Source organism: Rhynchophorus ferrugineus, unplaced genomic scaffold, assembly GCF_030347505.1.
Source record: "Rhynchophorus ferrugineus isolate W39M unplaced genomic scaffold, kcgeb_rfMv2 rfM1, whole genome shotgun sequence".
Taxonomy (NCBI): Eukaryota; Metazoa; Arthropoda; class Insecta; order Coleoptera; family Curculionidae; genus Rhynchophorus; species Rhynchophorus ferrugineus.
Genome location: NW_027472580.1, coordinates 32,192,350 through 32,465,683, shown reverse-complemented (window position 1 = coordinate 32,465,683; position 273,334 = coordinate 32,192,350). Strand labels below are relative to the sequence as shown.

The 273,334-nt window shown below is 30.5% G+C and overlaps 2 protein-coding genes and 1 long non-coding RNA gene across 8 annotated transcripts; 2 read left to right on the top strand and 1 right to left on the bottom strand.

Moving 5' to 3' along the window:
• Window positions 1–5,219: 5,219 nt before the first annotated feature.
• LOC143196347 (uncharacterized) lies at window positions 5,220–7,586 on the bottom strand. The gene is made up of 3 exons (XM_076404015.1): window positions 6,907–7,586; window positions 6,127–6,622; window positions 5,220–6,024 (listed from the first exon to the last, which is right to left on the bottom strand). Exons 1-3 carry the CDS (start codon window positions 7,405–7,407, stop codon window positions 5,477–5,479), a joined length of 1,545 nt encoding a protein of 514 aa, XP_076260130.1. The 5' UTR covers window positions 7,408–7,586; the 3' UTR covers window positions 5,220–5,476.
• A 38,940-nt stretch (window positions 7,587–46,526) lies between these two features.
• pot (zona pellucida domain protein papillote) lies at window positions 46,527–211,376 on the top strand. 6 transcript variants are annotated; one of them, XM_076403998.1, is made up of 17 exons: window positions 46,528–46,787; window positions 90,370–90,441; window positions 164,713–164,774; window positions 190,365–190,585; window positions 192,899–193,036; window positions 194,291–194,427; window positions 201,375–201,589; window positions 202,918–203,084; window positions 205,516–205,666; window positions 205,716–205,959; window positions 206,015–206,326; window positions 206,386–206,688; window positions 206,760–207,108; window positions 207,167–207,327; window positions 207,382–207,606; window positions 207,684–207,887; window positions 210,399–211,376. In XM_076403998.1, exons 4-17 carry the CDS (start codon window positions 190,367–190,369, stop codon window positions 210,478–210,480), a joined length of 2,907 nt encoding a protein of 968 aa, XP_076260113.1. In that variant the 5' UTR covers window positions 46,528–46,787; window positions 90,370–90,441; window positions 164,713–164,774; window positions 190,365–190,366; the 3' UTR covers window positions 210,481–211,376. The 6 variants fall into 6 exon arrangements, with proteins under 6 accessions (XP_076260107.1, XP_076260113.1, XP_076260084.1 ...); XM_076403992.1 differs by lacking the exon at window positions 90,370–90,441 and having other exon boundaries at window positions 46,527–46,787; XM_076403975.1 differs by having other exon boundaries at window positions 46,651–46,787; window positions 207,167–207,606.
• A 39,907-nt stretch (window positions 211,377–251,283) lies between these two features.
• On the top strand, window positions 251,284–255,097 carry LOC143196296 (uncharacterized). The gene is made up of 2 exons (XR_013005730.1): window positions 251,284–251,425; window positions 254,866–255,097. It is a non-coding gene; the product is annotated as an uncharacterized LOC143196296 (long non-coding RNA).
• Window positions 255,098–273,334: the final 18,237 nt, after the last annotated feature.

Genomic DNA, 273,334 nt, shown 5'->3' with positions numbered 1-273,334 from the left:
TTAATTTCTTTGAATCAAACAATAAAGGTCAAAAATGTAATTTTCAGAATTCCAAGATATACACTGATTAAAACTGCATATACAAATGTTAAAAACATCGAATTTAACTGCTTAGATGTTTAACAGTTGATTACATTTATATAAAGCATTTTAATATACTATATAGCTGATCGAAACATATGCAAGCACCTAATATAAATTCCATGAAAATAATAAACTATTCTGTATTCACTAAAATAAACAATAACAGTATTTGTATATATTTCTAAATCAAATTATATTTTTTTTATTGTGTTACAGATTTAATTTAAGCTAGAATTATTAGAAAAAATAAAGAATCTATAAAGGCATTACCCATTTGGTTTTATTTATATTCATTACTAAATGAAATTGAAGTGAATTTGATTGTGATTTCGCATTTAAAAGATAAATGTACAAAAACTTAGGATAACAAGTATTCTAGTAGAGTTACATGTGGTGCCCTCTATCGTTTGACCGCCGAATTTTTAAGTATTTGCATTTAATCTGAATAAGTAACTCATATTGTCTTCATTTTAATCAATGGTGCAAATACTTTATTTTATTGTATTTATTTCGAAAGGTTTACGTAAATGTTGTTAATAATCTAAAAATCTCTTCATTACATTATAGGTATCGTGTGAAAGATAACGTGGAGTTGTCGAGGAGTCCTGAGAGATGGTAGCACAAGCCTTTTTAAATTTTTTTATACACATTATATATGAAAAGACAAAATGATATACATTTTACATCAGCTTAGAAAAATTAAAGTATTAAGAAACCTAATAAAATAACAATAAAATGTTTAAAGCATTAGATATTGCTGATTGGATCTACTATTTAACCTTTACTCATCACTGAAATGATTATATACAGGTTTATAAACAAACAGAAATATTGATATTTTCCAGTGGAATTCTGATTATCATATGATATTGTCTGTTATTATTAAAACCAATATTTAAAGCATTTAGTTAAACGTAAAACCATATAAAGATATATTTAATTATTTTTTGAGACCGTCATTATATTATTTACAGTTCTTTTGGATTGAATTTTAGTTTATTTATTATAGAATTTCAAAACATGCCATATCATTGAAAAACTGATTCATTCTGATATTACGCTTTAAAAAAGTAAGTAGTAAGTATTTACGAAAATTTATATATGCGCTTGAAATAGAATTATATTAAAAAAACCAAGTATTTAACCAAATTTAATTTTAAATTAAAAAGGAAACAAAAATAAAGTATTTGCACTCTAAAAAGCTAATATAAAATATTTATATCATAATAATAATTTGTAATTCAAGAAAAAAAATAGCAATATTAAAATTTAAAAGTACACTAGTGTTACTAATGACAATATTTGTAAAAAATTTATACTAATTATTTGATTAAATTCTTATTTATTTGAAATTATCCTAGATTGCCGATTAGGCTATTTTATATTTTTTTATTATTTGTATTTTCTTTGGTATAGCTTAGTATAATATATATGCAACGGTTGCTCTAGATTTTATATATAACCAGGAATTTATTCAGCTATATCGAACTTAAGGCGTATTTGCCAACAATAACGAAAATACTTGACACCATTTTCTTCGCGGTACCAAACCGATACTAACTAGCGAAGCAGAAGTAGATAAAGCTATTTATTAATGGTCTGCCTATTTCTTACCAAATATGGTGAGTAATGGCGTAATATGATCTCAAAAATGATCACAAGTTATATAAACTTTTTCAAGAAATAAAAATATAACGTTTTTAATACGTCAGCCGTATTTCTGTTTTCAATTTTTTGTGTATACGTATTTCCAAATTATATTATGAAAATAATTGTCTAGTCATGAAGTATTCCTAAATTTGGTTGATTCTATTTAGTATATTTTCTGTTATGTTGCTAAGCCTCTCAGTTTCTCATATATATTTATATGTTACTAAAACATGCGTTAATTAAAAAAAACAAATCGTTAGAAGACGATAGTTGTTAGTATTAGTCTGTTTTGGTTGGAAACTTGGCCCAGGATACATCAAGACCTAAATGTATCATGTTATTTTATTAAAACAAGCCGGCTTGGTTGGCACAGTGTTAAAGGCAACAGAACGGTCCACCTACTGTTGCGATAGTCGCAACATATATTTGTATAATATGTAAGGATATATAATAATAAAAGTAAATCCTACCGAGTGGCGAGTGACCAACTAAGAGACCATCCCAGAAGAGATCCGGTTTTAATCGACCTGGTTACTGGCGTGACTGGGATGGTTATTCCTTGTCGGATTATCCACTGTTGTACATCCATGCTCCAGCAGGATTCGAATCCGCGACTATTGCAGGAGTAGAAAGACCGTCCTGTGGCCTTGACCACTGCGCCAACCAAGCCGGCTTCAAAAATAGTTATATTATAAACACCGTTTTGATTAAAACAATCAAGTTCTTGTTATTTTATAAATAGCTATAAAATTAATATAATAAGGCAATAAGGATTTCGTTACCTTCAAGTGACTTAATAACATTAATCAATTTCGTTTATCGCCATACAAATCTCAATGAAACTTTGTCTAACACTGGTCACTCAATATGCAATAACTGCATTGTCGCGTGTATAGTTAGGAATCTATTCTCAGTACAAGTAACTTTATTTATCGAACTTTAATATACCGACTGTCGACCAATAAAATTCTAAACAGCTTTCGATATATACGAAGAAAAAATGTTTAATGCTATCCATGTACATGCAGTTGGTAGGTGTACAGTTCGTTTGTGTTGTAATATATAATAATTGAATAGGACAGATTTATAGTATAGAGCACTTAAGACACTTAAATGTTATTTTTAAACAAACAAATAAAGATAACAAATCCTTGATATTTACACAAATTAGAGGACGAAATTATCCAGTATTAGTAGTTAAAGTGTGTGTTAATTAATCATTGTTTCTTATTTTGAGACGTATTGTAATAATTATTCCAAACTAGCTGACCCGACAGACTTCGTCCTGTCAAAAAGATTTGTAATGTGGCAGTTTTTGTGCCTACGTATTTTAAAAAATTCTCCTGAACAGAACCATCACCCTGGTGATAGGGCGTTGTGAATAAAAAATAATTAAATAAAACATATATAAGGATTGAAAAGTAAGTAATCGCTTTATTGTTAATCATGTGAATCATAATTATTATTATTATTATCATTATATTGCTTTGTGGTATACGATGTTTTTTGTTTGATTACCTGGCGCATAGATAAACAAATCTGATGGTTTTCCAACACGGGAACAGGCAACATACAATTGACCATGTGAGAAACATGGGTTTTCTAGATTAATACCACAAACACTTAATGATTGCCCCTGGGACTTGTTTATAGTCATAGCAAAAGCAAGCCGTCAACATGTCTATAGGAAATTTGCCATTACCAATGTCAATGAGTTGTTTAGAGAATATGTTTCCAGATTGGTCATTTTGCAACTCGACACGCATATTCTTGCTTAAATGAAGTACTTTAACATGTTTCCACAAATTGGAGGACTTTAGACATGCATTGAGTTCATCAGCTGGCGTTGATCGTGGAATCACTGGCAATGTTTGACGAAAATCTCCTGCTAATAAAATCATTGCACCACCAAATCGGTTATTATTGCTACGTAGATCTTTTAAGGTTCTGTCTAAAGCCTCCAAAGATTTTTTATGTGCCATCGTGCATTCATCCCAAACAATCAATTTACATTGCTGCAAAACCTTTGCCATTGCAGAGTTCTTCGAAACGTTGCAGGTTGGAGTTTCATTGCTTTGCATATTTAATGGCAATTTTAGTGCTGAATGGGCTATTCGACCACCTTCAAGCAAAGTTGCTGCGATTCCCGACGAAGCGAGTGCAAGTGCAATTTTATTTTGTGAGCGAATTGTTGCTAATATTAATGAAATAAAAAAAGTTTTTCCTGTACCACCAGGTGCATCTAAGAAATAAATCCCTCCAGTTTCATCATTTGTTACTTTCATAAGAGTTTCAAATACATACTTCTGTTGTTCATTTAACAGTGGAAGATTTGTTTGAATTTATTCTTTCAAAGCGTTGAGATCATACGGTCTTTCTCGATGCAACTCTTGGTTAAAAGCGTCATGCATCGGACGATTGGGCGCGGTCAGGCCTAATTGAATTAATAGTTTGTTTGACATTATCAAGCACATATCCTCAATTAAAATCAATGCTTCATTGTAAATTTCTTCACTGATTTGTATATTTGGATTTCCCATTCTATTCCGTATTTGATACAAAATATCATCACACATATAATCTTTGTACTTCATCCACAAATCAATTGGGTTTGATGGGAAGCATGTAGATATGATTATAGAAAACAATGTTCGTATTTGATGAGTGTGTGATGATATTACAGCATCATTGAGAGTTTGATCCCAATGAGCGTCATTTTCAAGCAATTGCAAACGTTGACAGGCTTCTCTGTAGGATCCACACAATTCACCATCAACAGTTCGTAACTGTTGGAATGATGTTGGGCCACGTACATTGACTAATAGCAGTCGTAAATAAAAACATTCATCATTGCTTGGATGTACTGAATAAATCCGGCCAATCGCATCGGTGGAATATACATCTGTATATCCTGGAACTGGTTTTCCTTGTTTCCGTCGTATAAATCTCCTTGAGGATTAATTCCAGGTATAATATTTTGGCATTTCAGAATATAGCAATGTTTGTGCGAAATCATCGTTTTGGCATGTCTCAAAAAAAACTGGTTAATGTAGTAGATGGTGGCTGAGCAGCTCTTTGTACTGCGTTCTGTGCTGTAAAATACACTCTTTGTCCATTTTCTAAATGCACAGCTAAGTGAACAACAGAAGGGTGTCTCTCATGAATAGGAAAAGAAAATATTCGCCAAACTGCTTCATTACTACTGACATAGCGGCCCATTTGGTATTGGGTAACTTCATCATTAGAATTCTCTGCACCAATTCCAATCACAGCCATATCACTCCCTTTGGTTACATATTTGCAAATGTATTTAATCGATTTCACTGAATGGCAAGATTCAACGTTGATGTGTGCTTTGAATGTCTTTGATAAAATGGGTGAATATGGAACAATCCAACGATTATCTATTTCAATATCTTGTTAATTTAATTTGACAATTGTTGATTTTCCATTGTCTGCTGTCGATCTGCGACGGACGATACAATGGATAACCGTCATTACCAGTAATTGTTTCCGATATTAATGTCCGTGGATATCGTTTTGAACATTTACCGTCCATCATACACGGTGAATTTTGATTAAGAGTTCCACAGGGACCATGTATCATGTTTTTGATAACTACCTCATGCAATCCAGGATCTACTTGTACATTAGGGATTTCAGCTGATATCACTGCATCAACTTCATTTGGCCTTATCTTTTCAACCAACCAAATCAAAATGTGTGCATGTGGCAATCCTCGTTACTGCCACTCCACAGAATACATCCAGCAGCGTGTCTCACCAAATACATTATGTTTTACGATGAAATTCATTAAAGATTTCAACTTTTGTCTAAAGACTCTGGCTGTAATATCATGACGATCAATGGATGATTTCCCAGGTAATAACTCCTGCTTAATTTCTATCCATTGCGGATTGCATGTAAATGTGATGAACAAATCTGCTGTACCATAATGACGAACATACGACATGGCATCTTGAGCATATTCGTGCATATGCCGAGGGCTTCCGATGTATGTTGCTGGAAGAATAGTCATCCGACCGACATTCTGTGCATTTCCATCAGTATTAATCGCATCTCGAAGGTGAATATACTCTTCAGATCGGAGTTTGGTGTGATTCAACCTGATGAATGTTAATCTCTCCGTTTCAATTTTAACATACATGTCATCAACATATTTGTGATATAATCGCCGACATTTCAATATGTGATTATCTGCATTTTCCCGAATCATTAGGCGGTATGAATAATAGTTCATTGAACTGACTTTTTTGTTGGTTTCAGAACCTGTAAACAGATTTTGTTTTAATAACATTCAAATATAAAATTAAAATACATAATATAGTGACTGAGATATTATCGCCATAGCTAAACTAATATTTTAGTTACCTGTAATGGGATTTATCATTTTTATTGATAAATCGTAGCCATCTTCACCTTGCCAAAATATAATGGGATATTGCAGTGCATCATATGAGCGGTGTGTTTCCTTTATAGGTTGTAATTGAAAATTCCGACGATGTAAAACAATATCACGGGATTCCAAGTTTTCTCCAACTACAACGATAGCAACTTCATCAATAGTTGGTGCATTAAAACGTCTTGTATGTTGACCTGCAGGTGTTTTATCAGCTCTGATTACAATTTTGTGATTATCGGATGGCATCAGATCCAGGGCAGTTTTAAACAATATAATCAATTGATTGTGTTGATGAAATAAAGTTTGTAATTGTTCTACAATAGACCTCTTTACTAAATTGTTATGTGCACAACGCAGATCAATTTCTTGTGGTGAATTGCCCATAAAATAAATTTGCAGGAATTTGTTGTCGCTATCTGACACTGGTAACAGTGAACCTGCTCTGTGATATATTTGCCCTTGTATCTGTAAATAAAAAAAATATTATGGTGTGGTATAAATTAATGGATTGTCAATGATCAAACTTAAATAATATTTGATCTTAAAAAGTATATATTTAGTTTTAACTAATATCTATCAAATATAAAATATAATAAAAGTGTCACTGAAACTGAATCACCATATAATATGATGACTAAGTGATATATTTCGTAATGATTAAGAAATTGAAGATTAGTAACACATCTTAACTTTGGTGACAGAAAATTTTGTTCGCTAAAATAATTATGAGTAACTGCTATAATACATACCTTGAAAGTTGGCATAAAATTTTCCCGAACTGCATTTGTTGCCCCAAATGAAGTCATTTGAAAGCAATTGTTATATTGTTGAATATGTGTCAAAAAGTGTATAGAATCTGTTCCTATTCCTGAAACCAATGAGTACAATGGTTCTGGTGGTGGATCCAATTGTATCAATTTCACTTTACCATTTGCGCAACACAATCCATTGGCATCGTTTTTGTATTTTAATGCCTTACAGTGTGAGCAAACCAAGTTCATAGAACCAATAACAACACATTGGTAGTTACTGTAGTCAATTGACACATCGTAACTGAAAGCAGCTGGATTCAAACTTGCGCGATTATTAGTTGAATGTCGCGCTCGCGCTTCACGCGTTTGTGATATCCGAATTCTTTCACGTTCATTTCCGTCGTCACGTTCTTGTGCAGTACGATTAGATCGGTAATTAGCTTGGTTTATAGCATTTCTGGTTCTTCTACCTAAATTGCTTCGTCTTATAGGAGGCATATCAAATATAAATTATTTTTTCACTAATCACGAACTAAACAAACACTAACTAACTAAACACTCTGCACAAAACACGATATACGAATTTGTTTCGTGTATCACTTGACAATTCATCTGTCATCTGTCAAAAGTCATCTGTAACAGACAACTTTTTTTTTTAAATTTGATATGACTTGAACTCAAATCCTTTTAAGCCGTACGAATTGTTTTATTTATTTAAAATTTGAATTAAATTTTAAACAAATAAAAAATTTTAAATAAATAAAACAATTCGTACGGATTAAAAGGATTTGAGTTCAAGTCATATCAAATTTAAAAAAAAAGTTGTCTGTTACAGATGACTTTTGACAGATGACAGATGAATTGTCAACTGATACACGAAACAAATTCAAACAAAAAGGGCTATTTTTAGGGTTTTTCCAGCAATAATTCTAATTTTTAATTTTTCGCCGTAAAAACCATCCCTGAACTTCAACGAACATTTTAAAAAAAGATTTGGCCAAATTGGTCCAGGCGTTGTTGAGTTATGCGCTTAGGAACATATTTTGCGATTCATTTTTATATATAAGATAAATTAGCTCTCATAGTCTCACTCAATAAGGTTAGTTAAATGCTGCCACATGATGTCTAATTGCGGTGATTTTTGCAGAAATCGTTTAAAAATATAAAAATACATCAATCAAAGTATAGTATCAATGAACACATACTGGTAAAAGTAATGCTAATACTAGTGTTACTAATGACAATATCTGTAAAAAAGTTATACTAGTTATCTGATTAAATTCTTATTTATTTGAAACTATCATAGATTGCCAATTAGGCTATTTTATATTTTTTGTACTTTTTTGGTATAGCTTAATATAATATATATACAACGGTTGCTCTAGATTTTGTATATAACCAGGAATTTATTTAGCTATGTCGAACTTAAGGCGTATTTGCGAACAATAACGAAAATACTTGACACCATTTTCTTCGCGGTACCAAACCGATACTAAATAGCGAAGCAGAAGTAGATAAAGCTATTTATTAATGGTCTGACTATTTCTTACCAAATATGGTGAGGTAATGGCGTACCGTGATCTCAAAAATAATCACAAGTTATATAAATTTTTTCAAGAAATAAAAATATAACGTTTTTAATACGTCAGCCGTCTTTCTGTTTTCAATTTTCTATGTACACGTATTTCCAAATTATAGTATGAAAATTGTCTAGTCATGAACTAATCCTAAATCTGGTTGATTCTATTTAGTATATTTTATGTTATGTTGCTAAGCCTCTAAGATTCTCATATATATTTATATGTTACTAAAACCTGCGTTAATTAAAAAAAAAACAAATCGTTAGAAGACTAAAGTATTAGGCTGTTTTGGTTTGAAACTTGGCCCAGGATACATCAGGCTCACAGTGTTAAAGGCGACAGGACGGTCCGCTTACTATTGCGATAGTCCCGGGTGGGAATCCTACTGGGGCATGGTCGTAAATTTATGTTTGTGATTCTTTAATATTTGTGGTTGTCCTAGGCAAGACTGCAAAATCAGGCAAGGAAATGATTCCAGTTACGCCAGTAACCAGGCTGGATAAAACCAGATGTCTTCTGGGATGATTTCTAAGATGGTCACTCACCATTCAGTGTAGGCTCACAGTAGAGGAACGTGGTTAGGATCTCACGTTAAACTTAAGGTTCAATACAGATAAGCCCTCGTGGGTAAAAGGGTATTTTAAAATATAAAAAAGTTCTATTACCCAAAATTCTGAATGTTAAATTTTTATTTGCTATTTCCTTTGTATTTATTTTTATTAATTTTATTTGTTATTTTTTAGCCATATTATTAAGCTTTCTGTCTATATTTATGATTATTTTATTAATATGTACTTATGTTATATCTAGATTTATTTTATAGTGATTGTTACATCCAAGAACATTTATTTAAAATATATCTAGTTTTGTTAAATATGTTAATTTATTTATTCTATTTCTGTTTTCGCGCTTTGAATTTCGTATATAAATAATTTTTTTCTTGTATATCTTTATAATTTAATATGTATTTCCATACTGTATGTATATTTATGTGTCTATTATTCAATTGTTAAGTATGGTCTTACCAGTTTACATTTTTAAATATATCATACATTAATATCTAAATAATTCAATGATGCTGCACCGAAATCAACTTAATAGATCAAGAGTAACAAATAAAAGTTGTACTATTTTATCTCTGTTGTATATTGCATTAATAAATTTAAGGCCATATATCTCTAGTAATTATTTTATTAATATTGAAAATAACCATCGATCATGATATAACTTTGAATAATTTACATTAGACTGAAATGATAAAAGAATAAGTGTGAGAAGAAGTTCGATACAATTCACAAGTTTGAAAGAACAGCAAATAATTTACTGAGCACAATTTCCATAGAATCACAACTAAATCTAAACGAAGTTGAGTGGTTTTTGAATGGAGTGATTGTAGTTCATCACGTATGACGATATTATTACAAAAATTATTGGTCGAAACCCGGAGAAGCTTTACAAATTGTTGCAAAACTGCCAATAATACCAAGATAGGTAATAATAAGTATAAGGTTGATATTTAAAGGAATTGCATAACGAGAGCTGCTCAAAACTCGCCAAATTGTTAACTCGATTTTCAACTAATACAATTTTGGCTGACCACAGTTTAAATGAAATAGTCAAGTCCATTTTGTTCTACAATTATATATAGCCATACAATTAGCATAATAAAGCAATACAGATATTTTCAACAAATATGTTTAGTGACTTGGCAAAAATTGAGAGATTGGTTTGAAATTATTAATGATTCTTCTAAAACTCTTCGCACTAGCCTAGACTTTGCAATATTGCAAAACTGTCTAAATTATGTTAAGCTGATTGAAGGTGTCTATGAAAATCGCTCAGGAAAAGGGAATTTAATTTTTTCACAACATATTTTTAATAATGAACTGGATTAATTTTGAGAGACTTATTTTCAAAACTGTATATATTGTTGTGTTTCGATGTATTTTCATTCTTGTTCATCTCAAAAATATCTGTTACACTCTATATTGGTCGACCATGCTGGCTTCAAAGTTTCTTCAGCCGCTAATTTTTGAATAATTACTGGTTGAAGTGGTTCAAGCGAATCAGTAATACTCTAATAAATCAATAGATGGGATATTTTAATCGAATTATACGATGAGCAAACGAGTGACGATAAAAATAAAGCGCCACAGGAATCTTTTAAGTCCACTAATGTTGGAACTTGAAAAGATATCTTATTTATTCTTCAGCACTATAATACATGTTAATCAATAAGGCTATATAATAATAAAAGTAAATTCTACCGAGTGGCGTGACTGGGATGGTTATTCCTTGTCGGATTTTCCACTGTTGTACATCCATGCTTCAGCAGGATTCGAATCCGCGACTATCGCAGGAGTAGAAAGACAGTCCTGTTGTCTTGATCACTGCGCTAACCAAGCCGGCTTCAAAAATAGTTATATTATAAACGCCTTTTTGATTAAAAAAATCAAGTTCTTGTTATTTTATAAATAGCTATAAAATTAATGTAATAAGGCAATAAGGATTTCGTTACCTTCAAGTGACTTAATAACATTAATCAATTTTGTTAATCCCCATACAAATCTCAATAAAACTTTGTCTAACAATATAACATATTTAAAAGTTACTGGCCACTCAATATGCAATAACTGCATTGTCGCGTGTATACTTAGGAATCTATTCTCCATACAAGTAACTTTATTTATCGAACTTAATATACCGCCTATCGAGCAATAAAATTCTAAACAGCTTTCGAGATATACGAAGAAAAAATGTTTAATGCTATTTATGTACATGCAGTTGGTAGGTGTACAGTTCGTTTGTGTTGTAATGTATAATAATTGAATAGGATAGATTTATAGTGTAAAGCACTTATCACACTTACATCTTATTTCTTTAAACAAACACAATTTACACAACTTGGAGGACGGAATTATCAAGTGTTGGTAGTTAAATTGTGTGTTAATTAATCATTTTTTCTTATTTTGAGACATATTGTAATAATTATTCCAAATAAATTAGCTCTCATAGTCTCACAGGATTAGTTTAAATGCTGTCACATTATAACTAATTGCGGTGATTTCTGCAGAAATCGTTTAAAAATGTAAAAATACATCAATCAAGGTATAGTATCAATCAATACAAATACACGAACAAGTTAATAATTGATCAACAAACTGATTGTAGAATTGTTTTTATTGCAATTTGTATTTTTACGGCGGAAGCTATTGAACAGTTAAAAAACGATACGAACCCAGCTTTTCCCATTATCCGCTGAAGAATTAACTGGGACTAAAAACAGGGAGGACACTATGACAGACAGGGATAATTTTATAATCCATGATTTTATTGAAATAACTTTGGTGTATTGAAATATTAAAATCACCACAATATTTTCTTTCAAAATAGTCTTTTGAATTAGCTCAAACATCGACTTATACGTCTGTCTGTCTCAATTGCTGCCACCTATATAGATCGATATTGTTATGTGTTCATAATGTTTGTTCACTGCTTAAAGAAATTATAAATATTATTAATAACAATATATCAGACCAGTATTAGAAAATTCCAATCTTCATGCCAGTTAATAATAATTCTGTGTCTGTATTTACCAAAAAAGCAAATTTTTGCTGTTATCTAGGTCATAATATATACAAATGCTTATTTTATTTGCCTTGTTTTAATGTAACTCTTCTTGAGCTCTTTGATATCAAAGCCAATAAAACAACCGCTGCAACATCGACGCAGTTTGTATTGCCAAAATCAGTTTTTTAATAATATAAAATTCCTTTTAAACTCGGAGCATTTTTTCTCAATTTACTGATTAGCAAAAACAAAAAATTTGATCCAACTCACTGAAATATAAAAAGTAATCTTTATAATAATTTATAAGATTTATAATAATACAAAAAATAGTTTTAAAATACAATATATACATAATAATTGTAGTAATAACTAAAAGTAAAAATAAAAAAAGCTTTATTTAACCTATCTACTACAAGTAATTTATGGGCCCAATTTAGCTTAATGCCTGCCTAAACCTATTTATCTATATATAATATTATTTTCAGTACTAAATATACTTATTGAGTGAAAAATAAATGATGATAAAAAACATTATTATATACATATAAATATAACCACAGAAAAATGTAATAACATAATTTGAATTTACTAATTAACTTGTAGTTATAATTATAAAGTCCATTGGTATTAACTACATCCAGCAAGAGCACTGAAATGTTTATTTATGATATATTTATTATTTTCATGTTTATTCAAATTTGTGTAAATGTGTCATAAGTACCTTGCCACTGATTGATGATATATCGTCAATATCGAACATCTAACGTGTATTTAAAGGTTATATCAAATTTATTTTGTAATAATTCTCATTTTATATTCTTCTGTAATTTATGCTGAAAAGATTTCAGTTATGTTTGTTAATAATATTTTGCACGGTGGTATTCGGACTACATTGAAGTTAAAATTTTAATTAATGTAATATTTTTTTATAGCTATAAGTAGAGTGAATCTGGTCAGTGATTAAATTACAATATTAATATTTAATATAAAATTTTATTTAATTTAAATTATCATTAAAAACTCATTTTATGAGGCGTTGGTATACATACATAGCAGTTTTTTATAAAAAAAAATATTTTGGACAAGATTCGTCATGTTCATACTAAAATATTTTCTAAAATGAACCAAGAAAAACAAACCTTCTAAAACAAAGTCAACATAAAATATTAATAGTAGAGAGGTTATTATGAAACGCATAATTCGATAAAGAATTAGAAATAAACGACTGTATTATAATTAATTGGGAGTCATAATACAATTCATATAAACCTCATAAGAAGTCAGGTCGGACGGAATAAAATCTGGACGATACGGCGGATTTACCCTATGCTATGAAGCATTTTTAAGTACTTGCGCGATTTTGTGACACGTTGGCGCTTTGCTTTACATTTTTATACCAGGTCAGACTGCCATCAAGACGACATGATTTATTCCTTTCTTTTTCTTGTAATTTTTTATATGTTTGATCTGAGTTAGCTTCGTGCAATTACTTGAATTCTACATTCTACTTTGAACCCATTATCTAAAAATTAACTTTTACGCAAGCATAAAGATTTCTGGTGAATGGTGGCACTTTTTCTATATTAATATTCGCTAAGAAACTTATTAGACAGATCATTCCACACGTTTGAAAAAGTATAATTTTTTATTCTTTAGTCATAATTAACAGAGCAAATATACTATATATCTAAATATTCTTAATAACAGCTGTTTTGTGAAAAATGATGGAATACTATGATAATTACAATTAGGTTTACAGTTAAGAACACATATTAAGTAAAATAGCCTATTATTATAATAAATTGATAGTTAAATGAAATTTCACCTTTTTAAAAGTAGGTCCCGTTAATACCGTGTGTTTGTTTGTTACGTTTTTCAACACTTTGTTTTGGTGTTTAACAGGTGTGACAATAACATTTCACTTTCAATCTATAAAATTTGCTAAATATGTAGTAGTATCTATTTTACTGTTATTTACTATATAACAAAAAAATACATAAAAACAAAGTTGTAATATAGCTTTTAAAACAAATTTTAAAAAGTTGAGTGAAAATAGTGAAGGGTCATTTGATCAGGATTTAATGTAAAAGTATCAAATTAGGGCAATGCGTTAAGCTCGTGTTTCAACATTCATAGAATTAATAGTTCAAAGGTATAAAAGTTGGATATAACATGAAATAACTTCTGAAAGTTATAGACATAAACATAAACAGTAAATAATCAGTTGAAAGAATATATATATTATAGTGGTGGTTAAAGCTTCGGGTGTAACCTACTGATCAGATATAACATTTTTATTTTTTTGTTACGCCCGGGACTTTTCCGCCAGTGTGTTATAATTTAATTTAAGTTTTCGTAAAGACAAATTGTAGGTTAGTCAGCAACGACTAGTAACAATGTAAAAAAAAGATATAAAAATTTTAATATTTTTGACTCGGCTTGGTTGGCGCACTTGTAAAGGCACCAGGACGGTCTACCTACTCTTACGATAGTCGAGGGTAGATTTTTGTATGTGATTGTTTAATATTTGTGATTGTCCTAGACAAGAGTGTATAATCTGGCATGGAAAGTGGCCCCAGTCAAGCCAATAATCAGGCTAGGTAAGACCGGATGTTTTATGGAATGATTTATAAGTTGATCATTTGCCAATCGGTAGGCTTTATCACGAGGACAGTGGTTCATATACATTCATACACTATATTGAAGATCCAAGAAGGGGGTCAACGATAATTACGGTTCTGTCATACAAAAATAAAAAATACATACAAGAACCAAAACAGTTTACAGCGTAGGATTTAAAATTACTGTTAAAATTATGCCGATCGTCATCAGACGAAATACATTCCTGACCAGCCGAAGACATGTTATTTAAAATAATGCCTCATTCGATATGCAATAAACTGCATCGACTGTTGTATTGTTCCGAGTCTATTCCATATGCAAGTCATTTTATTTATTTAACTTTAATAAACTGAATGTCGCCGAATGAAATTCTAGACAGCTATCGAGATACAAGCCGTGAAAAATGTTTAATGTTGTCTATGCACATGTAGTTGGTGTGTGTACTGTTCATTTGTATTGCAATGCATAATAATCGGATAGGATAGATTTATGGCACCGTGAGGTAAACGTTCTTGAACACATACCTACGCCGTTCTTGAAAACAGAAACCAATAAATATGGTTAATGAAAAGGGAGTGTCGCCATTTTAACTCCCGACATACTTACTGCGTGTTTGTAATTAAATATATCTATTAATTGAAACATACTGTGTCGGTCGGTGGTTGGAGTTAACGTGTGTTTTTTTACATCAGCATACAAACGTATTAATATATGTAGTGATCGCCCTGTGGTTTAAATTGGACGGCAATGTATTAACTAATTTAACTAAAAGAACTAATTTAAAAATGATATGTTACCAAAATTTGTTTTTACAGTATTTTCAGTACAAGATCAGAAATGTGTTTGGTTCATAACATTAAATAAAATAATAAGTGTCTCTATATTAAAATATATTAAAATATATGTAATTTCAAGAACTAAAACTTAATGATCAATTTCTAAATTGTATTTAATTAAATCTAATTTCCGTTATCTTTCAATAATCAACAAAATATCGATAAGTGTAAATTGCTACTCCACTAAATATTTTAGAAAAGTTTTATAAGTAAGATATCATTATTTTGAGAATTGTAACAATTTCAGAGCATCAAATATAAGTATACATGATCTTTTTTTACTTTTATATTATAAACATAAGTAAGGAATAATAAATGAAGTTTTGGTGTCTCTACGACCACGTTTGAAGCCACCAAAGCAACGTTTTATTGTCGTTTCTGTTTCAAATATAGCTACTTAATATCGTTTCAGCAGTGATTTAAAACAGGTACTAGATCCACTAAATTGTTCTGTATTAATTCATGCAATCAATAGTTTATAATTATTTTAGATAACTTAGGATAATATAACAAAATAACAATAGCAGAATAGTCTTTTTGAAAATGATTTTGTGGGCTGAGAAATTGCTTATTAATAATTTAACTTGTAGCCATTTTCCTTTTTAATAGTATCTATAAATATACACATATTATGTTTTTAAATTAAGTTATCGATCTAGATTTTATTGAGAAACAATATTATATTTACGATTAGGAGTCGCATCTTGGTTAGGTAATATATATTATCTAATACCACCCTGCCTATCCGGCCATTTGTGAAAAGCATCTGAATGATGAACGGGTGAGACGTGTTGGTCTGGTTTCTAATAGACTTTCAGGGTCGCTTTGTATGTCGCTTCTTCTTTCTGCTAAATAAAATAGTTTTATTTTAAATTATAATTTTTGTTTTCTAAACCTTTTCACACCTTTTAATAGGCGCAGTCGGTAGGATTCCGGGGAGATTATAAGGCTTTTCTCTTCTGAATTCATTCAATTAACCGAAATTTAATTATTTGGCAAGAAAAGAAGAAAGTCAACCGTGATTTTGGAGTGGCAGTCGTTACGCGGTTACTCACTAGTTAGGGGTAGTTAAGAGTAGTTCGGGCAACAGTATCGTAGCTGAAGCTGTAACGTCAGAAAAACTGGATTGAAAGTACTCAATGACTTCTAGCTATAAATTATTCTACAAAAGAAACATTCAAGCTTTGAAAATCATACCGTGGCCGTGGATTCTTCAAGCATGACAGTTCAAGGTGTACAGCAATCAAGGGTGGAGTGAAGTTGCTATGAATTAACATAGTTTACTGGAATTTGGAGAGGAACTTGCAATTAAGAGTGAACGGCCACTAAAGGCGGATTGCAGTAGCTTAGTTTCTTAACCGTAGGCATCTGGAATCACCAAAATTTGTGAAACCATCCACAGAGGGACACCATGGAAATTTGAATAGAAACAATGCTGTTTCGAAGATCTTCAAAGGCAAACTGACCGACGAAGGTACAATCGATGCTCAAAAGCAACTTGTTTAGCAACTATAAGCTGTCGAGGCAGAATAACACGTACATCACCGTGGCCGTTCCTTTAGGAGGGAAGTGTTGTGTTACAGGGCCCTGACTATCCTGCCATGTGTTTGAAAACTACCTGAATGATGAACGAGTGGGACGGGTTAGTCTGTTTTCTAATAGAATGCTGCCTCAGTGTGACTTTGTATCGCCGTTCAACAAGCCTCTTCTTTCCGTTAAAATAAAATAGCGTTTTAATATAAATTAATAGTTTTTTGTTTTCCAAACCCTTTCATATTTTATAATTTATATATATAACAATAACCGTTTGTTAGTTGACGTGTAAAAGGCTGGGATAAAGAGAGTTAAAATAGGCTTTCAGTTTTATGATTTTATCGCATTAGCATTTCATCCCTATTAGTCTATTTTTTGAGTGCCACGCCTTGTATTATAATTTTTACCATTAATCCTACAGCGTGATTATAAAAATGAATTAAATTATTCAGTACTAATTGGATTAAAACTAATATATAATATATAAATAACTTTAATAATCATTCCATGCGAGTAAAGTTTATATTAACATATCTAAGAAGAATCAGCGCCGGAATCATTATTTGCGACCAAATTAAAACAGAAATATTTTGTTTTAGAATGCTGTGTGGGTCTATGCAAATAACTCGGATGCATCTATCCCCATTAATTTTTCGTTTAAGGCGCGCGAGTGGGTATCAAAACGTACAGATTCCTGAATAGCGTGTTGCTGACCTTAACTGTAAATTAAAACGCGAAAACTATTTCCTACGAATTATTATGCAAGAGCTGGACAATTGTTATTTAACGTTGCGGGGGCCTAGCGATCCGGTCGATATTAAATCGCATTTTTTATTTGGTCCGGTCTGGTATCGCGTCGGCCCGATCAATTTGGACGCCTTTTACTTTTAATGCTCACTTTCCAAACTTGGCCGCTCCTTGTACGGCACGCCGTTGACATTAACGTTTAACTCTTGCTTTTAGTAACTGCGGGGTTTATTTTAAAATGTTTTGGTTTACGCTATTTATGGATCTATAAAATTTATATATCAAACTAATTTAATATGAAATCTGTAGGTCCGAATATTTAGTTAATTTCTACTCTGGATCATTATATGGGCTTTCTACTGGTGTTCATGGCGTATATTTCTTTCGGATAAATCAGATTGTCCAACTAGTACCATTGGTCTTCTGTTGATGTTGCTTCGGATTAAAAACGTGTTTTTTTTTCAATGAACGAAAGGGACCATGACTTACGATTGGGATTGTCGTATTTATAGTCGAAGAACTAGCAACGTTTCTGAGAGAGAATTTCAGTTAAGCTGATCTTTTGACATATCATCTCATTCACTCCCTCGGTCAGCACCCGGTCCATCAGACTGGCGGCAGTAGTTACGTTTACAAGTGCGCATCGTAGTTGTACAGATAAAATACTCAATATTTAAATTAATTAAGAATGTTTTCTCAATAACTTTTGATAGACTTAACATAGGTATATTTCGATATATCTTTAAATAAGTTAAATATTTTTCTTTAACATTATAAGAAATCATATAAATATATTTAAAATGTTTTAATTGGTACTTAATATTAAGGGTTTAGTGTATTTTATTACTTAATTGTAAGAGTTGCGTTAAATATTCTCGACGGCTGACAGCTCTACTCACAGCACCCTTCCTACTGACAACACACCTATTTTTCCGGCTTGGTGGCGCAGTGGTAAAGGCGATGGGACGGTCCTCCTACTGTTGCGATAGCCGTGGGTTCGAATCCATGCTGGGGTATGGTCGTAAATTTATGTTTGTGATTGTTTAAAATTTGTGAATGTTCTTGGTAAGAGTGTAAAATCCGACAAGGAAAATGATCCCAGTCACGCCAGTAACCAGGCTGGGTAAGACCGGATGTCTTCTGGGATGATTTCTAATGTTGGTCACTCGCCAGTCGGTAGGCTTAATGCTGAGGAACGTGGTTCGGAGCCCACGTTAAACTTTAGGCCCGGTCCGATAAACCCATAGTTGGTAAAAGGAGACTTTAAAATACATTTTTAAAAAAACATACCTATTTTATTTTCCGGACTTAATCAGTGTTCCTTACCATTTAACAATGGAATTATTATCTGGCAAATTAATTTTACGTATTTTGATACTTAAATAGTATCATAAAAATTTACAGCCATACTGAAATAATTTGTTTTTTTTTATATATAAAAGTAGAGCCTGACACATTATAAATAATCATAAAAAATCTGGCAATGAATTATATGTTTTTGTTAGGCCTACCAAAAGTCATTAAAAAACTGTCCATTCTTAATTAATTTAAAAATTGAATATTTTTACCTGTACCGATACCATGTGCACTGGTAAACGCAACCCCCGCAGCCAGCCAGAGGGGCAGGGTGCAGACTGAGTGAATGAGTTCAAATGTCAAGAGATTAGCTTATTTGAAATTATTGTTTTCTCTACATTGCTAGCTCCCGTACTATTAGTCACCTACCGCAAATTATGAGATGACAGCAGGTTATTATCTTATAAGGTGCCAAGCGAGAATCTTATACTAAGCATGTTCGTGAAGCCCGTCATGAATGGGATGCCTGATTCGAGGTTGGTATTCACATTCCTCATAAACAATAGGGTATTGAGTAATTGGCATGTATTTTTGGATTGAGGAGTGAATATGGAATAGTGAAACCCTCGATCAAAATGGAGACGGAGGTGTGTGGCTTTTTGGAGACAAGGATTAACGACTGCCTTGATTTCAAAGCCGTACGTGCGGATCTCGCGCCGGCGATAGAACAGTATAGCTCGAGTTCATCTCGGTTTCTGTTTCTGGTTTAGTCGTTAGAATTTATACTGATGTTGAGATCGGCTTGAACACGATTATGAATAGTATTGGGACAGTATCCTGCGGTGAAGATCGCAGTGTCGTCTGCAAAAAATGTTGTGTTGAATAGCTTCAGAAGGGGAAAATCAGTAATGTATAGACTGAACAATGGGCGGCCGATAGCTTTGATTTTATATATGAGACCAGTGCGATAGAACATGGTTGAAGGCTTCGAGGGCATCGAAAAAGACGGCACCAGCCTTGCCTGAAGGTTTGAGTGTTTGATGCGGAACCCGAATTGTTTGTCGGGCATTATGTGATTTGCGCATATGAAGTTGTTTAGAGCGTACAATATCACTTTTTGTGCAAGCTTGGAGAGTGTTCTTGTCAAACTGATAAGGAAAAAGGAAGGATTTGAGTTAGTCTTTTTCTTTGAGATAATTGCCATATATGCATGTTTCAATTTTTTTGGGAAATGCTTGATCATCCACCTGGAATTTTTATTATGTTATACATCTGGAAGAAAATATCTGTATATAAATACAATCTAGGCCCGCAGCTTTTTGAATCAATATAATTGATCAGGAGCTACAGATTTCGCGGAGAGACTAAGGTTTTTATATGATATTCTGAGTTCAAATGTTCTCTATACACGAATGGAATTAAGATCTGTTCTGGATCGGAAAATTTCAAAATTTTTTTGGGTCGATATTTTTCGATATATTTTTCAAAGTATCGACAGTTAATGTTATCGATATCTTTTTGTTGCAAAATAAAATATCGATTCTAAGAATCTAGGGTTTTCGAAAGAGAGTATAGAAATTTTATGTACAAGTATAGTACAATATCACTTTTTGTGCAAGCTTGGAGAGTGTTTTTGTCAAACTGATAAGGAAAAAGGAAGGATTTGAGTTAGTCTTTTTCTTTGAGATAATTGCCATATATGCATGTTTCAATTTTTTTGGGAAATGCTTGACCATCCACCTGGAATTTATTATGTTATACATCTGGGAGAAAATATCTGTATATAAATACAATCTAGGCCTGCGGCTTTTTGAATCAATATAATTGATCAGGAGCTACAGATTTCGCGGAGAGACTAAAGTTTTTATATGATATTCTGAGTTGAAATGTTCTCTATACACGAATGGAATTAAGATCTGTTCTGGATCGGAAAATATCAAAATTTTTTTGGGTCGATATTTTTCGATATATTTTTCAAAGTATCGACAGTTAATGTTATCGATATCTTTTTGTTGCAAAATAAAATATCGATTCTAAGAACCTAGAGTTTTCGAAAGACAGTATAGCTATCAGTAAAGACTATCCCAAGTACTTTCTCTATTGGGATCTTGTTGATATGTACAACAATAGGCTGTACGTCATATGTTAATACTTTGGTCTTTTCTTCGTTAAATCTCAAACTGCTTAGGTTTGCAATGCAAACTATAGCATAAAAATGCTAAAAGCCTCTACGTCTATATTAATGAACATAGCGTTATTATTAGAGAACATTATATAGGCTCGAAGAGAGAGTAGTAGTACTTCATTAGGCGCCATGTCTATTTCTAAAATTTTTTACATAATTGCATGCACGCAACTATAGTAAAAATCGAACGGGTTGGATCTCAAATAAATATCCACTTCTTATCCCACTTATCCCAAACTTTTCCCACTAGCGTGCTACTCATGGAATGATAATTTTTATTTTAATACATGTAGGTTTTAATATTCAGCTTCGGAAATTATCCAAAGTGATTACCGGTGTATACAGAAGAATGCAGAACGAATATCTGTAAAGCCAACAACCGCGCGATATCCAGTTCTAATACATGGGTCTATAAAGTGGAGGAGCGCGAAAACCTTACCTACACAATTGAATTTCGGTCCAAATTACGCATACTATTGTCAGGTAATTTCGTTGCGACTTCTTTAAAGCCATTTGTATAATTTTTTTGATAGTTGAGAGGTTCCTCGATAATTTTATTTCTTTTTATTTTTTGGTCGACTTTAATTCAGACGACTGGAGTCAGTTACTGGAAGAACTGCTCAACACATGAGAGTGTTGTTGTTGTAATTGTAAATCTGCATCAAGTCCTCCCTTCATCTTTTGAAATGGTGATTTTGCGAAGGTTTCATCCGGTTTTTAAAAGTTTTTAAATGTTAAATTCTAATTTCCAAATGGACGACTACATCATTCCAGCAGGTTTAAGCTCTTTAGCTTTCTCTTTAGCTTTAAGCTTCTGTAGCCTTAGCTTGTACTTTTTGTGAACATTCACCGGATATCTAGGGTTGTGGTTTATGTCTAGCTAGTGGTCATAATTCGACACATTCAATGATAGTTTCAGATATTTGCTTTTCTGTTGTCTTAATGTCTGTATCGTCTAGGTGTTCTACTGACTGAAGCTCATCATCCCTCGCCCTTGAAATCCTTGATGAATTTCCATCAAATCCACAACGTTCACTTCAAAGAATTTCTAGGTAATGTTACATAGTGTACTCTCCACCTTCCGAAATAAAGACAATAATTAATTTGCAGTATATAAGCCCTCTTTTCGAAGATGCAATCTCTGGTAATTGATAAACATCCAGAAACTGACACTTTAACCTAAAATTTAGACTTTTACCCTATTCCAGCAACATCCAGATAATTTTGTTTGTTTACTAGCGATGCCCATCTTTATGATTATATACTTCTACAACTTGTTTTACTTGAGGCATGAATGGATAGCCAACGTTCTCCATCCATAAGTTAACACAAATTACCTACGGAAGACCGAGAAAGTCACACGCACCGAAATCGTCATATGCACTTGAGATACATTAAATTATTGGGTTGAAATTACTTGTAGGTAATAACAGCATACTAAATAACACTCGGTATAATAGAAATACTACTCTACATATGTGAGTAATAATTGTAAAGCTGCCTCAAGACCTCTCTTCGTCTTTTGAAACGGTGATTTTGAGAAAGTTGCATCCGATTTTTAAGTGATTATTTCTAATTTTCAAATGGATGGTTACATCATTCTAGTAGGTTTCTTTCTCTCTCTCCAGGTTTAATTTTTTTAGCCTTAGCGTGATTTATTTGTAAACAGTCGCCGCGTATGCAGGGCTGTGTTGTATATTCAGCCAGTGGTTATAATTCGACAAACTCAATAATAGTTTCATATATCTCTGTCTCTTCTGTTGCCTTAATATCTGTATCGCTTGTGTGTTCGGTTGACTGAAACTCATCATCTCTCGCTCTTGAGATCCTTGAAATTAACATCTCTAACTTCGATAAAGCTCTTAGACCCAATCCTGTTAGGATGTATATGTGACTAACTCTTTAAAAGTTCCAGCTAAGTCGAAATGTTCACTACAAAGAATTTCTGAGTAACAATACTTAATGTACTTTCAACCTTTCGAACTAAAGACAATAATGAATCTTCAGTATAAAAACTACCTTTTCGAAGATGCAATCTGTGGCAATTGATAAACATCCAGAAACTGATACTTTAACCTAAAATTTAGACTTTTACTGTATACCGGCAACAAACAAAATGATCTGGATTTTGTTTGTTTGTTAACAATGTCCATCTTTGTGATTCTATACTTCTACAACTTGTTTTACCTGAGGCATGAATGGATAGCCAACGTTCTCCATCCATAAGTTAACACAAATTACCTACGCAGGACCAAGAAAGTCACACGCACCGAGACCGTCACATGCACCTGCCATAAATTAAATTATTGGGTTTAAATTACTTGTAGGTAATAACAGCATACTAAATAACACTCGGTATAATAGAAATACTACTCTACATATGTGAGTAATAATTGTAAAGCTGCCTCAAGACCTCTCTTCGTCTTTTCAAACGGTGATTTTGAGAAAGTTGCATCCGATTTTTAAGTGATTATTTCTAATTTTCAAATGGATGGTTACATCATTCTAGTAGGTTTCTTTCTCTCTCTCCAGGTTTAATTTTTTTAGCCTTAGCGTGATTTATTTGTAAACAGTCGCCGCGTATGCAGGGCTGTGTTGTATATTCAGCCAGTGGTTATAATTCGACAAACTCAATAATAGTTTCATATATCTCTGTCTCTTCTGTTGCCTTAATATCTGTATCGCTTGTGTGTTCGGTTGACTGAAACTCATCATCTCTCGCTCTTGAGATCCTTGAAATTAACATCTCTAACTTCGATAAAGCTCTTAGACCCAATCAAAAGTTCCAGCTAAGTCGAAATGTTCACTACAAAGAATTTCTGAGTAACAATACTTAATGTACTTTCAACCTTTCGAACTAAAGACAATAATGAATCTTCAGTATAAAAACTACCTTTTCGAAGATGCAATCTCTGGTAATTGATAAACATCCAGAAACTGACACTTTAACCTAAAATTTAGACTTTTACCCTATTCCAGCAACAAACAAAATGATCTGGATTTTGCTTGTTTGTTAACAATGTCCATCTTTGTGATTCCATACTTCTACAACTTGTTTTACCTGAGGCATGAATGGATAGCCAACGTTCTCCATCCATAAGTTAACAGAAATTACCTACGCAGGACCAAGAAAGTCACACGCACCGAGACCGTCACGTGCACCTGCCATAAATTAAATTATTGGGTTTAAATTACCTGTCTGTAATAACAGCATACTAAATAACACCCGGTATAATAGAAATGCACGGCCTATTCCAGTGCGCCACCAACCACCACGAATGCGTCCTACTTAAACGGGGCAATAAATAAACGACGTCGACTTTTAAAATAACACGTTTTAGGTACTGACAAAGGCTGTTGGCGGGGCCTCATTAAAAATCGCAACAGAAGGTCTTAAATAATAAGCGGCCGCCCCTCAATAGCCGCCAACAATTGCCGAGGTCGCGGTCTGTTTTTTTCATTTCGGTCGCCGCCGCCGCTTCATGGTAAATACTTGGAAATTCTATAGACAGGAAAATGGGCCTTTTATGACGTACGACTGCTGTTAGGGAGATGATTTACGTTTGATACGGACGGTCAGGCTTCATGACAAAACCGAGACGTGGTCTTGAGGCGTAATCGCATTTTTTTGTGTAATAGGTAACATAAAATGGAATCGTCGTTTATTACATCATATATATAATAATTTATCTATAATTCCGATTACCGATTCTGGTTAAGTATCTTTCTTCCGCCTTTGGTGGCCTTACACTTGGAAATTAGCCATATTTTTCAAAGCTTGAATACTTCTTAGTTGGAATAGATTATCGGTACTAATCGAAGGTAAACTTCTGACGCACTGAAAAAAATGTTTGTTCACACCTGGACTAAATGACACATACTAAAATGTGAAGTCTGAATACTAAAAAATCAGTATTAGTATTCACAAAAATTAGTAAGGCTTCACGTGAAGTTAGTTACAAATGTACCCGATGTAACTTAATATACCGTAAGACCATTTGTTATAAATCCTTTACGAGAATTATATGCATAAAATATAACCTGATAATCCAGGAGAGCTATCCCCATCGATATCGACGCCGACAATTCATTGCCATAAAGTCTTGCTGTGCATGTTGTAGGATCAGCAAAATGTAATAAAAACCCAATTGATAAAACTTATTGATATGCTTGGTGTTTGAAATGGAATGGTTATGGCTAACTTGTAAAAAAGATCAACTATAGCGAGTAATAGACGCATTGTCATCAACTTAAATATTATATTACAAATGAAAATAACGGCACATAAGCTGCATTTTAGTGCATGGGTTTTTATGAAATATTCTCAGATACACCACTAATAATGAATAATTCTTGATAGCAATACTCGCCCATATCACACGCCTAGTGTAATAAAAGATACATTTTGAACCTTGAATGGGAATTTATGCCACACCAGAAATGCCCTTTGATTGGCACTGAAGTGCTGAAGAGCTGTAAAAATAGACTGATTATTTGATTGCTATAAAGCCAACACTGTTCTATATTAAACGGCATCGTCATGCTGTTAGAAAAATGGAAAATGTTTTTCTTGATAAATCCATTATAAGAAATTTTAGGTGATTCCATCGAAATTATCATATTTCTTGAAACGGTTCATGAGTCCTTTTACTTTTTATAAAATTCCAAATACTAGTCATCATCAGTAGCATTGATATTGTTTAGTGGTTAAGGATTTTTAAAGCTATTTTTGATGGTTTTCATAGTTTGATATTTTCTTATATATTCTTTAACAGCGTAGATGAAATATGTTCTTCCTACTGTGCACTAATATGAAATGATGACCTGCTAAGAAATAAGGAAAATATCCGCACAGAATGTACAGAACAACGAAAAATAAAAATTTTTATATCGCATATATTTATTATATCTCCAACTAAGATTTCTCTGGACTGTATTTTATGGACTATATTATATTTTTACTGGGTAGATTTACCAATAATATTTAGAACTTCCTAAAATCAGTAATGCTATCAAAATTATGAATATTGGTAAAAATGAACAATCGTGTTTTTAGAGTGTGTTGGAAATGGATATTCTCAATAATTCTTTTTAATTCAAAATAAAATAAAAAAGAGTCTACTGGTATCTTTAATCAGGCAAAAACTTGCATTGTACAGGATGTATTTTGGACAATTTGATATTGTAATGTTGGTTTGCGTTTTAATTTTGGTTAGGCATCGGTAACTTGATTTTAATTTTCTATAAAGTGAATAAGGGAGTGAATAAAGATGAAATTAAAAAGTGCTGCATAAATCAGATTTTATTCTACATAAACTTATTCCGATGTCTACGTTTAATGTATCTTAGGATAGTAATATTATTGCTTCAAGCACATCATTTAATTGACATTGCGTTTTCAATGTAAGCATTTTAGGCTGAATTCTTAAGTTGAATCTACTTAAATAATTATGTCTCACATAAAACTTCGGTTGAATTAACACTGGAAGTTTTATATATAGTGCGTAGACTAAACAAAATGATATCCATAGATTAAGTCCACTTTCATTTAGAAAGTTAAGTAGCAAACAAATCTATAGATATTGGGCCACATTTAACTAAAAAGAAGCATTAAAGAATGTTGTACAATCCAAAAATACTTGCTTGTTTCGCTTTACATTTCTATCTTTCGGTTAGAAGAATCTTTAAGAGTCGATGGAGAACCTTTGGAGATACATTGTTTGAAATAACTTTAATGATTAAGTAATTTTAAAATATGTTTAGTTATCAATAAAAAATATATTTTAAAGAAATTATCTAATATATTTATAGTAAACAAAATGCTTTGCAAGTAATTGGCCAACTATAATGCTAATGCTATAATGCTTCAAGAATTATACTCTAAACTGTTTATGAATAACTTTCTCATGTTTTACGCATAAAAAAACACGCAAAAGCCTGCCCCGAAAATATCTAAAAAGCAAATGCTGATATACAGCTTCTTGTCACGTAAAAGGCTTTGTGGGGAATAAAACAAAGATAGAGTGGAATGGACGAATTATAGAGGGTGCTATAACAAGGTATTCAAAGTTTAAACATTCATCCTAAAATTAAACTATAAGGCTGTCATGTCAAAACTAATTATTATAAAAAAAAAGTTACGAAAATTATTTTTGCGGCATTTCTTACAGCGTGTCTGTTGCTTTTATAGGATGTTTTAACAGACACAGCCTGTGATAACCAGATTGTTGTGTGGACTGTGCCACTGTGAGAAGCATTGTAGAATATTTGAACAATATTATATTCCATATTCCGTTCCATTTTATATAAATTATAATTTTCAATTTTGTGTCAGTTCATCTTCACAATTTTCAACAATGGAAGAATTGCTCATACTACTTTAAGCATGATGTTGTAACTTACGATCAATATGTTGCGATTAATCAACTTGTAGTGGTTTCGTTCAAATTAAGTAGCATATAATGGTGGGTATAGACTTCAGCATTCGGGACTAATTTAGGGAGAAAATTGGAAATGCGATTGAGTAGAACTTAGTTCGGCAAACATTCGTGCCGAACAGGTTTCAAAATTAGCTCAAAGTCGTAATGCGCAGGCACTTTGCTTAGTTCCGGTGTCCGCTGAACGACTTTCAGCGCTTGGCGATGAACAGAATGCAGTTCTAGAAGCCGCGGATCTGTCGAACAAATCTGAGCGAGCGTGGGAAAAATTGGCCGGATTATGAATGACATACATTTTGGTTTCGAGAAAATAACCCTGTTTTTCTTTGTAATTTAATTATCACTATTAAGATGTAGTGATAAAGTGAATGATAAACATGTGTTTAATATCTATTAATAAATAATAATAATACATATACACTAAAATTTAACATATTTATTTTTCGTAAAGATTTATTTAAAAAAAAACGTGTCAAAGTTATGAGTTGCTTTTCTTGTTTTTGATTAAATGAAAAGAACATAGAAATATTAAGTTTGCCAAGTGAAACTAATTAAACACAGAATAATTTTGAGAAAAATTTACTTACTTATTTCACTTACTTATGTTATTCTTTAGGCAACAGATATATCACTGTGTTTTTCAGGTGTTACTCCTTCATATTTTCCAGGATATATCTCAAATGTCTTGTCTTGTTAGCATGTTTATTTTTTTACTTTATAAATTGAAAAGGTACTAGCCTTATATCCTCTTTTAAAGACTGTGGCTCGTCAATTCGAATCATCTTGAACTTGTCAGCTTTTATTTATTCATACTACTTAGTCGTTGTGTTTGAAGTAATTTAAACACAGTTAACAAATATTTTACCTTCAAAATAGCAATAAAATTTCTACAATATTCGAACGAATATACACGAAATACACCATGCAGTAAACACAAATTCAAAGGTTTTTATACAATTTTTGATACTACCAGTGACAGACGAATTGCCTGATGACTCCATTTATATATTTTGTGCCACCAAATAAAGGCAATATTCTTAATCTAAATGAAATAATGAAATTGAAATTTCCACTATACATTCTTTTCTCTTGGAACTGAATATATCTACTGGTGATTTTGGATTATTTTGCAATCCATAATCTGTCAAATGATTTTTGGAGACCAAAATTTTCCAATAAGAACCGAATGCGTCACGAATTGATTTCGATCACGGGGAACGGAGAGATTTTCGCCGAATTCATGCCGAATCTTTGCGCATGGTTTGTCGCAGACCACGAACGTTTGTTTCAGAGGCCTCTGATTCCTTCAAATACTTACCAATATTATATCATTGTGAATAAATTAATATTGGAAAATCGCTCTTTGGTTTAGTATTATATGGCAGCCAATACTTTTTTATTCATCTGATTCAGTTACATAAAGTAGCATCCAACAGCATGATGATATTACACGCTGATGATTATTTTAACTTCTAAACATGAGTTTTCGGGAATATATTCGAACGGTTAAACGTAGTTCTTGGTTGTATGTTACCAGACATACATTATTTGTGTTGTGTCTTAAACAACTTGTCAACATATGTTGAAAAATAGCAATAACTTACTTAAATTAAACCTTAAAATATAAGAATATTACTGCGGTCAACATTTTACTTTAAATAGATTGCATGTACATGATTTTTAGTCACCTTTACTTCTTGGAGGTTTTAATAACAAGATCTACAATTTAACGTGGCTGCAAACTGACAGCTGGCTTGAGACTAACTTTGAGACCCTCCTAGAAAACACCAAACTCTTGCCTATGGACAATTGCAATGACAAAAAGCAAACAAAATATATTTACATCTTTAGATTTTCGGTGAATAGCGGTAAAACGAACTGAAACAGAGGTGTTTACATTATGTGACCGTTATTTATTGAAGTAATATAAAAATGTTAAAAATTACAAAAATAGATAAAACGGATGGCAGCGGTCTTACTTGGTAATGAGGCTTGGGCAGTCGATGGTGGCACGTCTAAATTAAACGATGGTCGTGTCCTGTATCATAGAACCCTTCAATAACATCTCAGATAAACGTCTCGGGGTTGCCAGCTATTCGTTATCGTCGCTGCTGGCACCCTGCCCGTGTTCAACATCTGGGATTATATTTCTGGGTACTTTGTTGATCGTTATTTCACGATGTAAAATTCGACATACCTCAAGGTCGCTACAATACTCCCGTGATAGAATTTTACATACAAATATTTTAAACAACCAAATAATATGATGCATGAAAAGAGTTTTAAACATTTGGATATGCTAAATTAAAACGGTTGTGGTTGGTACGGTTGCTATCTGGTTAGGCTGTTAATATCTTTCGGTCCTACCGTTGCTTCATCGTCGCTTTGGCACTTGAATGTAGTCTATCGACGATGTTGAAAACAAGCTATTATTCGGACAGGGTTCCCGTAATCGACGCTGAGGGAGGTGCCCTTGTTCGACGACGTGGTAGCTTATTTTCTTCGATGACGAGACGTAGGCAATTCTGGTACATCGGTGAAGATATGACGTGTCTACGGTGACTGCAATCGGTACCTAGCTTCTGGAGCTGCTCTCTGACTAATCCGTAGTTATATACGTTATGGTAATTGAGTAAAAATAATTAACGACTTCATCAGACTTAACAACATCCCAGATAAACGTCTCGGGGTTGCCAGCTATTCGTTATCGTGTTCTAGTGGTCGATGCTGGCACCCCGCCTGTGTTCAACATCTGGGATTAGATTTCTTGTTATATCGATACTAGAAAGATCTTTGAAATTGATACTAGAAGATCAAATTTGTTGACCGTTATTCCACGATGTAAAATTCGAAATGCCTCAAGGTCGCTACACATCCATTTTCTAGTTGTATTGGAATCCGCGACTATCACAGCAAAAACATGGCCGCCCAGTCTTCTTAACTGCTACTACTACAAATCTGGTTATAGTAAACAGAGAATAATGAACACAAGTATTATAAAATATACACGTTTACGTAATAGATCAATTATATACTTATTTATGACCTACAGTTACTTTATAATTAACTTCTATTTATGCCATTATGCAATTCAACATATAGTTTAAATCTGAATATAACAATACAAATGCTAATTACTTGCAATATAACGGTATTCCAATATATACTTCCTTGGTTAGATATAATTCTATTTCGCTCAGATAATATGAAACTTTTAATTGTCTAGAAACCAAATTCACACTAGTTTCTGTATATTTAGTCAAATTCTTGAAGATTTATCGAACTAAGTTTATTAAATCAAAAAGTTATATTGTTTTCAGTAAGATATAATGAAATTTTAATTTTAAGCCACATAGTTTTGATTGTATTACTGTTAATATCTTTGATTATCTTATTAATCAATGTAACAAGACTATTAATTAGTGGTATTATAACATAAATCCTAATTGAATAAATATTTATAAATAGAATTATATGGGGTGTAATTATTAATTGAATCTACAACAACTGCTTGTTTTAATCTATAATATATATACTTATAATTTCAAGAATGTGCTCATAAATTTGCTATAATTCATGTAATATTTATGGGGGTAAATTAAGAAATAATGTAACTCAAGGTCACAAAGGAAAAGCGTGCAAAATCTATATTAACATTGGTTTCAAAATTATACAGTTTATTGATGTTATTATTAATACCAACTCTTTTCTCCCACTGTATTATATTATTTCGACTTTCATTACGTCTCTCTGAGTAACTCTTTCCGAGAATGAAGCCAACATGTTCCTTAATTTTTGACTTACAGTATGTATGCTGGTAGTTCGTGGGTTATTTCAAGTTAAAAAGTCGTCCATTTTGCGATGTTAATAATCCGTGGCAGTAAACAAACGTCTGCTGTTTGTCTCATTTTCAGACCAACAACCATTAATGCCCTTGAAGAAAAATTGTTACTTACGAGAAACTTTAAACTACTTTACTTTACCTAGTTGTCATTGATGTATCTCCATATTATTTCTATGTATCGTCTGCGATAGTTCTGTAGGTCTATTATTTTATTTATTGTTCTGTAAGCATGTATGCATAACTTTTCAGTCTACCCTTATATTTAACAATTACTTAATATATAATCGAGTGGCATTCGTTAATTTAAACAATTATAATTCTGACTTAATAAAATGTGATTTTATGTAGCAATAACAATTATTAATAAATACATATTTTTATTAGAGGTCCATGAACTAAAAAAGCAAAACTTGATTAGCAACTTTTATACTTAGTTTTTATCCACATCTTGCATAATAACAATCTACATTTGAACATGCTAAAATACATATAATACTCGGACCTAGTTAAGAGATTTATCAGAATTAAAACGGATTAGTTGTAGCAACGAAGCCATAATATCAATATTTTTTTCCTGTTATGCACGTTAAGAATTATTATAATCTTAATTGTTCAATAGCTAGTTCTAATTGCCGCTTCATTTTCTTAGTATTACTTGTAATTATAAATATGTTATTGTTATTGGTATATTGCCAAATAACGCATTTCTGTTATAAGTATATTCTTGAAATACTGAAAAGGCGATCGTTAGTGGGCTTAATTGTCGTACTCCGTCGATTTTTTAATTTCAATATTGAACCAACTCAGTTATATGAGAAATCAGTTTTCTAACCATTAGTTTTAGTTAAATATATCTCTTATTTTAGTCACATGTGTATTTGACGCTGCGTGCTTTTGTTTTCAATCAGTGAAATGTTATATTTGTCTCAAACAATCCAACTCTCTTATAGTTCATATATTATTCCAGTAAAACAAGTTGGGATATGTAATTAGCGCCATTATGGAATTGAATGAAGTAATATGCAAGTAATATTGATCACAATTACATGCCCTGAATGATTTCTTTGGCTTTATAGATTACTGGAAACACTTATTTTTTCAAGTGGATTTTATGTTTTTGGCTTTTATCAATTTTTACTTTGCTTATAATATCAGACTGAATATTTCCAAACTATCCTTACAGAAAATAAAGGTAACTCCCAAATATAGAATGCAGCCGTCTCAAAATAAACAAATCCTGAATATGTTTTATCGTAAAAGAAACAGTTTTTCGTAGAACCAGGTCCATCGCCATCAAATACTGCATCAAACTGAACAGTTAATGATGGTAACCGAACTCTACTTAGGGCAGAGTTGCGTAACAGTATCATAATGGGAAATTTGAATCGGCAGCGTGTTCTATAATGCTACAGCTCTATAAATGCTGTCGTCGTAAAAAAACAAAAATAAAGTCATAAAAAAGGAAATAGGGATGCATAACTAATGTCGATATATCGATATTGTTTAATAGAGCTGTTTGTTTTACAATAGAGCATCGAAGTTTAAATTTCAGGGAACTTCTTCTTCTTCGCCATTGCCAATTATTATTAATACCCATATTAAAAATTAGAGTTTAAATTAGAATAGACTTAACTGTCGGATTTTCTTGAGAAGTCCCCCTCCTACCCTGGTTGTCCAAACAATTTTGCGTGAAAAGCTAGAGTTGGAGTGAAAGAATATATCCATATTATCGATGTATTTGGGTTATACAATATTTTTTATTCTCCGATATATCGAATTACTAAATTATCGATATATTTATATCAATATTTTCTTCACGGCATGCCTAAAGTGAAGTGAAAACCAAATGATAGATTTATTATCTCTAATTCGAAATTTTGTAAGGGGGTTGCGCTTTTTTATATTTTTGTGTATAGTTTTAACGAATTTTGTTTTATATAGTATTTCCGGAATAAATTATTTCTTTAACTGTATAACCGAAACAGAACTGTTGCAATTGAAGGTTTTAAAAATAAACTAAATTATAATTAAGGGAATAATCACTACATGAAGTTTTTTTCACAAATGAGACATGATTATTAAGATCCAATGTTGAACGTGAATTGCTTAACCCATATGCTATTCGTAATTGGAATTTATATAACTAATTTGAAATACATAGCATGTGTTTATTGACAGACCATTTACCTTACCGAAAGTTCAATCTAGAATCAGCAGAAGCTGTTAACCGCCGACTAAATTATACAAAAATAATTAGAAGTTAATTGATTTTTTTAAACGAGGTGAATTGAGGAGTTTGAAGTGTTGTGTTATTCTGCAGATTCATTCACTCAGAAACACACGAATCTGTGATCTCAAATTCCAGCAGATAGGAACAGGACAGAACAATACCAAAAATACTGACTGATATAGGTGATTATTATAATTAAGTGTAGTTTGTAATGCCGGATATATATATATATATATATATATATATATATATATATATATATATATATATATATATATATATATATATATATATATTTATTTATTTATTTATATATACTTTTTTCTTTTTTATCCTATGTTGAGCAGTATATTGCGTATTTCACATTGTTTACGACTAAAATATATGACCGGTATTTTTCATTTCAACTTAAGAGTGTGTTTTAATGCAATGCTCTTAGAAAGCAATAAAAAGCTGATAAATATTTTTTTACTAGATACATTTTAGTAGACCAAATATTGTGAGTTAGAACACATACTAATACGATAACAGTATCATTGAAACTTGAATTATATTTATACTATATTATGTTTTTTAAGGCACTTTATCAAGCCTCTTAAAATATTTGGATAATCAACACAATAAAACGTACTTTCGTCGTAAAGAAAACATTACAAATTTATACAATATATTCATAATATAAATTAAGTATCATATTCTATTTCAATATAAATTAGTTTCTTATAATATTTGCTTTTTTATCTATTTCCATTAATGGCGATAATATAACTCCCTATAAATGTCAATTATTTTTGATAAATAGTTGTTTTGGAGCTAAAACATAAAAACACGTTTATCGATTTAGTTTTAATACTAATGTTTGAAACACAAACCGGTTAAATAATTATTTTTTCTATTAAATGACCCGAAAAGCTAACGAATAGTATTCAGAACAAATTACTATTCTATTTAGATGATAATTTCTCATCTAAATACCCTGTACGTATTTCATCATTGAAATCATATTATCCATGATAATTCGGTATTGATAAATGAATAATGCATGACATACTTTCGTTGATTTTCTACAAAGATAATAGTTATTTTGTCCTAATTTCTTTGTATAATTTATTATATCAAAGATAAAAGAACAACGAAACAAATATTAAACTTTCAACTGTTATTCGAGGTCTAACCACTACAAGTGTTACTCTCACAAAAAAGATATAGTCATAGATTTTTTTCGTAGTTAATTTCTTACAATTTCGATTCAAATTATATTTTCAATTATATTTTTATCGAATAAAGCTAAACCAGCTTACTTATTGATAGTGAAATAAAATTTCTAAACGAAAACTAATTTCTAAAGTAAATAATTACAAAAGTCTGTTACGCTATTATTTAAATAATAAAATTAACTATAAACCTAACCATATCTAACCATAAACTGGAGTGCAAATACTAAGATAGTTATTTTATGAATACTTGAAAACTACTATATTAGGGATTTATAATTAGAAATCATCAGTTATATTAATTAAAAATAGAACTCATCATTAAGTCTCCGATCTAACTAAATATAATTAGATAACGAGAATTTGCCGATTTGGTGATTGCATGATGCAGCGATAAGGTTGATAAGAAGATCCTTCTACTGCTACCCTTTACGGGTTCGAATCTCGTTGTTTGTATTTTGGGTTGGATGTATTGTATGTTTGTTAATACCAGAAACCAGGTTGAGTAAGTTCGAATCTCTTCTGGTATGCGCTCTAATGAGTCACTGGTTAGTCGGCAGGCTTAATGTAAAGGACTGCAGTTCGGAGCCTACGTACAGCAGTAGGTCCAGTCCAAGTAAATTCTGATTGGTAAAATGGGGACTTTAAAATATATTAGGACTTTGGTAATTGCTTTCCGCTTTTTTCGTTAGAAAAAACATGTTATAACGGATGCTTAAGATTTGAAAAATTTCTTTCGTCCATAAACTTAGTTTAAGCTAAAGCATTCACGAAGCTATTTGTCCAGGCACTGCATAGTACAGTGGGTATATAAAAACTTCACAGCCAGTTGATTTCAACACTCGCTGTATACATTTTCAACTTTTTGTGTGCCGTATTTGATCAATGTAACAATGATCATTTCTAATTTTAAATCTCTAGTAGAGTAGTTTTTAAGTATTCATAAAATAATTATCTTAATACTTGCACCTAGTCTATTAACTGTCTCTTTAGATTCAACAGTTCAATTTTCTTTAATGTTCTTCTGTCCAAAGCGATTTGGCCGAGTAGTCGATTGATAATTCAATGGCCGAATCATGATTTTTTCACTTAGGAGTTTCGAAATAAATCTACTGTTAGCCATTCATATTATTCGGTGCAGAAATGTCTTCCTGTCAGACCTTTGAAGGAGAATTTCGTTGGCAATTTTTCAACGTTCTAATTGCCTCTGATTTAATTCATGTGGCATCCATCTTCCCATCTTTTGTATCTTTACCAACGCTTGTAATCATTCACAAATTGCGACTCGGCGCACATTAAATTCTTCTGCTAATTTTTTTGAGGTTTTTTTCAATTTTCATCTATTAACTCGTACAATTTTCTGCATTTTCTAATACTTTCGGCCTAACAGAACGTCCTTTGCCTCGAACGTGAAAATAATATTATTTGAATTGTTAAAACAACCTTCCACATGTTCTTATGGTTGAGGAATGCTCATAATAATAGGTGCTATTTAAAAAAAAATCCTATAACGTTGTTATTTTGGCTGAACGTTTCTTATAACTGCTACAAACAGTCATTGCTACCCTATTAACAAACTTCAAAAAAGGACTATGTTATTATGTTCGACTGTATATATACTTTTTCCATGTATGATCGTCGATTTCTCCATCAATTATGGACCAATTTTCAAAATTCTTGTTTTATTCAAAACAGTGCCCTTCCGAGGTGGTCCCTTAGGAATAAAGTTATGATCAGATTGGGAGAAGGGGGATAAAATCGAGGTTTCACACAAATTTTAAAGTCACGTACAATATTTTCACATCTTTCTTCTCTAAAATAATCAGATATTTGAGTATAATATTATTGCTGAAATGATGTGACGAAAAATCGGAAATGGTTCACAATAAAAGCCATTCAGTTTGCTTTTTAAACACTAACCCTGTCTTATGAGCAGTCATAGAAACATGCTAGGCAACTATTTCTATGGTGTAATAGTTAGAACGTTAAGCTTGCACGCGGAGGTCGCGGGTTCGATACCCAACAGAATAGTAACCTTCATTCTTCTGGTATGGTTGGATCATTTGTCAAATCACCTGGATTAGGTAGCGGGCCCCAGTGCCTGAAACATTCCTTATTTTCAGTCATTAATTGTTTAATCCTATTTTTCCTCATACGGGCTATACTTTTACTTGGCTATCCATTGTAATATCTAACATAAAAAAATGAAAAATGAAATAGTTCAAACCAGTGCCGAGTCGTCAAATAATACAAATATAATAATATAATTTTATGTCATAAACACAAAATTAAAAAGAAACAAAGGAAATCTAATTTAATATCACTGTATGGGCACAGTACAGACTTCAAATTGATTTTTATTTAGTTATTACAACGATTATTACGTAGATATTTCATTTTAAAACGTTTTTTTTTTTGGTGTTATTTTTTACCTTTTTGTCAGTCCCTTATTTATTATTTGAAGTTGGTTCAATTTTCTTTTGTTAAAATATTTTTTAGTTTTTAAATTATCTCACGAAAATTCCACTTAATGGCTTCAAACAAATGGTACTACTCGCTATCAAAAGGCTATATATTTAATAAATAAATGAAGATTTGGTTGTTCATTGTTTAATAAAACCATTTTTGAACTAATGCTTTCTTAACTTGAAGTCAATTACCAACCGAAAGACACATGGATTTTTTCAACAATGGTGAGCATTATGTGTCAGACAAGATATATATTGGGGTATCTGTGAAAGAATGCATATATCACAATTCATTGTTAATTACAATCAATTATTCTCAGTAGATAATCTTTATGATATTTAATATTAATATAAGCTCTATGCAAAATTGTTTAGTGATGGTATTAGCTAGTAGGTTATATACTTTTAATATTAGTAAAAGCAGTATGGAATCATGGAAGTTGTTTCAATTAAACATACACTATTTTTAGGGTTATTCCATTTTAATATGAATATTTTATGTCACGCTAATAGCCACGTTAGGTAAGGCGTTATGCCTTCTGAGACTACCTTTAAGATTATAAAAGAATCTGTAAGATTTTTAACTGGAGATTTTTGATTACCAAAATCGTTGGTTTGGAGATTAGTTTGAACAATGCTTTAATAGCTTATTTTAAATAAAATAAAATATTATGATATATTTAAACTAGAATTAGTTATACATTTATAATAGTTTTCAAAGAATTTTTTCACACCATCTCTGAGGTAGAGTACTGTGCGCATTTTTATATAGTGGTATGCTTGTAGTTCTAATTAACCTTATTAACAATCGCTTATCCAAGCAAAGCATTTTATATTCATTATTTTTTATTTCATTAGAAAGCTTAAATTACCTTGGTTGTTGTTTCCTTCGGTGCGGTGTTTACTTGTCAAGCCATTTTGATTTTTTAGTTTATTCTGTTACTACCTATGTACATCTTTCTTTTCAAAATCAGACTTATTCACTGCATTCTCCCTAATCATTTTGTCATATCAGTAAAAGAGTTAGTATAGTTAGTATAGTATTCTCTCTTATTATATGTTTTAACCAAATGTTCATGTATATTTTGAACAATTAACACATATCTATACACGCATTTATCATACAATTATCCAATATGAATTATCTTATTTTTAGTTCTTTCCATTCTCATCATCCTGTCTTCATCTGCAGGTCAATTATAGGAGTTCTTTGCCGCACCCTCTATAAATTTGATTCGATTTAATATGCAGTGATGGGAAGACATCATACTCTGTGAGCATATTTTCCGTCTATCTGATCTACTGTGTGTCTTTTTTTCTTTCAGGCCTATTTCTAAATAACTAAAAAACATAAAATGTTTCATTTATAATTACCAAGAAACAATTCCAAATTGTTCATTCTTTAACATGATATCTTCGATACTTAATTTGTATTTTGCAAGTCATTCCTGTATTATAGCCTTTGTTGATCCACTTGTAGGGATCTTTTTCATTAGCATAGTATGGTGCATTATGCATAGCTGCTGGTTTTTCGAAGTTCTGTAAGAGCTAGTTTTCAAACCACGCCAAAAACATGTTATGATTCATTTCTCCATAGAAGTTGCCCTTGGACTTGGAAAAACACTAATTCTACACCATGAATAAAGCCATCCCTGTAGCCAGAATGAAGAACAATACATATACCATGAATTATTAATAAATGTTATGATTAACAAAACCTAATTAAATGTTATTCCAATATTTACCATTTTCAAACAACATTTGCTATATTTACACTATTTTTACTATCATCTTGCCGTTACGATTCGGTTACAGGTTCAAACATATCACATAACATTCTATCACTTTTTAAATAGGAAAATATTGTCTAATCTTAAAATGAATTTACAAATTGCAATAGGTAATACATTAAATATCTTGATGATGTGAGTTCACTGTTATTATTAATAAACTATAGATTAAAAACGGCCTGATCCATTTCCGAAGAATTTATTGCAAAGGACCGTTCAAGAAAAATCGGCCCTTATATCCGCAGTGGTTAAAGTAAGGGGACAGTCTTTCAAGTGCTATTCCGGCGCATGATTGTAAATTTTATGTTTGTGTTTTTAATTATGGATTTCCACAAGTACGACTATAAAATCGGACATAAAATTGATATCGTGAGGACAGTAACCAGGCCGGGTAAAACCGGATGTCTTTTGGGGTTATCTTATACTTGGTCCCTGTCATTTGTTAGGATTATGGCTCGGAGCCCACGTTAGTTAATAAAACCAGTCCCTCAAAAATTTAAGAGGTTGAAGTGACTAAAAGCCCATTATTCCTTTCTCCTTATTTAACATCTTTATACATTTTGTGTCATTTAAGTCATTATAAAATACAATAGACAAATACTAATAATAATTATTTATTTAATTAATATTATATAATACGGTAAAATACCACCAAAAACACCTCCCGCTTATAGTGTATCACCTTGTAGTTAGTATCGGTTTTAGTTTATTTTCGGTCTCAAGTTCTCAAACAGGAATATCCGAACTCCATCGTCTAGACCACCAGCTATTCAGGAGTTAATTTTCAAATCAAAGTGCTTTTGCTTGTGTCTGCACCCGAAAATTATGGCCGCTGTGGGCTACAGAACAATTCTGCATACTTCGTATACCTGAATAAATCGGTTTTTCTTTAGATTTTTAACACGGCCCTGAAATGGAGAAAACGTATTATAACGTCGAAATGGGTTTGATTTATGTGTTACTGCTATAACATAATCTACGTTAGTTGAAGCTATTTATTTTACTATATTTTTTAAGATTATATACAGAATACAAAAATTGGACAATATTACTTTATATTTAATAGTTATGAATATATATTAGAATAGTTTAAGCAATATTCCGTTCTTTTCCTAAATATTCGTAAGAAAAGATCTACAGAGGAAAAAGCCTAGACATACAGCATCCATTTTAAAATCTCTTAAAAACTAAAATATTGGTAGTAGATTGTTTGATTCCATTCGGAAATTTATTTATTTCGGATTTATAATTTAACAAATACTGAACAAGGGATATCAAATTGTATTAAATAAAAAATGTAACAAATATTAATATATATCAGTGTATTAAAAATAATCATGTGCCAATTATTAAATAGATGACAATATTATTAAGGAGCTTTTGTTAGATTTTTCAAATACAACAAGCGTTCGAAATGGAGCCATTATGCCTTAATTGTATTTTCAGTTTTGGTTTTGATTTATTCAAATAAACTAAACTAATGACTCTCGAAAATGCATATCCCGGCCTTTTATGACAAGCGTCTATAGAATATCCAAAGATAGTGTGAACATACATAATTTCAAATCATGACGTTAAGACGGTGCAATGTTGCTGCATCAACTTTGAGCTTTAGTTAATTTGTCTTGGACCTATCACAAAATTCTAATCTAAATAGAATAATGGAACAAGAAAGTTATCAAATATAATTTATTATAACATTATAGTACATCTAAAAACTACAGTTAATTATACAGCCAGAATAGTTTATAGGTTAGAGTTTTAACCTCTTATCCCTCATGTTTTAAAAAAATTTGCATACGTTTGACAACCGGACGACTTGACAGGCTAGTTCGGTTATATACTCGAACTTATTAGAGAGCATTGTGTCAATTTTTAAATAGAATAAAATGCGAAGAAAAATATTGTCTTATTCTAAAACGAATTTATAAATTGCGGTAGGTGGTACATTAAACATTTTGATGACGCATGTTTACAGCAACTTTGGATAAACTATATGTATAATTCCACCAATAACCAATGCATGTCATAAATAACGTCGAATATACTGTCAAATGCGGCTTATAAAAATATAAAATCATTTTAATCTTGAATCTGACTTTTCTAAGTAATTTAATCCTAGTTAGGAAGTAACAGAATACTGTGTGATTCGTCAGAACATATAAACCGAATCGGTCTATAAAATTCTCTTTTATGTTGGTACTGATCGAGTATGTTGCCAAATGTATATAAAATTCTTTAAAACCTTCGAGATAACAATTGTAGCAAATGTTGCAGATCAAAATTCTAAGTTAATGCGCCCACATGATGGCGTGCTTGCCTCATAAATTCACATTGGCTGTTTCATTGAATATACTATATTATTCGAATTTTATATAGTGAAATGTCAAATCCATTTAATTTAAAAGATATCTTATGTTGTTATGTTGATACTGTCCATTTTCACTAATAGGTATGGCTATTATTATGGCTATTATGCTGATTAAAATACTTCTAAGTACTTTAATATATAAATAATCAAAATATCTTTTATTTATAATTTAGGTCATGTATGTTTTATCAGTTTTGTAACCAGATATGTGTGTAATTTATTTGGACAGAGCTATTACTTAGGCCTGAAATAGTAATTCACATTCCCAATGTGCCCTGGCATTAAATTATTTCAAAATCCTCAACCTCATCATAAATGTCTTGTTCAGACAGAATAATCTAGAATAATTATGCTGAAATGCTATAAAATACCATATATTCAAGTTAAGTAGTTTTAAAGTATTTTATTATTTACAAAAAAGCAAAGAATATGACGAAACTTAGTGGATCATCACAGCCCAATATTAAAAGTAAATTATTTTACTCTATTTAATTTTTAATGGCTATACATCTATTAAACTAATAAGAAGGATATTGCAAATAGAGATTTAACATTACTCTCAAATCAGTTGCTAGAATTAAACTTTCTGGAAACAAGATTTTCGTATTATTTTGGGTTATGACGTTTCAGTTTATTTCTAAAATACCAATGCTAGAACAGGTTTTAAGACTTCTCTCTAATAAATAATTTATTGTCAATTTTCTAACAATTCCTCTGAACATATAATCCAATATTTTAGAGTATTATTGATGTTTCTGCTTCTCTCATACAGTGAAACCTAATTTGCAATAAACACCTCTTTATTTAGGTTATTTTGATCATCAGTTCTCTGCATAACTGTTATTTTTCTATAATACTATTATGCATTTCTTGATTAAATATTTCGTTGAAAACTATGGTAAGAATATCGCATACGATATTCACGTTTATACAACTATAGTATTAAATTTGTAGATTACCGAAAAAATTTCAAACCTTTACAATTTTGTAGTCACTAAAAAATAATCCATAATCTGTAGAAGATATAAGCTTTACGGAAAAAGGCTATATGTATAGAGACATTTAACTACGAGGTAGATGCAATAAATCTATACAATAAAAATATTACTTCTATTTGGGGGTATATAATTCATATTCATTTATGTCATCAAATAATACATCTGGTACGGATAAAAGAAAGGATTGTAGTGGACTTTAGAATACAAAATATGTCTTCTAGATTAATAATATACAAATTAATTACTTATACAAATGCTGTCCATTTGTCACAGTTAATGAAAATCAAGAACTAACATCGATGAGATTCGAGATCAAGTAACCTTCAAGATCATTCCGTTATACTGCCCACGATTCATTATCAAATGTAATATTCACTGAGCAATAAATAATATAAAGACATACCTTTGTTTAGTAGGAAGTAAATATGTATGTGCATAAATTAGAATAATCGATCAGTGCTACTGATTTACTACAGGGCTGAATATAATAGTGTTGAAAAAACTACTTTGAATTTATAATATTGAAATTATAAATATAACAATACAACTTGCCTTACAGCAACAATGGTCAATTAATAGAATTTCTTTTTTTCTCAATTTAATCATCAAAAAGGTATATTCGATATATTGTGAATATCGATATTACGAAAACTTCTTTATTTGTTTAACATCAGGTAAGTTATGTCTTCTAAAGACGGTTATTTATATACATATATGGAGGTATATTGATTCATATGGTTTGTCACTTTTTAATTCCTATATGAAATAGCGTTGTCAAAGTGGAAAATACATAATTATACAGCAATGAAAATATACATTGAAATCATAATCATATTTTATATTTTCACCAGATTAGTCAATCAATGGCCTCATCTATGTTCTTTCTGATTGGTCCAGTACACCAATTACCGTGCTTTAGAAATCTTATTACTGCTATTAACTTGTTCATTATTAGTTCAGTACCAAAGAATTAAACAAATAGTATGTGTTGATTGTGTGGCTGATGCGTTCCCACTATAGAGCTTAATGAAGAACTATTAATAGAAATGGCTATAGTGCTGCTGTAGCTCGATGTTTAATGATCGCTTATTATTACCGCTACAGTTGGAGTAGTGTTCATTAAATAGTAGCAGAGCAACCTACATTGTATATTTCAAATCTACGGCAGCCGGCTTGGTTGACGCAGTGGTAAAGGTCGCGGGTTCGTATCTTGCTGGGGCATGGTCGTGAATTTACCTTTGTGATTGTTTAATATCTGTGGTTGTTCTAGACACGAGTGCAAAATCCGACAAGGAAAATGATCCCAGTCACGCCAGTAGCCAGGCTTGGTAAGACCGGATGTCTGCTAGGATGATTTCTAAGTTGGTCACTCACCAGTCAGTAGGATTAATGCCAAAGAAATAAACAGTAGGTCCAGTCCAGATAAACCTTCGTTGATGAAAAGGAGACTTTAAAATATATATAAAGTGTGTGTTAGAAATAACAGGTATGTCGGTAATTAATTTACGGGTTTGTAACAGATTCCACTGTCTGTAAGTATAGAATGTTATGATTTATGATGATATATATCATTATTCTACTGATATACTTCACAACCACACAAATAATTTTCCGTCAAATTAATAGTGTTATAGATTTAAATATTTTAAAAATTTAATAGAGTTTTAAGCTTGTCTTTTTCGTTCTTGATGAAACAATGTGATTTATGAACTATCTAGACCTGTGGAAAGATCTAATACTGACAGTTACCGACAATACATGAACAATTTGAATTGTGCATTGATCGAAAAACGTCCCGAATCCGGTCAAACACATGATTCAGCGATTTTGCAGCATGACAGCGCGCCGAATATTTAAATTATTTGGATAGATAATTTAGTCTGAACATTTAATATGTGTGTCTTTGAAATAGTAGTAAATTAAATTTTCCTATATATCAATTTAATTTTTTTTGCCGTTTAAAAAATGGAAAATTTTAATACTATTAGGTAAACTATAAATCTTCTTCCCTTCAAGCAGTTAGATTTCTTCCGTATCGTAACGTGATTCTTATTAAAAAGAAATTGTTTTATAATTAATTCGACATTTAATGAATTGATTTAAGTCTAGATCTATATATTTAAATAGTATTCATATATACTATATAATAATTTTGTTCTTTTTTATTATTTTATACCCACATTGGTTTACCTGGACTCGGTCTATTAACGTGGGCTTCCAACCACGGTCCTCATCATTAAGTCTACTGACTTGGGAGTGACCGATTTGGAGATCATCCCAGAAGATATCCGGTCTTACCCAGCCTGGTTACTGGTACAACTGGAATGATTCTCCTTGTCAGGTTTCACATTCGCAACTACAAACTATCACATTCACACATTTATAATCACATCCTAGCAGGATTTGAATTTTGGATCGTCGCAACAGTAGGACTATTTACCTTGCCCACTGCGCCAACCAACCTGGCAATAATATTATTATTTTGGATAATATAGACAACAAAACCAGCTAAATAAGTGTTAAAATTACTTGGATGGGAAGTCTCTAATCTCCAGACCTAGCCGCATTCGACTACCAACTTTTCGAATTGATAGCTTGCAGAACAGTACTTTACCAATTTTGAAGAAGCTAAAAAATATCTCGATGCATGAGTTAGACCTTTTTTGGAATGACATCCATAAAATGTCTAAGAGAATCAAGTGGTAAATACTGAGAATACTTTTTTAACTATTCATTGTAAATTACGTGTTTCCTTTGGCATAAAATACGAAAAGAAATTACGGATACGGCTGATAAAAACATGAGATCAAGATGCGATAATTAGTTCACATTGGTAGAATAAATTCAAAGACGCAGATTACAATAGTTTGGATATATTTGTCGAATGAAAGCTGAAGAAAGAGCGATCTGAAAAATAGGGGAGTAACATTGTCCGAGACAGGAACGGTTATGGCCGGTCATCAAGAGTGACAAGATACAAACGCCATACAAACGAGTCGAATTGGTTTATGGACAATCATAAACATAATTTCACAGCCATGTCTCGGTAGGATTCGAACCTACGGCTACTGTAACATTAGGAGGACTGTCTCGTTGTCTTGACCACTGGGCCAAACAGATCGGTAAATTTTATTATTTCGTATAATATCGATAGCAAAACTAGATAAAGCAGTGCTAGAACCACTTGGATGAGAAGTTTTATCACACCTTCTGTACTCTCCAAATCTATCCTAATCCGACAACCATCTTTTCGAATTGATGATGATTGATTGATGGAGCACGCACTTGTAGAGCAGCACATTTTCGAATAGCCCGTTTGGAAGAAGTTTGCTTGAAGTTTGTTTGGAAAGATGGCTCGATGTATGTTTTAGATCAAAGGACAAACTGCTTTTTGGGAAGGGCATCCATGAAATTTCTGAGCTAATCAAATGGTGAATACTAACAATCATAAATAAATTACTTTCTTTTTCGACACACTTGGTAAAGTCATGATATCAAGATGGGACAGGCAATGCATAAATGTGGATTAAACCTAAGGATGCTGATTGCAATAGTTTTTACATATCTGTCGAAGGAAATAGGTCCCTTTCGCGAGTGGATTGGTGAATTATGGATGATGATGGATTGATGACGAAGTGTTACGAACTCTCATATCTTCTAGATCTTCTAATATTGCTAATTGACCTTAATATAGTTTCAGTCAAAATATAATTAACAAGCGACAGTAAGAAGAGGGAGCACGTCCACACCATCAACTTTACCTTCAATTAACGAAAAACAAACGAGCCGAAGAGATCGGACTCGATTTCGCGTCGTGCCGAAACGAAAATCGTCCAAGCGATCGTCGTTTATCCACCCACGCCGCACTGACCGAGGCACCATCACCCGGCCATTGTCATTCCACATTAGCTACGACCAGTGGTACCTATCTAATGGTTCCCCACCTGGTGGAGCCCTGACTATGACGTAGATTCGCAGCTCGGTGTTCTGTTCGGAGTCCTCAGAAGCCGACGCGTAGCTCGCCTGTACCGTCGCTATCGAGGTGTCCGTTCTGCGGGTGTTTGATAGTGCCGCTCTCGTACCGCATGTGTTGGTGCTCGTGATTCCCATCGTCGTAATACGAGTTGGATACGCGGACACGCTCAACTTATAACTAGGTGAGTTTCGTGATAATGAAGCGCTCCAAAAATAAAGCGAAATTGTCGAAACAGTTATGGCGCTTTTTCAATATAATATTTGGATGAACCGCATAATAATATATAATGACATATTCTTAAATGTATATATATATATATATATATATATATATATATATATATATATATATATATATGTATACAGATTTTATAACAAAATATTGATTAAAATAATCATTAAGAAATATTACTGGTACTATTTTTATTACAAGGTAAAATCTGAATGTTTAAATTCCTATCAACACTATTTAAAATAGTACAATATATAAGGTATATCAATTAATTTTAAAAGATTTACAACCGATGATATTACTGTGTGTTGAATCACATCGTACATTTGGAAACAACTTCATGTTGAGGCCTCAATGACAGGCTTCACTTTTGGGATGTGTCATTTTCTCGAAGAAAAATGTTTCTTCAACATTATTTTAGTGCGTTGAAAATGTCTGAATATGTAGCCAGGATTTTTCGGTATTACTTTTTTAGTTTTAATTTTACAATTTTAAGTAGATAGCAGCTGAAGTTCATCGAATACTGTGTGAATTGTATGTCAATCATACTGCATTGATTTCTACACGTTAATACTGGATTTAAAAGTAGTGGTTTTGATATAGAAGACATATAGCATTCTAGATGGATAAGAAACTTGAAGACGAGGATTTGAAGGCATGACTTGATGAAACCATCAATAAGGAGCACTGTGCCAAAAACGGATCGACTACGAGCAGTGTTATTCAACAGAATGATAATGCTCGACCAAATATCACAAAATCGGTGAAATCATACTTAGAAATATTAAAATGGGAAGTGCTACACCACTCACCGTATTCTCCAGATTTTGCTCCCCCCGATTACAACTTGTTCCAACATATGAGTCGTGACCTGCCTGAGTAGCGCTTCACTTCTTATTAAGTTGCCAAACAATAGGTCGATTTTGGATAGAAAGACGGAAAAAGTAGTAACTATCGATGGACAAAACTCTGAATAAAATTCATTAGACCAATTATTCACAATAAAGATCCGAATTTAAAAAATTCTTTAAAACTAGCATATAGGCCTAATATGATTTTGTTATAATTAATACATCATCATTCTCCGACTATATTATTGTACCATTATACGCTTAAAGAGAGTCGAGCTGCTAAGCTGTTAGAATTTCCGCCTGTTAACCTCGTTACGTTAAACTTGAAGAACAAAAACATTCTAAGATTAATTGTTGCGGATTTATTACGTGAAAACCGATTTTTTTGCGCGCCGTGTTCGACGGTTTATACACGGCGGCGCGTTCTCTTACCTTGCAAACAAAAATAGAAAGAGAACATCCGCAAATAAGGCCAAGCCTAAAATCAGAACGATATATAGGTAATTAAAGGTTATAGGTTATATATGCTTTAAAATAACAGATTGTATTTCGTAAAACTTCTACATGCTAAAATTATTTTAATTAATTAATTTCAAATTAATTGCCAATATAATTAATTGATTTGAAGCAAAGTGGCCTTAATGTCTATGATTAAAATCACATAAAATGAAATTTGTCAATCATCTGTTTTCATTTTTCTTCTTTCTGTCATTTGTTTGTTCAATATCTGCTAGATTATTCAGTAAATTCGCGAACTATCTCTTCATCACCAGTAAAACTAACAAAGTAATTGATTTTTAATATTTGTTCTTTCGTACAGCGAGCAATAAGTACAATAGATTAAAATAGTTTTATGCATTGTTCCTTCCCTGTGGATAGGATTTGGATTTGGACTTTCATAATCGTGGGTCAAAACAAAAGACAGAAAAGAAAGTGTCATTATCATTCTTTTTAAGCCAAAAAATCTCTCTCAAATATGTTATCAACTTTAGAATTTATTTGAGAGAATATAGCGTTTCCAATATTATAAGCACATAAATGAATTAAAGCAAGAGTTGTGTTGAACAAAAATTATGCAATCAAATGTGTGTTTTTAGAAATATTCATAAATTACTTTTCAAAAATATTTTCTCCGTTCCATTTCTACGCCTGCGTTATTTACATTTGACAACATTTAACTATAAATAACCATGTACTCACATATTTAAGGTAAAAAACCTGATACAAATCAATAAAATAAACATTGCTTAGAGTAAAATAAATTAATAAAATATATATGTTAAAAAATGCAGAGTAGATACAAAATATAGATCTAAATGCTTATAATTGGAATACACTAATCCAGAAGGAACTTCTATAAGGGCATATATTAGATTAACCAACGACTTTGATTGCCGTTACATTTCATATGCAACACAGAGAACAAAATTACTTTAGGTTCAATAATAACTAAAAGAGAATTTATTTTATTATATTAATATTTTCTCAATTATTTATTTACCAAAAACAATATTTGAATTTGATATATATAACTATAATATAATGTTTTATAAAATACCCGTATTCTAATACCTGCAATATACCTGTAAAGATGATCACTTTACATTTTTCGTTATGCTAAAATCTATTTTGCTCCTATCTACTAGTGATTCCTTTAGTTTCGCTTTAAAGATGCCAGTTGACATTCATTTAATTTGTTTGGTGCTAAGTTCCTCTAAGGAAAACCGCAACATCCTGTATAACAGCCTTCAGAAAAAATGAACATTCACAGTAATCATATAGCACAGAGAGCAAGTCTCACAGAGTCAATAAATTGCATTTTTTAAACTTTTTGGCCTGAGATGATGTGAAATGAAGGCTATGAATTAACAACCTTGTTTACTAGTATTCGAAAGATTGTAAAAGCTAATAATTTACAATCAAGAAGCTAATTAAATATCGTCGGAAATGTTAAGTACAAAAAGTTCAAAATCATCTTATAAAGTAAAAGAGTGTATTGGTACCTACGAGGCTTCACTGTTGGATCTCTTGCTTTACCCAATCGAATATTCCAGAACCAAATAAGAGTTGGAGGACTCACCTTATGGAGAATGATGTGACTAAAACCAGCTAAAACCAAATGTACAATCACATTCATCTATATACCTAAATTATATCTAAATATAATTATATGATTAGTAGCTATTAAAAAGAGGTTTAACAACAAATAGTCTTAATTAAAATTCAATAACAGTTATGTCTGATAAATTGTTACAATTAAAACTCAGGAAATAACTAAGATATTAATTCTATCGCCGCTTCGTAAATCAGCAATAAATAAAGTTTATACATTATATATTTTTTAATTGCCCAAGAAAAAAATTGTTTCTCTTGAAGTTCAGTTAATCGTTATGTTACCTAACTGAAACACACACAAATACTAATCTCGCGAACAGGAAATGGCAAACGGTGAAAGCACCTGGTTATTTAAGATAATTTGCGCTCTTAAATTTCAGCCTATTAGCGTGCTCAGATGTATGAATTCAAACCGGGTAGTTCCAATCTGACTGGCAGTAGTTCTAATAAACTATAAAAATGGATATGGTATTTCGTAGTAACTTAAAATAGATTTTTTTAGTTAAATAGATACTTTTATTTCTATATTGCTAAGAGATTGTGCAATATTAGAATTTGCATTCGCATCATTTTGAATTTAATTTAAGATTAACTATAACTACCTGTTAACTATAATAGTGATTGCAAGAGTTTTTCGTTGCATGGACCACTTTTTTACCAGTATGTATTATTACAATATCTTTAGAAATTGATTCTCTTACTATATTTTCATTTATTTATATTTGCAATATTGTCGATGTTATACTTACTCGGAAGGGACAGTTAGTATGATACTCCCTATAATAGCACTAGGGCAACTGTTCCAGATAATTGCTTTTATGATATCAATAGTTCTCATTTTATTTTATGCTTGTCACATATGATATACGAATACCAATTGCTATCAAAAATGTAATATATTTAGAAAAAATCACTATTAGGTAAACGTAAATTGAAGTTTTCAGAGCTCATATTCTATAGAAAAATTATTCTTTGGGTAAGATTGCTTTTTTCATTATAAAATGACACGTAGAAAATCGCTTCATTAAGTGATGTACACAGACTTGTAATCTGGAACTTATTATGGATATTCTTATTTTAGAAACGATTTTGTTTTAATCTAGATATAATATGTTATTCTAAGGTATAATTTATATGTCCGTTAATCAGGCCATATTGTAGTTAGTGTAGGCTTTAGTTTAGGTTCTAACATTGAAGTTCACTGACATTATTTCATAGTACTTACATTTGCTTACAGAGTAGCACTTGGCACTTCATCTTGGCAAGTATATATTTTTTTAAAATGAATAATATTTAGAGTTATTTTTAAGGAAACAGAGAGGAGATAATTTTTTTAATGTGTATATTTTAAAATTAACTAGACTGAATAAACTTCAATCAACATGATTTACTTGTTATTATTATATTAATACAGTATATTATACAGCATTGATTATGCAACAGACTGAGTTCCAATTCAGTAAAGAAACAAACAATACGAAGTTAGTAATAGAACAGTAATTTTCGGTCAAGGCTAAAAAGCAGCTTGAAATTTACCATTCACTAAATAGATAGTTACTTTAACGTACTAGTAACAGATGATTAAATTTATTCAAAGAAGATGGAGCCGAAAAAAATGTAAACAAATTGATAATTATTAAAAAATTAGCTTGGGGTATTTCATTAAATCGTACCATAACCACTACTGAAAAGATCATTATCCCTAATTGTAAAGGTAAAAAATTAATAGTTATTTAATAGTTCTTTCAAACTCAAAGCGATAAAAAGGCTGCACCTATCTTAGAGATTTGAATAAAAAGATATTAGGAATAACATATTTTACACATTAAATGATTTAGATATTAAAACTCGGACTTTTTTTTCATGCCAAATACTCATTGAAGCAATCTTACTTTCTGACCAACAATGATTTTAAAAATTATGTGCATATTAACGATAATATAATTTATGAATCTATTATATACTAATATTAATGCAACTGATTCAATTCCAGGATTTTATTATGGAATTTCAAGGTTTTACTTCATTAGGTTTTATTATTTCTAATATATACTTTAAGAAAATTAAAGCACAGACTGAGCATACAGATTTTTAATTTTTGACACAATTTTATACATTGATAGTATCGGATATCGTATTAATAATAGTTACAATTTTGTTTACAAATCATTTGTTTTATTAGCATGTAGAATTTGGATATTGTTCATGCTAAGTATCTAGGTTATGGGAAGTGTAAAATGGAAAGTAAAACTACTAATTTGCTATAAAACTGTTTTAGATCAGGGCTTATTAACTGTACTGGCAACTTGTCATAACGACTATACAGACGTTATTACCATTTCATTCCTATATTAACCAAACCTGTTTTAATATAAAGGACTCCCTTATTTCTAAACACTTTTCTCATCACAGCTCAAACATATTAATTGTATCCAAGCAACAAGAGCTGTATTAATTGAGCAAAATAGAATATATTTTTTCCTTTACTTACTAAAATTGATCTAAATTTAGTTCAGTTTAATAGGCATTCCTGTCATATAAATAAAGGAAAGACATCAGTAAGCATCTTTTGTATAAGTACAAATTTTTATATAGTATAAAATAGTAGCACATACTAAAATGTCTCAAAATAATCAAAATATTGTTTTTTATATAGCATATAATAAATAATAAATAATTATTTTGCTGCCTTAATATCCTAGATTAAATATAAGTATATATGCCACATTTGTCATGTCACATCTTGTTCTCAGGTAATATATATTTATAGACGTTTTATTATTTTATTTAATTTTTTATATATTATAGACCCGTCAGCCTCCTGGTCTGTTCGCTAATATACAATACATACAATACATGAAGTATACAATATTATATAAGTATAGAATGCAAAAAACAATAGAAATACATGGTCGGAATATAAAGACTAGAGTTAAATGTGTAGGATAAAGAGTAAATATTGCAAGATTACAAATACGATGTTAGTGGTGTTAAGGCATTGACAGTACTCTTTTTTCACCTTCCAAGGCTTGTTTTTTTTCTGTCCCATCTGAGTTGGTCTAGAGAACTAAAGATTCTAGTACAGTGGTGCTTCATATCTCTACTTCAAAAGAGGAAAATTTCCGTAAGTGATCCCTTTCTCTTCCTTGCAAAGTAATCCGGTCTTTCATTTTCAATCATCTCAGTGAGAAGGGGGCCACATAAAGGTGATAATTAAAAAAAAAGGTGATAAAGTCTCCTTTCCAATTTAGAGGTTAGTTCATGGATCAGAATTCCTAGCGGATGTAGAGGTAGATATGGCTGGAGGCACCTTAAGGAGCAAAATGAATCGAAGGCGATAAGTAATCGTTTGTCTTTCATATGCTGTACTGATTTCAGGGCCCTATATATGGCAAACAGTTCAGTGGTTAATACACTCGACAAAACGGGAAGCCTGAAATGTCCTTCCAACATCACCGATGTAAATCCTGCGCCCACATAGTCATTGCTCTTGGAACCGTCCGAGAATATGAAAAGGTGTTCAGAATATTTCTCAGTCTTATGTTGCTTGAATTGGGTGTTGATATTGCTACAGTCAGAATTATCCCGAGATCAACAGTCACCTGCAACAGTCTTCTCCCTAGATGGGTTGAGTTTGGTTCTTGTTGGAATAAAATATCTGTAATGAGACAACCTTAGTTTAAACCTCAAGAAGCTGGCATATTTAATCAAAAGCAAATCACGTTATAGACGTTTTAATAAACGGGCTATTAGAATTATTATTGAGTAATGCTGAAAGTCATCACGTGAATTGTTACAAAATGTGCTGAATTGTAAATAAAAGCATAGCGACATTCAGTAGCAAGAATATTTCACAGATAACAAGCTTTCTTTACAATTTCAATGTCTCCAAATCGGATGCATTGAATATTTATATATGAGGTTTCAGAAAAAAAATATCGTTTTAAAAAAATCACATCCCAAATAGTAGGTTGTACGTTTTTTTTTTCAGGAAAACCACATATCTCAACTGCTCCTATAGATGCGCTTAGAATGTATAAAGAATAATTTATTTACGCAAACAACTGATTCATAGATCATCCTCTTATGTCACAAATAGACACTCAATGTCTCGTTTATATCACTGTGCGGAAAGAATAAAATAGAGTTGCTACTCCAGCTGTTGTACTCAATTTGTACTGAATATGTTACAGATATATAATCCGAAGTGAAAGTATTATTTTAAATATTGGTTCAATCACCATTATGGTGTAGTTAGGTTCGTGATACTTTTCTAATTTTTCTTTCTCATATCTGTGAAACTCTTTTTTACCACATAAGGCTAATTTTGATGTATTTCACAACATAATCTCCAGGCAGTGTTGAAGTTACATAAACATGGCTCGTGCTACTTCACCTATCAACACGTAAATGACCAACTAAGTGGCCATATAAAAAGACATATGATTTAAGCAAGCCTGGGCATTTTGGGTAGATAATTAGTTACAAATAATCTTAAATTTAAATTAGTAATTCTCATGACCTAAGTGGGATTTAGACCCGAGTCTCTTGGTCACTACGGTACCAAACCATTTGAAAAACAAAAAAATCTCTTCTGATAAATATTTGATTTTCATATAATGGCTTTTAGTTTTTATCAGGATTAAAAATAGGTGTAAAAATATATATGAAGCTAACGAAGTATAATATGTACTATTATTGACAATGAATACACGAATATCACGCAACTATTTATAATATATAGATACAATGGATAGTCAACATCATATATTTTATTATTTAATGACACTTCACAGCATGCGGAATTTTTCCGTTATTCAATTGAAAATAGAATATATTTAACTTGTATGAGTAATGCAATTAATGAAATACACATCATGTATAGGTAAAAAAACTATGTGTCATTAGAATTTTATGTAAATTGAGTCGTGAAGTTCGACGAGTTAGTCATGGACAAATTTAGAAGCGCTTTAAAAGACACTATTTATTATTCGAATTAACAAACCGTAGAAAATATGAGCCCGTGATTAATTTTAACCATATTTATTCGGCGGAAAAAAGGTGAGATAGTGATGGTAATTTTGATCTCAGGGATTCTATTGTACGCTTAATGTTTGTTGGGTTTTAACATGAAATAACTATTTAGTTATAAACATATATGAAGATAATTATATGGATATTATTTATTGCTGAAATTAACTAAACATGGGAAGTATAAATATTTTGATGTATTTGTTATTCATCCATTATTATTGAGGGAATAGTTTAGCAACATTTTCTATTAAAAATACATTGTTATTTGTCATTTTTCTTAACAACTGAGATATTGTTTTTGACGCTAATTTATGAGTTTGAAACGGAAACTGTAATTGAATTGGTCATTATACGAGCATGGCTGTGAAAATGTAATTTTTATATGATAGACTTGGGCTATGTGTTGTTAAGACTGAAAATCTACATAAAAATCCTAAAAATATTAAATGCTCTATGGAAAATATTAAAATAATAGTTAGATATAGAGAACGTTTATAAAAATATTGTCATTGTAATGTCGTCTCCTATCCTATCTCCGTCACTGAAAATATGTGACTTCAATATTTTAAAATTAATGTTAAAATGTTGAAATCTTCATCTATATAAAACAATAGATATTGATTAGTAATGTATTAGGCGCTTAAATGCGTTTTAATCAGTTTTTTTTTTACTTTTTTACTTATAAAAATAGGTACAATACGTATATATTAATTAAAATAGTCTACATTCATATTCCAATTTCTTCGATTTCAATCAAACTATTTGAAATGGAATTTCCAGTCAATTCGTGTGGTAGATGTTTTATCTCCTTTTAATTTTTTTGATCATACGGAAGGGTCTGGAAAGAGTTGATTCATTAACTACTAAGCTACCTGGCTCGAGCTTGGAGGAAGATTTTTGTTCAATAAGTCTTGCAATAAATTGCCGTTTTTTGATTTTTTTTGGTTCTCCTAGCCGGTGAATTATCATTGATATTAGAATCGTAACTTTTAAATCGGTGAAACTATAATCAACAGTTAATATAACGGAGCAACATCATCATAGGTTTGTAATAGTGCTTCATTTGAATCGACAGCAAATTTCTTTAAATCAAACAATAAAGACAATGAATGTCCTAACTCAATTCTACTAAATGAAAACCGTTATTTTCTATATATAAACGTTAAAACCATCAAAATACATGCAGATATCTAGTAATTATTACCCATATATATATATATATATATATATATATATATATATATATATATATATATATTTATATATATCTAACAAAAATTAGTTTTATGATTTATTAGAAATAGAAATTATTCTAGACAATTCACTTATTTCTTTGTATTTTATGCTCTTTATGTTTTTAAGTACATAGCTTACAGCAAATTAGAAAGGATTTCTCAGATACCAACAAAGAGAGAGTGTGTATATTTCCCATGAAAATTGAATGACAATCATTTTTATATTAATATCGTAAAAAATGTTAATTCCTAGTAACAGTATAAAATTCGTTTGTCAATTAGAAAATTGTAAGAACATAAAATGATGATATTCATAGTAAAATAATAAGACGTTTTAATGATCAGCTTCTAGTATTGTTATTTTGGCTTGCAATGTACAATTTACTGATTGGAATCGGGATTGTGATAGGACGGGTAAAGGAAGGGTTGCAATTTCAGGTAAAATAACTAGGGAATGGTATATATTAAGAAAACCTTTCTTAATTGCAAATCAGTGTAGCAATCCAGCCAATATATTATTGATACCGGTGACTGAGATCGTGAATATTACAGTGGTTAAGGCAACAGGATAGTTATTCTACTGCTACAATAGTCGCAGGTTCGAATCCCGCCGGGGCATGATTGTAAATTTATATTTGTTTTTATATTAGGGATTTGGAATGGATTCTTGATACATTTCTTACAGTTGGTAGTTTATATTTCGAGGAACTAAATTTATAATGAAGACAATTTTAATGAAGACGGTTTCATATTTAGAATACTTTTACTTATTATATGTATATATATTAAAATTAAGACGCCGTTCATTAAGTTCTGTGTTTGATAAGAGACGGTGTTGTTAGGTCCCTGATTTTGTTTTCAAATTCAATGCAATTAATGCCTTAATTTAACCATGAATTAACCAAAAACCATCTCACAAAGGCCGAATAACATTACCATTGTAAATAATATATTCCAGAATCATTTTGAATCTAAACAATAGTCTAGGGAATAATGCGAATCCAGTAGTTTTTAACCAGAGACAAATTAGTGTCCAGAGATTGATACACAAAATATTATTCTTTTGAAGGTATACATTAAAATTTTTCATGAATTATCTCCAGTAACGAAAATAAATATATCAAGAAAAATTTGTAAAAAAAGACTTCAATGATTGCCTTTTTCGAACGAAGAGGCAGTAACATTGTTAAATTTTACTTTTATTGAATAGTGAAAAGTATTTGTAATCTATTTCAGATAAATAATTAACTCCTTTCATTTTTGTTACCAATAAATATTAATGTATTTTAAACCCCAGCACCAGGTTGGCAACAGCCAACGTCTATTATTAAGTACATTTCTTTGTACGTAATAAAATGAGCTTGTAAATTTTACAAGAATCCGACAAGCCCACACACCATAGCCGGCAATAAATTCCTTCCAACAATTTGTTTCGTAACAACTTTAGAAAGTGTTAATGATCACTTGAAAAAAATTCTTTACATCTCGATATAAATCAGAGAAGAAGTTTGATGCTACAGTGAAAGCTGCGAGTAAACAGGTTTGCTACCATAAGAAGAATAATCGCGGCCCGATGTTATGTAAATTATTGTTTTGAGTCTGAAGTCGCTGCGTCAAAATTCCACGTCAAACAATCGTTCATTATTATTGACGTTGAGTAATCAATGCCGCCTATGAAACATATCATGCAAAAGAGCGTCACTTAAAGATAATCATATCGAATATATCGATATGTTGGATGACTAACAGAAATTTAACACAGAATTGTATGCATACATTTTTTTATAATTTCTGCATTACTGGGTCAAGGCAATTCATTGCGCATTTCTATCCATAAATGGTAACTTAAATAATGATCAAAAATTATCTTTAAATAATTGACATTCCACCAACAGGCAACAAAAACGTTTTTAAGTATTTCCAACTGATTTATATGTATTTTGATATGCTGGAAACTGAACGAACATAGAAAAGTTCCCAAAGATGCTGTTGAGTTGTTTGGCTCAAGGTTGAATAGAAGAAACTGCTGACCAGGAGAAAGACAAGGAATGTCTTTCTCCTGGTTTAGATATCGTGAGAGAGAGTTCACTCCTTACTTTTCCTGCTTTATTTAAACAACTTTGAAGGCTCGGTGAAGCCTAACTAAAGCCGTTATGTTCCATAACGGTGACTTTTATGCTTAATGCCTGTAGGCTATTCCGTAAACCTACAAGAATTGATTCTTCAAAAATTCATCATAAACTAAAACATGAAGTCCACGCTTGGACGTAAAGGGGATGTTAAAGTGTTGTGCATGTTGCTCGGACAGCAATCTGATTTTAACAAATTAGGATAGCAGAGACCGGGCACTGACATCAAAATTAGTTAGCCGCTGATTGAGTTTGAAGGTGTTGAACAGAGCGTCTCTAAGAAATATTGATACCTCTACATAAAGTCCTTTTGCCACCGCTGCACATCAAGATAAATTTGATAAGCAATTTATAATATCACGTCCCAAAGATGGAGGTTATTTCAAATACATAGTTTCAGATCTTTCGGCAGCAAAGGTGAAGGAAGATGTTTTATGAATATCGTTGTACAGTTGTAGATGTGAAGCTATATCAGATTATATATTAGCTAAATATTACAAATATAATATTACTTATGAGGGCTTATTATAATTACTCATTGTAAACTGTCAATATCCACATGGAAACGTCCAAGAAATATTACAATAAACAAAAACAAAATGACTAAAAATATTATACAATTCGATATTTCAAATACTTCAACTACTATATGTTATTGATGTATTCTCATTAAAAAGGCGATGCCATATCGAAAGTAAGATGTTGGCTTGGATTTCAGAACATCTTCGGAATTTCTAAGCCGTGTGAAAAATATGATATTTACATGTTATAGTTGTTGGTTTAAATATTTCTTAGTCTAATATAAGTAGTCTTAGTCTTAATAAGTCTAACTATGTAAAAACAAAAAAATTTTATTTATTAATTAAAGTAGATCTTTTCCAGTCAGTTAAACAGTATAATATATTAATATAGAGATGAAATTAAAATAAGAATGTTTTAATGTATTTAAATCCATTTGGATCATTGGTACTATTTTTCCATTGCTTCAAAATAGGCCTCAGTTTCGGAGATCACCTCTTCATTCGACAAAAATTTCTTACCAGCGACCATTCTTTTGAGATCTGGGAACAGGAAATAGTCGCTGGTGGCCACATCTGGGGAATGCGGTGGATGAGGAAACAATTCAAAGCCCAATTCATGGATTTTTGCGACTTGCAACATGGTGCATAGTTTTGGTGAAGCAACACTGTCTTTTTCTTCAAATGCGGCCGTTTTTCGGCGATTTCGTCCTTCAAACGGACCAATAACGCTATGTAACAGTCGCTGTTGATGCTCCTTCTTTTTTCAAGGTGGTCAAAAAAAATTATTCCATGCGCATCTCAAAATACAGACGCCAGAACCTTGCCAGCCGACTGTTGCGTTTTCCCACGCCTTGGAGCGGGTTCATCGTGTGCAGTCCACTAGGATGACTGTCGATAGGACTTCGGAATGAAAGGATGGAGCCATTTTTCATCCATTGTTACTTATAGATGCAAAAACTCAGGTTTATTACTCTTGATCGTCTTCAAACACTGCTCCGAATCATCAACTCGTCGTTGTTTTTGGTCAAAAGTGAGCTCGCGTGGCACCCACTTTCCAGCTTTCTCACACCCAAATATTGGTGAATGGTATGATGTACACGTTGAGTTCATACCTTTAGAGTGTCTGCTAATTCATTCACTTTCATTTTACGGTAATTCAAAATCATTTTGTGGATTTTTTAAATGTTTTCTTCGGTAAGAACCTCTTTTGGTCGTCCAACGTCTTAGGTGCTCATTTCACCACGTCTACACTTAGGACATCAATCCTTGATAGTTGATTTTCCTGGGGCAGTGTCCGGAAACTCGACATCATGGAAAGTTTTTGCTTCAACTATATTTATTCCCTCTAAAAAGCAATATTTTATCAACACGCGAAATTCCTTTTTATCAATTTTTTTTCACAATAGCAAAAGTTGCGCTCAAAATGCTATATTTCACAAGCTAATGATCCGATAGCTGTCAAATTTATACACGCATCTTTTAAGAATTAGGGCTAATTAAAAAATATATGGATTTAATTCTAGTGGCGCCATCTATGTGTCAGACAGGGGACTTTTCAATTAACCTGTTGTAATAAAAATTTTATTATAGGATAAACCATATATTACTAATATGTATTAATTAATAGTTAAGTACCAGAACCAAAATGTTGGCGTACTAGAATGAAATTAATGCGTACTAAATATAATACATTTTGAGATGGTTGTTTAAAATCTTTGAAATATTTAAAATAAAGCATTGTTCGTAAGAAGTTACGGGCTTCAAAAATATATGAATGTGAAATGCAGGGAATTTGTTAAAACAATATGAGCACCGGACATACACAATATTTATTTAAAACGTAATGACGTACTGAGCTACCATTGACTTTTTAAAATAATGTGTGTCTGAATAGCTTCCAAGAGAATGTTGTACCAACTCATCCACTATTTGTTTTAATAGCATTGTTCTTACCCTCTGCTCTAAAACTTCCTGTAACAGTTCAATTAAGTCGGGTGATTGTGCTGGTCAGAGAATATATTTTATTCTGTTATGTCCCTTAAATCGAGTATGAACCTGTGGGGCTCTGTGTATGAGCGTGTCGAGATTTTCATTTACAGTAATCCGCCCAGTGATGTGAATTAAAGGGCTACCTGAATACCACGACATTGTTACCCAAATCATAACGGAAATACCATGCTTTGCTGTATGAAGCATCAGTCGGTCGTCTCTTTGGGGTTCTCTATACATAAGCTCGACCTTTGAAAACTTATATAAACTTATATAATTTATTTTCGAAAAAGTAATATTCAAGTGACTGTTGAGCTCTTTTGTCAACTGTGCGGTAGCTCTATTTTATCTGGCCACAGTCATTTTTAAAGTTTGCCAGTCTCTGTCCGTTAACTTTGGGTTTCGTCCACTACTCAACTTGGCCGATGATGTTTTACCATATTTTGTGTATGCTGTCATTACCGTGGATAACCTGACTTTTCAAACAATTCAGTTTTCTGCACACATGCTCTCGCTGATTTAGCACCAAACATTGTCTAACTCTTTAGAAGTTTAAGAGATCACACATCTCACCGATCGCTTATTTTAAAGTCGCAGAACAACGCATATAATGAGTGTACTTTAACAAAAACTTGGCTTATAAACTGAGCAATAGATACGCCGCACATTATTTACATTCTATCTATTATCTGTCATATTAAGATCATTAATTTAGTTTTGAAAATATAACTTTATTCTATTAAATATTAATGACCAAATTGTCAAAATTTTGTTGAAAATTTGACGTAAAAATCGAATGTTAATTAAACAAAATACATGTTTTTTAATAATGAAATTGACGTAAAAATCTTATAAACCAAAATAAGAACAGTCAGTGCTACGAAAGACAGTTTGCAACACAGAACAAAGGCCGTTCGCCATCGAGGTTGTTGCTCTAAATCAATAGTAAAAGAAGTGAGTTTTCTATAATTTACTTGTACCCCGGAGACTTCCTGGTGCGGCCGCATGGCGTAGTTACTATTAATCAAGAACCGCGAGATCAAAAGGTTACGGTGCGCTGCCGTATCAAGTTGCCTGCACGCGCTGCAATAAAATCAAGTGCATCCGGCAGGTATGCCAACTTAATAAACCACAGAAAAATCGCACGCATCATCTTTAATTGGCAAGAATTTCCAACGTCGTCGTCGGACTCAGATGGCTCGCTCGCAATTGCGAACATTCTATTACGGGTTGATGATTTTCTTCTGCAATAATTTAATATCCTTTATTGGATATTACTTTTTAATGCTCATCAGTATTTGTAGAACTACGTGAAAATACAAATATATTTATTTGTTTTATAGAACTTTTATTTTTTGCCATGTGCCAGGATAACATTTATTTAACCTTTTGTTAGATAGTAGTTCTTAAGATTCACCAATATGTGTAGAAGTAAGTGAAAATACAAATTATTTATTTCTTATATAGAAGTGGTGCTTAACGCAAGTCATTTTTAAAACATAACATGCATTTTTATATAAGGCGAACCATTATAGTATTCATTTTATTTTTAGAGTTGATTAAAATGTATTTACATCTATAAGTGATTTATATTGGAAATACTTCCTGGAAAAGTGTTTTCGAAAAAGATAAAATTGTGTTAGTGACGGGGATAGCTCAAAACTAGAGTTTGCTACAGTAACTCTAATATTCTAGCAGTAATAATGTAAAACATTAGTTAAAGATAGACTGACAGGCGTGTATTGTGTTACCGGCAGGCTGAATGACATTTTAGTGATATTTAGTTTTAAAACATAATGCATAAATGCTAGAGGAATTACCACTGTCCACTACTTTTTTTATGCTTTACATATAAAATCATATTACATTTTGTGAAAAGTGCTGAACTGAAAAATCTGTAATATAAAATATATATATTTAGAACTGTGATATATATGGTTATAAATTTATTTTACTGAACAATTATAAATTTAAGGCCCTAACACGAAAATTTGGGTACTATATTTTTAAAAGGATTTGTTATCGTTAGCCGCTTTTTTTCCTCAAGTTAAAAGCTCGGTAGTTTCCTTATTTCAGGAGATTGTTAGCGGCATTCTCCAGGTCTTCCCTCGCTTAACTATTAAATTTCTACAGCGATGGGACATACGCTTGTAGAGCAGTTATTTGGCAATTTCGAAAAAGTTAGAAAATGGCTCAATGAATGCTTTTGACCAATGGACAACAGTTTTTCTGCGATGACATCCATAAACTGTCTGAAAGGTGGCCAAGATGTATAGAATCAAATGGCCAATACTTTAAAATTATCTAGCTTTTTTCCTAAAAAACCGGTAATGAATTTCCGGTACACCTGATAAAGCCGAAATTTGATAAAAAATGTTTTAAAAAATGTCAAACATATTTCTTCTCAAATTAATTTTAATACACAGAGCTGATATGAGGCAACGAGACAATTGCAAGTACAACCTTGAAATAAATATTACTGTTCATACAAATTTAGTCCAACTGAATTGTTTCATCGACCGCATGCGTGTCTCATACACGTGAATACATACGCCATGAAAAAATATCTATTGGTTACCGACGAGCCATCCGATCTCTCGGGTATAAAAATCCACTCGCTTATTTACGGTGTAATAATTGAGTTTAATAACAACTTTCACTGTCAGATAATCGGATTACTATATGAAGCAAAAGTTTTACGCTGGGCGGAACTGAAACTTTCACTTCTGCTTGTTTCGTTGACTGTACTGTCTTTCATGGTCAAACAATATTATACAAGTCGAGTCGAAATATTCTTTTAAACTTAAAGAGTTGCGTCGATTTCGAAGGTTAATAAGTAATTTAATCCAGCAGATACATTTTCTAATCGTTGTAAATAATGATATTTTTATATCTAAAATCAATTAAATATATTCTGGTAGTTGGGCAATTGTTGAGAATTCTATATTTTGGGAAATTTAAATTACACGGCCTGCTAAAGAGCAAGATCAAAATTACCTTCTTATCTTATATCTTAATCAAATCATATAATATATTTCCAATTCAAATTTGTGTGAGATTCTTAATAAATCTCAATATTTATAGTGAAAATTCCGTCCAATGTATTTTATTCAATGTTTTGTTCGTCAATAACCGCAGTTTTTCTATCTCTCAGACAGAAATTAAGGATTCTATCTCGAAAGGATATTTGTTGGTATCTTCATTAGAAGAACGAAGAGCGATTAAAAGGCTCAAGCGAATCAACTGTAGTAAATAGTCATCCCATTTTTTATTTATCTAGCAATATCTTCAAATCATAGTCTTCAATTCTTTTAACTTTTCGGCGTTCAAATCATCACTTTTAAAACGTCAAAACTAGTATATACATATTGAAATGGATGTAGAATGGCTGCCGTAAACACGCATCTTAGGGCTTAAACATGAAGCTAGTTAAAAATGTCTCCGATGCGATTTAATATACAGTTAACATTTAATACAAATCCTACAGAACTAAGCCAGAAGAACAGGGCTATTGCGGAATATATATCTTGATGAAAAAGTTTAATGGCAAAAAACTATTTAAGAATGTGCATTTACGAGGTAGAAGAAGCATTATAAGTCTAATGAGATAATATTCTTTTTTAATTTAAATCTACCAAAATAATTTATACTGTACAATATGATGCTTTTTACCTGTCACTAGTTTTATTACATAACTTTTAAAATAAATTTGTTATTTGTTGGAGCCTTTAAGTTTTGATCCGTTATATATTAATTATTCAACTTTTATTTGAAAATATGCGAATTTTTTATAACTCAAATTTAAATAATAGATTAATTATGCCGTTATGAACCTCTAACGGATTCTGCTAATCCAGTGCAAAGACCTATGCTAATCTATAAAATATTAGGAATGCCAATAATTTGATATATATAATTTTCAAAAGTTCTCATATCCTCGAATATATTTTATATGGTTATATTTTGGCTATTTTGTAGTTTGAATATATCATTTAATATCCAATTCCTCTAGGCTATAGTTAAGAAATTAACGAACAGCATGTCAAATTATTAAAAATTAAATATAATTTCACTAGGCACATAGTTTGTTTGTATTAAATGAAAATTAAACTAAACCAAGTAATATATATATATATATATATATATATATTGGCCCAGTGAAAATAATTTATGGTTCTTCATAAAATAAATTTTTAAGTTGCATTTTTTAATACATATATTTTAAAGTCTCCTTTTACCAACTATGGGTTTATCTGGATTGGACCTAAAGTTTAACGTGGGCTCCGAACCACGGTCCTCAGCATTAAAGTCTACCTTTTGACTGGCGAGTGACCAACTTTAGAAATCATCCCAGAAGACATCCGGTCTTAACCAGCCTGGTTACTGGCGTTACCGTCCCGTCGCCTTTACCACTGCGCCACCAAGCCGGCTAAGTTGCAATTTAATATTTGATATTTGGCCAAGAATATTTGATAAATAACTTAAAATAATATAAAAATAATAGTATTGCATTAGAATCTCATAAAAGAGTTCAGAGTGAAGTAACCCAGTCATCGTCTGGCAACTTGAAATAAATTATAAGAGACCAAAGTAGTAGTAGATATTTACGGGCAAGAAAATCAATGCAAGTTATAGTACGTAGTAATGCTTTCTACTGTGTAGAAGTATAAAGAGAATATATCATAATACATCATGATGAGTTGAACAACAACTATAAGTATTCAGTATTTAAAAATTAATATAAAAATTATCGTTACCTGGTTTGATAAGATATGATAAGGTTTGATAAGGACGAGTGCTGGTTATAATCCTGGCTAAAAAAGTTTGCAGAATGAACAGAATGAAATGAAACAGTTAATATGAAGAAGGGATTGGTATCATTCTTAAATGTTGTTCTATGTAATATGCTTAAATTATTGAAAAAAAAATCAGTATTTATATTAACCTACTACTTTTTGTTTCCAATAATATTTATTTGTTAGTTGTAATAACAAATATATGTGTGTACAAAATTAAATTATATTTCTGACTAAGAACAGACAATTTAGTAGTTACCGGAAGTTTTTTACGATTTTTTGTAACATTCTTCAAATTAAAAGTTTCACATATAATAAAAAAAAGAAATGTTATAGATACTAATGGGTTTAAAAATATGACTTTTTAAATTATTTGCATCATTATATGTTAACGTTATTATAGCTGTGTATTTGCTTATTTTTTATAGAAAATATTTTCCAAATGTATAGTCTGCAACTCTCATAAAATGCCCTAATTGCCAATTGGTAAATTAGATAGAGTCGCTAGACCACGATTTCATACAATATATTCTTTCATTAATTAAGATTTACGGAAGTATATTAGTTTTAACAATAAAGTATATACTGTATTTTGTGGAAATTCACAAATATCTTCCTCTATATTAATTATACGAAGTATTTGTACGAAGTAACTGTATGTTTATATAATAAATGTACTAATTTTTAAGATAAATTTTTGAAGAAATATTTTTATTTCCTCAGAAATAATTTAGTAAATATCTTTCTTGCTTATATATTTCTTTATCTTGTTTGCTTCAGAATATTTAAAGGCTAGTTTTTTGTTTTCGAAAATTGATAGCTAACAAAAGGGTGCCAACTGACACAATATGCAATAGGGATATTATTTTGTAATATGATTTTAAGGTATTAGGTATATATAAAATAGGAGTAATTTCTGATTTTAAATGATCAGACACAATGAACCAGGACAGCAAACGACTAGTCTGAAATACTATCCTACCGAAATAGCAGATCTATAGTAGCAACTGATAAACACTATACTCCGCACTGTCTTATAAATAAATATAGAACAAAAAAAAGAATATATAGAAAAAAAAAAGAAAAAGATTACAAATTAGTACACAATGTTCTTGATGTTATATCCTATGATATATGCAATTAATGGCAAAACTCTTTTAGATGTGATGATTTTGATCTAAGTCCAATTGATTTAACTAAATCGCAATAAAAGCTTCCAACCAATGTTACACGGTTTAGTTGAGAAATAGTTTTAAACATTGTGCCGCACCTCAACAACTCATTGATAGATAATATTTGCTTCCTAAACGACATGTATATTATATGGCGCAAGCTCATAGAAAGCAAAAGGCCAATATTAATTATCAACGGCGATAAATAATGTAGAAAATAATTCGTATTTCTAATAAGATTACGATTATTAAAATATAAACAAAACTTCCTCCAACGTAATTGTTATACAATTAAGCCAGAATCTATCTTCCTTGTTCGTATCCATACCGATTTTTTCAAAGACTACTTGGTTTTACCAATCGCATGATTGCAAATAGAAACAGAAGACCATTCGGACAAAAAGCATGGCATAAAACACGCGAGACATCCGGATAATTTAATTAGATGAAATGGGATATCATAAATTTTCGAACGTTTCGCATCGTTAGAATTCTAGAAATCCTAGAACGTTGAGCGCTTAAAGTATATCTACCGTTAGATAGCGACGACAAACTTAACGAACCAAAGCCGACTGTGGTAGAACTGGTTCTGAAAACGCGTCAATATTTCGGAAAATATAAGTTCAGATGGTGATTTGCATTGAATACGTATATTGGCGATTAAAATATATACTTTGTTAAGAAACTTTATTAGAAGGAGATACGAATATAGGTATAGTATAATTTTATAATAATATATAGGCTTAAGTATAAGAGATATCGGTTATATTCCCTGATATGAAAATCTATTAGAAGTGTTCTGTTAATATCATTAAACCATTCAGGGCATTGAAAGCATTTCGCCGGCGCTATTTTTTTTCAGATGGCTTTCTATGATTTTGGTCCATATTTTTTTCGGAGCTGTTTACTGTGTTCTCCATCCAAAATGTAGATTTCTCCACAGAAGTCTGTGAGCCTATGTATTTGTTCCTCAATTGTGAGTTGTTTGTCGCACGTTAAACAAATGACTTCAGTTTTAATAGTAGGTATTATAGACAAATATGGAATTTGCCTTAGGCATCATATTTTAAACATCAGAAGCTTACAGATGTCACGATGTAACAGTGTCGATACTTGGACCCATACCGAAAGAATGACTAAGATAAGCGTTCAAATGAGGCGGATTTTAAGTCTTGAGTGTAATATTTACTCTCTTCCACGTGCATAAAGAAGAATAACAAGAGAAGCAAAAGCTATTGTATTTGTCCTATTCGGCTTATTACTTTAGCTGTAGGCGCCACTATCTTCTGATATTATTTACTTAAATACTTTAACACCAGTAGTTGCTCTAACTAGATCACGTTGAGCTTTGTACTTCTTGCCTAACATGTCCATTTAATTTAGGTAAAAACTCAATTATTAAACCTTTTCATATTTAACTTACTAAATATTATTAGATTGACGCTGTTTCTATTTTCATCCAAATTTTGTAAAACATTTGTTCAGTGTCTGAAGATTCTATTGGTAGAACCTATGTTGATTAAAATGTTAATAATTATTTAGTTTAGTTTATTAATAATCAATAATATTTTACACTATATAATAAATATTTAAACTTAACCTAAAATCATTCATTGAAAAGGAAATTATGACTCTATAGTATATAACTATTACACAGCAATGTTGTGCTTTATTTAATAGTCTTCGGATATTTTATTACAACTTAGGCAAGTATAAACGACGGGTTGTATTAAAATTCAATAATCTCCTTATTAGATATAAATGCGAGCCAGTCCGACTTACAAGAACAGGAAACGGCGCAAGAAAACTTACTAATTTTATTCAGCACCGATATTTATTTAGAACAGGGAAATATGCAGTTCTAACTGTAGCTCAAGATGCGGGTCTCATTACTTACATGAACCGATGTGATAAATCCGTAAATATCATTGATGAAAAACCGGGTATGTGGAGAAAGATCGGTTATTAAGACCAGTATTTACGTTCTTCACTGTAAAAGGTGTTGTAATTGAGCAATAGTTATAATTTAGATGTTCAGTTAATGTTGGTTCTGTAGAGTTTGATAGCTTTATGATATTTTATTGCATCATATAATTTACATTATTTCTCTTTCATTTCCTTTTACACTTTTTGCTGTGATTATAATTTTCTATTTACTTATTTATTTTTTTGATAGCTTTCAGTATTCATGGAACAATATGAAACAATATGGATATATCGATATATTTTTATTTTTTCAGTACCGATATTTGGTGACACTGGATATATTATTAAAAACTATTTCTTAGCAAGTAAAGAGAAAATAAAGAAATGAAAGAACACTGAAAAAAAATGTATCATCCCTCTAGTTATTAATATTTTACAGAGAAGGAATTATTACTCTGAATTGTTAAGACAAATCCAATCGATCATCATTTAAACAACAAGCATACTGTAAGGCCAGTACATAGCTATAACAATGAAACAGATTTAATTTAAGGAAGGCCAACGATTTTATGCAAATTATATATATTAAATTGGGTTGCACCAACAGCCAACGTATCGTACCAAGAAATATTTATAATGTAAATATACAGACAATCTAATTAATGAGCTTTAAAACAAATAAAAACAAGGCGAAATTTTGTGCTTATTATATATTTTAGATGTGGTTGTTTTTAGTGGTTAGTACCGGTTATTTTCTATGTCTATGTCAATATTTATTTATTTTGCCAATGAGGGCTGGGGCGTATTCTGTTCAAATGTCTCAATTAACATAGCCTATAATAGTGTTAATATAGAGGATTCTTTACATAAAATAACAGTTTTCTATTTAGTATTATTAAGTTACTAATCATGGAACGTTTAAAATTGCATTTTGGATATACATTGTTATTTGAAAGTCAGTTATAGTCCTTCAAATATTTTTAGAAACTTGTGGTGATGGCTTTTATCATATCCATATTATCAGTTATGATTTTGAACGATTTAAATGAGAATATTTTGATGTCAGTTACAAAGGACTCCCTGGATGACCAAGTAGAGTTGAAGACGGATGAATAGAAGACTTAGTGGACGAAAACCCTCTTTCAGGAAACTTTAATAGCTTTAATTTCATGGTTTCATGGCTTGCCTGATAAGTAAACAAAAAAATTCAGTGAGGTATTGTGACTGGCGTAGAAAAGTGGATCTAATTAGTTCAGGACAACCATCTATATCTACGTAGAAGCGGAATGCCTAGCCACATCCATTGAATAAATTGAATAATTATATATATATAATAATAATAATGGTATAATGGTATAATGGATAATGGAATAGCAACAGTCGTAGCCATTATCTTGAATGATAATGCCCATGCCATATAAAATAAGAAAGGCTTTTAAACACAAACACTATTAATTTGATGTATTAATTATTATTAGAAAATAAACCAAACCCATATTACTCGTTTACCTTTCAGCTAGTCTTAAAACACATGTCTCTTGCACCTGGACGCGATAGCCAGAGCCATAACGATTCTATTATATAACATACACTGCTACAGCAGCTCGAATGAGTTTTTTAATTTTTAAGAAAGTTTTTTCGCAATCAGCGTACTCGCCACTATAGCGCGTTCTGAATACCATTTGTTCATATCTATGAGTATATTCAGCTTGGATGACTGGATGGTTGTTAAATCTGCATCATTCTTTTGAAACGGTATCGTCATTTTACCAATAAAAATTGAAAATGTTTTAAAAATTAATCAATTAAGATTTTTCCAATTTTGTGATGAATGATCAGATTGTATGTAACCTGACAGCCCGGCGATTTCAAATAATATGGAATATTTTTATTTTTTTGCAATGTCTTCTGAGTCGCCAACGTTTATCGTATATATCTCAAACGCATAAACTAATATATTTAAGGGATATGGTCGAGGTAACAATTGCTAACTTTTTGTGACAAATAGATGGTTATAGAAATATAGCAATTATTGAAAGAAAATGATTCAAATTAAATATACAAAAAAGGAGAATTTTCCGCAAATTGAGACGGGAATCATGATATTGTAGTAGAGTCAATAGACATATTTACTATATACCTTATAATTCTTATACTCTACCCTGCAATTATTTTAGCTTTTTTTCACAATTTGTTTTTGTTCACCTTTGCTTTTGGGTATCCCGGAATCATTGAAACCATGTATTTGAAGCAAACATTTAAAGATATTTTAAAAATTGCTTCATAAATACTAACTTTATGTGCACTAGTTGTAAAAGAGCTTTATGTGAAAATACCAAAGTTGCTTGGAAGATATTCTCCTTAAGAGCTTAGAGCTTTTTCAGTGGCCAACTAATTTTAGTACAGTAATTTGCTCTCTACTATTCCATATCCAGTCACAGCTATTCCATAAGTACAAAAAGCAAGGGAATTTGGTAAACTTGGCTTATTATCATGCAACATGCACAACCTGTAAAATCATGGCGCATCTGCTAGCCATAGTTTCCATATTTTAATTTGATAAGAACCAATTCCATGTTCTTATACGTTTCCTTGATATATACGACCTATATGACCTATATGAATAGAAGCATAAAAATCGCCCTTGTAAAACAGATTTTCTTTAAGGCTTCTTTTTGGTGATTATATTAAAACAACCCGTAGGGCTGCATCGTATTATATCTTAAAAGCATCCTTAAAGGTTGGCAATAAATCAATTTGTCTGTCTGCGCTAAAAACCCTTGAACCCTTTTGAACCTTGGCCCAAATAATTCAGCAATATTTTTGAGATATCTCAAGTCTCAAAATCCTGAAGTCCCCGATTTTTTTTCATATTATTTACCAAAATACATAGAATTCAGTTGAATATACTTTTTTCTTACAGCACCGTGTAATTATTTTGCATAATGAACGCAAATTCTCGAACATATCACTCCAATTATTTATAATATAATTTATCACTTTCTCGGAACTTCATTACATCATAAAATAATTTCACGCTAAAGTACGAGTCCCGACGTCCTCCGAAGCAGTCCAGTTTTAGAGGCGGCTTTTAAATATAGCTCGGACTCGCATCGTTCCTCTGGAGACGATCTTTTTAAACGCATGTAGTCGGCAGGTATATGAATAGAAATACCACCTGTTCCATGAGTCGACTTTACAAACGTCCTAGCCGCCTATTTACGGTGACAGTACTTAAAATTGCGCAGTTTCCCCTTGTTAATGTTGAAATTTATATCGCTTATAAAAGTACGTCGGCCGCATCGACAAGCTTTTATGAAGACATCGGTGGTAGGTCGTAAACGGTATTCCGAAATCCCATCGACTGCTGGAGCGCAAAATATCGCCTTTGAGCCGGTCGGTCTTTTAAGGTCGCTAATTTAATCCGGCCGGAGTTTTATTTACTGTTTGATTATCTCGAACGTCATGTTCGTTTGAATCCTTCGCCATAATAAATGTTTATTACGCTATATTTTTATAAATTATTTGATTAACTAAAATTAAAAGACTCAACATTTACACGCTAAATGGAATTAGAGATTGCTAAGTTCTCGATATTCAACCAAAATTTATAAAGTTAATCACATTTCACTCATACTAGACTAAAGAGAATAAAATGACTTAAAAATAACTTCAAAATGATACGTTAATATTACTAAAACTCATTTTTGCAATATTTTCTATATAAGATCAGAAATATATTTGATATTTAACATTAATTACAGTAAGAAATCTTTGTATATTATATTATAGGCAAACTCTTTAAAGAGCTGACATTGACTAACATTTTTTAAATTGACTTTAATTAAATCTAATTTGCATTAACTTTCAGTAATCAACAAAGTATTAATAAGTGTAAATTACTAAGATATAATTCATCGATTTAAGAGAACTTCAGTTGTTAGAAGTATATAACACATTCCTTGGCATATTATTAATAGATTAACTTTCTCTAAACCTTTCATTTTTCCTTCAGTGTATTATTATGAGCTATTCACTATTATATTATAATTCAGCATTTAATTAACATAATATTGTGTGGATTATATCTATATCTAATATATCTACTATCAGTTTTATGGTTCGATTTTACGCTCAGTATAGCATCTCATAAAACAGCATGTTACAGGACGTAGTTAAAAGCCATATACATATACTATAAGTAGAATGTACTATCTGACAAACTGCCCCACAACTTTCAAATCACGCTAATAATTACTTAAAAATCAACCAGAAATACACACATTAAAATCAAATCTTAAAAACCACCATTTTAAAAATGTTAGTTTTTTAACACAGTCAAGGTAATTGTTTTTTAATATATTTATCCGTCTATTAAAACAAAGCAAATAATAAGTTTTCAAACGCTATTCTGTTATTTTAAAAATAGCCGCTGTCTCTTTTAGTTATTTTTAGCGAGACTTAAGCTTAAAAGCAGTAGTGTAACAGTGTGTTACTGAAGATTACAATTATTTACAGAAGGGTGGTTTACAAACCTTGGTGATATACTAAAATTAAATACTAATATTAAATAGTACTGAATAATTGACAGCAACTAACTGACTAAATATTTATATCAAATACAATCACAATTAAATACTGAGTTAAATGTTGATGGCATTTCAATATATTTCAAACCGAAGTCAACAATGGTAAAAAAACGTACTATTTTGTGTTCCTCATCATTTTAAATTAATTGTTTTTTTATGTTGTATTCTAGAATCTCTTTTTTAGCAATTAGGGTTTATCTGGACTGGACCGACCACTTAATATGAGGCCTGAAAGGTTCTTGGTCTTAAGCCTAACGACTTGAGGGTGATCAATGTAGAAATAATCTTAATCATGACTACTGTGTCAACCAAGTTGGCTGCACTTATTATTATCCAGGTTGTTCTATATATTTGAAAGGATTGTAAAAGTGCAATCTAATATAAATTTTTGAAGAAAGATACTAAAATTAATTATCATGTAACACACCTTTTTAAAATACATCGATGAGCATCAAGACGAAAATGGTTGAATAAATGTATATATCATAGCATAAATAAATATATATTATTTACCTAACAAATAACAGGTCAATTGAAAAGTCATATGGTTTTTAGTTAGCTCTAACCCTCAAAAGATGCGTGTATAAATTTGACAGCTCTCGGATCATTAGTTTGTGAATCAGAGCATTTTGAGTAAAGCAACTTTTGTTATTGTGAAAAAAATGGATAAGAAGGATTTTCGCGTGTTGATAAATTATTGCCTTTTGAAGGGAAAAATACTGTTGAAGCAAAAACTTGACTTGATGCCGAGTTTTCGGACACTTCCCCAGGAAAATCAATCATCAAGGATTGGTATGCTGTACGTGGTGAAATGAGCACCGAAGACGGTGAACGCGGTGGACGCCCAAAAGAGGTTATTACAGAGGAAAACATTTAAAAAATGCACATAATGATTTTGAATGACCGTAAATTGAAATTGCAGACACTCTAAAGATATCAACTGAACGTGTGTGAGATGAGCTATCGGTATGTGGGTATGAGAAAGCTCTGTGCAAAATGGATGCTGCACGAGCTCTCATTTAACCAAAAACAACGACGAGTTAATGATTCGGAGCAGTGTTTGAAGATGATCAAGCGTAATAAATCCGAGTTTTTGCGTCGATATGTGACAATGGATGAAACATGGCTCCATCATTTCAATCCGAATTCCAACCGACAGTCATCCAAGTAGACTGCATACGATGAACCCGCACCAAAGAGTGGGAAAACGCAACAGTCGGCTGGCAAGGTTATGGCGTTTGTATTTTAGGATTCGCATGGAATAATTTTCATTGGCTACCTTGAAACAGAAGGGCCATCAATAGCGACTATTACATAAAGTTATTGGACCGTTTGAAGGATAAAATCGCAGAAAAACGGCCGTATTTCAAGAAAAAGAAAGTGCTGCTTCACCAAGACAATGCACCGTGTCACAAGTCAGTGAAAACTATAGCAAAAATCCTTGAATTGGGCTTAGAATTGCTTCCTTACCCACCGTATTCTGTAGATCTGGCCCCCAGCGACTATTTCCTGTTCTCAGTTCAAAAGGAATGCTCGTTGCGAAGAAATGTTCGTCGAATGAAGAGGTGATCGCCGAAACTGAGACCTATTTTGAAGCAAAGGACAAGTCGTACTATAAAAATGGCATTGAAAAGTTGGAGCGTCACTATAATCAGTGTATCACCCTTGAAAGGAATTATGTTGAATAAGAAAAACTAATTTTGCCAAAAGTATGTGTTTTACAATGGTAGGCCGGGCCATTTTAATTGACCTGTTAGGTGGAATCGTACTAGTACTACTAAAATATATACACAAAGACAGAATATATTAACAATACATAATTATGAATCTATTTTATTAATCGAATAGTGATAAATAAATATACTCAATTATTAAAATAAGTAAGATATTTTGAAGCATATTTTTCTCAAAACGTCATTCTCACCAATCCTCTATTATTTCACTCCATATTAATCAGTTAAAGAAAATGATAATAATCATCATGACTAATCATATTTATCGAATGGTTATCTAAGAGTTCATGGTTGACAAGCATCAAGGTATGTTCGCATCAAAAGAAATGGGATTTATCACGATAGAGATGATTTATGATGATAGGAGGAATGACAGACATTCGCGATATGAACAGGCAATAGTAAAAAAGATATCGCTCAAGAATCCGTCCGCAGAACAGTCATTGTTTATCGTAGTAGTAAAAGAATGTAATGTAAAACTATTTGTGAATATTTATATAGGTATTCTACATATAACGGTAGTATATGTATGCAGTTCCATAAAAAATATGTTTTATATATTCAACACAGAAATCACGTTGCTTCGAGATATGATACAGAAGCTTTAACAATGCTGTTCAGGATACTTTGACCGGTTTATTAATATATATTTTAAGTATTCAAATTAGAAACTCATATTCTTCAGTGACTCATTTGATAAAGAAAAGATGGCCCATAAGATGTTAATCGGGGTAATCTGTCGTTTGGTAGAATAAAAATATCGCTCTGTATATATATCTTTATCTGACAAATAAAGATGAAATAGTATAGGCTTATAACATTTCCATATACGATAGCCTCTATCTATTTGTCTATATGAAGCCATAATTATCAATGGCTAGATAATTCACTACTTATTTAGTTTTACATTAATCACTTTTAACTACTTTCTGTTTGGGTTCAACTACGTTTCCTTCTAAATTTATATAAATTTTAGTTATTCATTGGATCTCTACTCTTCTTTATAATTTAACTTCTTGTTAAGAAAAACTAATTGATTCTGAAAGGACCAAGATACCAACGGATTAAAAAACGGCTTAAATAAATATATTTTTGTTCTGATCAAAAATATAAACATTTGGAAGGGGATAATTTACAAAATAATAATTTATTGATAAAAACTGAATAATATAACCATCTACAGAAAACTCCAACTAAACGTAGTAAATTAATATGGAATGACAAAACGAAATTCGTTGTGTTGCGACATCCGGAAGAAATAAATATACAAATTGAATTTAAAAATTTTTAAAAATCATTTAATTATCTGAGAATACAAATCAAATATATTTACTACCATTAAAAATAAATTAATGCCGGAATTGGACAAGCTGTTAATTTATACTTCGTTATAAATATCCTGACAGAAAAGCAAACACAACAAAATTGGAAATATATATAAGAGGATGTAGACCTTTAGGAGTTCGGCTGGATAATAACGTCGACATGGATATTATTAAAATGAGGGAAAGCAAAATCAGAACATTTAAAATGAAATATCTCAGGAGGGTGAGAGGAAACTACAGACGCATCAGAGTACAGAAAAATTTTAATAATGAACCTCAGAATAGCACATTGAAAGTGGTACAGGTTATTTGGTGAAGCCACTTACAGTTCATGAAAGAGACAAGACCAGTGGGCCTGAGCGAACTACATACTTATGAAGGCATCAGAGAAATACTGGAGAAAAGAGCAGATATGCCGAACTAAGAGAAATCATTGAATCAAAGTAAATAAGGAATGAACCAAATTTCTATGCAAAATATAGTATAATAAATACCAAATATAATACAACTACATCACTTAGCGGTACAAAAGTTACAATTATTATTCAATTGACTTCAATATAAAAATTTCAGCACAAAGGTTAAAAAGTCCGTTAAAAGTATTACTTCGTGAAGACCCCAATTACAATTATTGTGTTTCAAAACATTCACCAAAAATTTTTCTAATGAGCACCAATGAGTAAAAACTGAATGGAATCAAAGAATTATTATTAAATGTTCAAGAAATAATTGCTAAAAGGCTGTTTGGAGAGGAAAAAGAAAGTATACTTAACTACGAAAAAATCTCACTCTAATTATCCGCTCAATTGATGCTCGTGCGTATTAATTTAATATTTACCTTGTGCTATAACGAAGTCCTTTGTAATAAATTCCCGCAAATAGCACATTGAGCAAAATCTCATATAGATGACCAATTAACTTTTATAACCGTCATCAAATTTTATAGCGAAATGTTGCAAATATTTATTTAAGCGCTAAGTTATTGATGTTTCAGTTTAATAATAAAGATGACAGAAAATTGTAGTTTTACGCACAAATGTTAGGCTATTTATCGAAATGACGGAAATTATTTTATAGGCAGCGGAGTTTTTTATATTTCCTTGAGGATATTCATGCTTATATTTTATTGATTTTACCTTGTTGTGTTTCATAATTACGGAAGGAACCTGGAAACCTCTTAACATCTTAAGTGAATAAAATATCACAGTTTTAATGGAAAAAATGGCAGAATTTTTTGTCTCAGCCCTCTAGATGTGACGATGGTATCACTTTCTAAGTGTAGCTAGTTTCTAACAGTAGCTGAAACAGGTATACACTTGACATGGTTTATTTTCCAACGTTTTATTGATTCATTAAATCAAGAATTAATATTGTTGTTAACTAAGTTAAGACTAACACATATGACCTGAAATGAACATTGGTATGGATATATCCTCTGAATAAATTTTTTTTAATAATCATAGTTTATTCATAGTTTAAGTTTTGCTTGAAGTTTTCGATTTTTTTGTCTTGACGTTTCAGTGAGAGCATTGAACAGTTTCTGCTGGAATAATTGGATAATTACAATAAACTCTCTCATTATGTCAATTGTAATATCTTCTTAATGCGATTCTAGACATGAGCCCGAGTGAATATACTTATACTATTCGTACAATTTTATACAGTTCTCGTTAAAACCTCTGAATTCCATTTCAATATAATCATAGCCCAGATACTTTATGTTATCCTGTTATATACAATTTTATCTCTTTTATGAATCTTTATAATAATGTTTATTTAAAAAAATGGACAAAATAATATGAACACAATGCCTTGAAGTGCATCTTGTAGCGTATTGGTAGACAATGTGGAGAGTATTGCTCAGTTTATATGCGAAGTATTTTAGGTTCTATTTCAGTGTATGGTTTTGTATGTGACAGATAAAACAAGCGATTGGTGAAATGTGTAATCTATCAAATTTCGAAAGAGGGCATATCGGTAATGCTTGTTTGGCGGAAGCGTCTGTGACGAAAACATATGAATTGCTAAACGTTCTTGAGCAACAATAACGACGATAATGGTCTCTTACCCAAAACATCATCGGCGAAGAGGAATATTGGGCGAAATGAAAACTTAACTGACAGAGACCGAAAGGGACTGTGGCCAAACAACATAAAATTCTGTTATGATTTGGACGACAATATCGTGATATTCAGCTGTTTTAGACGAGTATATTGCGGCCAATCACTGCCATATTTCAAGATAATAATAGGCCCATTCCAACAGCTTAAATGGTTTAGATTTAATATAATTTGAGGATTATCATGAAACATTTCCTTTGGCCAGCACAGTCGTGAAACCTCAACATAAGTGAGCGAAGTTTCAGAGTAGAATGTAAGTAGATTTTCATCTTCGACATCATTGAAGCAACTGACAATTGTGTTGGTGCAAGTTTGGGATAACAATCTATTCAGACTTTATATGAGCATATTCCGCGAATAATTGCAGCTGCTTTAAATGCAAATAAGAGACGCCGAATTATTCTTCATCATGACAATGCGAGCTCTTAAACAAGAGACTGTATGAGCACTCAAAACATCGAATTGATGGGTCACCGGCCGTACAGCTTTGATTTGGAACCTAATGACTTCTTTTTGTTCCCATGCGTGAAGAATAAACTTAAAAATAAAGCGTGGTCAACGATTTTCATCGCTCGAAGACGTTATAAGTTATATATGTGTTGTTAGTATTATAAAACTCGATATTCAAATGATTTATATTAAAACATATTTACTTATATAGATTAGTCATATTTTTATAAATAATATAATTTTAACTCTTCATGTATTCATATTATCCGACCGACAGCTAATTTCATCAATATTTTATTGCACTGATAATAAATGAGGTTAGGTCACGTCAGGCACGATGCGTACCAAATCAAAAAGTCATTACCCTTAACAGTTTTTACAGTACGTTGTGTTCTCCCGTTGTTTACCTCTCCACACCTAGATTTCTTTAATAATAACTCCTGACACGGAAGTGAACTTAGATTTTCAGTTACGCAACGTCTACATAATGCCACTCTCGGACCGTCCATTTGGCCTCATTAGAGCCGAACCGCAATAAGATACCGATCATTAGGACTATAGCTGTATCAGTATCGATACTCTGCTTAATTAACACACACACGTTTACGAATAGAACCATCTTGGTATAGCAGTTATTAGTAGCAAATTTTATAGAGCAAATTACATTAAGTGGTTAGATAATATCCAAAAATTGGATGTTCGCAATTAAAAGAATATAGTCAATGTTCAGAAAAACTCGTTAACTGAATGGGATAAAATAATGTTTAAATAATCAGAAAAACTTATGGGCTGCGTCTAAGAGTAAATAATGGTTATAGCTAATACATACATAATTATATTATCTTCTGGATCTTAATGGGCTACTTTATTTCAAAAAATATATCTTCGAAGTACCCAAAACATTTTGTCAAGGTTTTCGGGGACTATCTTCCGAAATAAGAGGTGGAAATTAGTTTATATATTGGTGATTACTAGGTCTAAGAATAAATTTGTTGGGTAACCAGTTTACCATATATTATTACGAAGTGGGTGCTTCAATCTGATCAAACCGAATAAAACCATCGTAGGTCATCTTCATCGATGGAAATTTATGTGTTTTAAGTTGATTTTGAAAGGAAACAAGGATTTATATCAAGGAAATAATAAAAAACTGGCATATAAATCGCTAAACAGAATGTATTCTATTATCGAATTATTATATTTACATATATAGAATTTACTGTTGTTACATTTTTTGGTCGCACTGTTACAAGTTTACAAATATACATAAATATATATGGCTATGTTAACTTATACAAAATGTATTAAAATATTATTGTAAATGATAATATAGCCATATTTTAAGTATTATAGATATGTATATTGCTTACTAGTATGAATATTGTTAATAAGGTCTGAATTCTCCCATCTTATGTGAATTTCCTGCGATAATTTGATTTCGAAATTTTGGTCTTTGTTCCAAACAAAATAAAAGTAAAGCTACTGAATAACAAGCTAACCATCAAAATCTTCTTATAAGTTCATGTAATTATAAGTTTATTAACTTCTATATATATATATATATATATATATATATATATATATTTATATTGGGCAAAATGAATAAGTTATTCAAAAGTAAGATAAGTATCGAATTTCGCATGAAATGGCATTTTTAACATTTTTGGCTGCAGCCCTTGGGGGGCATCACAACAACAACAAAAAATAAATAGTACTTGAAACATTATACTAAGACACAGTTATAATGGAAAAATATTGTTATATTTGATATAGCTGACATATAAGTGAGAGTCAACAAAATCCACAAGTAGACTAGATCGGAAAAAAAAACAGCGTAATAGCCTGAAATCAGCCCATATCAATTTTTCGCTCTGAAAATGACTGAAGTCTAATTATATCCCTTGAGAGATGCCCAGTTCTTCAAGAAGAAGTAACTAAATATCTTGGCATCCGTTTCTATGTTAGGTTAAAATAGAAACTGGAATTGAATTAACATATTCAAAATTAAACAATTATTCTGAATTAGTTGAAGCGAATCAGTTGATTAATCCGAATATAATCCTAACGTTATCTAGTATCAAGAAGATTGATTAATACTACTAATAAAAATCGTATATGAACCTATAATGTGTGAATAAGGTGTTACACTAAGACAACAAGCAGACCAGTATAACAACACCGCGAAAATAATGTTCTTTAATTAATTAATAATGCTTATCAATACGTAAACAAGGAAGTGGGGCACGAAGCCTTAAAGCATGAAAGAAGGATACCAAATCACAGCAAAGTTGAAGCAATACAGCTTCAAACGCACAAGAAAACAGAAGATTCAGAAAACCACACCACATGAACTTCTATAATGTACTAGTGTTACTCAAAAGTTCATCGATTTCTTCACAGAACAGTAGTTATAATAAAATTTATGCTATTTTTAGTATATCAGGATTGTACTAATCGTAAGAATTTTTAAAATTAATTTTTTAATACATTTTCACATATTATTGCCGACTAACTTATAATTTGTCACTAGAGTGTACATTTATTGCACTTCGCCACACAACTACACAAGACCACATGATTTGGTTCTCAGGAATCTGAGTCCCAATTCACTGTGATGCAAGAATTGCAGAACGTCGGTGTTAACATGGGAGTGGAGTCTTTCCTCATGTCTTGCGAATTTCTTAATTTCCTCTGTGACATTTGAAATCTAAAGGTATCGGTTTAAATAATTATTCCTGTTATATCAGGGTGCATCCAAGCCACAATATCTCGCAGGACTGTATTTTGAAATACTTTTGAACTGATTTATAACAACTACTCTTAAAATAAATCCTTAAAATGAGCTGTCACTAATAATTTTAATTACTTTAGTTATCTTAATAAAATTAAATTTGTAGTATCTGCATTCCATCGGCATATACAAGGTGGTAAGTGCAATTATATTGGTTCTTCTGTGTTTCTTACTCGATCTGTAAATGTTGACCTCCAGATGTTTCCCTAGGTTTAATCCTCAGTGATTTTTTATCCTAAAATTCAGTAAAGAAACTGAATCGGTAATCACATGAAAAACATAAATATTTGAAAACAGCATCGGATTAGGACATTACTACTAGTGGTTTAAATATAACAAAAATGATTCAGGGCGCTGACAGGTATACTTAAGTCATTATATAGTTTCAAGAAAATAAACAGTAATATGGTATTTTTTTCAAGAAGAAACATATTAACATTATTTTTGTCTTAATTAAATGTCTGACATAAGACAATAAAGAGCTTTTTCAGGAAAAATCTCCTGACAGTACCTTGGACCATTTAATTCAAACATCCGACAGTTCACACGGCCGCTGTCATAAAACTTTATATTTTGACCTCGTAACATCGACGCGAAGCCACGGAACGTCTTCAGCTGTGTAATTGGCACTGAGGATCAACGTTTCGTTTTGAGAACGATAAAAAAATGATTAATTACAGTAATATCCAGCGCGATAAATTAATAAAACCATTTAGTTTTGCCGTATCCTTTTAGTAGATATCTCGAAATGATTTGGTGGTTTTTTGAAGCCGGGCTTTTTTAATTATGGCTCAGGTTTTTTTTTCGGTTATTTGTAACTTGTTTTTTTTTGTTAGAGAAATGCCTTTCCTGTATAATTAAATCTTTAGACAGGCCATAGCCATTAAGAAATAGTCTAATTTTCTATATGCTGCTCTTGATTCTATTGAAAACTATTTATTTTGAAATATACAATTAAGAAAATAATTGAGTTGTTTTAAATGCTGTATGAAATTGTATTTGCTAATAGAATATTTAACTCTATATGATTTTTGATAGAAAAACAAAGAAAATAATTATGGAAAACACAACTTGATCATATAGTCCACAAGGTCATATTAACAGGATCTGTTAGACTCATTGGGTGGGTATTCAAATCTGGATCTGTTGGAGGTATCGTCGGCGAAGTATGTCATAAGTTCCTCAAGGAGCCAAAAAAGAAAAAATTATAAATTACAATGCTCAATAACCTCAAAATTGGATATAATATTAAAAAAATACAAAAGAAAAGATCAACAATGAATAAACATGACTCAAAAATGTAAAAAGAACGTCTAATATTCGCTGCAGAACAGAAAAGGCCTCCTATCCAGTCATTTACAGATTATAAGAGGCGACTATATAAAGAGAAACACTGTTTACCAAGAACTTAATGGTTAAGCAAATGGCATTAATGCATTATCTGAAATTTGTTACTTTACCTGAATTATACATTACATTACATTACATTAGTTACATTATCTGAATAAGTTACCCAACACATCCGGTATCATATTAGAGAAAAAACTAGAAAGGTAATTCACATTGTATGTAGATAGATTATTAAAAAAACTAACAAAGCATAGCGATCTCAATTAAAAGTTATATTAAAACTGTAAATTGTGGACGAAAAAATGAAAATCCATTTTACAATCATACATTTTACAACAATAATCAATGACATATAAAAAGACCAGGAACAAAGATTTAAATTGTCCTCAGAATCGGAAAGTATACTATTACTATAAATATTGATCCAAATTTAGAGTTTTATTAAATATCAATAACCTAAAACAGGAATATTATTGATCAGGTTCCCATAAAATCTAATTTCGAGCTAGGTAATTTGGAATTGCATAAGTCCTAGTTGACAAAAAGGAAAATCTGGAAAGGATTAGACAATGATGTAGATCTTAGATTGCTCGTAGTGATTAGTAGGTCGTAGTGCTCCTTTAAATTTAAATGTCAAGCCAAACCACCAAACCTTTAAAATTAAGTCCCGATTTTAAATTTATTTTGAAAAAATATCGAAAAATATCGGCTAAATAAATATCGATATATCGACCCAAAATATCTATATTTTTTTCTGCATTCCTATTTCAAGGTTTGCCCCTTTATAACATAATTTATAAATATTATCACTAATGTTTTGAAGAGTTTTACAGAGATTTGGTGACATGGACCACCAATACTAACCCAAATAGTGGCATCAAACAGCATTACATAATTTTTAATTAGAATAGAGAAGAAAAATCTGCTCCGGTTTTAAAACAAGTTTTACACCTTTACAAACTTCAATTGGTAATATAATCGACGTCATGTATGACCTGTGTTGGCTATTTTGTAAGGAGGACTATAGAAATTTTATGTGTTAATTCTAAGATCTAAATAAATTTATTTAATATAAGCAGATAAATAAGCAGCTTAATTTTCAATTGATTGAATTGATTTCTTAAAGTGATAAAAGCATCACCGTCTCTAAAATGATACAGCAAAACCGAAATATAAAATTTAGTTATATGTGATGTAGCAGAACCGACTATGTTCAGAAATAAAATCAAGCCCAGTTTAAATACAAATTGGATAACACACTTAACGTCGATTAAAACAAGTCAATGTGAACATACAGATTTGTTCGACGTTACTCAAAATCACGAGAAATTCAATAACACACCCCGATAAAGCGTCGACCGATCAAATTCGAACACGAATATCCTGATCCGGAAGCCGGGAGAAAACCGAAACGATAAAATCAGCGAGACGATGTCGTGTACGTGGACCTCGACGGCCGTGGCGCTGCTCTATGACAATGACAACGATAAATTATATTTCGCGGGAATCGAGAGCGGCCGACCATATCGCGGAGTCAACCCGAAGCTGTTGAAATCAGCGGAGGATAACCTAATGAGGACCGTTAGATTTGCGCCGTGGACTGGAAAAAACAGGTCCTGAGGTGAGACCAGAAGCGGAAAATGACTAATTAAGTCGATGCTATCGGTGATGCTCTAGCTAGGAATGGGAAAAATTCCATCAAAAACGTCGATGGTTGCGGTACATTTTCCTTGTGTGACTGCAAAAGTTCAAGAAAAAGCTATTGAGGTATATATAATTGCATGTATTACTGATTTCGTAGTGGCTTTCTTAAATCCAATTTAATGGTCGTCGAATATATTTAAAAAAAAATATTTAGCAAGAGCCCTTATTCATACTATTTGTATATCCGAATATATAGATTTTAAAACAAAGGTATCACGGAAATGGTAATAAAATTGTCCAGTGCAACGTAGGCCTATAAATTAATTTTAAAGGATTTACAACAGATGGTGTATAGTGTATTATATCGCATCGGGTACATGTGTAAGCAACTTCATATTGAAGCATCACTAAAAGGGCTCATTTTTCAGTACGTGTCATTTCTTGGAAGTGTGATTAAATACTTTTTTCAGTGCGTTAAAAATGTCTGACTTTCCACTGAGTAAATCGCAATTGTGGGAAGTTTAATTTTTTGCTTCAATTTAAAAAAAGGCAGCTGAAGATTATCGAGTGCCGTGTAAAGATTATAGTAACCAACCATTCATCGATTTCAACATGTGAGTACTGGTTTTGATGTTTTAAAAATGGTGATTTTGACACCGATGATAAGGGGATTCTGCACAGCCAAAAAATGTAAAGGCATTACTCAATAAAGCCACCAACGGGAATCGCTATCGAGAAAAATTAATGCATTTGAACCGAAAAATGTTATTTTTTAGCATTACTAAGATAGACCATAAATATAGATATGTCTAAAACCGACGGAAACATTAAAATGAGAAACATTTATACAGCTTCTGGTTGAATTAATTGCGTTATTAATTAGTATTACCAAATTAACTGTACTAAAATAGTTGATATTCTAAATATACACCATAAAATATAAGCCACCGATCCTGAAAGGCGCAAAAATCTAAACGGGTGTTAACTTAAATCCACATAAATACATAATTATATACATGTACGTACCCAAATTATGAAATTTGAAGGGGTTTATGTCATAATTTTTTGTTTCCTTAACATGCTATTTTATTTAAATAAAAAACGGGTGACTTGTTAAATAACGATACAAATTAAAACGGGAAATTTTATCTGTCATAAAATAAGTAAAAACTCCTACCTTGACTACGTCTATTTTTAGACATCTCACTCGTTGCACCATTCAATCTTAAAGCAAACACTTGAATGTGCAGTGTCTCCACATTCAAACCACATTCAACTGGAGTGAAGCACGTACCCAAGAATCATGCAATTTAACATATCCCTCCTAAAGAAACGACCAAAGGGATCATGCATCATCTTTGGTGGCTGTAGACATCAACTGTGATGCTTGTGCCGGGAATCCACAGATTAAAGATTTTTTTCAAAGTTTGAATATTTTCTAATTGGAACGGGTCAATCAACCCGTTGTGGTATTGCCGCTTCAACTGCGATAGTTTTGCTTGAACTCTACTTAAGTATATCAAGGAATGGTTCGAGTAACTGAGTAACGACCATAATTCAGTTTCCCTAGTTTTTTAAAAAAAGTCAAAGAGGATCTCAGGACAAACGATAGGTATTTTAACTTTATAATACTTCATAAGACGTCAATGAGTTCTCCACGCTGTTTTCATTGTTGTCTTATAGTTTATGACTTTTTGGTATTAAGGTTCACATACAGTTAGACTCACTGTATAAATGTTCTGCATCTCAGATATTCATAACAATCTTGATATTTTAGTTCGTACATCATACTTTGGAATTTTATCAATATTGGTTTTCGGTCTTCTTCGTGCCATTTAGTGTGAACTAATAAAATAAACTAATTGTATCAACAACTGTACCCAGAGAAAGCATCAGAACCCTAGCTGACTTCCAATTTTATAAAAGAGAAACAAATGCCACGATAAAATAACATTCTAATATATTGTGTGTTTGCATATGTTTTAATCAGCGACATATATTAGCGAAAATGCCAATTATCATTGTACACTACTGCTAAACAACCTGAACAGATTATTACATTTGATGGTTATGACATTTTCCCAAAATAAAATAGTAGTTTCTCATTTCATATTATCGTTATTCAATTAATACAAACGCTAATCACGGATCATTCAAAATTACACGTTCGACGTTAATTACTCTTGTGGTTTTGATTTTAAATTCTTTTGTATTGATTCTCATCAAAAATTTTTAGAAATGTATAAAATTGCTAGTTTTTAGTATCCTAATTATCCTTCCTATCCTATCCTATCTTATCCTTTTTAGTATCCTGTTGGTTTTGGTTTAAACTAATGAAAGTTTTGAAATTGATATCAAAAGAAATAATATTGGACATATTTAAAGAAAACCTAACTCAAACTCTCAAAGAACTGTTATACAGCTCAGCAGTTGACGAATTAACTGACTACACATGCTTATATGATGTACAAATGATCCAAAAAGAAGGAAAATACTTTTCTTTTCTACATTTTTGTGGCGTATTGTGACTGCCGACGTATACAGTTCACTGTTACAACCTAAACTCAAAAGGTTACAGGTTGAGGCAGGATAACCGTCAACATCAACACCGAAGCGGAATTATCATGACCATAAACGCTGGCTATGCATACGGTGGAATCAGCAAGGTGTAGTATAACTAAAAGATGCTGTCACCAAATGAAAGTGTTACTGCAAATGGATACCGACGACAATCGAACAATTAAACGATTTTTGACTGCAAAAAGTCCAGTAATAGCTCTTGCAGCTCGAATAATAAATTCTGATGAACCCAGCGTTCTATCCCAGACAGAGTATTTCTGTTACCATATTCACGTTCAAATTGATGCATCTTGGTTTTCAAATGGTTTTAAAATAATAAAGTGCGAAAATTGCTGCCAAGCAAAGTTCGGAAGAAGTAGAAAATAATGTAAAATATTTTGATTAATATATATTGTATGATCATAGTCCCTATCACGTGAGATCAGAATTACTTATACTTATATTACTTAACTTATAATTTATAACATAATAATTGACTTATTAATCCATCTGTATCGAGGGAACACTAATAATCAGTTGAAATCAAATAAAATTAACTTTATCAAAATCATGCAAATTCTACCCTGGAACCGAAGCGCTACGATAAGGAATTTGAATATTACAATTTAAAAACAATTGCTTCATTTATAAATTGATATATTTATAAATCAAGCAATAATTGATATATTTTAATATGATAAAGCTTGATTTATATGTTACTTAAAAATGTTATTATCTATGTTTCTTCTATGTTATAAATATAGCAACACAATAACATTAAATATCATAGAAATATCTACATATATACATCGTTAAATGTATCACGTAGGAAAAATATATGGATGATTAGTCGTATCACACCTTGATAGAATACCTTGCTCAGGAATGACGAGACTTCCTGCTACATGGGTGATTCCATTTCTCAGAGATTCTATAAAAACCCATTTCGAATACTAATATATTATCAGAAATTCAATGGAAATGTAAATGATTTCACTTCCTATTTTGAACTTAGTGAATGTTAAATTCTAATTTCAACTGAATATTTACCTTTTCGATCAATACTAGGCCTGAATGTTAATTAAAATGGTTCTTTTTTCCATCAAATTGTACTATATTTAGCTGTACAAATTTTGTGGTTAGACAAAAAAGCCACAAAATGATTCTCGGTAAACCCTCATCCGATTGTCATCAGCAGAAATTTGATTCAAATCATTGGTTTCTCACAATTTATTTTTAAAATACAGGAAAGAAATGCAAAAAAGTCTTGATAGTAAAAACAATCAATAATGTGTAGTTATATAAATATATATTTATTGATTTATTAAATGTTCGGTGTTATTAATTATTTATTAGTTGTATTTTACTGTAACAATTAGTGTAAAAAGTTTTTTACAAATTACAAATTTATATTTATTGTTTATATTTTTAGCACATTGTAGAGTAACTTTGAAATGAAGTGTAAACTTAAAGAAAGTAAACTTTTGTGTTAATATACTAAAAACTTAAACAAATTTCTTAAATTGACTGATTGAGTGACTAATTATTTCTAATGGAATATGTAAAATTTAGATCTATAATTCTGTGCAATTTTGTTACTGCTTGCTATTCCTTGTTAAACTAAAGAAAATATCGAAGATTTCACAAGAAGGTGTTATCAGTCTCACATGTACTATTACAGCATCATCTCCTCTCGTCGTCGTCACTTTCGTTCATCAATAGTAGGTCAAAAAACTTTATTTTCCCACTATGTTTAAGAACCGTTACCATTCGTACGGTTAGTAATTTTCTTAGGCAGAGGTTTTAAAATCAGTTCATCTGATAATCAAGTAAGACGTTTATGAATGATTTGAATGGTTTTATTTCTAATTAGATGTTCGCGTGTTAACAGTAATATCTCTTTCAATTCACGTAATACAATGCGTAAATTCAATGATTTCTATCAATACAAAATTTTCTATACATACTTCAGTTTATTATTGGGTGTTTTATGCGCACATATTAGTTTAAATGAATTAGTCATAAAATGTGACGATTAACGATAACGACTCTTGTATGAAATTTTAGATATTAGCGAAAAATCAAGATATGGAAGCATTCACTAATGAATTAATCTGATCTGAGAAGAATAACACATATTATAATTTTCAGATATCAAACCTCTCAATTTACTTCTTTTGAAGAAACTCAGCCACTTCTGCTTCCATTATTCAATGCAATTATTCATGCAGTCTTTAATTAATGAAAGACCTACTATTTAATTCACAATTACATCTTGGTTAAGCAATGCTCATCTACATTTGGGTCCAAGATCATCTGGTCTGAAATATAAAGAACAAACTTTGTTCTACGGAAGCTTGATATAGAAGCTCGTAAGATATTCTTTTAAGCTTATCATTGTTTATCTTAAAAATCATATCTGAGCTAGAGTAGAATACTTTGGAATATAATTAATAATATTTGAACCTCAACATCCTGGAAAAAGACGCTTCCATTTTAGCATTTAAGTAAATAACGTTTACCTTAAATGTTATAAAAATAAGGTCACAATAACATATTTCCTTACTATAGTAACCAAAAAGAAAAAAAACAAACACAACCTAAGATGTAATACAAAATGTGTTGTTTCTACAGTTGTTCTTGCTTTTATACAAGCCCTCTTGCGATTCAGATACACAGTGAGAACATGGTTACGAGTGAGCTTATATTTATCTTTCAATTATAGGTTTCTATATTGGGCTTAAAAGTTATGGTGGCTTTACTAAAACAATTATTGTTATTTTAAAAAGTCGCAGGTAAATGGTTTAGTCTAGATTTGGTTTCCTGGAAAGAGATTTGGCGCAAACGAAGGTGTCCACCGAAAATTAAACCTACTCTAAAAGCAAAAACAAATCGTTCTGTGATAAAGAACTAAAGCAGCTGGAGGAACACTAAGCTGAATGTTACGAGTATTTTGAGATCACCGTCATTTATACACAGACCTGTTTATTCTTCTTAGTGGAATTTAGAAAGAATTTAGAAATTACACAAAATTCCAATACATCTCCCTGAAATATATTTTACCATCAAGGCATATTTTGTTTAATTATTTAGATATAACCTATATGAAAATATTACCTTTATTGAGCATTGTTTTGTACTGATAACTTATATTTTGAGGATAGCTTTGGAATGTTTCTATATTATCTTCTCTTTTGTTGCAGGTGAGCGCTATTGAAGAGGAAGAACATTATTTTGCAGACCATTTTGAAGACGTCTTATTTAGAGAGCCTCAGGTAGGCTTAGGTTGCACGTTTTACCCAACTAACAACGAAGTAAACACCTATTATAACAAAGATATAAATGTGAAATTTGTCTCGTTAGTGTAATGAAATGTAATTATGGGCGAAACACACATTTACTTTATACGTCGTGCCTATTTACACTATGAACAACCCGCGTTAATTCTCAGCCCACTTCGTTTTAACTGGAAAATAAGTATACTTTCATAGTCAAGGCGTTGGAACTGCCTTTTTCTAATAGTAATAACAAACTTTGCATAATATGCGCACGTAAATGTGCTTTTTGTTGGCTTTTTTCCCCATAGCTGGCCGGTTCACGTTCAATGAGCACAAAATAGTTCCTTTGTTGTTAACGTTTGTATATTATGCAAATTAAATGACAGAGATTAATATCAGAATAAAAATATAAATAGTTTAACAAAAAATTCCAATTTGATATTTAATTTTTATTTTGTGTTTAAATGAATTGTATTACAGGTATAATTTCACATTAAAATTAATTAAATTTTAGTTAACTACACACGAGTGCAATTACAAAAGTTTACAGACGGAAGTGTACTTTTCTTTATTATCTCATGTGCTTAAATAGATTTAGTCGCAATATTTACACATGGCTACATAAATTAGTTATTGAGATATCCGAAATGTCGACGACCTTAGTAAAGGACATGACTATGTATACTGATGAACCGAGTTACTAACAAAGGAGATCGTTAAATAGGAAAATTCGTTATTTTTAGCGCTAAAATAACAAAAGTTTATACAAAAAAAAAAACAACAATTAAACTACAATAACTGTAATTAAAATTCCATTTTGTTATTCAATCATTCTATTGGGATTCTTTTAGAATTGTAATATTATAAATAGCGTTTTATATTCAAATGTACATCAGTTTATTCCAATATATTTTGCAACTAAATTAATAACAATTTATAATTCATCTTTCGACAATGTTACAAATACAGAGGCTAATGAATTTCGACATCTCCTTCTAAGCACCAATTTTATAATATTTTCTAAAAGTTGATTGTTTATAAAGTAAACATAAATTAAGTGATTCATATAAAAAGGATTCTATCTAAAAAGTTGATTATCACATGACTTGATAAAATTTCCAGGCATTAAAAATAAGGTTTTTTATGGGTCGAAGAGTCTTGGTAGTGAAAAGTTTGTGAAAACAGAAAAAAAACATATTAAAAAACTAATAAAAACCATTATTGATGATCAAATCCTAAAATATAGGCACCACTGAATGTCGACTTTTCCTTCTAACGGCCATTTTATAATCCTTCCTTAAAGTTGTCTTGTTGTTAAAGTAAACATAAATTATGTGATTCATATAAAAAGGGTTGAATCTATCTGAAAGGATTATCATATGACTTATCATCTCAAAAAAAATTATTTCCAGACAATAAAAACAGGGTTTTTTTTATGGGCCAAATAGTCTTGATAGATAGATAGATGATAGACAAAATCTAACGATTATTAAAAAAAACATTTATTGATGATGCAATCCTGAAATATAAAAGACACCACTGTACTTCGATTTTTCCATGTGAGGTCCATTTTTTTAATCCTTCTTTAAAGTTGATTGTTGTTAAAGTAACCATAAATTATGTGATTCATATAAAAAGGATTCTATTTAAAAAGATCATTATCATATGACTTATCGTCTCAAACAAATAAAATTTCCAGACCCTTAAAACAGGATTTTTTATGGGTCAAGTAGTCTGGATAGTTCAAAGTTTGTGAAATCAGAAAAAAAAATAACGATTATTAAATAAACTAATAAAACTTTTCTGATGACCAAATCCTAAAATATAAAAGGCACCTATTACTATACGAATAAAACATTGGAGGGTTTAATCCATTTATTTTAAACAAAAATCTAATAGACAACATATTTCTATGCACTACACGATTCTCAATGTCACTTTATTTCAGTAATTTACTTTTATTGAATTAAAAATCGCGTCTAAAATACAATAGTGAGAAATTCGTTCCATTCAAACATTGCTAATGAATGAGCTCGAATTAGTACGACGTCACTTCAACGTAAGCCCTGATATGCAATTTGTTAACATGACAACTTGATTGTTGCCTATACGGATTACGTTGGGAATAACGACAGATTTAACACAATGTTATCGTTATTATTATTATTACTATGTAACAGTGCGAATAATATAGTGTAGCTTTTGCAGCCATTATGACACAATAATGATGCGTTGGAAACGAGCGGGTGTATATGTTTTATAAAGTGCACAAGAAGTTCCGGAATGTGGTAATGATGAAGCTTTAAAGCTCAGACAAATGGTGATTAACTTCAGATATTCTATTATATAATATAAAAGTGCGTTCTATGGCTACGTGATTTTATTACGTCGTTTTTTTTGGAGCGAGAATAAATTTTAACATAAAATTATATATAAGGACCGTTACATATCTTGCAGAAAAATATATGGTAAATTCAATGTTTTGCAGAGAAAAAAAATAGTGAAAAGTCGGAATATTATTTCATTATTTCAAACAATTTTTGCCCGCATATACCTATCAATCTTGCCCGACTAATCTGTCACTAAAACGATTTGTTATGTTTAAACATGACCGAATACTACCCATGATCAACAACCATTAGCAAGTAGATCCTCTACAGCTGCAGGTACTATTAATATTTATGCTCTCCTCTCGTCTACAACTTTTGATATAGTACTAGTAATTTGAAGCTTAGATATTGTTTTCAATCCTGGTATCTGTACCATGACATGTTTATGAATTTTCACAGTAATTTTTGAAGTCAGATATATGAAACATATTCTACCGTTGAGGGTACTTTTGAGATATGAACTAGAAAAGTCACATTCATTTTTATGATACCCCCCAGCCTATTCAACAAAATGTAAAACAAATTGAGATTCTCTCTTTCATTCCCTAAAAATCTTCTTACGTAATGAATGTTCGTAAAAACAGCTCTTTATTACCTAAATTTGAGTTTAGATAAAACTTCTGAAAATTGATTTTCTTCATATCTTGTTACAGCATCAGGTTCATGTAAATAGCAAATAAGAGAATCCTAAGGCACTGCCCCTAAACCCGTTTACGATTTGTTTTAGTTTCCATTTCATGAACCGTTATCATAAACAAGTTTAAAGTATTTTCGATAGCTATAAATAAATCAACGCTCTGTTGGTAATATTTTGACATCCTTCTCATATTTCCGAGAACATCTGAAATAGTTGTTAATTTACCCGTTTAATTTATGAGATGAGATGACATTTTCACTCTGTCTCTATAAAAAGTAAACGGACTATTGGAAATATATATTGCGAACGAAGATCATACGATAAAATAGGTATTAGCTTTTAATGGCATACCACTCAATTTGTAACAATAAAAAAATAATTAAAATACTTCAAAACGCCTTAATCACTACTGGATTTGGTGGTATTAAATTGCCGAAGTTCAATAACATCAAGACCCATTCGGAAGGTATATTTTACCTTTCGAAGGTGGACGCGTGAAATCGGGAATACAAAAACTATTCTAAAAACATCAGTGTAATCATTTTCGATGATGTAATTAAACCATATTTTTTAAGTATTATACATGAAAAAAGCACGTAGATTAACAGAAACGTTAGCAAAAATTCACTTTCATTGTTGCTCCATATTCGATGCTAAAAAAGTAGGTTATGTAAATTCGCGTTTTAAACGGGCAGCCCTGACTTCTTTACCGTGACTAGATAATTGAGTTGTTTGTATTAGTAATACCTGATTATGTAAAATGCAATTGCTTTATAGTATCATATTCAATTCCATTAAAAAGCATTACATCTGTGATTTTATAAAAAATATAATATCTTTACAAAGTACTGTGACTTTATAAAATGTAAAAGTTCAGGTTATTCATTCCTTCCACATATATTTCTAGAATTTTTCAACATATGTTTGAGTCCACTTTTTTTCAACATAGGTTTGTTTCAATCGGAACTAATGGAACTATATGGAATCAGAGCCACTAGAAGACAATCACAGAAAAACCTTCGATCTTACCCAGACTGGTTACTGGATATTTCTTATATAACCTGTGACTATTAATTTAATAAAATGGCTATTACCTTGTCTTCACGACTAATAATCAAAACAACAAGATTTTATTTCCATAACGTGGCATTGAGTTTGTTTCCATTGAAATTACCACACACGACAACATAAAATAAAACTCTTTGGTCTGACCTCTGAGATATTATTTCAAATTAACAAAGATTCAACGATACTACTTTTGATACATTTAAAACTGTTAAGAAAATTCAGTAAATCATTGATTAAACAATAACTTTTGATGACAAATAAACAGAGTGCGGACATTAATATGATAACCAACGAAACAAGAAAATATTTAAAAACTATTTAGAAAATATGAGAAATACTAAAGGCAGTATTTAATATGAGAAAAAGAAATAGTGAAAAGAATCTAGACAATCCACATATTTCTATTCATAAATTGTATACCTTTATATAAACTAAATAAAAAACAATTAGTCAGAAACTTATTGATAAAATTTGATTTAAAATTGATAAAAACTTAAAGATAATTTATTGTTATAATAAATAAATAACATTATATTAAAATCCATTCATGTCTATTAACTTGTATGTATTTATTTCATTCCTAGAAATATTATGGAAGAAACTATTAATATAAAAAACTGGGGAATGCTGCAGTTGTGTCAAGGTTATATTACAATTACTATATTGTTCAAGATAGTCACGATAAGATACTGTAAAATGACTCTTCATTTCGTTATTTGCTATGTAAAAGTAGATTACAATAGTAGTTTTTTTTCGCAGATGGCCTTGGCAATTAAAGAAAGGAATTTAAAAAATATTCAAATAATTGAGAAGGTACTATCGTATTTATTTTATATACTAATTAATACAAATATATCAGAAACCGCTACTTATTAAATTAATGTTTTTAAAAGGTTATCACAGAATAAGAAAAGTAAGATGTCTGTGAAAGTGTAAAAACACTGCTTTTTTCTGTTAAATACGCAAGAGCAGATGGTTTGATATTCAGTGATTTCAGTATTAACATATGACTGCAGTCTATCCTAATGTTTCTTGATTGAGTGGATGATGATACTGAACCCTTAAGGCTTTGTTCTAACATAATAACATTATTTGACACTAGTTTTCATAGAGCATCTCCATAACTAGTCTCATAGTTATTCGATTTTGTTTATAAAACAGCAATTTATATGCAGATAACGGATATTTTCTTTCAATTAACCAATAAATTGCCTTATTATTCAGTTTCGGTCTATTATATATTATCCTATTTTTTTATTCTATGAATAAGCTGCTAAAAATTATATTAGGAAATTATGCTAAAAATATAAATCAAGTAAGAAAACAAAAAAAATTAATGTAATGTGGCAATATACCACTGTTCTCATTCTTCTGTTGCGCCTTTTTCTATAAGTCCAAGAAGTTCTTCATTGTACATCTCTTTTGGTCAGCATGTCAATTGTTTGACAACCTTCATATCAATTCGATAGTATTAAACATGCAATTTCAAAACTCTGTGACCATATTCTTCTACTATCTCATCTACTATGTATATTTTTTCAGTGTTGTATCTAAAATAAAAATAAGTAAAAAATAATTATTAATTTATATTTACCAAGTGATAATTTGCAATAATGTTCCCTCAACGAGTTGCATACTCCTGAGTTTTCTGAAAATACTTGCCAAATTATCAGTTTCCTCTGAAATAATTGTTGTTAATATTACCTATATCGAGAATACAATATAAAAAAATTACTCGCGTTTTTATGCATTTCATATGCTCGATTCCAGGTAGAGCCAATATCAACGTGTTCTTGATTCGTCATCCGCTTCCCACTTGGACGATTTCTTTCTGGTGAATATAAATTGAAGGTGAAATTTGTGATAGTGAATCTAAGTTATATTATTCCTGTATTGTTGTTCAAAAAAAATTCAATAAAACCGCAGGAGCTGATTTTATACGAATTTACAACCTGGGCAAAACACTCGATATCGTGATGATATGAGTTCATTGTTTCGAAAAACTATAGATTCATTTGAAAAAGAATATACAAATTAAAAAATGTTCCTGAGGAGATCTTTTGGAGGTAGTACATGTTATTATCTAGTATCGCTATAACATAAAGAGCGGCAAATCATTTTACAGATTTTACGCCAATTCTCGTAAATAATAACAAAATAATTATTGTCGGAGCGAAACTCGAAACGTTCGCATCTACACTACTCTACTTCCATCTCCAATATATTTTATCTTTATCAAATTTTAATTCAATGATGATTTGGGCATTCATGATTGTTTCTTTAAACATTCCTTTCGTTAATTGGTTTTACAAAATATATTAAAACTAAAATTGTATCAGATTTTTTACAGCCAACGTTTCGTGCGATGATGAAACTCTTCAAAGAAATATTTAAAACAGATGAATTAGTTACGCCCGCCCATGGTATGATCTCGATTATTATATAAATTCATGAACAAAAGCTCTTTAATACCGCATTTATTCGGCGAATAAAAACGATAATTTAATTCAGTGCTTTAATTATTCATTTAAGACTTTTTGTTTATTTTTTTATTTAACTTAAATTAGTTAATTTTTTTAATGTAGTAATTATTAATATATGTTTTCCAGACTAGGTTAATGAAAAACACTTCATTGTTGTTCTAAACATAAATAAAATAGATAATACGGATTTTCCCAAATTAGTTCAAGCCTTATTATTGTTAAAATAATTTATTGCTAAATAATAGAAATCGATAAGTAGCAAGAATTTTAATAATGAAATCGTTCAACTGAAACTAGCAATTTGTTTATTTTTTTATAAGACTTTTTGTTTATTTTTGTATTTAACTAATTTTAAAGTAGTAATTATTAATATATGTTTTCCAGACCAGGTTAATGAAAAACACTTCATTGTTGTTCTGAACATAAATAAAATAGATAATACAGATTTTCCCAAATTAGTTCAAGCCTTATTATTGTTACAATAATTTATTGCTAAATAATAGAAATCGATAAGTAGCAAGAATTTCAATAATGAAATCGTTCAACTAAAACTAGCAATTCGTAGCGGTCGACTTTCAACAAATCCCGCTTGATGAAACCAGAATATTTTATCTGGCATCGTTAAACGACTAAGTAAAACATCTGGCATATTCGCATTATTAATATTATGGAGCTTTTGATGTATATTATAATTAACCGTGAACTTTAAGCCGGCAAAGAATGAGACGTCTCCCGTTTTAATACCTGAACATCAAGGTCATCTGAAAATCCACGCGTGTTTGTATATTTAGTCCTCAATTTTTTTCTCCCTAAGAAAATACTGCAGTCATTTCGGATTTCATAAAAATCTGGAATTCGGCGGACGACCATCAAAACACATAGATTGCCACTGTATTTTCGTTATGTATTTTAGTAATTCATCATTATATATATAATTCTTCTGTCCTGGTGCATGTAATTGAAATTCTCCTAAACCGTTGTACTGATTTTGACAGAATTTATTCTGTGAGTTTTTGTGAATTCGAGAATACGCCTAAAACAAAACCAGGAAGGTGACGATGCGATCAGGTTCTAGATTGGAATTTAATCTTTTAAATATATTTTGAATATAAGAAAATATCACAACAAAACCACTAATTGGGTGTTATTGTGAATGTCTTATATTTGCTTTATTGTCGAAATAAATTATTCCGTATAAATATAAAGCCAATATTAGAGCAATAGTAGCAACATCTGTTGGTCTGTTGTGTTGGGATAAAAATTTAACATGTTATATCATAACAGCTGCAATATTCTCAATATCATCGAAAAAATTATTACTAAGTTGGCGATTACAAATATGCATTATATTAATATCTTTGTATATGACTTTAAGAGTTTTATATATTATAATAAGGAATCATAATAAATATATATATTATATAATTTTTAGATAGATTATCAATTGTCTTTTTATAAAATGTTTTAACTGATAAAAATTTTATAGCGCACTATATCAATATTAATATCAAAATATAAAATATAATGGTACATATAAATTTTTCAGAAATTGCTTATTACAAGTATCTATTTATCTTTACAAGCAACGTTAATGAAGAAAGTATGTTAAAAACCTTTACTTTTATGGTTTATCCATTTTATCACTTTAAAATGCTTTTTAATTATTTAGAAAAATTGGTCCATTATCTAGTATATTTTATTCTAGTGCATATTAATCCTAGTAATTTTCATTATTTCCTTCAACTTTTCCATATATGTGATAAAACGCCGATACCGATTCGAAAGAGCACTAAGTGCTGCTTCACCAAGACAATGCACCGTGTCATAAGTCAGTGAAAATGATGGCAAAAATCCGTGAATTGGGCTTCGGATTGCTTTCTTATCCACCATATTCTCCAGATATGGCCCCCAGCGACTATTTCCTGTTCTCAGATCACAACTGAATGCTCGCTGGGGAGACATTTTCGTGAAATGAAAGGGTGATCGACAAAACTGAGGCCTATTTTGAAGCAAGGGGCAAATTGTACTACAAAAAGGGTATCGAAAAGTTGGAGGGAATTATATTGAATAAAGAAAAATAATTTAAAAAAAAATGTGTTTTACTATGGTAGGCTGGGGACTTTTCAATTGACATGTATTTATAATAAATATTTGTTGGACATATTGATACACATAATATATAGTTTATGTAACCAAATTTTTAAATAAAATTGCATTGTTCTATGCTTATTTAATCCAAACTTGGATATTTAAAACAGTAGCTGTATTTTTCTCCTGTCACTAAATCCACTAATTTCAAGCTATTATTTTATGTATTTTGTGTAAATCTGGATTCTGGTTCTAGGGAAATAGATAATATTTAAGTTGCCTTCAATGGCTTTTTTGTGACACCGATCTGACGGCTCTTCCTGGTTGCTTGATTTAGTGTTTGTCTTTAATGAATATTAATATCCAAAGTGTTAGTAAAAAATATCAGTAGATCTGGTCATAAAGAATAAAAAAATAAGTATGAATGATATTTATTGTAATTTTGCTTAAAAGATATTTTGTCCATTTGCGATAATTTAGTTTAACAAATATATGTTATCACTAAAACCGTTGATAATTAATATCATTAGGCAAATACTTGTTGATAACACTAAACTAACGTGTTATCTTTTTATCAATAAATATTTTATAATATTTTATTTGATGTTCAACTTGTATGAAAATGTGCTGCAAATACATTCGTTATAACATATCCTATTAGTTATTGACTGGATCAAATTATAAATTACACAATTATTGCTATCTATCGAGCCTAAACGAAAGTAAATTACCGGTGGCTTTGTGATCCATCCACTCCGATGGTCTAGTCGTCATTTCTATGCTTCAGTAGCCTTGAAAACCAGATGAGTGCAGCCATTAATGGTATTAATTTTAAAAGTTGTTCGATATTGGGTACTTATAGTTGCTTACAATACTTGTCTACTGGTAAATTGCTCGTCATTAAGGCTTTTTCCATTTTTTTTGCGCGATCTGATCGGTCGGCAAACCACCTTTGATTAGCACGTTATTTTAGGATTTCTCATTGTGCAGCCGCATCGGATCTACTCGCCATTGGAATGTGTCTTGTATTGCGACCTTGTAGGATGCATCGATTTTTTATATAAAAATCTGGAACAATCTAAATCAATTGAAAGTGATTAAGTAATAAAATATTTTTCATATTTTTAATGTTGCTTTCAAATCAAAACAAATGTAATAGATATTATTATTAGAAAAGAACAAGGATTCGTATTGGTGCCACATAGACTGTCGCCAAATATGAATAATGGGCAATTTAAAATATAATAAAATAAAAACAAATATAAAAAAACACTATAAATTAATATAATGTATTTTATTTAAATATGTTTACGTTTTTAATCGAATATTTAATCACTTTTATGTATTACTCATATGACAAATTTTAAATGTTTATTGAAGTTCGTATATTTAGTAACATTATATGTAATAGACAAAACTCCCTTTATTTCAATATGAATGAAAAATTTTACACTTCTACAAATTTTACATTTCTTCAAGAATAAAATTTCATACGGCAGTAAATGTAACAATTCTAACTAGACTACAATAAATTAATTAATAAAGGCGGGATTAAATATAACACAATACATTTTAAGTGCTACTATTAACTTTATTAAGTGCAAAGGAGACATAAAACAACAAACAATCAATATACTAAATCAATTCTGTAAAATCATACTTTCAACAAATGTTAAGAATGAGAATAAACCTGTGGAACTCCAAATTGAAAGAATCTCATACTAGAAAGAGAGCGGTCAATTCCTAGTCAAAGAATAAACAGTGTTCCAAGCATGAATGTATCAAGTTTGCAGAATAACTTGGAACACCAACCGTTAATATCTTGAATATTTGACCATTGTGCCACACAAAAGCTGTCAAAAGCCCTACTGAAGTCGAATAATATTGCTATCCTAAGATTTGAGCGTGCATTTGAGTGAAGATCGTGGTTTACTCCGCTTGTTTACCTCAAAGATTTATGAATTGACAAATATTTGGCTCCGAGATTCGGCTGGTCTTGTATTATGTTTTCGTTTCACAACTACTTAACTGAGAACGTAGAGAATTTCACTTCTTCACTTTCAATTTCACTTTCAAGTCTTCATTGCTATAAGTAGAAATATTTTAGTTTTTGTATTTTGTTTTTAAAAACTGTAATTATGCGCCGGCTAACTATACATTTGTTTAGTTAAGAATTGTTTAAACCATCTTCACTTGTTTTCACCGACTTCAAAAAGGGAGGAGATTCTATGTTCGGCTGTACATAGTTTTTAATGTATGTTCATGGATGTTTTCGTCAATTATAGACCAATTTTTGTTTGAAGACTTTACTACATGGTTTTATTGGAACCAGGTCAGCATTTGATGGCGGAATTCGAGCAAATCAAAGGAAACCGTCAAATTTCAAGTTGTCAATGTATAATGTTATTGCTGAACTGATGTGACGGAAAATCGGTTTATATCATATGACAAGTCGTAGAAATAATGCCTACATTACTACTGCTTTTATGGTGCATTGGTTAGAGTGCTCCGCTAAAGCGGAAGTCGCGGGCTCGATTCCCTACGGAGGCATCAACTTTGAGTTATTATAGTTTGGTTAAAACAATTTTCAATCATTGTTTCTTTATACCTATTTTAACCGACTCCAAAAAAGGAAGAGGTTCGATGATCGACTATATGTTTTTTTAAATATATGTTCACTGACATCTCCGTCAATTGTGGACCGATCCTCAATATATTTTTACTCGAAAGTGTATAGTTCATAGATCGTCCCATTTGAACCAATTCAAGACCTGATGGTGGAATCTGGGAAAATCGGGGAAAAACCTTTAATTTCAAAGGAACGTAAAATGTTTCCACATATTTTTGTTTCTAAAGAAATCCGATATATGTGCATAATGTTACTGCTGAGCTGATGTTATGTAAGACACAACTCCTCAACGGCTAGGAGTTAGACGATATTTGTTTAAATATTATGGGGACGTACAGACAACTAACTGCATACTTTGAGGTTATTTAGATGGGATGACAATGAAAGGAGGGACCGAACCGCTATACATTTCAGGGTTTTTAGCACTATTTAGTAAGGGTTGACTTACCAAAGTTGTTCAGTTTGTTTTTTAAGCACTGACCATATCATTAGAGTGTTCAGCTCGAACAATACGAAAATAATAATATGACTTTGTATCATAAACACAAAATTAAATTAGGAATAAAACAAATCTAATTTAATATAACTGTTTGTGCACGGTAACGACTTCAAAATGATTTTTATATAGTTATTACAACGATTATTATGTACACATTTTATTTTAAAATGTTTTTTTTTTGTGTTAAAAATGTAAGTTTGATTATTTTTTTATCTTTTAGTGAGCTCCTTAATTATTATTTTAGGGCGGTTTACTTTTTTTGTAAAAATATTTTATTTATTTATATATATCAGGTTGTAAGTATGTGTTGAAGTGCGATCATTGATATTTGATTTTGTCATCGCTGAAAAAAAATTAAACCGCAGGATGGCATAAAACCGAACGCGCTTAGATTTGCCGGTAACATTCCGTCACGTAGGCAAATAAACGAAATCCACCGCTTGACGCGAATGCAACGTCCCTTTCAAACGTCTCCTATGGCCGGGGCAAGTTGAAAAATAGAGGCGGAAAAAAAACGAAACGAAACGAAGCCGAAGCCTTCGGAGAAATTTAAAACTACCGCTTCCTTAGAATACTAAGCAGCAGTCGTCGAAATTGTCAACGGTGTTTTTTTATTATTATTTCGTCGGTCGAGCTAAATTTAGATGTGATCTCAGATCGGTGGAGACTGGGCAGACTAGTCGAGACTAAAGAAAAATATGATATCCAACTAAACGGGTAAAAATCGCGAGACATCGACGCTCGCGCAAGCGGTTAACCTTAACATTTCGTTATTTTGCCCATATTGACATTTAACTTCTTCTTAATCCACTAAATTGCAAATCCCTTGTAACGCAATAAGATTAGTTTGATTTATTTATTTTGCCATCGATACAATCTAATACTTGGAATATAAACTTTTGTAATATTTCTTTTTTAATTAATTTATATTACTTTATTTCTTATATAATATTTTGTAATATTATTTCTCGTCGATTTTGATTATTTATTACTTTATATAATTATATAATCTCTTTGGATAACAAGTGTTATAAGGTTTTTGGTATTTTTACCCAAGTTCTACGATTGTGAAAATTATATGTATATTGTAACCCAATATTATTTAAATATAACCTTAAAAAAAGCTAGGCCAAAAATATTGTTTTGATACATTTTTTAATATATAAATATTATTAATAAATACTCTTATTTTAAACCCCGAAATTAAAATAATTTTTATGTTTAAAATATTATTAACTTAGATTTCTAACAAAAATGCCCATTGGTACCGTACCCAAACAGTTATGTTAAATTAGATTTGTTTTGTAAAGTGAAGTTGTGTAAGCACTACAATGGGATAGCCCAAGTAAAAGTACCCATATGAGGAAAAATAGGAATAAAGAAACATTGATTGAAAATAAGGAATGTTTCAGGCCCTGGGGTCCGCTAGTATGTCACCTAATTTGACAAATGTTTCACCCAAACTTGAAAAAAGAAAGTTGCTGCACTGATGGGCATCGAACTCGCGATCTTCGCGTGTGAGCGTAATATACTAACCATTACAGCATCGAAACAGTTGTCTACAAAGTCTTTACGACTTCTCATATGATATGGATAGTACTTCCGAGTTTTAGTCATATCAGTTCAGCAATAACATTATACCCAAATATCTGAATTAGTTTCAATAGGACCATCTCGGAAGTGCACTCTTTCTTCTTTTTTGAAGTCGGTTAATAAAAATATCTGCCATTTTTATCACATATTCGATTTAACATTGATATGTTTAAGAACTTAATATATTAATATCTAATAATATATTGCTCGGACAATTTTTCTTCTCTTTTTTCTCTTTTATTGTCGTTCTCTGTTTCCTCCGCCGGCAACTAATCCGAGTATTATAAATTGCCGAAGCTGTAAACGAACTGACCTTTCGCAAAAGGAAAACAACATTCGCAGAAAATCAAGCGTAGCCGTCAATATAATACTGAATACCTATAACCATCGAAAAAAATGACGTCACTGATCCATTGCCGTTGTGGATTGTTCTAAATCGTTTGGTAATTTAAGACCACAGATTTGCAAATTGCTTTATTTTATATAACTGTACAAATAACGTTGAATCTCTTTCGGTTATTCTACTTGATGCTACGTATTTCAGATCGTGTGCCCGCAAGGAACGGGGATTACGTTACTATCCTCCTCTCTTTTTTTGTATGGTCATATATTATACAGACATAACAAAAATGATATTCGGACCGGCCTGAAATTATGCTAAAATACGAGTTCGTTAATCAAGAAGGCTATTGATTCTTGAAGTTCAAAGTTTGATTTCAGAATATATTAGAACCGACGAATGTCATTTATTATAAATGTGACGTCATTTCTAGTTATGATACATCAAATGCAATAAATATATACTATGAATTAGCTGATTATTATTTTCATGTACATTCTGATAAATACGAATCACACACACGAAGATAACTGGTTTCGAACTCGGGGTGTTTCCATCATCTTGGCATATTTTTAAGACAGAATCAAAATTCTCAAAAATAAAAAAATACTCGTCTCGATCTCGATCCAAAATTTATTTTTCACTTCCTATAAGTATCAGTCAATCCTAAATCCTATTTGGACCTATGTGTTGCAAATATGGGCTTGCACTAAAACATCAAACCAACTAGTAATCCAACGCATCCAAAATAAAGTAAGCAACGAAGAGCTGCATCATGATCTCGGAATCAAAAGGATATACTAAGTGATCCAAGATTTCGCTCTAAAACATGAATGAGGTTGCAAAATCACAGCAACGTAGATGCAATACAGCTACTAAACAACACGTAAGATATCAAAAGATTGAAGCGAACCAAATCACACGAACTACTTTAGTGTATAAGTGTATTTTTAAGATTAGCTTAAGTAGATTAGTTTTATTCTAATTTGGGAAATACATACAGATGTGTTAGTCCCGTACGCGTCTTGCTTGTTCATTAATGTAAGTACAACAGAAAATTAGTAATAAATTAATTTGTGAATTCAGATTTTATTAAGCATATCGAATGTAATTATGTGAAATATATACAATTAAAATTTAAATATAATCAGTCTATGAAAAATAGGTGTAAATATTAATGTGTAACAGGCATCTATATCTCAACATCACAGCTATGGAGTAGCAAATAAGTAGCAAAGCACAACATATCAGAGTAGACTTCGACAATATACAAGCGAGCTGGTACTAGCGCAGAATCGAGAGGAAGAACAACAGTCTAAGCCGCAGTTTCAGCGTTGCCAGTCTCACATAGAGAGTAACAGATTCACACAGAGGAATGAGAGCTGCGCCCATACATTGAAGCTCCTTGATAAATGAATATAACAAACAACATTTTGGACAAAAAACTGTGGCTTATTGTTTTGAGATAGGTCGCCGTGGTACAACATAGAGAAGGTAAATAATTGTAAGAGAATCGTCGTGTTGGTCATTGATCTAGTAGGCTAGTAATATTTTCTTGAAATATGCTGTAGGGCCCTATTTTTTCAAATATCGTTTCAAATAACTTTGCCGGTTAATTTTGCTCTAGACTCAATTGATGGACATTCTGAATAATTTTGAAAAATCCAGGTTTCCTATATTATCACTAAGCAACGCACATTGCACAAAGCAATAACTTTTGATATACATAGAATCAGAGAGAATAGAAAACCTACGAAAAGCAATAATCTTATGTAAAAGTTTATTGCAATTGGAATGATGATGGTAATAAAGAATCACACAATTACTAGATTCATCTAATTTTGAAATTTTCATATTTAGGTCGATATTCATAACCATTTTGATAGAATAAACCGAAAAGTACGGTAATTCAGTTATAGGGATAATGAAAACGACTGTATAAGTATGCGGAAGTATCTGCGTTTGTATAGAACTACACCCTACACTTTAGAGTTTATGATAAATAAGGAAAAAATAAAAACATTGGTATTTTCGGTCCCAACTTCATAGTATTTTTTAACTGTGCGCCGACGTCGTCTAATATCAGCTAGCATTTTGGCGGTAATTTAAGTCGTAGAAATTAAAACATAATTAAGGAGAAAAAAAAAGAATTTAAAAAGAGAAAAGGTGTTTTTTCACAAAATGCGATGTTATATATATATTTTTAATAAAATTTAAATATAATATTTTTTAATGGTTTTTCAAAGTTAGTCATCATCCCAATTAATACTATATATACTGGGTGTTCCGACGGTATTCCGCTCTCCACATAAAATTTAATTTTAATTAAAATTTGCTATGGGTGCTCCGTATTATATAAATGCAAAAACTATGCTATTTATAGTCATGTGGTCATTTACAACAGAACAAGGCATTTTATTTATGCAAACATATTACGAGAACGATTTGTATAATTATCCTATAGAGTTCGGAATTCGAAATTTATTTTACTCTCTCAAACAAACGGCAACTTTTTATAATCAGCTGGTACGCTCATCAATTGGGCATCGTTTAGAGCAATTGAATTTCTTGTACAACAGCACATATAGGATGTTCAACATCTAACTTAGTATACACGCGTATAAAGTACAAATAGCGTAACTGAAGCCATTTGCCGCTTTATGGATCCGCTAATTGACTACTAGAAGAAATAAGATTATGCAATGGTCGCCTTATTTGATTATTTACGGGAAGTCAATTATTTCTTTAGAGGCAGTTATATTATTAATGTTGAATTATTAACACGGAATAATCTCAATTATTAAATACGATTTAATAAGCTAGAAGGTTAGCCACCATGATGCATATATTCTTTATTATTTCTTTTCTTTATTTCTCATTTTATCCAGTAAGTGTGGATAATTTCTTTTTTTTTGCATATATTTTAAACTCTCGTTTTTATCAACGAGGGTTTATCTGCTCTCCATCTATTGTTTTATGTGGTCTTCCAATTACGATACTTGGCATTAAGCCTACCGACTGGACTGCGACCAACTGAGAGAACATCCCATAAAACATCCGGTCTTACCCAGCCTGGTTACTGGCGTAACTGCGACGGTTATTCCTTGTCTGTGACAACTGTCGCAACACTAGGAGGACCTTCCTATCGTCTTAATAGAAATTGTCCTATCTCGATAACGATATGAAATATAATAAAATATTTTTAAAAAAATTAACCGACTTTAAAAAATAAATAAGGAACTCACGAAAAAGTAAAAAATAATCAAATTTAGAACTTTAACATAAATAAAAAAAGTTTTGAATTAAAATATCTACATTGTTACTAGTTGCCTCCGTCTAACCTACAATTTGTCTTTATGATAAGTTAAATCTAGGTATATAACTAGAAGGACCCATCAGCCCTATCTCAGTCTCTGGTGAAATAATGTTTATACACTGCTGAATTTTTTAATATATGTACCTCACTACACAACACTACACAAGATTAGATGTTTTGATACTTTTTAGTATGTGTCCTGTTCTGGTGGTTTCCAAAAGTTGCAATATTTCAATATTCGCTCTTGATTTATTGATTGACTGTGGAAATAAAAATAAAAAAGTTTATTTAATATATCTACTACGCGTATTTTATATTCTACTATATAGACACAATTTAGCTTAATCTTTAGATCAATTTAAAGTCAGTACGAGAAATAAATAAGATTTATTTTGTCTGTTTATTCTATTGTTTGGGCTCGGAACCAATATTTTATTTTGAAAATATTTTTTGCGTTAAAAGTCTAAGTTTGCTTATTTTTTACATTTTAGTGAGTTCATTATCTATTTTTTCAAGTCGGTTAAATTTTTGAAATATTTTATTTTTCTCTTTTTATGCATGAGAAAAAATCAGAATGAAAAAACAATGATTGATAATAAAGAAAGATTAGAGGTGATTTTACAAATGTTCTAACCAAAGTAGAACAACAGCAAATATCACAGCCATTGCTTTGAATTGAACCCGCGACATCCGCGTGTGAGCTGAACGCGCTAACCACTACACCATTGAAGCAGTTGTCTGCAATATTTCTACGGCTTCTAATATAATATTCTTAGTGCTTAAAAAGCAAACTGAATGGCCTTTGCACTGAACGACTTTACTAAGCGAGCCCTTACTAAAACTGTTAAAACCTCTGAAATGCTATAGCGCTCCAGCCCCTCCAGCTCTCATCATCAACTAACTTCACTTCACAGAAAACTTGAAAGTATACAAATATTTGTCTGCATGTCCCCGTATTATTTAAAGAAATATCCGCTAAATCCTACCCATTGAGGAGTTGTGTATTCCGTCACATCAGCTCAGTAATAACATTATACACAAATATCTGATTATTTTAGATAAGAAATATGTGTTTCCATCATTCGTTTTTGACTTTGTCGGTAGTGCACTCTTTCGAATAAAAAAAGAATTTTGAAAATCGATCCACAATTGACGGAGAAATCGGTGAACATACAAGAACTAGGGTCAACTGGCTAACAAGTAGCTAAATCTAATATGTAAATAAAATAAAATTAATAGGAAGCGAATTGTCTTTGTAATAGAATCTATACTTCTTTAGATAAAAGAGATACATTTAAAGACAAAGCTCATCATCTCATATGTTCATCTCCCGCAATTCAATTAAATGCAGTTCCTCAAAAAAAGACAGAAAAAAGTTAATCTTAATTATTATATTAATTATATTATTTTTATATATACCAGTTTTATCCATTTATTTAATTATTAATTATCTTAGAAAGATTACATCAAAAATAAAAAACTTGAATGAAGATTAAAAAATACATATCGGTTAATTAGAACGATATCTAAATTATCCGTACATTATACGTTGCTGTTATACAAGCAGATATTAAAACCTATATGTACCTATGGAGATATGGTGGATTCACCCAGAATCTACAGAAATAGATACCTACACTGAGATTTTCGGATTGCAACTGTTACAGAACAGATTAAGAGATTCACAAGTAAACATCGAAGTGCTGCAACTCTTGGACAATACTGAAGTGGGGCGCAGACTCAAGAGACCCAAACTATGTGATCTTGTGTAGTTGTGTAATAAAATGCATGAAATGGTACATATACTGAAAAGTGCTACTAACCTTTATTTCGTCTTTATCTAGTTTTAAGTTACTTCAGATAAAAATTTTAAGATAGGGTGCAACGAGTAGTTGTAATATATTAATAAATTTGAAAAAATTCCTAAATACATTTATTGGTTTTTTTATTTTTTAAAACTATTTATCCAATCAGTTTCATCATTGCTTTTAGTATTTTCTAATTCCATTTTACAGCGATTCAAGAATGTTACATTTTTAAAATAAAATTAATAAAATACAGAAAAACTTTTAATAAACTCATTTAAGTGAAATCGAGAACAACTTCAAGTTTAATAATCGAAACACCGTGAAATTTTGACAGATGTGTTTAGAAGGTTGATATTAAATAAGGTATATAAATAAGCTTGTATCACAGCCATTCATTAAACTATATATTATATTGTGTTATCAAAAAAAAAACAACTGAAGTTCACCAAATATGACCGATCATTTTTTACGTCCGAATGTAGCAACAAACTCATTTATAAAAAAAACAACATCTTTTTCTCTATATTTTAATTAAGCGGTATCAAAAATGATTTATATTCTCTGACAAATGTATCATAGCCAAAAATGAATGATGTGGATATTGTTTATACCGCAAAAACACTTAATGGAGACAGTTGTGTGTATGTGTGGGCTTTGGCGTAACTAAACAAAACGTTTTTTTTATTTTTATTTGCGAGTTGAACAACCTTAAACAACAATGATGCGGTGCTTTTAATCCAAGCAAATGATCATCAGCGGTAGTGGATAAAAAGTAATTTTACACTTGAATAAACTAACACTAGGTGTTCTGATCTATTTTCAATCCAATCTAGAGGCTGCCATTCTTGCCGACGTCCAATTTCTGATTACCGACTTTAAGTATCGCTGGCTTTCGTGGTACCGATTGCCAATGGGCTCTAGTAATTGTACCGAAAAAAACATAAACTGTATTATATTAAGTGTACATTTAACCTTTGAGTTTACCCATCTCGTTTTTTTCTAGTATACGTACGTGTAATTGGGTTTTAAGATTCACGTTTTTCGTCGACAGCGTGGTTATTTTCGACATCTATTAGGTATTATTAGAGAGCTGTTGTGTACATGGTAGCATTTTTTACGCTTAAAATAATTTCGAGACAATTTTTTATTAATTTTTTTGTACGATAAATTTAATGACGGCGTCTGTTTCAATATTACTTTGTTCTAGCTTCTGGTTTAATTAAAAATATTAATTGTATAAATTCCATACCTTCCGTTTAGACGTGAAATCAAATTATTTCCATCATTTCCTACAACTTTTTAATACCACTAATATTATCATAATATTAGTATATTGTTGAAGGATAATGTTACATAGAAAAAATCTAAATATAGTTTTTGTTCAGTAAAATATGGGATCTAAACATCATATTTTTTAAATCGCGACATGGTTACCTAAAACTGCTTAAAATGCTTTATAAATTTGGTTATATCACACAAGAAAGCAAAAATGTACTTTCTGAGCTATTTTTGATACAAAAGAATTAAACGGTTGGTGAAATCTTTGACAATTCGTTCTCTTCTATTGTTTTACCAGTTAAAATCGTTTAAATATTTGTACAGCGGCTTCTAAGAAAAAATGCCTTCATATTAATCCGAAGCTAATTGGCAATTGTTATGGTATTTGTTTAATCTATTCTTAATGTTTTAGCAGCTAAGATAAATAAGCATAAATTTATAGATCACTATATATAAAGCTTTAATATATAACATATTACAACATATACTGCAAACCAGCTATATATGATTATATACTAAGGTCACATATATGTAAGGATTATTTTAAATCCTGCACGTTTTATAACTTCCACAGTAAGAAAGGAGGAAAAAATATTAACATTCAATTTGTAATAGTGCCGTAGTTAGTCAAAGTCAACTAGACCTTCATATAATCTAGGCGGATTCTGATAAAATATCGTAATTTATTCTCCGAAATCTCGGAAAATTGAGTTATCAGAAATTAGACCACCAAAGTTGATTAATGTAAATCCCTTAGTCATAAACTGTTGGAATTAGGAAACATCCATGCTTTGAAAAACAACCCCAGTTAGTGGAAAAAGCATGGTAATTCGGGATGTATGACCTACAACGACCAATTGTTTTGGCTGAGCTGCTCAGATATGGACCATTGGAAGTTGGGCACAGTAAAAGGATGAGTAACACGTATAAAAACAGTGCAATTCGGAAGACCGTCATGTTAACACTAACTGGCGACAAAAAGATATCCCTATTTGAAAAGCCGGTCTGATGTCCTTAATTTAATTAGATAGAAGGTTTGAGATGTTAGAAGAAGTTAGGCTAAGTAAATAGTAAAAATAAAATTTGTTTGGGGTAAGTTGATATGTCTCGGTGAATGGAGGTAAAACGAAATGAAACAGTTTTGTTTACATTATGTGGTCTTTATTTATTGAAGTAATATAAGAAATGTGGAAAATACAAAATAGACAAAACGGATGGCAGCGGTGTTACCCGTTTGCGAGTCTTGGGTAGTGGATGGTGTCACGTCTGAATCAAACGATGGTCGGTTACTGAATGATCGAAATACCCTTCAATAACATCCCAGATAAATTTCTCGGGGTTGCCAGCTATATATATATACATTAAATTAATTAATAAAGTTAATAAGTTATCAAGAAAAGTATTTAATATATTTAGGAACTTTAATAGCGAATTAGAAGTCCCAATAGTTCTAGATGAAGAATTAATATATAACTAGAACTGATTCTAAGCGTAGTAGATCAATGAAAAGTATTCAGAAACAAGTTAATATATTATATATATTTTTATACGTCAAAACAAAATCTTTCCATCATTTCCTACAAATTTTTCCTCGAGAGAAAGGTATTGGTTCAGATATTTCTTTAGTACTTAGAAACCTTGGTGTAGCAGAAATTTCCGTACGTACTGCAACAGTGTATATTTCAGTCAGCAACGTGATGCGGAACGTTGTCATGCAAGAGGATTACGGTGTATATTACTAGCTATTTCTTCATTTAATTGAAGCTGATAAATATTTGCAGTGACAAAAATTTGCAAGAGTCCATTAGAAACAAAACTGTATATACTAATTTTTTATTTTACCCTTTGTGATTCTACAATCTGCCCTATAGACAATAAGTATTTCTTATGTCTATATCATATTTACATGGCGTGCAGAAAATCACTTCATTAAGCGATCTTCTGTATAAAATATTATCTTAATTAATTAGTTTTATTCTAAAGTTTATTCTAAAGTCTACATATGTCCAGTAATCGGACGTTTTAGTCTACGCACTTCACTATCACGTCGCATATTTAGCTGATTAGCGAGTACATTGGGATGCACTGACACTCTTTCTAAGTACTTCACACAATCACATTATAGGTTCTAGAGGAATATCGCGTTGTATAATATTATTTCAAATATAGTATGGAGCATCAACAATAGCATGCAATACTTCATTTTGGAACCATTGAAAGAAGAATATATTAGATTTACTAGCGGTACCCAATAGTTGGATTCCAAATGACCTTAGGCTTGAGTATACACTTATACAGCAACACCTTGTTATATAATGATAACTTAGATTTGCGTCCGATAAGCCAATACATTTTATATAATTTTAGTCGAAGTTGTTTTTGTTTAGAGAGTATGTGCTTCTTCCAGGTTAGGAATCGATCTAAGTACATACCAAGATATTTAACTTGCTCTGCTTGGGGGAGTTGACGATGATTGATATTCACTGGTGAACATGTTCCTCCACGCAGGGTAAACGATACATGGATGGATATTATTTCATTGACATTAATGCGCCATGTCTTCAACCATAATTTTATTTGATCCAGGTGGGTTTGTAAGTTTATTGTTGCTGTTCATGTGATGCCAAGGTTGCTGTGTCGTCTGCTTATATTGCCAGAGCAGTTATTTTTGTGGTGGGCAGTATATAGTAATGAATAACAATCTTTAGCAACTCCTCATACAGTACAAATTGCTGATTCCACCATATATCGTTTCAGTTTCATCGTCAGTTATATAAAATATCAGTTACATCAGTACGATAAAAACTTATTTATCTCGCAAACAATGAGAGGGGGATGTTGAAAAGCTACGAAAAGGTCTTTTCAGCCAATCTGTGTAATATTGATGGTTTTGATATCGATGTGTAGTCAGTGCGCCATTTTCTTTCGTTTTGCACTTTTCTCTTCGCATGTAAACATCTAGAAATAATTGGTTCATGAACTGCCAAGCTGCTTGAAAGTTTGAGCTGCGTTCCGAAAAGTAGTAAATGTTGTAATTCCAATTATAAACAATATATACTTCGGTCTTATTTTATGTAGAGTTATGATAAGACTGTCAAATTTAACAGTTAGATTGAGCTAGCAGTTGTTTACCAATATATATTACTGATCAGAATACATGCACCCAATATAAACCATAATCTATTTCATATTTCAAGCTTTATATAATCTCAGATAATATATTGTATATTTTGTAAAGTTTGCTTGTTTCCATGATTTATTTAATTAAATTATGATTTTTCCAAGAGAGAAAAGAATATAATTATGAATATATTAATAGGAATAAAGTGATTATAAAAATTTGCAATATGGAGGATCGATTATCACGTCCCAGTCCTGCCTGTGTGTGTCCGAAGTTAACTTGTTATTATTATTTTGGATGTTTTCCTTCCATAGCCTGCTTCAAACGTTTTTATCAACTAGGTTCATGTGATTTTCTGTAATTCTCTTAAAGCAGCATTTTGAATTAATAAAAAGCTAATTTTCTGTTTATGTGAATTTTCTTTCTCTTGACGTCATCATTATTAACCGATTTTTTTTATGATACTTTTCCTCCAATATCCGGAAATCATCACATCCCGGAAATAATACCTGTTGGAATAAAGTTTAGGACTTTAATAACTTTAAAATAGACTTTAATTTTATTATCTCCAAATGAAATATTATTGTCGTTAACTTAAAAAGGCCGAAATCATATTTGTAACTGTAAATGCGTCCATTTTCTACAATTACCGTAACAATTAAGTTCCCAGAGATGTGTGTGGTCTGACGTCATCAGGATGAAGAATAACGCCCATTCGACTGATCAAATTTAATCGGTTTTTTATTTACATTTAGGTATAATCTATATTTTCGATCATTTTAGTTGATAACAAAGATCGAAATCAATTATTTGGCAGAGTGGCAGCTCTTAATAATGAATAACACACAACAGTACCAGTTAGCATTATTTGGTTTCCGGTTCTTGAAGTTGTTGATGGTCGTTCACTTTACTTCAGTAACATGACTTTAAACTACTTTCAAAATGTTAATAAATAATTAAATTAATAATCAATATTAATAATTAAAATTATCAATCGAATATGATAGGAAATATTAAAATATATAAATATATCAAAAAGTATATAAAAAATTTTAGGCACATTTAATCTACTTAAAACGTTCAGTATCCTAGAGCAATTTCTGACATTTTTTATGAGAAAATTTATTCAATGTAAAATGAAATTTTAATTGTATAGATTAATTAATTTTATAAACTCAGGTTGATGCAAGTTTTTTTGCCAAAATATAAAAATAAATCTACAATATTATTGCCAATTATTCTCTTATTCTTTATAATGTAGTTTTTGGATGCCACATTATAAAGTATGGATGTTTTTATTTACTAATTGTGTAAAATGTAAGTCTTGTAGTTTGGTTATGATAGTGATTGCATTTGACAAGGGTAACGATGACATATTCAGAGAGATGTGGCTTGGCTTCGAAAAGCTGAATAAAATGGACCAATAATTATATCAGAAATGTATTTTACTTCAATAGTCTTCAGCAAAAAAAATTCTAAAATACAATTAAAAAACAAAACATGGCCAGAAATCATAATTTTACTTATATTATAAGTGTAATGTAAATATATTAAGCAAATATTTAGTGTTAGATTGAAAAATAAATTTTAGTTTACAGTCGCTGTAAAAAAGTTGGCCAAAATGATCTAAATATAAACTAGTTTGAGGTCATTCTTTCCAATAATATTTGTTCTTTCGCAAAACCATAAGATAAGTAGGACCAGTGCTCTTTGAGACTGTGAAAAACAAGACCATTAATCAGAAACCTGTTCGGTTCTATATAATAGAATTTTAAGAGTTCACAAAAAAAAAACAATGGTTCAGTTGTTACATAATCTCAAAACAGAAACTATTTTAGTTTCGACTTCCATAAAGGCATCTGTATTAACATGATGTAGTGATTAGCATAATATTGGTATAATGTTGAAGGATAATGTTACATAAACATTGTCTAGATATAGTTTTTTGTTCAGTAAAATATAGGATCTAAGCATTTATTTTTTATATAGAGATATGGTTGCCTAAAACTGATTAAGATGCTTTATAATTGTGGTTATATCACACAAACATCTGGATTCTTTTTTGTGTTATAAATACATTTATATAGTTAATAGTTACAAAAATGTAAGACTAATAATATTTTTTACTTCAGAAATCATCGTATTAGAAGAGTTTAATAGTTGCCTTCAAATTTGACTCTAATAAAGCAGTACTATAGAAATCAAATTATTCAATTTTATAAACTTTACTAAACCTGTTACTTGAATGAAGACACCGAAAAGTATACCGGAAATAACTTTCGACTAGCCGTATCAAAATATAAACACAAATTCACTTTCTGAGTTATTTTTGGCACAAAAGAATTAAACGGTTGGTGAAATCTTTAACAATTTGATCTCTTCTATTGTTTTACCAGTTAAAATCGTTTAATTATTTGTACAGCGGTTTCTGAGGAAAAATGCTTTCATATTAATCCGAAGCTAATTGGGAATTGTTGTGCTATTTGTTAAGTAAATTCTTAATGTTTTGATTAATATTTTATGGAAAATATTTTTTTAAATGTTTGCAATATATATAGTTCTTAATACTTATCATTAAAAAAATAGAAGTAAAGATAAGCTAATATATATTATATACAAACTACCTAATATAAATAAATATAAATATATATATCATTATACATAAATTCAAAAATCAAGATAGTAATATAAAAGCTTCAATAGATAACATATTATAACATATACTGCAAGGCAGCTATATATGATTAACATATACATTAAGGTTATATATAAGTAAGATTTGTTTCAAATCCTGCTTGTTTTATAACTTCCACAGTAAGACAGGAGGAAGAAAAGGTTAAACTTGAATTTGTAATCGTGCCTCAGATAGTGGAAGCCCACTGGACTTTCACATAATCTAGGCGAATCAGATTCCACTAACCTTTCAGAAGGTATCGCAATTTATTCTCGGAAATCTCGGAAAATTAAATTATCGGAAATTAGACTACCAACGCCTGATTAATATAAATCCCCTGGTCAATCTCTTAGCATTAGAAAACATCCATACTTTGAATAACTACCCTAGTTTGTGGTCTCTTGTCAAAAGCATCCTAATTCGGGATGTATGAACATCAGTGACTAATTGTTTTGGCTCAGTAGTTCAGACATGGACATTGGGGGAAATTGGGGACAGTAAAAGTACGAGTAAGACGTGTAAAAACTGTGCAATTTGGAAAAACGTCAGACTGACAGACCAAGAGACGTGAAAAACCCAACCGACGATAAAATTATTTCCCTATTTGCAAGTCCGACTTCATTGGCATAATTAAATATAAGGTTTGAGATGATGAAGTTGAGTTAAGTTAATAATAACAATACGGTAAGAGCGAAGTAACATGTACAGTAGTAGCTGCTCGTCTAGCATAGTATGTATATTCGTTAAATTCGTTAATAAAGTTCATGGGTTGTTGAGAAAAGTATATAATATATTTAGGAAATTTAATCGCGAGTTAATAGTCCCAACAGTTCTATATGAGGAATTACTATACAGAAAATATATAAAACGACATACTGGTTTAACCAAAACTGAATCTACTTTAGCAAAATCCAGAACTATCAGGTTTTATCGCCAATAACAGCCGACCTGATCAAAAAGTGGGTCAGCCGGGTCTACATCTGTTGAAGGCTATATGAGAACAATTTAAGAGAGCTCAAATTAATATATAAATTGAAGAGAAGTGCAACTGGAAATTGGAACCGAAAATAATGGCTTGATTTGAAGTACTTTTGATTCTTGAAGTTCGACCATTGAGATTAAGTTTAATATTTTTATGTAATTAACTAGTGCCGTATAAATACTTTGCATATACTCCAAAAATCTACTAATTCTAAAATTAGGTCTTGAGAAACTTTATGAATACGCTTGTGAATAATAAATACTTGCAAGGAAATCGAAAGACAAAGCTAATTCAACGAGAAATGTGTGTTTATGGGAACCAGTTTGTTTGCGAAGTAATAGTTAAGATTCTACTAATACTGATGTGTCCTAATATTCCAGCCATATTGAGATGTTCAATTGATAAGCTCTCGTGTCCGCGTCTTCAGTTATCGAAGATCAAATGTTACGAAATTGGTTTGCTTGCAAATATCTCGTTTTCTATGGGTTTAATGATATTTGCATTCGTTATAAATATTATATTAAATAAAATTCTTCACGTTTGATTCAAATATTTACAACATAATACAATACCAACCATTAGTCCCGATAAATAATATGCCGTTAAATAATAAATCGTTAAAGAATATATAATAAAAAAATAGTTTTAATTTTTAATAATTATTTGAAATTAGAAGCTCATAATATCAATAAAGAACCGGACAGATATGATGCAGATGTTCTTATTATAGAAAAAGCTATCGAAGGATCTTAACGTCAAGGGATTGACGTCATAATAGAAAAAGATATAGATTTGCTCGACATTTTAATTGTACGTATTAAAACACATTAACAATACTTTTTTTCTTATTTGGCGAAGGAAATTTTAAAACTCAAGTACCCTCCTCTAACACTTTTGATAAATATCCTCTTTCTAAGAGACATTCTATTCCTACACGCATATAGTGAATATAACACGACTTCAGTGTTATTTAAAAAAGGGAAGAAAATGTTTATTAGAACTCTAGAGAAAGTGCTTAAGTCAGATCAACTAACTCAAAAATTTTAATAATAAAGCAGCCTTGTTCAAACATTATATGGAAATTAATAGGCATCTTGTTGGCAATATATAATCCTCGCAATTCCGAAGACAGAATCGTTCGCCATCGGACAGATCATCTTCGTTACACACAATTCATCAAGTCAACAAAGCTCAATAAACCTGTGCAGTTATCTGGTTTTACCAACAAGTACAACGGCTAAACAGCATATTAGCCGTTTATATTATCAAGTTAAAACTTGGCTTAGAATGCTTTAGAAATCTAAGAATAGGGTTACTTGCAACCAAATGTATACGTGGAAGTAATTATGGCTATGTTACTATCAGTTTTAGATGAACTACCAAAGACAACGTTTTGAAAATGTTGATATGACATTTGAAAACATGTTGTGGGTGTAGATAATCTGTATTTCATTCCTTCGCTTGTGGCTAATGTAAAGGACAAGCTTGCAAGCTTGACAATGCATCTCCGTATCAGAGCGGTATAGATGGAGATAGCATCTTTGAGCTCAAATATAATTTTTTTAAAATAATTGAAATATTTCACACAACTCTTTTCTAATTACAGGAACAGGCTAAAATTATTGGACAAATATATTTTTCATTAATGTAAAACATTATTAAATATACTTCAAAAATTAATAAAAATTGAAAGTTACTTTCAACTATATATTTTTTAACGATTTTTGGATTTTGCATTATGCTGTCAATAGCTGAGCGCTCATTTAAAAAATGGTTGAGTGCATAAAAGTGTTTGTTGTAACAAACGTTATAGATAATATCAATTACTACAATAAGCAGGCTTGGTGGCGCAGTGGTAAAGGCGATGGGACGGTCCTCCTACTGTTGCGATAGCCGAGTGTTCGAATCTAGCTGGGGCATGGTCGTAAATTTATGTTTGTGATTGTTTAAAATTTGTGAATGTTATAGGCAAAAGTGTAAAATCCGACAAGGAAAATGATCCCAGTCACGTCAGTAACGAGGCTGGGTAAGACCGGATGTCGTCTGGGACGATTACTAAAGTTGGTCAATCGCCAGCCGGTAGGCTCAATGCTGAGGACCGTGGTTCGGAGCTCACGTTAATGTTTAGGCTCAATCCAGATAAACCCATAGTTGGTAAAAGGAGACTTTAAAATATATATAAAAAAAATTACTACAATATTCTTAGTAAAGGGAAATATAATAAACCCATAGGATGTAATATATTTGCTGATTTGGATATATAAAAATGATTTTTATCACCTTTGGCTATTAATATCTTAAGAGACAGAAACAAGATTCTATAAGACTTTTGAGACAATTTTTAGAATGTCAAAATAAAGGTTTATATGGACTCTTTATTAGTATTCATTCCAAGATTCGCCATATTCTTGACATATCAATAACTTGGCTAGAGCGAGCAAAATATTAAATGTATTTATTTTAGTGATTAACGATATAAAAATTAAAATAATGAAGCCTATTTAAGACTTGAAGACTATTTTAGTTTCATTGTCTTCAGTAATTTATTGTCTACTAAATTACTCTGAAATTGAAATACCTTTCTAACGATGAATTTAAGATAACAAAAGTTTCATCATTAACAAGCTATTTCAATGGGTAGTCGTTAACGAAGGAAATGTTAATGCTAGGAAATAAAACCGTACATTCTTTTCAATCTCCCGATCTACGGAGATAAATATGTTAGGTAACAACTGCCCTTTTCAAATGCAAATTGTCACGGTGCTCGAAACATCTCAAAATCTGTCGTGTTTCGCCATAACAAGGTAAATAACCTCCGATGAAATCGGCCGTTTTTTTAGCTGTTCTTCCTCCTCTTGACAAAATGACGCGAACGCTATTTTAAGACGAATTCTTTTAGCGTCGTTGAAATCCGATACCGTAAATTAAACGGTGGAACATTCATCAATATTTACGTTTGTCTTTAGAAACATTTTTCAACTGTAAGCTGCTCGGACACTAGCTTGGAGTGGTCACTGGTCAGCGGTAAGGTGGGTTGGGCGTTTTTTCTGGTTTGGATTTTCAGTGGTAATAAAGTGGTCTTAGATAGCTCCTTTCGACGATTAGGACACGCCCAAGACAATGTTCTTGTTGTTTATAGAGGATGTCCTTATCAACTTTACGAGATAAGTATACTTCCAAAGATATTTATGTTACCGCGATTAATTATATTACAGCAATATTTCATGACACACATTTTTTGTGCTTAACTGTGAGTAAATTGAGTTTGTGATGATTCAGCGATTCAAGTTAAAAGTTCCTTGTTAATAATTATTTTCTAGCTTTACAGTTTTTCTTGTTTCAAGAAATATTACTGCTTCATTAAATGAATGTGAATGCGGATAGCGTGTAGATTATCTAACAATATATATTTACAATCATGTACCGTTTAGTAATTTAATTTTCTACTTCCTCTATACTCACTTCTGTTATGGTCACTCTATATTATCTCTTTCGGTAACAACTTATTTATATTGACAGCACATGATCTAGATGCGCAATCTTTTGATTTTTGTAATAATTCAAAATATTTTGTCGCATCTATTATTAGATACCTTTAGTAAAATCTGAATTATACATAATTTGTTGGTATTTTTCTTTTGTACTTGGACTAGCTGACAATCAAAATGTGATGAATATATCAGCAGGTGTTACCGAAATAAAGTTAGTGGCAATACTTTTTATACGAATTGGTATGGTTTGAGTAATTCGTAAGTTTATTTATGTCAGATTTAAGGGTGTAAAAGAGAGTCAAAAATTAGATGGGAAACCAGCCATATTTAGTATCGCATAACACTTAAACTAAAGAGAGTATAAATGCCAAGAGCCTGAGGGAATACGTTACCATATTGTAACCTCGAGAGACGATGATGATGATGTAAATAAATCTATATCTTCCGAGAAGTATATTGACATTGTAAACCCGTATATGAACATTCGACGGAATTTTTGGGTGTATATCTTTCACCGAAATGAAAGAATCATCATTGGATAAGGTTTTCTCTCAGATAAGAACAGATAAGCCAGTTCACATTCTCAGTGCAACGTATCCAAGTTAGGAACAATGAGGAATAAAATGCGATGTATTCATCTAGTTTAACAGTGTCTTCACAGAGACTCTATACAATTAAACGCAGAATCTTAACAATCTATGTATAGCAATCATACAGTATTCGTAATACATAATATTTTATAATATATTAAATAATCGGTCAGAACAGCAGGTTTCAGAACAGCAGCAGCACAGATGGTTTCAACTCGATTTACTGTACCCGTCTATTATTTGTAGTTTAAGTTTATAAGAATAAAGTATTTTTAACTTTGCTAGTTTCTTTGCTTTATAATCAATAAGTTCTTAACCTACCGATATATCTGCTTTGTTATTGAAAATAAATGGGAAGAAGTGTACTTGCAAGTGCTAAAGAAGGAGACGTTTAATAGTGGGGGCTATTTTGGCCATTGCGCACTTGATTGACTCAGATATTACTCAATTAATTCGGTCCCACATTGCTTCGGAAACGAAAGTAGAAAAAGATGAGCTTATTTCAACGATTTTTTGTTTATTATAATTAAATAATTTTCAATATAAGAATTTTTGGAAAGGTGACTGGAGCCAGATGTCGCTAAAATTATGCAGGTATCAAATTTACAGATTTCTGTTATTATTTTTTGAGTTGTGGTGATACAAAATCGTGACATTGAATGATCTTCTTTAAACTAGATCTTATACATAAAATTCTCATGTCACAATATTCGTTCCCATACTCCTCCGAAACGGTTTGACCGATTCTAATGGAATTTTTTATGCATAGGTCTGAGAATCTCTGCGTCTACCGGTATCACTTCTCTGCCAGTAAACAGCACGGAGTAGAGATGACAACGAAGATGGTCTATTTCTCTCAAACTATAAGCCTTTTCTCACTCCCCCTACAGTTTTCAGCTATTATTAGTGTTTATGCATCAAGTGTAGCAGTTAAACATTTTTGCTATCTCAGTGTAACTCTCATGTATATATATATGTATATATATATATATATATATATATATATATATATATATATATATATATATATATTAAATATATATATATATATATATATATATATAGACATATATATAAATAATTTTTAGTGTAGAAAAAAAAATCAACAACTAACTTTTATGTGTGTTAGGATGTGGTATATGATTGTAAAGGGCATGGGGAAAAATATTTTTAGATGAGGTAATAATTTTTTATTTCATTACTTCATTACATAATATTAATCTCTAAATGCTACAGCGTGTATAATATTTTTGTCAGCCCGCCTTTGGTTTGTTCTTGACGCAAGTGTGCCATTCTCACACGCGCTCCAGTATTTTCTTCCTGAACTTGTTCTTCGGTTCTTTGGTCCCTTCTGTTTTGAATGCTTCTAGATTTATTTATATCACGGCTCAACTGCTCCCTTTTGCGTTTAGTTGGCATTATTCACTGTACAATATAATATACACATAAATTAAACTGATAGAATTATTTAATGATGAAAATTATTATATTAATAATTTATCTAATTACATTAAATATACATGTAAATATTAGACAGTTTCACGAAAGGGAAAAATTTTATATTTCTTAATTATATCGAAAATACATAGTGTTAGAAATAGTAAAAAAATATATATATATGTATGTAAAAATATATATATATATATATATATATATATATATATATATATATATATATATATATATATATATATATATGATTAATATCGTTCGAGAAGAAAATATTGGGACTACAATGGCCAATTCATCACCCTTCAATCTATTATTAACCGTTAAACACTCTATTCTGTACATATCAGTTACTTGACACGTTTTAATCCATCGTCAACATATTGACTAAAAGAGTGTAACAGCCATGACATGAACTGATCGTTAACTGAAGTTTTTTACGTCCTTTTTTCCACTCATATTTTGGCTGCCATCTTATTTTATTTATTCAACACCGTAAATTGACTGATGAATATTAAACAATATTGTGTTATGTAATATTTATATACCTTGTACGATGACACATAAATGTGTATTTAGCTTTGTTTGGTTTTGCATGTAAATTATTGTTAAGAAGAGGCTCTGTACCGTTAATATACTGCTTATACCGCTTATTGTCCTGTAATAATTTTTTGAGAGAGTGTATTAAAAGGTTGGCCGTATCTTGATAATTTTTTTCACTTTAAAATGGCTTTTTTATTCAGCATAAATTGGTAGACTAATAATAATATTTCACATCTTGAAAAGTCCTCGGCCTGACACATAAATGGCGCTACCAGGATTAAATCCATATGTTTTTTAGTTAGCCCTATCTCTCAAAAGATGCGAGTATAAATTTGTTGTTTGTTTATTTATAAAAAAACAGTTGAAGCAAAAACTTGGCTTGACGCCTAGTTTCCTGACACTGCCCCAGAAAAATCAACCATCAAAGATTGGTATGCTATGTTTAGACGTGGTGAAATGAGCACCGAAGACGGTGAACGCAGTGGACGACCAAAAGTGGTTGTTACCGATAAAAATATTAAAAAATACCCAAAATGATTTTGAATTACCATAAATTGAAATTGCATGATACAGCAGACACTCTAAGGATATCAACTGAACGTGAACATCATATCATTCACGAATATTTGGCTATGAGAAAGCTCCATGTGGCTCCATCATTAAACTCCGAAGTCCAATCGAGTTATTCGAGTAGATTGCAAACGATGAGCCCGCTCCAAAGCGTGGAAAAACGCAACAGTCATCTGGCAAGGTTATGGCGTCTGTATTTTGGGTTGCGCATGTAATAATTTTCATTGACTACCTTGAAAAAGGAAGGACCATCAACAGCCACTATTACATAGCGTTATTGAACCCCTTGTAGAAGTACATCATACAAACTCGTTGAATTATACTCGTTATAGGTTCTAGAAGAAGAATATTGCGTTGTATCACTTCATTTGATATCAACAATCAGCACCAATAATAACACACAATATGACACAGAGTTGGATTGCTTATGACCGAATGGGCTTGAGTTATACATTGTTATCTAATGGTAACTTAGATTTGCGGCCGATGAGCCAATACATTTGATAAAATTTAAGTTCAAGTAGTTTTCGTTTCGAGAGTATGTGCTTCCTCCAGGTTAAGCGTCTATAGTAAGATAGTAAGCATATAGATATAAGCATAGTAAGATATTTAACATCCTCTACTTGGGGGAGTTGAAAATAATTGATATTCACTGGTGGATATGTTCTTCTACGCAGGTTAAAAGTTATATGTGTGGATTTTGTTTCAATAGCTTTCATGCGCCATGTCTTCAACCATAGTTGTATTTGCTCCAGATGAAAATATATGAAAATATACCTATAAAAATTATAGTTCTAGGATCAAATTTCTTCAATCTACTCATAAAATAAATACTGCAGCTCATTAAGTTTTACGAAATTAATAAATCGTTATAGATCACACAGATGCATTAACCAAATCAGTCATAATGAGGTGAAATATTTTTTATCAAACAAATACTTTTTTAAAAGCATCCACTGGGCAACCCAATAACACTGTTGAGCCATGTTAATTACCATCAAATATCTTGCGTAACTTATTCCTTCGCGACAAAATATTTCCAATAAATTACGAAACACTTCGGAATTATGTACAGTTTGGAAATATTTAAAGGACATTTACCTGAAAATAAATTAGCTGGAGAACAGATGGCTTTCGCAAATAATAAAATTTACCGTTAAATTAAAATTTCTTCGTTATATTTATAAATAAATTATTGAGTTCCTTCGAACAAGTGGAACTTGTTCTTTTGATGTAATATACAAAATAAATAACACAGCTGACGCATCTGTGCGTAGTTGTTTGTAATAAAAACATGCCCTACAAAAGTGCATTTTCCTCCATAAACAGAGTTTATTAGTTGATATTAAATAAAATTTGAAATGATTGAAAACATTTTAATGTACAAATGTTTTCTTTTTTATTTTGGGTTTGTGCTATATTAATGTTTTAGTTTTAAAAATTAGGTGTCTATTCTAGATTTACCTTTTCTGTTATTCTATATTTCATAAGAATATGAATAAGACTAGTATTAACCCATACAGTAACAATGTTAAAAGCCGTGGAATGAATCTCGATGCAAAACTTCGCTGGTAAGGACAATTAAAATAAGAAATTTTTTTTTCGTTATTTGGAAGAATAACAAGTTTTTCAGATTAAGTATAGTATTGTATATGCTGTAGGAAAAATTACATACACTGTGACCTTCGGATTCCAACAATTGCAGAGTCAATTAAGAGATTCCCAACAAGACATGACAATGATTTTGCACTCCTACCTTAACATCGAAATACTGCAAATCTTAGGTAACATTGAACTAAGGCGTAGATTCTAAAGAATCAAACTATGTGATGTTGTGCAGTGATGTTGGAGTGAACTAAATGGTAGAAACACTGAAATTTTCTACTAACTTTTATTTGCATGTCACATATTGACTGTCACTTCATTGGCAGCAATATAAATGTTAAAAGTTGGTGGATACACTAGGATCGTACAACAACTAGCTGTCAAAGTTCGTAGTTCAAACTTTCAGATCGCCAGGTCGTGGCGTAAGTTGGATGCAACCTACTACCTGCTGGAGTATTTCAAAACATCACTAATTATTGCTTTTGGGTGTTCAACAGAAAATTCTCAGCGAAAAATTTAAGCATAAAGGATACTTGATGGAGCAAGCAAAAATAAACTCAAATTAATTTATCCAAGTAATACGAATACAATGTTTTTAGCAAAAAATAATAACTGCTTAATAAATATTATATAAATACTCCTTTTAAAAGGAAATATGCTTCTTGCATATCTAATGGATGTTATGCTAATTTATTTAGTAAAGTTGTGTTAGAATAAAGTTAATATTTCTATAACTTTATTTTAAGAGGGTGTCCGGGTATCAATCGATAAAGATTCTTTCCTAAAGATTCTACAATTTTCCAGGTGTTCGCCACATAAGCAATGGGCCAAGTATTATTTTTATTTGGACATGTTATAACAAGTTCGAAGGAAATCAAGAGAACACAAAACCCATTCGAGCAACGTTATTAAGTATAGATTATCATTAACCCGTATTTTTCTCAAAGAGTTAAAACTGAACCCCTACAAAAGACAATTGGTGCAAGAATTAGGTTGCCAGGGTTCAACTTTTACTAACATTTCTATTTTGAATGAAGCTGATTTTCATCTGAGTGAATACTTAGCATATACATATCGGAAATAAGCATAGATGTTAATAATTGATTGTAATTCGAAATGTAAGGGTGAATTGTTACGTTATTGGCTATATTATTTCACAAAGATAGTTACCGAATTGAGTACATGTAATGGTCTATATATTTTTTCGGTTAAGTTGCTTTTTATAATCAATGTCTTATAATTTAGCTTATGGTTTAAATATTAACAAAGGATATGTTTTATATTAAAATATTAAAAGTTAGATAGTTAAAAATTCAGATATGTTGAACTGCAGCTATATATTTGAATGACTCTCGCTCATAATCCTGAAATATAAACTGTCTAAATTATGTAGCATAATTGATCACCATGTTCGTTGTGGTAGCAACACATGTTTATAAAGGTGCAAAGTGTTAGAGCAGTTTGTTAGTGTGCTTTTCCACTTTTTGTTTGTGTTCATTCTACAAAATATAGGCAACTGAAAATTCAAGAATCTTAACTCTATTAACATTGGATGTGCCTCTACACATTTGATGGAGAAATTTATACATTTTGCTTAATTGAACTTCATTCATTAGTACCAGTTCAATTAATAATATTCCTTAGTGTCTTATTTTTTCTAGCATAAATGCTGCAATTTTATAACTCGAAGTCAATAATATAATCAAAATAAAAATATTGCGTTAAAAGTTTCAAATTATGGAAAATATAACTATAAATATAACTATATCAGATTCAGAACTCGTTCTCAATCAATATAAACGAATTAATTTGACAATTTTTTTAAACAGATCGATATCTAATCACGATGATATTTCATATTCCCCTATTTATTTGCATAAGTCAATTAAATGCTTTTATAATTAGCATTCAATGACTCCGATCCAAATACAATTTTTTGTTACGAACACGCCCCTAATCAGTGATTCGATCTTTTATCTAATATATCTAATTAATCCATCGGCTAAACAGTAATTAATTATATCTATAAATAATGCCCAACCAGAGGCCAAGACGAATCCTATTCTCCTTCTGCAACAATATCGCTAGCAGGAACGCACGGATATCTCGTTGGAAATCTGTCGATTGTGCAGAATTGTTATTGACGTTCGTTAAACATTGAAAATTCAATGGCGCAGATGAGAAAATTTTAATTAAATATTGATTATTTATCGATCCTCCATTGAACTTTAAGGAATATTTACGGGTAATTACATATATTAATTAAAGATTAAAGATATTATCCTATATTACCAAATAAATAGAGCACTAAAAGCGAAAAATCTGTCTACTATCTTGATGGCTGATGAATTCGATAAGTAGATTAAATAAGTAGATAAGTATATTTATTTTAATCTATTAGTTTCAGTGGCTATTTCCGTTTATTTTACTTTATGATGCCAAACAAATTGGGTGTATATAGTAGAATATAAAATAAGTGTTGTAGATAGGTTAAAATAGGTTTTTGTTTATCTTCATTTAGTTATTACAACGATTATTATGTACATATTTTATTTTAAAACCCATATACATTTTACAAATTATGTACATTTTTATTTTTTAATCGAACCCGAGACCTTCGATTAGGAGCTAAACGCCTTAACAATTATACCATGGAAGCAAATGTCTAGAATGTTTCTACGACATCTTATATGCTAAAGTTGGTTTTTAAAAAGTAAAAAAGCTCTTTAGAATTAAAAAATAATTTTGAAAATCAGTCCACAACTGATGGAGAAAATATACAGCCGAATATAGAACCTTTTTTGAAGTCGGTTAAAAACACAGAGCTGTTCAAAAAAATATACACAGTTAAGAATTGATAGTAGTCAATATGGTACTGGAGACATAGTTTATCATTGTACCAGAGATATATCTAAAAGTTATTAAGCTTTTTCTGTAAATGGTTTTGTTATTAATACCATATTATTTTAAGGTTTCATTAGTAACCAGATTTCATCACAAATCACTAACCAACTTTTTATTAGATATAAACATTTTAGTTCCCATTTTTTATGGAAGCTTGTTGATATATAGGATACTAAAATAAAACAAAGATGAAAGCACTCGTTTGTGAACGAGAGATAGAAATAAAAAAGAAATGAGGTACCTGTAACTGCATTAAATAAATAAATTTGCTTACAAGAAGCGATTAAATATATAATATACACATATATAATATAGGGAAAAAATACAATATAGACACATTATAGCTACTGGTTTGAAGGTGAAAGACTGCGATTTGATTCTAATTTGATTATATGTAAATTGCTCTTTCATAAAATAAGCAATTTTATAATTATTTTTAATGTAAAATATTAGATCAAAAATATTATGGGGTAAAATATGAAGATCAGTAGGTTACTCTCATTGATGTCCATGAATGATGTTACAATTTCATGTTGTCTTATGTGTCATTTAATGTTTGTACTAATGATTTATCATTAATTTACCTCTTCCAACAGTGACTATAGTTTCAACTATTCAAAATAACCGAATAGTAAATAAAAAAATAAATAAAAAAGAATATTTTTCCTATATAGTTATATCATTATATTTGGTTCTGTGAAGTCATTGTGAACAACCGATCTCCGATCAAAAGCTTGACTGCTTTTCGTGGTAGACCTTTCAATAATCCAGGTGAAATGACATCTATTCCAGGTGCTTTTATAATTAAAAAAATATTTGCGTGAATCAGTAGTTTTGTTTGAAAATATCCAAAAGTTATACTCTTATTTTACGCAATGCTTTTACAATAAAATATGGGGTGTTTTAAAAATAATCTTAATTATAGTATTTTTATCATAATTTTCAGTGCTATAATATTTTTAACTTATTAATATTTTGTTAGTTATACGGATTAGGTATAAAAGTAACCTAATATTTGCTCTAATTGAAGAAGTTGTTTTATAGATATATTTAGTACGCCTACGTTGTAGAAAAATTATATTCAAAGCACGTTTATATACAGTTTTTTTATAACATCTTTATTAGATACGCTTAGTACAATCTGAATTTACAATTAATTTATTACTACTCTTCCTATATGTTAAAGTTAGTAATGCTTTTCCTATACTAAATATATAAACTTTATATAAGTTCGTATGGTTTTGTTCGCTTCAAACTCTTGACAACCTGCGCACTGTCCAACAGTTGTTCTGTTTCCACGTTACTATGATTTAGTAATCTTTTTTCTTGTTTCAAGGCGAAATGTCGGATAACTTCGCAAATCCATTTGATTTCCAGGTCACCGTGTAGTTCTTCGTCGGTTACGTAGCAATAGGCATTGGTAATCAATCGAAGAACCTTGTTTTGACAGCGTTGTATGACTAGTTGATTTAAATTTTTAGTGCAACCCCATATTTGAAACATTATAAAGCCATTTGGAACATAGGTCCAAATTGGCTTTATAATTGTGTTATAGAGTTGAGAGTATATTCCGACTAACCAGTATAGTTGTTTTATTTTGTTCTAATGTGTTTTGCTTTTTGCCTAACGTGATGTTTCCAATTTAATCTAACGTCAAGATAGATTCCAAGGTATTTAGCTGATTCTGCTTGAGGAATCGGGCATCCATTGAGTCATATAATTAAATTTTTATTATTTTGCAGCAATGCAAAATTAAGGTGGACAAATTTGGAGCTATTAAGTTGAATTTTCCAGCCCTTCGTTCATTTGTAGATTTTTTTGACTGTCACTTGCACTTTTTCTCTTGCCATAGGCAGAGATATATCTTTTGCCATAATCATTTTGGCGTTAGCAAAAGGTCCAAGTAGTGTCTCCTTTGTTATTGGAATATCAGCAGTGTAGAGCAGATACAGGAGAGGTCGTAAGACACTACCTTGTGGAACTCCAGCTGAAATAGTTTTAAATGCCGAGAACGCCATTTCGTGCGATACTTTAAGTTTTCTTCCGAAAATATATGACTCCAGCAATTGACAATAGTTACGCGGTAACAATTTTCTCATATTACAAATTAATCCCAAATGTCAAAACCCGATTAAAAGCTTGTGAGATATCCAGGAATATTGCAGGGCAGTATTTCTTTTCCTCAAACGCTCTTTCAATAGCCGGAGTTACTCTGTGCTCTTGATCGATTCTTGAATGGTGATTTCGAAAACTACACTAAAAATCTGGTATTATTACAAAATATTTAATACGTTTAAATATTAGTTCCTCAAATGGCTTTAATATTGCAGGTAGTAGCGATATAGGCCTGTAAGATTCGACTTGTTCTGCAGGTTTGTCAGGTTTTTTGAGCATAATTATTTGTACCATCTTAAAGCATTCCGGATCATGCTTCGGCCTTAAACAGGCATTAAATATATATGTCAACGTTACGATCGAAAATATTCCAATGTTATACTATTGATTTACTCAATGCTTTTACAATAAAATGTGGGGCGTTCAATAACCACTGGGTGACCCCTAGTAATAATTAATATAGGATATATTATTCACCTCTGAAATTTGTGTAACAACATATAATAATACAAAGAGAAGAATAAATTTAAAATTAACAGGTACATACAAATACTATAACTTCACTAAGAGTTCTTAAACGGCTATTCCACTTTATTACTCTATAATTTAAATTTTGACAGAGTAAATACCGACTGCGAGAGTTTAAAATTATATGTTGAGAGCACTGATACGAAACATAATAAGCTCTAATCATTGCTAACTATTTTCGAAATAATATCAAACAATTTCAGTGAAACATATATGGGAGATGGTGTATAACAGTACCAGTTAGACTTCTTATTATATATTGATTGTAATTACTTTAATATATGTTCTACTTGATACGATCAACTGCTTATTAGTCAACGCTTTTAGCAGTTGTCGAAGCCATCTCATTATTTCAGACATTGTTTGTTTAATTGAGATTCGAATAAGGGCAAAAATATATCAGTTTATGGCAACTTATTGTTCTTTAAAATGATTTATATTCCAATGGTACTGAGTCAGGTAATTAGAACATGATTTTCGGAGGTATACATTTTAAGAGTTCAATGACTTTTGATTAATATTATAATAATGGTGTTGTTAGCGTTATACTATTATTAGTATTGACAGTTATGCGAAACCAAAATATTTGGTGGTAATTTTTTATACTAATTCATTAAAAATATTTTTAGCCGGCTTGGTGGCGCAGTGGTAAATGCGATAGGACGGTCCTCCTACTGTTGCGAAAGCCCTCGGGTTCGAATCCTGCTGGGGCATGGTCGTAAATTTAAATTTGTTATTGTTCTAGGCAAGAGTGTAAAATCCGACCAGGAAAGTGATACCGGTCACGCCAGTAACCAGGCTGGGTAAGACCGGATATCTTCTGGGATGATTTCTAAAGTTGGTCATTCGCCAGTCGGTAGGCTTAATGCTGAAGACCGTTGTTCGGAGCCCACGTTAAACTTTAGGCCCAGACCAGATAAACCCATAGTTGGTAAAAGGAGACTTTAAAATATATATAGAAAAGAAGTAAAATATTTTTAACAAAATAATTGAACAGACTTTAAAAAATTAAGAAGAAACCCATTAATAATAAAAAAATAATCATTTTAACACAAAAAAACATTTTAAAATAAAATATGTAAAACCTTATTTAACCTATGTACTACACGTATTTTATATTCTAATATATATGTACATAATTTAGCCTAATACCTACCAAAACGAATTTCTTTATTTACAATATTATTTTAACTACTACCAACAGATACCTTTGAAGCCAGTGTGCGCGACTTTCGATAGGGAGCTAAACGCTTTAACAATTACACCATAGAGAAAATTGGTACATTCGGTAGTAGAAAAACAACCTGAATGGCTTTTGCACTTCCGATTTTCCGTCATATCAGCTCAGCAATAACATTATACACAAATATCTGAACAGCTGAACATAGAACCTCGTCCTTTTTCGAACTCGGTTAAAAAGATCTACTCTGGACGAGCTGTTATTGTTTGATTGCTATTATTTCTAGGTAGCACAGAAAATGATTAGGATATTGATTATTAATAGATGCAATTTTTTTAATTATAACCCTTGGTGGTTCAAACAATTGCTCAGTGGGTAAAATGTATTTATTATGAATGAGACGATTTAAGGTAAATTTTATTTTTTAACAAGCGTTATTTGTGATAAGTTTTCATAACATGAAGTTTTTCGAACAGCCGTTGCAAAAGGGCCCCTTTCCTTCAGAGGTGACCAGAATTCAATAATAGTTTATACTTTGTTTAATCTTTTTAAATGCAATTTTTTCGAGTCCAGAACTATTTTTCAGGCATACTTCCAAAACCCCTGTATTAGCCAGAAATTAAGAGAAGATATCTTCAGAGATCAGGGAACAATTTCCGAATACCGGCCGGTTTAAAATTTCGTATGAAATAATATTGAAATTTATTAGTGTTGGGAATTATCGACTGAAAACTGTCGAAACAGTCGATAGTCAAAAAATTAGTAATTACTAGTTTCAGTCAAAAGCACGATTAGACTGTTTTTTCCAATTTGTGATGTCAGACGAAGATGTACGAATTCTTTCCTGAATAAATTGTGAGGGAGCAAAGGACGGAGATAATTGATTGGGGCAGTTAACTTTATATGTGGTTATATTTTGCAACGGTAATATAAGCAAGGCGGATATGTATAACTTTAAAACAGAAAGGAAAGGAAAAAATAATTACTGAATACTATTATAATATTAATAAAAAACATGAAATTTATAATTTAATTTTAAACGAAGTAGAATTACTTTTGTATTTGAATGTTCTGTGCGCCTGTAAAACGGAATGGAATTTTTCTATGGAATGGAATAATAGCCCACAAATGTTTTATTGTATTTTAATGTGTTAATTGTTATTTTTAAATAATATACTATAGTAAATATAGACAATACAATAGAAGTTAAACAAAAACTAAAGAAGTACATCATAGAAAAAAAAACTAATCCATGACATGATTAAAAATTATCTGAATGAAATGATATAAATGTTTTATATATTATTGAACGAAAATATTTTTAAAAAATCGGGAGAGTAATCGAAATATTACCTATTATTGCCATAAGACAGTCAAAATATTTTACTATTTATCATTCCCAATTTTAATATTTTTTCCCTATTAAATTAACACTCTTTAAGAATATCGTACCAAAATGCTATAATATTAATATACAATATATTGTTATTTAAAAGCAAACTACCAAAAAATCATAAAACTACATATATTACATATAAACCTATGTAAGCATAAATTGGGAACATTTTTGTCAAGGTCGCGGCTAGGACGACAGAGCAAGAACGCTAAAAATCAGTCAGGGTCAAAAATAGTAACTAAAAGTACGACTGAAACAGTCGATAGTAAATAGTAATCAAATCAGTCAGACCGAAAATAGCGACTTTTATTAATATTATAATATTATAATTTCAATATTATTTCATACGAAATTTTAAACCGGCCGGCATTCGGAAAATGTTCCCTGATCTCTGAAGATATCTTCTGTTAATTTCTGGCTAATACAAGAGTTTTGGAAGTGTGCCTGAAAAATAGTTCTGGATTCGAAAAAATTGCATTTAAAAAGATTAAACAAAATATAAACTATTATTAAATTTTGGTCACCTCTGAAGGAAAGGGGCCCTTTTGCAATGGCTGTTCGAAAAACTTACATGTTATGAAAACTTATCACAAATAACGCTTGTTAAAAAATAAAATTTACCTTAAATCGTCTCATTCATAATAAGTAAACAATCGACTGAAACAGTCACTGGTAAAAGTAGTAAAATCAGTCGAGCCAAAAATAGCGACTGAAGCAGTCGATAGTAAAAAGGAGACAATTACTAAACACTCGATAGTCAATTTCAGTTGATAGTTCCCGACACTAAAATTTATTATTGACTAATAGAAAGTCTATCTATGTACTTGTAATGTTCTATTGAAAAACGTAAGAATTTGTAGCTAATATGTTACGTTATATTTATTAAGTTAAATATTTATATCCCTTTAGATTAATAATACAAAATAGTATTACGATAATCTCATATTTCGAAAGAGAACAAGTTATTTGTAGCGAATATGCATAAAATGATATAATTAGATGAAAAATCGCAAGATTACTACTAAAAACCATAATTGTGCATAAATTGGCATGCCGGTTGCGGCATAAATAAATAAATTCAAACGTGTTCCCCGTGAACACTCCCTATAAAATTAATGGCTTTGATTTGTCACAGACACTGGCATTCATTCCACGTATTGAAAACTAATGAAATTTAATATTAAGGCGCACCTTCACGTGTTTATGAAATTATTCATTATTGCTCGCCGAATGAATGGCTGCTGATTAATACCGGTTTCTTTCTTCGTTTTGCTGTTTTTTCTTCTGAAAGACGCGAATTCTCGATTTCAGGCACGTATGAATAAATTGAAATCATTTCCGAGCGAATAACTAGAAGTCATTCAGGAGAATAACATATGTCATCGATAGTTAGAAACTCAAGAGAAACGAAAGGCATAAGGACTTAAGAGCAGACGTTTTTTTGCGGTTTAGAAAATTGAATATAATCTATATTTACGATACAATAAAAATTCAGCAATTGGTGCTTATAATAAGTTCAAATCCTGTTGGGCTATAAATATGTATGTATTTTTATAAAGAAGAACATAGTCAAAAGGTTTGGATTAAGATGATTCCTACATCTTATAATAACCAACGCTTCAAACCTTCAAAGAAATTTTCACATTCCTCATGAAAATTTTAGCAATCACCTTTTCACCAAGGCATCACCTTGAAATAGAAACATTTCGAGTGATTAGGGTGACTGATTAACTGAATTTGTTGAATTTTCAGCATAAAAATGCTAATATAATAAAATTGTACTATTTAATTTAAGGGACAAATCATCAGTCATAATATTATTAAGTTATTTTATTACCAACAATCTTGTAGATAAGGTCTAGATGTCAACCTATACGCTGCTGTTGATACTGCAGGATTTTACTTTATTTTTTACGAAACCTCTTCAGAGAGGCTGATCTACCGCAACCGTTGTCAATGTCTTGATTCATGCCTTTTTCGGGGCTCCTCGCTAAATCTTTCATCAAAAAGGTCGATGTCGCCACAAAAATATGTACAGAAAATCAATTTTATTTTCGGAACCTTTGAATTGACATACATGAACCAAATCAAACCAAACCGCTGCAATACGAGTTTCTGTATGTGGTGTGTTTATCAACTTTGCACTGATTGTTGCATCTTAATCTAATGAATTTCTATCGCAGGTTAAAAACCCCGCACCGCCAGAGAGCTTAGCAAAATAAGTATTTGAAAGAGTCGGATTTTTAAACTTGATTGTAATATTTCCTCTCGACCGTGCACATCATCTTAGAGATAGGTCGATTCGGCCTATAAGTTCAACCGTAGATCCGACTATTTTCACCTGTATTTGACGTATTTATTTCCTCAGGTACCGTTGAGACTTATAATACAGGACAATAAGACCGACATTGTTAGAAGTTTCAGCACAACATCAGATCTATTAAAAGATTTATAGCATTATATTCCATGTCATTAAATTTTTTAAACAATCTTCGCATAATTGCACCCACTACTGTATTGACAACTAATAGTGATGGGGGACATTTCCTTGGCGAATATAAACTCGGATCTCAAATGGAATGTACAAATCATTTTACACTTGTACGCAGTTAATTGAATAACCCTTAGATTCCTGAAGGAGTTTAACAGATTTTAGAAGATCGTGTTCAACTTTCAAAGACTCGCTTTCTACATTTAATACGTTCCTCCAAAATCTAAATAAGCTTACTATTATCCCGTCTGCTTGTCTATTCTTGTATTTTTTGTCGCGAGCTCTCTGAAGACTCATTTGCATAATTTTCATAAATACTTCTCTTACTATTGGTAGGAGACTGCCTCCTTTTTTCAATATTAGCCTTTTTCCCTACTGATGATACCACTCATATAGCCAAATTTGCGTAAGAAAAACGCGAAGCCCTTGAAATAATGTTTCCCCATGGCCATGATTATTTCTACTGTTAGTTTGTTAGCTTCTGCGATCTCACGCAACTTAAATTACTTTATTATTATTCGTCAATTGGTGGGTCTGAAAAACTCCTTCAAATCAGCGTTCATTATACAGTTTTAAGAAGATATTAATGCTAGTTCGATTTATGATTTTCAAACTATTTTTTCAACGCTTTCTTCCTTGATAGTTGCGAGATAGATTTTTATTTAAAAAAAATACACCATTCTTATAATCGATTTAGTACCTGTGATTTTATTTAGAATTTAAATACACAATTTCAGATTAACCAAATTCTGACGTTTAACAAAATGTGCAGAATATACTGAATAATAAGTTATTAATAACTGTTACTCAAAAGTATCCGACAGATTGAATTTAAAACTGACAAACAACTATTTATACACGGCATGGCAAGAGTAAGTCATTTATATTAAACCAACTATTTATTATTGTAAGATATACTAACCAGATTATCAGACATGCTTTAGTCTGATTTTGTCTAGCATGTTTTGATTGTTTATAATGATACTTAAATGTATTTAGACTAAATTAATAATGCAGTATTTTTTTTCAAATTGTGATATATCATCCTAATTAAAAAAGCTGCTACCAATACTATTATGAAGTTGATTCTAAAAATTCCCACAGTTCATTAAATTATATTTGAGTTCAGTACTTTTAATAATAGATTTTAACATATAAGACGGTTACGATGAAGCGATAGTTATGGGTTTGAGTGCCAATCAAAGAAAACCCCCCAAGAGGGTTCTTCCACTTTATATTTGCAATTATCTTCTAGGATTTACCAAACCATGTAAATACATTTTGGACTCCAAAAATAATGGCTCAAAAATAAGTAATTGAACAAAATCCTATTGTCTCAAATCAAAAGTTATAATTAAATGTTTGTTTTATATAATATTTGCACTAATTGTGGTTGTATAGTGAATGAAGCTGTAATAGGTATAAGATACAAACAGAGTGATAAAAAGAAAACAAAATCAATAAACAAAAGTCATGTTTATTAACCGGCTAATTAAAGATCGCATATCGCTAAAAAATACCAACGTATTATTAAACGAATATAAAAAACAAGTTATAAATGTACCAAGCAACACACGTATTATTTACGGTTATTTCTTCATCTTCACGAACACAAAACACAATGTTTAAAATGTGTTACTCACATTTTTTATCCTTCTAATCGTCATGCATCTACAGTGATCAAGTTTATTTATTTATATGACAAAGCATTTTACCATCATCTACCGTTAATGATATGACATCTGGTTATTATCTGGCAAATTGGTTGTACAATTTTTTTTGTTATATGAACAGATGAAATAATTACTATTATTTCTCTTTTACATACCATCTTGTTTTGAATGAAGTCATTTTTTAATAATGAATCTACTGAATCACGTTTTGCTTATCGTTCTGATTATTAGCAAAGAGATCTTTTATAATAAAAATAATGTGACTCGAGTCAAATGCAATCTGTCTGAAAAAAAACTATTTGCAGAAGAACAATCGGATACCAGATCTCGATTACGTTGAATTGTCTAGGATTAAGCCATTGTTGTTATGACAAAGGTTTCTATTATTATGTACCGTTACTGACATCTGGTGTTATTTTCAAAATTGATTAGAACTATTAGCATATCATGTAGATAGAGTTTTTTAAAATATTTTTTATCGGATTGACTTAGTACTATCTTAATTAGAAACTACTTAAACATAACCAGTCACTAGATAAATAAGCAACGAGATGAAAGCGGATTAAACAATAAATTAAATTAAATTAAATTGACTTAATTTTAACTCTGTGTACTGGCATTTCAGGATGGTCCTCAAACATGCACTGGCATGACTGGTTACTGACCAGGCTGGGTAAGACCGGATGCCTTCTGGTATGATTGGTCTATTCTAATTTGGTCATTCCCCAGTCGGTAGGTTTAACGCCGAGGACCGTGGTTCTGAGACAATAGGTCTAGATCAAATATACCCTAATTGGTGAAAAGGTGGCTTTATAATATACAAAAAAAACTTGTTAAATAAATTAATTAAAATGATTCTAATTGCTCATTAAGGAATTAGTTAAATGTTAAGTAGTGTAGTGTTTAATAACGGTTTATAGTTCCTCCAATATAACAATGAACTAACGTCATGAAAGTTTGTGACGTCACAATATCGCAGTGTTGCCGCATCCACTTTTTACACAACATAATAACTAAGTTTATTTTGGCTTTGAGATATAACAAAATTAATAAAAATAAAATAAATAATTATAATTTATTTTAGCACTATAGTACATCTAATGCATATATTGTCTAAGTATTTAAACTGCAGTTTATTATACATCCACAATATTTTGTAGTTTAGGATTGTTTAATTACACTTACAACGAAGTCTTTTCCACGCCACCTATGAATGAAAGTTCTATATATTTTATGGGCATTTTTATGGTATCCGCTGATGGGTTAATCCACATAATTAATAGTGTTATATCAGAGTAATTTAGTTTATATTAATCGTAGAGCATATTTAGCATTTTAGCGCTTAGTTCTTTTCTTTTCTGCGTTGTTGTGTTTCCATCTCATATTTCCTTGTCAAGTCCTTTTTATATGAGTATGTTTCTCTTTATTTTCTTCTGTAGTAAATAATCGAGAATATTCTGAACAATTGCACACAAATCTTATAGCCAATTTCATCAGAACCATTGTTGAAGTTAATTGTTAAATACAATTACCTAATTTCTAATGTTTTAAACTTTTGTTTACGAATCCACCATTAGCCAGTTTTCTCATCTACGTCTGACAGAGTTCACCCAAACCAAAGGTTTTATTATGACAAATTATTATGACAGAATTTTATTACAACCCCCATGTTCATTATAATATTTATTTGCCACTTGCGAATGTAGCGCTATATTGTTGTTAATATTTTGAGAGATTATTGTCACCGTACCCATTTAGAGCATGTTGGACATATTTGCAATAAAGCCGTGACAACTTAATATTTAATAGTATTAACACTTACCTCCCTAATGCATTTTAGTGGCAAGGGGGGCCCATATTATCTCGTTCTCGCTTGAAGGCATTGATTCGAGATCCAATCTGTCTTTGACTCTGACAATTAATTAGCTTCAGTATTTTCAATAGGAGTTATCACAAATATGAAGCAGTAAAACAAGCCTCAAAACAATGTCTGCCGGTTTAGAACCTCTAATAATAACCGCATGTTTTCAAGAATTTTGCAGAAATTTGACAACCAGGCGAATTTTATAGTGTGGTTCGGTGTTACAACTTCAAACTCATCAGATAGCATTGTATCTCTATTTTAAGTAGAATAGCATGAGAAGAAAAACTATGTCTGTCTATATGTTTTTAAAGTGAATTTACTAACTGCAATAGGCAATATATTCGAATTCGCGATAACGTCAGTTCACTGTTATTTTGGAAGTACTAATTTAATATTTTTTTATATTTAGCACTGCCTTCTTGATTTATGTAACAAATAAGCTACTATATATATTATTTAATTATTAGTGTTTTCATTTTATAATCAAATCATTATATAATCAACAATAATTATAATGTTTTTTTGTTTGTTTCAGGTATTTAACCTTAGTGTCAAGTTGCGGTGGAAGGGAGAAGTACTTTTGGTGAGATTTAATCTATTGCCAATAATCACAGGGCAGTTGGTAAATAATCAGAGTCACTAATAAGTAAAAACAAAAATAAACATAATGTTCAAACACTATCTAGTTTCCCCAATAAACCAGCGGCAGCATATATATATATATATATAATATATATATATATATATATATATATATATATATATATATATATATATATATATATATATATATATATATATTAAAATTAACTGCAGTTTAAATACTTGTATAATATATGCATTAGATGTACTATAGTCCTAAAATAAATTTTATTTATTTATTTTATTTTTGTAATTTTATTATATGTCAAAGCCAAAATAAACTTAGTTGTTGTGTTGTGTAAAAAGTTGATGCGGCAACACTGCTATATTGTAACGTCATAAACCTTGATGACGTTAGTTCATTGTTATTTTGGAGGAACGATAAACCATTATTGAACACTACTTAACATTTAAATAATATCTTAACGAGCAATTAGAATTCTTTTAATTAATTTATTTAACAAGAATTTTTTTGCAGGCCTTAAGCCTACCGACTGGCGAGTGACCAAATTAGAATAGATCATCCCAGAAGGCATCCGGTATTACCCAGCCTGGTTACTGGGATGACTGGGATCAAATTCTTGGTTGGATTTTTCACTCTTGCCTAAGGACAATCACAAATATGAATTTACGACAAGCCTGAGCAGAGCTCGAATCCGCGACTACATCAACACTCCTATCACCTTTACTAACGACCGTGGGATTCTTTGAATATAATTTTGTATGCTTGAACTTCCTAGTACAAAGTTTAAATTATTAAAATGATCGCTTTACGCAACTCGACTAAATCTAATTTCTACATCTCCGATAGTGTTAAAAATACTTTCTTCCGCTCTTTCTTCGTTAAAGAATTTTCGCAAAAATATTTGGTAAACTCCCATAATTTTTAAACTCTTTGTTATCTACTTTCCCCAATAAACCCGCGAATATATATATATATATATATATATTATTTAATATATTAATTTTAATTTAATTATTAAATAATTAAATTAAATTTAATTTAATTATTAAATATTAATAAATAAATTTTATTATTAAATAATTAAATTAAATTTAATTTAATTATTAAATATTAATTTAAGTTTTAATTTAAATTTCATCAGTAATTAAGTAGTACTGTGTAACTATTAATATTGGGAGATATAGTAACCTCTGAGTTAAAAAATTAGTATTGCAAGCAGAATACGATATCTTAAAATCTAGGCAATATTGAGAAATTAGATAAAAAAAATTATACAATTAAGGTATAATACAGATAAAGCTGGTAGATATCATTTTCCATTATACTGTAGTAACTACGTAGGTACAAATACAGAGCATTGAACACGAATGGAAAAGAAACAACATAAGTTACGCATTCCATCGCGATTTATTTCTACAATAGAAATACCAATTACCTTTTGATAAAGTACTTTCTTGATTAGATCTCATGATTCCATTAAGTTAGGTGCTTTCGTGTAATACTTAAATGTGCACAATACAAAAGAAAATAGAAAATTCCACCGCCAATAAATCGATACGAATGGAAGAAACCGTTTGCCTTGCTGCAAAATCGTATTCGTTACAAAGAATTAATGTAGATTGCTAGACAATGGCCACAATGGTTCACAAACGAAGACATTCATTACTAACAATTTATATTAATAGTTATATAGGGAAAAAATCAGCCGTATAAATCACGATGGTATATCGTCTTGGGATTATTTACGTCTCGGTTAGCTTTGAACACCTGGATTTCCAACGGATACTCTGAATAATTGCCTGTTAAATTTAAGGTAGTTTATATCTTTCGGTTCTAATTGAATTGTTTGAGATTTTACATGAACTAAAGTGATACCGGCTGTTATTGTTAAATCATATGATATAAATTGTGGAGAATTATTAAGTAATTCCTTGTATGCTGTCTTATTATGAATATATATAGTATGATAATAATTAGGAGAAAATATTATCATTTTAGATTATTGCATGTATTTTTGTCAGAGATATCTGTTGGTAAAAAAGCTTCAAATATCATCATTGTATCTGCGTAAATAAGTGCCAAACGAGTTTTGTAGTTTGATTTAAAAAAGAAGGACCAAAAATGTTTGAAGACAAATTACAAGATTTATTAGACGGAAAACCATTGCAAAATCTGAAAGGACTTTCATACACCTTAGCAATTGATGATTTGAACTATTTAAAGACTTTCACATACGTTATGCAAAAGATCCAAAAGGAGTGACTAGGCCAAACAAATTACCGACGTATTGTTGTAAATAAGAATAGCGTTAGGGAGTAACTGAAGGATAACCTGTTACAACTCGACTTTCCTGACGTATTGACCGGGTCTGGTCTGCCACTTTCTGATAACCACCTGTTGAGATTATCACTATCATTACATGATTATCAACCCAACGCCGTTATTTCTGGACGGTATCACCATGGTGTTCCATAGATGGGAAGGAGTTAAGTAAGAGAAGGGAGGATAGTACCAATATATTTCAGTAAATGCCTTTTTAATGTCCAATTTTAGAATCAGAATTCTTGAATGAAATTAATATTTAAAACTAGTGGCCTTCGATTAAACTTTAATGATGATTCGTTAAAATATTTACATATACAAAATATTTTGATTAAATACGCTTAGTCCAATCTTAATTTACAATTAATTTATTACTACTTTTCCTATGTACTTAATTATTAACTTATAGCTATAGTTTACACTATATAAGTTCGTATGGTTTTGTTCGCTTCAACCTCCTGACATCCTGCGCGCTGTCCGGCAGTTGTATTGCTTCCACATTAGTATGATTTAGTAATCTTCTTTCGATAATAGCGATGACTGTAATAGTCTCTGCAATGACACATTTAAGTAACTGCTAAATGATCCTATTTACAAGCTACCTTTAACGATCAAAAAGTAATAATTTAGTATTGCTTAAAGAGAATTTTAAGTATCGGCTTTTACAAAATACAAAATACGAACAAGGGTTTAAATAAATTTGTCGGTCTAGGACCTACACCAATTTTAGTTTTGTTACTGTTTAAAATTCAGTTTCAGTTAAACTTGATTTAATCCAGTATACTATAATTTGAATACACCCTAATTGTATGATAAAAGATAATGTTGAAATAGGAAATTTAATGAAAAACACATTTTACAAAATCTTTATATATGTTACAAAGTTCCTATTGTTAAAATTAAATTAGCCGTATGTAGATATGGTTAATAAAGTGTCAAAATTAGTTTAGTGTTTCTTTAATTAAATAAGAGGAATATATACTTTTTCCTTACAGTTGTTCTTGTAAATCATTTCCCGTCCATTAAAATAATTCCTTCATACATACCGAGAAATATTCTAGAATGGTAATTTCTTACCATGATAAATTTTTCATGTCAAGAACATTGAGCAAATACTTCTGACTGATTAATTAATTCAAGTAAGTCATACATATTAAACAAATATTTTAATGGTGATATAATTTTGTGTGTCGCAATTTTCTAGAAAGATTTTTATCTAACATAATATCTAACTGTAAATTGGAATTATTGGGTAAATAGGCAATACTAATTTTTCCACCTATAACGGGAACCGAGAATAAAAAGCTGACTATATTTTATTGCCTCTATATGGTAGATAGAAATTAAATTCTATATAATCACCAGTAATTATTGTTTTATAGTAATCAATAGTTTATCGTTTAACTATATTTTATGTACACGTTTATATACTCCAGCTTTTTACGTCTCTTGTCTATTGCTAAGACTATATATTTTGAGATATTTAGCTTAAAACGTATTTAAGAGAAAACAAAAACCTGTGAAGGAACAATATGGAGGAAATTTCAACGAAATTATCCAAATAGTAAGGAGTATTGACGCCTGTGGCTTAAATGCCGTATGAAATATTAAGTTTTCGCGAAAGGTAATGATACTTGTGCATCGCCATTATCCGATATAGTATCGTATACTAACATGTACTTGCCACATCTTCCAAACAACAAACTTTCCATCACCAAAGACGGTGAACGCAGTAGACGCCCAAAAAGGTTGTTACCGATGAAAATGATTTTGGATGCTCGTAAATTGAAATTTAATGAAATAGCAGACACTCTAAAAATATCAAATGAACGTGTACAACATATCATTCACGAATATTTGAGTATGAGAAAGCTCTGTGCAAAGTGGGGGGTTCACTCCGAAGTCTAATTGACAGTCATTCGAGGGGACTGCATACGATTAACAAAAAAAACCTACGCTTCCGCTACGTTTCCTACGCATTGGAGGAAGCGTAGGAAAACACAACAGTCGGCTGGCAAGATTATGGCGTCTATGTTTTGGGATGCACATGGAATAATTTTCATTGACTACCGTAAAAAAGGAAAGACCATTAACAGCGACTATTACATAATAACGCTATGTCTGTTTGAAGGACGAAATCACCGAAAAACAGCCGCATGTGAAGAAAAAGAAAGTGCTGCTTCACCAAGACAAAGCACCCTGTCACAAGTCAGTGAAAACGATGGCAAAAATCCAAGAATTCGGCTTCGAATTTCTTCCTCATCCATCGTATTCTCCAGATCTGACCTCCAGCGACTATTTCCTGGTCTCAGATCTCAAAAGAATGCTCGCTGGATGAGGAGATGATCGCCGAATCTGAGGCCAATTTTGAAGCAAAGGACAAATTGTACTACAAAAATGATATCGGGAAGTTGGATGGTCGCTATAATTAGTATATCACTTTTGAAGGGAATTATGTTTAACAAACAAAAATAATTTTGCCAAAAATATGTATTTTATTAAGGTAGGCCGGGGACTTTTCAATTGGCCTGTTATTCAATATTATTTTACTATTAATTTCATTTAATTTATTTAGGTGTAGCTATCGCACAATAATATATAAAACCTAATTAAAAGAACGACATTCAAAGGAAACAAAATGTCCTATAGTTAAACAGAGATAGCCGATCGGAGATAGGAAACGTAAAACCAGTATTAAATCTCGGAATCACTTCGCTAATAGCAATTAGAGCCTTTTTTATAATCGGTGACCGGCGACATTTTCCTCCATTGAGAAATCCACTGAAACAACCGCAAAACGGCAACAGCCAGCTATAGAATGCCGACAATCAAGATAATAAGTTAAACGATTTTTTCCGGCAACGATCAGCCTTTGCTCTACGTGCCTCCGAGAAGTGAAATGACCTCAAAAAGCCGATAAAGGATATAATAATTTCGCACCGACAGGTCGATAGACATCGCCATATTGCAGCCATATAATTACTTGTAAGTGGTTCGCAGTATCCGTTTACCAATCTGCGAAAGGTCCGAAATGAATAAATTGTGCGCCTTATCTGGACGTTAGAAAAGGGCCGACAGACGACCGCGTCGCGACTCGTCGGGCTCTCGTATACTTCTGGATTTTGAGCGATCAGGTCGTAGCCGGGTCATATTTCGTGATAAGATTTCATCTAGAGCCTTCTGAATTATACTCGCAGACGGGTGTATGTTCCGGGCCGTTTTTTATTGTTATTATCTCACCAAGAAGCAGTCAACAATCTTACGTGGAAATGCTGGACTGTATATAACTTTAACCAAGATTATCTGTATACGCGGTGTCTGGTTTTTACATTTTTCTGTATAGTTTTAAAATTTTAATTCATAATGTTTATACTCAATAAGAAATAGCTAAAGAAAATTTTTAATCAAATAGTCTTTACACAAAGTCCAATTGTGTTTTAAAACTTAAAAGTAGAATGTAATTTATTAAGTGTTCGAGTGCTCACCTATCGATAGCGGCTACTTTTCTCCATCTTAATATCTTTTGGAGCTACCCACGAATCCACCGATTTTTTGGTATTTTCAGAAGAAGTGAAGCTCATATGTTGGAACAAGTAGTGACCAGGAAGAGCAAGGTCTGAAAAATACGGTGGATGGGGTAGCACTTTCCATTTTAATATTTCCAAGTATGATTACGTTTTCACTCCTTAGTTTCAGTCAAGTCAATATCGATTGTAGTCAATAGAGATCCTCCTTGATTGTTTAATAGCCTCCTGAATATCTTAAATATCCATAGCTTAGAGCGATTTTGTCTCTTCGGATTATTGTAGTGAAAATTTACGTATATTTCTCTTTTAATCTACACGGATTATTATCGACTAGTGCCTTCAAATCATCGTTTTTGTGTTCGGTCTCAAAATAAGCGCTTTTTAAACGCCGAAATCAGGATTCGCAATGGATGTGCAAATGGATGGAGCATGATTGGCATAAGTTTCATACAGCATTCGATTAAAGTACCCGATGCGATTTAATGCACACTAACACCATATATTGGACATCCTCTGAAAATAACTTATAAATTTGATCAGGGGATCAGGTAACCAATTTAACTGACAACTTTCTTGAAAATGGAGACCCTATGTGACTGTCACTTCGGTGTAACTTGCTAGGGAGGTAATAAAGTGTCTTTTTTATTTAAAAGAATATAGCATGCATATTATCACTAACTATTAACTACCACTATCTAGTAATGTTTCACTCATTTTCTATAACATTTAATGGATGTACTCCCACTCTGCATAGTTTTCACAAATAACTATATTAGTAAGTGCCTTTGTTTCTTCAACCTACGGGTAAGTTCAATGTTGCCGATTAGTTGTTATTCTTCGACAATTTTGACATCACGCAATCTTTTTTTCACAAATATTTTAATTTCTCCGCTGGCCATTGTTACTCTTATATCTTTGTGGATGTCCTATAATGTACCATACCGCGTTAATAATGCTGCAGAGAAATTTGCTTTGAAATACTACAAAAAGAGAGAACACATTAGATTTTTTGATGAAAAAAAAGGAAGAAAAAAATAAATAAAAGTTTACTGTGGACCTCAGATTGGCATCCAAGCAACCACCACTTTTTTGTCCTAATACAAAGTTCGGCTCGTTTCTCTTTAACATGGTTACGCTTTAAAGTATATAATAGATCAGATACATATAAAATATAAACTAAATACCACAAATCCGCAGGAAGTATACATCTGATGTATACGAACAGTACTGGAAATAAATGAAAATAAGATATTACCTATAGCTAATCACTACTATATTTTCATTTATTATCCTTTTTACAAGTATCATTATATTTATTCTAACTTCAAGTAGACCGAGAAGATGTTTAATTAAATTGTCTTTACACAAAGCTAAATATCTGGGAATCGGGTAACCGATGCAATTACAAGCCACTTGGAATCTAAGACATTTACTTGATTGTCCGGGTGTACCAGAGACTTCTGGTAATAAGGTGTATAATGAAATATTGTATAAGAATATCTAATATACCTAATATAAAATACCACATATCTACTAAAATAACACATCAGATGAATACGAAAAGTAATTAGAATTAAATAAAAATTTAGCCTATCGTTGGGCATTACTTTTCCCATATTTCTGGTAGTATTTCAATTCTAATGTACCGCGGAAAACTTCTTTGCCAAATACCTATAGAGCATCTCAATTAACGAGTATTAGTGGGAGAGAATGTCGTAGATTTGTGTTATGTATGTGTGGAATATATGCTGTAGAATATGTGGCTAGAAATGAGAATTCTAAACTTCAAGCATAATTTTGTTATGAATGTATGAAGCACCTAATATACTCAGATCTATTTATTGACAAAAATTGGTAGAATATATATTTGTTAAAACAGTTTCCATCACTTTCTTAATTTTTTTCCAATTTAATAACATGGCGATACTTTATTAAAAGAACTATGTTGTTTTGGCAGAATTATTTGGTTCATTTGGTTTCATTAGCTCCTAATGTAGTGTAGTACTTTAGTTTACTTTGGCCATAAATATTCTGCTTCGGTGTCGATGTGGATGGACTTCCTTAACTAACCCGTAACTTCATGACCACTCACAGTACATCACAAAAAAATTGTATTTTGTGAGGAAATGAAAACGCGATATTGAAACGATTTGAAATGGCATTTTCAGTTAAATCGCGTAGTAGCAATTTTCTTTCCTTTTAGATGTTTCCCATCGGATGTAAATATCTGAAAAGAGTTGATTCAACAACTTGTACGCTGCTTAAATATTTTATGTATTCAAGAGGTCTTGGAAATCATTGTCTTTTAACAATTTGGCTCTCCATACCGTTGTTTCTTATTGACATCAAAAATGTCACTTTTAAAACGTTGAAGCCTAAAATGGACATATGGGATATAACTAAATACCATCACCATACGTAAGGTTACTATAAGGAAAAGTACTTGATAGGGTTCACCACTATATTTCTTCAAATCAAATAGAACTAATGATCGAAAATACAATATTTGGCGTTCCATGACTGTATCAGACGCTAAATCATGGAATTGATAATATTAAATGGAAATGGTAAATGTCAAAACTATCAAATTGAACAGTTAGGATGTTTAATATTTGATTCTTTGGATTTCACCAATAAATGTCGCTGATCAAAATACAGGCAACCACCCTATATTGAAGCAGTCCACTATTGCAATCCCCTCAATTCCTCAAATAAGACGAGTTTGTATAGTAGTTCGATATATTTTATAAGTTGTTCACTGTTATATTGAAAGCATATTGTTGTCTGTTTATAAGTAAGATTAGGTTGTTCATTTATTTGTTCGCCTTACTGTTAAATTAACGATACATAATACACTTCATTTTTTGTTTGTTAAAGAGATGTTTTTAGTAGTAAAAACTCTTCTTTTGTTCCTAAAACAGTAAGCATCAACTTTTAATTTCTCTATTCAAAGCTCTTTAGTCTTAAATAATCGAGTAATATTGTTAAATCCGTAAAAGTGTAGAAAACCGTGGCCTGAATTTTGCCGGTCATTTCGAAATTAATTTATGAATAATTTTTAGTAGAACACTAAGCCACAATTTTTTTGTGGCACACGTCTGGTTTTAAATTATTTGCAAATATTGGAAGAGATCTTCACCGAACTCAAATTTGATAATTTTAAAGTTTTTTAAATGTTCAATCGTCATATAGCCTACTAAAACAAGCCATTCTTGATGGAAATAATGCACCACTTCTGTTTTTTTATGATCGCCTATTGAATTAATCACCACCTCGTATCATAAATATAATTACAGGTGATATTTTATGTAAGAGCCCAAGAGTTAATGTACAATAAAAGCTCTCCATTTCTATTTATTCTTTCAGTCCGTAATTTTAACAACGCTGTAAGTCATCTTAATGTCAGCTTAGAATCACAATGTATCATCACGGTTACAGAATACCATTCGGTAGCTAATTTTGTCTTATTAGTCTAATATATGGCGTTGAATTTCTAACGAGTTCCTGCAATTTTCTGCTGGAAAACGATTTGCTTGCGATCTTTAAGCGAATTTGCCCGTTCCGGATGATGCTACGAATGTACTGCAGGAGCATAAACGAAAGATTTGTATCTGGTATAAATAACTCTTCAATTACGTAATTCTTATCTATTAAATAAGCGCTAGAAATCGGTTAAAAGGTGTCTGGTCTGACCTATGGGGTGTAATAAAAATATCTAAGATATTTTCAAAGCATCAACCTTCTGCATAGGTTGTCTGGGAATATTTTTCTATGATAAGGAAATTCAAATCATCATCTACAAATTATTTTATGTTTCAAATGATCATAAGTTAATCAATATTATAAAGCATCAGTAATAATACTAAGAGTCGAATTCTGATTAATAATAAATATTATACATTTTATATTTTAAGCAAATTACTGTAACAGTAGCCGGATATTAATAATTTGACATATTTGTAGAAGTCAAAAGTCTATTTAAGGAGTATGATCTATATGAAAACTATATGAATGTTTTATTTTGCTCTTGTTTTTGTATTTGTATAACGATAATGACTTTAAAACTGTTTTGTTCTAACGGAAAGGATTGGTGAAAAGCTGCAATGGCTGTAGATACTTACGTATTACTGTATAAAGAAAACTCTAAACATGTTACTCATTATATTACACAGACAAACTTAAACCCACTATTTTCTTTTTTGAATAACCTCTGCCTACATGAAATAGTTTACAAAATTCAGTTTTACAAAAAACAGTTTAGTGATGATCAACTGAGCTACTGCAATTCGCTTTTGGTGACCGCACGCCCTGAATTGCTAACCTCTACCCAAGTTCTAGCAGACGCAGTTATTTTACAACAAATTCAGGATAGCTTGGATATTTGGATGAATTAGGCCTATTGGTTATTTTTTTATTTTAATAGTTAATAGCTGGAAGGAGTTTAAATGCAAACGGTCAACTTCTGGTGACTTGTAGCTTGTTAACCGAATAAGGAATGCTTCGAATAAGTGTGGGATGATTACGTCGGCATACCTTCTTTTGTGATAAATAAGGCGGTTTAGATTAATTGAGTACATTCAAAAGAGAACGGTTTTCTAATATCGCCAAAATTCTACTGCGTCAGAAGAAATGTATAAGGTATAAACACTTTTAATTTACTGTTTGATTTTAACGGAAATAAATGGTAACCTGATTAAATGGCAGTAAAAACAATGCTGCCGACCCAATTTGCTTCAATCAATGCTTAATGTCTCAATATCTTGCGTTTAGACATAAACTCGAAGTTTTTTTAAACCTCTCTATACCACATATTTGAAATCATTGAGAAGATTCCCAGACATTGATTTACTTCTAGTTACGTAATTCTTCTGTAATACATACTTCCCTCCTAAAACGAAATTTCCTATAAAAAAAGAGTAATACAACAATGGCGCCATCTTTTAGTGGGAAGCTCAAATAGTCCCAAAGGAGCTTTATTTCGAAATGAAGCTTGTTACTTTCAGATTTCTAATAACTCTCGCAATGTTCATATTTCATACTTTACATAATTTGCTTCCTCATGGTTATGGAAATACTGATGCCAATACTATAGGTAAAATTAAAAAAGCGTGCCTAAAAAGTCAGAGAAAATATATTAATTATTAGATAATTAATTTGTATTAAACTTAGAGTCAATAAAAAGAGCCTCTAAAGTTTGGGCGCCTTTAATGGATAAAATAGTGATTAGCTTCATTAGCACAAGTCTTGATGAAATGTTGGTCTCCTTATTAGATTTGGTAGCCAAATACAGTTTCCTTTCCATTATCCTCGTTGAATATCTTTGGAAATAGATTTTGGGTTAAACCATGTTATGTTAGTTGGAAAATCTTTAGACATCACTAACAAAATAACATGGCAAAGATATCAAACAACAAAAAAACTTTTTCAGATTGTTGTATATCTTCAGGTTCCAATGATGCTTAGAGCCTAGGGATGCTATTGTAATGATAAACTCTACTGAACAGAGCATTATTAATAAAACAATTTTTGTTTAATTATATCTTCTTCCCAAAATATGGAATGCATTTTTTATTTCACTTATTTTATAATTTTGGGATGAAGTTTGATATTTAATGTCGATATTCTCCTTAAGGCGAATCCAGAAGCTAAATAGGTAGCATTTAACATCATGTTATGTTAAAAGCGCAGCACATCAAAAACAATGGTGGGTAGTCCGAACACACTACCAACATAACCTAGAATCAAGGAGATGGATTGATCAGTCAATTACAAGACCTGTTTGGACTTATATGGGACTTGGTGGCTCTAATATCCAACTAGTAGTCCAACAGTTTGCCTTAAAATATGAAATTACATTAGTATAATAAATTACAGAAACGTGAAATCAATATAGCTTCTTAGCAAGATGCATGAGATCGGAAGATATATTAGTGTTATTAGACCATATTAGTGTTATTCAAAAATTTAACTTAAGTAGACTAATTTAGATTTAAATTAAAGAAATATATACTGATGTATTATCGTGCACGTGTATTAATAGATGTAAAATGAAGCAACTTTAACAAATTAATTCATAAATTAAAATTATAATAAGCCTACCCAATGTAATATGTATTACAACATTTAAATTTTCACTGATAATAGTTTATATTTAGACTTTGTCAAGTTATATTATGTATTAAGGGGTTAATATTTTTCTTATCCAAATATTCACAGAGATATCGCGGAGATATCACGGACTAAATGCAATAACAAAAGCAATCAATATTTCAATTTGTAAACTCCGTCTCCAAAAAGGAGCCTACGTACACATTATGTCTACTTTCCTTTCATTAAAAATCACTTTCTGTTACGTTGGTCCGAACGTCAGGAGCTGAGTTAATAGTTAATTTAAAGTTCGCTGAAAGCGGAAAATTGATCCGCAGTTTTCGCAAGTGAAACCGTCTGCGCCCAGTCCCATCTGTTGCATGTGCAATGGGAATCCGATGCAAATCGGAAATTGTATTAAGCCTGATGAAAAACGAACAAAGCGACACTGATCCTTCCATTTGCATCATGCGTTTAAATTGATCGAATATTCCTACTGTTCGTTTTAATTATTAGGGAAGCTTTAAATGTTTACATACACTAATTAAAAATTAGCCTCGTATGGTACGATCCGCATATGACAAATGATGTTATAAAAATGTATTTTTCTGTTTTTTAAATGGTTAAAATTAAATCAGACAAAGCATGTCATCACCATTGTGAAGATATAAGCATCTATTTAATAGTGAAATAGTTAGTGGCCAAGCCATATGTATATTAATTAAGTGACACCTAAAATATGAATTTAACTGAATAATAAACTAGCTGATTCTTTGATGTCGACGATCGAATCCGACAATCTACCTGTGCGAGAAATTTCTTGACTTCGGTGATCCTTTGTAATAGTGACATTTCAAATTAAGTGCTCTTTTTTTGTTAATTTTTTGTGATAGCGATATTTTACTGCTTAGTGCGCGAGAACTTTTCTCACTTTGATTGATTACAATTTACGATTGCGAAGAGAAGACGACCTGATTTAGGTTGTCACAGTCAATAAAATGTGCGAAGAGCTACCTCACGTGCTAACTGCACTGATGACCAGAGAGAGACGGATCAAGAAGGTAGTCGTATTGCTATGTCAGAATTGCGTTCTTTAGAGAGTGACAATGAAGTAAATAGTCTTAGAATGTAACGAGTTCGTGCACATTAAACACAACAACAGCGAGTACGACATAATGAAGTTGAGTGATTCCTTAGGCACAGTGCTCCTATGATCCTGGAACGCGTTGCATTCCACTATGATGTGGCAATAGATTATTGTACCGACAAATCGGTAACAATTGGGGAAATGACAATAATTTGTAAATAATGCAAGGCGTTAAAATACAGTGGTGAATCTACTGGATTATGTTGTTCTGGAGGCCAAAGAAAGAATGACTGTGAAAGAGATGATGAATAACGTCATTGAGGGAACAATCATAAAGGGAAAATACAAAGGAGAGGATGCCTTGATCCGGCATATACCGATGATTCCGACGGATATACCATTCGATTTTAAACGTTTGCAATTTCCAGTACGTCGGGCCTTTGCGATGACCATAAATAAATCTCAAGACCACTGGCTGGAAGTTTGCGGAATCAATTTGGAGTTTCCCTGTTTCGCGCATGGATAATTATACGCCACGTGTTCGCACGTCGGAAAACCGTCATCTTTGTTTATTTACGCACCGCAAAACAAAACAAAAAATATAGTTTATCAGAAAGCTTTACATTGATTAACAAACTGTACCATAACTACGTGGTTCTGTAAATATCTAATTGAAACCTATTTATAAGGTTCCAGGGCCAGTATTTCAGGAAAACTCTTTTTTTAAGTATGAAACAGCATGTGTAATTAGTCGAAAATAATAATAAAAATTCATTTGTTTCCAGTAATTTTTAATTTAATTAAGGCTTAATATGTCTTCTGTTTAACGATTGAGGCAGTACGAAATCTGCCAGGTCAGCTAGTCAAATATAAATAAGGTAATTTAAGTACATAGTCTATAAGAAATACACCAAGTTTGGGTGAGCTTTTAGGGATGTTTATATTACGATGATTTAAGGGAACAACATATATAATACTTTTAATTAGAAAGAATGTGGACACCACGAAGATGTTATCCAATATATGGTACTCAATATTTATGATGGAAGTACCCGCTACCATGCTTTAATCAGGGGAAAATGTGTGTTAACGCATGAGTACTAAAGCAAAATTGTTATTGTTAAAATTAATTACTCAAAATCTTCAGATTTTAAATAATTAAAATTTTAATACCTACAAAGAAATTCGCTAACAAGAAGGTTCTCTAGGTTTAGATAATCAGTCTTCATCGATTGAAGTAAATTTAAACATTCTAGCTAGGCAAATCTGAATTAAAGAAAGTTGCGTACAAAAACAAATTTATTTCAAATAAAAGTCATATAATCTGTAGAAGTTATTTTACACAAGAACGGGTACATATATCTCTGAAGTATATCTCAAGTATAAATATCTCAAGTATGGAATAGTTTACCAAATTCCAACAGTTTAGTGATGATCAACTGAGCTACTGCAATTCGCTTTTGGTGACCGTACGCCCTGAATTGCTAATCTCTGCCCAAGTTCTAGCAGACTCAGTTATTTTACAGCAAGTTCAGGATAGCTTGGATATCTGGATGAATTGGGCCTGTTGGTTATTTTTTTATTTTAATATCTAATAGCTAGAAATATTTTAAATGCAAACGGTCAACTTTTGGTGACTTGTAGCTTGCCAACCGAATAAGGAATGCTTCGAATAAGTGTGAAGTGATTACGTCGGCATGCCTTTTGTGATAAATAAGGCGGTTTAGATTAATTCAGTATATTCAAAAGAGAACGGTTTTATAATATCGCCAAAATTCTACTGCGTCAGAAATATTATTAGATTTTCTCTGCTTAACAGAAAAGGCCATCTCAAATCTCAATTAAAGAAAGTTGCGTACAAAAACAAATTTATTTCAATTAAAAGTCGTACAATCTGTACAAGTTATTCTACATAAGAATGGGTACATATATCTCTGCAGTATATCTCAAGTATAAATATCTCAAGTACACTTAAATATTGTTACTATAAAGTGAACAATTTTCCCAAAAAGTTTTTTTGCAAAAGATCCCAGGTCTCCAAATCTCAACCATTCATTTTTCACATCACTACCATATCAACATAAAACATAAAGAAAAATCTAAACCACTTCACCAAATAAAAAAGAAATAAGAAACTCACTTCAAATAACAACGCTACAAGCGTTCTAATATTCTTTTTAAAATTATTATTTACTCACTGATGTTACTACTAACTACTAACTACTCACGTTAACGAAATTATAGCCGTAAGGTAGTAACGGAGATATAAAATAAAGAAAAAGTATAGCCCTACCTTCTTTCATTATCAAAAGCTTACGCTGCCGGCTTGATTAGCGCAGTGGTAAAGGCGACAGGACGGTCCACCTACTGTTGCGATAGTATTAAATACGCGGGTTCTAATCCTGCTGACAAGAGTGGAAAATACTACAAAGAAAATGATCCCAGTCACGCTAGTAAGAAGGTAGGCTAAGACCAGATATATTATGTGATGATTTCAAACTTAGTCCCTCGCCAGTCGGTAGGCTTAATGCCTAGCACAGTGGTTCGGAGCCCACGTTAAACTATAGGTCCGGTCCAGAGATACCCTCGTTGGTAAAAAAGAAGACTATAATATAAAAAAAAGTTATGTTTAGTCACTGAATAATGATAAAATAGCAATTGAATCGGTGTGTCCTAGTTTGATAATTTTATAATTTAATATTAGATAATTTTTATATTTAACCATACAATATATAGTTTAGTGCATAGAATACAGTCACCATTGACGAATGTAAATTAGCCGTTGAAATTAGTAATTCCCTTGCTTTGATAAATCCCTGTTCAATTTTTTCATTTGTTTTAAATTACAGTTGGAACGAGACCAATTCCTTAACAGTAGAATATAGGATAAATGATTCAAATAAAATCGAATCGTACCAAATAGATGAGACGTTGGAATATGTCAGTTAGAGCTAGGACGTCACTTTTTCGTACGGCTTCTGATTGGTGTTTGACTTAAGATTTAAAAATTACCGATGATGGTATAATTGCTAACTTAAACTCACCAACTTGACTAATTCAGCAATGAGATTCAAACAAATACCGGATGTTCAGAAAACGGCTGCAGTTATTGTGATTCTGAAACCTGGAAAACCAGCAACTTTATTCAAATCTTGTAAAATTCAAAATCAATTCATATTCAATTGTCTGTAAAATCGGCTGGTTTAACTAGTAATATCTAAAGTATTCGAATATATCCTGTTAAAAAAGTTAAACTCAATCAGTTTGGTTTTATGAGCAATCATTTAAAAATGGTCTAGGTACATAGAATCACAGACATTGCAGAAAAAGCCTAAGAAGACAAATATCTTCTCAGCTTTATTTACGAACGTTTGGCGTAGACTTTCTATATAGTTTGGCATAAGGGACTCACGTATATAATCCATAATATGTTACCAAAATAATACGTTGACATCAAACTCCTCACACTCAACTAGGATTCTTAAAGTTAAACAAATAGAAGCTTATTCATCATAATATAATAAGTACAAGTAGCTGTACCACAAGGTAATATTTGGAGCACTGTTCTTTACCTATTGTATACATGTGATGTGATGACCACAAATAGAAAATGTTATTATAGCTACATTTGTTGATGACATTGCGACACTGGAGACAGTAGAGAAGAAGTAACGCAAGTAATAATATAAATAAATAGACACTGACGTGATGAATAAGCCAAGGAGATAAATCAGTGCATAATCAGTTCATATTGTATTAAATATGAATTATTATATCTATATCTATTACCCCATATAGTAATAATGCTAGTATATTGGGTTGAATCTTGATGCAAAATCTTCTTTCGAAGGAGGATATCGAAAAATAACTCGAATTTAAAAACAAAAATATTGTTTATTTGGAAGAAAGTCTAAATAATCCGTGCATAATAGGTTGCTGTTCTACAGGCAAATGCTAAAGTCTATATGGATCTATGCAATTCAGTTATGGGGATGAGCTCGATAAGTAATATCAACATAATACAAATATTTCAGAATAAAGTGGAGAGAAGTATTATGGATGCACCCAAATATTATCGGAACAAATAGTTACACTGAGACCTTCGCATTCCAACTATTACTGAGTAAATCAAGAGATTCGCGACAAGACGAAGAACAAGAAGAGCAACAAGGAATGACTCCACTCCCATATTAATACCGAAGCGCTACCGATCTCTTGAAAGATACATAATTAGGACGCACACTCAAGAGAAAGAAACCGTATGATCTTGTGTAGTTTTGTAGTGACGTGCAATCGTAAAACACTGAAAAGTGTTACTAACTATTATTTAAATAGAGATTAAGCAAAGACCAATAGGTATTTCTAGATAAATACCTAGTTTTACGTCACCTTGGAGAAAAACTAGTCGGCAAAATTATTATTACATTATTATTATAGAATATTTTTAACAAAAAAATTAAACCGACTACAAAAAATAAGTAATGAACTCACTATAAGGTAAGAAATTATCAAACTTAACACAGAACCTTTTTAATCAAAATATATGCCAAAACCTATTTATCTATTTACAATATTATTTTAATTATTATATTTTATTATTTATATTATTATATTATTTATTTTTTACTATTTTAACTGCCAGTAACTAATCATTTTGAAGTGCGCTGATTACACCTTCTCCAAACAGATCTTGACTTGTTTCCAATAGGACCACCTCGGAAGTACACTCTCTCGAATAAATAATGAATTTTGAATATCGATCCACGATCGACGGAGAAATTGGCGAACATACATTATAAAATATACAGTCGAACATAGTGCCTCCTTCTTTTTTGAAGTCGGTTAATAAATTAATATATTACTTATTCTTTTTAAAAATTATAATGCCCATTGTAGTTATATCTTGTAAGTAAATATCTCATAAGTATGTCAGATTATGGTTGGAGTGCACGCAGTAGGAAGTGAATATTTAACAGTTTTAATGCGAAAACAACGATTCTATTTATAACAGTACTCGCCCCATTCCCATGGAGGCCTCACTCCCATAATAAACCTTGATAACCATTTCACGCGGATTTACATTGTGTGCTAATATTAACCGACATTCTTCCATGGTCTCTTTGAACGTTATACGTCTCACTTCATTTGTTTATATCGAAACGAAACGGACGCGGACGGAGAAGAAAAACGAACAACTCCACGGCCCACTACATAAATATCAAATCAATCTTGAACGCCATGTCCAAACAATTTTCTACCATGGCGAACGCTGCGCCAGAAAAATCCACCATCCGCATTCTCATCGTCTGCCCCCCATGTGATAAATTTTCCTATTAGAAAATTACATGGACATTGCTGAGACGTAGACCACACAGAGGATCGTATGGGAAAAATGATCGAACGAATTTAGATCATATTATCGTGAACATAATTGAAATGATCAGTGTAGAAGCGGAGAAGCACCAGTGTTACTCGGCGATTAGATTGTTAGTCTGATTAAACTGTATGGAATTAATTGATTTAAAATGCGAAATGATGTACGGCCTTTTCGGTTTGTTGGCTTCGATAATTCAGCAAGCGTCGGTTATAAGATTTCATGGCGAAGCGTGTTTATGAAAATACAAAAAAAAGTGCGACTTAATGACGCAATTTTATTATCAATTATATGTTCATTGTTTCGTGCACTAGATATATGGTCTAATTCATTGCATGTCCATTGTAGGATTACGCTTATAATGTTTCCTTTCGATTTTTTTTTCAAATATTGTTATAAGTTAATAAGAAAATTATTGCATTTCTTTTTCTAAGAGCTATCAAGTATACATTACACATTTGAATCAATCAATAAAGGATCATTTATATTTATAGTTCTCACTTCATGTGCAATAAAATAAAAGCATCATAAATTTACATTTTATGGATTGGTTAACGAAAAGTCGTCTATGTAAAAAATGTTTATTAATTGCTCATTATTAATCTACGAGAATGTCTACATGTCAACTAATACGCTGCTGCTAGTCCCATAGGAATGCTTCACCAAATATAGCCAAATAAACAAAACAAGGATTACTAATAATGAATCGAAAGCTTTACAAACTCGTTTTTGTTTATATTCTGCTATTCTTCTTGGATTGGCTCTTTGAATTCTCCCTAAATTACCATTGATTATATGATTTTCATAAATACTTTTCCAATATTTAATAGAAGACTTAATTCTCGATATTTTTACAATTACTGTTTATAGTTTGTATACTACCTCTCGTCACAAAATTATTCGATATTAATTATTATTATGCGAGTATTCTACGCATTTACCTTCACAATGACTAAAATGAGCGTTAAGTGAAAACAAGTTGTTTAGGTGTTTGGGTAAGATGCCGAGCAATAATGTACATTAAAAATAATCACTACATAGTATAAAACAAAGTCGCCTTTTCTATCCCTATATCCCTATGTGCGCTTAAATCTTTAAAGCTACGCAACGGATTTTGATGTTGTTTTTTCAATAGATAGAGTGATTCAAGAGGAAGGTTTATATGTATAATACATGCATAACATACTAAGGCAACATTGCTAATTTTAGAGGTTTCTAACGTGATGTCGTAAATTAACATATTTTTTAGGCTTATTTAGCAATTAGCAAAAACGCTGCCTAACCCTACGAGTTAAATCAAATTAATGTACTACAGTATTGTACACCATAAAAAGGTTTACAAAAAAGTCCCCGATGGTATATGTTTATCTTTTAGGGATAACCCACATTAACCATTTTTATTGTTTACTTTTTACGTGAGAAAATGGCTTATTTACGAAGCTATATTAAGCAATACGGCATTAATCCTTATCGAATTAAGTACCTTAAATACAGTGTGCAATTAATATAGATCAATATGGTTCCTTACAGCATGTAAATTAAACAAATATTTTCGGAGATATTACAAATTTAAAATTTGCGTTTAAAAATGTGTAATGTAATAAAAATTGTATGAATTTAGATATTCCAAAGATAGCAGGAAATCTTCATAGTAAGTATAGGGGAAGAGGAATTGTTTTACTCCAAATTTAATGCGTGCAGGCCAAGGGCAGTAATGAATGAACCAAAAATACTGGATCGATTTTAATCATGTTTTCATTGAGTGACATAGGCATATATATTTTATACCCGTGCAAAGTCGGAGCGGGCCGCTATGTTTTTATATACAACGTTCATATTTTTTCTGTAGTGTATTTAATTTAGTATCAGCATTGCACCCCTGCGAAGCCGGGGCGGGTCGCTAGTTGTACATAAATTAAATACATTTTATACCGTACTTGATTAACTTTGTCGTCCAAATTTTATTTTATCCTGTATTGCGGCAATATATTGAAACTCTTATTTCGTTCATTTTCGAATGAGAGAAATATTTAGAAAATTATTGTTGCGTCATAAAAATCACGAAACATACGCAAAGAACAGCCTTTTGGAACTGTTTTGAACCCCTCCCCTCATGTTAAGAGACATTTATTTGTTTAACAGATAATGATGTGTTGTGTTGTATGCATTTGCATTAATATCAATTTTTTTTCAGAAAGTAAATATAATCATATAAATAAGTTTAAAATGTATTGTAAAACTCCTTATATATTATTATATTATATATTATTTTGATTTATCCTCAATGGTAGTCAAAGCAAATTTGTATGAAATATAGGTAACAATATTGTTTTGGTAAGAGTAATATTTGTAGATTATAGTACTTATTTCAAATATTTACAGTCAATAATTACATTTAGTAATTTCTTTTCAGCACAGTTTTTCTTTTTATTATATTCCATCTAGAAAATACAAAAAACTCAAAAAAACCTCATACAGCTTTTCAATTCATTATCAACAATAAATTGGTTCGACAATGGAGTTATGTAATTCAGAGAAAAATGCCCGGAGTCCTGAATTTTAAGAGCCCTGCCCTGATATAATATTTTGTCATTCCGTTGATTATATAATAGTATATATTCATATATCATCATTTAATCTGTATAGTTTATATTCACATATGTTAGTCATCTTTTACTTCTAAATGAATCAAAGGACCATCCATTTTGCAGGCACATTGTGGTATCACTTACCGAACAAGAAGCAAATAGCTTAACAGTAAAATAAATTAGAATTGACCTAAAAGTTGTATATAAATCGCGTTCTATCACTCACCATCTAAAGATTCTTAAATAACTTTATATCATTTAAGCCTATTGTGTTCTGTAATATTTATGTTATTGTGTAGCCCCATAAATCTTAACTGAAGAAACATTATATTATCAATTTATAACTAAACTGTGCTAAATATCACCATATGTATGCATCAATTATATATCAGTTCATAACAGTTAACAGTACCGATTATACAATATCCAAAATTTGTTTCTATTGTCATCAAGTTTGTTCTAAAATACAGCAAATATTGTTTCGTTTTTTTGAAGCTGCTCTCTAACTTAACATATATGAGACTCAAATAAATCACTTTGACAATATCCTAGTTTAAACAGATTTACCGTTCCAAGATTTCGATTAAATATTGTTAATTTTTTCTAAAGTCAACTTTATTATGTATATCATAAATATTATCCATTGTATCGTACTTATTATAACTCTAATAAATAACATTAACTGAGGAAAGCTCCTGAACTTTTGCCATGGAAAAACCTGTTTAGCCTTATATTGTTTCAATGAAAAATACTTTTTTGTATTATACTGATATTTTCCCTTACAAAATGGAAAATATTCCAAATTTGATTTAAATAATTAATTCAAGCACTGTTTTTTTTTTAATTTAAATAACGTAAATTATAACATGAGTACCCAAAAGTACTATAACCATGACTTTCTAGCGTCCTTTTTTAATCAATTTCGTTTTAACAAACTTCTCAAAACCAATCTCATTGTTCTATAAACTTACCAGAACTATTACTAACGCCTATTTTAAGTAGTACTAACTATTCACACATCTATTATATTTTTGTCATACATCTATCAATCATACAGCTCTGGTATTTTATAATAAAAACAAGCCAATTATTTATTCAATATTTTCTAACAGTATATTTCATCTACAATCTTCTAATTGATACATTCAATATTGTTAGAATCAATTTTCGTTTACAACGTTCACATCGCGTTAAGTATCAAATGAAACATATTTATTATCCTATTAAACGTTTTACTATTTTATCATAACTGTAATGTTATTGTTACACCGACTGTGGGAAATTATAAGAGGTTTTCTTGATTAACAGATAAAACTTTCTAAATAATTAAAATTAAGATGTACTCTGTGTAGTCGCAGTAATTCCAACTTTTACGCAAAATCATCAGAATATCAACATAATTAATTCACTTGTTGTTCAGATAACAATCCCACTATAAATTAGCTAGCATTCAATATATAAACGAGCCCGAAGATAGTTTTGATGCAAAGTTCATCACCGTTATGCAATTCGACTTATAGAGTTTCGTAACGAAGATTGTATTCCATATTGCGCTGTTTGCGCTGCAAATATGAAGGTTTAAATCGACTTTCACAATGACGATGTTCATCCTATTATGTAACATTTAAAAACGTGCTAAGTTGTTGCAAGTTGCTTCGATCCCAAGGATCATCGATTGAAATGCGGTGCATTAACGGTAAATAAATACGTTTAGATCAATTCGCTTATTTATTGTTATTATAATCATTAAATTAATTATGTTTCAGTTTATTCTCTTGTTTCCTTATTAACAGTTGTTTAATATTTGGCACTCTTTAATATTTTACTTCAAATCAATGCGACTTTAACAGTTTCAAAGAAGTGAACCTGTGTAAAAGATAAACATTTTGTAAATCGATGTTTATTGGCATCACTCTATATACAAACAAACCAAAAGAGCAGACCGTTCCTTTTTATTGACATTCAGATGAACATTAGTGAATCGACTGAATGAAGAACCACCTTATTTTCCATAAAATGACAAAATGCATACAATATTTACACCATTTTCTGTGTCATTAACTAAATAACCAGCAGTAACAAATTATTAAAAAAGCAAATATGATGCTAGTAATAATTTAACTAAATATATTGTTTTTTCGGCTTGGTTGGTGCAGTGGTCAAGGCTACAGGTCGGTCCTTCAACTGTTGCGATAGTCGCAGGTTCTAATCCTGCTAAGGCATGGATGTACTTTATGTTTGTGACTGTAAATGCAAATATCTTTGGCAACAGTAGAAAATCCGACCAGGAATAACCATTCCAGAAGACAGGATGTGCTCTGCTATGGTCTCTAAGATCGTACTGGCCAAGCTCCAAGGGATCACAACCATGTACGAAAAATAGAAGGAAGGGTTAGTTATTTCAAATATATGCATATTTTTCAAAATCTCATTGTTAATGTAGAAAATAGTTAGTGGATAAAAGATTTCCAATATCGTAATTATCGTTTATCAAGATGTGTGCTTATATATAAAGAATCGAAGTTCATCAAAGCTTCTACGATTTACATAATATTTTATAGTTTCCTATGTAACTTCCGTAAAACAAATTACTAAGTCATAGGAAATTTGAAAAGCAAATATAAAAGAAAATACTCAAATCCTTAAAAATTATATAAAATATACCTCAGTAATATTGTAGTACGTTTGAAAAATATTGAAGAAATGGGTACTATACTGCTTTTTTTATTTTAGTAAAAATTCATAAAAATTAATCTTATTGAAAAGATGGTGAAAAAACTTTAACAAAACGTATTAATAATATTAGTAAGAAATAGTATACTTACAACCGTCATATATAAAATATGCACTATTTCTATATATTCAACTTCACTATTAAAATATAGTTAAGAATATATTGAAACAATTATATAGACAATCACTATAGAGTGTAAAATAAATGAACCGTTGAATACAACACTATTCAAGTTAAAAAAAAACGGCTATTTGTTTGATTCGTTTATATGGTTCTCAGCTCAAGTTACCTGAAAATGATCTAACAATAATATGGGTATAATCATTGACAGGGGTATAATTGCCAATAAGTGCTTTGAATTCATATTGTGATTAAATTTCTATGAAATACTCACTCGGCATCCAGAAAGATTATTGAAAAAGCATAAAAGTATTCGCAGAATAAATCTGTTTTATAAAGCCTTTTGTAGAGAACCTGTTTTGTATTTTGGTAATACAGTTGCTGGTTATGATAGATTGGTGTAATTTTACGATTAAGAGAAAACGAGAAGTAACAATTATTTGCATTAAATTCAGTATCTTATTATTAATGTATAATAGCATTAGAAGCCAATTTATATAGTGCTTTTTTGTTACAGGTCTATCTAGAAAACAATGCGCTTAAATATACACACTATTTGAAGATCAAATTATTTAGAAGGTAAGCTTAGACAGTTTTTTATACTTATATTTTTACATTCAATCTTTCTTAATATGTTCACTTGTTAATCATGTCAGTGTATGTACTAGCTACAAGTTCCAGCTGATTTATCTACCTTTGTTAACTACCGTGTTAAAGAAAACGTTAAAAACTCTATGTTATCCTTTTCTCGTACTAAAAAGTTATTTTACTTATTGCCTAATTTTTGTTCTTAGGAGCCAAATTTCTTAGAATTTATTAGAAATCATTAATTTCTCTGTTCCTCATATGTCATCGCATGTGTAATATTTCTTAATATATTAATTTAATAATTATAATTGATAATCTTAATTTTTTTACAATATTTAAATGTAAATTTTTTTGATACATTATTTTAATATATTTCTAACGAATTTTTTAAAATACTTGAGTTCAATATCAAAAACAGATAATTGCATGGAACCTTACATCATTTTATTATTACCTCTTATAAAAAAAAAACCTGCAGAAGTGCAGAATGCTACGACAATATTGAGAGTTTTCATGATTTTGTTCTTCTCAAAATTATGCAAAAATTTTGTGGGATAATAATCTTAAATTCTATTTCCATTATAATGCTCTGATGTACTAAGAAACTTTCAAATATCGAATTTTAGTCTGATATACCAAATTAATAGATATTCATCTCACAATATTTTCAGAATAATTAAAAGCATTATGGAAGAATCAATTTAGGTTGATTCGAAGTAATGTTAAAGAACAGCTCTAAATATAGCTGGAATAGAGAAAATAAAATATAATTAGCCGGCTTGGTAGCGCAGTAGTACCGGCGATGGGACGGTCCTCCTACTGTTGCGATAGCTGCGGGTTCGAATCCTGCTGGGGCATGGTCGTAAATTTAAGTTCGTGATTGTTTAAAATTTGTGAATGTTCTAGGCAAGAGTGTAAAATTCGACAAGGAAAATGATCCCAGTCACGCCAGTAACCAGGCTGGGTAAGACCGGATGTCTTCTGGGATGATTCCTAAAGTTGGTCACTCGCCAGTCGGTCGGCTTAATGCTGACGACCGTGGTTCGGAGCCCACGTTAAACTTTAGGCCCAGTCCAGATAAACCCATAGTTGGTAAAAGGAGACTTTAAAATATATCCAAAAAAAATATAATTAAAAATAAATTAAATATAATTTAGTACATTATATCGTTCAACTATAACCAGAAAACTTGTTAAATATTATTATTATTATAAATTGAAGGCGTTAGTAAATTGTATTGTAATACTATAATAAATCAACATACTGTTTCTTGTATGGAAATGTAATATTTTAATTAAATTTTTTTATATTTCGGAATGTTTCGTTGTTTTTTAAGCATATTTTACTTTTTACTTTACAAAACCGAACTATTTATAAACAACTGTATGACCAATAGTTGACCAAAAATCTATTGCATGCTGATGAGATATATCAATTGCCAATTTCCATCACGCTGTTGAAATATTTAATAATTTTTATGAATTCAGTTCGTTCGAATATTTCATTTCACTGCGGGTTTTTTGAAATCGAAAGAATGCATTGCAAAATGGAAGGATATTAAAATTTTAAATTCCGTTATTATTACATGGTAATATTAAATACACGTAAAATACATCAGAATAGAAGCTCTAGCAAAATATTTTTAAAGCAAATATTAATTTATAACCAACATGCTGGTTTTGCGAATATTCAACTAGACGGTTGATTAATAGAGGCGTGATATTTCTCATGCTTAAAAGAAATAAATATTGGTATTTGTTTCCGCTATAATATCTTCACCTGAAAAATTATTTTGATGTTGACATACGTGAATAAATATATTTAAACTCATCAACGTGACGGGATGGTCCTCCTACTGTTGCGGTAGTTGGGGGTGCAAATCGTGCTGGAGCATGGTCGTACATTTTTGTTTCTGATTGTTTGTAATTATGATTGTCTAAAAGGCAGGCGTGTCAAGCCCGACAAGAAAAATGATCTTAGTCACGTCAGTAACCGGGCTCAGTAAGGCCGGGTGCTTAGCTGTGGTTCGGAGCCCACGTCCAAGATTAAAGCTCCACATATAACTAGTTGATAAAAAGGAGACAAATTAAGTTATAAAAATTACTCAAATTATAACAAAAATTAATTCTGGAGATTTGTTAATAAGAAAATAGTTACTAAAATGTCTTTTCATGAACACCTTCACCTTTAAACAATTTATCTTGATCAAAAATACTTAATATCATCATTAAATTATTTTTAATATGTCGAAGGTTGGAAATGTTTATACGCATATTAAAGATCGAAAACATAACTTTCTAAAGAGTGCAATTTATTCATATTAAGTGCTGCCTCTATGGTATTAAACCAACAACCTAATAGAAAAATCCGATTTGGAAATCTTCAGGTGATTTGAAACTATTGGCGTGTGCAATTTGGATATTAATTACTTTTGCTGTTTGATTTGATGAATTGAACTGCCGGAGCCCATCAAAAGCTTCTACAGAACTTGTCGTGATTCTCCAACGCTATTTCCTAATTATCGGGTTTGCTTTCAACAAATGATTTTGATGACAATGAAAAACAACAAACAGCCTTGGGAGAAATGATCCCAAGACAAATACACTCATCTTCAGACTCTGAAACGGCTTTTAGACAACTTAAATTTGAGTCAACAACTGTTTCTAGATATTCACTTGAGATGAGAAAGTTCCAAACCGAGGGAAACTATGACCAATAGACGTAATGGAAAATATAATTTCCAGCCGTTGCTATTGAATATCGCGGTCTCATTGCTTGTTAAATAAAAAATTACAGTGTGAGATAGTTTGCTGTGATGTATTGTAATTGGAGAAAAATTAATTCACTGCGATTGATGCTAGTAGAGCCATTTACATCCACGTGCAGGTAGAATGTTCGTCTCTATAAAGTCTTGCTATGCATATGGTGGGATCAGCAAGGTGTAGTGTATGTAGCTACTAAAACTACATAGAACTGTTACTACAGATGTTTACTGACGTAAGCTAAACAACAGAAGACCAAAAAGGAGAATAACAGGCGCAAAGTCATCCTACCACATCATAACTTTCGGACACATTATAAAAGTTGTGAAGAATACACTCCTTCAGCTTGAATACATAGTCTTGATGTTGCCAGACAATTATTCAGGCCCATGCGGCATGTGTGGCATACTGTTTTGAAATGCAGAATAAGTTCGATAATTGATGGATGCCTATATATTATCGCTGCTTAATAAACATCAATCTTTCCAGGCGTTATCGCCAAGATGCTAAAAAAAGAGAAAAAATATATATTACACCAATTTTTCCAGAACATATGCAAGTGCCTAATAAATATATTATTTCTTTGATCACTTTGGTTAACTTTTTTTAAAAGGTTTGAACATGTGTCTTTTTAATGCATCAATACATGTATAAAGTATCAATGTTCGATAACAAATCAAAACTAGTCTTATGGATATATGAATAGGTTTTTTCTATGAGTAAGTAGGTAAATACGATTTCGCAAAAAAATTACAAGTCATAAACAAATAGCATAAAGTTAGCCGACATTTCATTCGAGCGTGAATGGTTGTTTTTTTTTGTATCATTCAAGGTGAAATATATTTAACTCACCTTGAAACCTGAATACGTACTTTTATTTCGATACGATAAATATTATAATGGAGTTCGGCATATATAACTACATAAAAGCATTAATTGCATTTAAAAACAATCATAGCCCTATGCCGGACTTGTTAATTGATCTCGAACGTGTTGTAATGGATTTCGAAGTTCAATTTCAAAGTAGGTTTCATTAAATGGATAAAATCGAAAAGAACTGAGATTTATCGAGATCTATCTGAGATAATACGAATCATATTAACTGTGGCGTTATTTTGCGATCAAAGGGATATTTAAAAGTGTACTTTATATTTACATTTACCATACATACAGTTCTGTTTTATTAGTTCGTTGAGAACCATTTATTTTTAGTCAACAATAGTAAATATTATAAATGATAACGTAAATAAATCAAAAAATATATATTCTATCTATCTATATATATCAAAAAATATAAAGTCTCTACTTACAGAGCCCAAAATAAAATTGTAAAATCAGTGCATTAGAGTAAGAATTGTTTTTTTATGTATTTTAAAGTCTCCTTTTTATCAACGAGGGTTTATCTGGAGAAATCATCCCAGAAGACATCCGATCTTACCCACCCTAGTTACTGGCGTGATTGGGATCATTTCCCTTGCCGGCTTTTTCACAATAACAAAGTTTACGACCATGCCCCTGAAGGATTCGAAGCCCCTATTATCGCATTGTATATGGACCGTCCTGTCACTTTTATCACCGCGTCAAGAATCGAGCGGTAATTCGTATAGTTTCAGTAAAACCACTACAATGATCATTAAAATAACAGAAGTTGAAAAAAATGTATACAAAATAAAATAATTTTTAATGTAGATCAATTGTAACCAACGATCAGAAATTGATTTCTATCAGAAATGGAAGAGCTAGGCTATCCTTTCTCCTTATTATTATTTTAGTTCCTTAATTGTTGTTATCTTCTATTCTATTCTATATCTATTGTTATATCTATCCAACAACTATCACTAAATTGGTGCTGCAATTATGATCGTCAAAGTTTATTATATACAAATATATTCATAAAGCTGTTCATCTTAAACATCATCATCAGTATGATAATTATAACGAAATATATTAGATATGGAGAAGAATTTGGAAAGATATTTTAAAAATACCTAAAAGACTGACTGTATATTGCTTCAGTAAGTGAAGACAATTAAAATTATGAAAGTAGGCGTAAAAATTTTCACAAATGACTATCGGAATTTCATTTGAATTGTATCTTGGATACTCCAATTTTAAAATAGTAAATGTGTAATTGCTGCCGTCTCAATACGTTAGTTGGTTTTGAATTGTATTTCTTCATTAATTGTGGAGAATTTGTAATATATTTACATATCCCATATAAGCACGTACGATATAATAGTAAATTATTTTTCTTTGCTAACATTATTGATATCTAGTCTATATATATAAAACGTAATAATAGTAAAAAGCTTAAGTTAACTAAGAAAATGTAATCCTGCATTTTATCAAAGTACATTCCTGTTGTCACATAAATTTTTTATTTTATATGTAAAATTAATATTAAAATTAGTGGAATTTAAAAATGCCATATCCCTCTATTTTGTGATGCATTTGTGGGGTTCGTACTGAAATGAAATATTCGGATGAACTGAGTTCGCAGGGGATATTAAATATTTGATCGGCGTGATGGGAATGGATAATTGATGCATTTCACCAGATATATATATATATATATATATATATATATATATATATATATATATATATATAAATATATATATAAAGCAAATAGTAAAAAGCTTAATTTAACTAAGAAAATGTAATCCTGCATTTTATCGAAGTACATTCCTGTTGTCACATAAATGTTTTATTTTATATGTAAAATTAATATTAAAATTATCCATTCCCATCACGCCGATCAAATATTTAATATCCCCTGCGAACTCAGTTCATTCGAATATTTCATTTCAGTACGAACCCCACAAATGCATCACAAAATAGAGGGATATGGAATTTTTAAATTCCACTAATTTTAATATTAATTTTACATATAAAATAAAACATTTATGTGACAACAGGAATGTACTTCGATAAAATGCAGGATTACATTTTCTTACTTAACTTAAGCTTTTTACTATTATTACGTTTTCCTAATTTAATATGCTATACAGTTTTTGGTATTCTTATGTGACAATCAATGTATTTATTACAATTTCGAATGTGGAAAGTTATGAGTTAGGTCCAGTAAATCATTAATAATATATTCGATTGGTGTACATGTTTCTATGTATCTCGACTCTGTTGATGCTCTTAGAACATGCATTAAAAAAAAGAGAGAGAAAAATGCATTATACTAGTTTACATATCCTGAAACCTAATATTCAATATATAAACAGATTATATATATTTAGAGGTATCTGAGGAACTTCTATGTGTTCTGCAAAAAAGTGTTATATTTTTAAGGCCACTTTTGAAGAAATTATGGCCATCATGCTTTGGCGTCGATGTGGATGACATTGCACTTCAGAAAATATTCTTATGGCTTTACAAGGAATTCAAATAAACAATTAAAACAGTTAAAAAGGCATTCTCAGTCAATTGGAGTGCTAGCTCAGTCCTTTTGTGACCTTTCCATCGCATTGCGAACAACTGGTTCAGCAGTTGATTAATCAACTGCTGAACTTTTTTAGCCCTTCAAGCGGTTCATAGTGACATCGAAATCACCACTTTTATATAATTGAAAGTAAAACCCGCAATTAGAATATCAGGGAGCAGCAAATCACGGGTTTATATAAGTTTTTGATGGATTCCAGCATTAAATTGATTCAAATAAACTAATAAAATAATGAATGCGAAAATGCAATTTAAAGCGTTCCATAATTATCACATGTATACACTGAATAACTCAATAAGATGTTACTAAAGGGAAAATAATTATATTAAATAAAAAAATGTTAGAAGTATCGAATTTAACAGCTACCTGACAATTTCACTAATAGATTCCGGTTATTAACATACATGGAAAATCAAAACGGCTTCCCATAGAAAACAGTCATTCGTGCCAAGAAAAACAATTTGGTAATTTTTTAACTCATATCAATTTTTAAATATTAAGTTTCAACAAGGAACATAATAAGAATTTGAATTAACGTATGATGAAACGTAGTCTTCAAGCATTGTAGCATTTTAGTAGCATTGGTTCCGCGTATATTGAATCTTTCTGCAACCACACAATTCACTTGCTACTGCTATGTCTGATTAAGGTATTCCCTAATTCAAAAGATCGTTTGTATTGAATCGTTTGTAGTGAATTAAGGAGATTAAAACCGAATCGAAGGAAGCTTTAAAAATTTTAGGAATCGAATTTAGAAACCGTTTGAAAGACTGGAAAAACGTTGGCATTCTATTTAGAGATGATTACTTTAAAGTGGATAAAATAAATTTGAAAATATACACAACTTTTCTGTGTTCTATTACAAATATTCTATAGGTTTTTGATCATGGTAAATGTAAAAAAAAACAGCAATCGTTGAACCAAATATTTTTTAGAAAACAAGTTTGATTGATCATTGTTTTTAAAATTTAAGCTTGTCCAATCTTTTGTTTGTCAGGTGCATCTAGTACCTCCTTATTTTTCCCGGTAGTAATAAAAAAGACAAATGATCGATTCGCTAATTTAATTATCCCAAACAAACAGATCGACCCGGTCAATAGCCTATTAAGGCTGAGCGGGAGAATCGAAACTGAATTTGTGTCTAATTAAAAAGCAAATTGAGTATATCGGGCCGACTTCCACTCGGATTGTTAATATTTGTTCAAAGCCGTAAGGTCATTTTACAGGCAACGTCGCTTGTTAAAGGGTCCCATTGTTTGAACAATAGATTGTTTGCGCCCGGCCTGGAGCGCATTTCCTTTCAGAATTCTAGAGAACGAATTTTCGATCGGAAACGATATACGACCTCAAAAATGATTGCGTCTGAGAAAAAGAATGAGCAGTCGACAAATGTGCTGCAGTAACCGCTCTTAAAACTATATATACTCGCTTACCTTGGAAATAGTTTGCGACATTTTTTACCCAACTCGGTTGGATAATGCTTGTTTCTCCGTCATGGTTTTACCAGAGGTTCTATATATCTTATTAGTAGTAGTACCATAAGAAAATAATAAAATGTATCCTGCTTACCAGATATAAAATAGGTATCTGCAAAAAAGACATTGTTTAAATTTTGTAATGAAGTTATGTTTTTAAATGTGCTTTATCGCAAAATTACTTACTTTTTGTCAAAAGACGACATGTTTCTTGAGAATTTCTATGTTAAATGAGTTATGACATTAAAATAAAGTATTTGAAATATATTATATCGTTTACAGGCCATTAACGATGCATATATTTTAAACCAACTATTTTTTTTTTAATTTCTAGCACACGGTAAAACCTTTTCTTTTTTTCAATAAAGCTTCTCTGTATATTTTCGCTTGTGGGAAGAATTCGGAAGGTCCATTGGAACACTATATTTTACTTGGTATCTTTTATCCATAATATTCTGGTGAAATCATTCATCTTGGTCATTGAATTGAATGAAGGAAATGTACTTTCAGACTCATAATGCCTAAAGCCTGAAAGGTTCTTAGTAGCTCTTGTTATATACGCAAAAAGCAACGGTGCACTACACACATACACTACAATTTCATATTATAATTAGCGAAGGACCAATTAAGTATTTCAAGGTTTACGGAATGACCTAGAGTAATGGAAAATGTAGTTTTTTCTCGTATTAGGCTTTATTTTGTATTGGATCTTAAATGCAGTCATCTAAACTTTCAATATTGTAAATTACATATAAGACCATTTTTTCACCTTCAAATAGGATTTGTTGTTAAATTAAGAACCATATATATCAACCAATACTTCTGGAAGTCGGTGTCGAAAGGAAAATAGTCTGGCAGAGATCTATTTCGATAATTTTTAACATTTCAAAACCGTATGTCAAGCAAGCCATTCTGTATCAATCTGATCATGGGGTAACCAATTATGTTTTGTGAGTATACAGACTTGCACAGTATTTGAATTATTTGTAATTAAAATATATAAATAAAATAAAAATACATATTTAGTATTTGTAATTTAATAACTTCTTAAAAATTATAATTTTTAATTTGTATTTCTTTAACTTATAAGTCACTAATTCACTAAGTATTTCTGTTAGTTAAAATAAGTAAAATTATATGATGTATATATATATATATATATATATATATATATATATATATATATATATATATATATATATATAGCACTTAATTTTAAATGTTGTAAACACTCTGCATTCCCTATAAATAAAGTACAAAAGAGCATGTATATACATAATTCATATTCTTCGTGTAAACTTGAAAGACACGAATCCTTACACTGTATGTTTATATTATACCGTCATGTATGTGTCATAGATAAAAGAAGGTCGTGTTTCCGCAAGAATATGTTACTTTTTTTATCGATCATTTGGCTCACCTTTAGGTTGGTGCACTTTTCCAATGCCAAATAACCTAAAGGAGAATCAACTGGTATTTAAGTTCTTTAGGTTATTATTTAACTATTTGTATATTATATAAATGTACAGCACTATATTATATTTGAAGTTTATAATATCTATATATTCTACTGTTTTAAAATCTTTATTATTATACTGGTTAAATATTTGTTACTTTATTACTAAAGTGCTTTAAAAATAGTAATAAGTAATAAAAGGCATTAAAAATTACCCAAGCTTTTAAAAAAATTATAATTTTGTATAAAATAATTGATATTAGTATATTTTAATTCAGTAAAAATATCAATTTACATTATGTAAATACAATTTTATAACTAGTGTTTTTTCAATTAATATTTAATGATTAGCGAACCTTTAACATTTTTATAGATTTAAATTATATAAACGGATTATTTTGTTTTTTTTGTATTTTTAAGAAGTTGTTATGTCTGAAACAAATCTAACAAAATATCTATACATAAGAACTAACATGTTAACAATTCGATTCCAAGTCTCAAGTTTTGAAAGTCGTAACCGTAAGCCATTGTTCTGTTTATATTCAAGTTTAGGTTGTTATTTGGCTATAAAATCTGTATAATTTTACTGCTTCCAAGTTACAAACTTTCGGTATTATTAGAGCTTAAAAATCAGACACCATTACTTAGTCCATGTTGTTCCTTCTGTTACAATCTATGAGTTACACAATTGTGTAATTGACATTATATGCATTTAATTTTGAAATCATCATGTTTTATATAGTTATTAGGTGCTTGGTATTTTGATCATTTTTTCACCTCGACAAGATATTTATTGTGAAAAATTGGTATAATATATGTTAACAAATACATTTTAAAATGATTTTCTACAAGTGTTTGTCATCATTGCATGAAAGATTATAAATTTGCGTTTTTCACTCGCTCTTGCTAGTTTATCGAAAAATTCATTTAATTTGTTGTAAGGTCAATAACAGTTTCTACAGTATAACAATATTTTTTTTGCTTTGCTCCCTATATTCACAAAAAGGCTTTATGGCCAAGAATATTCTGTAAGAAGAGCATTCTGTTAAAATTCTCGTAGTAGATCCACTTTTTATTGAGTGTCATAATGACGTCAAGCAATGAAAACACAATGTTGAAATTATTCTGGTAAGTATCTGGAAACAGTTCATTCATTAACTGTTAATAGGTGCGAAAGGTTTTTTGAGGTTTTGAAACGGATTTTCGCCCAATAAGTTTTACAATTCTTTGTCTCTATATTTTTTGCCATCCAGCCGTCCTTTATCATTGACATACAAAACCATAATTTCCAAATCGTCGAAACAAAAATCGACAATTAATCTATGACGTAGCAGCATTACCATAATTTTTTAAGATTTTGACAGGCAACCCATTATTTTCTCTATAGTTACCTCCTTATTGGAATGCTGGTATAGCTATTCTGTAAAATAATTTAGGCCTAAGACCAGGCTTTAAAGCTCAAACTTGATATATTCGAAATACGAAAGAAAATTTCACCCGTCATTTTGCTCCTTTGAAAGTTGATGGACGAGCTGGCACCTGGTGAAGATAGTTCTTGTTTTTTTACTGAAAGTGAGTACTATTGAAAGGTAATAGTGAACATACTCCAATGATCAAAATGCCATCCGCGAAAGAAAATTTTATAGAAATGTCTCCAATACTCAGTGATCACTCAAAGTATTTGAAGGCAAAGTCAGATACTACTCATTGTGTTGTAGCCAATTAGTATCAAAAACCTTTCAGAAATGGTTAAAGGTCATCTATATGATGCAATTACTATCCATCCAGCATTGTACATCCAATTGTGTCTTGATTCATATCGATTCCACAATCGTACTCAAGAATACGTTTGTGATATTTGATAGCGCTAGTAGATATACATTTTTTGATGAGTTATTTAAATATTGCCAGAGAGGAAAGAAAAACCGATTATTAATATTTTTAAGGAATATTAATTAATTAAGGAATTTAAGGAATTTGAATATACATTTTTAAGGAATTTTTACAAAAAAAAGCTATATCTCGAAATCGACGAAAAGTTAGTCAAAGCCTTAATATTTTAAATATTTAAAAATGCTTAATTTCTTTTTTTCTTTTTAAAATGATAAAGATCGTCTCCAGTGTTCTTAATAAAGTTGATAAAATAATTTCAATAATGAAATATTACCCCTGAATGAACAATATAAATCAATTTTAATAACTGTTTAAATATTTGTGTCAGTATATTTTTAATTTTATTGCTCTATGAGTCTAGATTCAAGCCTATTTGGTTATATGGGGTACCGCTAGCAAATCCAATACATGCATCATTCAACGGTTCCAGAATAAAGTGTTGCGTGCCATTGTTGATGCTCCGTACAATATTTCAAATAAAGTGAACCAACGCGATATTCTTCTTGAACCAATAACGAGGTAATTCAACGCGTTTGTGTGAAGTACTTCGAAAGAGTGTCAGTGCATCCTAACATATTCGCTAACCAGCTAAATATGCGACGTGATAGTGAAGTGCGTTGATTAAAACGTTTAACATTACCTGATCTGATTACTGGACATATATAATCATTAGAATAAACTTTAGAATAAGACCAATGAATTAAGATAATATTTTATTCAGCAGATCGCTTAATGAAGTGATTTACTACATGCCATATATATATAACATAGATATAAGAAATACTTTATTAATTTTTTTTATTGACTATAGGCAGATTGTGGAATCACAAAGAGTAAAGAAAAATTAATTTACGTGGCTTAACAACAGATTTATTTTATCTTTAACCAGTATACAACAAAGACATGCCACGAATAATTTTCTCTATACAACCGGTACAGCTTACATAACATTCAATTAAAGACACGTTACATAACTTTTATAAATAAGAGTAAATTATCATATCAAGTACGGGCACAAATATTTTTATGTCGACCTGACGACAATTATGCGGCCACAACGAAATCGAAAGTCCCACTGCACAAATTTTGGTGACCTCAATTCGGGTCTGTTGGAAGGTGAACCGTACAACACTTTCGATTTCACTTTCGGTTCGATTCAGGGCAGGCGCAGTCGATCGCGTCTACGAAAAAAACGCCCTCTAACGTCGACCGTGCGGATTAATTTACGAGCATCAACAATGAACCTTTTCAATCAAATTTTTTCGGCCGTTGTTTCGCGATATAGATCGTGAATTCCTGAAGAGTTTCGATCGGATCGTTTTTTTTCTCTCTATCTCTCTCGGTGTGTGTGCTGGGATCAAGATGAATGATGAATAATAACAACGAGCTCCGGTATTAATAGATTTTTTTCGAAGGAAACTTTTTTTCGCTCGTTGTACAAGGTTCTGATTACCGTTCGGTATTGAACACTGTTAATGAAATGTCTTAATCCAGAAAAGTTCATTAATTTTAAGATGAGATTAATGAGATTTTTATTTGGTGGATTTTCATCTAATTGGAGTATTATTTGTTCAGCTAATTTTTACTAAGAAAACATTTAACTTGTTACAAAATAAATTAGAATTTGTTTTCCGACATTGTATATGAAAATTGTTCTCGACACTGATGTGGACGTCGCTTATCATTTAATATGTTGACAATGTTCAGTTTCGTCAGCTTGTTCGTCTCAAAGCAATTATACAACCGATAAAACCATCGTGTAAGGAACATAGGTCATATTTTGAATAACAAACAGAATTTCGTCACCTAAATCGCCAAGATGCAGCAGGCTTAGAGTGACTTAATTTATCACATAACTTTACATAACATAGTACATTTTCTAGTACATAACTCTATCACATGAGTAGTACAGTATACGTAAAACTGGTTAAAACGTGTTCACTCATAGTTCCTAATCCCAATAATTCTTATGAGAGAACAGATCCGGCCTGAAAAGCCAAAGGCATGAAAATAACTTGAAATTTCGTATGGCCTTCTTCCGAAACACATCAATATGACTGAATGTATAACCAAATGCTCAAGAACAACATTGAATAACTCAGGTTACTAATTCCATACGCCCATTTTCAGTCAATAGATGACATAAAGGAGAATTCGCAGTAATAACTGTCACTTAATACTTGTAAATAAAGCCAATTTCGGAAACGTGGTTTTTACAATTAAAATGTTGGTTGCTATAAACATAATATTTCAGAAGGGGGTTACTTTGTACTAGGTAATTTTAATTTCCTTTAAAAAATATGTTTTATTGACTAATTTTCGGTATTTTTGACAGAATATAGAACTTTTATATGAAATTCAAGTATTTGGGCCCATGTATGAATGCCAAATTTTTTTGAGACGTGATAACTAGACTATGAAAAACAATATATATAAACTTTAATATATAATATTTGAAAATCAAATATTGGGAAAATTATTGAAGAATTTATTTTCAAAATACTAACACGTTGAATTTCATTCGTGATTTATATTTATGTATGTCTCATGAATTATATAACTTAAGATATTTAGTATTATTTACCCTAGATTTTATAAGTTATTAAACAAAAGTTTAATATATAAGAGCGATCGAAGATAGTTTTACCTGATAACAGTTAAAATAAACATATCATTGTTATTTTGATACATAGTTCAAAAGAACAATTTAAAATGACTACGAAATTCGCGTTGGATGCCAGAACTCTATTATATTCTCACAATTATTTGGATGTCGTTATATATTAAAAAATTCAATGCCATCCAAATAAAATTATGTTTAAACAACCTTAAGCTTTAGTGTCTATTTAATATTAGGTTTGTTTTTTATAATACAACCAGGCGAATATAGAATTTACTAAGTTGTCATATGTGAATTAGTTTACCTTGAAGTTTTGGTTTATTTCACTCTACTTACGTTACTCCCACGAAAAACGGGGCATTTTTATAATTAATTTAATACTTTCTGCAAAAGAACTACCTGTAACTTTTAAATAAATCTTATTTATTTTCTTTATTATTGCATCAGCTATTGTATATTAATTGACTTGAAATAGACTAGAATATATAACTAATTTTAGCATCAAAATTAAACTCAGGAATAAGTGACACGGAACAAGATCCTGCGAATAGTTTAGCTATTACTCTTTAATTCTGCTAGATCTATTGTTTTATTCCACGATAGATAACACAGGCATACAAAAAAAAATTTGGCATATTGAATACGAAAATAATATGCAGAAAATTCCAGGCCTACGCCACCGAGGAAGTTTAAAGTTGGTAATGAAAGCGTTCTTCACTGGTACTTCCGCATAACCACCTGTTTTTCTACCACCGCTCCACATAAAGTTGAAATTAATGAAGCAATTTTTAAAACTACATTCCAAAGATGGATTTTGCTTCTAATAACTTGTGTCAAAGCTTCAAGGCTTCTGAGAAGGCTTATTTATAGACATTACTGACCCGCAATTCATCATGATCATGATGGATCCTCAAAGAGAAGAAATTTTTATAAGGGATTTTTAGTCTAATAGGTCTAAATGTATATTTTTTCATTCCTATATAAATGCAACTATTGGACTGTTTTCCTGTACATTTCCGATATATAAGTGAAAGCAAGCTGAACGACTTCGCCGGGGCTTTAAGGAGATATAGAAATAATACCAATGAAAATGAAGCGTTTCAATGGTATCTGACAACTGTTAAACACACCAGAGAATCCTTTTAGACTCTTCCGACATTCGAAAATTTTCAAAGCAGAAACCTCACTCTGACATAGAATAGGTTTTAGTGTGTGCCAATGAATGTATATTACATATGTCATTAATGCTTTGTAAATAAAATATTTTTAAAGTTTTTTATTATTTTATTATTACAAATTTTAAATTAATCAGCTCTTACGGCTCTTTCAAGTTGCCCATTTTAGTTAAACTTGTCGATTCTGAAAACCTAGCTTCAAAAACCATTCCAACTTCAAGGCAATCTAAGTTAACTGCACAGCTTCCTTCTGCAATGCATATTTTCAAAGCATTTTTTAAATTTTTATGAATTCTGTAAACAAATTGTTGGATAGACCACGTTCGTCTTTGGCTTTGTTTGAAAGGGTATATCCAAAAATAACAAAAACTTAATCAAAGTTAATTTAAACATTTTAGTGTAAAATTTTCAAGGAACGATATTAAGTTGAAAACAAATATAAAACATAAAATTCCGATAGAATAATAGATCAAATATAGCATATCACGCTATTGTATTATATCAGAGGATATATTTAATGTAACCAATTTTCTTTTTGTCATATTTGTGATGCAGTTTCCTGAGATGACGTCGTTTCTTCCTCTACATACTTTCTAATTCTTACGTGTTGCTATAAATATACTGTTACGTTAGTTGAACTTGAATTAGGACACAGAATGAAGCGAAAAAAATATTTCTTCTACAGTTGCGATTCAATTTTCTCTCAGGCCGCATTACGAGCGTAATAATTTCAGATTTATATCTAGAGATATGGTTTATTTTCATCTCAAGAATGTTATAATCGGTCTGAAGAGAATTAATCGTATCAAAATAACTCCACTATGATTCATGGAGAATGCAGTAGGCTTAGATTTCTCGAGCTTATATAATATTAATTTTAATAGCTAAATGAATATAAATTCTATCTAATTCGCAAACCTATTTCTATTTTTAGATTTGATACTTAATAATATAGGATATTTATTATACGTTACTATTAATTGGTTAGTATCATTTAAAGCCAAATCTATAAATATTTGCTTTTAAAGCTCTACCTTTTTACCTCAATTTTATTTATATTATTTCATCATATAAAACAATATCATATTTCATCGATTACAACATGCGAATATAGGTTCTGACGTCTAAAAGTGGCTATTTTAACACCGGAGACAAAGAGCGCTTTAGACAGGCAAAATAATTTGATCGTTATCGACTACAATTGATATAATTGAATTAGATGTTGTTGACAGTGCTCGACTACATGTTGCAAAACCAGTGAAAAAAAACTTCTAAAATAAGATGGGCAGTGGTACTCGTCCCGCAGTATTCTCTAGATCTTGATTCCTTTGATTACTACTTATTCCGACATGTGTATCGTGACATGTCTGAGCAGTGCTTTAGTTCTTATGGAGGTACCAAGAAATGGCCTAAAGTTGAGAAAAGGCAGCTGCTATCGATGGACAATAGTTGTGCTGAAAGTTGCTCCTTTTGTAAAACCGGCTAAAATTCCTTTTAAACATGCTTTATAAATTTATAGCTTCAATATGGAATACAAAAAGTGATTGAGAACCAATTGTTGCATGAATATTAGATATTTTTACTTAGAATCTTAAATAATGGGTATTAAATTAGGATCTATAATCTATATATGCTGGAAATGTTTAAGATGTCAAAAATCAGAATTTGGTAAAATTAGTTTAGTAAATAGATATTTGATTAGATTGCAGCCAGTCACTCTCATATATATGTCATGTGTCCTATATCTAAAAAGGTGACGGAAATTCAATAGGTGGCAGAAACCTTAATAACATTATTAAAAACATTTTGATATATGTTAATTAGACATGTCTAATGCATTGTTCTAAATGTACCAAATTTTAAATATTGTTCAAGTGTCATGTATGTAGCTATCATACATAGTTTAAAGCAAGATCATTTCAGTATACGATATAATTAGAACCCTATAATAATCAATGATAAATAATAATCTGGTTCTGAAAATCTAAAACTTTACAAACTATTCTTAAAACTTGAGACATTTTGGCAATAATCTAATATTTCTGTTTATACGTAAAAAGCTTAATTCAACTGTTTTTTGACTTGTATTTCCGGGGTAAAATTTTCAAGCGCCTTAAAATGTTATTTTATTAGTGTGAAAAGGAAGCGAAACATAATTTTTCGCAAGAAATTCTAACTTCAGCGTAAAACTAATATATGCCATACCGTTGTTAGACTTCGCGCGATATATCCGTTTATATAGGTGCTTCAAAGTTAATATTTAAAATCAACTTATGAAGAAATGACTAACACGCTCGACATTTAATTTGAATAACGAACAAAAAACAACTAGGCGTTCGCCAGTTTAATAGTGGATGTTGTTTTTACACCTACCTGCAAATTATTAATAAAACCTAGTGGTAACGTAGGAAATTATGGATAAAACCACTTGTAAGTTAAAAAATAATCATATTTGAATCTAAATTAAGTTTATTGTGCTGAACAGTCTTATGCGAGTAAAAAATAACTCAAATTACATCAATTTTAATGTATAGTATTTAATCCTTGTGGTGGTTTTATTCTTAATTTTGATTAATTCCAATGATAATTATAATTACTAGAGATCGCCCTGTAGTCTAAATTCGACCACAATTTATTAAGTTAATCAAGTTCTTCTCAGAACAGAGTAGCGAATATAAATTAAAAATAATATGTTACTAAAAGTTGTTTCCATAGTGTTTTCAATATAAGATAAGAAATATATTTGATATATAACATTAATTAAAATAATATATGTCTACACTAACTATTTTTAAATGGTATTCAATTAAATCTAATTGTCATTAAGTTTCAAAAATAAGAAAAGTAATGTTAAGTTTAAATTGCTACACTACTGAGCATTATAGCAAAGGTATCGTATTATTATTTACAAAACCGAAATAACTTCACAGCATCAAATATAAGTATACATAATCTTTGGGTATTCTTATGATATAAATATGAATATGGAATAATAACTGAAGTAGTACATAATTCTACCATATATTAAAACGGGAATATATGAAAAAAACAATTTTTAAATTGATTTTTAATTTTAGCAAATATATTAAAATAATAACAAACACAGCTACATATTTTTTGTAGTTTAGAAATGTATATTAAATGAATGTATATACAATGTATGAATGTAATCATTAAAATAACTATCGGCTTTTTAAAAGTAAGGTGCATAAATTAAAATATTGCACCATATAAAGAAGCATATGAAAATAAATATATAAATAAAATATAAGTCTTATGTGAAAATTTCATCACTATATAAATTAACAAAATTCAAGAATAACAAGAATCCCTTGTCCTCTTTGTTTACAATATATTTAAATTTTCGAAATCATTCTTTGATGTCTCGTGAATAAAACTAAGGAAAATTAAAAGGTAATGAAAGTTATTCCTCGATATAATCTATACCATCTTTAAACGTGCCAAGCAAATTTTCATGCCTCCATTATGCTCCTATTTTCCTCAAAATGAGAGTGCATATTTTCACTAAGCCGATTAATATATAGAGATAATGAAACAATTGCTTATTAGATCATAGTTTTACAAATGTATTGCATAACTAAAGGTACCAAACCAAAGTGTAGATCCATTACAAATATTGATTACAACAAAAACAACGAAGAGATTATTCTGTTCTATTATTAGATTATCTAATGAAGAAAATTTGTTCATAATAGGGAGAAACACAAAAAACTTTACAATGCAATATCATTTCTAAAATTCAACATATTCCTTATAATGCTATTCTAAGTGAATAAATATGTCATCTTAACAAAAAAAGTCTATTTAAGGACACGATATCTGTATGGTATTTGCTTGTTAATTATCCATAAACAACTCAACGGCAATAAGTCTCTTTTATGATGGCGATTGTACGCACGATTTGCCAAGTTTATTCGCAAATGTGTTTACTGTCACAAACAATGCGTTGATTTAGGATGCAAACGCATTAACCACCTTTGTAAGAAGAAGAAGACCCTGAACACGACCACGTAACAATATGGATTCACTTATTGCGAGACTATCGCATTCGTTGGTGTTGATTGTACAACTTGAAGCAAAAATCTTGATGCAATTGACATTCTTTATTGTGTTTCATATACGCAAGGTCACAAGATAATGACTCAAATATAGTAAAAAATATTGATTTAATTACTTTCTAAATGTTATATTGAATATGAGGATGTTCATTGCTAAAACTAAAGGTTGCTTTCAGTATAACTGGGCAAAATCTTGTCAAAAAAGTCAAGGAAAAATATAAGTAATGTTAAATGTTAAAAAAGTCAAGTGTGAAACATCCAGTACAAATTCTCTATATAAGTCTAGTGTGAATACGTGCTAATTATATTAATATAATTTTAATGTGTTAATATACGGAATGAAATGAGTTAATAAGCAATTTGCAAGTGCAGTACATATGTCGTGAATATATTGTGTTTAAATAGAACCTTAATACAAAAATGATTTGTGATTTTGAAGTTGTAAATAACCTGTTAGCTATATTTTCAATGTATTCATTAAGTATTTTACTAAAAATTGGGGTATAACTAAATCTTATATATTAGGCTTAAATTATTATTTTATAATCAAATTATAATACGTGATTTAGTGAATATATTTAAATAATACTCGTAATAATATATTTTATATTCTAGTTCTATATGTTCCATTTATTTCATTTAAATCAAATTAAATTTAATATATCAATTACATTGATTAAATATTTAATGTATCTTATGTGCTTGGATCTATTCTGATCAATTTTCCCCTGTGAAAAATCATTCAGTGAGAAAAATTGTTACAATATATATTCATTAAAATACCGAAAATTTAATACTTTTTCTACTTTTTCCCATATGTCTGGCAATATTTTCGACACCGTATTGAAAGAATGAGGTTGTCAGCGGTCCAATCATCCTCTCATTTTCGCTCTTCTTCCGCATTAAGTATGATGGGTATGGCAGAACTTCCCATTCGAGCTGCACTAGTGTCTCCCTCTCTACTCTTACAACATGTGGTCGAGCGTTGTCATGGAAGATGTTGACTTTGCGTCTGTTACTTGCCATTGTTGGTCTTTTTTTACTGGATGAATACGTTATTCGTCGATAATCGTAATTAATGTCGATAGATCTGAACAAGCCTTATGGCTATGAACATTTGACTTCGGTGTTAATGTATATAGTGCTCTCTTCTTCTTATAATGTACTCTTATGGAACAACCCAAGCCTTTTTGAGCTTAACATTACCTTAGTAGATCCTCTCTTTATCGCTAATCACAGTACGCGACAGAATACCTTTTTTCTGCCTGGTCAGTAACGATTATCAGTTGTCAATTTGCAATTAGTCATCATTCTTTCAATTTATAGTATTCCATCTTTTTTGGTCCCCCAGGTCATTCTTTGTTATTGAACATCAAGGTCAACTATGTATTTATGGAATAAAAAGATAATATACACAAGTATAATTGATTATATAATCTATTCAAGAATATTTGTATATAACTCATCTAAATTTGTGAGTTTTAGTTCAGTTTGACTTTGCAATGAATCAAAATATTAATCTAAATAAAATAACTAAACACAAATACTGTTACCAAATATTAACATTATAGTAAATCTAATGCATATATTATCGAAGTAATTAAAACTACAATTAAGTACACAGTTGTAATAGTTCTTAGTTTGGGGTTGTGTTTAATTATATTTACATTAAGTCTTTTCCGTACCCCCTATGAGTTGGAGTTGAAGGCGCGTTTTTTAAACAGTTTTATTCCCTGGAAGTCTTGTCCTCCTAAGTAAAATTATATCATATATCCAAGTAATATTTTACTTTCATTAGAGAGCATATTTACCTTTTACGCTTAGTCCTTGGGTCCTTCGTTATAGTGTTTCCTTGTAAAAACACTTACATTACTCTACTTCCCATAGTTTATTCTGTTAAAGAAGCAGTTATTAACCGTTCCTGTTTCTAGCATGAAGTACAATATATACAATATGTATAATAGTGGTATAATAAATGTTATGACTAATAAAACCTACTCAATTTTTATTCCAACATTTATCTTTTCCCACCAAGTTTTGTTGTTATTATACTATTTTTATTATCATCTTGCGATGAGTAACCATTGGGCATATTGGTCTCATTCTGAAATATCCATGTCTCATCTAAATATCTAAATAGAATCCATACCACCTATGAGTTGGAGTTGAAGGCGCGTTTTTTATATAGTTGTATCATCTGGAAGCCTTGTCGTCCTTACTAAAATTGTATCATATATTCAAGTAATATTTTACATTCATTAGAGAGCATATTTACTTTTTACGCTTAGTTCTTGTATCCTTCGTTAGAGTGTTTCCTTGTAAAAACACTTACATCACTGTACTTCCCCTAGTTTCTTCTGCTAAAGAAGGAGTTATTAACCATTCCTGTTTCCAGTATGAAGTACAATATGTATAATATATATAATAGTAATATAATGAATGTTATGAGTTATAAAACCTACTCAATTTTTATAAGATTTGTTGTCATTGTACTATTTTTATTTTTATTTTTATCAGAGTAATAGTAAACAGCGATTTGAAATTTATCAAAACAAGCAAAACATTAAAATATCGATTGCCGGTTTATAATCTCTTACCACCACAGTTTTGAAGAATTTTGAATACGTATGACAACCAGACGACTTTGGCAGGCTACTTCGGTTACATATTCAAACTTATCAGACACTATTGTGTCTCTTTTTAACTAGAATAAAATGAGAGCGAAAATATTGTCTGATTCTAAAACGAATTTATAAATTGCGGCAGGCAATACATTAAACATATTGATCACGTATGTACAAAATTCTTTGTATAGACAAATATATGAAGCATATATGTTTCTAAAGAGTGAGTTATGCTTTTCCCCAAATTTGTTAGCAGTAAACCAGATTCTGAACTCAAAATACAATATATACCTACGCATTTTAACTTTATATTAAATATTTTATAGAACATTAGATCCTTTACTGATCCATATTGCAAAAATAAAAATAAATAATAGATTATGTACAGGTTACTTAAAACATTTGTTGGGAAATAAAAAAATTATAATTTTAAAAAATCCTTGTTTAATGGCTAGAAAGTTAATCGACCAATTTGAATTCTCCAGTGCAGCAAGGTGCAAAAACTTTCAAAATACCACAAATAGGGTTAATACAAGAATATGCTGATTAACAGAGTACGTATTTTACGATTACATAAGATTGCTTTTAGCATAAACAAATAGTTTTAGGAAATACCGCACTTTCTCACACTGTGAACATACGCGGGATTTTAAAATTCAACAATGAAGTTTTATTACATAAGTGTATATTGAGGCATATTATAAAGAAAATCAGTATATTATTCGATTATTAAGCTGCATTAAAGTTATATAAATTTTTTTAATAACAAACTTTTGAAATAAGTCACTTGAATCAATGTGGCATTAGTTTTGGAATAAATTATCGTTACTCGGAAAATTCACCCCAAGCTGTAAAAGTTTTATCGGGAATCCATCTTCGAAATTTGATTTTAAATGAAAAATTCGCATTTTTGAACATAAAAATCTTTGGAATATTTTGTGATTTGAGCCAGATTTGTATTCTCATAGTGATCTGATTCTATTCTTCACAGATATTTTTTTTCTCTTTGTGATTCCATAATCTGCTCTATAGGCAATAAGTATTTCTTATATCTATATTATATATACATGACATATAGAAAATCATTTCATTAAGCGATCTCTTATATAAAATATTATATTAATTAATTAGCCTTATTCTAAAGTCTATATTTGTCCAGTAAGCAGATCAGGTGGTGTTAAACGTTTTAGTCTAAGCACTTCACTATCACGTCCCATATTTAGTTGTTTGGCGAGTACGTTGAGATGCAGTGACACTCTTTCGAAGTATTTTATTTGAAATATAGTACGGAGCATCAACAATGGCACCCAACATTTTGTTTTGCAACCGTTGAATGATGGATATATTAGATTTGCTAGCTGTAGATCCATAGTTGAATTCCATATGACCATATAGGCTTGAGTATAGAATCATATAGCAATACCTTGTTATCTGATGATAACTTGAATTTGCGTGCGATGAGACAATTTATTTGATATAATTTGAGTCCAAGTTGTTTTCGTTTAGAGAGTATGTGCTTCTTCCAGTTTATGCATCGGTTTAAGTGCATAACAAGATATTTAATATGCTCTGCTTGGGGGAGTTGACAATGATTGATATTCACTGGTGGACATGTTCTTCTACGCAGGGTAAACGTTACTTGGGTGGATATTGTTTCATTGGCTATAATGTGCCTTGTTATCAACCATAATTTTTTGACTCCAGGAGGGTTTGTAAGTTTACTGATGCTGTGACTGAATCTTAATGAGATGCTAAGATTGCTGTGTCGTCTGCGTATATTGCCACAGTAGTTATTTTTGTGGTGGGCAGATCGGGCGTATACAGAAGATACAGTACTGGACCCAGTACACTACCTTGCGGAACTCCTGAATGTCTATCAGTGAGATACGATTTTAGTAACTGACAGCCCGTATGCCATACTTTGTCAAAAGCCTGAGATATATTCAGGAAATCAACCGATCAATATATTTTATAATTTAGGTCAGTGTTTGCTTTGTTTCTGATGTTTCTGTGTTTGTTTGAAACTGATGTTCGGGAATAATTTTTCTTTTTTCTATTATATAGTTTAGCTTCTTTTTGAATAGTTTCTGGAAAACTTTCAAAATTACCGGTAATAAACTTCACAGATAAAAAATTAAACTTGCAAATAAATATAATCGATGTGAATTATCAATATAACAGTGTATCAATAAATTTTATTCCTTATATGAAGATAAAACGGCACTCTATAACATCGTAAACACTTATACAACATACCACACGTTACAGAGTTGTGAAATATGCTTTGCTGTAGCTTGAATAGGACTTTCTGACGCACACAGAGTATTTACCAGACATAGTGCCTTCAAAGGACAGCGCTTCAAAATGCTAAAAGTTACGAAAATAGGGTCTGCTAAACCAGTATTGATCTTTGAACATGCCATTGGGAATGATGGAACATGTTTTTCTTACTATATATTCTGTTAATTATTCTCAATAAATTCTTTTGTAAAGTGAGAAAAATCAGACTATTCTATTCGAAAGAGTGTTAAGAGAACAATTTAATATTAATACACAACTGGCAACAAAGATTGAAGCCTATACGAGATAATGTCACTAAACGGCTAAACTTAATGCACAACGTCCAATATAATACGATTCTGTGTGATAACGTAGCGGAATATTGAATTAAAATTAATAGACTAGAACACGTGAAATGAGCTGCTCTAAAAGGCGATAACCCGCTCAAAATTATAGTCCGAGCATTTCATCGGTAGTAAATGTTCCTAAAATGACACAGCGATATGTTTTGGTCATTTTCGTATTACGACTGGTCGGTTACGCACCATCCATTCCGGCGAAATTCGAATTTGTTACCAGTGTTGGATTACCATTACGACTAACGTCGGAGATAACAGTAAATTTACAAATGCTGTACGTTCCTATTTACTAATATACAGGATGAAAAATGGATACAAAAATGGGAAAATAATACTTAATTTATCTCTGCAATGTATTCGTTTTGCTTAAAAAAAACGGATACCGTAAACATAAAAAACCGTATTATATATGAATCAAATGGGGGAGTCCTTTTTCAGAAAATTGCCGAAACGTGCTTTGCAAACTAAATAATAAATATAAAAAAAAACAAAACAAAGATACATGTTTGATGACTGAATTATAGAATTTTATATATATTTATACATTCGGACGTTCAAAATCTTACTTAGGTTATCGTACAATAATAACTTTTATATTTTATAACGATATTGACGAAAAATATTGATGTATATTTTAAGGAATTAGTCATTTAATTTCCGTATACTTATATACTTTAGGACATAATGTATAGGTAACTACCTATTTTATAAATTCCATTTCGGAAGTGAGTATTCGGAAGGGTATTTAAACTACACTTGCTATTATGTCTTTAACCTTATTTTTAACCGACTTAGAATAGGAGGAGGTTCTATGTCCGGCTGTATATTATTTTTAATGTATGTTCTCTTACTTCTCCGTAAATTGTGTGCTGATTTTCAAAATTCTTTTTATTCGAAAGAGGGCACTTCCGAGGTGGTCCCATTGTGTGTGTCCCATATTTTTAGTTACTCCTTATTTATTCTTTGACGTCGGTTCAATTTTTTTGTTAAAAATATTTTATTTATATCTGTTTTTACTGATTTTGATGAGAACAGACAGAAATCATAGGAAACTAAATCTGCCAATAGAGTTACTGTTATTACAATTTCTATTTCCATTAATTGATTATTTTGGACTGTGTAAATGTTATCTTATATCGATGATTGTTTTTGTCTTCACTAAACCAGGCCTTTTTTATGAATGTTTACACCCAACTCTGTCAAAAGTATTGAAAATGTTGAATTCATTTTATGTTACAAGTAACTGATAAAATAATCCTCTTTCAAATTTCTTATTATTTTAGAAACTACAAAGTTTCTTAAATACAGTTGTTCTTATATTTTTAGTTCGTTAATAGCTCTGAGATCTTCTGCTGTGATATAATTTCTGTAACGTTCATTTGATATAAACGTTTTTTGTTTCAGACATGTCTCCCCTAAAAGCCCTAATAGTCGTGGTGCTAGTGACAGCAGCTGCCGCCCAATCGAATTATGCTGATCAAGCTAACAACATCGAATACCAAGGAGATGGTCTACCACCAGAAGCGACCTTGGACGGCAAGGTTACGAAGCTCGATGATCTCAGTCCAGTGATATTTTTAAATAGAACTAAAGCAGCTCTCAATTGTGCAGCAGGATCTATGCAGGTAAACTAATTGTTAAGCGCAATATATAGTTGGCGAAAAAGATTTCGGTTTTTCTTAATAGATGATTCTGAAGCCGCATACACTAATACATAAGATGAAGCCATAATATAACGCGTAATGTTTGTGTCGCTCAAAAGTATGTATATCCCAACAACTAATTGAAGCTATTAGAAGAGGCGGTTAAAAAGGTCCTAGTTTAATAAAATTCCCACTCTCATGATAAATAGACTATATACACCAATAGTGGAAAGACAAAAACTGAACAAATTTTGGCTTCCAACTGAATAGATTTATTATATTGTCCCTTCTGACTACCATTTGTTTCGATATGTGAAAAATTATCTTAATAGTGAGACTTGAAAAAAACACGCTTCTGTTTTTTTGCTCCGATATATACAGTCAGGGGGTTATGATTTTATGAAACATGTATACAGTAAAAGCTTATATATCAGAAGGCCACATATATCAGTGATAAGCCATTAACCTCACAATATTAAGTTAATTTAGGAAATAAATACATTAAAGTATTTTTACAAATTTATGTACTTTTTCTAATTTACGGATAATCTAAGACATATGTAAAATATTATTTTAAAACATCTTTTAGATCATCTTCCTGATATCATAATAAATAATTGTCGTTCCGTTTTTCGTTAATAGTTAATAATATTTAATGCTTTTTGAATATTAATACCATAATTAACAAACAGAAGAATTTACAATTCTATATTAGCGTGAGATTTAAAAATGTTAAATATAAAGGAACAGAAATAAATATTGACTATTTTCTTTACTTTACCACATCTCAGTTTTAAAAATTGGGTCGTTTCCTGACAACATGTTTATGGTCATATTACCCTTACCTGACAGTTTCCACCTAATCCGTTCCAGATTTTTCCACTCACGAAATCCGTTTGTTATTGTCGAGTTGCGGCTTTCCGTAAATTGTTAGTAGATTAGCGTCATACGAAGACCAGTGCGATAGTATTGCTTAGATTTAAAAGGTTTTAGATTCTCAGTTAGAGAATATTAGAATATAGCAATTATACAGAAATCTTTATTAGTGGATCTTCCCCGATGCTCGAACTGAAGAAAAAAATATTAAGCATCCAATTTAGGTTACATGAATTAGGTCATTATTGAGATGTTAATGTTGTTACTTGCATAAGAAGAAATGCACGTCAATGTTCCTGCGGTTTGAACATTCTCAATAAACAGAGACTGACTCAGGATACATCAGTAACTAATAACCTCCTGTTGTAGTCCTAGATAACTCAGGAACTTGTTAACAAAATAGTACACAAAATGAAGAGTGTAGTGACAACTAATTATGATAAGTTTAAATATTTCAACGTAGTACACAATACTGCCAATAAGATAATTGTATTTGGCATAAATACTGTCAAAGTGTAAGCACCCTTTTCGGATATACATAAAATTTTGTATACGATGGACATTATGGCTTGTACCTTGGCAAAACTAAACATGTGATCGATGTCTGGACGTCATATTTATGGTCATATTAACATTAGCGTGCATAGCTTAATTTGTGATATATACAGTGAGAAATCGTATTGCACTCGAAAAAAGTAACTATTGTTTGTTACTGACCCGACGTCAGTTTTAACAGAGTTGCCAACTTATAAATTTATAGGGAATCTATGGGGAATATCATGTTGATTGTGGATATATTGTGAATTAACGTTATGCGGGAATAAAAACGGAAACATTAACGATTCTAATTTTTATGTAACATTGACTTCAGACATTACCAAACGATGTATATATATATATATATATATATATATATATATATATATATATATATATATATATATAGCGAACCTGGTATGTATAAGTCAGATAGTAAATTCAATAATTCAATGAAACACATTATTCTATCTTGATATGACAACGTATTCTGGTTTGATTTAAGCCCTGAGACGGTGGTGTAACGGGGCTCGTTCTGCAGATGTGTAGAGATGATCAACAATTTTTTTTCAAGTTCTTAATTATTGCTTTATTACTGATTATTGCTTTGATTAAGAAGTACCTAACCAAGTAACTCCCTAATAATGTAAGATTATCAAAAGTATTAAAAGCCTAAACTTAAATCTAAATCATAAATAATATAAATAACGAATAGCAGGTAATTAGGTCAGAAAATCCTTAGGAATAAAATTTAGACAGAACAGTGATGAGCAGGTCATTGAAACTTTTTATCTGAACATGAATTCATAATATTGCACGCTATTCATCTAATTTTGGCAATATGATTTCCTTTTTTCTTATTAATATATTCTCTGTTCACAGGTCGAATTAAAATTCAATAATAAATTTTATGGAATTGCTTACGCCGATTTCGATCGTAATTCAGCATGCCAAATAGCTGGAAAAGGCGGACTAAGCTACAAATTGGAATTGCCATTAAAAGGATGCGGTACGAAACAAGTAAGTATATTGTAATTAGAATGATTTTTCTAGTATCTAACGATATAAATTATATAGGAATATATAGACTATTAAATGAAAAGGAACATAATATATGCTGTTTTTTATAGAATAAAGTAAATCAGGAAACTTAAGAAATACATAACAATATTTTAATAAAATACTGGAATGAACTAAACTTACATCATTATAAAATTATAATATACCTATTAAAACTAATTGGAATTCTAACATAATTTTATTTATTTAGTTAAAGTTCGTTATTTTTAAATAAATTAAATAATTAAGTCTCATTCTTGTGAAATTATAAGAAAATCAAGCGAATTTGCAAAAAAATCAGCTTCTAATATATTTAAAAATTAGATATTAGTATATGTTTGAGGTTAAAATTAAAATCTTCAATATATCAACAAATAGCTTTATTCATATTTAAAACACTTTTTTTATCATTTATGGTAAATTAATATATTTCTATATTAATCAAATATAATATAATTAAGTTATTTACTATCTTATAGTAAAACTTGTTTTCGAAAATTACTATTTCTAAAATTTGTCTTACTGCCAAACTAAACAGATGCTATAAATTTTTCATATTACATAAAGTTTTGCAAGAACATAAAATCTTTAATTACCTTCAGTTTTCTCAACAAAAAAAGGCAAAATTAAGAAACTTAAGAAATATGTGACAATTTTTTATTCTAAGCTTAACAAAGGCGAAATTTATAACATCATAAAATTAAATTATATAAGGGAGTTTCCTTGTTTAGATTAAATTGAATTTGCCGCTCACTTTCATTTAGGAATAATGCAAATATTTTGCATAAATATTTTGCGTAATATTATCGTTTAGATAATATATATAAAAAAAAGTAAATTTACACAAATAAGTGTACATACTTTATTGGACACAGAGTTTAATATTGTAAAAACTGGCAGAGAAAAACGCATTATTAAAAAACAATATTCCGCAACTTAAAATATTAATGAATGAAAATTACGTTAATTATTTCTATTATTTAATAGAACTTCCTTATATTGTCAGTCCCAACTAATGCACTATAATAAAATAATCAGGCATGGAGCTATTAAAATTTCTTTTAAAAATACTTCCAGTGTTAAATTGATATTATTAAATGTATTATTTAGATCTATCATATAATGATTAGTTAATTATATAACTATATTTTACAAGTTTATGTAGGTTAGAGTTGTTAATTAATATATTATTAATGATTTTTTAAAAATATTTAGGACCCTCAGCGTGTTTTTACCAATAACATTGTCGTGAGGTTCCATCCTGGATTGGAAATGGATGGTGATGAAATCATAACAATCGTCTGCCGATATCCACCACCAGTTGCTCCAGTACCACCTATTCCCCTACCTATGTAAGTACCTTAGATCAAAACCAATAAGTAGCATCTCTAATCTTTTAGTTTCTGTCATGAATAATTATATTTCTTCTTCGAATACAAGTTTCCCTAATCGATTAGAGACATTGCTTGACATTACTAAATTTAGTTTTCAGCCTCTAAAAATGAGGTAAATAAGTAATATTTACTTCCTAATCTATTAAATTTATTTTATATATAATAACAAGCTATTGAAATTAATTCCGAATATATTTTAAAATACTTTCCTTTATAATTGGAATCTTTTATTTAAATTTATAAATTAAAGAAAATCGTTTTTACCATAAGATTACCTTTACCATTTTATATCTTAGTGCATCGGGACACATTAAATATTCCATGAAATATTTAATATTTGAAACAAATCAAAACATGGAAATATTCAATCGATTGGAATTATAAATTGAAATATTTAATTTAATATAATTTAATATACAATTATAACTAAACTGAAGTTTTGTAAAAAATGTTATAATGAAACTATTATCTTATCTACACAAAAAATACCAAACCTTACATTTAATGAATAGTTACTAATTAACAAACACGATAAATAATAACTAAAATCTAGTATTATTATTTATAGATCAATTATCAAAAATAACTTTAATATTAACAAAATACACGGAGAAAAATAAACGACTCATAATTATCCACAAGATTCGTTTATACCTTCTCAATAGTTTTCTTTCATCGAGTCAATGATGCTGGTTAATGAAGCGACAATGAATAACCCTAATAAGCACACAAAGGCGCAAATATTTTTGCTTTGCTTAACCAAAGCTGTGCAAAACTAATTATCTTGAAGCTTGTCTTTATAGAAAATTTACTGAAGCTAGACGTTGTGGCGTTAAAGTTAAAAATTAATATTACTAAAATATCTATTCGTATAGAACATAAACTGTCAATTGCAAAAGGGTAATGCGACAAAATTATTTTCTTATTAAATGTGATAATTCAGAGATTAGTGATACACACAATATTTGATGTAATATCGAATAGTTTTAATTATTTCGTATTAATTTCATCTATATTTATACTGATCTCACATACTTCTTTTATTAGTGACTTTGGATAGTCTTTTGTTGAATATTAATTGCATCGAATTAAGTTGGCAATACATATTGGAGAAGCATTTAAGAGGCTTCTCAAATGGACTAATAAAAAACAACCAACTTTAATTCGCATCATCACACCAAATGGCTACAATCAAATGTTGCATATATAAGTAATCATTAGACCCGAAATGATAAACATATAATAAGATTAAGCAGAAGAAGCTGGAAATCACATTGATAACAATAAGAAATATAAGGAGAAACACCATCCGCGGATATCTGCGATTACGGTTTTAGTAGCTTACAGCAAACTATATCTTGTTAACCCTACCAAATGCAGTTCAAAATTTATAACCATGAATATTTCGCTTCAGTTCTGATGTGGATGGCGAACCAGGACTAATTAATGAGTTTTTACGATTAGCATTGTCGCAGTAGATCCATTTTCAATCAGCAAACACAATACTCCTCAGGAAACACTTCTTTTTAGCCTTTAGAAATGACATGTTCAGTTGGCACACGTGATGGTCATGTTCTCTCCATTTGGATCATTGATTGATTCAACTGTTGACCTGAAATTTGAGGATTTGCACTAGTTTTTTTTTTAAATAAAACTGGTGAGACTTTTTGGTCCTCTAGGCCCTTCTTTGTTATTGACAACGAAATCGCCGTTTTTAAATAATTGAAAGCAATAACTGCAATTTATTACCAGATATATTTCGACAACTTTCTTCTAATCGAACAACAAAATAATGACTGTCAAAAACCAATTTGAACCTTTCCATGATGAAGTATATAATGAATCGCTCAATAATACTAATGTTGTTGTTTTGCATAAAGAAATGTTAAAACCATCAAATTTCTTAGTTAGTTACATAGAAACTTTGCATATGCCCAACAGATATCACTGAACAAAATACATGCAAATACCTAATATATTATATACAAACATAGTCTATCCAATCAAATAGTGAAATGGCCTCAATTAATTTTATGAGATCAAAACATCGCAATGTTGCCTTATTTAACTTACACTTTTAGTTTATTTTGGGTTTGATATGTAACGAAATTCCATTATAAATAAAATAAGAAAACCAAAATGGTGCTATGAAATATAAATTATTTGTTATATCTAATGCATATATTACCGAAGGGCTTTATGTACAGTTAATTTAACAGCCACAATTGTTTGTAGAGTTATATTATTATATTTACATTGAACTCTTCTAAGCTACCCATGGAGACATAATTCGTCTTACTAACAATTGCATATCCAAGGAAAATATTTTACTTTTATTAAAAAACCTATATGAGAGCATTTTATGTTCAATTATTGTTTCCTTTATTGATGGGTTCCTTAGTCAAGTCATTTTTACATCACTGTATTTCTTCTTAGTTTCGACTGTTACTATTACATGTGTATATTTATCTTATTACACATATATGTAAGCACGTGAATCTTACACACTCTACAAAACAATTTTGTAGTGTTTTCCTATAATAATCATATACTCACCTTTAGTTGTTTAGAGTCTCATCACCCCGTCTTGGTAATTGATTCAATGCTGAATCATAATTCCACATCTAGAAATATTCATTCAATTACTGTCACACTCTGAGCCACTATTCAAGTCAATAACTAAGCTGTTAATTTCCAATCTAACATTACTTCACAATTTCACTTTTTGTCAACTTCTTCTAAGTGTCTGATGGAGTTAGTTGGAGAAACTGAAGGGCGTTATTGTAGACTATTCTTCATCCTGCTTTTATATCTACCTCAACCTTGTATATTAATTGTTGTAGTAATTATTTAAAATCCAATAGCAATTCGATTTGATTAAATATGCAGTGATTGGGAAGAAGACGTTACAGTCTGTGGTCATATTGTTCAGCCATCTCTCTACAGTTTTCAAGCCTATTAAAAAAACAAATTAAATGAAACACAATTAAACGTTTTATTTATAATTACCTGCTTGTATTTTGGATATACTATATCTCATAAATTGTTAAATGCGTTTTAAAATTCCAGAAATAATCCATACAAATACTCAATTTTTATTAATACTGGACAAACAAATATATTAAAAGATTTTTAACAAATGATTGTTAGAAACATTTAGTAAAATCATAGAGAGCAAATTAATCCTAATAAGTAATAATATTATATAAATGACATACTCATTTTTTTCACACTCGCATAATAAACATCTGTGAGCTATAAACCCTCGCAGCGCATACTGTACAATATGGTTAAACAAACAACAATCTCCTAAGACTCCTCGCAAAATTAAATATCAATTTTACGATGTCATTTACGACTGGCGAGACGACTACTCGAAAGACGCTGAAGGAATTCGGTGGGATCGCGGACGCTTTCAAATATATTCATTACTTGAAACGGTACGCAAATAAAATTTTATTTTTCCGATGCCTCAGGATATCGTCAATTGGGCAGTAAAGATGGATTTAAAGTAGACACTTCATTCTATCGACAACACTGCGTGACACTTTATAGAATAATACGGCGCTCTAAATACAATGTACGGTATAGCCTGAGCATATAAAATTACAATTTCAGTTTTACATGCCGGTTTATATCTGGAATATTAAATTGTTCATATTGGTAAGGAATTTTTAGAACTAATGGACATATTATAAAAACTATATATGAGTTTCTGATATACGTAAATGTATGGTATGGTATTTAATTTTAACGAATCCTGGTATTAAAAACATCTACTAACACGTCAATTCAAAGTCCCCGATCTGACACATAAATGGCGCTACTAAAATTAAATCCAGATGTTTTTTAGTTAGCTCCAACCCTCAAAAGATGCATGTATAGATTTGACAGCTGTACGATAATTAGTTTGTAAAATATATCATTTTGAGTGAAGCAACTTTTGTTACTGTGAAAAAGATGAATAAAAAGGAATTTCGATTGTTAATAAAATATTGCTTTTTGAAAGGAAAAAAATACAGTTGGCTTGATGCCGGGTTTCCGGACAGTGCCCCAGGAAAATCAACCATCAAAGATTAGTATGATGTATTAGACGTGGTGAAATGAGCACCGAAGAAGATGAACGTAGTGGACGCCTAAAGAAGATTGTTACCGACGAAAACATGAATTTGAATGACCGTAAATTGGAATTGAATGAAACAGTAGACACTCTAAAGATATCAACTGAACGTGTACATCATATCATTCACGAATATTTGAGTATGAGAAAGCTCTGTGCAAAGTGGTTGCTGCGCGAGCTCACTTTTGACCAAAAACAATGACGAGTTGATTATTCGGAGCGGTGTTTGAAGGTGATCAAGCGTAATAAACCTGAGTTTTTGCATTTATATGTGACAATAGATGAAACATGGCTGCATAATTTCACTCCAAAGTCCAATCGACAGTCATCCGAGTGGACTGCACACGATGAACTCGCCCCAAAGCGTGGGAAAACGCAACAGTCGGCTGGCAAGGTTATGGCGTCTGTATTTTGGGATACGCATGGAATAATTTTCATTAACTACCTTGAAAAAGAAAGGACCATCAATAACGACTATTACATAGTATTACTGGACCGTTTGAAGAACTAAATCGCTGAAAAATGGCCGCATTTGAAGAAAAAGAAAGTGCTGCTTCATCAAGACAATGCACCGTGTCACAAGTCAGTGAAAACGAAGGCAAAATTCCATGAATTGGACTTCAAATTGCTTCCTCATCCTCCGTATTCTCCAGATCTGGCCAGCAGCGACTATTCCATGTTCTCAAATCTCAAAAGAATGCTCGCTGGGAATAAATTTTCGTCGAATGAAGAGATGGTCGCTGAAACTGAGGCCAATTTTGAAGCAAAGGACAAATCGTACTACAAAAATGGTATCGAGAATTTGGAGTCAGTCAAATCAGTGTATCACCCTTAAAGGGAATTATGTTGAATATAAAAATTTTGCTAAAAAAATGTGTTTTACTATGGTAGGCCGAGGACTTTAAATTTACCTGTTAATTTTAATATGAAATATAATGTTAAAATATCGGTCAATGTATACCATCTTATCGGTAGCAAATAGATTATAGAATCATAAAATTAAATATCGTTAGGAACAATTCAGTATTTCACGTAGGTTTTTCTATAATTCTGACTGAAGATTACGTTTGGTTATGCGTTATTCTGCAAAAGAGTCAGTAGAAGCAATGTCCGATTAATTCGACATATGTGGTATAACACCTAAGCGCTTGCTTTACAATTTAACAACTAATTTTTCAACATAATGACTTAAAACTTTAATATAAAAACACTATAAAGTTGCCTTGAATTCTCTGGCATATTTTGGTAGTGTTTATTTTGGTGGTGTGCATCAACAATTAACTCTGTTTAATTATAATAAACATAGCTCATATTTTAACCGAGAATAACTTATATGGCGAAGATTACAAGATATTTGAATAATAGACAATTTAGTAGTTACATTTCATTTTATGTTAAAAATGTATCCTGTATTCTAGAATTATTATTAGTATATTCAACGCCTTTTATTCGCATGCTATCACACAAACTCTCATAGTTTCGTCCTCTTCAATCTGCAAGCGGAGTGCTGTCCATCTAATGAATCTAATAAGAATCTTTGGATGTTTTGCTTGATTGTAATACCAGGGGGCTTAACTATGTCACACCACACTCAAATATTTGAGTATTTCTTACGGATGTTCTGGGTGTAAACTTATATTTGTTTACAACATGCATGACTGTAAATCATAATCTTATTATATATTAATATTTTGGATATTCTTCCAACAAGCGAATATAGTCTATATGTTATTTTCGGCTTAGCTAATTTATTTTAACATGGCCCGTCCATTTCAATTTGATATTCAATATCATCATATCCAAATATTTGACACTATGGTACTGTAATTTCATTTGTGGTCAGTATCGACAGATAGAACTGATTCATATAGGATTCTTCGATTCTTATTCCAGCTCTTGAATTTGTTGTTTAGGCTTATGAGTTTTATTCATAAATATATTCTTGGTTGGAGGACCCTTATATCCTTACCAACTTTTTCATGTATTTTCTGTTTCCTTTGATTTTGAAGTCTCTTATGAAAGTTGGATAGTATATACCTTTGATATTTTTATATGTTGTTTCTTGTATGATAAGGACGCAATTTTCAACTGATTCATTTCATATCAAAAGTTTTTCCAATCAGTACATTTGTTAGTAAAAGTGACTCTTCATAAAAATATAAAATGAAATGAAACAAATAAATGACAGTTGGAGTATTGATATGACAACTTACTCTCTAGATGTAGTTATTTAATAAAAGTTTTTAGATTTAATATTGTATTTTTATATTTCTGTAACAAAAACATATTTTCAAGAAATGTGTAGTAAATATTGTTTAGAACATAATATATTTATTTAATATTTCGTCCTCTATTTTCTATTAGTTGATTAAGGATTTCAGTTAACATTTTTTGAAAACGCTATTTTTTAGTAAAAATTAAGTAATATTCGCACTTGTAAAGAATGCCTTAAATATTATATTGTCTGCCAATTTGTACATTAATAGTATTTTGCTTACATATCGATTATGAAAAACGAATAAATATATACGAAACAAAAAATTATCTTAATAAATATTAAAAGTGAAATTATTAAAACGAAAATATATCTGAATATTCTAGGGAACTTCTTTCTAATGACTAACATCATAAGTCTATACATTAAAAATGAGTTTATATTGCTACAAATTACTGAATAGTTACTTAAATACATAAGCACAGACTGATATATGACTGAATGACTTTTCATTCATTTCCACTCAATTTTATTAAAAATAATCATTAACTATTATATTACTTATTTCAGCCAAGAAGCTTCAGTTCCTGTCGCAGCCCTTGAACCACCACTTAAAGGATTCCAGATTCTTCTCATAATATGCGGTATATTATTCTTGTCCTTACTGTTGCTAGGATTAGGGTGTTCCTATTATTGTTTAAGACGACGACCCGTGACTCTGATTCGGCCATTCTCCACTATAGGAACTGAATCAGAAATAACAAAATTGTCCGGAAGTTCACTCGGTAAGTTATATACAGACATATAATACCTTTATTAACAAAAGCAGCGTTCCTTATTTACATTAAGCAGAACTATATTTAGAAGATTGAATAAAGTCCCCCCTCCCTCACTATGTTTATTTAAAAGTAGTAATAATAATAAAAAATATATTTTATTTATCTCTAGATATTAACATAATACTTTCTATTATCTAACATAATTTAACTGTTAGGTGATGGAATCAGCATGTCTATTTGAGATATCAAAATATCGATTTTAATTTTGTTTATATTATATCGTTCACGATTCTAAATGTCAGTTTACAGGATTCTTAGTTCATAATTTCTCTACTTCATTCCAATTAAATATACAGCTGATTGTCTAGAATGGCTCCAAAAGTATAACAGGAGCAGTTTCTACACTTTAGGAATGGCAAAAAAAATTGTAGTACCATAGATCAAAAATGTTGAAAACAAAAATAATCAATTTCAAAAATGCAAAATATTCCAAGTTCACATATTCCAAAATTCATAAAATTTTACATAAAAACTATACCAAATAGTTCATCGACCATAATCACCAAACGATTGCCCCTCTAATTATGAATTCTTTTTAACACTCAATGAGACAATATACAGTTCCACTCTTAAGATACTGAATTCAATGAACGGTGACTTGAACAGATACCAGGTTTTTCAAACGAATACTTCTTATAAAAAAATTACATCCAAAAACGTTTAAAAAAGCTAGCTAGCGGTTTATAATACATCGAATTATTTAAGATAGCAAGTTAAAATTGAAATTGAAACATTGTCTTTATGAAACTAAGCGTGCACAGTCTTGGCAATTATATAGTATAAAGATACCTACACTATTTTTTGTTTTATCTATTAAATTAATTTTCAAATACTTCTAAAACCTAAAACCCAAAACACAAAATTTATTAATTTATGTATTAAAATAAGTCAAACACATATTTTCTTTCAAATCTAAAATCACCCATCCGGTTCGGTATACAATGTGTTTGAATAAAATGGCTGAGTCAGGAGTAAAAAGTGAGAGGATATGAGTAATCTAACACTCCCAACCTAAATTCTATTATATATACTATAACAATATTTAATAACGAATAAAGATAAAATATTTTTTATATTTTTCTTGATATCTTCTAAATACCTTAACTATTATTAACATAATTTAAACTGTTATAATGCATATTAAGTGATTTATATCACGGTCCACACTGATTTTAATAAATCTCTATATTTCAAGTTTCATAACAATTAATTTTTTAAAGACATTTCAGTTTCTTATGTTAATACAATAATGACTACAATTTAAATTGTTTCAGGCACACTTTCAATGTTTGAAGGTCTAAAAATACCACGGGCTCATGCACCAGTGGACATGATTGGTAGCAGTTCCGGAAGCGACGAAGGTCATCTTATTAGTGATACATTACCCTCTGATTATCCCTCAGAATCTCATTCAGAAGTAGAGGAAACGAGATCTTTGCCGGTATGCTATTTTTTCAAATTATATGTTATCTGTAATACGATGTTATTTTATTTAAGTTTTCAAGTTTTCTCTTCCGTTATAGTATTGAAATTGGTAGAATAAGATTGATATACCAACTATCATACTTTTTGAAAAAATACAAACTTAAAATATGTTATGATTCATTATATTTAATTTTATGAGCGCATCCACCATTTACATCATATGGCGCATTCATCATAATCTTCTTTACTGTTCTTCGCTAATTTTAATTTTGGTATTTTGTTAAGCACCAATGTAGTAAAATATGTTTTATTTCCTTTAAATTAAGCAAATATAGCTCTTTTATTTAATTACATTTTCACATACATCGACAAAATTAATAAGAATATAACAGTTTAATCCTAAAAATTATTCCTGGGTCTTCTACTAATATTTACCGTATAATTCCTTTGCAATTTACTCAACGTATTTTTTGAATCTCCTATTTGCATTACCCTTTTAGGGATAAATAATACATGCAAATTATTCGGGTAATATTCGAGCATAAGCCTCGGTAAATGGTAAGTTCTTACATTTGAGGATTAAGCTTCCAGATATTCTTAGTTAACCCTCCCTTATTTGCCAGGATAACCTTTCTGTTTTGAGATATTTATACATAGTGGGCGTCTATTATGAAATTTCGCAATACAAGGTGATGCAAGAATTTATATACAAATTTGTTCAAATTAAAATGTTGAATTCTTATACAATATTAATTTTTTTTAAATTAAAATTTAAAAAAGTATTGATTTTAATATTTTTTAATACTCAATAATTAATTATATTTCAATAAAAGACCAATTATTCGAGTACCACCAATTAAAAATGATCGAAATGAATGGGTTCGACGCAACGAAGAAAAAGCTGAATTGTTCACACAATACTTAGCTAACATATTTCAAAATAATGATATCGTATCTACAATGGATACATCTTCTGTTGATCAACCCGTTGTAGATCTAAATCTAATTTCTCCATTAGAAGTTTCAACTGAAATTGAAAACATTAATCTTAAAAATTAACTGGAATAGATGACATTTCACCTGGATTATTAAAATAGTTGCCACGAAAAGCAATCATTGCGTTGACATATATATTTCGTGCCTGTTTAAGACTGAAATATGTTCCGGAAGGCTTTAAAGTGGCACATATCATAATGCTCAAACAAACTGAAAAACCTGCCGAAAAAATCGAATTTTACAGGCCTATTTCGCTGCTACCTGCAATATCAAAACTATTTGAGAAACTAATATTTAATAGTGTTAAAAAATTTGTGATAATATCACATTTCCAGTTTGGTTTTCGAAATTGTTACTCAACAATCGATCAAATGCACAGAGTGGTTATTGAAAAGACGTTTGAAGGAACAAAATACTGCCCTTATTCTTGTATGTCTAATTACTAATTATTATATTAATAAGATTAAATTAGAAACATCATGCTAGAAAAAAGCAAAACACATTAAAACCAAAATAAAGCAACTATATTGGTTAGTCGGATGATACTCTCAACTTGATCTAATATCAAAGATATCGATTTATTAGAACAATCATAAAACCAATAAGCCAATTTGGACCTATGGGGTGCAAATATGGACTAAAGTGCACTAGAACTTCAAATCAACTGCTCATGCAACGCTATCGAAACAAAATTGTTATTAACGATTTATTACCAATGTCTATCTCTACGTAATCAACGAAGAACTGCACGATGACTTGGAAATCAAATGGATTTGCGAAGTTATCCAAGATTTCACCTTAAAACACGAAAGAAAATTACTAAATCATATTAATGATACGAAATTATATAAAATGTATACCTTTAGTGTAAACTATAGCTTAAGTTATTAAAATTTTATAATTGAGGAATACATATTGATTGATGTATTTATCTCGCACTAATCTTACTTGTGAATTAATCCAAGTTCAAATGAAATGTAGTTAGAATATATGCCGACAGAATAGATAAAGTTTTATATTTTCCATTGTAAAACTATCATTAATAAATTCACTCTCATTGTGGTGATGCTTAGTTTATATATCTGTAGTATTTTATATATTATCTTTGGCTTATACTAAAATACTTATTACTTTTGGAGAATTTATAATATTTGTATTATAATAATATCAACATGTATTTTACAGTACAATTTGTTTAATGAAAATATTTGTCGAGATCCTCTTTAAGAGTTACACTTAACTTTGAATCAATGAATCTAGAAATTAAGTCACTAAAAACTGCAAATTTCTTTAATTTCTCCTTATTGATATTTGATTTCTCCTTATTAGCAAAATTTGGATTTATAAGATTTAAAATTTCGTACGTACAAATGTGATGATTAAGATTATTTGTCAATAATAATTATATTTATAATAATTGATGAATAATTTAAATAATTGTGATTTTACAGGTTTCCTCTGCAGGTAGTTTTGAAAATAGAGCTTTTATCCAAGACAATGGAAGTTTCTACAGTGAAGGATATGGCCACACTCAGGAACAACATATTCAAAATGCACTTGCCACCTCTTCTACTGTTCCTCGATTACCAATAGCAGTTAAAGGTAAGTCTATTAGCTGGTTTTCTTTGAAATACTAATGTTATTTCGATAGGAGATCAACCAAACTTTGATGTTCAAGTACGAGTAAAGAAAGCACCACCTTCTCCGCCAAGCTTATCCTTCTCTGATTCCGAAAGCGTACGAACGGAGAGAAACTTATCGACCATACCAGAACAACGAGAAGATATGAGTATTCGGTCGGAATCCCCACCAATCAATGAAAAAACTCACTTTACTTATGTTCCTGAATTGCATCCTCCTCCTAAACATATACAACCAGCTCCAACATTTAACAGGTATCTATTTATTTTATTCCTTTTATAGTCTTGATATAAATGTGTCTTATTTCAGAATATTAAGAAAACAACAGGAAATAGCTGACGCAAGGTCAATTGCTTCATTGAACACTGAAATGACTGATACACATTCTGTAACTGAAACCATCGATGATTCACACCACATCTTTATTGCTCCTGTACCACCACCACCACCTCCAATTATCCCTAGACAGGAATACCTTATGCCCATGGAAGAGCCTACTAGATTAGAACCCCCAATAGCTGCCGTTCATAAGCCAGAAATAACATCACATGTTGTTGATGATATATTCTTAAGAACAATCACTGAAAAGAAGACCATTGAGGACATTGAGCGCCATAAGAGGTTTGTTTGCGACTTATGATAACTTTTTGTGAAAAATTTAAAAATAATATTATTTTTAGACTCATTACGGAGTACCATACTAGACCCAAACCACCTCCAATGCCTGAAGATACTAAATGGAATGTAACGATCAAAAACTATCCAGTTCAAGCTGAGCCCCCAGAATGGGAGAACTTCTCAGACATATCATCCGCATCAGGCATGACTCTCACGCCAAAACTGGAAAGGGCCACCCTCAGCTTACCACCACAACCACAGATAGATGATAACAAGTTACCACTCAATGCACCAGAATTAGTCAGTAGTATTGGTCATTATCCTCCTAGACAAATTCATACTTCTAACATGACCACTACGGCTAGGTATGTAAACATATTTTGCAGTGAATTTTAATGTATTGCATTGCGTAATATGATAACATGTCCATTTGCAGACAAACTATGCACCCTGCTGATGACCGTGAAGAAAACTATCTATCAACATTCAATATTCCACTAGAGAATCCAAGCGTACCAAACTGGAACGTCCTGATTAGAGTGCTGCAGCCCACCGAACAAGAAGAAGAAGGTCCAGTAATAGAAAGCGTTGATACCTTCAACTCCCAACTCACCATGGCTGATAAAATGAAATGGCGACAAATCATCACCACCGAATCCACACTACGCACACTTCTGACGGAAGCGGTAGTACGCGAAGACTTTGAACGAATCAGACGTGATGAACGATACGATAAAATCTTTGAACCACCCAAATGGGACGTGATTATCAGAATTTTGACACCGGTAATATATGCATTACCTCTTATGTGATTATGTATTTAATTTCTGAATTTTTTAACAGATTGATAAACAGCCTAAGTCGAGATATCGTAAGAGGAACGACTGGGACAACAGAAGCCGAAGAAGCAGCTTGCCAACTCTATATGAATATGATTCTGACGGAGAAAGTAGCATCAGAACTTTAACCAGAGAACCCATGGTACATCCTTCAATGCCTAGAAGGTATAAAACCCGACCAACTATTTACAAGTCGATTCTTAACTTTAAAATGTCTAGGTCCAGTCATAGAAGCGAAGCAGACCTTAGATCCATGTCAGAAATGACCGTCGATTTTGGACGGCCAGATCATATCGACAGCCAATCCGAAGTGTCAAGTTATTATCCAGAACGACGATACTATGAGGATTCTGAAGTAGATATGGGATCCACACACGGTAGATCCATAGCTAGATCTCTTAGCCAACCAAGTTTAGCAAGATCAGCAAGTGAATTCACAGAAAGGTATTGATGCCTCTTATAAAATGTTTTGGTTTATTATCGGGATTAAAAAATTAAAATGATATATTAAATTTATTCAGATGGATAGCGCCATCCAGATACGATACAGCCAGTGAATTTACTTCACCGGAAGGCACACCGAAATCACAGAGAAGCACAAGAATACAGCCTTACCATTTGCCGAGAAGTGCGGGAGAGAGACACTCTGCATGGCAAGTCAATGAATCTCGAAGATTGACTGCAGACAATGTAGGCACAACAGAACAAGTCACAAGGGAATTTAGGTATATATATATATATTATTAGCTGATATTATTCTTTAACTATTTCTTTTGAACACAACAATACATGTCCAGTTTTTATGATATTGTGTAATAGAAATGAAATTTCTTACATTTCAATAAAGAAAATTTGGTTGGTGAAAATCAAATTTATGTCCATTTAGAACCTGTGAACTTAATTTTTGTTGCTTTTATTTTTAAAAATAAAAATAAGAACAAGAAATAGTTTTGCATTTTATATTATTTTATGTGTAAAAAAAAGTTAAAAATTAATTCAATAAAAATACATAAAATTTGTACCTAATAATAGATTTATGATTTATTTTTTAAGATAGTTCAATGTTTAAAAATGAACCGTTTTAATTTACATGTTCAACAGAAGTTTCTCTTGTCAACATCCAAATATAATCACCCATCATGCTTTCGATGTACCGGCCTTGGTTATGTCTCTCAAACTTCATTATGTCTTGATACACAAATGCTTAAAATGATGCTTAAATTTATGCACATGAGAATATAATACGTGCGTCTTTAGATAGATTCTACATCCGATAATGCAAAGATTTGAAATCATGTCAGTAATCAGCTCGTCATAATTTTCAGCTCTATATTTTACACCACGAACTGCTTTCTTAAAACTACTCCAGGCTATTTTCCATCATTCCTAAGTAATCAATGAAATTATCACAATTCACACTTTTTTTACTTGAGGACCTACAAACATTATGGCTTTAATTTTTGCTTCTGAAAGCCTTGGAAAAAATCTTCCAATATTTGAAACCCTGGAACTCATGATTAAGAGCCGTTACAAGTTGTTTAACAAGATCCAATTTAATATACTATGGCGGCATTAATATATTTTAGGGTCGATATTCTTTTCCATTTAGTATTACATTTTCCTGTTTCATACTTACATTGAGGCCAATGATTTTGGCGGCAGTGAGCTGCACAATTCCTACTATCCCACTAGCAAAGACTACAAGAGCATTTAGTATTCCAGTGTATTCCAGTTAAATAAAACAAATTATTTTTAAGTCGTCAATGACTTCCCATTTGTATTCCATACTATTTGATTGCAGTTAATAGCATTTTAGTTCTGTCGTAATTTTCTTTAAGATGTACAGAGTCTGCAAATGGAAGAGATGATTTTTTTCCATTGTGTAGTAGAAAATATTTTAGAAATTTTTTTTAACTGTCCGGCACCATTCATTTGAATGACAAGAAATACTTACTTCTTTAAATAAACCTTTAACGTCATAATAAATCTATCTTCGTTAATAAAGAAACAAGAACATTCTTCAAGTATTTTTCTTTGTTGCTTGGTTCTCTACTCTACTTACTATGAGAAATATGAATGAACAAAATTATGACTAATGCATCATTAGGAAATAGGTCACATGATGATTTACCGTAGTTAGTTCTCAAATAAAATCAATGTTTATTGGAAATATAGCCATTTCGACAGCTTCCATTACATTCGATCGCAAAAATTCAAAATCGCGAAAGCAGAACGGAACAAATTTCTCAGCTAAAATTACTTATAAAAATTATTTTCTACTTAATACTTGGATTCAGTACACAACCCGTCTACTGAATCCACTTATCTAGTTCTCCTTTAATTATTTGGTGCAAAAATCAAAGGCATTATTTGCTATTGAAGCAGTTGTTGACATAAAAAAAAACCTATTCAATATTTCTTAGGCATTAACTTATATGTTAAGCAATGCCCTTTTTGAATTATTCGCAAGGCTATTAATTGATGGGAAACATTTTGTTGAGAAAGCTACAATGAAAAGAATATATATATATATATATATATATATATATATATATATATATATATATATATATATATATTGTCATTCTAGGTGCTTGCTGTGCAAACTTTCTAAAATTAATAGCAAGCGTCAATAAAGCGACAATTGCCACAAGTGGTACTTAAGGTCACTCATGTGAAACGTTAATTACATCAAAAGTTCATTAAAAAATTATTATTAAAAAAAAATTATTTTAAAAATTAGTGTACCCTACTATGTAACCTGATTAATACGCAAGATTTCAATTTGAATTTACAGTCAGGTGCAATTTAATTGAAGATATTTGTGACAGTAGATCACGTCATTTAACTCTTTTTGATTTATTGTTCGCCAAACTATTATACCGGTTGCTAGAAACCATCCACGTATCGAACAAATATATTTATTTCAGCCTCAACGAAATTCAGTAATATTTATGCAAAATAGTATATTAAATAAAAAAAGAGTTTATTTGTATAGCTGACCTTATTTCATATACTTCAATATGCAATAAAAAAATTAAAATGCTAATTACCATTTGATTTATATTTAATGATAACCTATATATCTGATCATATATAATTGATGAATATTATATTTGATCATAACCTTATGTAAAATATTTCTATTTTTGGCCAACTTTGTAAAAATCTATTCAGTTAAATATATTTCCTCAAGATACATATTTGAGTTATTTATGTTAATTTTTCTGTTATAGAAGCGAAGCAAGTACCAGTTTTATGGGACCTCCGCCAAAAGGATGGTTTGTCGACAATGAGAGCGAAATGAGCTACAAATAATGATGTGCCACACATTCTTCATGCAAATATCTCTTCTAGATAGGATCGAGAACAAAATGTTGGACAATACCGTTGTTTTCGGTCGTATGTTTTTTTTAATGAAAATAAAATAGTAGCCATATTATTTACTATATATTCCTAATGTGCTAATACTAGAAATAATGTTAACAATATTTTATATAGTTCATTGAATTATATACTGCCCATGAAGCAATATTAATAAATTAGTATATACAAATAATCTTAATTTAGACATCTGATAATCATGAAGATCGCCATCTAAATGATTATCGTCATGTTTTCATACTTAATATCTATTAATATTTGTACTTATAATAACAATAATACGTTAGTAACTAGCTGTGATAACATTTGTGCGATTAAACAAAAAGGAACTTGTACTTAGACATATCCCCTTCTTTTTTGTCTAATTTATACGAAGAGTACCCTATTTTTCACTTTTCCATGATTGATCGATGAAGCGCCGAATAATTGATGGAAAACTGAAGAACTGGGTTCCGTCAGTTTCAATTTCCTCCAGATTACGTAACGGAATGTACGTTTTCTGCGGTTTATTTTTATGTTGATGCTTTGCGACAAATAGACTTTTTGGTTGGCTTGGTTTTTTTATTATCGATATTACTCTATTTGCCGCTATGGTGAAATTGCTCAATTTTGCTCTTTTGTGGGTGCCTGGGAATGTTGGGGCTTTCCTTTCAATTTCATTCTAACACGTTATTTTTAAGGTATGTTTAGCGTAAGATATTTCTTAGCAATAATAATAAAATTCAGGTTTATAATGGAAATATTGTGAATACAGATTTTGTAATAAATATTTTTAAAAAATGTATGTAATTTTATTTAATTTTTAAAACAAAAAAAAACTTTTGTAAACAGTTCCGTTTTCATTATTTCTTTTGTGTCATACACTTAAACTATGTCTTTTGAGTAATTAATTCACTTATAAGAAGTTTCTTAAATTATGGTTTAATACTTAATTATAAAGAATTACTAATATATGGATTTAGTATCACTTAGTCAATATTCAGTGCATACTGTTAATATTAACCAAATCCCACAAATAGTTGTATATCTTTTGGCTTTTTATGGGTACTTTCCAGTCTAACAATTTTTCTGAAATAATTTTATTAAATTATATGTCGACTGAAAAACTACTTACTGCTTTTATACATTTCGTATATTTGATCTCTGATACGGCTAACAAGCTGATCTAAATTCGTTATCTGTTTCGCAAAAAGACGATTTATTTTTGGTGAATTTAAAATGATTTTTTGCAGCTGCAACGCCTAAAAAATATTTTCAATAAAAACCGCCGCGATATGAAATTTATTAAAACAAAGCCTTAAAACAACGTTTGTCGGTTTATAACCCCTAATTATAATATTTTGAAGAATTTTGCAGACGTTTGACAAACGGATAACTATTACAGGTTCATTCGGATACATGTTCGAACTTCTCGCTCAGCTTTAGATATCTTTTTAAATAGAATGAAATGGGAAGGAAAATATTGTCTGACTGTAAAGCGAATTTACATTACAGACATATTGATCACGTGTGTCACTACTGTTTTGTATAGACTATAGCTAAAACTCTGCTTCAATTAGTTTTTAAACTTGAATAATTTCAAGAAATATATTTCTAAAAAAATACTTCAAAAAAGCTAAAGTGAAGAGTACCACTTATATACCATACAATATACCATTTCATTTGGTTTTCTTAGTTCAATATTCCGATTTGCTTCGCGTTGTTTAATAGTTGTATTGCTTCTACGTTGCTTCCCATAAATGAACCTTTTAAGTTTTACGGCAATATACTGGATAACACCATACCTTTAACAATTTGATTTTGAGATCATCCTACAGGTGGTTAGCTAAGTAGCAATGACTATTGGTAATTAATCGTTTTGGCAGCGTTGGATTATTAGTCGATTTGAAGCCTTAGTAGAACAACATATTTCTACCTCGCAAATTTAAATATATTTTATTATTAGTGAACAAGTTAGAAGTATCCTCCGACTCACCGGTTATCTCTAACGTAAGCACAAATATAATTAAATAGATATTTGGAAACCAAGATCTTTTACGAGCTTCAGTCCTTAAACACGTCTAGTTCTCAACGACAAGTTAATACACAAATAACTTATCGGCTCAAAATATAAATATTGGCTTATTGGCTTTAATTTATAATTACTTATTTCGAATAAAATGCGATTGAAAAATCGAATAGTAAGTTTCTAAGGCTTTTTTTCGTTATTGTCGAAGATACTTGGCTACATTTGTGGTATGACCACAATTCGTCACTACAGAGCTACTGAGCTTTCTGAGCCTGACTAAACCAAGTGATTTTCAGAAGTCCCTTTTAAATCCAGCTTTAAACAAATAAGAGAGGTTTTCGGAAACTGGAATAAATGGTAACCGTACAGGGCAAATTTCAATAATAGTCTTGTTGAACTCAATCAATTTTTTGTCTCAAATTCGATTTAATTTTAATTAAGCATGTAAGGTTTTCGGCCCTATTAAGATATTTGTTTCACTGTTAATTCATATGTAAAATAAGTATTGATATTTTAGTACACAGTGTTGTGTAAATAGTTCAAAACTATGTCCCAAAATCAAATATATAGATGTAGCTGGATGTTATTTAGCATATGCCATCGATTTTTTCAACGATTGTCTGGCCCAGTGCAAGTTGTGAACAAAATAATGAACACTGATATCTCTGGAACGAAAATCAAAATCATCAAAATAAAACATATAGTAACAGGTCAATTAAAATGTCCCCGACCTGACACATAAATGGCGTTACCAGAATTAAATACATATGTTTTTTAGTTAGCCCTAACCCTCAAAAGATAGGTGTATACATTTGACAGCTGTTGGATCATTATTTTGTGAATTTTAGCATTACGAGTGAAGCAACTTTTGTTATTGTGAAAAAAATGGGTAAAAAGGAATTTTGCGTGTAGACAAAATATTGCTTTTTGAAGGGAAAATATACAGTTAAAACAAAAACTTGGCTTGATGCCCAGTTTCCGAACACTACCCCAGGAAAGTCAACCACCAAAGATTGGTAAGACAAGTTTAGACGTGGTGAAATGAGCAACGAAGACAGTCGACGCAGTGGACGCCCAAAAGAAGTTGTTACCGACGAAAACATTAAAAAAATCCACAAAATGATTTTGAATAACCGTAAATTGAAATTGAATTAAATAGTAGACACTCTAAAGATATCAACTGAACGTTTATATCATATCTTCCACGAATATTTGGGTATGAGGAAGCTCTGTGCAAAGTGCGTGCCGGGCGAGCTAACTTTTGACCAAAAACAACGACGAGTTGATGTGTCGGACCGATTTCATTCCGAAGTTCAATCGACAGTCATCCGAGTGAACTGCACACGATGAACCCGCTCCAAAGCGTGGGAAAACGCAAAAAAATTTTAAGCTATATACCAGAATAGGGATTAATTTTTTTCTCAAGAACTGAGAAAAATGACGTTTCATCCAAGTTTTGCATGAATAACCATATTACTATAAAATGGACGAATTATCACAACAATTGGTCACTACCTAAATTTTTAAAAGGAGTTCTAAAGACAAATAAGTAACACATATAATAATGAAATAACATCTCTGAGAATAATGTATAGTCAATTTAATTAATAATTTATTAGACATAGAACCATTTACAAATAATAGTAAACTAGTGAGCAGTAAATGATTAATTAGTATTAACCGATTTGTTCCTGTGATGTTAATTATAATACAAGAAACTGTACAGTACACTAAATTATTGCCAAACGCCTGAACAAAAAATACAATTGATAAAAACCACTTGAGATATTCCCCACTTTCTAGGATCCCATAAAAACTGACGACGTAAAGACAATTTTCTTTCTCGTTGAGCAAATGGACTAGGTGCTATATAAACGTATTCATGTAATGAGAAAACTAACAGTAAGATAACCATTGTATTAGTAATAAATTAGCTCATATTTTGCACTAAATTACATTAAAGGAAAACTTCTAGAATGATTTCTAATTTACGACAAATTTATTCAAATATTGAAGGGGCGTAAGCTAAAATAGAAAAGCAAATACTATAGTAGTATTAGTTGGAGTAACATTATACTGTTAGATCGTTTTCCTTTATTTTTTTAATATATGTACTTATTCTCAACAATTTTTATATGTATTATATGTACCCCCAACATACAATTGTTGCTTATATTTCCAAAAAATGATATTCCATGATTGATTCATTAATATTATAATGCATATCATATTTTTCACATCATTTAAAAATGTTAACTGTATATAATCATTAAGTAATATACAATGGGCTACAAGATATGTCGAAAACTTCAATTGAGTTTATATCATGTCAGTGTTGATTGTAGGAGGAATTAGGTCTATTCTTCCATTCTTCCAGATAAAGCAATAGTCAAACCTATACATATAATTAATAATACGAGCAAGTAGCAGTGGAACGAAACAAACGTCAAAAAAAGAAAAAAAAATAAATAAAGAAAATCATTGTCAGTAACAATTGGACTGGAGTCTTATTTCGAGTGAGACATACATCCTATTAGCATAAATAATAGTCAGGTGTCATACGCTTACATAGGAAAATCTTCAGAAATGACAGGTTGCGCAAAGCTGCAATGGGAAGTTCCTATAAAGATGAAGTAATAAGAATTTCTTATGAAATTCAGAATAATACTTTTTGGGTGTAATTCTACCCTGAAAACATACAATAAACCACTACTGTATAAACAAGATGTTGCAAATATGCACATAAAAAGGCACTCCAAATATGGAGTTGTGCCAAATATTTATGCAGTATGGACATAATTCATCGGTTTTACAACAAATTATTGAGGATATGGTTAGTGAGTATTCAGAAATAATGATCCCTATAGAGATTTGGAAATTGGCAGCCTCAATCATACAATCAAAGGACAGACCCCTAAACAATTCACATCAGTTATATACTTCACTATGTCAATATTGAAATAGTTGGACTTCTGGAAGACGTAGGCTAGGCAAGAAGAGTCAAAAGGTCTAAGCTTTTTGATAAAATCTCAAAAACAGTGCACAGCGCTAATGTACAAGTTAGTATTAGTATGAACAAGTAACATTCAACAAACATTCTAACAGATTTTAATGTAAAAATATTTTTTTAAATGTATTTAGACTGCATAATATTTGATATAATATTAATTTTACTTATTATCAATATCTCTGAAATATTGTTCTATAATTCATAAATAACTTAACTTTTCTGATGTTGTGTATACATTTCCTGTCAGTAAGATACATTCTCGTTAACATCACCCAGAGAACTCATTAATTACCCTATAAAATGTACCTTCCAACGATCAAATGGATATCAAACCTACATATTTAGTGACATCTTATAATTATAACAAGGATTTAATTAAATTAAATAAAGTTCCAACAATGTAACCCGATAAATATAACGTTAATTTTGCCGTGAAAATTTGAATAACTAAATATTTATGCAGAATGGACATAATTCATCGAATTTGCAACAAATTATTGAGGATATGATTAGTGAATATTCAGAAATAATGATCCCTATAGAGATTTGGAAATTGGCAGCCTCAATCATACAATCAAAGGACAGACACCTAAACAATTCACATCAGTTATATGCTTCACTATGTCAATGTTGAAATAGTTGTACTTCTGGAAGACGTAGGCTAGGCAAGAAGAGTCAAAAGGTCTAAGCTTTTTGATAAAGTCTCAAAAACAGTGCACAGTGCTAATGTACACGTTAGTATTAGTATAAACAAGTAACATTCAACAAACATTCTAACAGATTTTAATGTAAAAACATTTTTTTTAATGTATTTAGACTGCATAATATTTGATATAATATTAATTTTACTTATTATCAATATCTCTGAAATATTGTTCTATAATTCATAAATAACTTAACTTTTCTGATGTTGTGTATACATTTCCTGTCAGTAAGATACATTCTCGTTAACATCACCCAGAGAACTCATTAATTACCCTATAAAATGTACCTTCCAACGATCAAATGGATATCAAACCTACATATTTAGTGACATCTTATAATTATAACAAGGATTTAATTAAATTAAATAAAGTTCCAACAACGTAACCCCATAAATATAACGTTAATTTTGCCGTGAAAATTTGAATAACTAAATATTTATGCAGAATGGACATAATTGATCGAATTTACAACAAATTATTGAGGATATGATTAGTGAATATTCAGAAATAATGATCTCTATAGAGATTTGGAAATTGGCAGCCTCAATCATATAATCAAAGAACAGACACCTAAACAATTCACATCAGTTATATACTTCACTATGTCAATATTAAAATAGTCGGACTTCTGGAAGACGTAAGCTAGGCAAGAAGAGTCAAAAGGTCTAAGCTTTTTGATAAAGTCTCAAAAACAGTGCATAGTGCTAATTTACACGTTAGTATTAGTGTAAACAAGTAACATTCAACAAACATTCAGACAGATTTTAATGTAAAAACATTTTTTTAATGCATTTAGACTGCATAATATTTGATATAATATTAATTCTACTTATTATCAATATTTCTAAAATATTGTTCTATAATACTTAAATAACTTAATTTTCTGATGTTGTGTATACAGTTCCTGCCAATAAGATACATTCCCGTTAACATCACCCAGAGAACTCATTCATTACCCTATAAAATTCACCTTCCAACGATCAAATGGATATCCAGCAGATAGTCGGACCGCTGCCTAATAGGAATTTGTGCATAGGCATCAGAGTCTATGTGTGTGTGTGTGTCTCGAATCCAATCAAGTGAAAAGCGACGCGCTGATATCAAGTCGGCGTCGGGACGCTCGACCGACGCCACAGGTTCCGCGGGCATCGCGGCGCGACCACGTTAGTAAGCTGCGGGATTCCGCGTCTGACGTCACGGGAACTTTCGGGAAGTTTATGAGTGCTCTGGATTGTCGCGACGTTCGGAATTGTGCGAAGGAGGTAAGCGAATTCAGCTATTATCTCAAGGGAATTTTACTTAATTAAACTATAATTAATCACATTTAATACTACGATTTTCTATCAAAATCTCAGTTAATATTTTAAGAGAAAATATTGAAATTTAGTTTATTAGGCAGTTAATTAACATGAAGAGTTGTATTCTTCACTATGAAAGTAATGTCAAATATCTATTAACTAGTCTTATGAGTATTAAATAACCCTTATGCTTCATAATATTCTAAGGTAAATAAAATAATACTAAAATGTTTCATTTAACTCGTAATTCAATTTCGCTGCCTAATTATCTTAAATTATTGCTTACATTTGAGAACGAATAAACGCCATTAATTATTGAACTTCCCAAAGTCCTTGACAGGCTCTCAATTAAAAAGTATCATTTGATATTTTGGATAGTTATAATAAATTACAGCCTGTCGAAGCGATTTTGAGGTATCATTATTTTGAATAGCTCTTAACAGTTTATTGAACTTTTTTATAGAAAAACTTTGATAGAAATAAGATGAGCAGACTGAAAAGTTTGAAACAAAAGGATCTAAATACATTTTCAGTGTTCATTTTATATTTGTAAAAAAATCTATATGTGTTACTTAAAATTAAGCGTAAATTCAATTTATTTTATCTCAGCAATTCTAACTTACAAACAATCATTTTCCAATTGAACTGTTACTTATTGGTCTACTTAAAATAATCTGATCTTTTGTGCTTTTTTGGCAAAACTAATAGGTCAATTGAAAACTCCCAGGCCTACCATAATAAAACACATTTTTTTTGGCAAAACCAGTTTGTTTTTTATTCAACATAATTTCCTTCAAGGGTGGTAAAGTGATTATAGCGACCCTCTAACTTTTCGATGCCATTTTTGTAGTACGATTTGTCCTTTCCTTCAAAATAGACCTCAGTTTCAGCGATCAATTCTTCACTCGACGAATTTCTTTCCAGCGAACATTCTTTTGAGATCTGAGAACAGGAAATAGTCGATAGGGGCCAGATCTGGAGAATACGGTGGATGAGGAAGTAATTCGAAGCTCAATTCATGGATTTTTGCCATCGTTTTCACTGACTTATGACATGGTGCATTGTTTTGATGGAGCAGCACTTTCTTTTTCTTGAAATGTCGCCGTTTTTCGGCGATTTCGTCCTTTAAACGGTCGAATAACGCTATGTAATATCATTTTTCAAGGTAGTCAATAAGCATTATTCCATGCGCATCCCAAAATACAGACGCCCTAACCTTGCCAGTCGACTATTGCGTTTTCCCAAGCTTGAGAGCGGGTTCATCATGTGCAGTCCACTCGGATGACCGTCGGTTGGACTTCGAAGTGAAATGGTGCAGCCATGTTTTATCCATTGTCACATATCAGCTCAAAAACTCGGGTATGATGTACACGTTCAGTTTATATCTTTAGACTGTCTGCTATTTCATTCAATTTCAATTTATATGTTATTCAAAATCATTTTGTAGATTTTTTATTGTTTTCGTCGGTAACAACTTCTTTTAGGCGTCCACTGCGTTCACGGTCTTCGGTTCTCATTTCACCACGTCTAAACTTAGCATACCGATACTTGACGATTGATTTTCCTGGGGCAGTGTCCGGAAACTCGGAATCAAGTAAAATGTTTGCTTCAACTGTATTTTTTCCCTTCAAAAATCAATATTTTATCAACAACGCAAAATTCCTTTTTATCCATTTTTTTCACAATAACAAAAGTTACTTTACTCAAAATGCTATATTTCACAAACTAATGATCCGACAGCTGTCAAATTTATACACACATATTTTGAAGATTAGGGATAACTAAAAAGCATAAAGATTTAGTTCTAGTAGCGTCATCTATGTGTCAGGTACCCTCCAATTGATCTGTTATGACCGCTTCTACAATGTGTTTTACACTTTTAAAGGCATGTAACCATAAATTTACTTTTTCAAACCTCTTAACGGAAATAAAAAACGTATTTCCAAGTCTCTCACATGAAAGATTATATAATGCCATATAATACTAAGTTGTACCTAGAACTTCCAGCGTTAGGTAAATGTTAATAAGTTATAAAGGGAACAAACTGGTAGGTTAAAATTATATCTAGTCATAATTAGATACAAGACATAATATATAGAGAGATAATAATTTAATTTCTAGGATTTCAATTTCAGGTATATCAATTAAGTTACATTAAAGAAAATTCGTATTGTGTTATTGTCTTTCATATCTTATTCAATAAAAAAGAAACCATTTAACTAATAACATGTTCAATATGGTCAAATCTTTACGGAACACCATTTGATGTACATTTCATCAAAATAAATATCGATTTAAATTAAATTTTACTTGAAAATTTTCGAAACACGTTAACCTCTTAGCGTAATGAGTAAAATATTTTCGAATAAAAACACTCTAAATTACGGTTATTAAAAAAAAAGGATTTGGTGCTGTCGCCATGAACCAAAACAGCAAAACGATCCTGAATAAAAACAACAGGCTAAAGATTAGGACCGGGTCCTTAGGCTGTAAACTGAGTTCGCATCAGAAATCGCCTAAGAAAATGTTAGTCATATTTTGGAATGCAAGAGGCATTTTGTTTGTGATGTAGAAACTGGGGGAAATTTTACTGAAAAAAATAAAAATAATGTTTAAAAAATAAATCTATTTTTTATTTCTTGGAAATTCTCGTTTCATTTCTGTGAACTTATTGAATTTCTATAAATTATAATTGTATTTCACTAAATTGACAGAACCATAATTACATATTAAATGTACAAGGTTTGTGAATTCATTTGAAGATATTTTTTTAACTTGTTCTTTTTTATATTTAATGGTCGCATGTATTTTGATAAGCGATATAATGTTGGTAAAATGTGATTCATCATCATATCTATATAAACAACTGTTAAACAATTTAAACTAACCCTTGAATTTAACTATTTTGACCTTTTTTTACATAAAATTGTAGTTGTCTATTTAGCAATGCTAGTTATTGAATAACTCAATAATTATTAATTATGTAACCAGACACTAACCATGGAACAACATTGAACAACCTAAGTCCGAAGTTCATCAAATAGTTATAATGATACTCTTCCATTATATTTCTGCTGGCGGTTCTTATGTTAAAGATTGTATCTGTATAACCAATAAATATCCAAGATAATGAATTATAAAAATTATTGGATGAATACCAGCTCAAACTCAGATAGCTTAGCAACTGATGTATCAGCTATTCCCAAATGTTCACATTTGATACGAAATATCCAAAATTATAGAAAAAGTCTACTATAGAAATGAACTGAAAATATAATTTCGATCAATTTCGAGGAAAAGCTCTCTGTGGCATATTTTTGAAGATTTTATCAAAAGTTATTGTCAAATCTAAAATTGTTTGCATGAAAGTGTATCTTATAATGGAATAATGGAGTTTCTTTCGTTCGTCAACAGAATTCCCATATTTCTGGTAGCATATGTAAACCATGCGTGAATAATATTTCATATTTTGAGGGCCCTCGCAAATCCTCACAAATTTTGGTACAATATAACGTGTATTGCTACTAACGAGGCTATGTTTATGTTTTATTAATGAAAACGAATAATAATAAAAAATACATCACCTCCGGAACTTCCATAATTATTTTGACGGACTTTGGGATATGTAACCGGAGGATATATTGTTACAAAATCACTTTATCGTATTTTTAACCGACTTTAAAAAAGGGGGAGGCTCCATGTTCGACTGTATATTTTTTTTAATGTATGTTCACCGATTTTGCCGTCAATTATGGACAAGGTAGTCCCATTGGAATCAAGTCGATATGATTGCGGAATCCGGAGAAATCGAAGTAAAGCCTCAAATTTCAAAGGCACGTACAAAGTTTTTACATATTTTGGTATCTAAGATGATCAGATATATGCGTATAATGTTATTGTCGAACTAATGTGACAGAAGACCGGAAGTCGTTCAGTTCAAAAGCCGATCAGCTTCCTTTTTAAGCACTAACCATGAGAATATGAGAAGCCGTTGAAAAATTGCAACGGCAACTTTTTCCATGGTATAAGTGATTAGAGCTTCCGGCTTATATGCGGAGGTTGCGGGTTCGATTCCCGTAGGGGCAAACGACTTTTTGATGTTTTTCTAGTTTGATTAGAACATTTGTTAAATCGTCTAGGCCATGTAGTGGACACCAGGGCCTAAAGCCTTTATTCCTATTTTCCCTCATACAAGCTGCACTACCTATTGTAATACTAGCCTACCCATAAAATAATAGTGTAATATATTGAGTAAATATATAACACCAAAATGAGAAAAATAATATATTTTTAACAAACACATGGAACCGACTTCAAAAAGTAAAACATAATTTTACTTAGATTTTTAACACAAAAAAAATATTTTAAAACAAAATATGCACATAATCGTCGTTATAACTAAAGCAAAAATTAAAACCTTATTTAACGTATCTACTACACATATTTTGTATTCTACTATATACAAAGGATTTAGCTTAATACCTACCTAAACCTATTTATCTATTTACAATATTATTTTAACTAATACCAACTGATCACTTTGATGTCGGTCGCGAACCCAAACAATACAAAAATAATGATATAATTTTGTGATATATACGCAAAATTAAATTGCCAACAAATATAATCTAAATTAATATAACTGTTTGAGTTCTCCACCGACTTCAAAATCCTTATTTATTTTTGTTATTTATTGTTCTTTGAAGACGGTTCAACTTTTTGATTATAATATATTTTATATTTTGATATATCAATTTTATAGTACCCTATAAAGTGCATTGCTTCTAACAATCTTATGCTTATGCTTTATTGATCCAAACAACTAATAATAAAGAAACTAGTAATTCCATAATTCCATATTTATTTTAAAGGACTTTGGGATATGTAACCAGAAGTTCTTATTTTACAAACCCACTTTATCGTGTTTTTACTTCTACAAGAACTATTTTTCTTCATCGGTTTGAAAATGATAATATCAATTCATTAGCGATGATGATTTAGTTCGACAATTTTTAATTCCCTGTTTCCATACACATTCATCATTTTAGTAAGTTTTTTGTGTTCACCGAAGTATTTAAAGGAGTAAACTAGTTTCCTACAATTGACGTTTACTAAAGTAAAACACGCATAGTAATAAAGAAAAATAAATGATTCTAGCAAAAAATCGCTATAACTTCTTATTATTACATATCCAATCTTTCGATATAAGGGGATATATTGCATAAGCACTCTATTGAACAACTTTAACTTAACTTACCGATTATACCCAGTTTTTCTAAACAGCAAAAACCAATTTGAGTTATTCTAAGTAAGGACCTTAAGTTGGACACTATACTCATTTCCTAGAAAATCCAATGCCATATTAATCGTGCTAGATGATATTTAGAAATCTAGCATTAGTTATAGTGAAATAAATTGATCCTAAGAAACTGATAAGCAATTAGAAAAGACATAGAACAGTATATAGAAACTGAACAATTGATTTAAATAAACATAATTATAATTAAATCTAAACCAACTGTCAAAACTTGTAACGTATACATAACTATATAGCAAGGTTTTTCAGGAAATATATTACATCTTGTAAAAAATCCTTTTTAATTTATATATCGGTATATACAGTCTATAATTATAAAAGTATTAAAAAGCGAGAGCTATAAAAAGGAAGTTATCGAACTCGAATCGATGTGGGTGTGAGTGTTATTCTCAGCAGAAAACATATAAGTGCCGAATTTCAAACGTATACGGACACGTTATTTTAGAGAGGCAGCATATTCAGAGTCGTAAAATAAAGAATATATCTTCCTCGTTTCTTTATCAGGCCAGCAAACATCATCCAAAAACTATAACATAGAAGGCCGACACCCTTTACATATATATAAACAACAAAATGCATGTTTTACATCCTTGGCGAGCATATTAATTATGTAATCATGGCTTACTTGAATTACTTCAAAAAATATTTAATTATCATTAATGCCCGTAAAAGTTCGACGAGCTTAACAGATCAATTGAAATGTCCCCGGCCTGACACATAGTTGGCGCTAATAGAATTAAATCTATAAGTTTTTTAGTTAGCCCTAACCCTCAAAAGATACGTGTATAAATTTGACAGCCGTCAGGTCATTAGTTTATGAATTATAGCATTTTGAGTGAAGCAATTTTTGTTACAGTGAAAAAAATGGATAAAAAGATTGGATGGATAAAATGGAATTTCGCGTGTTGATAAAATATTGCTTTTTGAAGGGGAAAAATACAGTTGCAAGCAAAAATTTGTCTAGATACCGAATTTCTGGACACTGCCTCAGAAAATTCAACCATCAAGGATTGGTATGCTAAGTTTAGACGTGGTGTTACCGAGAGCAGGTTGTTACCGACGAAAAAATTTTAAAAAATCAAAAAAATTAATTTGAGAACCGTAAATTGAAAATGAAATGAAATAGCAGACCCTACAAAGATATCAACTGAACGTCTGCCTCATATTATTCACGAATATTTCGGTATGAGAAACCTCTGTGCAAAGTGGGTGCCACGCGAGATTATATTTGACCAAAAACAACGACGGGTTGATGATTCGGAGCAGTGTTTGAAGATGATTAAATGTAATAAACCCGAGTTTATGCGTCAATATGTGACAATGGATAAAACATGGCTCCATTATTTCACTCCAAAGTCCAATCGACAGTCATCCGAGTAGACTGTATACGATGGACCCGCTCCAAAGCGTCGGAAAATGCAACAGTCGGCAGTTGGGACCATTAACAGCGACTATTACATGGCGTTACTGAACCGTTCGAAAGACGATATCGCCGAGAAACGGCCGCATTTGTGTCACAAGTCACTGAAAACGATGACAAAAATCCATGATTGCTTCCTCGTCCACCGTATTCTCCAGATCTGACCATCAGCGACTATTTCCTATTCTCACATCTCAAAAAAATGTTCGCTGGGAAAAAAATTTCATCGAATGAAGAGGTGATCGCCGAAATCGTGCTACAAAAATGGTATCGAAAAGTTGGAGGGCCACTATCAGTGTATCACCCTTGAAAGTTATTATTTGAATATAAAGACTGTTTGCCAAAAAAATATGTTTTACTATGGTAGGTCGGGGACTTTTCAATTGACCTGTAAATTGAGATTTTTTGTGAGAATTGACCACAGAAGACGAAATATATTCAAACTCATTAAATGCTTCTACAACAATAGCTACAAACTTTTCACCCACAATGGGAACATTGATTAATAGTCCGAAACAGATTCAAACAAAAATCGTATGTTGCTTAATTTTTAAAAATAAACTAGTAATTTTTTAATTCCGAGTATCCAAAAGTATAATCAATCATTTCTCCTACAGACTTCGGCAATTTAATAACGCTAGAAAGCTCCAGTACTTCGTTAATTTCTTAGATTGGTAAAATTAATAGCATTCATCGAATATCGAAAGCATTAATTCAAAATTAATTGAAGTTCTATCAAAAACAAGAAAAAAATGAAAATCAATTATCAGTTAGGTTTGAAAAAATTGAACGACGTTTTTTAGGAACAGCGAAACTGTTTATACTTCATTATACATTGTCCGTTAATTAAGGAATATAAAGCCTAAATATAGTTTCATAATGATGTTAATAAACTGAAAGAAAGCCGTAATATTCTTATATAAATTATGAATACCTAATAAAGGTGCCAATGTTCGTAATAATGTCGTGGAGTCCAGCTGTTTAATTACCCTACTTGCAAACCCAGCGCGAAATTAAACCAAAGTACAAGATCATCCTATGTTGCAGAAAGTAATATATAATAACTAGAAACTATTATAAGGATAAAAAGTATTAATTTTTATATGGGATATAAAAGATTATCTTTGTACTGGTGAGTCATATTAACTGCTATAATATACACTAGTTTAATAGTTCTAATTCAATATAATTCAACAACATAACCAAACATTCTTGTTATTAATTTTTATCAGCATTATCATTTGATCAAACCTACATATATAGTGACATCTTAAAATTATAATAAGGATTTAATTAAATTAAATAAAGCTCCAACAATATAACCCGATAAATATAACGTTAATTTTGACGTGAAAATTTGAGTAACTACAAAAATTACTACAAAATTATTAATTTTTCATTGGAATTTAAATGTATGTGAGCTTTTGATAAGTATATTGTCCTTATAATTGTATGTAAATTGGAAATATTTGAGGCAAATGGCTCAAGACGTTACTATTTCTAATTATAACGTTATTACTTTATGATCTTAAACATTTTATCGAAGAAGTAAATATTCAGGAACATCAGTTTAGATTTCATAACAAATGTGTACCTATGGAAAAGATACATAAACTAGTAAAGTAAAGCAACTGGCGCAGTAGATAAGAATCCAAAGAGATTTTAAGTCCCATAAATAATTACAATAAAATACATTCATGTTTTAAGAAACATCGCCAATCCGTAGATTCCTGCCATAAGCATCACAGTTTGGATTTTACGGCCACGAAAGGCAGATTGCAGTAGCTATAGAGCATTAGAAGTTAAAATCAGCAAAACTTGGGAAACAATTTCGAACAGGTTTTACCATAGAAATTTGTCTAAAATCAATGCTATCCAGATTATTTGATGATTTCTAACATCATGATCTCAACAGGCAAATTGTCGGAGGAATGCATAGGCTTCTCAACTAATCTTACGACCATTTAATCTATTTAAACAATTAAGCCATAAGCTATCAGTTTATACCTGTCTGGGTGATATGAGTGATGTAGACAGAGATGTTCCCTAATCGGTCGTTCGTCGTTTTAAAGTAAAATAAAAATTTCTATTTGTATTTCATAACAGATACTCAGGTATGGACACTACACTACACTACACTTCTCATATCTCAACAATAAAAGAAACAGTACTTGAAGCTTTTGCCTATGACGCAGTTATCAAGGTAAAAGATATATTTCTGGCTAATGCTGTAGAAAATTATATTCATCAGAGTCAGTAAGATCCAGAAATGGTATAGATACTGAACAATACAGCTTAATAGATCCAGATTTATTCTTATTAATTTGGCAAAAACCTAATTATATCAAATGACAGATGCCAGATCCTCAAGCAGAATCAGCTAAATATCTCGGTATCTAACACATTGGTAGATTAAATTGGAAAGATCATGTTAGACAAAAAGCAGAGTAGATTATATTCAAAGTCAATCAACTCTACTGTATAATCATAAAGCTAATTTTAACCTAGGAGTTGCAAAATAGGACTAAAATATAAAATCAACTTATAATTTAACACAGCCATCACAAAGTTTTACTATATAGTAGTTTAGATTTATTTTAATTTAGGAATTATATACTAATGTATTAATCCCGTACTCGCCTTGCTTGTGTATTAATACAAGTGCAACAAAAAAGTAATAAATTAATTTGTAAACTAAAATTGTTATAAATAAACATATCTAATATAAGATGCAATTAATAAAGAATATATATATGTTATAACTGCGCGCCTGTAATACTGTGATAAACATTGATGAATGAAAATTTAGCCATAATAGTAAGATCGAATATTAGCAAAAAAGATTCCAATTTTTACCCTAGAAATTTAGGAACATATCCATTCGCGTATATTAAGATTATATGGATCTGGACCAACTTACAACAAACACATGTTTGTAAAACGGAATTTACAGGTAACAAAATTATGTTATTCTAAAATAACAAGACATTAATTTTTATGTTATTATCCATCTATTAGTTCCTGGTAGCAACTGAAAAATGAAAAATTTAATTGGGAAACATAATTGCTTTAGGACTTTCAGATGTTCTTTTTAATTCCATTCGGGGTGGTTTCGAAAATTTACATAAAACATCGATGTAAATTTCCCTCTTGTTCTTAATTTAAGCAAATAAAGTTCCGCAGTGGGTATATTTGAATGTTTGTACTCCATAAAGATGTTTTTGTATAAGGTATCATTAGCATTTTGGTGAGATTTAATGGAGCTTATAAAAAAGCTGAATTCTGACCTGTTTTAAAATCTAATACCAGGTATAATATTAAACATTGAAAGCAATCTAACTGAAACAAGAATATTTAGTTCATATTAGTACTAGTAATTATTCGTGGAATTCAACCTGTTAAATAGTTAGCTAGTTCGAATCCCACCTGAATATATATATATATATATATATATATATATATATATATATATATATATATGTATATATATATATATATAGTATAACATATAACATATATAACATATAAGGCTGACACCCTTTACATATATATAAACAACAAAATGCATGTTTTGCTACCAATTCAGATAACCATGGCTTATTTGAATTACTTTAAGAAATATTTAATTATAACAGATCAATTGAAATGTCTGCCGCCTGACACATAGTTGGCGTCACTATATTTTGAGTGAAGCAACTTTTGTTACTGTGAAAGAAATAGATAAAAAGGAATATAGGAAACAAGAATATTTAGTTCATATTAGTACTAGTATATATATATATATATATATATATATATATATATATATATATATATATATACTAGTACTAATATACTAATATATATATATATATATATATACTAGCATACAGCTATGTCAGTTACTATCTGTTCTTAAGTTTTAAAAAATTCTTAGATGTTCTCTGTTCATTGGATATCAAATTAAATCAAAAGCTGGTTTGACAAAGATGGCAGACGATTCATGTTGTATTCGAATTTTGTTGTTCTATATTGTCTAATAACACAAAATCTTAATAACACTGTTTAAAATTAAATAACTTAGACTAATAATATTTTAGCACATCCAATTTTGTGTAATTCAAAATTGTATTTTGTTTCTTCCATCGGACGGTCATTCTTTTTAAATTTTAGAAGCGTGCCAAATAGGAACCATCTTTACTATAATCATCTTACATCCTTACTATACCACTAAAAAAAATTGCAAAACTACACATCCTGTGTGGTGGTGTGTGGTAGCTAGTAACTTACTAGTTAGTGTCTAAGTTTAATTCTATGAGTGCTGGTTGGTTGGAAATGGAGCTTAATTGAAGCTTATTAGCTATAAATAGGTAACACTTTTAAAAATAGCAAGACACGCATCTTTTCGTAGTAATCATACGTTTATTAAAATTTAAAGCTCAACATTATTTATATAAACACTGTCCTATATTGTTCCCTCTATAAAATTCAAAACTTTATTAGCAGAAAAGTATGAAGGCGAACATACATGTTCAGAAGCAACGAACAAGATACAGTATTTCGTTTATCAATAATTCATTTATCACTCTGCTCTTTAGCAATATATATAAGGGAGAAAACTTTGTGAAATAAACCAAGAAAGTTATATATTTATGACTTTCTCAAATTAACACTTTTATTAATACTAAGTGATCTCTCTAGTGAACCGTAATTTAAGTAAGTAATAATTTAAGTAAGAAAAAATATGAATCAATTATTCTTTTAAAATATTTTAAATCATACAAACTGCGTATAAATTATTTTTTGTATTGACCTTGTGAAAGATGATAATTTAGCGCATAATATAATTATAATTATAATTATCTTATGATAATCAAATGTATATAGTGACAATGATATACTATTTAATATAATTTTTTGTTACTTCTAATGTAATGTTTTTGGAAATTTATTTTATATAAATTCTTATTAATTACCGAATTCTGAACCGCTAACTGTTATAAAATTTAATATTTGAATAACTGAAATATTTTAGAGCATTAAATTAGTGTTTATTAAAGAAAACGTAGATCAGTTGCCCATAATTAAAGTTGACTTTTTAAACAAGCTACCAACGCAATTAAGAAGGCGCCACGGTAAATAATTGTGCCATTTACAATACATTGTATATATAAATTTCGGTTCTCTGTACCTACTTTATGTAAATTTTAACTGTGGCAAATCTTTGAATATTTGAAATTTATTAATGTAAAAGTTAAATTTCCAATAAATCAATAATACGTCCGAATTATGGCGTCGTACTAAGTTTGCATTCGATTCAACATAGATACAGTTCTGATCAAAGAACTTGAAGGACCATACAACAGATTTTGTTGTTGACACTGAACTATGAAAATCCAGTAGGCAACGATAATTCTTATCGATTTCTGTGAAATATAAAAGGAAATAGGGATTATGAGGGTTTTCTAAACTATACAGTAACAGTTGAGTTTGAATATTTGTACATATATACAAGTATTATCAAATTGATAATATGTAAAAATATTATATTCAAAATCTAGAAATAAATATGTAAAAATGTATTTTAGATTATTACAATATAATTTGTATTGTCTAAAAAGTAGAGGCAAATTATTTTAATCGACATCGAAAGAAATTGAATTTATTTACTGCCTACCGGCTTGATTAAATTCGAAAAATGCTTACAGGTGACCGTTATAAATAACAATAACGGTCGTATATTTATTGTTAGCAAGCTTGGTAGATTTCTCATCGAATATATTAGAGATTTCTTATTGATCTACAATGGGACTTTCAGATTTTGGAGAAGGATGATTGAACTGCCTAGAAGATTATTTATTCTCTTTCTTGCCTAGTATGAAGTTGGCAGTTGTCTATAAGCAATGAAATACGATATTTCAATCAAACACAAACTTTGAAACATTATTTATTTCTAACAAAAAATCTAAAATATCGCAATCAGTAGACATATTTCTTAGTTTAACTATAAATTACGTTGAAGCAGATTCACAGAGAACAAATAATAGACACAAAAGTGTTCTATGAACAGATGTGAAAGGTTTTAACGAGCGATAGAATATTATTTTCGAGTTTTGGTATAGTTATTAAATAAATTATATCAGCGGCTTATTAACGCAATAATTAATGCGATGGAATGATCTTGAGATTATAGTGTTGCTATAAAAATGGAGAGATATCCTTCGTAGGACATACATATTTTAAATTTTAGAAGCGTGACAAATCTTACATCCTTACTATGCCACTAAAAAAAAATTTCAAAACTACACATCTTGTGTGGTGTGTGGTAGCTAGTAACTTACTAGTCAGTGTCTAGGTTTAATTCTAGGACCGCTGGTTGGTTGGAAATGGAGACTAGAAAATATAGTAATGATATATAGTGTATGTACATAAATATTTTTTCATGTACATGATCAATTTTTATGTATGCAAACATTAAGTATAATTTATTAGAACAATATAAAAAGTAATCGTATAGTATGCTATTATAATAATTTCATTAATATTTAATTAACTAAACGTTTGTTATTCTGTTGTGTCTCTTTAGGTAGATTGGAAGTTAGTTTTATAGTCTCCCTCGGCTAACAATAGAATTTTAAATCAAATGTTTTCATTTGCTTGGCCACTGCATTGTGTAATAATTTACAATAAACCAAGGGCCACCTAAATTGCCACTGGTAATTTAATTACTTGAAGTTACAAATAGCTTAGTAAACTTTTTGCACAACTTGCCCTAGTTATTATTCCTAATTAAATTTAATGTATATTAATAGGGTTAGAACGCATAGGGATACATTGCTTTAATATAAAATAATTATTCTTTTAAACAATGTGTTTTTAAAACTATTTTAAGCATATTTATAGGATGGAAAATATGTCTCATTTATTTGCACAGTATCTATAATTAAAATATTAATGTCAAAAATGTTTTACAAGCAAAACATTCTTCCAAAATGAGTATTATCAAAACAGAATTTTCTTTGGAATACTGAGTTACTGGTATAGGTTGCTTTGACGCTGAAGCAAAATTTTAGGTGATATAGCAACGTTATTATTTTCATGAATTAGAAGAACTAAATTTAAGGAATAAAATATATCGTTGTTAATACATTAAAATATGATATTTTATGAATATGACTTAACTTTTAAAGAGTTTTGTTTTATATTCAAACATATATTTTAAGCGTATTTTTTCGGATCCACTTAATGTTTTAGATTTGAATTTACAATTGGTCATTTACAGAAATCACACCTAGAAACTCTGACCATTTCCTAAAATTCATATTGAAATATTTTCACTCGCCATACTTCCGATCCCAAAAGAGAATATTGGAAAACTATATTATTCATTCTGTATTATAACTACCATTGGGAAATATCGAATGAACGGTCGAAACAATCGATAGTCAAAAAAATAGCGACTGAAAATAGTAATTACTATATTCAGTCAAATGTACGGTTCGTCTATTTTTTTCAATTCATGATGTCAGAAGAAGATGTCCGAACCCTTTCTTGTATAAATTGTGAGAGAGGAAAGGACGGAGATTGCTTGGCGCAGTTAATTGTATGTGCTTATATTTTCCAACTGCAGTATTAGAGAGAAGGAGACGTACATATTCCTTCACGTACTAACTTAATTACTGAATAATAATTACTGAATACTATAGATGCAATTAATAATTTCATTTTAAGGAAGTAGTATTACTTTTATATTTGAATATTTTGTGGATCTGTAAAAAGGAACGGAATTTTTCTATAGAATGGAATAATACGACACAAACCTTTTATCAAATTTTAATATGTTAATTGCTATTTTTAAATAATATACTGTAATAAATATAGACAGTATAATAGAACTTATACAAAACCTAAAAACTAAAGATGTACAATAACCATAAATACTAAGCAAAAATTAAACATATACCTAATAATAGAAAATAAACTAATCCTTGACATAATTAAAAATGATCGCACAATAACTACTAAACTTTTTTAAATAATGTGATTGCTTTATTTCTTAATGAACGGAAATATTTTTAACAAAAATCTAGAAAATTATCGATATATTACCTATTATTGCCACAAAAACAGTCAAAAGTATTTTACTATTTATCATTCACAATTTTAATCTTTTTATCCTAACAATCTTAAAAAATACCGTTCCAAAATGCTGCTATATTTATCACTACATAGTATAAACAAAGTCGCCTTTTCTGTCCCTATATCCCTGTGTGCGCTTAAATCTTTAAAACTACGCAACGGATTTTGATGCGGTTTTTTTCAATAGATAGAGTGATTCAAGAGGAAGGTTTATATGGATAATACATGCATAATATACTAAGGCAACATTGCTAATTTTAGAGGTTTCTAACGTGATGTCGTAAATTAACCTATTTTTTAGGCTTATTTAGCAATTAGCAAAAACGCTACCTAACCCTACGGGTTAGACCAACTTAATGTACTACAGTATTGTACACCATAAAAAGGTCTACAACAAAGTCCGCGATGGTATATGTTTATCTTTTAGGGATAACCCACATTAACCATTTTTATTGTTTACTTTTTACGTGAGAAAATGGCTTATTTACGAAGCTATTTTAAGCAATACGGCATTAATCCTTATCGAATTAAGTACCTTAAATACAATGTGCAATTAATATAGATCAATATGGTTCCTTACAGCATATAAATTAAACAAATATTTTCGGAGATATTACAAATTTAAAATTTGCGTTTAAAAATGTGTAATGTAATAAAAATTGTATGAATTTAGATATTCCAAAGATAGCAGGAAATCTTCATAGTAAGTATAGGGGAAGAGGAATTGTTTTACTCCAAATTTAATGCGTGCAGGCCAAGGGCAGTAATGAATGAACCAAAAATACTGGATCGATTTTAATCATGTTTTCATTGAGTGACATAGGCATGCCCGTGCAAAGTCGGAGCAGGCCGCTATGTTTTTATATACAACGTTCATATTTTTTCTGTAGTGTATTTAATTTAGTATCAGCATTGCACCCGTGCGAAGCCGAGGCGGGTCGCTAGTATACAATATATTATTATTTACAAGCAAACTACCAAAAAAATCATAAAACTATATATATTACATATAAATTCATGTAAGCATAAATTGGATACATTTTTGTTAAAGTCGCGGCTATGGCGACAGAGCCAGAACGTTAAAAATTAATCGAATGAAACTATTAGAACCAAAATCTCTAAGACTGTGTAAAATAAATGTTTTTATTAACACTGCTATAGAAGATCGTGTATTAGCAATTGTCTAAAATTTTTCATCAAACCAAAATTATTTTCTTATTGCTTGAAATTTGCATTTCCCAAACAACCTAATTTGAAATGAAAATAATCTGAAAAAACTTACATAGAAGAAAGACATTTTAAGCGAAACTTTCTGGATTATCTTTTCCTACAACTTGCTTCCAGAGAAAGGATTTACTTAATAGAACTTCACGACAAGAACTAATTCTCTTCTTATTGCGTAATTACTTCGTTTAGTAGAAAACGTCAACTGCTCATTTTTTCAAAAGAATAAAGCTAAGTTTTTCGAATCAAAGGAATTAATCAAAAGTGACGTGACAAACGATGGTCCGGTAACAAATTTTTTTTATCCGATATAAGTTTAAAATCCTTATATAATATATATTTTATATATCTTATATATTTTATATATTTTATATATTTTATATATTTTATATATTTTATATATTTTATATATTTTATATATTTTATATATTTTATATATTTTATATATTTTATATATTTTATATATTTTATATATTTTATATATTTTATATATTTTATATATTTTATATATTTTATATATTTTATATATTTTATATATTTTATATATTTTATATATTTTATATATTTTATATATTTTATATATTTTATATATTTTATATATTTCATATACTTTATATACTTTATATACTTTATATACTTTATATACATTATATATACTTTATATACTTTATATACTTTATATACTTTATATACTTTATATACTTTATATATTTTATATATTTTATAAGCCATATATACTTTATATATTTTGTATATTTTATATGCTCTATATACTTTATATATTTTATATATTTTGTTGTAATTGTATTATATACTATTTTAACATATTCAGCAATATATAGTTAAACAAATGTGTGTAATTTCCTTATGTCTTTTCGGGTGTACTCTTAAGTAATTGATTTTTGACTTTTGGTTGATTTGAGTTATATTTACATATCGAGTATCATCTAGATATCTTTTTTGATTTTTTTTCCGAAAATATAAATATATAATATTGGGAATAACTACTTTTTAAATACTTTAAAAGTAATATTTAATACTTAAAAATCGCATATAGCTAGTATTAGTATTAAATAAAACCACGTTATAGGAATATATTACATGAATATATTTACAGTAGCTTGAAAGGTCATACAAATTAAAAAATATATTGATAGAAATTAAGAACAAAATACTCAAGGAGGTTTAACACATATATTAAATCTCTTCTTCATACAATTTCCACAATGCAAATATGGACAAAACATTGAGTCAGTGAATAATAAAAAGACAATAAGTTACACGTTTACGTAATACGTTACGTCTTGCGTAACTATTAAGAGAAATATTATATTACGATTAAATGTTATATTATTATAGTACGAGGTGGTACCGACGAAAGTTTCACTGGCGTGCTTTTATTCTTATCTAGCTAGACATATTTAAAAGCTGTATCTTATTGTTTTCGAATGTTTTGTATTTACAAAATTTTGTTGAGGTAATATAATTATTTATTATTTAATAGAGAAAATTAACAACATACAAACGACTGCAACATATACAATCATATATCTACTGTATATTACCTGTAACCACTTTTGCCTTGAAACGAAGGCAAATATTTACTCATCAATCTGAACCAAGTTTATAAAGATATCAAGTGAAGGTGATAGAGCAACTAAAATCTTGTATTTATCTATAAATGCTCAATATTTGTATTTACCTATAAAATAAAACATGGATTGCGCAAGGACATAAAATATCGGAATAAATATTACAATTCAAATAAAAATAAACACCAACTCAAATATTTAAAAACAATTTAACGATGTGTGTGTCGGACATTTCACAATTTGAATAAAATACAATACCAAGTTCAATCACGAAACGAAAATAAAACGGGAAACGTTTTTTATCCGCATATTCAAGGGAAGGGAGTATCGGTATATTTTCATTCAATTTATCGTTAGATAGCAGAGCTTTCATAAATACATAAATACTAAATAACAAAAACGAATGCAAATCTTGGAAATTGGAAACACAGTTTTTTTTGAATGCTAAAAGAAATATTTGGTGACATGCAGCTTTTGATCAGCGAATTCTATAGATGTCAAAGTGAAGTATCACTTTAAACAACTGTTAAATTCGACGGAATTTTCTCTACATAAAATTAAAGATTTTCATTTAGAATCATAAAGCTATTCAAAATATACAGACGCTAACTTTGGAACGTTTAAATTTACATTCTGGAGATTCGTTACTCTATTGTTTGGTATTACAAAACCTGCTGCAGAGACGCTTCAAATAATTTTAAAAAATTATGATGCGCCATCAATCATATTAAAATTGTCAGTTTTGGTAGTGATTTTGATATCAGTGGCAGAGAATGCTAAATTTAGAATAGGCAATGAATTGCAGAACTTATAAGACGAAAATCCAGTTCAAATTGTTAAAGAACTTTGAGACAACTTAGAAATTGATAAGCAAAGTATTTAGGCAATATTAATTTATTTACTTTTTTTTAACCTTCATTGCTATATAATTATATAGCTTTCATTTAAGGTTATGCTATGACACATCAACAACATCAAAACAAGCAACAAAATACATATGGTCAATTTTACTGTACTAATTTTTGAATTCTATGGCTATGGCTCTTTTGAAGCCACTATTATAGTAATAAGAGAGTTGTGCCGAGACAGTAACAGCAGTAGGTAGTCAGGCGGAATAAGGCCCGGATTATACTGTGGATACATCAAAGTTATAGCCAACTTCTCTCACTTTTTGTCAAGCTACTAAATATTCTAGCGTTTGCATGAGAAAAAAAAACCTTTAATATTAATCTATTTTGGCCGTCTTTTTAATCACATGCTCAAGTCGCATTAGATGTTCATACCAAAAGGCCGAGATAATATTTCGACGAAACACTTAGTTATTTGTCATCAAATATTTCTTAGGCTTCAACCAAGATCTATTTGGCAAGCTGTTCAGGATCAACTTTTCATTGACCTTAGTTGAACGTTTCAATAAAAGATTGATTTCATTTTGTTTTAGAGGTTCAACAATGGAAACTGCGCTCATTTGGCGAAGTTTTTCACTGTTGTGAACCCAAGTTGTGTTGATATCCAGTCTTATATTATGGTACTGTTTATAGTTAGAATTTAGAATACATTTCTAAGTAAAGTTAAATTCTCAAAATATTTCTTCAGAATATTGGATACAGTTTTCGAAATATTTAATAAATTGAGTATTTTACAATATTTACCTTTTATTATAGGGGCTAAACTGAATCTTCTACATTGCTGGATCTAACAGTCATTGCTCATCATGCTTTCTTCCCAAAATCCCTGTTATCGCCTTTCGGTTTTCGGTATATCTTGGTTAATCTGCTCTTCTTGTTCGTTACTCGTGTCGTACAAGTTTTGCGAGAAAAAATCAAGATGTGAATGCAGAAAATGTATGCTGATACTTTATCAAGCGTTAAACATTTTGTAAACATCGTTTTAGCTATAAGTTATTCCAGCTGTTCCTTCTTTAATTTTTTCATACGAATGTTGGAAAAAACTTGGTTAAGTACTGGAAAGGCGGTCTTTTGTGATTGATCATTTTAACAAAATTCTTAATAAGGCCAATTATAATGTGAAGAGGTGACAATATAAGGTCCTGTGGGTTTGTACGTGATGCAGAGAACACGTTGAATTTTTCTCACTTACAATGGATACAAATCAGCCACACTGCACGACTGTCCCACAGTCACGGAAAATAGCAAAATGCCGTGAATCCAGACTACATTACAAACAATAGACCAATAGCGTGCAATGAATACGTAAATTAATTAATATTTCGAAATTAACTCCATTTAATATATTTTTCAACCACAAACGATTTAAACCACAAAGTTTTTATTGATGCTCATTGTATCTGATCTTACAAAATTCCTTAGCCTGTACTGGGTGAGCAATAGGAATCGATGGTTTATATTTACAATGTGGAGTAAAGTTGCTTTCAAGCTGAATTTAAAACAATCCATGAAGAAATGCCATTCATTTTGATCATATGGTGTATCCATCACATCACCTTTGCTATCATTACATAAATACGTCATTTTATTTTTTGAAGAACGGTAAAATCATATGATTTCTATTTCTATATATAGTGAGTTGTATTTCAGAGTCAAGATGTTTCCATTCATGCAACTGTGATTCAAGCTACTCTGCGTTTTGTTCCGATAAATTTAAATCACCAATAAAATCAGTTAGTTCACTTTGTGAAACTAAATGCCTCTCTTTCATACTGAAATTGCTTTCAATGCCCAATTTTTTTTCACTTAAATCTGGAAAAAGTGCCATTGGATCACCGTCTGTACGTGGAAATGGCTTCAACACTAATTATGCATCAGGATATTTATACTGTTTTTCTTTACTTTTATATCGACGATATTCATTGAGCAAAAGTAGCAATTATATAAGTTATTTTTCTGCCCTCTCCATAACGTTAGCATAGAAAATGAAAAGTATACTGTACGTGTTACAAAACAGTATAGTGTCCATAACTTGATAGTGTTTACTGCAGCAAAACCAAGGTATCTCAAATGCGAATCTTTTAATGCATTTTTTTATATACAAACGCTTTGAATCTATTTTGCAACGGTGTCTCTGCATTTTCATACCTTCTGAAGTAGAACCACAACACAAAAGCCATTTCCAAAGGAAGCTTAATGCAATGTCAACAGCAATCTGCCGTTATGAGAGCGTAGTGCTGCTATACAAACTAGAAGACTACAACCAATCTTGACACATGGATTGGAGATCTGAGTTCAGGACATCAAATAACAGAAATAATAGAATACTTCTTTAAAATAAAATTAGGTATTTCAAACGATATGTAAAATTGAAAACAATATATAATTTCAACAATTTGTATATCACAATCTTCCGAGTCAAACAACGATGAAGATTAGGCTGGTTTAATTGTCTTTGGATAACAAACTAAATTGAGCAACTTTAATATGTACGGGTACCAATACAAATATATTACGAAGTTATATATAATAAAATTACGTTTTAATATGACCAATATATTTCTTTGAAAAATTTAAATTCAGATATATTTTAAAACAATGTTTTTTCCGGCATATTTGAAACTTGCTGTTTATTCGAGTTCTTTAGTAATTCTATCGAATCATAAATTAAGTTCATATTAAAATCAACAATGAAAGCGAAAAGCTTTATTTCGTATTGTTCACGTGTCCAATTGTTACATTTTGTTTTTGAAAGAAATGGAAAGTTTTGAAAATGTCACGACCCGCGTTGACAGAAAAGCCAGAGAAAAACTTGGGGACTGTAGAAATTAATACCATCGAAAAGTTTGTTGTTAAGCAAGTTATTCACAGTTGTTGTTAAAACATTATTTGTAGTGTTCTTTTTCGAATAAACCGTTGCCATATAACTAAAGTAAATAAAAGTAGACTCAAACCTATACAAAAAATTGTTTTTTTTATTCAAAAAATATTCTTTGTTTTATTCGATTAACAGTATTGTACTAATAAATTCTATTGATTATAGAGATGGAAGGAAAGTTGTTTTGGTTAAAAAGTTTGTTTAGATGCTATGATAGTTTCAGTATATTTTAATTATTTAATTCAAAGACGTTATCTAATATAACTCGAGAATTACTAACAACCTAATTTGGTTAATACTTTGACTTCTTATTATTGGGCTTTGATATAATTAAAAGTATCTATAACCGCAAGTTTTCTTTATTAGTATAAAAGATATCATAACAATTACCTAATTATACCCAATAGTTATCGCCCAGTGGTGGAAATTCGACAAAAATTTATTAAGTTAATCATACTTATCTTATAGTAAAGTAAAAAGAATAATTTTAAAATAATATGCTATTAAAACTTGTTTTAACAACATTTTCAATGTAAGATCAGAAACATAATTGATATATATTATTAATTGAAGTTATATGTGCCTGTAAATTAAAACAAAATAACATTTTAAAATATATGCAAAATATATGAACACTTATAAAACATTACAACAAAGTCAGGACTATCAAACCAGTCGTACTCTATAATGTAACCACCATTTTATAATGTAAACACTTGTCATCATCTCAAGAAACAGGAACTTAACCCAACCACAGAGTAGCTTTCACTTGCAATTACATTTTCTGTAAATATCGACTATCCCTTCGTCCGCCAGATTGTTTTGGTGATTGTAATTTGTGAAAGTCGGTTTAGCGATTATCTAAGCTTCAATATTCACTGTCAAGCCCTTTTAAAACCAAGAGCCTTCGTATAAGTGATATCATAAACCTAATATATCAAAATATAATTGCATAGTATGAATATAAAAACAGAAAATCTATATATTATTACTCACATTATTTGGTAATTAAATATGTTCCAGTACAAAAAAATATAATAATAAATCAATATTTATTTATAAAATAGAGCCCTATTAGCATATAATTAAAATATAACCACGTTAAAAAATAATTAGAGTGAAATTAAATTAAATACAGTTAAACAATTTTGGGTACTAATCGATAAAATAGTATAATTAATGAAGGTAATTTTTTTTAATAAAATATTAAATATCTTTATTTAACATATGTTATAATGAAATGTTTTTAGTAATACAATATTTTTCGATTTTCTAAGTGAACTTGAACAAATATACTAGTTAGATTTATATTCTCTAAAAAAATGCGTTTTTAGGTTTTAACTTCACTAGCCAGCTGGAGAAGGCCGGAGATCTTAAAAGGTTGATTTTGATTTGGTCACTTGCCAGTTCATAAGTTCGTGAACTGTAGTTCGAAGCCCTCGTTAAGCTATATGTCCTGTTCAGATGAATTGGTAAACGACTTTCACATCACTCTTTTTCTTGTCTTTTTTTTACATTTTCAAACTGCTTTTAGGAATAGGAAGCTTACTTGTACTGCTTAATGATTTTTATTTAAAATAGGAAGACACGTCAATTTGCTTATTTGCTTAAAATGTCGGTCAGCTCGAAGAAGAATTTGTTGTTCGAGCGATCTAGTGGGGCATTAGGAGTAGTTTTAAAATATCTGAAGATGTTCCAGCTGGTGGGATGAGGCATATTGGCAAATGACACTGGGCTGGCTTATATAAGCAACAGATTGATTCAACATATTGTACTCAGAAAAAATTTAAAAGTTTAGCCTACTAGCCCTATTGAAGCAGGTTTGACATGTCTTAACCTTCTTGAATGGATTTTTAAATTTGAAGTGTCCAACTGAATCTCCGGTCGAAGAGTAGACCAAGATAGGGGACGCAAAATGCATTAAAGCAGATAATGGCCTGAGTTTTCTGAGGGTTGATTCACATTCACCAAAATTTTAACTATTGGGACCGCCTCATCGAGTTTCTTCTACGGTCGTTCCTTAGTGAATTCCACATTATTCGTGTGGTGGAAGTGGTGAAAAATACATTTGTATAAGTACAGATTGCGGCTTCTACATGAATCCTTCTGAAGATCTCAGCCATGAGGAGTTTGAAGAAGGAGGGTGTCAGGGGAAAAGTTTAATTTCCGACTCGTGAGCAATATGTCTAGCAAAAAGGATTTAATGAGGGCGATTAGGTTTTCCATTATACCAAATTTGGTTAAATTCAGCAGGACCATTTCTAGACTGCAATGACGATTAAAAACATGGTAAATTTGTTGCGGCCAGATGGTGGACCTGGTGAACAGCTGAATATTTGGTGCCAAACCCGAACTACTAATCTGAGATGGTGCTGTCTGCCTTCGGAAAGTAATTGGAAGCATAGAGGATTATATTTTCAGCAAGTTTGGGAATCAAACTCCAGAAGACTGAGTGACTGTATTGCGATGGTGATATATCATTTTTGGTGGTATGGTGCCAAATTCAACAAGCTGCTTGTGAGTGAGCATCTTGAGGTTTACTATCGAAACTTTGTCGAACTCCGTTGGCTTCTTATTTGGATATTTGTTGATCAAACTAGCCAGATACTTTTGTGTTTCCAGGTGGTTATTGCAGCTAACTTGGATGCCCTAAGAACTTACGGAATTTTATGATGATTTTGTCATTTTCGATATCTTTAGACGTCTTTCTTGGCAAGAAGTCCGACTTTTTCTTGGTCATTGGCTGCAAAATTCTCTATTCTCTGCTGAGTTCGAGTGGCAATAACGTTTCTTTTTTTCCTCCTGCATCATTCCCATGAGACTATTTTTGACGCAAAAAGTTTCATCCCTCAGCTCACCAAGTTTATTCGACCAGCTTTGACTTTTTTCGATGTTTAATTAATTCAACATCAACATTCAACAACGTTTAATATTATTTGAAACATGTCTTGCTTTAGTCAACGATAACAATCGATTACGCATACTTTAATAGCTTTATACCCTATGTTGAAAATTCTTGGATTTATTTGCAATTTTCTAGTTACATTCGAACTTTTTTTAATAACAGACTTTTAATAATTTCAAATATTGCCGATAACATGTCAAATAGTTCACGATAATAGATTGTCGATATAGTTTTTAAGCAACATTCTTCTAAGGCCTTACTGCACGACCGTCATGGGAAAGCAAAGCGCATTATTAAAAAAAATGTTTTTTAATGGCACTAAATCAAATTAAGAAACATTTTGATGTATGGTTATGGTGAAGTGGCGACAAATTATTTAAGGTCTACAAGAAAAAAAAGATAAATCGTCGAGCTTGACTTTTTTCGTGTATATAAAAAGGACGTTGCCGTCAGATGTTAAATAATTCATTCATTATTTGGTGTCCTTGGGGTTTTTACGTTAGATGTTCAAGGAATAAATAATCATTAGTGGCGAATTTCATTGTCTGCCTATTAAAGTTATTGGAAAATAGAAAAATATATGATGCAATGTTAGTTTTATATCCATTTATATAAGTATGAATAACGTAAGATAATATTAGATATAAATTACTTATGATATAATTTACATACAAAATACTTATATACGTCGTAATGCTATATAAAATATGAAAAGAGCAAACAAGCTCCATTTCCTTCCCTAAAAGGAAAGTTTGTAATTTATTGTAAAACTTTTAAAACAAGAAATAAGATGAGTTAATATATACATGTTTTAAATAAGTTCTCACTGTTTTCCATCAGATACCATTATATAGGCGTGTATAGTTTACGATGGCAATACTTCCCTAAGTCAATAATGTCGCTTATTTTGAACAGCACAAATATGTCAGGTTCTATGGCAAAAATATTACATACATATCATTTACAATATACAAATACAATCGTCTCGATAACAGGTCTTCTCAAAGATTAACCACCAAAATACTTTGGTGGAGTCTCAGCTCTATCCCAGTCCCACCATACACGTCGTGTGAAGTTTGACAGTCATGAAATGGTTGTATTTAAAAACAAAAGTCATTAAATAAACTTAAATATAAAGAATAAATATTAACGCTGAATATATCTGGTTTAAAACTTGTATTTTATATTTGACTATATAGATTTGTTTATAACCAGAGAACTCTTATAAACCAGACTAGTAGGAGAAAGTTTAATTTAAAATTAAAACATTCATTTATAAATATAAACAGCACGGATTAAACTGGCTTTCATTTGTTTTCTATTTGATGATCCATTCAACCTCTCCAATATCTGGAATTTAATGATGACGTTAGTTTGAAGTTTTAAGACATCTAGACATCATCAGTTGCACTGTATAATTTAAGGTGGTTGCGAACTGTATGATATTCTAAATTCAACCATTCGTGGCTATAGGGTTACGACAGTCTGAGAATATGGCTCACTTTTTTTGTACCTGGTAATGAGCCGATCGATATCCTTGCTGATATAGGATGAATTTGGCAGGACCAATGAGACACTTCTTTCGGGGATGAGAACTATTTGAACAGGGATCTGATGAGTTCTCGTTCGTCTATTGGTATTTGTGATGAACAATGTAGTGCTCAGAAATTGTTTTAGACTTTCTGGAATTTGCAGTTTTTTGTTTTAGGTATGACCTGTAGAGTAAACCTTGGCAGAGTGAAAAGGATGTATTAATTTCCTTTTTTATGTGGGTGGACCAAGTGAATCTGTGGTCAACATTGATTAAACAAAACTGGGGCTAGTAAGGATCCCTTTCCAAGCATTTTGAATTTTGGCGATCATGCCAGTTTTTCGATATATGCTTGTACTTTTGAATCGACAATCGTGTTGTTCATCGGAAAATATATTGTTCTTCTCAGTAAATCTGTTCAGAGGGAACAGAATCATTCTTTAAGCAATCTTGGATATTAAACTAAAGAGGCTGGTGGGAAAAATTTATGTTGGCTGATAGGATATAGCCGGAATGTTTAATTAATTGATTAATTACACTGTATGACATATAAGACATTACGACAATTCTAAATCATCTCTATTTATCTGTATTATTAATTTTACTAAAAAAAATTATTAATTTTATATTTACAAATACACAATGAATCAAATATCTCAAGTTCAAGTGGTTAGTAGGAGAATACTTAGTAGAGCTATAGATCGTGAAGAAAATGACGAAAAATTAACTTTTCCTCTTGTAAACAACAGAATCCTATTTTATTAAAAACCGGCAGTAATCTGCTAATATTTTAGTATTCCATTTTTATTGATAATGCTCTTTTCTTTTATATCATGGTGAAATCGTTCCACTTGTTCGTTACTCGTTCACCTTGTCCGTCACCACGCCAAGATTAGGGAGGAAAATCGAAATGGGATAGATGTAAATGTACTTTCAAAGATATTCTGCACCCCATCCTTTAAAATTTTTGTAAGTAAGATTGTAGTGTAAGTCTCGACGTTTTCAGTTTCAAAATTATTTAAAAATAACTTTCTTCAAAGATAAACAAACCGCTAACTAATTCGCGGTAAGATTCATTGTTTTCTTTTTAAGTTTTCTCATTTGTGGGCCAATAAAATTTCCTTCTTTTAATTTAGCATGAGTTAATTTAGGGAAAACAGTTTTCAAATAAAAATATCCTTTACCACTTTTTATTCATGGCATTAACAAAATTATTCCTAAACTAAATCCAAGTATAATAGGTAATGGTGGAAGAATCACATTTTCTTGTAGAATAAGAAATTTAACTTTAACTTCATAAGCTATTGATGTCTTTACTGTCCCACAATCAGAGAAAACAACAGTATTTCCTGAAATATCCAACAACAACAACTTTTAAATGAGCACAAATTTTCCAGACCTTTTATTTGTATTTAATTAAGTTTAAAATTAGTTTCATGTTTTCAATAGGCATGGAACGATATCGGATCTCAATGCGGAGTAATACTGCTTTTAGAGGTAACTAGTTTTCATAATAGAAAATATTTCTAGCAATGGAACTAGGAATTCAAAACACATAATCTTATTTGGGTTAGAAGAATTTTGTCACAAAGTGTTATTTATAATTGAATAATTATTACTAGAAATATGCGTATTTAGATATATCTATTAAGATAAACCGAAATTACCCTTTCTCTAACTTATACAAAATTCTAAATAATATTTTATGCCTAACTAACATTTGATTATTATATTTTTTTTAAGTGTGTAAAATGTAAGGCTTGCTTGATAATTCTTACTATAACTACACTTCAAAATACTCTATAATATAATAAAAATTTCAATACTTTTTACACTAAATTGTACAAAAATAAAATAAAATCATAATTAGTATTAACAATAAGACAACATATTAAAACTGACGTAAAAAACACATTATATATTTTAACTAAAACCATTTTATAAAAATGTGTTACAATAACATAAAATTAAAACTTAATGATCAAATAAAAATACTTCCAATATTTTACATTTCGTATACAAATTCCTAAAAATAACTGTTTTATATTATTATTAAAAACGTGTGATAATTAACATAGAATTTGGTTTTCGAAAAAAACATATAGAGGAATTAATAATGTCACATGATATAAAGTAAAAAACTCATTAGTGATATCGATTTAATTTCGCTAATTACAGTGTAAAGTATTTATGCACGGTCCATGTAATAAATTTCAATTTAATAGATGCAACCGTATCCGGAAATTGATTTTCACGCAACATTTAATTCAATTTGAAATAGATGTAATAAAACGTTAATTTTATAAATTTATCCGGCGGTTGCATAAATTGTTTTCCAACTCATATCCTTTCAAATATTTTAATCAACTAATATCAACAATATTTAAATCATTTTCGTTAACTATTTTTACATAGCAATTTGTATCATATAAAACATGGACTGAAAAGTCCCGACCGTAACGAAGAAAATGCGTTTTTTTGTTCAAAACTGGCCACATAATCGTTCCGGTGCCGCTCTAACATTTCAATGCCACTTTTGAAGAGCTATTTATCTTTTGCCTTAAAATAGGACTGTCACCAGTTGCTCTTCAGTCAATTGACGATCGTTCTGATTCCGCAGTGAAGAGATGGATCCATGTTTCATCCATTGTTACATATCGAAGCAAAAATTTGGGTTTGTTACGTTTAAACATGGCCAGTATTTGACCATGTTTAAACACAGAATATTCAACGCGTTTTTGTTTTTGGTCAACAGTGAGCAAACGCGGCACCCACTTTGAACAAAGCTTTCTCAATTCCAATGCATTATAAAACCAACACGTTCTTTTGACATCTTTACCATGCTAGCTCACTTAACTTCACTTTTCGATCATTCCAAATGATTTTTTTGGTGTTTTCTGGTGTTACAACCTCTTTTGGACGTCCACTGCTATCTGCATCGTCGGTGTTTGTACCACCATGTTTTAAGTCAGTAGACCAACGTTTTATTGTTGTTTCTGATGGAGCGGTGTCCTTTTAATACTTATCATCCCATTTCTTCGCTTGAACAGTATTTTTCCCATCAAGACGCATAAAATCAAAACACGAAATTGTTTTTCTTCCATTGTTTTGAAAATAACAAAAGTGGTGTCACTCTTAGCACAATAACTCACTTCTTTGAAATAGAATATCATAAAATTTTAATAGTTTTCTTTTGAAGCTTGGTTTTAACTGAAAAATCGGTGAATTTAATAAAACTAATGCCATCTCTATGTTATGCCAGGGACATATCAGCCCATGTGTTAGTTACGGGTACAATTTTTTAATTAATAATTGTTTTTATTTTCCTGAAAATTATATTTTCTAATATATTTTGAATCATTTCATTTGCTCACCTCAGCAATCTTACCTAGAACGCTCATTAGCTGTAACTACAACTTTTTGTTTACGTGATCCACTTCTTCCAAGTTTTTGTTTTAATTTTCAATACCATTATGCAACTTCCAATCTTCAAAATGGCTGAACTCATATCCTGAATAGCTCGTTGCCAAAAAGGATGATTTAGTCTTTGCCAGTCTTGTTACTTGAAATGTTTTAACACTCAGAAAATCAACCACAATATATTAAATTAATCTTTTTTTTATTATTATGGTGTGATAACAAAACTTGTTTTTATAGTGTTTTAAATATAATATTAGAAATGCATTTCATATATTATATTAATGAAAATAATAATTGTCCGTATATTAAATCATATTAAAATATATGCAAACTATCTCATGAAATAACACACTAACTTCCAATAATTAATAAAGTATTAATAACTAAGATATCATTATTTTCAAAACTGTAACAACTTCAGGGCATCAAATATAAGTATATGTGATCTTTCTTTACTTTGATATTTTAAACGTAAATATGGAATAATAAATGAAGTAATACATAAATGAAGTAATTTTGATATTGGTGTTTGACTCTAGCATGTATATTAAAACTAAAACGAACAAAATTTGGTAATTTATTTATTACAGTTTAGAAATATATATTAAAGAAATGTGTTCACAATCATTAAATTAACTATTGATTTTCCAAAACTATAAAGTAATTAATCAAAATAATTGATAAAAGGTTAAAAATAACACCTTAATATTTATTTATTACTTCAATTTTGTATTTATATAGTCCTTACCTTTTATTAATATTTCTCATATAAAATAAATATTACAGAAATAAATAAGTAAACCAGGATGATTAAAAGATCAATTATTTTAATTTTAAATAATTTAATTTAATAAATTTAAATTTAATAACTATTATTTATTATATGTTAAATTTACTTATTGTTAGCGCTTTGTTAAAAAATGCATTTACTAATGAAACATTATTAAAATCATTTAAATTTACAGAATCTTAACAACCTTTAGTACAATAATATATATATATATATATAATATACTATGCCTCCAGAGCCACATCAATTAATAATAGTCCTTAAGCAAGAACAATTTTTCTTTTTTTCCTTTTCTTCGTCAGACATCAAATTAAATCAATATTATGATTTCTAAAGTCTAAATATTTTGTGAGCGAATAAAAGTTTTATTCAAAAGGGCAACATTTTTGCTAAGCCTATTAATAAATATAATATATACTTAAGGAGAATTGATGGTTATTTATACCAACCATAAATACAAAACTGTGCTGCTATATTGTAATACTTTTTTTACGAAATCAATTTTATGTCATTATCAGAAAAAATGAATAAGCATTAATCTAAACGAAACTTATAAAAGCCTACCGCCACTTGAAACTTACTATGGCGTACCATCCACATAATCGAACATAAAACTGCTGCGTTCAATTAATAAAGACAGCACTTATATAATGTAAAATTATTTGATTTAGAACGTAGTACCATAAGAATATCTGTCATAAGACCATCTTCTAACCTATTATATGACCTTCAAATATTAGCAATTCTAAATCAGCTCTAGATATTTTTTTCTTTCTTCTATTCGAATTGTGCGCCAAGTACGTGTCATTCGCAAGGTACTTGTTTTAACTTCTTTATTTTGAAAAAACTACACATAAGACACACCATTTTTTTATTTTATTTATTTTATTTTTCCTTAAATACTTGATAAAAGTGATAGAGGTTTTCGAAAGAGGTTTCAAGGGTTTAGCCATGGTGAATTTGGTATGGAAGACAGCTCGAAGTTTATGGGTTGACCGGCTCACCTCTCAGTGCTTCACTCATTTCTTCTTAAAATACAAGAAATTTTTCAACGTTGAATAAAGTCATAGTTAGAATGAAAGCTATTCTAAATAAATTCATTTGTATGATATACAATTTATGTTATTTTTTTAAATTATTTTGTACTCTATTTTATTATTATTTTCTCTATGTCTATTGATCTCCAACATTGGCTATTGAAACGGTCATTAATTATTTAATATTACAAGAAATATATTCTAACACACGAACATCCAAAGCTGATTTTTAATTTTATTTTAAGGTATCTCTCTAAAGCCCTTTCTCAATATTAATTCAAAACATTTCACACAAATATATTGTCATTATATTTAAATAATTATATCCTTCAATACTAATCAAGAATGTACTCGTATTAATTAGAAAGAAAATACCGCAAACCTGTATTATTTGTTTGCTGAACTTTGGTAAAAAAAATATTTCTAATACAGATATTCTATATCATGAAATTTAGATGTCACGTTTTCTATGTAGGAGGTAAAAAGCATTTCAGAAGGAAATCTTCAAAGGTCATAGGTGTTATTCAGAAAAAATAAAACCTCCTACCTGATATGACTGAAAGATGTATGGAAAGACATGAATAGAAATTTAACGAACTTTCTTCCAATGGATCAATTTTGAAATTCCTAAGCGTCAAGAATACATGCAGAAGAGATGAGCCATTACAATTTTATCGAGAGCAGCAGTTATGTTAAACGTTAGCTGGCGCTTAAAGTTGATCTATTAAAACTCAGTGAAACTAGTGGCAAAATCCCATTGACTGGATAATTGAGCGAGAATTATAGCAATATTCCAAAATAGAGGATATTTATTGAGTGAAATTAGTTAATTATACAACATACTTCATCAAACTATATACACAACACTATCATAATAGTTGTCTAAAATTAATTGGTAACCTTTTTAAAATTTCGTTTTTTCTCATGTTAGCCGAACTTTTCTGTTACTTAAACACTAGTAGGATAATTTTCTAATAACAGCGTATTTACATTTTGAACAAACTTGCTATAATTTTTGACCATAAATAAATATTACAAGTAGTTCCTCTTGATTTATCGTTTTGGTTTATCTCCCGATATCATCAAGACTCTGAGTGGCAAGCAGCTGGTAAATTTTGTGATGCAGATGTTATATTAGTTACCGTTTGTTTGGAGTAGTTAATTGTTATCATTAGTCAATGATATATTAACTGTTACACTATTGCAGCAGCAGCATAATTTAATAAATCTCCGGCCTAATTAATGAAAAATATTTGTTTGAGAAATTCCACTTATTCGGCGAATATATACTACCTCCAAGGTTCCCCTCTAAAGTTTTCCATGCCTTTTTTTACAATAATTAATTTTCACTCGCGGGGGGCTTAAAATAATTGAAACAGTTAAAACAGTGCTATGAATCATCTATAGTTAGTTGTTTTGAGTCCATTAAAATAAAGCAACATCCACCTCAAAAGCAATTTCACGTGCCAATATTTTCGTGTAAAATTTTAAATAAGTTTCATACTGATACATCACTATTTTTCAAAAAAAAAATTAGTTAATTTCTTCAGGCAGTTTACGAAAATTCCAGTAGCTGTGTCGATATCCTTCAGGAGATGCCATTTCTCCATAGTCCAAGCAATTATATGAAAAGTTTTTGAAAAGAAACATGGCGTTCAATGTGATGTTAAAAGCTCCTTAACCGATTTGATGTTCGCTAACAATATGTTATATTCTGATGCTGATAGAGATGTTCTTCTAGTATTCTAGTATTCTTCATGATCATAGCCCGCATTGCGGAGCCATATCTATTGAGAATAGAAGAAGAAGTTACCAAAGTATTGACAGTTGACCGATCTTCTGCTATTGTAAATCTGAACGGGATTCAGTTCAGTTCAAATATTTGGAGATAATATTGGTTGAGAAGTAGACACTCTCGCTGGGGACCAGCTATAGGTTAAAGATCACATATTGTCATCACGTGAAGAATGCATATATGTTTATTAAGATTGCCGTGACTGTTTAACGGGATAGAATTTACAACTAACCCAACGTAAAATTACATTTTACGAAAAAATCTATTGTTTTTCATTAATACACGGACAGTGTCATGGGCCTATTCTTTTCATGACAAGACCCTGAGTAGCTTTCGGGGACTCACTCAGAGGCAGAAAACAGTTTTTGATAAATTGTATATATTAAGAGATTAATAGTTTTATCTTTAAAATTATACGGACTTAAATTATTGAATTGAATGTACGACATAACAGTTTATTCAACAGAAAAATTATAAAGTAAAATGATGCTATGTCCATATGTTTAACATAAGCCTTATTTTTAACAGCTTCCTGGTTCAATAACTTTAAAATATTAATTCACTGAGTCATTCGGCGGTGAAATTATATATTTTCATATCCTTAAAAGTAGAAACGTTAGAAAAATATTGCTTGATTAAGAGCGTGTTCATTAACAAAAATCAACAAATCTATGCAAATATGTTTAATTCATCCCAACAACATCATTCGAATTGTTCAATGTTATTTAAAAAATTAATTGCTGTGAAAGGTCAAGTCAATATAAGACGAAAACACGTTATCTAATAGCTAGTACATAAATGTTCAAACAGGCGATATGTTCGCAACACAAATTATAAAATATTTCTTGATTATCTTGGCTTGTTTTAATTTTGTTGAAATATTTGGAAGTGAAAATATAGGACATGCTAGTGTAACTAGGGCAGGTAAATTAGTTTGCATAAGCTATCGAACAATAATAAAAAAAAAATATATATATATATATATATTATTATTATTCGATAAATTCGGATGTTATTGAGCATAATAATATAAACATAACTTACAAAATGTTCCTTATAAAACCAATGTCAATTATTTATCATTAATGAATAATCAATACCGTACATTAAATAATATGTTATGCAATATTTAAATAACCATTAATTATAAATAGCCATATATTGCTACATACACATTTTCAGTCTTTGTTATAGAAGAGAAAAGAATAAAACAAATTCTCAATAAAATATCAGTAATTTTTGTAAATAAATAGATTGTAATTACTGACACTAATTAGTAGTTAGATTATAGCATTGCCTTAATACTAAAATCTAAGGGGGGTTCCTAAAATCAATACACGAAAATAACGGATCTATTAATCTCATAATATGAATGAGGAAATAATTCGATGGAATCAAACTGAAATATTTTTTAAGTTGTTTTTCCTCTATTGTAAACAAAATATAGCATTTGCTTTGCGTATACGCATTATCCACATCCAAATTATGGCTATTTATTACATTACCTTGTCTTTTAAACTTCCTTTCCTTATAATGTCAGTATTTTGACAAACATTGACTTTTCAATCAAATGCAAAAGTGTATTATATAGAATAATTAAAATATCAACTTCAACCTTCTGATTCACACATAATTACATAATAGAATCGAAATAAAACACTCACTTAATGTAAACTATTATCTATATAAATTCTTGAACATCTAAATAATAATTTGACTTCAGTTTTAGAACGCTCTAACGCATTAATTTCTCCATGAAGGTTCGGTCTCATATTTCTAACAATCCCATTAAAGGAGTCCAAAGAGACAAAGGTATTTCACTAAGGCTAACTGTTAGATATATATAAAGTTTATCTGAAATATTGTTCCTAATTTACAATTTCTGAACATATTTCTCGTTAAAAAAATGAGCTCGTTATGAAGTTTCAATAGATGTATTGAGATCAACGATGTGTTCCAAATTTATAGGTAGTCAAGTATTGCTGAAATATATATTCATATATTTATATACATATAATTTGTTCTAAAACATATTATTTTTTATTTAAATATATTATATTTATATATTATCCTGAATAAAATATAAACTTAGTTAATGTACATACCGTTAAAGTTTCAAATTAAGAAACCTATTAAGTCATTTTAACTACTACTATGCATTTATGGGTGTCTGGCAAGTAATTAGCCTAGTAATTATATTTATTAAAGTTATCCTGTTCAGATTTTATATTTTAGACCATATATATTCACAAAAATTATAGCAATAATAATAAAATATTTCAGCAAAAATCAATCATTTTAATATTATCAAAATTCTATATTACATACATTCTAGTGCTATGGTCATTTCAATCAGAGAAATATTACATGAATATTTTTTTAACAGTTCAATAATAATGTGTTACAAAAATGTACTTAATGAGATTTTTTACTGTTTTTCAATACGAATTTATTCATCCTGCCGAAATAACACAACAACAATATTTTAACAGGCCTTTACACCACTAAAAGAGATTAGCAAGAGTAAATTATATATATATATATATATATATATATATATATATATATATATATATATATATATATATATATATATATATATATATATATATATATATATAAGTAAAATAATGGAACAAAAATGTTATCTAATATATTTTATTTTAACATTATAATATATCTAACACCCATATTATCAAAGAACTTTAAACCGAAATTAATTATACAGCCACAATAATTCCATATATATTATATACTAATAGTTTCCTTCCATGCAATGTTTCCTTGTAAAGTCATTTTGATATTACTGTATCTCTCCTTAGTGTGTTGTATTAGTACCTGTATACATATTTCATGATAACTATATTTAATCACTGTATTCTCCTTAATGTGTTTGCCATATCTGCAAGATAGTTAGTATTATTTATCTGCTAATACATTTTAACCATACGTTCATGTATATTCTGAACAATAACACATATACAGAAAAAGATTTTACACTCTATAATACAATTTCGTATAATTAAGGTATATTAATTATATACTGACCTTTACTTCTTTCCTACTTCAACAGCCGGTCTTGGTAATTCTTTGCATTGGATCATCAACCAATTTTCATAAAGTTTTATTCAATCACTGCCATTTTCAAAATCAATACCCAAGTGATTAACTAAGGTGCCTATTTCGAATCGTCAATTTCTTCTTCATTGTGTCTGATACATATCCAGACTGTTCTGGTTTGAATACCCTTCTCGACCTGAATCTTTATTGTAATAATTCTTTTCAACAGCCCATATCAACTCAATTGTATTAAATATGCAGGAAGGAAGTCGTAATAATCTGAGGCAATAACGTTCAGCAATTTACCATGTACCTTTTCTCAGACATATTTCTAAAAAGTAAAAAAAGTAAATTACATAAAATGCTACTAAATATTTTATTTATATTTACCAAGTAACAATTTAAAATAGTTCATTCTTTAACATGGTTTCTTTAAAACTGATTTTAATGATGTACTTTAAGCCATTCCTTCTGCACCAGTGTACTATGATATAATGGATCGTCCATAACAATAACTGATGTTACGTCCAAGTTCTTTAAAATCTGGTTTTCAGACCACTGCAGGGACAAATTATTAGAGGAAAACAATATTTCTGTACCAGGATATAAACATTCCTGTTTACAGCATCAAGAACTATATCTCCGCAATAAGTTATTAACAAATGTTATGACTAACAAAACCTTCTAGATAGTTATTTCAACATTTACCGTTTTCCATCAATTTTTGATGTCCTTACACCATATTTATCTTGCCATGAGTGATCCAATGTACCATTTTGAAATATCCAAGTTTCTGAATATACAAATTAATATAATAATTCTTCTTTTTGGAGTTTCGGTTTTCAAAAATTGTATTCTTTTAAAAGAAATATATAGAAACTCCATTAAACCCCTTCATGGGTTATCTTTACATCACTTAAATCCTACATGATCCAACAGGGTACGAAGGGAAACACTTATGTTATTTTGAATAGTCTGTTGCTACCCATTACTTTGTCTTTGTTGCTTGTCATTGCAGCAGGTCATAATTCCCACTTTCTACTTTACAAATTCAGCTTCGAGCATAAATTAAACGAAAAACAATTCAAAATTCTTCACAAAAAAAAACACTTTTCTTCACAAAATCCGATATATTCAAAAAACTACAATTCTGCGATATTTAACCTGTAACCACATAAGATATGTGAAATGGGTGTATAATGGAACAATATTTTAAGCACCATATTTAGATGAACACTATGGATTAATTACGAGACCCAATCTTACAAAATATATAAGATAAAAAGTCAATTTCTTTATTTTAGAGTACCTTCACGCCCAATACAGAAATCCTAACTTCACCAGGTACAGTAACCGAACTAGGAACGACCAATCGATCAACTCTCGCAACGATAATCTGCTACGCGTAAGATGTCTGAAATCGCAGAGCAGAGACCACACCGGACAATGCCGAGAAGAGTACTCCAGAAAATAACTTAAATTTGCTAAGATATCCGCTTTAGAATCAATGTTAAAGAAATAAACATTGTATAAATATTTACTGTTCTATATTAAACTATCTTCCTCAAAACCACACCGTTTGTAAGATCCAGGATATTAACGCTTCGAACCGGCGGATTTGCACGACAAAAACAACTCTACAACGCAAATTACGGGAATAAAGGGATGTTTCAGGAAACTTTGGCCCAAACAAAAACAATAAATACTCAATTCGCTGGAAAATAAAATATGAAACTCACTTCCACGGACGCTCCGTTCTTATTCAGATTAGAACGAAAGGGAAAGGGTTCTTTGTGAAAGGGAATGGCGAAAGTTTAATGGAACTTAAGTAATTTCGATCTACCTCTCAAAATTAAGTTGTCGAAAAATATCGTTCACGACAGTTTTAGAGGAATGTAATAGCCGGAAGAATGGCCTATTAATTTAGAAGGAAGTTAAACAGATATAAAAATGTTCCGTCATGTAGCGGGGGACTTAAATTTCAATATCCATTAAGATGAAAATTAAATCCTTTATTGTATTTTTTTATTTAGCTGAAGCTGTGCGTGTTACGTTATAATTATTAGGTCATAGTTATATGAATAATTATTATAAATTTTTATATTAATTACATATTGCCTTAGATATGCTTAGTACAATCTTAATTTACAAGCTAATTTATTACTACTATTCTGTTGTACCAGCATCTATATAAAAGCAAGATAAGATCTGGATCTAAACTACTTAGGCTAGATTTAAGAGTAACACTTACACGGTGAATTGAACACATTGAAGCGAACCAAACCACAAATTCGTGTGGTTGGTTTGGTTCGCTTCAATCGTCTGAATTCCTATCTCTTACATAGTAGCTGTATTGTATAGTTTCAACGTTGGTGTGATAGCGCGAAATTAACATGAACATATTTGGAGCTATTAAGCTGTTTATTCAGTCTGGTCCATTCATAGATATTGCTGACTGCCACTTGTACTTTTTCTACAACTTTAGACAAAAAACTTTTGACATAATAATTGTGTTTTAATAATCCATGTACTGTTTCCTGCATTGTTGGGGTATCAGCAGTGTAGAGCAGATACAGGAATGGTCTGATATTACCCTGAGAAGCTCCACCCGAAATAGGTTAAAGTGTTAAGAATAACCTTTCATGGAGATTCTACATTTTCTTTCGAAAATATATGACTCCATCAGTTGACACTAATTCCACGAAAACAATTTGCCTATCTTTTAGATTAATAGCAAGTCAAAAGCTTCTGGGACATCCAGGTATTTTGTGTTTGTCTATTCACTTCATCGATTGTTGAATGGTCGACATCCAAACTGGAAATCTGGTATTTTTATAAATGCTTAATGCGTTAAAACTGCTCATATACAGTTTCTCTAATAATTTTAATTTCGAAGGTCACAGCGGAATAGGCTCGTAAGAACCGACTTGTTCTGCCTGTTTGACAACTTTTTAATATTAAATTTTGTGACATCTCAAAATATACCAGAACATGATTCAGTCTCAAACAGGCGTGAATTAGGTATCTTAAAATGACTGCTTTTCCTGACGATGGCAATACATACTTGCAGATGTTACCTATCCTACAGAGAATTTAGGGTATCTAGATTGTTCAGTAGTGAAACCTAAGCAATAATATTACCCATGTATAGCACCGTTATAATTAACAGCCTTAAATTATTTATACACATCAGTAGAAACCACTTTTTAATTAATTAATAATAGTTTACTAATAGTTACTGGTTAGCGAAGATACGGATCTGTATTCCCAATACTCAAAATACAAGCAACCACGAAGTTGAAACTTGATAATTGAAATAGTAACATTTTTGTTTTCATTGCATATTTTTCTAAAGTGTATTAGTTACTTATGGGTAGTTATCTGAAAATAGGACAGCGTCCAAAATAATTAATATAACAATTACCAGTAAAATGAACGAAGCCTAAACCTGCAACAAAAAAGTAATTTACAATATCGCACAGTATTATAGAAAAGTCCCATTAAAATCGTTACAAAATACATGCCAAAGAGTTACAAAAAGAGAAATTGTATAGCGTTTTTATTTAAACTAGTAACCGAAATCCCACTATAATTAACTCAAGTAAATAAATTTTCGTTGTAAAGATGCCCCCCTAAAAATTTATTTAAGGAATGTTAGATCAGTATACTAACATTTCTAGTCTATTTCTATATCAAAATAACTTCCAAATTAAAAATTTACACAATCTGAAATTTTTTTTATATATTAAATTGTAATATTTCTAAAATCACAACTAAACTACATATATATTAATTAATATAAATGAGACTCTTAACCAAAGTTTAACCGTTTAAATAATATAGGTCAGTGACAGTAACTATTTATTTTTTCAAATTGTTTCTCAAATTCAATAGAAATTATCCTTCAGGATCTTAAAAATATGAAAATAATGTAGCTTTCATGTTATATGAAATGTTATATGATATTGTGAGGGTGTTGCTAATTTTCTTTATTATATTTATCAAGCATTTCAAGTTAGCTCTTGTTACTACTAAAGTGTTTTTATTAATAGACTATTTTTTATATTAACAACTGCTTGTTCTTTTTACAAAATCGTATGGTGCACTTTCTTAGTAAAGTAGAATTAGAGTAAATTAATGTAATATTACAAAAAATATAAAGTGTTTTAATTTCTTTAAATGTTTATCTGCACCTTTTATTTTGTTTTTTTTTCTTCGCTTGAATTTTAGAACATATAACGTTACAAAGTGAGATTTGGCAATTCGACATGTTTTGTATATAGAACGTTGCCTAACAATAAATCAAATATTGCTACAAAGATATAACATGCGATAAAACATAAATATCAAAATGAATGTACAGTGGCAATATATAAGTAATTCGTCTCTATGTTTCTAGACTCTACGTATATATTTTCGAAATGACCAAACACCATCCTAACTCCACACTAATATTAAACTAATTGCAGTACTATTTTGAAGTATTTCTAAGCTCTCCATAAGATAATAAATTATATTTTCCGCCACAATAAGCAAATTACCCACGAAAAATAAAAACGAAATATTAAGTAAACCTCGATATAAAAAAAACACGCAATAAATTGCACGATTATGAAAAGTGGGTAAAATGAAACGAAATAAGCAAAAGAATCCCCAGTGAACGTTAGAGTTTGCGGTTTGTAATTTTAGAAATATGAAAGAAAAATTGTACCTTTTATCTCTGGAGAAATGTCTGGTGTTATTTTTAAAGGGTCCGCAAAAAGTCAAATTTATACAGTGTATCTAAATATTTATAAACATATAATATGTAATCATTTAGATGTCTTAAAATTCATATTAATAATTATTATCAAAATTCATATTAAATAAATCTTTAGAAAAAATATTTAAAAAAAATATTACCTTCTATATCTGGAGATGTCTGGTGTCAGTTGAGGAATTATTTATTAAATATCTTATTATTAATATTTATACCAAATATTATTATGTACTCTACTAATTAAATTACTATCCTAACTTTTAAGTTTCACTGTGCTATCTACAAGTAATCGTATAAGATTTTGTTATAATTATTTTATTAAATCATTCGAGGTTAGCAGCGTTATCGACTAGTGGATGATGAGAATAACTAACACTAACAAAATAACAGAACATGATTTCACAGCTTACTGCAGAGTTGAGATATTCTGGATAGGGTAGCAATTAATTCATAATCTATCAATCAGTTTTGAAACAAATAGCAACCCGTTTTTTTGTGTTTTAATGTTTTAGATATTGTTAATTAATTATTTCGTAGTAAATCTTCTAATACTCTTTAACATTTAATGCATTTTAAAAGTATCTAGAATATTATATATGCTACTTGTAATAACGATTGAATGTAAAGGTTAAGTATAAAATGATTTCTTAGTGCATATTGAATGTCATATATTCCAATAAACTAGTTTTTTTGTGGCAAAGATTTATATCCGAAATAATAATCTTATGAAACCAAAATCATTTTCAAAATAGACATAGTTTCAAAATTATTTATTCAATCATATTTATCGATAGACATAACAGGTCAATTGAAAAGTCCTCGGCCTGACACATAGATGCTGCTACTAAAATTAAATCCATATGTTTTTTTGTTAGCTCTAACCCTCAAAAGGTGCGTGTATAAATTTGACAGCTGTTAAATCATTAGTATGTGAATAATAGAAAAAGAACAAAATTTCATGTGTTGATAAAACATTGCATTTTGAAGGGAAAACCTACAGTTGTAGCAAAAACTTGGCCTGATGCCGAGTTTCGGGACACTGCGCCAGGAAAATCAACCATCAAGGATTGGTATGCTAAGTTTCGACGTGGGAAAAGGAGCACCGACGACGATAAACGCAGTGGACGTCCAAAAGAGGTTGTTACCGACGAAAACAGTAAAAAAATCCAAACCATTATTTTGAATGGCCGTAAATTGAAATTCATTGAATAGCAGACACTCTAAAGATATCCAGTGAGTATGTACCTCATATGATTCACGAATATTTGGGTATGGAAAAGCTCTGTGTAAAATGGGTGCCGCGCGAGCTCACTTTTGACCAAAAACAACGACGAGTTGATGATTCGGAGTAGTGTTTGAAGATAATCAAGCGTAATAAACACCAGTTTTTGCATCGATATGTGACAATGGATGAAACATGGCCCCCATCATTTCCCTCTAAAGTCCAATCGACAGTCATCTGCAAGTCGGCTGGCAAGGTTATGGCGTCTGTATTTTGGGATGCGCAATTGAATAATTCTGATTGAGTACCTTGAAAAAGGAAGTACCATCAACGGTGACTATTACATAGCTTTATTGGACCGTTTGAGGCACGAAATTACTGACAAACGGAGGCATTTTCAGAGAAAGAAAGTGCTGCTTAACCAAGAAAATGCACGGTATCACAAATCAGTGAAAGCGCTGACAAAAATAGATGAATTGGGCTTCGAATTGCTTCCTCATCCACCATATTCTCCAGATTTACCCCCAGCGACTATTTCCTGTTCTCAGATCTCAAAAGAATGCTCGCTGAGAAGACATTTTCGTCGAATGAAGAGGTGATCGACGATATTGAGACCTATTTTAAAGCAAAGGACAAATCATACTTCAAAAATGGTATCTAACAATTGGAGGGTCGCTATAATCAGTGTATCACCCTTGAAGGGAATTATGTTGAATAAAAAAAAAACTAATTTTGCCGAAGAAATGTGTTTTACTATGGTAGGCCGGGGAATTTTCAATTGACCGGTTATTATAAATATTAAATTCATAACAAGAAACATTGCGTTTATTGCCTCATAACCTTTAATATTCCACGGTGACATATTAATCCCTAGCTGACCTTCATGTTTCATATCGAGATTAAAAAATATACTGCGACATAACCACGCGAACGCAGAAAAAAATCATCAGTGCCACGGTCTCAAGTACGTCTATTACCCGGCAAACATAAAAAGGCTTTCAAATTTTCGATTCTACTCGAGATCGGTAATATATACCCTTCTAAGCTGCTGACCCCATTAGGTATTCACAGTCGGCTTTGTCACTTTCGGGTTTTACACGACTTTACCGAACGAATTACGTGTTGTGGTGCCCCATCGAGATTAAAAGTTCTAAGCTCTCGCTTATTTTAAGTTTCCAGAGTTTGAAGTTTCGGTTCCGTTTGATAAGGGTTCGATAAGTTTTGCGGATGAATAACGATTTTTATAATTTCGGTTATACCACTCGTATTATTGGTTATTTATTGGTTATATTAAAGCATAGCAACATATAAACAAAAACAATATTTGTAATAGCTTCCCTACGTACTATATTTCAACTAATTCTTTAGTATATTTTTAGTAAATGGTAATGACACTAACATTTCAAAAGCTATTAAAGTATTATAGTTTTTATTAGCTGCTTGGACATATTTTGATAATTTTTTCACATTAAATAGGCTTTCTTGATTGGTTTATTTTATGATAATTTTATTTTGAAATTTATTTATTGCGTTATTTCTAGCCCTTGCCTACTAATCTAGTATTTGTCTTTACAATAACGTAATTTCTAATGTATATCTAGGAAGATCCATCGGCCCTGTTTTAGTGTCTGGTGTAATAATGTTTATGTATTGACACTGCCACTGTTCTATTAAATGCACCTTACTACACTACACTCCACAAGATCAAATGGTTTGATTCTTTTGAACGAGTGTCCTGTTCTGGAGTTATTCGAGAGTTATATTACTTCAATATTGATATGAGAATGGAGTCTATCCTAATATTTCCATGTAATCCGGTTGATATTCTGGATGATAGTTCATATCTGAAGATCTCGGTGCAAGCAATCAGTCCTGTAGTAGCTGAGTGTAACTACAATACTTCTCATAACGTTGTTTTGGAAATCTTGTATTTATCTTAGTTTTCGCACTATATTATAAGTAATTAATTTTTTCATTTGAGATTGTCGTTGTAAATCTTCTTTTATAACCAGTCACAATACACTACAGAATTATCTTCCTTTGTCCCTGGTAAGAAACAAATCTTCGATGCTGAATGGTCTTTTTGTCGATTCATGTGGTAACCGTTTTCCCTCCTTTTAGATCTTTCCCATCACATATAAACATGTTTGAATAGATTCATTACAAACTTTCTTAAAGAACATTTAACTTCTCCACAAATACTGATGAAGTTAATCAATTGAGAAAGTTAATAAACAATCTTACATCAAAAAGGCATCTGGATACGACAAAATTTCAGTATTCCAGCTTAAACATCTCCCACGCATGCAGCTCGGGGAACTTGCTTGAACTTGAACCCTATAAATGCAATCATACGGCTGCAATATTAGGACATTTTTTTCTAATGGAGCATATGAAAACAAGCACACATAACTGGAATTCCTAAAAATGAACAAACAAATTATTCGGCTTTAGACTGCAGGCTGATCAGCCTGTTTAGTAAAATTTTCAAGATGGCTGAAAGAGCCATACTTTTTAAATTATAAAGAAATTTATTCGCCATTAAATTTAATAAAGGATCGCCCTAGGTGCAATAGTAATCATTTGAAAAATATTTTATTTTTAAAAATTATCCAATATACCCAAAAACTGACAATAAAATTTATTCTTGGAAAGGATTGCCTTAATATCCAGTTTATTCATTAAATTCGGCTCTATAAAAATTATTAAAAATTAAAATTAAATTTTTGTATTTACATTTATACATATTAATAAACCATCTTAAGGTATTCTTTATTTTAATAAAGGTAGAAGAAGTGTTTTGTAAATTGTATTTGAACAAGTTTCCTCAGTATATTTTAGTACTATATATTTTGGTCCCCAAATAAAATTGCCGCCCATAAAGCGTCGAGAGAAACTAGAGTAATTCGTACGTGTTTCTATTACGAATTTAAAATTCCAACAAGCACTAGAGCAAAACATACATTTCACACATCAAGAGCGGTCTAGAAGTTCAGACGATGAATTCTTATAAAACGAGGCTCAAGAGTATAAAGGCTATTATATAGATTAGCATAATACAGACAAGATCTACGTTTTATTTTTCTTTAAATTTTTTTATCAAAAAGCATTTAATATACAAATTACACTATGTTGCGTTAGCTTCAACATTATTATGTTGATATTTACTATAGTACTTCAATATATATAGATTAATGGCATATTAGATTCCGCGATTCACATTATATCGTTCGCTCAACCGACTTACAACCCTGAAATATTATTTCTTGTATATAATTATATATGATAACATTGCATTTCATTGAAAAATTGCAATCATATTAGGCCTATAAATTAGCCTATATATTAGGCTTTAAAGCATTTTTCATTAATTGGAAATTTTATTGTGAAAAATCATTACAGAGAAGTTATTCAAATTATTGTCCATAGCTGCTACTTTTGCCATTCAGGCAATTTATGGATTCTATCTGGAAATAACGATGTTTCTTTGAAGCTCTCCACGAATCGGAGAGCTATTTGGCATCTTCATAATAACAGAAACGCCGCTCAGACGATTGATATATCAGAACAAGCAGAAATCAGAAGGAGCAAGGTCTGGAAAATTTTAAGGTTTCCAAGTATTTTTTCCGGTTTTGTAACATGTGATCATGGTTTTGAACAATAACATTGGTGCATTTTTAAGCAAAATTCGATGATATTTAACCACCATTTTCTTTCCTTAAAAGAGTAAACCTTGCTATGAAGCTCGTTGAAAATTCAGTATAAATTCAGACATTTTCAAGGCATTGAAAAAAGTATTTGCTCATACTTGGATGAAATGATGTATATTGAAAAATTTTGTCTGTCAGTGATTATAGATAGAGTTATATGCTAGATGATTTAATACACACTAACAGTATCTGTTGTAAATCATATAAAATGGATGATAGGCCTTATAAATAACTAATAGTAACGAACGAGACTACAATAAAGAAGATTATTACTATTTGCAATTGATATATGCAACTTCTAAAAATTTAGAGGAGACAAAATGAGCTATATCGTTTGTAATTTCAAGAGACTTGCTGATTTATGGATGTCTTGCTAGAGAAATTGTAAAGAATAATAATGATAAGCGATAGTTATAGCTTAATATTATGTATAGATTAATATTATAGTAAACAGAAAAAAAATAGTAAGATATATAAAATTTCAGAAAAAAATATTAAATTACAAGATCATTAGAATTAACTAATAATTCTTAGAAATAAATCTATTATAAACATATATATCATGTATGTGTCAATGTTATTCATATAACTCATTCATTTAATAACTACATCAAATATAACAATAATAAAAAGTATTCTGAATCAGGGACATCGACAATAAAAAGGTCTTTCTTTATACAACTTTTATAAAGGTCCGCTAAAAATTTATGATGCTTTGAGAGTTTTAAGATGTCGTTTGTGTTTTGTAAAAGAGACTAAACATCGCCTACTGTATAAAATTTTGTACAGAATTGAGAATAAGAGAAAAACAGAATATATAATTTAAAACTGCCTTAAATATGATTTGAAGCTTATGATATATGTGATTTGTTATTATAATAACAATATTAATTAAATCAATTAATATAACTATATATTAATTAAAATGTGCAGACACTGCTATTAATATTATTTATATACAACATGTTATTTAGTGTGTTGTTAGATCTTGTGTATTGTTTTTTTAAGCTTACTTTATTTCTTAAATTAAGGTTCAACAATGGCGCCTAATAATATTGGAGTGAAAATATTAAACCTATTTCTTAAACCTACAGATGATAGACGATTATCTTCTTATAGAAATTAACGGGAGTAGAAACTGGAGTGGACAACACAGTTACTCGAGTAAATTTGGAGAAAGAAGGTTTCTTCTTTCTTCCTCAAGGATATGTGTCGGGATTTTATATACCAAGCTCCATCCTTGAATTCTTGATTGAGCTTGAGTTACCCTTGCCTTGGGTGTTTTGTCCTTTAGAGTTGAGATTTCCATGATACCAGTTCATTTCTGTAAAAACCGTTTGCCTCATGAGGAATGCCATACTATTAGCAAAGACAAATTTAGATTGTTGCTATCGTTATTTGTTCTGACACAGGATGGATACTCACAATCATGCTACCTCAATGTTATCCTTAACCTTACTTCTAAACATAAAAGTAACAAATTTTATTTCTGAAAATACCAAGGAAGATAAAAATATTACAAAATTCGCCCCTAACATCACGAATAACATAAAAAAGTATATTATATATAAAGGTATAACAGATATGTCATTCATAAATCATTAGACCAATTCCGAAAGAAACATATTTTCATCTTGCAGTCTATATATACTAGGAAAACTGTCATATGTGAAGCTTCGCATACTCGCATCCAGTGGTAGAAAAGTAATTTTTGATTTTATTACTGTGGTTATGGAATAATGGCATTAATTTTATAATGACCAATTTAAAATTAATATAGTATCAGAATTATGATGCACCGAAAGTGCCTTAGTAAAAACTCAACTCTTATCTTATTGCTGAGTTTGCATTAGATATAATTGACATATTCCGCATTCATTTTGGTAACATGATTTCAAACATGATACCAGTTCCGTTTAAGACTATTGTATTTGTTAGACTATTGTATGTACAAATATGTTACAGATTTGTGTTATTTCATAAAACCAATTAATCTATCAAGAATAATATCGACTAATTTAGTCGTAAAAAATGGTAATCGTTAATGACTGTTTTTTAAAACTACCTGCTTAGAAAATTGACTATATATTAATTTCCTGGTATGTCAAATCAATGTCAATACAATTACTCATCTTTAGTATTAAATTATGTTGCCATTTTTTGCTAAAATATTAAATACTAATACATACGATAAGTAATAAAGCGCCTAATTTATTATATAATTTGCCATATATATCCAGGAAATATTTTAATACCGGATCAGATTATATATTGATTTATCCCTCGAAATCTTCTTAGGGTATATAACCTCAGTGTTTAGTTTAATACTAATTGTCGGTTTAATACTAAGATTAACCTTAAGTAATTTTGAATTACACACAGAAACATTACAAAGCATTAAATTTTCTCAATTTCTTATTGGCTTATAAGATGCATTCCATTCAATTCATTAATATCTAAGTTAATTCAACACTGGTACTTTGACACTCTTTTGGAGGAAAAATTGGTAGGTTGTTTTTGCATGTATTTTCCAATACTAAATAGTTTTACTTCCTAAAACTGGGAAGAAGTGATCTCTGAACATTATTATATTGATCTATCGGTAATTTCTGAAGGAATAAATGTGTTACTCTTACTAATGGATTTCCATGCGAATAAATATTAGGTAAGCTATAGAGCAGTAGTTTAGATAACCATGCAGTAGAAAGTTTGCAATACGACTTACTACTCCATGTTTTATACCAAGTTGCTTTAATTTAGTTTTTAAAATTATGCGACAAAGTGTCTATAGACTTCTCTCTCTTATTTTACGTTTTTTATTATGATGATTATCAAATTACGACTGAAAGGACTAACCTTAACTGTTAGCATTGCTGACAAATAGTCACGCGTATGTTACTTTCCATAAGTTTTGTACCATTAATCAATGAATTTAAGGCTTTTACATTATATTCCGATTTCTTTTGTTTCTATTTTAATGCTGAATAGTATACTCTGCATAATTTGTAATTATATTTATTATTGAGGTTATGTGAGGTTGTGAAAAAGTAACTTCGATTTAAGTAAGTCTAAAGGAAGCGTGATTCATTTGTTTAACTAAAACGTATTGCATTTCAAATTCTATTCTTCTTTGCTTTATTACTTTCTTGTTTTGCAGTGTTCTAAATGAAAAAAATCTGTATAGACTGACTCAAAATTGTGAAGAGTTTATGGTAATAAGTGCTTCAATAAACGCCGGTATCAAAATTTATTAGCTTGTTTTCATTCTGCAAACTTTTTTATTGAAGTTGAATATTCTTACCTGCTGTACAAACTACTTCGTTATCTCGTTATATCAAGCTGGTTCACAAAAATTTGTTCAATAAACAAATTTAGCTAACAATTTAAATTAACAGATTGGTTCCACATAATTTAATAGTAATGGAGTTGAATGGGCCAAAGCGGAAAGTGAAGAAATGGAGATTCCATTTGTATATCGTCCCTGGAAAGAAAGTAATCAAGCCTCTTTTGAAACCAATGAATAATCCTGGTGAAACTACATGTTTCTTTATTTGCCTTTTAAATTTCCTCTTTCGTAAGTAAATATGACATCTGAAATTTTATGGAAAAAATTACCCTAGTTTCAATAACTTTTAACTGAATAAATAAATGAGGTTATATTTATAATTGAAATACACTATAGATTTCATTAAATAAGTATTATTACTAGAGATATACAAACATCTTGTGTTTTAAGCATAAAATATTTGTGATATTCTTCTCCATCAAAAATGGAACACTTACGTATACTTTCAAAAATAAAAGAACCAACAGTTAACAATTAAATAATCACATATTACTAAGCTAGCTAAGATAGCCATCGTGGTGATGTCCTGCTTTAACTATTACATACACCAAAGTGCCAAAGGCGAAAAGTTCGAGGTGGAATCAAATATAAACTAAACATTTAAAATTTTCCTATGTAGTCTCCTACGTACTTTACCTAGTTTGGTTGCCGATTTTGAAGCTTGAATAATTCTTCTTCACAAAAATACTTCTTCATTGCTTACAAATCTTTTGCCTCCAAGTGATTCAATCCAGGGTTCAAACAAAAAGATAATCACAAGGTGACAAGTCAGAGCTAAAGGAGGGTGCTCAATAGGCTCTCGAACAGCACGGATGTTGTCATTTGTGGGACTTCGTGGGCGTCGAATTATATTCATTTTCGACACGTTTTCACACATCCAATTCTCTGACCCATGTATACACTCGATTCTGACACAGTATAGCATATACAAACTGTGCCTTCAAACCAGAGAAAATTTAGGATGGTTTAACGCCTTCATTGGTTAAAAACTTTATGATGATGCTTTGTGCAACATACAAAGGTACCTCACCCACAGTCGTGGGTGTACTGCGGACTAGGGATGCAGAAAAATATCTATATTTTATGAAAAAAATATCGATATTTTTTTGTCAATATATCGATATATTAATTTTTTTCCCGTTATTTTTCGATATTTTTTCAGAATAAATTAAAGATAATATTTAATAAACCTGTTAAATTGGTACTTAATTTTAAATTATTTTAAGCTAATATTTCACTAATTTTATTTTTTCTTAAAAATATCTAAAAATTTTTTTAGAATATCGATATTTTTATACTTATTACAAAAAACATATCGATATTTTTTTCTTCCGATATATCGATATATCGATATTTTTTTAAATATCCACTATATAAGTTACTACCCATACCGAGTTTCCGTCTCTTCATAAACCAAAGAACACTCGAGCAACTAATCCTCTAGATCAGAATTACGTGATAAACTAAATAGTATAATTACTGTTCATATTTGATTCTTAGTTTTAGTAAAACATTGTTTAATACTAAATAACAATACATAATATAATTTCATATTCTTATATATTCTTGATAACCTTTATATAGTATATATATTCTTTGACGGTAAATCTGTGAGGCAGTATCAAATGAAGTGGAAAAGCCAGACATATAAATCATATACAAATTCGTTTTATATTCTATTCAGTCACGTGAAAGTTATTTATCCAGAGTTTTGTACGATACTAAACCAGTTTAGATTTATAAAATATTATATATTTTCATAGGTTTAAACACTACAAAAAACTAATTCGAGAACCTACAAAAACTAAACCGAGAACCTACAAAAACTAAACCGAGAAGAACATACACTTATATATTAAAATATAAAAATAATTGCATAATAATTTTCAATAAAGCTTTAGTTTGAAGTTTGAAGCTCTAACTATTATCACTAACGTTTTCAAGAATTTTGTGTATATTTGACGGATTGACAGTTTGACAATTAGAGTCATAGAATAAAGAAACTTAGAAGCACATCTCCTATGTTAAAATTGGTTCTATGTTACGCTCGAAATCCCCGTGTGAGGGCGCTTACGCATGCGCCGTATCACAGTACTTACGGCGGGAAATTGAAAAATGTTTAGCGGGAATTTCAAAAATTTTAGCAGGAACTTTAAAAATGTATACTAAAAAATTTTAGCGGAAATTAAAAAAAATCTTTTAATTTTACTGGGAAAATAAAAAAACAAATATATTTAAATATATTTTATTGATATATTACAATTACATTAATTTAGACATTAATATGATGTCCTTGACTATAAAGACATTGATATAATCACAGAGATGTCTCCACTACACCAAACATGTAATCCACTGATATTATCTTCTCTCTAATATTTAAAACAAACATTAAAATAAGATGATATAACTATTAGTCGTTCTGTTGTATTATTTTTTAGAATCAACTAAATTAACAACCTACCTAAATTGAGGTACATTTTATCAAATATGACAACTGTAGTTCGGTCTATACAGTCAAGTTTCTGAACTAACGACGAAAATTAGAGGTTACTACTCCAGCAGCGAAAAGGAACTATTTAATTTCGAGATCATCTTGTAGTTATTCGTTGGATATATTAATTAATTAATAAACATTGTTAATTAGTCCAAGAACTTTGCTGATACAGAAATGTATTACTGGTTGTTTTGATGTCTTTTAAATTGAACTGATAAACCGATATCTCTTTGGTTTTGACCTATTTTAGGTCATGTTTGAAATACATTCCGAATACACAGAACAGTTCTTTGCCTTTGAGTCTGATGTGTTCCTTGTTTTGTCCAAGGTGATATATAATACATATTAGCCTAGAAAATTTATTGGAACCTAAGAGATTTTATTGCAAACTATTTTAATCTTGTATATTTAAGTTTGCACAATATTATCCCATGAACATTTAGTTGTTAAAGTTGTAACATTTATAATATCACTATATTTTATTAATTTAATTGAACTGTTTAATATGCATTGTCCTAAATATTCGAAAAAACAAATTTGTAAAACAATCGATGATATGCAACAAGTTACTGGCTCTATAAAATATTTTAATTTTTAGCATTTTTATATACTGTTATGTTGTTTTAAAATATGAATATGTTATATGTTCGTAAATTAGTACATTTTTATATCATCGTAAGACAAAACTATAAAATTATAGATAAAGACATATTATTATATTGCATTATTATATATATATATATATATATATATATATATATATATATATATATATATATATATATATTGCAAATAAAACAGGAAAATAACTAAATAGTGCTACACGGAGTCAAAATAAAAAGAGACAGAAAACCAATTTTTCATCCCGAGATCTGAACAATAATATGAATTGGCGATTTTATCTTTTACTCATACGACAACGTAATATGCAATAACGAGAACCGAGTAATATCGTGATCATAAAGGAATGGATGTCACTTTCGACGAAGTGTTTTTACAAGAAGAAAGTATAACTTCGACCGAGCAAAAAAACAAGCATCATAAAAGTCAAACGTCATTATAGAATGCTTTTAGATTGCCTTTTTTATGTGTCTATTTTACGGGAGCTGAATGTAAGAACCATCTTGGATATTTGGCGTTGAAATGAAAAAGTCTGCATGAAAAACATAAGCCTTGTAATAACTTTTTGACATTTATAAGATATTAGTAATGATTTTCGAGATCTCTCCTCTGGATTACTTGATTTCTTATGTAATAATTGACGTCTAAATTTAATATACCTCTCTTGTTTCTAATTATAGGACTTTTTTTCTTATTTCGAGTTTTTCCTTAATTAATATTAGGATTTGATAACTAACACATTCTTATTAAAGAATGCTTTGATATGTAAAACTTATTTGTATCACATGTACCAATTGGACTTATTAATATCGTATTAATATAATACTTTATAAATATATAAATGAAAATAAGTTTAGTACGGAATAAAAAGGGGATAGTGAATTATTCCAGCAGCATATAAAAATATATTAAGAAAAAATATTTAACTCTATTCAAAATACATAATTCCTTTCGAAATATTTCATAAATATTATAGATAATTTTTCATAATTGCCACAATATATATATATATATATATATATATATATATATATAATTATATATATATATATATATATATATATATATATATATATATTATATATATATATTATATATATATATATATATATATATATATATAATTATATATATATATATATATATATATATATATATATATATATATATATATATATATATATATATATATATATATATATATATATATATAATTATATATATATATATATATATATATATATATATATATATATATATATATATATATATATATATATATATATATATATATATATATATATTATATATATATATATATATATATATATATATATATATATATATTTATATATATATATAACATTTTTCATTCATATTGAGTAAAAATGATCTTGTTTCTATAGTATAGAGCCTTAACCATCAAAAGAGGCTTGTATAAATTTGACAGCTGTCGGATTATTAGTTTGTGACTTATAGCATTTTGAGTGAAGCAACTTTTGTTATTGTGAGAAAAATGGATGAAAAGGAATTTCGAGTGTTGATAAAATATTGCTTTTTGAAGGGAAAAAATAAAGTCGAAGCAAAAATTTGGCTTGATGACGAGTTTTCGGACACTGCTCCAGGAAACTCAACCATCAAAGATTGTTATTATAAGTTTAGACGTGGTGAATTGAGCACCGAAGACACAGAGGACGCCCAAAAGAGATTGTTACCGACGAAAGCATTTAAAAAATACACAAAATGAGTTTGAATCACTGTAAATTGAAATTGAATGAAATCATATTATTCGCGAATATTTGGCTATGGGAAAGCTCTGTGCAAAACGGGTTACACGCGGGCTCACTTTTGACCAAAAACAACGACGAGTTGATTCGGAACAGTGTTTGAGGATGTTTCAAACAATTTCATTTATTAATAGGTAGCAGCTGACCCAAAATATGATTGAGAATTTTTACAACTGGTTCTTGTCTTTCTAAAAGTAACATATTCGACATTTTCAAAAGGATCAGTATTATTTCTCGATTAGTAATGCTACAGGTTAAACATGTGTTATGCCGATCAGTTCATAATGTAAACTGTCAAGATTTTTAACCTTTATGAGAGACTATCTTGAACTTCCAAATATATCAATAAGTAATACCCAAAAAGATTTTGACAAAGTTAAAAAATAAACTAAGAAATAATTATATGATTAGCTGATCAAAAAATGTAAATATAATATAAGAAAATGTTTAGAAGAAATACGGAAAATGTCTCTCTAATATACTAATTTAACACATTACCATGAACTATTATGGATACCTAACACAAACTCAACAAAATAAATGAGGAAGATAATTGAATACAATTACTCCGACACTGTACAAAAGATTAGTGCTGAGACAAATGGAAAAACATTGTTGGAACCCACAGACCTTTCGATTAATGGAAGCTTCTGTACAGAAATGGGTCGACCAACTAATCCAAATAATATATCACATGTAAAAGGATAAAATCGATAAGGAATATTGCTGTAACCATACAAAATGTTATTGCTCAATATTTATATAACAATTTTAGAATCAATGCATTATCCGCAATAATTTTTTTGTAACATCTTTATTAGATACACTTAGTACAATCTTAATTATAATTTAATTTATTACTACCTTTCATTTGTACTTGGATACATTTACACGCAAGACGAGTGCGAGAAAATAACATAATACATAAATATGTATTCCTCAATTATAAAATTATAATAATTTATAGCTATAATTTACACTAAAGATATACCCTTTATGTAACTTCGTATGGTTTGATTCGCTTCAATCGCCTGACATCCTGCGTGCTGTCCAGCAGTTGTATTGCTTCCACATTAGTACGATTTATAAAACTTCTTTCGTGTTTCAAGGCGAAATCTTGGATAAGTGCACAAATTAATTTGATTTCCAGGTCATCGTGCAGTTCTTCATTGGTTACGTAGCGATAGGCATTGGTAATCAATCGAAGAACCTTGTTTTGACAGCGTTGGGTGACTAGTTGATTTGAATTTTTAGTGCAACCCTATATTTGCCAATAGGTCCAAAATGGCTTTATAATGGTCTTATGAATCAACCTTTTTGATTTTAGATCAAATTGAGAGTATTTTCCGACTAACCAGTATAGTTATTTTATTATGGTTCTAATGTGTTTTGCTTTTTGTCTAATATAATGCTTCCAATTTAATCTACCGTCATATACCGGATGGATTTCGAGGTATTTAGCTGATTCTACTTGAGGATCCATTGAGTGAATTCGCAATAATGTATTTCAAAAAGGGCTCGATATAGTTTTATTTCAGAAGTTAGCAGATTTGAGCCTCTCTTTACTTCTTTGGGCCGAGATTTTTTGTGTATCCAGTCTTTTAGAAGTGATTCTAAACTCTTTTGTAATAGATATTTAGCCGAAAGTGATAAACGAAAACAATAGATAAATGATCACTTAAGCAATGTTCACCATAAGAACACACAAAGTTAGAAGCAAAATAATTAAACATAACCAATATGTCCTGTGTCTATGAGAAATGAATGACACCAACTCTACATATAAAATATTTTATGGACTATTTCATTTGTATTTATGTTCTGCTATTTG

What these genes read in the sequence shown, in the direction of transcription:
- LOC143196347 (XM_076404015.1), bottom strand. Translation starts at nt 7,407, where the DNA reads ATGCCTCCTATAAGACGAAGCAATTTAGGTAGAAGAACCAGAAATGCT. An exon ending in ATTTTATGCCAACTTTCAAG is followed by an intron (nt 6,623 to 6,906) that starts GTATGTATTATA and finishes TTTTATTTACAG; the next exon opens with ATACAAGGGCAAATATATCA. An exon ending in AATGATAAATCCCATTACAG is followed by an intron (nt 6,025 to 6,126) that starts GTAACTAAAATA and finishes ATCTGTTTACAG; the next exon opens with GTTCTGAAACCAACAAAAAA.
- pot (XM_076403969.1), top strand. Translation starts at nt 190,367, where the DNA reads ATGTCTCCCCTAAAAGCCCTAATAGTCGTGGTGCTAGTGACAGCAGCT. An exon ending in CCACCTATTCCCCTACCTAT is followed by an intron (nt 194,428 to 201,374) that starts GTAAGTACCTTA and finishes TACTTATTTCAG; the next exon opens with CCAAGAAGCTTCAGTTCCTG. An exon ending in ATTACCAATAGCAGTTAAAG is followed by an intron (nt 205,667 to 205,715) that starts GTAAGTCTATTA and finishes TTATTTCGATAG; the next exon opens with GAGATCAACCAAACTTTGAT.